The 276,746-nt window shown below is 62.9% G+C and overlaps 3 protein-coding genes across 6 annotated transcripts in view; 2 read left to right on the top strand and 1 right to left on the bottom strand.

The window, feature by feature from the left end:
- The window catches only part of PWWP2B (PWWP domain containing 2B), a gene marked incomplete at its 5' end in the record, with an annotated part of 25,711 nt that extends 1,663 nt beyond the window's left edge, over nucleotides 1-24,048 (top strand). The window contains 3 exons of one of the 4 annotated variants that reach the window (XR_013967901.1): nucleotides 9,254-10,866; nucleotides 14,245-14,359; nucleotides 23,381-23,979. Coding sequence is in view for 3 of the 4 variants with exons in the window: in XM_080822377.1 (XP_080678503.1) it covers nucleotides 865-989; nucleotides 9,254-10,853 (1,725 nt within the window). Of the gene's footprint in view, nucleotides 1-864; nucleotides 990-9,253; nucleotides 10,867-14,244; nucleotides 14,360-23,380 lie in introns of those variants that run through there. The other 3 variants (XM_080822377.1, XM_080822375.1, XM_080822376.1) reach the window with 3 other exon arrangements.
- A 73,726-nt stretch (nucleotides 24,049-97,774) lies between these two features.
- Nucleotides 97,775-264,977, top strand: INPP5A (inositol polyphosphate-5-phosphatase A). Its single transcript, XM_080823170.1, has 16 exons — nucleotides 97,775-97,876; nucleotides 145,735-145,776; nucleotides 163,737-163,837; nucleotides 167,621-167,708; nucleotides 200,768-200,831; nucleotides 211,095-211,198; nucleotides 217,038-217,090; nucleotides 218,565-218,684; nucleotides 229,147-229,231; nucleotides 244,119-244,214; nucleotides 244,345-244,419; nucleotides 251,509-251,582; nucleotides 260,037-260,148; nucleotides 262,589-262,657; nucleotides 263,374-263,460; nucleotides 263,549-264,977. Exons 1-15 carry the CDS (start codon nucleotides 97,802-97,804, stop codon nucleotides 263,452-263,454), a joined length of 1,239 nt encoding a protein of 412 aa, XP_080679296.1. The 5' UTR covers nucleotides 97,775-97,801; the 3' UTR covers nucleotides 263,455-263,460; nucleotides 263,549-264,977.
- Nucleotides 264,978-266,557: 1,580 nt separating this feature from the next.
- NKX6-2 (NK6 homeobox 2) lies at nucleotides 266,558-267,727 on the bottom strand (the record flags this gene model as incomplete). Its single annotated transcript, XM_080822394.1, has 3 exons — nucleotides 266,558-266,812; nucleotides 267,064-267,236; nucleotides 267,325-267,727. The coding sequence occupies 3 exons, from the start codon at nucleotides 267,725-267,727 to the stop codon at nucleotides 266,558-266,560; spliced, it is 831 nt and encodes a 276-aa protein (XP_080678520.1).
- Between the last annotated feature and the right edge of the window lie 9,019 nt (nucleotides 267,728-276,746).

The raw sequence follows: 276,746 nt of genomic DNA, 5'->3' as shown, positions 1-276,746 counted from the left end.
GCCGGGGAGGGGTCTCGGGTGGGGACCACGTCCGCTGGGCGCCTGCACCTCCCATTCCCCCAGCCGGCTAGCTGCGCGCTTGGGGAGCCGCGTTCTCGCCCGGGAAAGACGGTCCTTTCCGCTGGGAACGCCCCGTGGGGCCCCTGCCTCTCTGGGCGCGGCGGGGTCGCAGAGAACCGCTGTTTCCCCAGCGACCCGGGGGCGCGCGACGGAGACCTGCGGACGGATCCCCCTCCGCAACGCCGTCGCGGGTCGCCCTCAGGCGCACAGGCAGCCCCGAGCCAGGCACGCGCCCTCCGGGCACCAGGGGCGGCGCGGAGCACGCGAGGGTCGCCAGGTGCCCCCTCCGCAGGGCGCCCGCCCGTGTCCCCTCGGCGCCCGCGTCTCCTCGGCCCGGCCCGACCGGCTTCCTGCTGGCGTCGCCGGGACTTCCTCCCCGCCGTGCCGGGTGGCCACCCGGCGCCTGACCCGAGGCGGGGGGCGCGGGGCCGCGGGGGGCGGAGGGCCGGGCAGGGCCGGGAGTGGGGGGTGGGGGCTGGCCCCGAAGCGGGGTCCCGAGCTCCGGCCCGCACGTCCTCTGGGCGGGCGCTCGCGGCCGCGGGGCCCCGGGGAGGGCGCAGCCCAGCCCCGTCCCGGGGGTCCGCAGTGCGCTTCCGCGCCGCCTCCGAGGCGCCCGGCTGCGGCCCGCGTCCGCGGGCGGGGGTGCCCCGCGCGCCCCTCCCGCCGCCCCGGCCCGCTCGCGGTGGCCGCCCCGAGCGGAGCTTTGTGACGTCAGGCGGCCGGCGGGCGGCGTCACGCGCGGGCTGACCCGGCGGCGGCGGCGGGGCGGGGGCGGGGGCGCGCGGGCCGGGACGCGGCGGGAGCATGGAGCCGCGGGCCGGCTGCCGGCTGCCGGTACGGGTGGAGCAGGTCGTCAACGGCGCGCTGCTGGTCACCGTGAGCTGCGGCGGGCGCAGCTTCGCCGGGATCCTGCTGGACTGCACGAAAAAGTGAGCGGGGGCGGGGGCGCGGGCCCCGGGGCGCCCCGAGTCTCCCGGGACGCCGCCGCCCCCGCCCCGCCGGCGGGGCCCAGGGCCCGGACCGGCTCCAGGGCGGGGGCGGCGCGGCGCCGGCGCCCGCTTTCGGTTTCCCGAGCGCGGGGCCCCGGGGCGCGCGAGCGCGGCCGCCACTCGGGGGGCCAAAGTGGCTCTCAAAGTCGCCGCGACTCGCGGGCGGAAGCGGCGGTGGGCGCCGAGGGGGGCCCGGCGCGGGGCGCGCAGCCCGTGTCCCCGCGCCGCCGCCGCGTGCCGCCGGCCGCCGAACTCCGCACGTCTGCCATAATTAACGCACTTTTCTTTGTTCAGACGCACTGTTGAATCCGGCTGTTTTCAGAATTGTCATCGGCTGGGGGGCGGCGGGGGGGTGGGCGCAGATGCGCGCCGGACCTGCCCTGCCACCCCTCCCGAGCGGGGGTGCCCTGCCCAGTGCCCCGCCCCCGGCCCCGGGGCTCCTGGGAGGCACTCGGGGCTCTGGGTTGCGGCGAGCAGTTGTGTCCAGCGGTGCGATTAGAAAACAGTGTTGGGGGGAGCCCCTGGCCGTGGAGGAGTGAAAACACGCAGGCGGGGGTGCTGGGCAGGGGGCGGCGGCGGGAGCCCAGCTTCCTGGGGCCGAAGGGGGTCCCCCGCAGGCCTGGGGGCGCACCACCCGGTTCGCACCTGTGCGCCCGCCGCAGGGACTCAGCCGCAGGAAGAGTCTCCTGGATACAGTGTCACATGGTAGTGAGCTGTCGCACAGATAAATGATTAGGCATTAATCAGACACTAATGTCTTGGCGCTCCTGCTGGGCCCTATCTCCAGGCTGCGGAGAATAAATGGGTCCCCTTGCAGAGGCCCAACTTTTTCCCTCGGTCAGGCCCAGATTTTGTTGCAGTTGCGTGGCGGTGGCAGGAAGACCATCACTCTCCACCGGTTACCCTGCCGGCATGATCTCTTCGTTAGTTGTGCCAGAAGCCGTTTATGCCAAAGTCATGTGATTTAACATATGGCCTCCCTGGGTGACTGTGGCCCGCTCGACCCGGGCTGCTACCGAGAGTGCTTGAGGGCCCAAGGGGTGCGAGTGGGAGGCTGCAGCAGAGCCACCTGAAAGCTGCTCAGCCTGTGCCCTGTGGTGGCCAAGGTCTGCTGCCACTGACGGCCACCTCTCCCCTCCTCAGGCAGGACGGCCAGCCTGGGCCTGTTCCCACCACTGGGTCTGTGCGGGGCTGTGCCCGGCTGGGCCTTTCCTTCTCCTCGGAGAGGGGCAGCTGCACCAGAGGACCCACTCCGTTTTCTGGGCTCCCCAACTCAGGAAAGGAAGGCTGTGGGCCCCTCTGACTTGTGGGGGGGACTGTGTGTGGAGGAGGCAGGCTGGCCTCTCTTTCCATCTGCCTCCGGCTGCCACTCCCTGCCCAGGCTGGGGCCAACCGGGTTGGGAGACCAGCGCTCCCCTGGTGGAAGGAAGCCTACTAGGCTGGGATCCCCAGCATGGGAACAGGCAGCCGTAGACTCATGGGCGTCAGCCCTGCCATGGCCACGCTCAGCGGTACCAGGAGCCACCCACAGAACCCGGGCCTTGCCGGGTGCCATTCTGCTCCCTGCTGCCTCCCGCTGTGGCCCTGGCCCCCCCAGCCCACCACAGCTCGGTCCCCACACTGCCCCTGGCTGCCCTCGTCTCCCCCTTACTCAGCACCCTGGCTTCCCCCTGGCTTCTGTTCTCGGCCCACAGCGTTAGAGCTCGAGGCTTGTTTCCAGCGCGTTCATCCAGCAGGGTCCTTCGGCAGCTTGCGGCCTGGCCTGGCTGTGCTGGGAGGTGGGGGCCTCGAGCTGCAGGGTCCTCGCCCTCCCAAGGCCAGTTTCTCCTCAGTGCCTCCCCCCCATCTGTGACAGTGGCAGGCCAGTCCCTCGGTGGGGACCCCATCCCAGGTGTGGGTGCTGCGCAGCTGGGCCGGGCAGCTGGGGGCTGTGGCTGGGAGCCTGCGGGTCCCGATGCAGTGGGGTTGGGCCGAGTGTGTTCAGGGCGGCCCGGCCGCAGCTGTCGGTGTCCCCACGGTGCGCGGCCAGGCACGTGCCGGGAACTCGTTTATCAGCGGCCTCCAGAGCTGGTGTGCAGACCTGGGGAACGGGGAGCCCCGTAGGGCGGTAAATCATTGCCAGTGTCCCCGGCAGGGACAGAGCGGTCCCAAGGGAGGGGCCCTTCGTGCAGGTCCCGTTCTCTGTCCTGGAGCGGGGCCCAGCAAGCAGGGTGACTCATGGGCCTTCGGGACGTGGCTTCCCCTCCCTTGGCACCCTGGGAGGTGGGTTCTCCTCCCCAAGTGTTCACAGAGGAGAAGAGCTCCCGGAGGCCCCCGAGGTGTCGGCAAGTGTGTGGAGCTGCCGTGCCGGGGGCCGGTCTCCTCCCACCCGAGGCTCAATCCTGCGGCCGAGCTGCTTTGTGACCTGAAGGAAGACCCCCCATGGCTTGGTGCCCACCCTCGTGCATCCCCCCGCACTCGCCGACTCCCCACTGGGCACCCGGGCTGAGTGCCGGGCATCCCGCTCGGCACGGTCCCTCCAGGCTCCCCACAGGCCGTGATTCTGGGGCAGTAAGGGTACAGGTGACCCAGGCCTGCCTGGACCCCACAGGCTCCGACTTCCAGGCAAGGTGGGTGTAGGCATCATTTTGTGGGTGGTTTGGGGGAGCACCTCCGGTGGAGAACCCTCCCCAGGGGAGGTGGCCGTGGCCGAGGCAGAGGCCCAGAGTGGTGAGGGAAGGTTGCCTGGACAGCAGGAGTGAGGACGAGCCGCCCAGCAGGCCTGGCCAGCCCCGAGGCCCCAGCCTTCATGTGGGGGCTGGTGTTTGTCAGAAGTGCCTCGCTGTGAGTCACCTAAGGTGCTATTAGCGTGCGGGGCTCCTGGGCCTCTGTGACCCACACCCCACCCCGCGTGGCTGGGACTCCAGTGTCTGTGGGCAGCCAGTCAAGAGTCCCAGCAGCCCGGTCCCTGGGTAGCACAGCGCCCTCATTCCATCCTGGGCACACTCCCACCGGTGGCCGGTCCTGGGATGGGTCACTGGACAGATGTGGACGGACATTGCGCATAGCTTCCCTGTCCTCAGGGAGCCAGGGGCACGGAGAGCAAGGTGCCCGGGATGGCAGAGGGCGGCCCGATCTGCAGCAGGCAGGCAGCCGCCACACAGGGGACCTGGCCAGTAGGAAGGTGATGAGGGGCTGTGGACCGGGGGAGCCACCGGAGGGCAGAGAAGGGACGAAGGCAGCTGCTGCTGGGGGCGAACCTTTTGAGTCCAGGACGCAGGTCGGGGGGAGGGGGCAGATGTGCTAGCCTGGGCCCTAGCTTGCCCCAGAGATGCTGGCTCTACCTAGACGAGGGGCCGTGCTGGTGTCCAGGCCGTGACTTCCCCAGCTAACCCGTTTTCCCCAACTCCCTGAGCAGAGGGGGACCTGGAGGCCCTGCGAGGCTGCCCTTCCATTCCCCCCCGAGCCCGCTGCTGCCGTCCGTCGGGGCTGCACGGGGGAGAGAGACGGAGGTACATTTGCTAAACCGACATGGGGGACGCAGGGAGCCTGGCCGCAGGGTGGGTCTCGCCGTCCGGACTCAGGCCTGCCCGAGGCCGCAGGCTCCCGGCCCAGCTGCCCCTGCAGGCACCTGGGACGGCCCCCCGGGGTGTTTCTGGTGCGGAAGCCACGTTTCTTCACCTCGTCACTGGACACCAGGGTAGCCTCTCCCCACGGGAGGATGAGGAAGGGAAGTCCAGGGCAAACGTGGAGCCCGCCGGAGTCAGAGGCGGCTGTCGGGTTCCACAGCCACTTGGGTCCCGAGTCTGCAGAGCAGGGAGGCCGCAGGGGAGGCCGGGAGCTCTGGCGGGCGGCCGGGCCGGCTCCTCCTGGCCGCAGGCCAGCTCAGGCCTGGGCTGCTCTGGGGCTTTGCTGAGCTGGTTGCGTGGGTGAAACCTCGGCAGGGGGGCGGGTGAGCTGAGGCGGGCCTCGGGTCTCCTGCCAAGGACTGCGGGCCGGGCTGCTTCTCTGCCCTGTGTCCCTGCGAATGGCCATGCTTTAGTCTCAGCCAAGTGCCGGCCCTCCGGGGAAGAGCCACTCTGCTTTTGCATGGGACCCCTGTTCGCTAGCGTCTGCTGAGCTCTGGGTGTCCCCAGGCTTTCCTAGGAACTGAGGCTGTCTGCCCCTCCTCCAGCTCCCAAGGACGCGTGCTGAGCTTTGTTTCAGGGTCCCCCAGTTTCCTGCACAGAGACCTTGGCCAACCTGGCCCCCCGGCCCCTGGGGCCCCTCCCCCACACCTCTCTGTCCTTGGGCAGGGAGCCAGTGGGGGCTGGGGCGACCCTCAGCATGGTGGAGGACGGGACCGTGGGGGGCCTGGCAGGCTGTCTCTCTGGCCCGCTCCGGCCAAGGCCCTGCGGTGTCACCTGTGGGCCGCTGCCAGGCTGACTGGGCCTCTTTCCCCTGGCACCAGCCCATGTCCACACAGCCTGGCCTCACTGAGGGGTTTGGCCCTGCGGGCGAACCGCCGGGTGCTGCCACGCCTGGTGCTCCGGAATCCAGTGGAGGTCACCCCACGGGGCTGGGTGCTGAGATCCCCCCGCAGAAAGAGTGGCTTGTGCTGTCTGTGTGCCTGACGTGAGCTCAGATCCCGATGGTCTCGGGGCCCACGGGGTCCCCTGGCTTCCCTCTGCCCCCGTCTGTCCGTAAATAGGGAATGGCCATGCCATGTGTGCGTGTGTGCGTGTGTGTCTGTCTGTCTCCGGGCGCTGTGTAGGGTTCCACGGGCAGCGTGGGGAGGGAGCCCTTCCCGGGCTGCTGTTTACACACCGGCTCTGTGGGCGTGGCCTGGGCCAGGCTACTCTGGGAAGGAAGTGTGGCTTTGTGCAGTGCGGGAGTCACGGGGCCTGCCCCTCAGTCCTCGGCAGGGGTGCCGTCCCACAGCGCCCGTAGCTGACCTCCAGAAGCCCTCCCCCGCCTCCCGCACCCTAACCCAAGGCAGGAGCCCCCCACAGGCTGAGGGGCTCTGCATATAAGGGCAGGGACTCGCCTGCTCTCCAGTCCTCTGTGAAGCCAAACCTGGCACCCAGTTTGACCTGCTAGGGCAGGGAGGGGTCACTGCCTGACCTGGCCTGTGCCCAGGGGCCATGCCTTAGCGCTCTGGCTCAGGTCAGGGCCTGGATCTCTGTCCTAAACATTCAGGGACTCCCTGAGGTGTGTGTGTGTGCCATAAACGGGGGGCAAAAACCTCCCGGACCCCAGCTTTGGGGCCTTCAGGGATAAGGTGACTTTCCACACCCTGCCCCCCTGCCCCTACCACCTCCCTCCTGCCCCAGCCTACCTGTAGGGGGAGAGGACGGCAGAGCCCCCAGGGTGGGCTAGCTCCTACAGAGGAGGGTCCTGGGGGGACGATAAGTTGGTTTGGGTGGGGGGTGATGGGAAAGGGGCTGCCCAGGGGTTTTGCTCCTGGGCTGCCCTGGACCCCAGCCTGGCAGGAGGGGGTCTGCACCCGCACAGGCTTGGGCTGGGGGCAGGGGAGTCTCACGCGTGGTTATGGGCTGGTTCTGAGCAGGGTGACAGCAAAGAAGCCTGGGGGTCCGTGGGGACGCAGACGAAGGGACGGGTGTGAGTGGCAGGGCACCGCGGCCGCCCTCCCCTCTCCCCTTGGAAGCCCTTCCTAGGGGGCCGTGGGTTACGGGGAGGGGATCCTGACACCCTAACGGCAAGGGGTAGTGAGCCGCTGGCCCAGGAGCTCGGGGAGTGGACGTCTGCGTGTGTGTGTGTGTGTGCGCGCCTGTGCCTTGGTGTGAGCGCCGGAGTTTGGCGCTCAGAATTCTTAGCTGCTTTTGGGCACCCGGCGGAAGAGCCGCTGCTGTTTGGGTGCGGAGTCCAGCCACCGTTCTGGGGCCGGGGACTCGGGCTGAGGTTTGCGTACACACGTGCCTGTCACCTCCGCGGGTGGGGTGGGGGCAGCTTTGGGCGGGGGCTTAGCTCCCACAGCCGGACTCCGGCAGACTCTCCTTCGTGGGCCACACGGCAGCAGTTCCGGGCCTGGCGTCTGTGCGGCGTCTGTCCCAGCCGCCGGGGTGGGGTGGGACGGGGTGCAGTGGGGAGTTGGGGGGTGGCCGCCAGGGTGATCCGAACATGGCCAAGGGTAAATCCTGACTTAGGAAACCCGTGGTGGCGGCTGGGCCGTGGGGTCTGCGCACCCAGTGCCAGGTGAAGGCATGACCCTGGGGCCCCCTTTCCCACCCCTGGTCCCCAAGAGTCTGAGGCCAGCCCGGTGTGGAAACCCCACAGTGCTGGCTTCCCCGTGGCAGCTGAGGTGCGGGAAGCCGTGTGCACACGCGGCCGGCACACGCGGCCGGCACACGCGGAGGGAGAGGACCCTGCTGCTGCCGAGGTCACCTGGGACGCAGCATGGACACCAGGTCCCCGTGGGACCACCTGGTCGTCCCAGGCCACAGGGCAGGTGAAGAGCCATGTGCCCAGAGGAGGGTGGGGAGGGGACGGCGGGAGCTGGGGCGTCCCCCCCCCCATGGCCCTGCCGCTTCCCCGATTCTCCCTCCCTCGTGGCTACAGGTCACAGGGCACCTCTGGCCGCACGAAGGGCAGAAGTAGGCTGCCCGGGGCCAGGTGGCCATGGACCTGTGCTTGCCGGACTCTCTGGTCACGAAGAGAAGACGTGAACCCCTTGCCCCCCCCACGAAGAGTTTAGATTCGGGGTACGGTCACAAGTAAATGGGAACCTGATGGGAAAGAGGAAGGTGCGGCTCTGGGCTTTTGCTGTGAGCTTGAATTAAACAACAACGGGGCGGCATTCGCACGCCACATGCCCCCACATTTGTGAGTGCGCCGACCCCGTGGCTGTGAGGACCGTGAGGAGGCGGGGCCTCCGGGCTTCGAGCCCTGGCGCTTGGGGACCGTGCAGGGGCCGTGATGGCGTGGACGGTCGGCCCCTCCTGGCTTGTTCTCCTGGAGAGCAGCGGATGGGAAACCGTCTAGAGACGGAACCACGGCAGCGTCCCTCCGTCGTTCCCACCTGGTCAGATCCAGCGCCGAGTGAGGGCCCAAGCCGTGTTCTGAGCCTCGTTTCCCGCGGCCTGGCGGACGTCTGCTTTCGTGCTCCAAACATAACAGCTTTTGGCTGAAGCGATCTCACCGACGACATCACATTTGTGGGAAAGTCACGCGTGCTCACTCGCTGCCGTTTGGGCTGTTTTCTCACTATTTGGATGTTTTCCTGTGGCAGCATGGGTCGCTGGGGAATTAGATGCTGCGACACTCCCAGCGCAAGGCCTCCGGGCTGGCCCTCTGCTCTGGGAGGGGCTCTGCCCACGGACTTTCAACAACGACTCCGCCCCCCAGGTGCCCAGCGGTCTGCACGGGAGACACTGCGTGGTCCAGCACTTCCCGGGGGGCGAGAGCAGGCCTCTCGCCGGGCAGGTCCCGGCTGGGGAGCCCTGGGGCAGCTGCCCTGCCCTTGGCCTTGGCTGTGGGTCTTCATGGGAGGGACGCGGGTCTCCTGCCCTCTCTCTTCCCCTTCCCGTGGATCACGTGGTCTTGTCGGTGCTGCTTGGTCTACTCCCCTCCTGGAGCTGGAGGTCCTGAGGGAAGGGCCTGGGGGTGCCAGGCGGGAAGGGTGGTCCTCTGAGGTTGTGCTGGGCAGGGGTGGAGTGGGTGCCCCCGTCACCTGTGGGCAGTGGAGACTGCTGGGACCAACTCAGCATTTAGGAGGGAGCGAGCCCTCTCCAGCACCCGGGTCTCTGACTCCTGTCCTCTCTCCGTGGCCACCATTGCAGCCTCCAACCCCAGACACACACACACACACACACACACACACACACACACACACACACACACACCGCCCCATGGCAGCCACCTGGGCCCATAGGGAGCCTGCTTGGGGTCTTCTCTCAGGGAGGAAAGAAGTGTGTGCACAAGGCCCGGGCCCCGGGGTCCGGTCAGGCCATGTCAGCACCCCAGATTCCCCAGACCCTGTTCTCAGCCTTCCAGGACCCACGTGCCTACGCCGGGTCCTGGGAGGCCTCCAGCGGCAAGCCCGCAGGAGCCGAGGTGTGGATGTCAGTGCCCGATGAGCCCGAGAGGTGGCCTCCATGTTGGCCCCCCGACCTCTTAGAAGACGGGCCTTCTCCTAGGATGCCCCACACGGGGCCCGTGGGGCTGGGGCCTGGGTGCAGCGGTGTCCTCACGGTCCTGACTGTCCCCTTCTGTCTCCCCACTCCCAGGTCCGGCCTCTTTGGCCTGCCCCTGTCGGCTCCGCTGCCACAGCCCGAGGACCCCCCTGTCAACGGCTGCAACGGCCCAGCCCCCCCGGAGCAAGACGGAGAGGCGATGCAGCTGGGGACGGGCCCTCCGCCAGCGCCCTGCGGGGACCAAGCCCCCGAGACCACGGGCCCCAAGCCACCCCCGCCTTTCGTGCCACCGTTCCCGCCGTACTTTGAGGGCGCCCCCTTCCCTCCCCCACTCTGGCTGAGAAGCACCTACCGGCAGTGGGTACCGCAGCCGCCGCCCCGGGCCATCAAGAGGACCCGCCGGCGCCTGTCCCGGAACCGTGAGCCCGGCCGGCTGGCCCTGAGCCCCATTCGCCTGCGGCCGCGCCAAGTGCTCTGCGAGAAGTGCAAGAGCACCCTGAGCCCCCCCGAGGCCGGCCCCGGCCCTCCGGCCGCCCCGCAGCCGCGCCGCAGGGCGGGCAGCGGCCCCGGCCCAGGCCCCGACCCAGAGCCCCGCAAGCTCGCAGACCCTGATGGCGGAGGGGACAGCGCGGCCACCGCCACGAGGAGGAGCAAGAGAGGGAAGAGGGAAGGGGACGAGGCCCGTGTGCCCCGGAGCCCGGCCATCAAGATCTCCTACAGCACGCCGCAGGGCACGGGCGAGGTGGTGGAGATCCCCTCCCGCGTGCACGGGTCCCTGGAGCCCTTCTGCCCCTCCCAGGGCCCGCACGGGGGTGGCCAGGACCCTGCTGGGACCCCCGCCTCCGTCCCCAAGCTAAAGCTGACGCGTCCCGGGCCCCCTGGCACCGGCCTGCCACCCCCCAAGATCCGCTTGAAGCCCCGGCCCCGGGGGGCTGGGGAGCGGGAGCCCGTGTACAGGGCCGAGCTGGTGGAGGCGCTCAATGGCCACGGGCGAGGCCCCCGGGCCAGCTCCCCCGCTCTCCTCGGCCACGGCTCTGCCGGTCGTGGGCCCGTGGACTCTTCTTCCGGAAGCTCTGGCGAGGACGAGGACTTCAAGCCGTGCGCCCAGGCTCGGCGCGGGCGAGAGGGCCTGGCTCTCCTCGCCACCTGCCCCGGGAGGGGGCCAGGGTGCGCCGGCGAGTCAGTGTGGAGCAGCGACAGTCTGGACGAGTCCAAATCGTCCAGCTCGGAAGTCACGTTGCCAGACACGTGTGACCTCTTGTCGGGCGACGGCGCATCTGTGCGGTCCTCGTCCAAGGACGCGAGGCAGACGGTCCCTCCGCTCACGGTCAGGCTGCACACACAGAGCGTCTCCAAGTGCGTTACCGAGGACGGAAGGACGGTGGCCGTGGGGGACATCGTGTGGGGTAAGATTCACGGATTCCCCTGGTGGCCAGCGCGTGTGCTTGACCTCAGTCTTAGCCAGAAGGAGGACGGGGAGCCCTCCTGGCAAGAAGCCAAAGTCTCGTGGTTTGGTTCCCCAACGACATCGTTCTTGTCGACTTCGAAACTCTCCCCGTTCTCGGAGTTTTTCAAACTGCGATTTAACCGTAAGAAGAAGGGAATGTACCGGAAGGCCATCACGGAGGCCGCCAACGCCGCGCAGCACGTGGCCCCGGAAATAAGGGAGCTCTTGACCCAGTTTGAGACCTAGGTCAGGCGACCAGGTGAGTGTGCGCCGGGCTATGCCCTCTGGCGACAGAAGTCCTGCCAGAGGTCAGTGTCACTCAGACTCGCGGGGCACAGGAGGGAGGCTTCCGAAGCAGCAGGGTCCGAGCCTGGGCTCAGAACGGCCTGGTGTGTGCGGCCTCAAAGATCCGCTTGCCCTCGTGTCCGCCCCCGGAGAAAGGAGCGGGTTGTAGACGGCAGTCTAGACGGAGGGGTGCGGGGGGGTGGGGGGCTTCCTCGCCGGCCCTCGCTCCGAGAGGACACGCTGGAACCGTGGCCCCTCTCCCTCCTGGTCTCAGCTGGGTCCTGACTCAGGAGAAGGAAGGTCCTAGCCGCGGGCCCCAGGACGCCACTCCTGTGGGGGCCCCCGACCCCGCCGGCCCGTGTGGGCGCTGCTCCGTCGGCAGACACCTGGCCCCCGGGCTGGGGCGGCTGGGCGCTCTGGGCTCCCCAAGGAGGCTCTGGGCTCTGCTCCTGGGCCAGGGTCGTGCCCTCCGACCCCCTCCAGGAGGACTTTTGCAGGATCTTCGGCCACAGGCCTTAGGAGGGTCCTCCTTGGGGCCATCACCAGGCCAGGCAGCCTGTCTGTGGTCACCACGTGGGGGTGTCAGGAAGCGGCGGCGGGCAGGTGTGGCCTGCCGTGAGCGTCCCCTGGGCCCCGAGATGGGGAAGTGCCGTGCCACCCGCTCTGGGGCCTGTGCTGTGGGGGGTGTCCCGCAGGCCCCTGGCCTCGCCATGGCAGGAGGTAGGTGCTGTGTAGGTGGCCTGGGCTGGACCAGAGGGTGTGTGGTGGGGATCCCCCGTGGAGGTCAGGCCACTGCCATCTTGCTGACTCCGTGTCCTCTAACGCCCACGGAAACAGAGGCGGGGCAGAGGCCCAGAGCAGGGGTCGTCGTCCGCAGCGGGGCCTCTGCCTCGATTTCTGTGAGCTTCAGCTGACCTTGCCCCGTCTGGTCCCCCTGCCCCTCCCCCGTCTCGCTCTGCAGTCCCCAGCTCAAGCCCTCAGGCCTCAGCGGGACTGGCGGATGTGTGGCTGGGAGGCCTTTGTGGGGCACCTGGTGGGACCCCTCGCTGCTGTGTCACGCGGACGGGGGGCCCGGGATTGAGGAAGCAACGGCGATGAGGCAGGTGATCCTGCACCTCGGTGGGATCACGGCCGTGGCCGGGACTCTGAAAGCTCTGTTCCCGCCCCTCCCCCAGCCTGCTGCCTGGGTCCGGGGCGGTCACTGCCCCGAATGACTCTCCAGGGTCCAGACGCAAACCTGCCCTCTCCGGAACCAGGCACAGCCCCTGGGAGCTCTGGGTCCCCATGCTGGGACACGGGCATGGCAGCCACCTGTTTGCATCGTGCCAGCGAGGGTCTGAAGTCGGGCACACTGTGGGGTGGGCACCTCACATGGGGGGACGGGTCCAGAGAAAGGTCAGATGCGTCTTCCTTCTCCAGGCACGACCTGGGGGGCTGGGGACCCTCTGTGGAGTCCTGCCTCACCAGCCTCACTGCCCACCAGACCCGTCCTGCTTTTGCCTTGGTCTGGGGTCAGCGTGGAGCCTGGGCACCTCTCCCGCTTACCCCTTTCCTGGGAGCTGTGGGTCCCAGTCGGCGAGGTGAGCAGTCAGTCCCCAAGACTGACCTTCAGGTCCCTGGTCACAGTCGGCGCTTCCTAGGGACAGTGAGCCCCCCCCCCAGGGCCCCAGTGTGGCCTGGAGGGCAGGGAGCCCCCACCCACCCCTGGAGAATGTAGCCCAGTGTGTTCAGGGCTGGCTGTGTTTACTGGCAAGCGGAGGGAAGCATCTGGCCAGACAGGTTTCCCGGCTGCAGGGCTGTGCCCACAGACTGGCCTCTCCTCCACTGCCTCCTGGCTTGCCCCCTGCCTGCCTCCCTCCCTGCCGCCCTCCTCCTCTGGCTTTCTCTGTCTCCCTCTCCCTCTGTTTCTGTCTCTGTCCCTGCGCATCCGTCTCTTTCTCCAGCCACGTCGGCTGCTCCCAGGCGTCCCCAGCAGGGCATGGAGCTCAGAGAGCGTAGGAGGCTGAATCTGTTTAGCTCCAAAGCACAAAGTGGTTTTGCCTGATTGGCTTTTTACTTGCGTGTCTCGGGGGTGGGAGACTGTGCCGAGGGCCACGCCAGGGTGTTTAATCCGCGGGCATTGATGATTGGGGTCTCACCAAACCTGGTGACAGGTTTGCTTTCGAGGGTCCACGACACTGTCTGGGGCCAGGCCCTCCGGCCTGCTCCTTGAAAGGGAAGCTGGGACCTGCCTTCGGCGGGGACGGGGGGGTCCAGTGCGGGAGGCCGCCCCGCAGACCTTGTATGCGATGCTGAGGGGCGTTTCGTGGCCGCTGGCCCCTGGGCTCCCCCCCGGGAGGAGGGCTGCGTGGGCCTGGAGCTCGGGCAGGGAGGCCGGCTGGGGAGGCTTGGACTTGAGGCTGCGTCCAGCCCAACGGGCGTCGCAAGCAGCAGAGGACACGTGCCCGGAGCTCCTCGGCGAGGGGGTATCTGCAGCGTCCTCCGGTGTCCGTCGGGGGGATCCCAGCAGACCCCGTGGGCCTAGGGCCCTCCCAGGGACATCATGCCCGGCACCAGGTCCCGAGAGATTCCTCTGTCCCACCTTGCAGGGGGGCTGGAGGCTCAGCTGACCGGGGTGTCCACAAGGACTTTCTGGAGACGTGCCAAGCTGGCCCAGGACTTGGTGGCCAGGGCACTGGTGAGAGGCCGGCCGGGAGCCTGGCTGGGCTCTGGTGACAGGGCACAGTGGCTCTCAGCAGGGACTGCCCCCGAGCACCGGTCCACCCTGGGGGGACATAGACCTTCTCCTGAGGAAGGCCCTGACCTCTGGGGACAGACACAGGGCTGGCCTGGCCGGTCGCGGTCTGTTCTCGCTCCGGCAGCCCGGCGCCTCTGAGCCTCGTTTCCTTTGTCTGGGAAGGGACAGGTTGGGTGCTGAGTGAGGGGGACCTGGGGGCCTGGGAGTGACCTGTTGGTGGTGGCCAGACTCCTTTCTGGCTCAGTGGGGGTTGTTTTCACAGAGGCTCCTCCTGTGCCCCTCACAGGGAGGGAAGGTGGGAGGGTCCCAGGCTACATTTCTGGGGTGGGGACGGGCTCCTCCTCCGGGCTGGAGGGGGCGGGACCCCTCCCCCAACTTGAGGGGCTCGGCTGGTCAGAGGCCTGGTCTGAGGACCTCGTCCTATAGGCAGGGCAGAGACAGCCGAGACCGTGGGGCCAGCCCCCCAACCTGAAAGGTGATGGCGACTCCTGAGGCTGGCGGCCCGCCCCCTGTGGGCTGAGAGCTCCACTAGATGGGGGACGGAGGGGGCACAGCACCGCTGCGGGCCTCACCCTGTGAATCACAGCCCCCAAATTTGTGCATAATCACACACAGGAACGTGCTGAGAAGGGACGAGGGCCCCCCAGCGAGCATCTGGCGAGGAAGCTGACCTGGACTGGGGATCCGGGAAGGCTTCCTGGAAGAGGTGACATATGGCTGAGCGCGAACGGTGAGCTAATCATGAGCTAATAGGCTGCGGGTGAGTGTCTTAGACAGAAGGAGGGCCTGTGCCCAAGACCTGTGGCCGGAGGAAGCCTGCACGTTCCAGGGTGGGGATGGGGGAGGCAGCCGGGTGTGGAGATGCCGAGGCCCCAACGGCAGCCTTGTCCTAAAGCAAAGAGCACCATGGGGCAGGTTAGGCAGAGGGGTGAATGGCCTTATTCGGGCTGAGAAGACCCTAGGTGGAGTCAGGAGGTGAGGGACAGCCGGAGGACAGAAGCTGAGGCCGGGATGGGCACCCGATGGCCGGCAAGGGACCCGGTGAGGAGCCGGGGTCTGAGGCCCAGAACAGCTGAGCCGGCGGTGCTAGGTGTCAGCTCCCGGAACGGAGGGACCACTGCGGACCAGGGGGTCCCCGGTGGCTGGTGTCTGAGCACCTGAGTCCTGGCTGGGAGGAGACTCCAGGCCCAGGGCTCGGAGGAGGGCTGGGGTCAGGGATCCGAGGAAAGATCGAGGCCCCACAGAAGGGCCACTAGAACAAGGGAGGCTGTGGAGAGAGGCCGAGAGAGGTGGCCAAGACGTGAGTCCCAGGGGGGCCCAGAGATGGGGACCGGGCAGAAAGGCGTGTGGGCCAAGAACTCGAGGGGGCAGTGGGTGCACATGGCCAGGAGGGGGCCTTGTGCAGCAAAGGGTGGGCAGTGGCGGAGCCGTTCCTGTGGTCACCGGGGGTGCGCCCCAAGGGGCTCAGTGTCCTGGGAGCGCCAACGGCCCTGTCTGTGCGGCCCTTGGGGCCTGGGGCCCTTCCTGGGCAGAGCCTCGTGGCAGGCAGCTGTTGGCGGGGCTCTCCCGCGGCCTGGGACGGAGCTGTGGCACCTGCCCGGGGTGGGGTCAGGATGGCACCTTGGGCCCTCCCGGCCTCTTGGGCTAGGGTTTTGGGGGGCAGGTGCTTTTTGGGGTGACATGTCTGTCCCCTTCGTGGTGCCGGCGGGCCACTCCGGGACTAGACTTCGTGCCTCACTGAGCGTCACTGAGCGTCCTCGGGCTCAGCCTCACCCCTGTGTTAGCCTCCTGGGGCTGCTGTCCCAAATGGCCACACGGTAGCCGCTGGAGAGAACAGGAGTTTATCCTCACAGTTCTGGAGGCCCGACCCCAGACAAGGTGGTAGTGGGGCTGTGCTCCCTCCGGAGGCTCCAGGGGAGTCCCCGTCTAGCTCCCGGGGACTCCCAAGTCCCTGGGCTTGTGACAGCATCGCCCCAGCCTCTGCTTCTGTGGTCACACAGCATCTCCTCCTCCTCAATGTCCTGCAGGGACCCCAGGATGACCACGTGGGCGACCCAGCGTGGCCTCATCCCAGCGTCCCAGCACACTCACACCTGCAGCCCGTCTCTGGCAAAGGGATGGTCCCCCGGCCCCAGGGGTGGGGCGCCGCTCACCCTCTGTCTCCTCCCGTCTGGTCAGCAGACGGGTTGGGACCCGGGTGTCCACCCTGCACCGGCCCGCCTGCTGCTGCTTCGACGGGCCAGCCAGCCTCAGGGCGGGGTCCGCGGGCGGTGGGCTGGAGCCCGCTGGCTGTGTGCAGTGATGGAGGGACGTGCTGCAGAGGGATGTGCCGCCCTGCCGGGAGGCGGTGCCATGGGCAATAGGTCCTGGCAGCACCTTGGGCCGCTGTGCCCTTCCCGCTCCACGGAGCTCATTTCTCCCAGGACCCGGAGCCCCGGCCAGGAGAGCCAGCCTGAGCCCCGCTGGCGGAGCTGCCTGGCCTGCCGGGGCTGGGGCCGAGGTGTCCCGCGTTCCTTGTGGGTTCTCCCTTTTCTCCCTTTTGGCACGGGGTCCTCGAGCGGCACGCCCCAAACTGGCTTTTCCCTTTCCCAACCGTAAAGGGAAAGGTACTTTCGCTTCCAAAGCTGGTTGCTCTGCTGACCCCGGTCCGCTTTCAGGAAACCTCGGGGAAGCTTGTAATTATTTTGTTCCTGGAGGAAACAAAGGCCTGTAATCCCGAGACTGCTGTGGGAGCTCAGGCCCGGTCCCACCTCCCGGCCACCAGTGCCATCCCTGCCGTCTCCTCTGGGCAGGGCCCTGAGTGCCTGGGAGGGCTGGGAGGGCCGGGCGGCCCGGCGGGGGACAGGCTGGCGGGGCGGGAGCGATGGCAGCGCGGTGCCCGGAAACTCACGGGGCGCTTGGCAGCGGCTCCTCCAGGCGCCAGGGGTGGCCCGGGGTGGCCAGGGGTGGGGTGGGGCCGGGGGACTTCTCTGGGCATGGCGAAGGGGGGCAGGGGGTGCCCAGGCAGGTGCTGCCCCTCCCATGGTGAGGTGCCCAGTCTGGCAGAAGAGCCCGTTTTGCCCTGGTTTTCGTTGCTTCCGTGCCCCCACACCTCCATATACTTGCCCTGGCCCACCCCACTCTGCGGCACCCCCCAGCCCCGGGTCCAGATCTGAGCCCAGAGCCCCAGGGCACTCGGGGAAGGACCCACACTGCACCCCGCGGAGGGACCCTGCAGGTGGCCCCCTCCTTCCCGCCGCGGCCCTGTCCGTTCCTCAGCCAGCCTGTGGGGACACTCTGGCCGCCCGGTAACTTACGTGCCATCCTGCAGGACGGAGGCAGGACCCGTGTCCGAGCCGTGCCCAGCGCTCGCCAGAGGGACCCGTGAGCAAAGTCGTGGGCGTGGGCGTGTCCCGCAAGCGCGTGACTCCCTTCCATCCGCGCAGGCACCTCCGTGTCCCGTGCTGGCGTGGTCCCGTCCCTGGCAGGGAGCTCCGCGGCTCCCGTGCCGTCTCTGCAGGGGCCGTGCTCTGTGCCCGACGGGATTCCAGCTCGCGGTGGGCATTTCCCGCCTGGACCTGGGGTCGGGTCTCCCCTGCGGGGCCCAAGCCCCCCCGCTGTTTCCGGGCCACGTGTAGGCTTTGCTGGCAGCGGATCTGGGAATCTCTTGAGAACAGAGATCGTGACTGTGTGACTGATTCTTCTCATTCAGAATTTTTACTTCTGTAACTTTTACATTTGCGTTTCTTCCCTCTTGTGCTGGAAATCTTGGTTCTTCGTGAAACTCACGTAATCACAGTTGACCTCTGAACAACATGGGTTTGATCTGCGCGGGTCCACTTGCACACGGGTTTTTTCAAGAAATACACGCCAGTACCGTGAATGTGTATAAAAGTAAATTTTTCTCTCCCTTCTGGTTTTCTTAGTAACGTTTCCTTTCGTCTAGCTGACTTGTGAGGATACAGCGTGTCGCACGCACAACGCACAGCACACGTGCCCCGTGGCCGCAGCTGCTCTGGTCCACGGCGGGCTGTTGGTGGTTACGTTTGGGGGCCGTCAAAGTTATGCGTGGAATTTCGAGCGTGGGGAGGGTCACACCCTCATCCCCATTCGAGGGTCAACTGTGTGGACGTTACCGTGTGTGTCACATGTTGCACATTAGGTGAGCGTACGCTGTGTGTTTGACCCGTAGGATGTCAGCCACCTCCGTGCAACATGTCACACGTCATCATGTCAGAACAGCACTGCTGCTCGTGTCACCTGTGGGCGATTAGTGAGGACACGGCGGGCTTTCCTGTGGGTCTTCTTGTCTCTGGGGTCCGGCCCCTTGCGGGCTGAGGGCTCTGTCCGATGCCTCTTCCAAAGTCATTCAGACAGATCCTCTCTCTGCTTGTTGGGACCTCAAAACAGTCAGGGTCATTGATGTCAAGGTACTTTTCCCTTCTACATTCCAGTCTTCTTACATCTTGGTGTGTGTTCCGTAATTCCGTGCACATTTCTGAGGGTCCCACATCAAATCGATGTGACCAGGCCCATTTGGAGCACCCCACAGGGGCTGCGTGTCGGGTCAGGGCTGGCTGGTGCTCCCACATCTGCGACATAAGCAGACACTCAGGTGTGGCCCCTCTCCCCACTGAGGTGGGAACGGTATTCAAGGCCCCGCGCCTCAATTTCCCTCTGACCCGCACAGAGAAGGTGCTAGTGGCCACGTGCGGGGACCCCGTCCTTGTCCCGGCAGAGCCCCCCGGCACTCCGTAGCCTCCTATCAGCATCCTTCCGGACTCTGGGCTGTCCACGCTTTCCTGAGACAAGGCAGGCTGTGAGCTGGGGTGGGAGCAGGTCACCAGGCAGGAAGGTGCCTGCGTCCTGCAGGCTTCGGGGAACCTGAGACTCCGACCTGACCCAGTGTTGGGGCTGCAGGCTCCAGGGCAGGAAGGACCCTGAGAACCCCGTTTTTCCCTGGGTCCTGGCTCCTGGTCCCGGGTCGCAAAGCTGTAGTGCCCGCCTCACTCCACACTTGCTGGCCGTCGCCTGTCCCTCAAGGTCATGGCTGTGTGTCCCCTCCTTGGGAAGGCTCTCCCAGAACTCCCCATGCACAGCTGTGCCTGACAAGCCCCCTCGGCACGCTCACCCCACACCCTGTTCTGTGTGGGGCCTCACCATCAGGTAAGTCAATTCTTCTGAGTTCAGACCCTGGCAGCAGGGGTCCACGGCCCTGGGGGATGGGGCCATGGCACCACAGATGGGGGCACTGGTTCACTCCTGGGCCGCGCCCTGTACTGTGCACCCCACGTGTCAGGGCTGCTGGGTGGCCCCTCTGGGCCTTGGAGACGAGAGACAGTTGCCTGACGTGTCCACGCGCCCTCAGCACGGGGACCCAGGGAGATGTTCCGAGCTATGGCTGGAGGGGGGAGGCAGCCTGGGAAGAGGGTCCGGGGCAGGGAGGCAGGTCAGCCTCTCCCTACGGCATCTCTGGACTGAGAACCTTGAGCCGGAGGCTCCCGGGCACCTGGGCCTCTGCACGCAAACAAGGTTTGAGCTGCGTGTCAACCTTCTGGATGTCCTGGGGAAACTTGACCTTCAACAACAACCTTCCAACCCCCCATTCCAGAGCACCTGGCCCTTCCGAAGCAGGTACTCCCGCGAATCGTCCACTTCCGCCGGGCGTGACTGGCCCTGAGTCTGAAGGCCTCCTGTCGCGGTCTCCGAATCTCCGAGAGGAGACAGGGCTGCGCCTCACTTCCTGGCCTGGGGACCCCCCTGCCTGGGCCAGGGTCTGCGATACGGCATGGGTGTATGTGGCTACAAGAACCATGGGGACCCGGCAGGGGATGTAGGCCCTGGTCCTGTAGAGCGGGGTGCTCGGGCCATGGCCAAGGTCTCAGCAGAGTTGAGGGTGTGGCCATGCTCGGCCAAGAGCCACGCTGGAGGGCCAGGCCCAGTGGCAGAGCTCCTGTGTGTGGCTCGTGGAAGGCCACATGCTGGGAGCTCTTGGGGCTGGACATGCGGTCACAGGTCCAAGATGTATGGTAGACACTTACGAGAGACAGCGTCACATGTGCTGGGTGCCTCTCTGGCTCCTGGGGACTCTGCACACACGCCGTAAGGATGGCGGTCGTGGTCGATGCCCGGTCTTGCTCTGTCTGCGGTGCCTGGGGGTACACGCTTCTAGCGTGGCTGTGGCTCCCCCGCCGCTGGGGGCAGAAGGCTGTGGTCGGGGACGCAGGCCGCCTTCATTCTGGTCTTCAGCGTGGAGAGCAGCAGGTCTGGTCATTGTCCTGGGGCCTGGGCGCTGGCCGGCTGGCACCATGCTTCCTGCCCTGTGCCCCCATGGGAGAGCCCTCCCGGTTACTCCCGTCTTCTCCGCGAGCCCCACCTGAGGACCCAGCCCGGCGGGCAGAACGGCCCGAGCCGACCTTCACCGTGGGGCCCGTGGTGGTAGCCTCAGGGCCCTGTGGGGGACGCAGCTCCTGTGCGGTCCGCTGGGGCCATGAGGGGCAGACGGGGGGAGGGGGTCAGAGCACTTGCGTGGTGGATGCAGGAGCCAGAGCCCTGCCCAGAGACCCCAGGGCAGCCTGTCCTCCCCAGAGCAGGTGGGGCGGCCTGCCGGCCAATAGGGCGTCCCTGCCCAGGAAGAACCAGCTGCTCTGGTGCGGTCGCCCTGCCTGCCGGGGCCTGTGTAGTGACCTCACCTTTCCCGTTGTTTCCGAGTTGGGCGGGGTTGGAGGGACAGCGGGGGCTCGGGGGCTCTGGGGCAGGGGACAGGCTAGCGGGTGCGGGAGGAAAGAAGAGAGTTGGCCGAGGCCCTGCTTATGCTGGGGGCAGGGGTTGGGCTACTGGCTGGCCAGTGACAGCGGAGTGGGGGACCTGCCCGGCCGTCTCCAGATTTCCAGGAACACCTGCTCTTCTCCTGGAGGCCCCGCCAGGCGGGACGGCTTCCAGGAGCCGCTGGCCACCCCCGGCACACCCCCAGCGACAAGCAGCCTCCTTGGGTCACTCGAATCCCGTGTTTCTCTGGCTGGGAGACGGGGTGCCCTGGCTGCCTCCCCTCGGGTCGACTGTGCGTTTTTCTAGTGAGGACGGCGACTGATGGATGGGCCGGACATCTCCAGAGATCGGTCGTGGAAAGGGGCGTGGGCGGTTTTAATGGCCTCTGGGAGCTGAGTGGCACGATGCCTGCTTGCCTTTGGTGGGAGCCCCTGAAACACTCAGTGGAAAGGGGTGGCCGCGGCGTTCTGGAGGCGCTCGCCCCTCGACCCCCAGGAGCTCCCCCGGGACCGGCCGGGACCTCCCGACCCCGACGCCTCTCCTCATCCGTCCTCACCGCTTCTCCTCGGAGCTCCGCTCCCCGGGGTTGTGGATGGATCGCGGAGCTGGGGCTGCCCGACACCAGCTGGACCCCTCCTGGAGCGGGAACAGTCTGGGGGGGTCCCAGCTGCTCCCCTGCAGGGAGAGGTAACGTGCTGGTGGGAGCAGGAACGGCGCGATGCGGGGAGAGTTGCCAGGAAGGGACTGCTGCTCTGGTCGCCGGAGTCCGCCGTCCTCAGCGTCGGGCCAGAGTGGGGCGCGGCTCGGGGAGGTGGGGGAGGCCATCCAGCGCCCCCGTCCAGTCCATGCACAGTGACCGTCACTCTCACCCAGCTTCCCCGGGGCTGCCCCCAGTGGACCCTACCCGGTGACAGAGGGTCACATTCTTCTGGGGGTCACTTCCTCGGGGACCAGTCAGGGCCTCTGCCTGGCCAGGGAAGGGACTACAGGCCAGGGCAGGGCAGAAAGCTGCGCCCGCTGAGTGTGTGTTGCTCAGGCCTCGTCCCTCACAGGCCGGGGGACTGTAGAGCTAGTCTGGACGCAGGCAGCTTTCCCTGCAGGGCGTGTGGTCAGGCCTGGCCTTGGGGGGGGGCTGTTTCCAGCAGAGGCACCTGTCACGTGGGGGCCCCTCACTGCTTGTGCTCAGCCTGTGCTCCAGCGACGCTGGGGTGGGGCACGACGAGGGAGGCCTGGGCCTCATGGGGCCCCCTTCTCAGGTCTCCTAGAGACGGGGCTGCCTGCCTCAGGGACACCTCGGTGATCCCAGATGTCTGTCCTCAAGGGCAGTGGGAGGGACTCTGTTTGGAGCTGCCCAGTCTGTGGTGCTTTGTTCTGGCTGCCCTGGGGTGCTTGGGTTTGAGCCTGGCCGCGAAGCTAGCCCAGTGACCTTGGGCAGCTCTGGAGCCCCTCTGAGCCTCAGCCCCTTGTCTGTAAGGTGGGGGCTGGAGGTGACGGCTTCCTCTGGGGTTATTGTCAAAACGGTAATAACCTGGGGAAGCCGCCCCCTGCCCCCCCAGATGATGGGGGCCGTGGTCATCACTGTCCTCACGCCGCCTGTCTCCTCTCTCTGCCCACTGGCCCTCCTCCCGCCTGGGGCCTGCTGGTCCCACCCCCTGAAACCCTGGGGCTGGGAGCCTGGTTTGCTGCAGCCGAGGGGGCCTGGTTTGCTCCTTGGAATCCTGGCCATTGTGGATGGAGAAGGAGGAGGAGGAGGAGGACGAGGTCGGGCCGTCCCTCCTTCCCCCGCTCCCCGAGGCCGCTCACAGGTGGGGTGGTTGCTCCCCGCTCTCTGCCCCCTGGGTCTTTCCTGGGCCCCCAGGAACCTGAAGGTGGGCCCAGGCCAGGATGGGCAGTGCTCCCCTGCCTCGGTGACACTGCAGGGGGCACCGTCCACCGTGTCCACCCTGTCCCGCAGCCAGCGGCCTTGCGCGGGGACATCTGGGGAGGTCAGAGCCTTGTCCCCTCCACCCGGCCTCGTCCTTGGGGCTGCTTTGGGCTCCAGCTCCTCGCAGTCACCTCCTGGCTCCTACCCCCTGTCTCCCTCCAGGCAAGGCCCCCCGGGCAGATGCGGCGGGCACAGGGCTGGCCAGGGGACCTGACCCCTGCTGCCCTGGGCCAGCGTGGGGGAGCCCGGCGCCGCGGCAGAGCAGGGGAAGGCACGAGGGTTTCTCCGCGCAGCTCTGTCTCCGGGGTCTGTTCCGCGAAAACGGACGAGGGCTCTGGCTCTGCTTGCGCATGAGCAAGAGGCCCGCGCGGAAGCTCTTCTCATTGGAGTTTTGTTTGTGTCGGTGTTTCGTGCTTGCAGACCGGAAAGTCCCCTAGTGACAGACGGTGTGTGATGAGAGAATTCATCTCCGCGGTCCGAAATGATGCGCTTTCCTGCCGTTTCTTTTCCTGTGATGTTTCGATCGCGGCGCCGTCTGCCCCCAACCCTAGAGAGCTCCCCCAAACTGGGAGGGGCTGTCTCTCCGGCAACGTCAGTCGCATACCCTGATGGTAGCACGCTGGGGTCCTTCGAAGCTGTGAGCCCCAGGGCCGTGTGCACAGCCATTGGTTTCCCCAGCCTCCCAGGCCGCGAGCAGCAGGACGGAGCTGGAACAGGCCCCCCGGTACCCCTGTGTGCTGCACAGGGAGCCCCGCGGTCTGGACTTTCAATTAGTCAATGATCCTGCCCGTTTTTCTGGGAAATTCAGGGCCCCTGGGAGGGGAGATGGACTCAGATGGGGTGCAGGGCTGGGGGGCCCAGCCAGGAGGCACAGCGGGCACCAGGGAGGTGGGAATCCTGGGGTGGTGAGGGCCACTGGGAGCTGCGGGTACTTGGGGATCCCTGGCGAGGCACAGAGCCTGAGAAATACGGCTCACATGGCCCACGGTGGGTGCTGTGACCCGGTGCTGCGACCCTCGGGGGCCTGTCCCCTAGCACTTGACCCCGAGATGACCTTTCTCCTTTTCTGCTTCCCTCAAGGTCATGGACGATGAGAGCACAGCTGGGCTGTTCTGGAACTTCCGACTTTGGGGTGCCCTCCACGTCCCCCATTCCGTCTGAGGGACCCGCATGCCTTCCGGCCGGCTGCGTGCGGAAACATGCCTGGCCCAGGGGGTCCGCCTGCCTGCGGTTCCCCAGAGAGAAGCTGGCGTGTCCCGCGCGGAGGACGGCATCCCTGGGGCACAGGCTCCTCGGCCGGATGTATTTGTTCCCCTCGTCAGACTCCGGGTCTTCGGGGCTGTGAAGTCCGGGAGCCCAGCGACAGCCCCACTGCTGCCGCCTTGCCGGCAGAGTGGGGAGCGGCACCCCAGTGTCAGGCCTCGGGGCCAGGCCCAGCGCAGGGTCTCTCTGCCCTTGAGAACCGGGCAGCCTGCCTCCCCTACGTCCCTCCCAAAGCCGGGGTCCTGCCCGGCGCCCAGCACCTGCCCTCGGGGGCCGCCGTGCCTCCCCCACCCCTGCCGGCGCTGTGGGCCTGGGGCGGCTGCCGCTCGGGGACCGCTCAGACGCCCACAGGAAAGCAGCCTGGCCCCGCGTGTGTACGAACAGGCTCCTCTCTCCTTTCTGTCACTTTAAAGACCAAAAAGAGAAACAGAAAATGGCTTCTGCTCTTTGTTGAAACGTGAGCGAGAATAAAGGACGGTCTGCACAGAGGCTGCGCCGGGCCCTCCCGGGGGCGTCCCCGGGGTCGGGGAGGACGCCTGCGGAGGGACATGGCAGCTTTGAGGAGCAGGTGGCCCGGGGTGGGGGCTGGGGGTGCACCCCCTTCCCTGCCTGCTCCCTGCGGCTCCCCTGGGGGGGGGCAGCCTCGTTCTCCGTCCCTCCAGGGACGCCTGCCGTCTCCCGGCTTCCCGGCCGGCTTATTCCAGCCGAGGGGCACCCCAGGGAGGACTGTGACAGCCCGGCCTGTCCCTGGCTTTACCGGAGCGCACTGAGGGCCCCGCTGCGCGAGCAGCCCGGCTCGAGGCCAGGCTGGGAGCCTGTGCCGGCGGGGGGCACCTTTCCTCCTGGCTCCTGTGGTTCCGGCCTTGACTGTTCCAAGGTGGGGGGCGCAGAGCCGCAACCCCCCCGGAACGAGACCCTCGGAAGGAGCTGTTCTGTCCGGGCCTTCACCCCAGGGCCCCCCGCCGGGGGAAGCCCTCACGTGGGTCCCGCAGGCTGCGGCGGGGTGTGTGTGCCTCGGGGACGGAGAGTCGGTACCATCTTCCCCTTGCCCGCCCCTGCCAAGAAGCCCCCTCCCTGCCCTCGCTCCACGGGTCCAGCCGAACCCAGACCCTCTGTGCTCACAGCTGCCCAAAGGTCTTCCCCGCCGGCTGAGCCCCGACCTTGGGTGCCCAGGGCTGCGGTGCCCGTGGGAGGTGACGGCTGGGTTGGGGGCCAGGGGCACTGGCTTTTTTTTTTTTTTTTTTTCCTTGAAAAGCTCGGCACGGCTCCTTGGAGAAACACGTGTCTCAGGTGGCGTGCTGGGGACTCAGGGTCCCTGAGCTGGAGGCCCTCACGCAGCCAGGACTGGGCGTTTTCCACACCCCCGCCTGGCCCGGCTCCCGGCCCGGCTCCCGGCCTGGCGCCTGCAGGTCAGTGCGGCACAGCCAGCCCCCCGGGCCACCAGCATGTGGGGGTTTGCTCCCGGGCACCCTGGCCCGGAACCCCAGAGCCCTGCGAGGGCTCCTGTAGGACACAGGCCAGCGGTCCCAGGCCCCTGGCCCTGGCCCCTGGCCCCTGGCCCCTGGCCCCCTCCCGGCGGGGACCCTACAGGCTGCAGCCTGGCCCCAGACAGCCCTCAGGCCGGACTCCTGGTCCCTCAATCTGCCCTGTGCCCCACGGCCGACGTCACTCAGTCCGGCCCGTGGCCTGGGGTCTCCAGCGGCCTGCTGGCTCAATGCCGGCCCTGCGTGGCCCCCCAGGCGGCCCCGCCGAAGCAGTGGATGAGAGCCAGCCTCAGTCCCCCTCCCCAGCCCTCCCCAGCCAGGAGCGTTGTTGGCATGGGGGGGCACTGGCCACTGGGCGTGCAGGGGCCGACAGCGCTGCTCATTAAAAGCCTTTTCTTTCAGTCTTTGAGGCTGTTTCTCTAAGCAGCAAATTAATCACGGTCTCTTGTCCCTTCGATTTCACGGCAGCCCGCAGCGGGCCTGTCCGTATGATCGCTGTTCTTCCCGGGGACTGGGGTGCAAGGACCCACACCCGGCGCCGGCCCCCCGAGCTGGGGAGGGGGCTGGTCCCTGGCGACATCCAGGTGCCCTGCACCCCCCCCCGTCCCACACCTGGATGGGGCCCGGCACAAAGGCAGCAGGAAGCAGGTGGGCATCCCAGGGGTGGGGGAGCCGTCTGGGGACAGCCGCGGGGGGCTTTCTAGGAAAGGTTCAGGGGAGGAGGGAGGCTCCCGCCAGCCTGTAGGAGGGAGCTCGGGGGGGTCCTCTCCGCAGCGGGACCCCGCCCAGGAGCGTGCCTGGGCCAGAGGGGTGGCCGGTTCAGTGTGATGAGGTCCTGGGTATAGATGGGCTATGACGCTGGGGGTGTCAGGGAGGCCAGAGGGAGCCTTCCCAGGATCCTTCCACTCTGGGTCCTGGCTTCTCGTGCATCCCGCCTGTGGGAGCTGGTCTGCTCTGAGAACAGGGCCGGCTGGGCCCCCTACGGACGGAGTCTGTCCCTTTCGCCTTCGAGTGGACCGTTCGAGGGTACGGGGCGAGCGTGGTCCCGGGAGCAGCCGGACCCAGCCTTGCAGCCCCTGGGCCAGATGCCCAGGGCAGGGGGAAGCCTCCCCATAGCCCCTCAGCGCCCAGCCCCACAGGCCCCTTCAGATAGCGGGAGGAAGAGTGGCCAGCGCTGCCCCCGACGAGTCACCAGCACCCTCACTTCCCACAGGGCTGGTTGTCATCTCCGGCCCCTTGGCCAGCTGCCATTGCTTCTGGTAGGGACGGGCTGGCCTGGGGAGGGCAGGAGGGCAGCAGACGGGCATTCCGTCACGTGCCCCGTCCCAGCCTCAGTCCTGCTCCTCCACAGCAGGGGTCCCCGTGCCCCACTCTGGGCTGCGCGGAGGGTCAGGAACAGGGCCCACTCTGCTCTCCGGGGCCACCGTCTTGCCGCCTGTTTGAGGGCCTCCAGCCAGGGGACCGTTTCTGCCCATCCCCTGGCTGTCGGCGGCCTAGTCCCCAGTGCCCCCTCTGCCTGGATGTGTTGCAGGCACCAGCACCACCGCGCCCACGTGGGCTCTCGGGGCCCGGGCCTGGGGTCTCCATAGCACAGGCCCTTATGGGTTGAACCTGTGTTGAGGAGAAGGACGGTGGGGCCCTCAGCTCATAGCTCGTGGCTGCATGGCTCCCACCTGACACCGTGAGGGGACGGCTGGGCTTTCGGTGTCTCTCCAGACCAGCCCATCAGGGCAGAGGGACGCCGCTACCGGCTGCGGGGAGTCTGAGGAGGGGCTGGAGGCGGGTCTCGGGGCCACTTCTGTGACAGAAGGGGCCGTGGATGGAGGAGGGAGACCGGACTCGCTGAGCAGCCCCTGGAACCAGCCTCCTGTGCGGGTCCTCTGCGATGACGTCCCCTCTCTGGTCCCCATGGCAACCTGGGGTGCCGCCCGCCGTTCAGTTGGTGAACCAAGGCCTGGAGGGCAGGACTCGCTCAGGGCGCTGCCGATGGGACTCGGCACTGAGGCTAAGGCTCCTCCCGGAGGCCGACCCCTCCCCCCAGCCCTCGGACCCCACGGGCTCTGTGACCCGGCCACATGGGGCCGTGTGAGGCTGCACAGGGGTCGGGCCCTGGGGCAGCCCGTCTCCACGATGGGCACAGGGTGCTGTGCCACAGACGCGGTGGGAAGGTGGGGCCCCGGGCCCTGGGACAGCTGGCTTCTCCCCTGTAGATCGCAGGATCCATCCCACGTGTCCTGCTCGGATGCTCTTGGGGGCCGTGGGGCTGAGGGGGCAGAGCAAACACACATCACGTCCTCACCATGGCTGGGGGGCTTTGCCATGCAAGGGACCTGCCAGTGACCACAGTGCCCACATCTTCTAGCTGGAGAGGTGAAGGGCCCTGGGCCGTCTCGCTGGTTCTCATCCCCCGTCCGCTGACCGAAGGACCCCAAAACCCTGCACACTCGGGATCCCACAGACGTGCCCACCTCCCCCGCCGCCCCTCCCCTATCCTGCAGGACGCTCCTTCAGGCACCAGCTGGGTCCCCCCACAGGTGCCTCTTCCCCTGATGGGTCCTTCCTGTCGCCGGCCTCCCTGGTCGAGCCCGCTGTGTTTCCCGGCCCGTCCATATCCCCACCACCATCTCGCAGCGGACGTCAGACCCTCAGGGACCTGGCATGTGACGTTGGCGGGGACGTGGAGGGCGCGCCCAGCCGGACATGTGCTCCCCACAGACACTGTCACTCTGGGCTGAGTTCTAGAGGAATCCTTGCTTTCTGATTCACATATTGTGCCTCTTTTTCCTTAAAATATTTAATGTGTTACTTTCCAACTTTAAACACATCAGCTCCGAAGCAGGCTAATCATTTAGCTTGTTAAACTGAATTTGGCTCCAAGGTTTAAAATGGAAAAAGAAACCCTGCCAGAGCTATACAGCCGAACTGCGGGTGGTTTTTCCGCAAGAGGGTGAATCACGTTCCCCAGGGCTCCGTGCTGGGTCGGTGCTTGCCGGGAGTGGCGATGCTCACCCGCTAGCGCCGTGTCCAGACTATGCACCGATGGGAAACGGTGCTGCAGAAACGAGCTTTCTGGTTTAATTACTCTGAGTGCAACGCTGAGATGGAACCACGTGTGCATTCAAAACGGAAAGCATTACCCAAGAATTTCAGATCTGCAAAGCTGGGACTGGAAGGTTCTGGGCATGTCTTGGGGGGCTGTGGCCGGATGCGGGGGGCCCACATGCCCACGTCAACACAGACTGCGCCTTCTCCGCCATCGCTACTTCTGGGGTCTGCTGTCCCATGGCTGTCCTGTGGCTGTCCCGTGGCTGTCCTGTGGCTGTCCCGCCATGGGGCCCAGGCCTGCAGTGGTCCCGGAACGTTCCGCCCCACTCTCCAGCAAGGAGGCAAGGAGCCGGCGAGGGCTTGGCAGTCCCCAGGTCCTGCAGTGCCTGGGGCGGGGGGAGGCTTTGGCAGCCTGGGGACAATTGTTTTCATAATTAGTAAATTTTAAAAAAATTAATGAACCTTCTATTTGAGAGCAGTTTGGGCAAACAGTAGAGCTTCCCCCTCCCAGGACAGGGGCTTCCCTGTTTTTCACGCCTTCCATGAATGTGCTGCTTAGTTGTAGTTGACGACCCAGCGCTGAGACGTTATCGTGACGTTCACACTAGGCTCACTGCGCGAACCCATCCGATCCGTGGGTTTGGACAAATGCCTGTGACCTACGTGCACCATGACGGTGTCCCATGGAATCGTTTCACTGCCCTGCAAATCCCCTGCTCCTCCGTTCATTAATGTTTTCAACGAATAACCGAGAGCCGTTATTCGGAAACAATCATCCAAACGCTAGAAGCAGACTGCGCCGCGGTACCACGTGGGCTCCCGCATGCGAGAGGTGCCGCGGTTTGGAGCATGGACGTTCGAAGGGGACAGCGTGCACGGCCACGCAGATGCGTCTGCGCTTTTGGTGAGGGACAAAATCCCCTGGACGCGGACATTCCCAGTGGAAGGAAATGTTAAATTTCACTTGGAGGTTAGTGCAAATAAAGGTGTCATTTTCTTCGGTCCAAGTTCACGGACCCCCTGAATTAAGGACCCTTGATTTAGAAAAAGACACCGAACGCTTGTGAAGTCAGAAGAAAACATGCCAACAGGAAGAGAAAACAGGTTTTCGAAACTCTGCACCACCCCAAGCGGCCAAGTGGGCTCAGCCCCGTGGCTCCGAGCGGCCTCCAGACCTCACGTGGGTGAGACGGGCTCTCGGGGGAGCTGACCAGGCTTCGCAGGCGTGTGATGAATGTCCCTCCTCAGAACAGGCGTGGAGGCCGCACTTCAGCGATGTCTTCCCGGGGCTGCGGGAGCTCCCCGAGCCCCGGGGGAGCCGCACGCACGCCTACAGGGATTCCCGTGGGTGAGCCCGAGACCTTTGTGCACCTGCCCTGGGCCCATCCCCGGGTGACTCCTTCTGCGCCCGTGTGCTGAGACGCCCGGAGCAAACGATGCTGTGCAAACCGGAGTGCGGGGTCTGGGAGGAGCCCTGCTGAGCAGGTGGGGCCTGGCCCGGGCCTGGCTCCCATCACGCTTGCCCCAGGGCTTGGGACATGTGTGCTGCCCTGGGGGATGCTCAGTCCTGGAGGAGGGGAGCACCTCACTCTGGGGGCTGCAGGGAGAGTGGCCTTGAGTGTCCACTTATGCCCCAGGGGCTCAGCCTCTGGACATCCCTGTCCCTTCTGTGTTGCCTGCACCCCCGCATGGGGCCCGGTTCTGAGCCAAGGGGCAAGCCGGAGAGAGTGGAAAGGACGTTGGTCTGCTGAGCCTGGCCCAGCTCGCAGCCGAGCACGCACCTGCCCCTGTGTCCACGCCTGGGCCCCTGGGGCCCACAGAGAGCCCCAGAGGGAGGCCATGGCACACTCGGTCCTACCTGTGCACTGGCCTCTGGCAGAGGGGCCTGTCCATGTCGGGGCACTCCTGGGCCCGGGACTGGGCAGATCTTCACCGGCAGGCACGACAGCATGGGGCGGGCACCCGCCTCACCGGGCACCCACCCCTCCCTAGAGTCGAGCTCCAGAATGATTCGGCGAAGCTGCTTGAGCCAGGCAGCCTACTTCTGGCCTGCCGGGTGACTTCCCTGCCATGTCTGCCTCCTGGCCTGTGTTGAGCACGAGGACCACAGCAGAGCAGAGGCAGACCCATGGTCTGCTCCAGAAGCTGATTCCTGGGGGCATGAGAAGCTCTGGTTTACAGCATCTGCCCGGTTCCCTGGTGTAAACACTCCCAGCGCGGCTGGGTCCGAGTGGCCTGTCATCACTGGGCACTTGTGCATTCAGCTCTGCTCAGTGAGCCGCTGGGAACGGCACCCGCTCCCTGCGTGCAACCTCACGTGGTGACACACACCATCTCCAGTCCCCCAGGCTGGCCTGTCTCACAGGTGGGGAAGCAACGACTCAGAGCGGCCCCCAGCGACTCCATTACAGCCCCAGGATTTGAATTCAGGCCTCCCTGGCTCCGCAGCCTTGTCTCCCTGAGCCGGCGGCCTGGACGCCGTGGTCCACGGTGGTGCCTGCACAGGTGGGGAGGGGTGGGGAGTGGGAGGTGGGCGAGGGACAGTACCTCGGAAACACGAGCTGCAGACAGGCTCTGGGCTCTGTGCAGGTCTCTGCCGGGACGCGCTGGACGGCCATCTGGCACTGCCAGATCGGGGAGTGGTTACGGCTGCCCTGGAGTCCGGGTGCATTCTGGCTCCCGACCTTGGGGGGCAGCCGCTGTCCTCTGCTGCCCACAGCCCCCAGCCTCGGTGCCTGGAATGAGGCATGGGTCAGCCGAGCCCGGCTGCGTCTGCAGGGAACTTCAGCTGCGAGCCCACAAAGCCTCACCCCGAAAGCCCGGGGCCTGTGGGACAGCAGGACTGTCCCTCCTGCCCCGTCTGGCCTCCACGAGCATGTGGACACAGCCTCGGCAGCAGTGTTTCCTCTGGCCCCAGCAAAGGTGCAGGCCCACGGGATGTCTGGGTAATGAGGCTCCCGTCCAGACCCCCCTTTCCTGAGGTGTCCCCAACTGCAGCCCAGCTCGGCCGTCCTTGTCCCTTCTCCAGGGGGAGCAGGACTTCGTGGCCTGCTTTCTTCCTGCTCCTCTAGGAAATGGCTCTGTCTCCAGAAGAGCTGGCATCTGAGAACAGGGGTCCTGCCGGGGGCACTGCTGATGGGGGCTGCGGCCACGCGGCTGGGCAAGGGCAGGACCGGGCTCTGGGCCATCAGAGCCTGCAGTTCACGGGGACTCCGGGCAGTCTCTCGGGGCCTGGCCCCAGGCCACCGGGCTCCCTCTGCCCACGTGTCATCTCTTCTGCCTCCGGCCTGTGCCCACCTGCAGCCCGAGGCCCTGGCTGGCTTCAGGGGGGGTTATCTGGCTCACGCGGGGGGCGGGGGCTGAGACTCTGCGACCATCATGGGGACGTGGTTTCCTAGGGAACCAGAGCCGGCTGCCAGGCCTGCCTGCTGCTGGGGGTGGTGCAGCCGCAGATGCCACGAGGGTAGGTGTGCGTGTCCCTGTGTGAGCGAGAGAGTGGGGGTGTGGGTCGGTGAGGGCGTCTGCGTAGGGAGCGTCTGTGGCTGTGGCTCTTGGGTGGTGTGTCTGAGAGTCCTAGGTCTGTCTGGGGGTCATGGGGCTGTGTGACTGTGTCTCTTCACGCCTGGAGACCCAGGACGGGCCGCGGGGCCTACGGAGCACTAAGGTCGACCTGGGAAGGTTCTCGCAGCTCCCCGCCTGCCCTGGGCCTTCGGCCAGCTCCCACTGGCAAAGGACAGCAGCGTTAGCCTATGCGGTCGCTGGGGCTGAGCCCCGGCCTGGCCTGGTGGGCGGTGTGATCCCTGAGGGGCGGGGCAGGGGTCCTCTACTTCCTGGGTGGTCCTCAAAGCCCAGCAGCCCCAGCCTCCCCTCGGTTCCTCCCAGCCCCTGCTCAGCCTCTCCCTCCCCCACTCCCCTTCCCCAGGGAAGCCAGGAGGCCCCCACCAGTTCGAGTCCCTGTGGGGTACCACGCCCTGGCCCACGGGCTCTGAGGAGTGGCTTTGGGGCATGTGGGGGGGTCACAGGGGTAGGCGTGCCGGTCATAGGCCCCCCTTGGGACATACATGAGGCCACACCCCTCAGGCCCTCCTCTGCCCCCAGCACCCCCCCCCATCGGCATGTCAATGATGGAACCACACAAGGTAAACAGGTCGGCTCCTCCTGGTGCCAGAAGAGGACCATCCCCTGGAAGGAGCCTGTTCTGTGGTCTGTGGGTGTGTGCGCCCCACCCCCCCTGCGCGTCTGGGGGAGGTCCCAGCCCGTGCAGGATGGACTGTGGCAGACTGTCTGAGGCTCCGTGGTGACAGGCCTGGAGGTCCCTGGCAGGAAGCTCAGGTTCTAGCCTCACTAGGAACCCAGGGGAGTCCCTGCCCCATCCCGGGCCCTGCCTGTGGGCACCTTGTTAAGGAGTGGGCCAGAGACCAGACAGGAGCTGAGCGCTCGCTAAAGCAGCTTCAGCGTCTCGCTCTGTGGCTGGGGCCTCTGCTCCCGTCCACGCCCGGCACCAGGAGAAGCCACCCCATCCCGCAGGCCCGTGGCTGGGCGCAGAGCAGGGAGGCCTGGTCAGGAGGGAGCTCTGGCCAGCGGAGCCCCCCAGAGTGCCTGGACCCACCCAAGGGCTGGGTGGGAGCCACCTCCCGGGGCCCGGGCTGGGGTGCTCCAAACGGCCCACCGTGTTGCAAGCACAGAGACGGGGGCCCAGGGACCCTGTGATCGGCAGCAGATGTGGCCACAGCCTATGCCCTGGCCCCCAGGAAGAAGGGATCCGGGGACAGGGAAGGACAAGAGGGGAGGAGGCCTGGGTGGGAACCGATGCTTCTGTTCGGGGTGGGGGCCTCCCTGCGAGCTTGCCCACCACTACCCTGTTCCCCACGACCCTCGGGGGCCGGCCTCCCGCCGCGGACCCCGACCCGGAAGAGACGCCTGAGTCGATATACAGATTCTCCGCTGTGCTCAGCGGCGTGTGCGTGTGGGATAAACACGTGGGTCACGCGAACATTCCCAACAAACACGTTTGCTTCCCCTGTGAGGTCACACTGAATAAAGACAAGCAGGGTGTCAGCGACCCCTGCACGGGGCTGCCGCCCCCCACCCCCTCTCCCCTGCCTATGCCTAAGGCTGCCCCCCGGGAAATCCCTTTCTGCTGGAAACCTGTCTGCAGGCCTGGAGGCCCTCAGGCTCCGGTCATCAGTGGTCACGGCCACCGGGCCTGGGGGAGGAGACAGGGAGGCGCCCTTCTTCCGTCCCCCAGTGGAATTCCGCGTGGACTCTGCCAGTTTCAGAAGCAGCAGCAGAACCGTGGTCCTTGTTCAGATTAATTCAGATTAATTTAGGGACCTTGGGCAACAGGCTGGGCACAATGGAGCGACAGGCCAGGATGGCCCAGGGCTGGGTGCCTGCGGGTGCCTGGGGGCGAGGGTGGGGGCTCAGCCTGTGGCCTGTGTCTGGCTGGAGGGGGCAGGGCTGCCGCCAGAGACCAGGGGCCCCGGTCCTTCTCGGCTGGTACATGGAACCCCGTCACCTGTGGTCCAGGCGGGGCACCGTGGCCCTCTAGGCCCGCGGGAGCCTGAGCTGCTGCGATGGGGAGACTCATCCCTGGGCTCCACGGGCCCTCGGGGCCTGGCTCTTTGGTGAGCCCAGCTGTGACGTGAGGGGGCTTTAGGCAAGACTGAACGTGACCATCGGCAGCCTGAGTGAGGCAGAGCGCCCGGCCCAGGAGAAGCCGCCCCGACTCTGCTTCATGCACACACCTCACCCCTCCCCTCCGCCCCCTCCTGTCCACGCATCACCCCACCCCGCCCCTCCTTGGCACACACGCGTCACCCCTCCGACACCAGCTGCGTGAGCTTCTCCCTGACCAGAGCGGCTCTCTGCGCCACCAGCTGGTGTCCTAGATTCCGGCCGGCCCAACACTCCTCTGGAGCTGGGGCAGACCCCCAGGTTAGGGGCTCGGTCCCCGCGGTGGCCCCTGTCCGCATGCCAGCCGCTGGTGCCCCCAGTCCCCCACCGCTTCCGTCCTGCCCGTGGCGAATCGGAGGTTCCCTGGACCAGCCCCGGCCCCGGATTTACTCCTTTGCTCCAAGAGCTCAGAGAACAGAGGGAAGCTCCCATGTACGGGGATCTTTCTTTTACAAAAAAGGAGCTTATGTCCAGGTGGGGCCGGGCTGTGCTCCCCCGAGTGTACGGGTGTGCCCGCCTTCCCGGAAGCCCTCAGAGCCGCCTCCGTCGCAGAGTTCTACGGCGAGCACGACTGAGCATTCACTCGGTCTCCGGTCCTCTCTCCTCCCCAGACGATGGCCGGGCTGTAAGGATGAAGATTCCAAGCTTCTAACCACAACGTGGTCTTTCTGGTGACCGGCCCCCATCCGGGAACCCACCCAGAGTCACGTCATTAGAACAAAAGACACTCCTGTTAGCAGGAAATTCCGAGGGACTTAGGACCTCTGTGTCAGGAACGGGGACAGAGGCCAATCTGTAATTTTCCATTACGTGGTGGGCCTCATCCAATCAGTTGAAGACACCAAGTCAGGAAGACCAAAGTCCGTGAGGAGGAGGGGATCTGCCCCCCACCCCCAGGCCTCTGGGCTCAGCTCTTCCCCGGGTGCACAGCCTGCGGCCGGCCCCAGATTTAGGACTGTCCGGCCCCAAGAACCGCAGGAGCCCGTTCCTTACAGCATCTCTCCTCCCCTCCCTCCTTCCCTGCCTCTGCCTCTCTCTCTCCCTTCATCCTTGACATTGACGGGGAAATCAGGATGTGGGGAAAGCCCCTCGTTCACACGAGCCCCAGCTGAGTGCTGGGAAGCCAAAGCCGCTCCTGCCCTTTGAGGGGTCCCTGGGGTTTGGGCCCCATGGGGCCCCCCAGAGAAGGAGAGACTGCTGACGACTTCCCGTGCGTCCCACTCACCACGAATCCAGGACACGGGTCCGGGGCCCACCGAGCCCCGAGAAGAGCGGCAGGAACATGACCCCCGTCAGCCCCGCGTGGTCCCCTTTTGGACACTCACACTCGGGATAACGTGGGCTTTGGGGCTGGAAACTGTGGGCTTCTGGTTGCCCTGGGCTCAGTCTCAACCCCAGCCTCACTGCGGCAGGTCGGCACCTCGGCCATGCTGAGAACTCGCTCAGCAGCGGCCTCCTCCTCAAGCCGAGTGCAGCCCGTGTGCACGCGCCGACCAACCAGCCGTGGCTCCTCAAACACAGGCCCGGAGCGCGTCGGGACCACCTGCTCCTCCCGTCGTGCGTGTTCCCGTTTTGTCCTGCTCGGATTACAAACGTGATAGCTGTTTATCATACGTGATTAGGAAAATGGAGAAAAATACATAAAGAAGAAACTTAGAATTACCCATATTCACACCCAGGAGAGACAATCACGGTCAGGTCGGGTCCACCCCCCGGGAGGGCTGCGCACACACACAGACACAGAGAGCGCTGGTGCAATCGCTCTGTACACAAAACCGTTTCCGACACACTTTCTCATGCATCAAAATGTGTCCAAAACTGAAAGGATTCTGATGGCTGCCCAACGTCCCGGGGCAGGACTCAGAAGTAATTCGCTGTTCCTGACTTTGGGACACGCTATTGGTTGCCATGGTTTTGTGTTTATGAACAAGCTTTGATGAGCTTGTCTGTCCTTGTCGGAAGAGGTCAGGCTCCTGGGAGAGGATCCCAGGGGAGAGCTTCCTCGATCCAACTACCAGGACCCTTTCAAGGCTGTGGGTGCAAAGGGCCAAGGGCCTCGGGGCGACTCAGGGCCTGGCCCCGCTCACGCTCAACATCCAGTCTCCAGTCTCCTGAAATCGGCCATGCAGACCGTCTGCGCGGAGCTGTGGGACCCCAGCGAGCGGGACCGGACGGCACGCGGCAGGCCCGGCAGGATGTGGCCCGTCGTGGCCACGGCCGGCGGTCGCTAGAGGCACCTGACTGGAAGTGGAGACCCGCCTGCAGCCGGGCGCTCTGGAGGGCCGGGAATGACCTTCCATGCACCTTCCAGCACGTCTGTCCATTTTTTCACAGTTGTGGAGGGTGCCCTGTTTTTAACTCCCTTAAAAAAAAGAGCTTCATTGAGCTGTAAGTCACGTGCAGTACAGTGCCGCCATTTGAAGTGGGCGTCGCTCATCGGGGGTCGCTCATCGGGGGTCGCTCATGGGCCCGTGCAGCCGCCGGCACAGTCCGCTCGGAAAGAGGCTGTCACCTCCCCGCCAAGCACTTGCCCCAGGCCCCTTGCCCCTGCCTCACCCTCCCCCACCCACGCCTGGCCGCTGGCCTTGCTTTCCGTCACCCGCCATTCACCTGCTCTGGACTTGTCACGTGAGTGGGATCGACCACGCGTGGCTTCTGTCGTCACTCTCTCAAGGTCCCTCTGTGGCACGGCGTGGCGTATGTTCACCGCACGTTCCTCTCGGTGGCTGAGTGGTGTTCTGCCGTGGGGCTGAGCCCCGTTGCGTGGGTCTGCCCATCCCCCAGCACACGTGCAGCGTGCGCCCCCCTTCTGGCCGCTGTGACCACTGCTGCTGGGAACGTGCGTGCCCGCGTGCCCTCGTAGAAGCTTCTGTTTCTCTCGGGCTCATGTCTGGGAGCAGAGCGGCTGGGACACGGGGACTCTCACTGAACCTCGTGAGGCTGTGTGTCCCGGCCGCTGTCCCAGCCGCTCTCGGGCCGCGTCCCCACCCACCCAGAGCGAGGGTTCGCGTTCCCTGCCTCCTCCCGCGCTCACTGTGGCCCGTCTCTTCTGCCCCACGTCGCGGGTGGGTGTGAAGTGAGCCTGTGCTGCCGCAGAGCCTGTGGACCGTGGGTGCAGGTCACTGTCCGTGAGAGGACGCCCCATCGATAAATCAAGCTGGGCACAGGCGGCACGTGCCCAAGGAAGGCGCTCGAAAACGCGAGCTGCCATCGGAAACACTCGTGTGAGCGAAGTAAAACACTGCGGAGCTCAGGGCGCCCGGCGGCGCGGGCGGTGGAGCGTCTGACTCTTGGTTTCGGCTCAGGTCGTGATCTCAGGGTCCTGGGATCGAGCCCCGCGCCGGCTGGACGCTTCCTCTCCCTCTGCCCTTCCCTCTGCTCACGCGCACACGGCGCACGTGCTCACTCTCTCTCAAGTAAGTAAACAAGTCTTAAATAGAGTAAAAGATTGTGGATCCCCTAAAACTTGGGACAGAAACAGAATTTAAAATGAAGCTGGTGAAATCCCCCAACCTCCGATCCCCGTCCCGCTCTCCTCCCCGTGGCCTGTGGGCGCAGGTGTGTGTGCGCGAGCGTGCGGCAGGCGGGCGCAGGTGTGTGTGTGCGAGCGGGCGCAGGTGTGTGTGCGAGCGTGCGGCAGGCGTGCATTTTTAAGCAGAGCGTGTTCTCAGCAAACCACTGCATTGTAACCGGATACGTAACCGGCCCCCAAAGGCTGCCCGGCCAGGTACTTCCCAAGTGTCTCCCTTCCCCAAAGCAGGAGGCGGAGGAGGAGAGGGACGGAGGGAAAAGCCAGACACTGGGCATCTGACGGAGACAAAGGGAAACACCCGCAGGGCTGATGACGGGGCACCAGAGGAAGGGCGGTCACCGGGGGCCTCCTCTCCACTTTGTTCAGCTGGACACGCCCACAAGGCCGTGTTTACCAAGCAGGGTAGGGACCAGACAAGGGCTGAAAATCGGGAAGGGAATGCGCTCCCGTTGTGCAGGCCCGGCGGGCGGGGTGGGCTGTTCTGCTCAACCCCGGCTCCTCCCGGCCAGCCCGTGCCCCCAGGGCACCCCCATCTTCCCTGCCAACCCGTGCCCCGACGGCACCCCCCCCCCAAGGTCACCAGAGCTGGCTACAGGTCCGAGGGGCGGGGAGGAGAGGGGACCCAGATCCCATGGGAGACCCAGGCAGGGCGCGGCGCCGTCCCAGTCTCTGGTCCGCCCTGCCCTGTGTTCCCTCACAGCTAAACCTTTTTAACACCAAAATAATTTAAGTATCGGCAACCGATTAGCTCTCATTTCTAAATGAATATTTATGAGCTGTTGCTGAGCAAGTCTGGGACCCAGGGAACCTGGAAGTTCCTGAGCTGAACGATGACGGGCTGGGGACGCCTCTCAGGGCTCCGGAAGGGCCTGGCCCAGTCTGGGCTCCCAGCCCAGCCCCAACCCCCATGCCCTGGGAGAGTGAGCCGCTCTGCCTTGGGCTGCTCTGAGACCCAGGCTGGGCCAGGGTGTTTTCCCGCAGGGGCACAAAGCCCAGACCCCCTTCTCAGTGCTGTTGGGGACACACTGAAGACAGATCCTAATGTCAACGCTTCTGCCCGATGTTTGCAGGGAGGCCCATGGCAGGAGAAGGAGCCCTTTGGTTTGAAAGGGAAGGCGCAGAGTCAGCCCGTGGGCTGATGTGTCTGAGTAACAGAGACGCTGGAATTTGGGGTTTCTTTCCATGGAGATGTGCCCAAAGCCCCCCAGAGTCCTGGCCAACAGTGGACAGGCCGTGGGCCTCCAGCCTGTCTTAATGTTGGCGTTTAGGGAAAGGACGGTGCCTCCCGTGTCCCCGAGCACTGAAGGACACGCCACAGTCACAAGCCCCACCACCTCTCCAGACCACGCTGGGGTTTCTGTCTGCGTTTGACCTGAGACGATGTCGCCTCCGAGAGCAGGGGCATTGTCCGAGGGCCTGGCACACAGGCGCCCACCCTGGGAGCCTGTAGGATGTTTGACCTCCGTGGGCCACAGCCAGGCAGGAGGGGGACAGCCCTGCTGGCCACAGCGCTGGGTGCCTTGAGGACATCCGTCTTGCTGGTGCCACAAGGACCCTGTAGATATGCACCGTGGGAAGAAGCAGCCACAACCCACTCTCTCCCCACCCTGGGGTTCAGCCCAGGCTCAAAGAGGTCCCCCAGGGACTCGGCTACAGGTGGGTGGGGAGGAGGCCGCCCGCCCCCCCTGCAGGTCACTCTGGTCCTGCTCCCTTTGGCCCCTCGGTCTGCTCTGCCCTCTCCAAGCCGGGGAGCGTTTCTTTCCTGCGAGTGAGGAGGGGACAGCAGATGCGCCCCAGCTCTGTCTGCCCCCCCTGCCCCACAGCATTGGGGCGCTGGGACCCCCACGGCTGTGTCCACTGGCATGAAGTCCAGCCTGAGCCATAAGGCCCAGTGACTCCCAGTCCCTCCCACCTCACCCTCAGCAGCCCCCAATCCACCCCTCCCACCCCCACCGGGGAGCCACTTTCAGAGGGAGAGAAAGGCCTAGTCCCCATGGCCAGGGCACCGAGGAGTCAGGCCAGAGTGAGGAGGTGGGCCCCAGGCTCAACTCTCTGCCTTCTGGTCCTGCCTCCTCCCAGGCAGAGCCTGGCTGAGTCAGGGGTGGGGTGGGGAGAGCGGGGAGGGGTGGGGAGAGCGGGGAGGGGTGGGGGCAAATGCTGAGGGAGCCTCAGGTGCAGAGCATTCCAGAAGTGCGGAAGTCTGGGGAGGGCGTAGACAGACAGAGAAGGCCCCTGGGCTCTCTGCTGACTCACCCGCAGAGCAGAGGAAGTGCAGGGGAGCTGGGGGGAGGGGAGGAGGGGAGGGTGCCAAGGGCCTCCCTGCGCCTCCAGCAGGGCCCTCCCAGGCTGCGTCCCGGGGTCTGGGCTCCAGCTGCGGCGGCAGGGCCGGCCCTGGGCCAGGGGAGGGTCCCTCGGGTGGGGCGGGGCGCTGCGGAGTGTCCCGGGGGAGCCTCGGGGGGCCGCGGGGGCCCGTGAGGCGGGGACCTCCGAAGAGAACTTCCAGCCTCGGGAAGGGGCCTGCGGGTTTGCCAGCTGGGCCCCGGGGCCTGTCCCTCCTTGGCTGGGCTGAGGGGGCCTCAGGGCAGCCCAGGGGGTCCAGACGGGGGTCCAGGAGCAGCCGGTGGAGGGGGTGGTGCTGAGGGAGCCTAGCGGGGGGGCCCCCTCCCCGTGGTCCCAGGGAGGGGACTGGTCTGGTCCTGGGCTCTGGCGCCTTGGGCAGGGCCCGCGTGGGACTCCCGGAGCAGGCGAGGTGTGCTCAGGAGGCCGCGGGCGTGAGGGGAGGAGTGCAAGGAGTGAGTGTGAGCATGAGAAAGAGTGGGGGTCTCGCTGGTGCCCCCCTTCCTCCCTCTCTGCCTCAACCAACCTACCCGCCCCTCCCCCCGCCTTTCTGCCCTTGGTCGCCCGGGGCCCAACGCACACTGCTCACGTGGTCCTCAGACAAGAACTCAGTTCTCCCCTGGTTCTGGTCAAGGTCCGGACGACCAGGGGAAGGGCCTTCTCTTCTCCCTGGCAGCCCACCCCACCCCCAGCCCGAGGCGCTGCTCCCGCCGGGGGCCTGGGGCTGCCGGAAAAGCTAGTTCTGTGGGGCCGCCTGCCCCGAGCCGGCCTCTGCGGCCAGGTGGGTCACGGGCTCTCCAGGGCCCTCTGGGCGCAGCACAGGCCACCTTGAGCCTGGAGGAGGCCGGACTCACCTCAGGGAGGGAAAAGAGGCCCCCGCCCACCGCACCCTCACTGACTCCCAAGGGACCAAGGGCACTGGGCCCCACAGCCTTCCCGGCAGGACGGGCCTCCAAGGACTCCGCAGAACCTGGAGGAGGGAAGGGCAGGGGAGGGGAGGCCTGGGGTCCTGGGGGTCGTGGGGAGGCCGGAGCATCCCCTCATGTTTGGGAGAGAGCTCATGGCCCCAGCCCAGCAGAGACAGGAAATTCCTAATCGGGGGTCTTCGACCACAGGAGAGAGAGCCCCCGACCCTACAGAACCAGGTCTGCCCCCTCCCTCACCACATCACCCTCCTCCCCAGGGACCCGGCTGCTCCCTGCCCTGCCCCAGCACCCAAGCTCTTCCGGGAACTTAGGGTTTTGTCTTGCACTTTCTGTTTTTTCAATCATTTTAATGAAATAAGGTTTCAAAAACCTGCTCATTATAGAAGAGGTAAAAATACAAAAAAAAGTTTCCTTTCGGGGAAGAAATGGGTAAGAGATCACGGGGTGGACAGAAGGGGTAATGGCCATGGAGCTCACCTAGAGTGCGCTCTCGCAAGGCAGGGGTGTGGTCCAGGCCGGGGTTCTGTCCGGCTGCCCGGGAGGCCCCAGGACCGTCTCCCCAGGACCCCGTGGACTCACGGCGAGGACTGACGACGGGGGGGTCAGCCAGGCGCAGCTGGGGGGGCGCGGTGCCAGGAGGACGTGGCCTGTGCTGTGGGGGAGGGAGGGGGCCGGAGTGGGCGTCTCCTTCCCAGTGTGGACCCCCCCCAGACATGCAGCCGTGCTTCAGTGTAGGAAACACTCACACTGTCTTTCTGTGTCCGCGTGTGATTTCCAGTGCCTCCCAATGAGCCCTGGTGTTCTGAGGGGTCCTGACCAGCCAGCGGGCCAGATGCTCCTGAGGGCGGACGCGCTGGCCTTCCCAGGGGCCAGAAGGCACTGGGACAGGCGGTCAGGGAGGGAGGCGAGTCCTGTCCCCATGGACATCTACCTCGGGGCCTGGGAGGCTGACACCGTGGGCGGGAGACGCAACCCCCCCCAACCAGGGACCTGGCATGCCACACCCATTCTGGTGTCTACGGGCACAGAACAGACCCAGGCCCTCGGGGCCAGCCCCCGGCGGGGGGGTCCCTCTGACCCACAGCAGGCCAGGATAGCCACCCTTGCCGCCGTCAGCTGAGCGAGGCAGGAGAGGGCATGGTTCTGCAGGGAAGAAGGAGCACCTGCCGGAGGCCAGCCTGCTGCGGGCCGGCGTGCCAGCCCGGCTCCAGCCAGGCACGACTGTGGGCACAGGGCCGCCAGCGTGCCCACGGTGGAGGGCGCGGGCGGTTCCGGAGTCCCACGGAGCCAGCCCGAGTGCACGGGCCTCCACCCTGAGCCTGGCTCCTCAGCTCCCCCTGGGGCCACGATATCTCCTCGGGCGCAGCGAGGACGAAGAGAACGTACGTGCAGACCCCAGAAATGGTGTCCCCAAGTTTCCTGGGAATGCACCCGTCTCAGGGCCTGGAGGTGCCCCCGGTCCAGGAGGCTGACTCCCAGCAGATCCCCCTCTCAGGTGCCCTCTGCCGTCCCTCCCAGCAGAGCCGCTGGTGGGACCCCCTGGGGCTTCCCACCCACGTGTGCCCTCGCTGGGACACTGTAGGGGCTGTTCTTCGGTTTATGCCCTCCAGATCTGTGACTGGATTTCTCAGAGGCCGCTGCCCTGGAGGCCACTGGAACACACATCAGCCCACGACATGCAGCAAGTGTGCAAACAGACGTGTGTGCGTGTGAGCCCGTGCATGCGTGTGCATGTGCCCGCCGGAGAGCCAACACGCCTGTGTGTGCACGTGCGTGCCAGAGAGTATGCACGTGTGTGCATGCGTGTGCTGGAGAGGACTGTGCGTGTGTGCGTGCGTGTGCATGTCAGAGAAAGTGTGTGCGCGTGTGTGCTGGAGAGAGTGTGCATGTGTGTGCACACGCCTGTGTGTGTGTGAATGCCTGGAAAGTTCTCTTCACTCTCCTGCTAGAAGCTGTGAGAACGGCTGAGCCCCACCACCCAGCCCCACCGCCCGGCAGAGGCGGGACTGCGTGGGTCAGGGAGAACTTGTGCTTCGGAGGGAGAAGCGGGAGCTCCACGGACCTGCGCCTGGGCCGGGGGCTCTGTGAGGGTCACACAGGGCTCGTCCCGAAACAGCGCGGGCCCCCTTCACCAGACGAGGGAACCCTGGCCAAACGCCGACCCCTGGGACCGACCTGCAGACCTGGGTGACTGTCCCCGGCCTGCCTGTCCAGCAGCCCTGAAGGGTGGGGAGCTCACAGGCCTTCGAAAGGAGCCACCTCCGCGAGGCCATCAGGGAGGACAGCTGGGACCCGGCAGAGGGAGGGACGTGTCGCTCAGGGCACAGCGGAGCAGGCAGGCCCTGGCCTGGAGCTCACGGTGGGCGGGCACCACTGGCCGAGGAGGGGGTTTGGGGGGGTCCGCCTTGGTTGAGGAGGGGCCTGTGGTGTCGTCGTTGGTGGGGGGATGGAGAGCTGCAGCCATGGGCAGAAAACCGTGAGCCCGATGGGGCAGCCGTGGGGACGACGACCCTGAGGTCCCCTGTCCCTGGGGGACGCCCCAGAGTGGCCGCCTGGTCCCTGGAAGCAGGCGGAGCTGCTGTCCCGGCCGGCGGCCAGCAGGGCTCCAGCCCCTGGGGGAGGCCCCTGGGACGAGCCAGCCCAGCCCCGGGGCCCCCTGCTGCCCGCTGAGCGCCCCGCAACCTGGCCCCGAGGCCGGTGGGGGTCGAGGCTGGGGTGGGGGGCGGTTGGGCGGGCGCGGGTGGGGGGCAGAGCCTCGCGGGGCACGGGCGCCCTCTTCTGGCCACGTTGCCGAAGACACAGACCCCGCAAACACGCGGCGGCCGGCGCTCAGGTGTCCATGCTGCCCGGGCGTCCTGAGAGGAAGGCGCCGGCTGGAGTGCTGGGTTTCGAGCACTCCGTGCCTCGGTTTCCACTCCGGAACCCCAGGACCGTGCGACCCCCTCCTAGGGTGTGCGGGGGAGTCCGGATGCATGAAGCTCCCGCAAACAGCAGAGCCGGACACGGGTCCCCGGGCTGCCCCGGGACGGTCCAGCCCCCGCGGAGAGCCCCCGCCCAGGCCCACGGAGGGCAGAGCTCAGGCCGGCGGGGGTGGGGGGGTGGGGGGGGAGCGCCTTCACGGGGCCGCGGGGCCACCTGCTGACCCCTCCAGGCATTGCGCCCCGAGTGGCCACAGCACCCCGCCGGGTCCCAGGGGTGGTGCGACGACGCTCCCAGACACGGCTCACAACAGTCCAGAGGCTCCCCGAGACCAGACACAATCCCTTCTTCCCTAAGTGAGGGCTTTAAAAACACATTTACCTGCACGGACGTTTGCCGGGGCGGAAAGGAAGCACGTGGAAGGAGGCTGGCCTCTGGCTGGGCTTCTAGGAGCGCAGCCCGCTCGGGGGCCTGGGTGGTCCCAGGACGGTTGCCGGCCACTCTGTGCTGGGCGCCCTCACAGGAAGCCCCTGGAACAGGGCCCAAGGCCTCCGGCGACGGCTCACACAGGCAGTGACCCCCCCCTCCACCGCCCAGCAGGACACAGTCCGAGTCACCCGCTAGTCCTGGCCCTACCCGCAGTCACCACCCTTCCGGAAAGTGAGAACTGCGTCCGACCGTGCAGCTGCAGCCTCGGAACGAGCAAGGCCTGGGGCATCTTCCCTCGGAGCCGCTGTTTCCCGAGGCCGCAGACGGGAGACGGCCGCACCAGCGCAGCCCAGCACGGGGAGGGATGGGGCAGCGCGGAAGCCGGGATGGAGGGAGGACAGAGTCCTCCGTGCTCGGTCTCCCTGTGAGGGGACAGGTCATCTCCACAGCAACCACGAAGCTCGCGGCTGTGTTTTCCCAGCGCTGGTGGACGTGTGCACACACCCTGCCCGGACATCCACGTCTGCTCAGACATGAGCCTGCATCAGACCAGCGGCCTGGGGTCTGGAACCCTCCCGTGCAGCTCGGAGTCTGGTCCTGGGGCTTCCAGACCTGCTGTCCTGGGGTCTATAGATCGCAGAGCCTTTCCCTGAGCCCAGAGCCTTCTGCGAGAGTCCCCTCAGTGGGTCCGTGCCAGCCAGCACTCAGGGCCTTGTCCTCGGGAAAGCTGCCCTGGCCCGCTGGCTTTCCATGCCGGACAAAGCTCCAGCAGGGCGGCCGACCAGCCCCAGACGGCGAGGATGCCGGTGGGCTTCATGGCTCTGCCTTTGTGTTTTAGACAGACTCCCTGGGTGGCGCCCGCACACGGCCCGTGGAGCTGCCCCTTGCTGGGAAGGCCACCGCCTGCCTGCGCTCGGCTGACTGAGAGCAGGGGGCAGCAGGGAGGGGTGTCAGCCCCTTCAGCGTCCATCAGGAGGTCCTGCCACAGACCGAAGTGCCGTCTCATCAAATGGGGTCGTTCCCAGGCCTGGACTGGAGCCTGGAGAGCTGCGACGGCCAGGGTCCCAAAGCGAGGCGCACTCAGGCGTCCGGTGTGCGGTGGGACCCCGTGTCGGCAATTACAGCGCTATGGGGGTCTCAGAGACGCCCTGCGGGCCCCTATTTATTATTAAACATTCAACCCCACAAAGACTGGCTCCAACCACCCACGTTGGTTGGAGGGAGTCCAGGGGGCCCCACACCCATGCGGAGCCGTCAAGGTGGCCTCGTGCTGGGTGGACGGACAGGAACGTGGCTCCGATCCTGCCCTTTCCCGGGAACGGCGTGCCGATGCTGGCAGGTGCTGGTGCAGGGCTGCGGCTGGGGAAGAAGGAACGGCAAAAACATTCTCCCGAGAGACGCTGCCTCTGCCATCGCTGCCGAGACACTGTCCCTGGGGGAGGTCCTCCTGTGACACTCAGAACGACTTCCCAGGGGCCAGCTGGGTGAGGGGTGCCCTGGGGGCAGCGGGAGGTGAGCCCAAGCAGGTGTAGCCAGACCGTTGCCCGCCCCCACCTTCCTGGGGCTCTCCAGGGGGTCATCAAGCGCAGGCCGGGCCAGGAGGCAGCCCCAACCCCCGGACCCACAACAGTGCCCACCTCTGCCAGCAGAGGGCACCCTGCACACATGCGTTAGGGCTCTGCATGCCCAGGACCCACCCAGTACCCGTTCTACTGTGACCCCACCCGTTTCACTAAAGCCTAGAGACTGCCCCAGACGCCACAGCACGAACATTGCCCCAGAGACCCTCCAGCTACAAACCTGCAGAGCCACTGCAGAAGACTCGAAAGTTTAAAGAACAAAATGAGTGTCCCCCTCCACCCCCCAAATAGAGACACCAGACACCCCTCATCCTCCGGGGAGTTCCTCCCAGGTGGTCCCCCCAGAAGACAGCTGCTGTTTCTCCGCATCTCTCACCTTCCTTACCTGTACCCCGATTTTACTCGGGCCCTTGTGAGCACCCGAACACCGCCAAACTCTCCCCAAGAATCCTGCGGTGACACCTTGCTGGGCATGTGTGTGAGCTGCCATGTCCCCATCAGCAGAAGCAGCAGCATCTCCATCACCTTCATCATCACCATCATCTTCATCATCTCTGTCATCATCATTTCCAACACCATCATCTCTCCATCATCATCATCCCCATCATCATCATCTCTACCATCTCCATCATCATCTCCATCATCATCTCTCCATCATCATCTCTATCAACATCTCCATCATCATTATCATCTCCATCATCTCCATCATCATCTCTATCATCATCTCCATCATCATCTCCATCATCATCATCTCCATCATCATCTCCATCACCATCATCACCATCATCATCTCCATCATCATCATCTCCATAATCATCTCCATCATCATCTCCATCATCGTCATCTCCATCATCATCTCCATCATCATCTCCATCACCATCATCACCATCATCATCTCCATCATCATCTCCATCACCATCATCACCATCATCATCTCCATCATCATCTCCATCATCATCATCTCCATCTCCATCATCACCATCATCATCTCCATCATCATCTCTCCATCATCATCTCCATCATCATCATCTCCATCATCATCTCCATCATCATCATCTCCATCTCCATCATCATCTCCATCACCATCATCACCATCATCATCTCCATCATCATCTCTCCATCATCATCTCCATTTCCATCACTGTCTCCATCTTCACCATCTTCATCTCTGTCTTCGCCATTGTTGTCCCTCTTCATCGAGTCTGAAACCCAAGCTGTGCCTCAGTAGGCAGCAGGAGTTTTTAGGCAGCACAGGGGGCTTCTCCTCCCTGATTTGGAAATAACTGGGTTCCTAGCTCTGATCCCAGGAGGTTTTGACAGCCAGGAAGCGGTGCAATGACCTTTGACCCCAGCCAGGCTCCCCATGTGACTGTGGCCACAGACAGTCCCCTCCTGTAAGGCCATCGGTCCTCTGAGGGTCTCCCAGGCTGACCATCCATATCTCTGACCAGCATGAGGACAGGAAGTCCAGGAGCCATGGCTGGAGCTCCCAGGGTCAGGGCTGTTGGGGGCTGCACCATGGCTCCCGTGGGCATCTCACTTGTGGCTGGAATTAGAACCACAGAGGGACTTTCTGTCTGTACAAGCCCTGGGCTGAGTGTGGACATGCAGTGACCACAGGTACTTTTGTGTGTCATCTCGTGTGTGTACATGTGCATACAGGCTCGTCTCTCAAGCAGGACTCTGGCCTCCCAGAGAAAGGGTTTATGAATTTCTTGTGGCCACTGTACCAAATGACCACAGCTTCGTGGCTTAAAAACATATAAATTTACCATCTCACAGCTCTGAAGTTCAGAAGCCTGAAATGGGCCAAGTCCAGGTGTGGGCAGGGGGTTTCTCTGGGGAAGGACGGGTGCCCTTACCCCTTCCAGGTTCCCGAGGGGCCTGCGTTCCTTGGCTTGCGGCCCCTCCCTCCATCTTCAAGCCAGTAGGGGCTTCTCTCTGCCGTTGGGACTCTCCTGCCCCCCGCCTCCCTGCAAGGACCCTCGAGATTACACGGAGTCTGCTCACCGCAGACGCCTTCCCTGTCCAAACATGGGCCGTTTATCAGCCTTTATCCTACTGTAACCTGAATCCCCATGGCCCGGCAGGGCGACACACTCACAGATCCCGGGGGCAGGACATGGACATCTGGGGGCTTTTGTGTCCGCACTGTGCAGGGTCTCCTCCCGGGCAGCCGGGCCACGGGCCCTGAGTGGAGGCAGGCACCCCGTGCAGCCCTTGGAGCACTCACTCCCATCGGGGGCAGCTGGGCGGCCGGGAACAGGCTTGGGGCCAAACCTGCTTGTCGGGCGGGAAGAGCATTCTCCATGTGACGGCCTGACTTAGCCCCGCTCCTCTCTCATGGCCCGCGGCAGAGCTGGGTTCCTCTCCTGTAGGTCCCCCTCCTTGCCTGGCCCCCTCCCCCAGAGTGGAGGACTTCCTGGAGGAATGAGGGCTGCACAGAGTGGACAAGGGACAGGGCATCCCAGCACGAGAGGCCCGGCTCGGTGGTTTGGGCCCTGGTTCAAACTGTTCAGATGTCCCGTGAGGGACAGCGAGGAAGGGCACCTGTTGGCTTTGTGGTTCAGGAAAACCGTAACGATTAAGCTCAGCCCAACAATGGGTCGTCCACGATGCTGGCCGTGTCTGCCCGGCAGCCTCAGGGAGAATGGGATGCAGGGCGACAGCCATCTACGAGGGCCCGTCCTGGGCCTGACCCGGCCTTGCTGGGGAGGGGAGCAGGCACCGCCATTCCCCTCCCACCCCCCTGCCCCCCTTGAAGCTGGGGGGCAGCCGCAGGTCAGGTGGCCATCAATTGACTGTCACACTGTCTGGGCAGGCTCCCCTCTCCCCAAGGTCAGAGAAGGACCCTCCTGTCTTCCTCTTCAGCCTGAACCTGACCGGAGTTAGGCTTCGCGTTAGGGCTGGGCCCAGCTGGGGGGCAGGGGGTGGGGGGCACACCCAGGAATGGCCTCTGCCCTCTCCGGCCAGCCCTGCCTGTCCCTCTCCCGTTCTGAGACCCTGTGTGTCTCCTCCACCCACAGCCGTGCTCTCCAGCTCAGGCCTCACCTCCTCTCTGAAGCATCTCCCTGTCGCTCCCATCAGGCCCCCGGGCCTCTCTCCCCGCCTGCTCTGGGGTCCCTCTGCTCCCCAGCACCCCCTTTGCCACTCGCGTGGGGATGCATGGCTGAGGGAATGAATGAATGCATGAATGAACGAGTGAAGGAGTATCACGTGCGGGGGGGAGCCTCCCTGGCCTTGCCGATGCACACTCGGGGCCCAGAGGGGATGTCACGCTGGAGGGGACAGGCTTGGGGGAGGGCTGTCTGCACACAGGAGCATCTGCAGGCTGGTGGCTTTGGCTTGGAGCCTTCTTAGAAGGGTTGTCTCTTGCTGTTGAAGGGAGGCTGTATGTGTCCCGGCCTCCTGGGAGAGCCCCTGGTCTCTGCTGCCCCGACCCCCACCTGCCCGGACACATCACCTGGATGCATTGATCTGCACGGCCCTGAGCAGGGGCACCCGTGGGTTCCCTGGGACAGGGTGTGCCCCGGGAGGCCCGGCCTGCCTGCCCCATCACCAGGCCCCTGCTGCCATCTGCCGCCGGCCCTTGTGGGCTCCTCCTCCTCCGGCTGCGGGTAAATCAGGTTATGGGCTGTGTCTGCTCGAGGGAGGGGGAGCTCCTAAAACCAGGACAGACGGCAGGGCCTCCCCAAGGGGAGTGGACTCATTAGTCGTTTCTAAATTAGACCGAGGGATGGGGGGACTTGGCGGGGTCCTGGAAACCCAGGGAGTCCCACTCCAGCCCACACAGGGAGGCTGCTGCCACCTTGGAAATTGATGGTGGCCGCGTGGGGACAGAGCCGATGGCGGAGGGGGGAGGCCGAGGAAGACAGGGCTGCAGAGATGTGGGCCGGGCAGGAGAGGCTGCCCCTGGGCCCGGCTCCCCAGTGATACAGCCAAGTGCCCTGACAAGACCCTCCGGCCAGCGGCGAAGCCAAAGGGAGCCCACAGATCGGCCCCGCGCTCCTTCCAAGCACGGTGGCCATCGGGACCCACGGGCAGAGCCAGACCTTCATCTGGGAACTCGCTCACCGGAAGGAAGCCAGCAGGAAGCCGACGGTGTCTGCAGGCCTCTCCAGGCCCCTCTGGGAACTGTGGTTCAGGAAGCCACGGCTGATGGGCGGTCGCTGCTCACGTCGCAGAAACGGGGCAAGATGGCATCCCCGGCCTCCTCGCAGCCGGCCAGAGCAAGGACTCGCACTGCTGGGGACCCCGAGGCCCTTCAGCATCTCCTGCTCCCTCAGCAGAGCTTCTGGAAATGTCTGGGAGAGGAGAGCCTGCCTGGGCTCCTGGGCCTCAGGCTGAGCCTGGTGGACATGCCCTGGCGGGGACCAGGGGGGACAGCACCCCCAGTCTCCATTCCATGGCTCGGGGCTGTTCCAGGCCTCCTCTTGAAGAGTGAGAGGTGGGGGGCGGGCAGACAGAGCGGCAGCCAGACCGGTCCGGGGTGACTCGGAGGCAGGCAGGGCCAGAGCTCACGGGGACACTTAGACCTTGGGGGGCCCAGCCCCAGGCACCCAGCACGGGTGGGAGAGGCCTGAGTCTGGGGTCCAGGGCCGGGGACGAAGCCTGGGATGTGGAACAAGAGACAGGGTCGTGCGTTCCGGCTGCAGACGCCGAGCATTCAGGGCTGGGATGGGCTTTGGGACAGCGAGGTCTGATCACCAGGCGTCCGAATGAGCGTCCGGGGAGGGGATGGCCCCCTGAGAACCGCCTCCTGAGTCTGCTGGGGACGAAGCCTGGCGCCCAGGCCCAGCTCTCCATTCACAGACTCGGCAGAGGCCTTGCCCCTTGGGCCTTGGTGTCCTCGCTTATAAACAGGCCCCAAGAAGGACCCTTTCGGCCCCACACACCACGAGGTTGATGTGTCCTCCCACAATGCCCAGGGAGCAGCACGAAAGCACGGGCAGACATCCGTGCTCCGGCCACCTCCCCAACCCCCGCACCAGTCAGCTCCGGGCCTCTCCTCTGATGGACTCTGTGCTCCCTGAGGGGGGTGGTCCTCGGCCCCCAGCACAGCCCAGACAGGAGGCCAGTGGTCAGAGCGAAGCTGGGGAGAGGCCGGCGGTCGGGAAGCAGGCTGCGGGCCTGGCAGGAAGGGGGCTGTCTCCCCGAGAAGCAAGTGGGAGCGCGAGGCTGGGGCCGAGGAGAGGGGATGGGGTCCCAGCAGAGGGTCGCCAGCCCCCCCACTGCCGTCTCACACTGTCTCTCTGGCACGTGTAGGGTGTGCCGCAGATGGGGGACAGAGGCCAAGAGGGCCGGGTCCCGTGCCAAGGTCACCCTGCCTTCAACAGCAAGCTGGACTCTGAGGGCCCCCAGTCCCCTGTAGCCAGAGCACCCTGTCCCCGCCCCCCCGCTTCTCCCAGCAGGCTTTGCAACACTCGCCTGGTGGGCGGCCAGCACTCGGCCAGGCGCCTGTGCCCCCGGCAGGCTAAGCAGGAACCCTGCCCACTCGTCCTGGAAGGGCCGCGGGCTCTGCCTTCTGCCAGAGCCTCATGTTTTCTGGCTTGCTGTGTCCAAGCCTGGCCCTGGCCCCAGCCTCCCGAGGGGCCAAGCCCGAGGGGAGGCCTCCTTCTCCAGGAAGCCTCCGAGCGCTCTGCTGTGCGGTGGGTGTGAGGGCCCGGCCAGTCCAGCGCACCGGGCGGCACGCCGGGCTGGGCTGGGGTGAAGGGAAACGGGCCCCGAGGGGGGTTCCTGTCCTTCTGGTCCGGCTGGCTCCTGGGTGTCAGGCCTGTGGGCCTCGCTGCTGCAGACAAGCCCACTTCTGTTCTGGGGCCTGCAGTTATGGGGACGCCTCCCCGCGCCCCCCCCCCCCCCCCGAGCTGGAGGAACAGGTGGCCTGGCGGTGGCTGGTGGTGGGCGCGGGCTCTCCCGCTCCTTCCCGGGCCTCCCGGGGACAGGATGGCGGCTCCTCCTTCTCTGAGAGCAGTGCCCCGGCCCGAAGGTGGGAGGGGCAGGGCCGGCCCGGCTCCCAGCAAGCCCATCTGGTTTTCTTCTCTGGCTGGGCTCCAGGGAGCCAGGCCTGTCCCAACCCAACCCGGAAGCTTCCTTCCAGGACACCCCGGGGGCCAGGCCAGGCCCCACCCACCGGCCCCTGCGGGAGGAGGAGCTGCGCGGTGGTGGGGGGGGGGGCGGGGAGCCCTGGGCCTGCTCCGGACCCCCGACGCGGAGCCAGGCCGTTGCAGGAGCGGGGCCGGCTGTGGCCCCGGCAGACACGCCAACACGCGTCACCCACAGACGGGGCCAGGTCGGAGGTCACGGTCTGCGCTGGGTTCCTCCGCTACCAGGCTGTGCCCCGACGTGGAGCTACCCGCTCCTGCTCGTGGGCCTGCCGCGGACACTGGCTGGCTCCTGCCCGGGGCCCGGGTCTGGAGGTCCCCCCGAGCCCCGTGCCCCAGCGCCCAAGAATGAGGGCTCCCCCCACCCGCCAGCACGGCGTCATTCAGAATGAAAGTGGCGCTGAGCTGCAAAGTACGGGAAGGAGGTCAAGGTTCTGCTCTTTCCCATAGAGACTCCCTGGATGCCGGTTTGGAAATAACAAACACCAAATCCTTTCTAAATATGTCACTGGAGGCCTGGCCCAGCTATGGGCAACCCCCAGCGCCCGCCCTTCACCTACTCCTGGCCGTCCGCCGCCTTAATCCGCCCGGGAGAAAAGCTCGCTGCCGAGAGCACGGCCGCGTGTGCTTCTCTCCAGGAAGCCCGAGGCCGCTCCAGGCCCGGGGGCTCCAGGGCGCAGCGTCCTCCCGGACTGGAGAGGCAGCCCCGGAAGGTCCCGCCCTATCCTGGCTCCACACTGCGAGGAAGACGCTTTCCTTGAGTGTCCCGCTCGGGCTCAGCCCTCCCCAGACAGACCTGGGCCACCCACCCACCCACCCCGCCCCAGGAAGGCAAGGGCCGGGCCCACCCGGAGCGGGCCCCCCAGGAAAGGGGGCCACCCTCCCGGGCAAGCAGGAGCAGCCCTCGGTTGCCGTCAGCCTCAAGGCCGCCCGTCCCCCCAGCAGCCCGTCCTGGCGGTGGACGGCTGTCTGCGCTGGGCACTCCACGGGCGGGGCGGGGCCCTGGTCCTCCGAGGCGTGTGGAAGGGCCTGCAGGGGTGGGGGCAGGGCCCGGGGCCGCGCCAGGCCGCTTCTGACCAGCCCGTCCCGTTGCATCGGGCGCCCGGAGGCCCAGAGAGGTCAGCCCTGCCTGAGGACGCAGGGCCACGGGGGACACCGGCACAGGGAGGCAATGAAAGGCCCTCCCCACCCGGTCACCCCTGGCTGAGGTCCTGTGGTGTCTCCCGCTGAGCTGGGGGCCACCGACAGGCAGGGACAGGGCAGGGCACCCAGCAGGTGACGCCCTCAGTGACAATGGGAGAGGGAGGCCTGGAGATCCAGACCGTGGGCAGTCACCACAGTACCCAGCTCTGGCCGCTTGCTAACGAAGGAAACGTCTGGAAGAAGGAGGGCCGGCCCGGAGGGCAGGAGGGGCTTTGAACCAGACGGTGGTCCACAGGGGCTTCCCGTGAGGGGGCCCAGCCCGCCCCCTGACCCCCCAGCGCCCCGCCAGCCGGAGGTCGGAGGAGCGTGGTGGCGACTGTGAAGGGGGAGACCCCAGCCCCGGTCTCTCCCTCGGACCTGCTCCTATCACCGTGGCCCAGATTCTGCTTCTGGAAATACACTCCCAATTAAATCAGGAAGCCCGGAGAGAAAATGGGGGGTTACACAACACCTCGTTACCAGCGGCTCCCGGGGGCCCAGGGGCCGCGCCTGCCCCCGCCACCGCCCGCCGCACGCCTGGCCCTGGCTTCCCAGGTGAGGATGGCCTCCCTGCCGGCTGCAAGGCACAAGGCGGGGCAGGGAGGCCATGGGGCGCCCAGAGCCCAGCACGCTCTGTCCTGGGAGGGTGACCTGGGGTAGCCTGCGGGCCTCTTGTCTTCAGATGGGGGCATCGCCCCCTCCCCGGGCCGGTGAAGCAACGGCAGGCACCGGGGACTTGCCGGCAGCCCGCTCGGGTTCCAGGTGGCTCGTGCTGAGGGGGCGAGGAGCCAGAGGGGCGGCAGCCGCACCAGCTCCGTCCCGGCCCCGGGGGGAGGGCTCCCTGGGCCTGCTGACCCCCACGCTGCCCCGTGGCTCCCCCTGACGGCTGGGAAGGGCCGGGTGCACCTGGGGCGGGCAGCCCGGACACAGGCTGAGCCGAGCGCCGGCCGCAGGCTCTGGGCAACAGGACCCTGCTGGACCTGGAGGTGTTTATGGCCCCTTGGCTGGGAGGAGCCCCGCCAGGGCCAGCTCTGTGGCTTCAGCGCTGGGCACCGGCCGCCCGAACACGCCGTGGGCTCCCCTCGTTTTGTCTTCCCTCAACAGCGGGTGCGGCGAGTGTCGGGGCTGCAGAAGCCCGTCACGCTGCAAACAGCCAGGGCCCCCCTCCCATCTGGGACCAGAGGGGACCCTGGCGACCCTGTAGCTGCACCCACGGCCCTGGCACCCTGATGCTCACACCAGGCGGGGTCCCTGCAGCCCTAGATGCGGGTGGAGAGGGGGCAGGGGGCAGGCAGGGCCGCGGCGGAGAGGCACGCGCAGGGGCAAGCAGGTGTCTCCACGGCGAGGGCGGGGCACCTGCGGGTCTGGGGGTGGCGTGAGCCGTGCTTGCCTGGTTCTCTTCAGCCCTCCTTCCCGGGGGGAGGGGGCAGGGAGGTGGGGGGGAGCTGCGACACTTTGTCCCCTGGGGAAAACGGCCTATTTGTTTAGGAAAATATGTTAATGGCCCTTCAGGTCTGAAGGGAAAATCCCAGGGCAGAGGCTGAGCCCGAGTCTGAGCCAGTGGACGTGGGGGGTCCCTTGCAGGAACAGCTCGGCGCCCGCCCCGTGGGGCCTGTGGGGCAGGTGGGCCCGGAACCAGCACTGGGCGGTTTGGTGCGGGGTAAATCCTACCTGGTTGTCGTCTAATTTCTCTGGTGCCCGGAGGCTGTAGGCGTCTTCACGGTAGACTTTGGATTTATTCTACTGAAACCCTTGGGTCTTAATCTTTCCCATTTTCCGCTTTTTGTTAGTTCTGGAACTCTTCTTCTGTGGCCGATGTTTCCCCCGCGGGGCCCTCGGCTCGCTCCACGAAGACCGCCGCGCGTGGGCCGTGCGCACCCGAGTCAGCCGCATCGGCCTTCGATGCCTCTTCTTGGCGTTTATGCTTAGAAAGTGCTTCTCAAATTCAAAACTGGCGCAATACTTACATACCTTTTATTTACAGCATGATTTTCCCCCTTTTTTTCATACTTCTCTAATCCATCTGGAATTAATTTGTATGGATGCTTGGCCAGGGATAGAACTTGATTTTCTTCTCCAAATAATTGACCGACTTTCCCAGCTGTGCTGGCTGGATACTCGGGACACTTAACCGCCGCCGTGTTCCTGGTCTGGTCCTGGCGGGGTCAAGGCAAACCCGGGAGGCCTGCGGCTGTGGCCTGTGGCAGTCTGGGCCAAGGGACCCCACGGGGAACTGTCTGCAGGCTGCACCCCCAGTCAGAGACACAGCCTGCCCCCAGCAGCTGGCCGGAGAGGGCAGGAGAGAGCGCCCGGCCCCGCTCCGCCCCCACCTCTCTCACCTCCTGCCCCTCCTCCCTCTGCCAAACCTCACGCAGTGGTGGGGAGCTCAGGGCAGGCGGGTGACCAGAGGCTGTACCCAGTGGGACAAGAGGACGAGACGCTGTCAAACTCTAACAACTTAAAGCAACGGGACCCGTAGTTGGTAGAACCCCAGCCCTGACGTTCTGAGCCAGAGTTGATCACCGGTGCGATCCTGGGGGCGTGGGAGGGCTGTGCAGGTGAGCCTGCCTTTGTCTCCGAGCCCCTGAGGAGAGGACACCAGGACTGATCTGCTGCAGGGCCTCGGGGCATAACCACAGGCCAGGAAAGCCAGGCAAGTGCGCCCCCGTGTCCAGGCAGGAGGTCGCGGGTCACAGCGGGCCCACGCTTCTGCAACAAGCAGAAAAGGCCAGAGAAAGCACAAAACTCAAGGCACTGAGGGCAGGGGTGTGCCCCAGAGACATTTCCCCACCAGGGTTCTGGCCGAGCATGTTTGGGCCCAGAGGAGAGGCCACTGCTGAGAAGAGAGAAACCCGGGAAACACGCAGTCTTGCTTGGAGTAAAGGCCAGACTGGACCCTGGAGGGCCTCAGACACACCACAGGGGTTGCTGAGTTCGGTGGCCACAGGGGAGGCTGGGAGCCAGACTGAGCAGTTCTGAGAGACGCAGGGAAAGCCCTGGCCGCCCCTCCCTCAGGCAGGGAGCTCTGCAAGCTCGCCCCGGCCTCTCAAAGCGTTCTCTGGGTGGGAGCCAGGAATCAGGAGGCTGGGAAGTCGCCCGGGAAGGCAGTCAGGCCCCTCATGGCCTCAGACCAGAGGCACGCAGCCCTGCCTGGGACGGGGTCTCCCTCACGCTGCGAGACAGCCCAGCTAGCTTCAGCCCTGACCACCGAACACCTACAAGGTAGGACCAGCGGAAGATAGTCTTATCCGGACCTCATTGGTTTTTTTACCCACAACGTGAAGCCTATAGTGGACACTCACCAAACATGGAAGAGGCAAGAAAGTATGACCCGTAATTAAAGGGAGAACTAAGCAATGGAATTAGACCCAAAGACGATCTGGACATCAGAGTTAGCAGGCAAGGACTTTAAAATACGTTATAGAAAACTGAGGAAAAGGTGGAAAATTTTACCAGAGAACTGAAAACTTTTTTTTTTTCAAAACTATAATTTAAATTATAAGGGGCACGCGGGTGGCTCAGTCGGTTGAATGTCCCAACTCTTGATCTCAGCTCAGAGTCGTGAGTTCAAGCCCCACACTGGGCTCCATGTTGAGTGTGAAGTCTACTTCAAAAATTATAAAAAGATCACATGGATACTTTATAACCATATATTCAGTGTCTGAAATTAAAAACTCAATCAATGCCCTTAGCAGCAGAACACAGGACTGAGGAACCAGAGAACAGATTAATGGAAAATACCCACACTGAAGTGCCGAGAGTAAAGGCAGATAGGGAAAGAAAAAAAAAACATAGAGAAACATGTAAGACATATGGAGCTCAAACATTCTAATAGTTAGAGTTCCAGAGAGAGGAGAGACATGGGGCAGAAGCAGCGTGCAAAAAGAGAATGACTAGGATTTCCTAGAACCGAGGAAGACCACCAGCCCACGGATTCAAGAAACTCCGCAGACCTTAGGCAGAAAAATCGAGCTAATGAACAGTAATGCAAGTACTAACTCTAGGAAAATAGAAAGTTACATAACAAAGGAGATATAATCAAATTACAGTTCATGGCTCAGATCCAAATGACATTTACCTAATCTAATACCACATACACTAATTTTGATTTAATAAACATTGTGATATAGCCCATAAAAATGGAGGGGGGGAACCCATGGGTCTGTATGATGGTGGAGGCGATGCAAGAGAGTTCTAAAACTTCCAAACTAGGAAGCCAGTAGATAACATCTAAAATTGAAAAAAAAATCAAGCAATGATAGGAGAAATGTGTTATTTAGAATTTTATGAGATAGGAAGAAATTTTTTAAAAGAACTGAAAGTAGTGGCCTCTGGGGAGCCAAAAATTTCTAGAAGTAAGAGGAATGAAGGGACCAGATCATTATGTTATAAACCTTGACAAACAATTCTGACTTTTAAAACTAAGCATGTATTACTTGGATTAAAATTAAGGTGAATGGATATTAAGTATTATCAAATGCCTTTTGTGGTATTCATTAATAAATTATCATATTTTTCATTAACCTGTAAATACAAAAAAATTATTGATATAGGTTAGATTTTATAATTTTAACTGACCATTGTCTTCAAGAGATAAATCCCATGCACTCAATGTACTGTTCATTGAAGATAGTGACTGCATTCAACTTGATGTAAATGTTTTTGGAATTCTTAGCTCTGTGTTTGTAATTAAAACGGTACCATAATTTTTCTTTCCTTTTCCTTTTTTTTTTTTTTAAGAGAATGAGGTGAAGGGAAGGGGCAGAAAGAGAGGGAGAGAGAGAATCTTAAGCAGGAGCCCGATGTGGGGCTTGATCTCATGACCCTGAGATCATGATTTGAGATAAAATCAAGAGTCAGACACTTAACCAACTGAGGTACCCAGGCACTCTACCATCATTTTTCTTTTAATGTTGTCTTTGCCAAATTTCAGTGTCAGGGTTAAACTAGATTCATAAAATTAATTTGGAAGATTTTCTTTCTTTCTTTTTTTAAAGATTTTATTTATTTATTTGACAGACGGAGATCACAAGTAGGCAGAGAGGCAGGCAGAGAGAGAGGAGGAAGCAGGCTCCCTGCTGAGCAGAGAGCCCGATGCGGGGCTCGATCCCAGGACCCTGAGACCATGACCTGAGCTGAAGGCAGAGGCTTTAACCCACTGAGCCACCCAGGCGCCCCAAAACAACAAGCATGCTCCCTGTCAGGGAATCGAACCCCGGTTTCCCGCATGACGGGCAGGGATACTCACCACTATACTAACGAGGACCTTTTTTTTCTTAAGTTGGCTCCACACCCAACATGGGGCTTGAACGCATGATCCTGAGATCAAGAGTCACACACTCTGTCAACTGAGCCAGCCTGGCACCCCTGAGAAAATATTCATATACATATATATGGTTTTTTTCACATATATATTTTTTCATTTATATATATATATATATATTTATATCAATTTTCATCCGTTTTCATCTTGTATGGCATTGAGAGTATCTGTTGTTTAGGATTCTGAAACACCCACCTATAAGACTGTGTCGCTCTGCCGCCACCACTTATGGGAGAAATTCTCCTGCAAACTTTCACACTCATTCCATGGTTGTTCACCTATTAAACTTTTTCAAATTTCCTCTGAAGGCAATTTTGGAAAAGCCCATTTTTTTAGAAAATCAACCCTTTCTTTCAGAGGTCCAGATTTGTTTGAATGCTGTATATTTCTCACTTGTAATTTTTATGTGATGTGATTTTTTTTAAGACTTGTCTTTGTTACACGATTCTGCTTTATCACAAAACACAATTATCTGGACTCATTCAACACGTAATTGGTTTTAAAACTCACTACGATTTTTTTAAATTTAAATTTAAACCCATCATCACTGTGCCCTCGGTCGGGCGCCCTCTCGGGGGCCCGCACTGGGAAGCAGGGACGCACGTTCTCCGCCACCTCTAAAGCAGATTCCCTTCTCCAGTTTACTTCCAGTTCCTCCGGGATCTGTCCTTTGTTTTCTTTCTACCAGAATCTCCATTCCCAGCTGACAGTGAGGCGGCCGCTCGCCCTCGAAAGTCTGGTCTTGCCCTACTCAGACCTCTTAACTTTTCTCTTGCGTCTCCCGCATGTTGGTTGTCGATTTCGAACGAGAACTCAGAGCAGACACTTGACATACGCACTTCTCTGTTAGAAAATCTTTAGTAAAATATGTCTTCTATCTTCATCTTGATGGTTACAGTCTGTATTTTCATTAATTTTGTTAAATTTTTTTAGATTTTATTTATTTGTGTGAGAGAGAGATCGAGGGGCCATAAGCAGGGGGCGGGGAGGCGGAGAAGCCTGCTCCCTGCTCGGCGGGGCTCGATCCCAGGCCCCTGGGCCCCCACCTGCGCCGAAGGCGGGCGGTCAGCGGACTGGGCCGCCTGGAGCCCGTTCGCTCTTCTTCGGGGTGAAGGACTTTACAGGCCCGAGTGGGCTTTGTTCGGGGCGTGTGCGCGTTCGTGTGTGTTCACGTGCTCCCACGCAGAAGGGCCGTGTATGTACGTGGACACTTGTGTGTTTGTGGATGCGTGTGGACACGCACAGGTGTGTTTCCCGTGCATCGTCCTGGGCGGTCAGAGGCCTCGCAGACCTGGGGGGTGTGGACATCTGTGAGCGGAAGCTTCCCGCTTCCCTCATGCCCGTTTGCTTTCTGATGTGGCCAAAGGGGGTTGAGGCACCCAGTCCCCGGCCGCCCCTGATGTGTGCTGGCTCTCCTCCCCCTTGATGACCCAATACTGCTCTCCCCCTCCAGAGAGCCATTGCGAGCCACAGCTCTGGGACGACCCGGACCTCGCTGCTTCCGTTACAGCCCCAGGGTCACGTCTGTCTCCAGCGGGGCCGTGTCCTGGGAACCCAAGTCCCGAGGGGCCGCGTGGGGCTCCTCGGGGCTCCCCCTCGGGTCTCCTGGGCTGTCTGCAGGCCGAGGGTCTGCCCTTCCCGGGGGAGAGTGTGTCTGGCGTCTGCTCTGAGCTCTTTAGCTCCCGGGGTGCTCCCGCCAGCGATCGATGAGCCATTCGCCCTCAGGCGAGCTGAGCTCCTGTGTCTCGTGGCCCTGTGGCATTTTGGCAGCTCGGTATTCATCAGCAGCAACCTTTGCGTCTGTCAGCCACCTGCCTGCCTGTGCGTCCCAAATGCCAGGGCCCTGACACTCGTCAGAGCAGCCTATAGGCTCAGGGACAGCTGCCTGAGACTCCCATCCCCCAGGCAGGCCCCACTGCCCACTCCTGTCCAGCTCGGAGCACACGGTGGGCCCACTACCCACGAGGAGCCTGGGCACCCTCATGCAGGCAGCCGGGCCTCCCCAGAGCTTCTGTTCCTTGTCCTTCTGCCCGCCAGACCCCCCTTCCGAGGCCTGGGCCCTCCCCGTCCCGCCTGACTTCTGCCTGGAAGTCTGACCCCACCTCAGCCCTCCACCGGCCTCCTGATGATGCAGGCCCCGTGCCCCTTGCCCTAAGCTCCCTCCTCTGGGGTCATGGGCCTCAGGCCTCGCCTGCCCCAGAAAGCCTTCCCCAGGAAGGCCGGGGCCCCCACTGCTCACCCGCTCCCCAGCACGGGGCCGGTCAGTGGAGCTGCTGGGAGCTGCTGGACGCCAGCCTGGGCTCCTGTGCTCTGTGACCATCTGCTGCTGTGGACTGCTCCCTCAGAGGTGGTCTGGGACGCCCCTGCCCCTTCCAGGGCCCCGGTCCTCCGAGGGGGCGGGAGAAAGAGCACGAGCCCGGGAAGGAGTCAGAGAGGCTCCTCACCACAGCCGCAGGGTGTGTGGGGCCGTGTGCACGCCGGGTTGCTGAGCAGGGGAGGGAGGATGGCCGTGTGGCCCAAGACCACGTCCCGGGCAGGCTTGCTCACTAATGCCCTGGGCCCGGGGGCTGCGGCCCACAGGACTGTGGCTCAGAAGCGGCCTGGCCGGAAGGCACAGAAGGCTGGCCTGGTGACTCCAGGGGGCCCTGGCTGGGTTTAGGCCTGGGGGTGCCGGGGCGAGAAGACGCCTCTCCCGGTGCCGTCACCGGGGTCTGGGGGCACGTCTGCTTCGCGCTGCCTTAGCAAGTAGGTGCACCCACTCGGGGTTCTCCCAGCCCCCAGGTCTGTGAGTGGGGGACAAGGGGCTGTGGAACTATACTGCGGAGCGGGGGACAAGCAGAGGCCGAGCAGGGAGAGGTGAAGGAGCCTGGTCCTCCTCCCACGTCCCCACTTGGTCTCACGGGAGGCCAGGGAGGCGCTGCGAACAGGCTCCCGGATGGAGAAGGCTTCTGCAGGCCTCGCCGGGAGGGTCTGGAAGAGCTTCCAGGGAGCCCCCCGACTCTGATCCCTGACTTGGCCTCTGCGTCCTGAGCATCCCCTGGGGGGCTCAGAAGGGGTGGGGCGCTTTAGGCTGACCCCTGCGTGGTCCCAGAGGCCCCCAACCACCTCTGGCCTCCTGGGCCTTGTGGCCCTATCCCACGTGGCCGCTGAGGAGGCCCAGGGGAGGGGGAGAGCCCTGCGGGACGCTCCCATGACACCTTCCAGTCCCCGGGACCTGGGGCCCACAGGGGGACAGTCCCCTCCCAGCTGGACAGAGGGGTGTTGCTGAAGAGGCCAGGGCGCCATGAGGCAAACCTCAGGAAGGGGGCGTGGCCCTCCCGCCGCAGACCCCAGGCACCGGCTTCTTTGCTGAAACCCTGTAGACCCTCCTGGAACCGTGTGCCCAGGCTCAGACCCACAGGCCTATGCTGAGGGTACCCTGAGTCCAGAGGGGGTCTGCGGGGGCAGCGAAGCACCGTGAGGGCCCAGGGAGGTCCCACGGCTGGTGGGTCAGCACAAATCCAGGCCGTGTGGTCCAAAGCCCGCCTGCACCACCTCTGGGCCCGTTGCCACAAAGTGCCACAGGCTGGGGCCTTCTGCGCCAACCCAGCTGGCTCCCAGGCCCGGAGGCAGAGGCCTGAATCCGGGTGTGGCAGGGCCACGGGTCCTCCCAGGCTCCCACAGCTCCTGGGGCTCCCTCCTGTTCCAGGTCAGGTCACGCTCTGTGGTTCCAGGGGGAGGGGAATTTGGGCTGACGAGCCTGACCCGGGCATGGATCCCAGCGTATGGGAAGGAGGTCCGAGAGCCCTGCCATTTCCGGAGGGGCCTCCCGATCTGGGCCCTGATCGCCAACGAGCAGAGGGCACCTCCCCATGCCATCCCCATCCTGGGGAGAGGTCCCACCGGGATCCTGCTGCCCCCATCTTGCTGCCTGCCCAGTCCGAGTGTTTCTCATACTGCCTTGGGCCCCTCAGTCCACGGGCTTGTCATCAGGCCATGTCCACTCCTCACCACGTGCCAGCTCCTGGTCGCGGGCCCCCAGGACGGAGCTGCCACCCGTCGTGAGACACACGAGTTGGGGTCCACGTGGACGCGTAGAAGCCTCTGCTCGTACAGCTTTCCCAGCATGTGGGACACACTGACAGTGGCCCCTGGCCCATGGATGTTGGCCACCAACCGTGGGGACAGGGGAGGGCATCCTTGCCCTCCCTCATCCATCCCTCACTCACTCACTCATGAATGAATGAATGAACAAGGGCAGACAGCCTGTTTCCTGGACGTGCCCTCACAGAGCTGTGTTTCTTCCGTCTGCGACCCTGAGACAGAAGGCTCCACGCTCCGTCCCCCGCCATGGCTGACTTGCATTCTGAGTCCTCTGCCGGCCAGTGAGGAAGGCAGCCGCGACCCTGCCGGCTGTATCGGAGCCCACACGAGTCCTTTCCTGAGCCACATCGCGACCCCCTCTGGAGGCCCGCGTGTCCACCTGGGTCCCAAGACTGGGACGGGGCCTCGTGCTTCGGCGCTGCATCAAGGCCCATGGACAAAGAGGGGCTCTTCAGGGCAGATCCGATCCCAGGCCTCCTCCAACACACAGAACCTGGCAGAGCCACATGGTCCCTGGGGTCACAGAGTATCTTCTCCTGCTCCTCAGAGACACTGGAGAACCACAAGCTACAGCGTCACGTGTCCAAGAAAGTCCTCCTGGGAGCCCACCAGCCAGCCCAGAAGATTCTGGAAACCCCGTCTGGAGCACAGCAAGGAATTGTTCCAGATGCTTCCTTCGGGAAACTGCTTTCTCTACAAGGTAGGGGTGTGGGGCCAGAGACAGGCCCAGCCTCGGCGGTGGGTGGCCAGGAACCCGGACACGGCAGGCAGACACGGGCGCATCCGACCTGCGCCCTATGGGACTACGCCTGAGAGTCCCACCCACCTGACTCCAGCAGCGGCCATGAGCGGCAGCCTGGCCCCCACACGCCTGCACGGGCCTCCCCAAGGCCCCCGAGGGCAAGGACTGCGGCTTGTGGGGCACGGAGTCCCAGGGCCTGGCCGGGGTCAGGAGGGCAGCAAGCGGCCTTAACAGAAGAAAAGAAGGAAAGTTAAGGAGGCAAAAGCGAGAGCCCGAAACCAATGGAAATAAGAGAAGACGCAGATTTGAGCAGAAATATAAGCTGTGGAATTTCTGGATGAAAATATCTGATACTTATTTTTGTGATCTTGTCATAAGAGAGGATTTAAGCACTGCAGAAAAAGATTGACTAAAAAAGAAAACTTACGTTCATTAAAACCACCGTGTGGAAATGCATGCCGCTCCCTGGGGACACGTTTTCTTGTGATCGAATCGACAGGACACCGTTGACGGCGGGCAGCTCGACGGGTCGGTTAGGGCTTTTATACACAAATACCGCCACAACGAGTTTAATCCGTGTCCTCACCGCACAGAGTCACAAACCTTTCTCCTCGTCAAACACACAGGATGGAATCCTTAGCGATAAGGATGTTTGTAACGTACGCGCATTCCGAAGGACCACCCCCCGGCGTTTTTGAGCATGTGACCTCCGGAAGTGTAAGAAAACCCAAACAGCCCACGAGAAAGGGAGCAAAGGGGGTCGCGGTGAGCGGGGGCCGCAGGGGACGCCCTCTTCACCTTGCGGGACACGCGCATTGGAGACCCGATCGGCTGGGCAGAATGCGCGAGTCTGACAGGAACCCGTGGGGCGCCGTGTTCCGCGAAGACGTCTTCGGTGCCTCGGCTGCGCGAGGACGCGGTCGCGGCCTGTCTGGGAAGCCACCTGGGCTTTCTGACAAAGCGGAAATTCCCAGAGCGCGGCAAGCCGAGCCCGAGAGCACACGGCGCTCTCCCCGGACCAGGCCCCGCCACCCTGGCCTACGACATCCCGCGAGAGTGTCAGGCAGAGCGCCCTGAGCACCCCCGGCCCGTGCAGGTGCGCGAGTGACGTGGGGCTCCCCGTGTAAACAGGCTTCTTCCTGAAGGAAAGACACAAAGCTCGTGGTGACACCCGGTCCGGCCTCACAGGGCCCCTCCAGGCTCCGGATGTGGGGTGCACACCCCATCGTGGACTCCTGCTGTCCTCATGTGAGGGTCCCGGGCGAAGGCCTCCCTGGAGGGTGGGGGTGGAAAACCAGGAGCCGCGGGACCCCCATGTGTCCCCTGGGGGAGGGACGGGCCTCCCTGCACCCAGATCACCTGTGTCAGCCTAGCTGAGCGGGAGGCCTTGGGGTCTCTCCGGGCCCTCGCCTCCACCCTCGGCCTCCCGGGCCTCACACATCGACCTCCAAGGATGGGCAGAAGCCACAGCCCTGGATGTCCCCCCAAGAGCTGGGCCACACCCTAATCTACCCACCCCACGCCCCTCCTGGCTCCACGCCCCTCTCCCCCACCCCTGTCTGTCTGCCTGTTTGCAGAGCCCTTGTCAGTGGGGAGCAGGGGAGCAGGGTCCAGACTGTCCGAGGGGCCCCTGTCAGCGCCTGTGGACGCTCTTCTCTGCCTGCCCTCGGCTCGCCAGGCCCCTGCAGCCCTCGGGATCCTCGGAGGCCCACCCCACCCAGCTCCAGGCTGGCTTGAGCCTGTCGGGTCCACTCCCCAGGCTCTACCCTTCAGATGCGGGCCTGTGACCCGCTGGGCCGTTCCGGGACCCTCGCTGGGAGGGCAGAAGGCCCCTGGCAGAGCAACCATCCTCTGGCCGAGGGAGAAGCCCGCGCTGCAGCCTTCTGGGAGAGGCAGAGGGGAAGGGGTTGAGCCAGTCCTCCCAGCTGGCTTCCAGGCCCTGGGGGAGGGGCCGGAGGGCAGGAACTCGGCAGGGCAGGGTGAACCGCTCGCCCACTCGGTCTCCCTTGGCAGGCAGGCACGAGCCATCCCAGAAGGGTGCAGTTAGGACCTGACTGGGTGCGGGGGGAGCCCCAGGACAGGACCCTGGAGGGACCCGGGGGGCCTCTTTCCCCAGGGATGCACGATTTCCATCCGGAAGTGCTGGCCTGGCCTCAGGCCTGCCGAGTGATGTCCAACATCCTACGTCCCTCCCCAGGGCTCTTTTCTGCTGGTCCTGGCTGGGGGGACGCTGGACCCCGCACTTCCTTCCGGGGAAAGTCATTACGGCCTTTTCTAACCTCACCGGGCGGCACGTCCTGCCTCATCTTTCCCTTGGCCCTTGGCTTCTCCAACCCCAGCCCCACGGCCCCCCACCGACGTGCCGCCCGGGGGAGCCTTGGTTCCCGGGTGCTGTGCGGAGTCCCGGATGAGGGTGAGAGGGCAGGCCGCGGGTCCGCTAGGTCCTCGCCCTCAGCTTAGAAGTCCACCCCAGGTCCACCACGAGGCCCCCAGACCTCAAGTCTTTCCCGGAAGCAGACAGATATCCGTCCTGAAGCAGTCAGGCCGCCCCCACGGTTCACCCCTTTGAAGGTGGGTCAGCTTGGCTGCAGCTCCCGGCTGCCACACTCACCCGCTGGGGGGCCCAGGCTCTTATGCTGACGAGACGAGACGCAGGGCTCAGACCCTCCCACTGATTGGAGACCTCCCCTCCGCATTCCTGCACACTCCTGGGGCCCCTGGGTCCGGAGCTGCGGGACGCTGCTGGCCACGGACCCCTCTGCCCAGGTAGGACCTCCCCAAGGGCCTCGCGTTCACCCCGTGCCCCCTGCCTTCTCCCTGTGGGGAGCCTCGTAAAAATCACAGCCTCCTCCCCAGGACAGAGCTATGGGGGGCTGCCCACTCCCGGACGTGTCCCAGCAAGCAGTGGCTAGGAAACCCCCGCTGCTGTTTGGGGTCCCTCTTGGGAAGCGCCACAGGCTGGAACTGTTCAGGGCCACCTGGAGATTAGCCCACCAGAAAGTTCTACGAGCCTGGTCACTGCGTGCACACGTACACGTCCTGCCCGGTCGCACAGACACACACACGCACACACACACACACACACACACACACAGTTGCACATGGATATGCAAATTCACCCTCCCCTGGGGCCCGAGTCTGTGTTTCATGCAGGTGACGTGTTTCACTCAGGGCACAGACACAGCCACGGGGACACACACGGCCACAGGGACACACAGTCATACACACATGGCCACGGGGACACACACGGCCACGGGGACACACAGTCATCCACACACGGCCACGGGGACACACAGTCATACACACACGGCCACGGGGACACACACGGCCATGGGGACACACATGGCCACGGGGACACATAGTCATACACACACGGCCACGGGGACACACACGGCCACGGGGACACACACGGCCACGGGGACACACAGTCATCCACACACGGCCACGGGGACACACAGTCATCCACACACGGCCACGGGGACACACAGTCATACACACACGGCCACGGGGACACACATGGCCATGGGGACACACATGGCCACGGGGACACATAGTCATACACACACGGCCACGGGGACACACACGGCCACGGGGACACACACGGCCACGGGGACACACAGTCATACACACACGGCCACGGGGACACACAGTCATCCACACGCGGCCACGGGGACACACATGGCCACGGGGACACACACGGCCACAGGAACACACAGTCATCCACACATGGCCATGGGGACACACACGGCCACGGGGACACACACGGCCACAGGAACACACAGTCATCCACACACGGCCACGAGGACACACAGTCATACACACACGGCCACGGGGACACACACGGCCACGGGGACACACACGGCCACGGGGACACACAGTCTCTTCCAGAAATTCTGGTTTCACAGATGGAACCGGGACCCGAGATGGGCTTTAGAGGTGGAGTAAACAGCCCCTGCGGAGCCGAAGTGACAGCCTCTGCTGAGACCAGATGAGAAGGCAGGGCTCGGGCGGGCAAGGCCTGGACGGAGCCCCCGCCGCCCGAGAGCACCGCGGAGCAGAGCGCCACACACGGGGACCCGACCGCCCCCCAACCCCGTGCTCTCTGCCCCGCTCAGACCCTCCACCCGAGTCTGGGGGTCGTGCCGGCAGGAAGCCGGTGCCCCCCCCACCCCACACGGGGGATGTGGGCGGGCACGTCACGGCTAGGGCGGGGCTCAGCGGGCCACAGGGGCCACGCCACAGGGAGTGGCCTGGCGGTGGACAGTGTCCAGCCCGGCGCTGACCGAAGGGAAGTTAATCTAACTTCCTCCCGTGGCTTGCGTGCTCTCTGAGGACTCTGGCTATGCGTGGGGGCCTGTGGCCGGGGCGAGTCCACCCGTCGCTCTGCCTGCTGACCCCCGCGTGGGTTTGGGACATTTCCAGTGGTCTCAGGAAGGGCAGCACATACCTCTCTCAACAGTGTCAAGACAAGTCAGAGGGCTACGAGTTTAGGGAAAGTGTGGGCCGGCAAGCGCCTCTCCGATGTCCCAAGTCCAAAATGGGGTGCGTCTCCTATGACCCAGTTTCCTCTTCCAGAAACTGCTGGGTGGATCCCGGGTCCAGCCTGGGCTGAGTTTTGTTCATCGTGTGCTGGGCCTGGGTCCAGCCTGGGCTGAGCCTCGGTCCTCTTAGGCCGGTCCTGGATCTGCCACGGGCTCAGTCTGGGTCTACCCTGGGAGACGGGGTCCCTTCAGGTCTCTGCTTGAAGCCACGGCCACGTGTGGAGCCTGCTCGGTTCCTCCCTCCGCGGCCGGCTGTGCCGCTGCACCGCCCAGGCCCCGTCCCCGCAGACCCACGGCCTACTCCCTCGCTCGTTCTCGTCTTTCAGTCTGAGTCACTGTAGAGGGATCACGTTTAAGTCAAAGTCCCCAGGAACTAGCTTCGGGACGTTTCTTTTGTCCCAGGACCGGTCTTTCTATCCTTGGCCAGACCACATCCATTTTGGTAGTGAAAGTCCTGAGTGGCCCTGTCCCCTGCTCAGAGCACATCTCCCCCTTGGGAGTGACCCACTCCTTTGGGCCATGATTTCCTCAAAACTGGGAGCTGGTGACAGTGGGGGACCAGAGCATCTTTCCACCTGTTCTCTGAAGGTTTTTAACTGAAACCGGCAAATCATGGACAAGAAAGAAGAACAGATTTAATGAACACTGGGTTTGATTCTCTGAGAACCTTCTTACACGTAGCCGTGCCTCTCCCGCCACTAAGGAGGCCGAGCCCGTCCGCTGGGAGGCAGCGGGGCCTGTCTGCGAGGCCTGATGTGGGGGCGCCTGTCCTGGGCGGCCCCTTCCGGCTTTTCCTCTGGGGGAGCAGAGCTGAGTGTGGGAGGCCGGTGGGAAGGACGGCGGAGTGTGGGCTGGGGCGGGGGCTGCTGGGCGTGGGCTTCAGAGCTTGGGAGAGCCACCAACAGTGGGGACTGTTTGCTAAGAGAACCCTGCTGCCCCCTCCCCAAGGGGGACGGGGACGCAGTGCTGCCCACTCTGGGAACGGGGTCACAGGTGCGACTGGGCAGCCAGCGTGTCCCCGTGAAGGCGAGGTCCTACAGAGTCAAGGCTCTGCAGGGCCTGGACACCCGTGACCCATGGTCCCTGCTGCCCTGGTGTCTGAACTTGAACAGGGAAGCAGTTCTTTGCTCACATCCTTAAGGTGAACTTATTCTTGGAACTCAAAGGAAGACTCACTGAGCGAGAGTCGCCCAGACGTAGGGGCCGCCCACGCTCGGGGGGGACGTGGAACTGCACGCCGAGAGCTCCAGTCCTGCGAAACGCCCTGCACGGGGTGCGCGGACACGGAAGGTGGCCGCGGGGCCGCTCAGGCAGGGCAGCGGGGATGCGGGGTGAGGGTCTGGGGAGCGGGCTTCTCCTGCAGGCAACGGAAACGCTCCGGAGTTGGCTGTGCCCACGGCCGCACGTCTCCGCGGGCACCCCCGGGCCGCTGCACGGTCCCTCCGTGCGTGACGTGTTTGCGCGTGAACGCTGTCCCGGGAAAGCTGGGGAAAAACGAGAACACCCCCGCGAAGGGAGCACGTTCCCCGAAGACGGCTCCGCGGGCAGGTGTGCGCGAGAGCCGGGCCCCACATGGGACCCGTCTTCCGCCCGCCCCCTGCACCCCTGCCGCCCAGGGTCCCCGCGGCCGCCTGCCCGTGCCCTGGGAGACGGGTCCAAACGCGGGGCGCGCCCCCACCCAGCACGGGCCTCCAGGGGCGTGCCTGTGTCAGACGTGAGCGGCCGTGGAAATTTCCCCCGGTATGTAGGCCAAGATGAGTCAGTGACAAAAGAAATCTCTTTTTAGATTTGTCTCTGGTGATGGTGACTTGTAAGGTCGGTTATTAAGGATCTGAGCAGATCACGTTTTCATGAGTCTCTCCTCCAGAGGAGACCGGTTCCCAGTGTCCGCACGCGGCCGGCAGCAGAGTCGGTGGCCTGGCCTTCATCCCTGCTCCATCTAAAGAAGAGAAGACGCGTCACTAACCACTCTGAGGCCTCGGCGTCTCCTGCCAGGAAAGCGTCGCGCCCCTCACCCCCAGCCACAGGGGAGCGTCCAGAAGGTAGCGTCTCTGACACGGGGCTGCTGGACAGTCAGCGGCCTCACTGAGAGGCACAGGACCGACACCCGGAGCGGAGGGCGCAGGGGTTCCAAGACCCCAGGACCCACAGCAGGGGCTCCCACTGCGCTCCTCTCCAGTCCCCGGAGCGCCCTTGCCATGACCTTTGAGGTGGCCTGCCATTCCCCCACCTCTGATCCCTGGCCGAGGCAAACCCCGAGGTCCTGGGGGCTCTGGCTGGCCCCACATAACTTCCCCTGGGGAAGGCCCAGTCGAGGCCCAGTTGGGGTGACAGAAGACACGTTGCACATGTCGGCCGGCCGGGCACCAGGAGCGGCTCGAGCCAAAGGTGTCTGCGGGTGCAGGGAGGGAGCGCCCCAGCCTTGTGCCCGGGTGAGCGGGAACCACGGCACAAGGTTCAAAGGCAGCCCCTTCCAACCAGCAGATGTTTCGGGAGAGAGGTGCCGCCCAGTGTCCCTGGCGGGCCCCCTCCTCAGCAACAGGTCAGTGCAGGCTACAGGCCCAGGCCTGGCTGAGACCCTGGCAGTCCGGAGCTCGCCACGGGCCCACGGAGGCCCTGAGGACCCCCGTGGTACGTCAGTGCTCCTCTGCCTGGAGCTGTCCCCTCCCTCAGAGCAGGAGGCCCCAGAAGCCGTCCTGCAGACCCCACTTCTGCCTCCCGGGGGGCTTCTGGGGCAGGGCTCTTCCCCTCCCTGCTGGCAGGTGGCCGAGGGAGCATAGGTCCGTGCTCCTTCTGGGAGCACTCCCAGCCTTCAGAGGCAGCGGGAACTTGTTCCCTGAATCTCTGATAAAAGTAACGAGTGGTCCGATTTGCCCGGGGCTTGGCCCCCCAAAGCCTAAAGGTAGCCATTGTGTTCAGGGTGGTTAGTGTAGGAGATGGAACACAGGGTCCTATAGGGCAGCTCACGCACCTCGAGAGAATCCCACAGAGGCCCCAGGTCCAGTCTCTGCCACTCACCTGACACACCACCTTGTTTCCTCCCCAAATCCTGGTGGCCTATGAGGTCCCATGGGGGCCTTGAGAAGGATGCGTGAGCCGAGAGGGCCCAGGCTGGACGAGAACAGCGGCCACGGAGAAGTGCGGGCAGTGGTGACATGTGCCCCCGGAGATGACCGTGGCTGCCCTCCCAACGTGAGCTTGGCCCCTGCGAAACTCGTGCCCTGCATGGATGCGGGGAGTCATCCCCGGCCTTGAGCTCATACCTGGAGGGAGTGGCCCAGAGAAAACCCCCAGACCCGGTGCCCCCACCAGACCGAGGAGGGGCCAGCGTCTGTGAACAGGGGCTGGGGAGAGATGGGGGCACTTGGTGCTTTGACAGAGCTGAGTCCTGGGTTCTGTCCAGGTGCTTTCTGGAGGGAGCCTGGCTTATGGCTTCCCCCTGCCCCCAGGGCCTGGGAAGGACAGCGGTCCTGGAGGACACGAGAGACAGAGCCTCTGCGTGAGCCTCCGCCTGGCCTCAGGCGGGACCCGGGGCCTCAGCACTTAACATCCCGCTCACCAGAGCTGCGGCCCCTTCCCAGCACAGACACAGACGTGGTTGCAAGTGAGTGACAGGGACCCGTCCTTCCCAAGATTGAGGGAGCTCGTCTCCGGGCTGAGTGTCCCGACTGTAAGTAGGTAGCTCACATTTCAATTTGGCGAGAAGATTAAAACCCGTCCCGGAGGGGCCGTCAGACGCTGGACAGAGGAACACGGGCTCCCGCACAAACGCTCAGAAAGAGGCCACGGAGCGCGTCACGCTGGCTTAGCACCGTGGCGCCCTGAGGCTGGGCTGACTCGGGTTTCAGGTTCCTGTCTTCAGGGCAAGGGCTCAGGGAGACTCCCAGGGAGGCCGGTGGAGGCCAGATGGGCTGTCGCAGGCCATGACAGGGCCATGTGAGTGGCCTGAGCCCGTGCCCCGCCGAGAGTGGGGCAAGGCTTGCGTGTCTGCCCGCCAGACAGCCTGCCCCAGGCACCTGCCTGGGGGATGCCCCCCAGAACCCCAGGGACCACGCACAGCGACAGCAGCAGCCTGCCCTTCCTGGAGACATGGCGGGGCCCCGGGACTGTTCGGGCCCAGACACACTCCCCGCGCAGCACCCCCAGGACGGCCGGGCACAGAGGCTGCTGGGCCTACCCCCGCGCAGCACCCCGTGGAGTTTCGGTCCCAGGGGATTTCAGTGTGCGCGCCATTCCCTGAGGACCCTCGGGGAGCGGAGGGGTCCGAACTGGGATCTGAAGTGACATAAGAGAGGTGGGGGTCCCTCAGCTTCTCCCGTCCTGACGTCCACCAGCTGCTGCCTCCGGAGCCCTGGGTTCCTTGACTGTAGAAGGGGAGAGCGCGAGGCTCCCGGAGCAGGCCCGTGTGAAAGCAGTTCGTAGGAAGACGCACAAGAGCCGGTCGGCACGCGTGCAAAACAAGGCCGCGGCTGCACTGTGGACGGAGGACCTCCGGAAGATGGGGCCCTTCCAGGGGACAGGAAATGGCCATGTTCTGGACGGAGCAATGGAAAAAAGTCATTTTTCACCGAAGTGTCATGTGTGCAACAAAACCCTCTTGAAAGCACTTCTCGTGTTTCTCCTCCAAGGCTGCAGAAGCGAGATGAGCCGCGCTGGGTCGTGGGGGCGTCCCCAGGGGCGCTGAGCGCATTTCCCAGAAAGAAGGAAAGCTGCTGTTTCTCGCAGGGACATCTGGCTCAGCCCCGAGCTGCTCCACGGCCGAGACCACCCCGGGCCAGCTGTCTTGCCTGCTGGGGCTGGTGCACGTCTCGGGGGCCCCGAGCCCATAGAACGATCGGGCCACACCCGGAGCCCTGCTTAGGACACACGGGGAGCGCTCATGGGACTCCAGCCAGGGTTTGCCACGGTCCGGGATCTGGGGAGTCCGGTACTTCCACCTGGGGACGGGGCCATCTCGTAGGATTCGGATGGCTGGATTTTCAGAACATCAGGATAGGGCTGAGTGTGCGTGGATCCTGCTGTGACGGAAGCCTGTGTCCGTCTAGACTCTTAATTATACAAGACAGAAAACAACCAAATGAACTTCAAGGGCATTTATTCATTCACATGGCTTAAGATTCAGGTATGGCTTGATCAAGCATCCCAGGCTGGTTTCTAAGTGTGTATGCCTGTCCTGGCACCGCTCTCTTCTTTGTCGCAGGACGGCTGCACAGCTCCAGACCACTCCCACAGGGACAAACCTGAGGGAGGAATGACCACGGTTGTTCGGAATTCCCAGCAGAATTCAGATCATTCTTCGTTGGCTGTCATGGGGGCACTTGCCCACCTCCGACCAGGAAGAGATGATACTCTGACGATTGCCGTACCTGGATCACGCGCCCAGCTCAGTGTGGGTGGGGAAGGGGAGAGCAGCAGAATACCGGGCTGGCTGAGCCCAAACAACCAAGGTCCACACAGACCCCCACCCCCACCCCGTCTCTCCCAGGACGGCCCCTCACAGCAGCACTTTGACTGCCCTGCCCTGCTTTCAGGGCACAGCCGGCAGACCAGAATCTGGGCTTTGAGACATAGACGGGGACTAGGGTTTGTTAGGAGCAGAGCTCCACGGGAACAGCCGTGACCCCCGCAGCCAGACGACCCCGTGCTCCTCCCCTGAGTGTGAGATGCCTGGAGCCGCCTGGTAAGTCCCTGCTCCGGCCCAAGCCACGCACACCACCTGACGGCCAGCACGCGGACCTCAGCCTGGGTTCCAGCATTTCCCGGGGTAACTTCCGTGCCATTCAGTAATATTCTCGTCAGTTTCTTGAGGCTGTTGGGGTGGATTTGGGAGTTGATCGAACGCCCTGTGGCTTTTGTGGAGAGGATGAGATTTCTCTTCGATGACCTTTGTCCCGGACCGAGCTTACCCGTTACTTGCTCTTGGGTTCCTGGAGCAAACCGTACCTGCACACGGAGGGAACGCCTTCCTCGTCGCTGTGATTCTGATGTGCTAGTGTTCCAGCTTTGGCTCTGCATCTAGGTGGCTGATACGTGTTTTGGAATCAGTTTCAATTTCTTGATCAAAGTTATGCTGGTCTCATAAATTGAGCTAGGAAGCATCTAGTCTTTACCGGAAAGGTCTGTCGCTTGGGAATTGCTTGCTCTTTAGATGTTGGAAGGGATTCCCCAGGCAACCTTTGTTTACAGGTGATTGTTAGATAACAATTTTCAAAAATCTTCTATAGTTATTTAAAAAAACTGCCTGTGCAGTTTTTCTCAAGTTTGTTTTAAAATTTTTTAAATTTAAATTCAATTAATTAACATACCGTGCGCTATTGGCTTCCGAGGTAGTTTTCATTCACCGGCCTTCTATCACACCCCGTGCTCGTCACATCACGTGCCCTCCTTGTTGCCCGTCCCCCTGCCACCCTCCCCCCGCCCTCCTTGGTGCCCATCCCCCAGCCACCCCTCCCCCCACCCTTCCCCTCCAGCCGCTCAGTTTGTTTCCTAGAGTTAAGAGTCTGTTATGGTTTGTCTCCCTCTTTGATTTCCTTTTATTTTATTTTTCCCTCCCTTCCCCTGTGATCCTCTGTCTTGTTTCTTAAATTCCACATATGAGTGAGGTCATATAATTGTCTTTTTCTGATTGACTTCTCTCAGCATAACACCCTCTAGTTCCATCCACGTCGTTGCAAATGGCAAGATTTCATTTCTTTTGATGGCTGCATAGTATTCCATTGTGTATATATACCACATCTTCTCTATCCATTCATCTGTTGATGGACATCTGGGTTCTTTCCATAGTTTGGCTATTGTGGACATTGCTGCTATAAACATTTGGGTGCACGTGCCCCTTTGGATCACTATTTTGGAACTTTAGGGTAAATACCCAGTAGTGCAATCGCTGGGTCGTAGGGTAGCTCTATTTTCAACTTTTTGAGGAACCTCCATGCTGTATTCCAGAGTGGCTGCACCAGCTTGCATTCCCACCAGCAGTGTAGGAGGGTTCCCCTTTCTCCACATCCTCGCCAACATCTGTCGTTTCTTGACTTGTTAATTTTAGCCATTCTGACTGGTGTGAGGTGGTATCTCATTGTGGTTTTGATTTGTATTTCCCTGGTGCCAAGTGATGTTGAGCACTTTTTCATGTGTCTGTTGGCCATCTGGATGTCTTCTTTGCAGAAATGTCTGTTCATGTCCTCTGCCCATTTCTTGATTGGATTATTTGTTCTTTGGGTGTTGAGTTTGCTAAGCTCTTTATAGATTTTGGATACTAGCCCTTTATCTGATATGTCGTTTGCAAATACCTTCTCCCATTCTGTCCGTTGTCTTTTGGTTTCATTGACTGTTTCCTTAGCTGTGCAGAAGCTTTTGATCTTGATGAAGTCCCAATAGTTCATTTTTGCCCTTGCTTCTGTTGCCTGTGGCGATGTTCCTAGGAAGAAGTTGCTGCAGGTGAGGTCGAAGAGGTTGCTGCCTGCGTTCTCCTGAAGGATTTTGATGGATTCCTTTCTCACATTGAGGTCCTTCATCCATTTTGAGTCTATTTTCATGTGTGGTGTAAGGAAATGGTCCAGTTCCATTCTTCTGCATGTGGCCGTCCAATGTTCCCAACACCATTTGTTGAAGAGGCTGTCTTTTTTCCACTGGACATTCTTTCCTGCTTTGTCGAAGATTAGTTAACCATAGAGTTGAGGGTCTATTTCTGGGCTCTCTATCCTGTTCCATTGGTCTATGTGTCTGTTTTTGTGCCAGTACCATACTGTCTTGATGATGACAGCTTTGTAATAGAGCTTGAAGTCTGGAATTATGATGCCTCCAGCTTTGGTTTTCTTTTTCAACATTCCTCTGGCAATTTGAGGTCTTTTCCATATAAATGTTAGGATTATTTGTTCCAGCTCTGTGAAAAAAGTTGGTGGTATTTTGATAGGGCTTGCCTCGAATATGTAGATTACTCTGGGCAGCAAAGATGTTTTAACAATATTTGTTCTTCCAATCCATGAGCATGGAATGTTTTTCCATTTCCTTGAGTCTTCCTCAATTTCTTTCATGAGTGTGCTATTTTCTCAAGTTTCTTGAGGCTATTTTGTTAAAATTGGCCATTTTGTTAAAATAATTTTTATAAAATTATTTTATTGGGATATTCATATTTTAACTGCATGTCTTATTATATGAGTTGCTTATTTGTATTTTTGTTCTGTTTCTGGATTCCATTTGTCGTGGATCTCTTTTTTTAAAAATTTTTTTATCTTAATAAACATATAATGTATTTTTATCCCCAGGGGTACAGGTCTGTGAATCGTCAGGTTTACACATTTCACAGCACTCACCATAGCCCATACCCTCCCCAATGTCCATTTCCCCACCACCCTCTCCCGTCCCCCCTCCCCCCCGCAACCCTCAGTCTGTTTTTTGAGATTGAGTCTTTTATGGTTTGTCTCCCTCCCAATCCCATCTTTTCATTTTTTCTTTTCCTAGCTCCCCCCAACCCCCCCCACCTTGCATCTCCACTTCCTCATATCAAAGAGATCATAGGATAGTTGTCTTTCTCCAATTGACTTATTTCGCTAAGCATGATACCCTCTAGTTCCATCGTGGATCTCTTTTTGTTGCCATGTTGTCCGTGGACCAGGAATTGGGTATATTGATCAGTTCCAATTGTTTTTCTAAATTTTTGGGTTTTGCTTACAAGATACTCAGTTCCTCCCCCCAGTTTGTTCTTCGATTAATGTAGTTGGACCCCCCCAGAGCTTCATTCTTACTCCCAAGGACATCGAAGACCCTTGGCTTACCTCTGAGTAGAGCAGTTGACCTGTCCCAGAAGTGTAATAGGTAGTGTTTGCAATTCCATGAGGTCCCAAACACTCGGTGAGTGGGGCTCTGCTCTTTGAGGGGTTTGCTTTCATTCCTAGTGGCCGGGGGTCTCCGTGCAAACCAGGAAGGCTGGCCCAGCCCAGCATGAGGGGGGGCTGTCCCGTGTCCCACCTGCGAGCTCTGCCGCCAGCCCCTGTCGAGGAAGCGAGGGGCTGGTGCGGGTGCCCCGCGCAGCCTGACCTGCGTAGGGTCCTTCTCGGTCTGTCCCAGTGTCCTCATCGAGGTTAGCCAGTGTGGTCTCCACAGAAGCACTTTCTTGGGGTCCTGAGGTCTCGTGAGTTCTCGTATATGAACACACATAGGAAGATCTAACGCACACCTGCCGACAGGTGCGTTCTTTCCGTGACACACGGCATTTTGCAAAACGATTATTTCAGCCGTTCCCTGAAGCTCTGAATTCCCTTCCTGTGTCGAAAGCAGGCAGAAGTACGTGGTGTCCCTCAGCAGACACCCACCCTTCTGCAGACGTGGCTAGGGGATCCCGAGTGCCCGCGCACAGACTCCCGCAGCTGGTCCCGCGGGGTCCGGGGCGCGGAGCCGGGGGGGGGGGTGCCTGGGGCCGCTGCTCACTTCCTGTGCCCTCCGCCCCGTGCGCGCCCCTCGGCAGCTCCCCGCTTGCGTCTCGTGGAAGTCCCGCTCCTCCTCCAGCTCCGACTCCCACGCTGCCTCAGTTTCCTTCCTGCCCAAAGATTTGTTCTTCCCGATGTTATCGGAAGGGACCCCATTTCACTTCCTTTCTGCAGGACTAGCTTACGGGCTCCGTGATGTGTGCTCTGTGTGTGTGTGTGTGTGTGTGTGTGATGTGCAGTGTGTGCGGTGTACGTTGCGGTGTGTGTGCAGGTACACGTGTGCACACAGGGTTCCATTCCATGTTACCAGTGGCAGGACGGGGACTGGTTTTCCTCCTTCCCTGGGGGGAGCTGTACCCCCGCCCGCAAGGGCTGCTGCACGGAGCCCCCCGGGGGGCCCATTCCTAGGGTTCCTCTGCCCTCCAGCCACCTTTGTCCCGGGCCCTGGGTCCACGGCTCCCACTGTCCTGGCCCTCAGTCCCCATGGGGAGCCCTCCAGGCAGGCTCCCACTCACCGAGGGGAGGTCCGCTGCCCTCCGCCAGCCCGCGGGGGTTCAGAAGGGCCGGGGCCTCGAGGGGCTCTTGGGAAACAGCACAGCTGCCTCAGAGAGCGGCCCGCACGGCCAAGAGGGCCCCTCAGGTTTCTGGTGGGCATAGGCTGGGGTTTCTGAAAGGGAGGTTGAAGGGTCTGGCTTGTGGGCAGCAGAGGACAGGGGACATCTGTCGATGTCCACCAGCCAGCAGAAATCCCTGCCCAGGCTCCCCAGGTGTGGGGGGTGTCCGTGTTTCTGTCTCAGGGGTGTCTTAGTGGGAAGTTTAAGAAGCAGTTCTTGACAAGGGCCGGCAGCCAGACATTTTAAATGAAAACCTTTTTCTAAGGGATTTTGAAGTTAATGAAAAAACAGCATAATACTTTCATTCCAGAAAGTGGCTTTTTTTTCCCTTACTTCCCTGGACGACAAACCTAGGAATAGGAAGAAGAGGCAGGACTGGTCGGGCATAATTACTGCCATCACCCACCTTGGGGAAGCAATGTTCTCCCTAAATAGAGCAGCGTCCTGACGCTCGAAGTAGAGAACACAAACGAGAGCCGGTCCGAAGGCTGCGAGCCCGGGTGACCCGGGCAGAGCCGCTCCTCTGAATCACCGCCTTCTGGGGAACGGATGACGACGGGCAGCCCGCAGCCGGACGGCACCGGGACGACGGGCAGCCCGCAGCCGGACGGCACCGGGACACCTGGTGGTGCTTGGAAGGCCAGGCAGAAGGGACCGGGGCACGAGCCAGTCCCCCAGGGCGTGGGAAGCCGGGCGCTCCCGGCTGCCGCCCTTCCGGGCTGTCTGCACCTACGTTCGCCCCTGTGAGGGCCAGCCCGAAGCCACGGGACCTGCGAGGAAAGGGGGGCAGGGCTCGAAGACCCGCCCTTTCCAGCTGGGATCCCCATCAAGTCCGTGCACAGCCCCAGCTCCAGGTGCCGGCACCGCTGCTGCTGGGGGGTCAGGGGCCGGGCAGCCAGCGGGGACATCTGTCAGGGTGCCTCCGTGAGACCCGAGGCGCTGCAGAATCCCGCGTGCTTCTAAGGGAGAAAAGCTGCCACACACACATGTTTACATGCATGTGAACACACGTGCCATACACACAAGCACGCACCTGTGTACACATGTGCACATGTGGGCTGTGCTCATACACACAGCAACACCTGAGCACGTGTGTACGTATGTGTACACACATGAATGTGCACTCACAGCAACACACGAGCAACACGTGTGTCGTGGACCTGCACTCACACATACACCACAACACACGGACACACTGTACATACGTGTGCACGCATGGGTGCCACAGAGTGTGACACGTGAACACCCACATACACACATGTACAACCTGGCAGGCACACGCAGCGGCACATGGGCACACACATACACACACGCACACATGTAGGCGAGCACGCACAGTGACGCGGGAACACGTGTGTGCATGTGTACGTGTGTGGGCGGGCACTCCCCCGCGCGCACAGTGACACACGAGCGTGCTCACGTGCATGTGCGTGGCTCTCTTGCTGATCCCACTGCCCCCCCCCCCCCATCCTGCAGACACTTCCTCAGGGAGTGGACAGGATCAGGGGCTTCGGCCCTACCAGGCAGGGCTGTGCTCGGAGCTAGGCAAGGGATTCGCCATCCCAGCTCCACTCAGCCTGACTGACCTGCTCCAGAAACCCTTGTAGTAACGAATGGCCCAGCTGGCCACCAGATGAACCCGGGCTACTGGGGGCAGCACCGGCCTGGGACACACCCGGTGGTGCCATCGGGTGCTCAGCGCCTGGGCGAGACCCCCAGAGCTGGGCACCACGGCCACACGGGGGCAGGGGGTGTCAGAGAGGGGAAGGGGGCCGTGGTCCCAGGGCGCTTAGGGACACCAAGAGCGGGGAGGGATCCAGGCCCAGCCCCTTGGGCCTCATGCCTGCCTGGAGGTGAAGGTCAGTCGCATTCTTTGCCAACACTGGAATTCTGACATCAGATTTTCCATGCTCGGCTTGTGGGGAGGAGCCGGCAGGCGGGAGGGAGCAGCGGGCCTGCGGGGTGGGGGTGGGGCGCAGAGGGCCTGAGGCTCCCAGGAGGCCAGAGGCGGGAGGGCTCCTGGGCCGGCCCGGCCTGCTTCTTGGCCCCTGCTGCCCACGCCCGCCTGCCGGCCTGCCTGGAGCATCCTGGCCGCGGGCCGCCCAGCGACTTTCTCATCCCGGCTTGAGGCCTTGCTGAGTCACATGGGGGCTGGGTTAGGGACTCTAAAAATAGCTGGCCGCCGGGGCCAGGCTGGGAGTTATTATTAGGCTGGGACAGAGCCCCTCCCGGGGGGAGCTCAGAGCCCCTGGAAAAGCAAGGGACATAGCCGGGATGGCAGGGCTGCCTGACCCCCCAGCCCTGGACCCTCAAGCCCTTCCTGGGCCCGGGGCTTGGACCCCCTCCTGCCTTCCTCCCACCTGATACCCTCTCCTGGGCACCCCACGGACGCCCCAAGGCAGCTCAGGGCCCTCCACAGAGGCCGGAGGGCCCCTGAAGAAACCGTGGACGTGGGGTTCGAGTGAAAACGTGCTCCCTGGTTGGGAACGGATCCGGGATTTCCGGACGAGTGGGGGCCTCCGAAGCCCGGGGTCCTGTGGGATGTCTAGCCCGCACCTGGGGGGAGCCGGTTCGCAAAGTGCCCAGAGGTCGTCCTGGTTTCCCGAGGGAAGAAGTCATAGCCCCAGAGCCTGCGGGACCTTGGGCCACCTTGGGGTCCAGGGGTCCCTGAATGCCCAGCCTGTCATCTGTGTCCACGGGAAAAGCCACTGTCAGGCCTGCACCTCTCCGGGTTACCCTGAGCCGTTCACGTAATGTCATGGCCCTCGGGACGGCCGCTCCGCTGATGAAGACGCAGGCGGCCGCAGATGCTGCTCCGCGGGAGCCGGACCCCAGCAAAGGAGCCAAGCCTCCCGTTAACCCCTGTGCCCCTGCACAGGACACTGACCCCAGGGCGTGCACAGAGGCTCCTCCGCCCACTCCCATCCCTGCTCCCCCCGGCCCAGGGCTTCTGGCTCAGCCAACACGGTCTCCAGCCTCGGCCTCAGAACCCAGAGTCCTCCAAGGCCAGAGAGCACTTGGAGGAGAGCCTGCCCCCAGTGCTGGACGCCAGCCTCACCGCAGAGCCCCGGTGCCCTTCTCACTTCCGTGGGGTCGTGTCCAGTGTTAAAGCTGCACCCACGCAGCATCGGGGAGAGAAAGCCCTGGGACCCCGGAACGAGCTGACTCAGGACTCAGAGAAAGTGAGCCGGACGTCCCAGGGCACCCGGGGCAGAGCCACCCATGCCCTCCCTGCACAGAAACAGAGTGCAACGTGGGAGGCGGGGGGCCCGGCCCATGCTCCACAGGAAACCCCTAGGGAAACAGGAACTTGCCCACGGCGTCCTGTGCCGGAGTGACCCTGGGCTGGCGGCGGGGGGGCAGTGACCCACCAAACACTAAAGAGGACGGCGCCCAAGCCAGGGAGCCAACGTGGCCCTCAGGCGATGAATGTTCCGTGAGACCCAGAGAGGCGCAGGTTCCGGGGCGCACGGACCGTGTCGTCGGATGCTCCCCACCCCAGGACTGTGATCGCCTGATAACTGCACAGTTAAGGCTGGGGCCTGGCCTCTCAGGGTTTCCAGAGGCGAGAACGAGGCCAGCCAGGCCCGGGGGTTCACGTGCTGGCCCCTGACCCCACCTCTCCAGATGACACTCCCGGGCCAGAAGTAACCATTTCCATGCTTGCCTCCCAGACCTCTTGGCAAAGATGAGCCTTTTCCTCCTGAAAAGTAATTCGTGGGCTGAAAGGCCGCTAGCCAGGCTCAACCTGTCTGCCTCGGGGGACGCGGAACCCTCACGAGGCCTCCACGGCCACTATCCTGCGCCCCTGCTTCCTGGGGCTGGGCGCGTGGGGGAGAACGTGGCGCCATGTGGTCAACAGTGACGGCTGTCCAGGGGCCCCACAGCATGGAGGGAAGGGTGCTGCAGGGAGAAGGTGCCTGGCTCCCACGGGCGCCGTGCTGCGGACCTGAGCCGCCAGGACACCCGTCGCTCCCCGGTGACCACAGGCCCACCTGAAGCATCCCACGCACAGGTGCCTCGTGCCCCCGCAGCCCCGTGCAGTGTCTCCTCCACCTGCCCTCGACGTATGTCACTAAGAGGGCTGACTTTCCCAAGAAGCCAAGGAAAAGGCAGGAATTCTGGACCACCCTCCCGGGGTCCGGCTCCACGCCCAGAGTCTGGGGTCCCTCACCGCCCTGGCCGGAACCTGGCCCGCAGCTGAGGCCCGGGGAATGGACACGGGCCCTTCACTGGGCCCCGTGGACTTGGTCCGTGGGGAAGGTGACCCCGAAAGAGAGGCCACCCCACGTGAGTGGCCCGGCACAGGATCGAGTGAAGCCAGCCTCCCAGGCTGACGGACAGCCTCTTCGTGCCAGAGCCCAGGTCGGGACATTGCCTGCCTAGGCCCACGCTGCAGGGGACCCAGGGGTTCGCCGGTGAGCTGGCCAAGCCCCTGGCCCAGAGGGAGTGTGGGTGGGAGTCAGGAGCAAGGAGGGCTGGGCAGGTAAGTGGGGCAGGGGGTGTCAGACCTCCTTGCCTACACTGTCCTACTGAGAAAATAAAACTCCATATTTATCTTTTTGCTCAAAGTAAAAGCCGACCTTTAAGAGGCGACATCTGATTTGAGGTAATGAGAGACAAAGGGGCATTGACGCAGCCCAGGCCGGGTCTCACCTCCACATGTCCCAGGCCGGTGACAGGCTTAGAGGGAAGGTGGTGGGGCTAGCGCCCGGGGTCGTCCACATGCCCTCTGCACCGTGGCACGATCAGCAACACCCACCCACCGGCCAGCCCCTGCCCTGTGCTGGTTGGGGGTACGGGCCTCTCTCCCCTGCTGGCCAGACCTGGGCCAGGTGAGCACGGGTGCCGTGGGCCTCCAGGGAAGACAGAGAGTGGGTGGCTGGGCTGCCCTGGCATCGGGCTTCCCCCAGAACTGTGGGGAGGGGGGCTTTGCCCAGCGGCCTGGGGAGAAGGAAGGACACAGACAAGATAACGCCATTCACTGGGGGTCGCAGGCTGAGCTTCCTGCCGGTGCTTGAATATCTCTAGAAACCCCACTTTTGGAGCAGAGCCCGTGCTCCTCTCCCGCTTCTCCCTCATCCCTCTCCCTCCTCCTCCCCCATCCTCCCCCCTCCCAAGCCTGGGAACCTCCCTTCCCTCCTATCCGTAGAGGGAACCAGCCGTCCGCTGGTGGTAGGTGCTGGGACTCCCCAGAGACGGACCCGCGGGCTGCCCACCGACCAGTGAGTGCCGTGTGTGTCTCCCCAGCTTAGGGCCCAAGTCCAGGAGCAGACGGCGTCCAGGCCCCTGTGGGCACTCTGGGTCGGGGTGGGACAAAGGGCTGCTTGGGCAAAGAGCCTGCTCCCCGGGAACGTCGAAGAGTCAACGTGCGGGTGACCCGCCTTCAGGGCCTGGACGCGCTCTGCGCCGGCCCCGGGGACGGGCAGGCGAGGCAGCAGCGGGTGGGCCCTCCAGAGCGGCCCAGGCTCCTCGTTACTGGAACTGGAAGGAACCTCCGTCATTACTGCGGCCCTGTTGTCAGGGGGGTGTTTCGGGGGTCCCGGCTCAGTGTCTGGGCAGAGCCCCCAGCCCAGGGCTGCTGGCTGGCTTGGCCTTTCGGGCAGGGGCTGCTGAGAGCGGGGGTGTGCTCAGCCCCGGGGCGTCAGCTCCCCGTCTGCTCCTGAATCTGGTCGGAGGCGTCTGGGTGCCTTGGGCAACAGAGGAGTGCGGGAGGGTCTCCCGGACCGAGGAGACCTGTGGCCTGGGCCCTGGAGGCAGTCGTGGGGGAAGCTGGGGGCCCACTGCAGGGCTGACTGGGGGCTGGCTGTGGGAGGGGCGGGGCGGGGCGGGGCGGGGCGTCCTCTGCTCCTCGACCGTGGGGCCCTGCTCGCCAAGCCCGCCTCGGCCTTTGCCCAGCACCCCCGCCCCGATGAATCACCGAAACTCGGCATTCACACGGCCTGCCAGACCGCCAGACCGGGCCGCCTGCCCAAGGCCAGGACGTGCCGTGCCCAGAGCTGGGGTCTGGCCGGCGGAGGATCCTGCGGCTGGGCCCGGGCTCTCCGTTCCATCACTCCAGGAAATGGAAATGTTCCTAAAATTTTCACTTTACAGCTGCTTTTACTTTTTAAGTCCGTGCTTAAAATAGCCTGGAGCGCGGCCTCTCTGGTTTGCCTTTGCCGAGGTTGGAGACGCTTGGCTGGGGCACCGGAGGCCGGCGGGAGGCCGGCAGGAGGACACACTCAGCCGGAAAGCGCTTCTCCTCTTTCTGTAACTTCGGGTTGCGATGCTCATGTTCTGAAAGTCAGGTGACTAACAGGTTCGATCATGAAGTTGCGCTGCTGTCCACAGTCTGGAGGGCTGTGTGTGAGCCAGGCCCATGGCCCTCACGACCCGCACACCAGTTAACCCAGACTGGGAGCTGAACCCACAAACCCCGGGGTCCCGGGCCAGGAACTGGCTGTGGGCCTTCCCGGCTTGCTGCTGTCCCCACACAGCCCCCGGGGCCCACCCTCCCACTGTGCTTCTCTCCACCGATGGGGAGACTGAGGCTGCGAAGTACGGTGGTTTGCCCAAGGTCACTCCGGAGCTGAGGGGGATGTCAGGAGCCCCGTGCCCCCCCCATCAGGCCCGGACTGCCACGCTTGTGAACCGCCTCTCCGACGGGCTGCCACGTCTCCAAGTCACACCCAAAAGGGGAGAGCCAGGCTGCCCCCAGGGTCCTCTCTGTCCCCTGCCGCCCCCAGGGCCCACTTTTCCTGAGGGCGGTATCCAGGGCCAGCGCAGCCTTTCTGTCCGCCGGAACGTGGACAAGACCGAGTCTGGGCCTCGGGGTGGTGCCCCTCAGGCTGCCTGAGTCTGGCCAGTATGGGAAGGTGCAGGCAACAGGGGGGCTGCCTCCCCGGGCCTGCAATGAGCACGAGCCCCTGACCATGCTGGCCACCGCAGTGCCTGGATGGCACCAGGAAGGCCCCCGGGCTGTGGGGAAGGAGTGACACCCAGAGCCAGTTTAGAGCGGGTGGGCTCAGTCTGAGCGCACTCTAGCCGTCTAAGGGCAGGGGTGGGGCGGGGGGCACCCACGAGGGTCTGTGCACACCTGCCCAGCGGCTCTCATGACACCAACCACACGTGGCTGAGAGTCTCACCGGGGGGGCCGGTGTCTGCAGGCCGGTGACTCACAAGGCCCCGGGGTCCCGGCCCGACCTCCCTCCCTCCTTGTCCTCCTCCTGCCCTGGGGCCCACCCCCCGAGGATGAGGGCTGGATGCAAGAGTCCGTGGCCTGTGCCAGAACACGCCTCAGCCCCTCCCCCAGTCCACTTCCTCTTCCTCCCCCCCCCCCCCCCCCCCACTCTGCGGCTCTGGAGCTGACCGCAGCCAGGCCCGTACCAGCTCATCTGCGGAGCCTGGTCTCCCTGAGCCCCAGGCACAGCCAGAGGCCGGCCCCTAGAGCCCATCCCGCACTGTCTGCTCTGGCCCAGGCCACCCTCCCTGGCTCTTGCGAACACAGGTGGCTGCGGGACCCTGCAGCCCTGGGACCCCCACGGGGGCTGAGCCTGGGCCGGCCAGGAAGGAGAGAGAGGTCATAGCAGCAGCTCGGGGCAGCCCCTCCTGTGACTCAGTGGAGCACAGGCTGTAGGGCCTGGGGCTGCCGGGGGGGACTCCAAGGACCAGGACTTCAGAGCAACCTCAGGGAGCCCCATGGAGAGGGCAGTGCCAGGCAAACCCGGATCACGGCAGGAGGGGGTGGCCCCGGTTAGGAGGAGCGGGATCCCGGCAGAAGCAGCCTGGCCTGGGAGCGGGTTTCCGCCAGGAGCGTGGAAAGTGGAGGAAAGTTTCCGTGCTCCTGCTGGGGGGCTTCTGCCAGGAGCCGAGCGAGGCTCGGCCATGCCAGGCCATCCCATACCCCGCGTCCTGAGCACTCGCCTGGGTCAATGCTAGGGCAATGTCCCAACTCTCTTGGGTCTGCAGGGAATGAGCACTGAAATTGGTTTAGAGGAAGTTCGTCATTGTTGTGGGCCGAGAGTAGGAGCCTCTCCGCTGATTCTACAAGAAAAGCCACCACGTGGGGGCTGCTGACCCCAGTGACCCCTGGGGGGAAGGGAGGGCCTCCCTGGCAAGGGTGCAGCCTGGCCACCTGCCCACCCCCCGAAGAGCCAGATGAGCCCAGGGCCCACCTCACCCTGTACAGGTGTGCAGTGAGCCTGGGGAAGGTGAGCGGGAGTCCCTGCCCTGCCCGGTCTTAGGAAAACAACTCGAGGCTCTCTGGGGTGGGAATGCCGCTGGTTCTTCACCTGTCCCACCCCGGTCCCCGCTTTCCCCTCTGCTCTGGCCCAGAGGCTGAGCCCAGGCTTGCCTACGGACGTCGGTTTGGGTCCAGGCAGGGAGGTCCCAGGAGAGGACGGCTGGGGCGCGTCTTCCCATCCTTCCTCCCTGGGCTGGGTGACCACGGCCCACACAGCCATCCCCGTGCTCTGGCCACGCTGCATGTCCAGGAGGAGCCCAGGGGACTCTGGAGGACGGAGCACAGATGGGCGAGCACCCAGGTCCTTGTTCCCCCGGCTCCGCAGGTGGGCAGGAGAGTAGAGCCCCATGTGTCTGTGGTCCTGCGATGCCCCCTTCCCCGGAAGCCCCCGGGCGGGACGTGCCCTCTCCGAGAAAACAGGGAACTGTCGTGGGACACGCTGTGTGCGCTTGGCGACTTGGGGAAGAACGTGGGGAAGAGGGTCTCGCTGTGGCCGGCCGCGCTCCTCACTGAGCTGTGTGAGCCTCTGCAGGGTCCGCCTCTGTGCGCCGCGGAGACCCCACATCGGCCCGACCCAGCCCTGCCATTGGCTTCCCCAGTCGGCCCCGGGCCGTGTCTGTCGTCTGCCATCTGGGGTGGCCCCCCTCCCGCGTCCTCGCCGAGGCCCTGCTGGAGTGTCCAGGTGGAGGAAGAGGGGGTACAGGGAGCCCAGGATGGGGGCAGGGGCAGCGCACCCTCTCTGGGGTGGGTCTGGTATCGCAGCGCCGAGAGGGACTGCAGAGAGAGGTCAGTCCGTGCCGGGGGCCAGGCTGCAGGGGTTACCGTGCTTCTAACTTTCTGAAATTCCAGGCACGCCCGTCTGATTCGTTTCTTGGGCTTTGGCTGGAAGAGGGGAAATCTGCAGTTTCTAAGCTCTGAGTTCCGACTGAACCTGTTGATTAAGGCAACCGTTGCACTAATTGGTCCAGAGTCACTTCAAGGTCGAAGGGTCAGGTGCCGGCGGCTGAACGGGCAGGGGAACCACTGGCCGTTCCGCAGCTGGATTTCAGGTCAGTGCCGCCGTCGGCCCCCGACAGCACAGGCACAAGGAACCCTCGACTGCGACCGTGAGCAGCAAACGCAGAGGACACCACGTGGGGCGTCGGCTCCACGGGCAGAGTCTCTGTCCTTGGGGCCCCACTCGGCCGGGTGGCCCTTCCTCTCACCGGTGCTAGAAATGGTTCATCCTTCAACACACTTCATCAAGGGGCGCCTGGCTGGCTCAGTCAGTCAAGCGTCTGCCCTCAGCTCAGGTCATGATCTCAGGGTCCTGGGGTCAAGCCTCGCATCGGGCTCCCTACGCGGCGGCAAATCTGCTTCCCTCTCTCCCTCTGCTGCTCCCTGCTTGTGCTCACTCGCTCTCTCTCTCTCAACTAAATAAATAAAATCTTTTTAAAAAGGTACATCATTTTAAAAATCATGATAGGATACATCTTAAAGTAAATATTTTATTTGACTCATATTTCAAAAGACAAATAGTTTAATTAAATCTATTTGCGGTTTGAAAAAAATCTGTCCTATATTTTTGATTTTCGGGTGCATCTTAACTTAGCTTTAAATAGCATTCAAATCTTAACATCGCCTGTTATGTGACTGCCTGCTTGAAAAACGGAGAGCGTGTCTAGGGCATTATTATAGAGGGAAAACCAGAAGGGATCGTTTTTAAGTGTTTAATGCAATTCAGATTAAGTTGCGTTTCTGCGTACAAAGTGCTGGTTTGAAATGTGTGGAAGGAGACAGTCATCGGTCCTAATGATAGGACAAGAGACTAAAATACCCAGAAATACACTGGAGAGATATGTATGACATTTTTTGAGAAAAAGAAATTGCACTGAAGGGCACATAAGAATCTTTGCACTCGTAGAAAGGCCTGTTTTGAGGCGGATGTATTTCATCGTTGAGAGAGTAATCAGTGATTCCTCCCGGACGAGGGGAGGTGTGTCCGGATCAGAGTTCTCTCAGCGAGACTCCCGATAGAGTTCTGCCTGATCGAGGAGGCGAGAGAGACATGAGTAGATACAACTGGAAAGTGACACACTGCGCTGTTCCCAGTTGTTCTCATCAGACTCGAGTCACCCTCGGTCACCCTCGGTGGGTCGCGGCGGCTCGTGGAAGCCCGTGAGGAGGCATTTCCGGCTGCGGTGACGGTGATTACGCGGAGTCGTTACTGTTTTCATGTGCGAACCTGTTTCATAAGGTATTCCTGGCTAGAAATAAGTAAACATTTTAAAGAAAGAGATTTGAAAACACCGTGTGTGTGTAATAAGGGTGAGGCCTGGCGTCCCGGATCACCCCGAAGGGCGACCCGGACCCGGACACAGTCAGGCCGGCCTCCAGCCGCCCGCAGACGGGGTTGAGGAGCAAACCGCTCGTCCCCGCGCGTGAGAACCGACTTCAGAGGCTTTTCCCTTCTCTCTTTTTTAAACTCAGAAAATATGGTCAGAGGGACTTTAGCCTGAACACGGGGCGCCCCCCTTGTTCAGCAAGACGGGATGCGCTCCATTCGCGGACGGGCTGTTTCAAGCCGACAGCATTCCCCTCTTTGACGTGACCTTCGGGGGCTCTGCCCGCACGTTGCCGGCAACGGCTGCCGGTGTCAAGTCACATCGGCTCCCCGAGTCGGCGCAGGACTCCTGCCTCCCCTCACGGGCGGACCCTGTCGCCGTGCCGCCCCAAGGATCCTGCGGCCTCCGTGTGGCCCTGAACCCCTCCGGGCTCCGATATCCAACCCTGCAGGGAGGAAGGCCCGCCAAGCCTCCTGCTGCCCCTGCGTCCCCATGCCCTCCCGGCCAGCTGGCCAGCCCAGCCTTGCCTCTCTCCGCTCCCCTCCCCAGCGGCCTCCCGCCACCCTCACTCCCCAAGTCCAGGCCTGCGAGGGATGGGTCCAGGAGGCGTCCTAACCTCGGGGCCCGCGTCCCGCTCGCCCCAAGCTGTTGCAGGAGCTGCTCTCGCCGCGAAGAGAACCCGCGTCAGAGCCGGTGCCAGACACTCTCGTCCTGTGCTCTAGGACCGCGCGTGGCCCCTGGAGCCCTCAGCCGTCGGAAGCCACGGAGCACCACACACGGCAGCTTCTGCCACTTTCCTGCAAGGCGGAGGAACGATACTGCTGACGGGACGTGGTCGACGAGGGGCCACCAAGGCAAACGTGGTTGTCGGCAAGCACCCGTCCCTGGAAAACCAGCTTTAGCAGAAATGTGCCGTGTGCGTCTTCACGGGGCTTGACTGAGGCCACTGCTCTCAAGGACATAAACGTCATCTCGACTTAGTGAGACTGTTCCTTCCTGCGCGCGCTCGCCTGTCTGGCCGTGTGCGCCCGGCTGCTCACGTCCGGAGGGCGCCGGCGCACGGGCCGCGGGGACCGGCTCTGCGCGCGGCTCCGAGCGAAGGGAAGAGACACACGCACAAAACGCCGCGATCCAGGGCTTCGGCGCGCGGGGACGGTTCTGTAGAATACCGTTGGGACGCGTTTGGTCTTCTGAAGATTCAGACAACGGACGATAGACGCGAATCTTTACAAAGCTGATTTCATAAATACAAAACGACGAAGTAGAGCTTACGGCCCAGCTGCGAGCCGCTGCCAACACCCGTGACGCTGATGACCGGAACGTGAGTCCGCAGGAGGAACCCGAGGGCCTCCGGCTTTACCCTCAGGGCGAACAGACACCATGTCAGAAGCCCTGACTGCTTCAAAACTCAGAGACAGACTCTGTATACTTTCCCTGACTTTGTTTTAGTTACCGCTGGGGGTTCTTGGTGATTCTGGAAACTATTTGTCCTTTCTGCACAAAGGGCGAGCTCCTGGCTGGGGACGTGTCCCTCAGCGGGTCTACCGCAGGCAGCCCCCAGACCATCTGGTGGGCATTTGCTTGTCTGAATCCCAGGACATGGCAGCATTTCCTGCCTGTGTAATTCTATGAAGATAACTTGGCCTTGTCAACGCCGTGTTTCCGCCGATGGAGAGGAGCTAAGAGCCCTCCCAGAGGGGCAGGCCTTGCGCACTCGCACATGCATCTCCCTGCAGGCCCAACGGAGACCAGCAACCACTCTTTAATTTCCTCCGGAGTGCGGTGGCTCGCTCCCAGGCAGGGCCATAAGGAAAGGTGAGGATTGGCCAGCGCTCCCGGAGACAGTGATCATGGGGTCCAGACTGCAAGGCCCAGCCTGGACGGCTCGACAGTCGGGAACAGCGACGGAGCCGTTCATCTCATGGAGCCCATGGACGGACGGAACAGGAGACATTGAAGGTCTGTGGAGCAGAACGGGAGTCCCGCCGCATTCTGGCCGCGGATCTGGGCTTTCTCTCCCAGAGCTGGGCATCCTCGCGCTCAAGGACAGGGGATGGTGCCGTGGCCGTGTGCCCAGTCCTCCCGACCAGGGACCCACCTCCGTGGAGGGTTATACCTCATCTGGTGGAGCAGGGGGCCGGGACGTGAGCCACACGCAGCCAGTGCCCCACTCCGTGCCTGGGAGACGACGCCTGATGCTCTCTGGAGCAGGGGTTCTGCTCCTGGGGCCCAGGCCTCTTCCCAGCAGGCGCCCTCCAAGCCCCTCCCCAGCTCCTCCCCTGGGTGGGTTAGGACGGAGAGCCTGTGGCAGGCCACGCATGGCCCCAGGACCTGGGTGCAGCCAGCCCTGCAGGTCCTGAGGAAGAGGAAGGGCGTCCTGCGTCGCTGTTCGGTTCTGAGATGCGTGAGGCTCACAGCGCCTCTTCTAAGGGATAAAACGTGCGGACCTGAATGCGGTCTGTTTTATCATGTGCGGTTCCAATTAAAGCTCCACCACCTCTCACCGGGAACCCTCGGGATCAGATATAATTTAGAATTCAGAAGTCCCCCCTGGATTTGTAGGACGATGATAGGCTGCCCGTGTAGGATGGGCCACAGACGGTAGGTCCTGGGAGAGGATCCTGCATCCACACGTTTCCACGTTTCAGGAACAACACGCAAGGATTTTCACGATAAGTTGGCTCCCAAGGCCCCTAATTTGTCTTATGTTAGTTCAGGGTATGCCGACAAACGAGTTTAAAACCCACTCTCTGATTTTAGAGGATTTGGGTTTATGTCATCACACACGAGAAACAGATGTCCGTAAACATAACCACTCATTCGTTTCCTTTTCCAGGCACGGATGGCCTCGAGATGCCACGTTCGTCCAGTGAAATCCATCTGTGTTGAACGGGCCGCTCCATGGGTTTTGACGACCGTAGGCGCCATGGAACCCGCCTTCCCCCGAGCACGTGGTCCTCCCCTGCCGGCGGGGGGGCGGCCACCGACCTGCCCCTGTCCCCGTGGGGCACTGTTGCCGTGCCTCGCACGTGAAAGGCTTGGAATCCGGTGGTACCTGCTCTTTGCATCTGGCTTTCGTTCCCCGTGGAGTTTCTGAGACTGGGCCCGGCTGTTTGTCCTGCCGTGTGGTACCCTCGCAGGCTCTCCGTCCTCATGACGGACTTTGGCGCCAGGAGAGCGTGGCTTTAAAATTTTGATAAACTGCGACTTAATCTCCCCCCCTTTTTTCATCGCAGGTAGTGGTTTTGGGGTCCTCCTCTCTGAGAAATCTGTTCCTGCTCCAAGGTCTCAAAAATATTCTCCCGTGTTTCTGCAAGTATTATAGCTTTTGCTTTTGGCTGTGGGTTTGTGAGCCATTTTTAGTTAACTTAGGTGCCGTGTGTGTGTGTGTGTGTGTGTGTGTGTATGTGTGTGTTAGGTGTTAGGTCAGCCAGGGTTTCCTTAGGTGTCGTGTGTGTGTGTGTGTGTGTGTGTGTGTGTGTGTGCTTACGTGTTAGGGTCAGCCAGGGTTTGCTCTGCTGCGTGGGAATCTGGTTGCTCCCAGCACGGCTCATTGAAAAGACAATTCTCTCCCCCGAATTACCATCTTTGTCTAAACCACTGGGCCGCACCAGTGTGGGTCTGCTTTTGGGTTCTCCCTTCTCTTCCCCTGATCAGCCCACCCTGATGCCAACAAAGCACCATCTCGATTACGACGGCTTTCTGAGTCTGGAAATCAGGCAGTGTGAGGACCCCAGCTTTGTTCTTCTTTTTCGAAACTCTTTTGGTGGTTCTAGGTACTTTGCATTTCCATCCATATTTCAGAATGAACCTGTGGCTTCTAAAACAAAAAAGCCAAAGCCAGCTGAGACTAGAGTGGGATTGCATTAAAGCTCCATGGAGGAGAAGACATCGTAACATCACTGAACCTCTCAACCCACCAAGGCGGCGGGGCGCCCCGTTTCCGCCACCCCCTCTAGCTTCAGGCCCCCGCGTTCTATGGTTTCTCACAAAGGACTTCTCGTGCTGTGTTACATTTACGCATAAACACTTAAACTTCCAAGCTGTTTAAGAGGAAATGATCTAAAGTTTTGTTTCCCAGTGCTCGTTTCTAATATCCAGCAACGCAACTGATTTCTGAATATTGACCCGTGTGCCATGACCTTGGTCAATTCTTTTATCTGGAAGTATTTTTTGTGAATTCATTAGGATTTTCCATGTCAATGATCATGTTGCCCGAAACCAACGGGAGTCTCACATCATGCTTTTCAATCTGTGTGCATTTTCTTTCTTTTTCTTATTTTCTTGCGCAGACCGATCTTTAGTTTAATGTTGAGCAGCAGGCGTGCGGGAGGACAGCCCTGCCTCGTCCCACAGCTCCGGCGGCAAAAGCGGCGTCTGTCTGCGCCCCGTGGTGCTCACGCACATTTCTCACAGCTGCGTTTTAGGAGGTTCCGGAGGTCCTCCTGATCTTCCGTTTGTCAAGAGGTTTTAATGACACATAGATGCTAGACTTCTGTCGAGGGCTTTTTCTGAGCGCACTGACCCGATGGGAGGAAGGGAAACAACCCAGCCTCGCGGTGCGATGTGTCCGTCCGGCATCGGACGCTCCCGGACGGATAGCCTCCAGGGAGAGCCCTCCGTTGCACCCCAAAGCACCGACGTTACAGAGCTGGGCTCGAACCAGAGGAGCCGGGACCGCATGTATGGCCCGAGCTGGGCGAGGAGCGAAGCGAGTGCGGTACTCACCAGAGGTCCCGTCGCAAGAGCCACAGTGCTGGGCACGTTCGCATGAGCTGAGGAGCCGCTGCTCCTCCTGGGCGGACGGAGCTGGTGGACAGACCCTGGTTATCGGGGATGAGCGCGTGCCTGTTGTAAGGGCACTGTCAGCGGGCACCGTGCCGCCTCGACGCAGGGCCTGCGTGCGTTTCCCGCCGGCGCTCCCGCAGGATCTCAGCTCCCCGGGCAGTTACCAGTCTTCGAGGGCGTCTGGGGTGAGGCGCCGCACGGGGAAGGCACCGACAAAGACTCACCGAACGGGTACGTGAAGGAGCAAAGGGATGAGGGAAAGGCCGGACACTGGGTAAGGCCGCACCTGCTGTCGAGGACCGGCCACTGCTCGGCATCCTGGCTCGGCCCTGCTGCCTGTGGGGAGTTGGCCCACTTTCTACTCCCGAAGCTTGGTTTTCTTACCTCCCAAACGCAGATACAAACCTTATATGGCTGCTTCGGAGGACTAGGAGTAAGAATTGTGAAGCACCCCACAGCCGGGGTGCCTGCAAAGTGCTGGCTGCTCCGGGAGAGAGCTGGTGAATGACGGAGGAATCCAAGTGACTCAGAAGCACAGAAACCTCCCTTTCCCAGGTGCCTGTGAGGTCACAAGTTGCCCGTGAGCTCACTAGCGGCAAACATGCTCTGGCTAAAGCAACCCAGTCTGGCCCCTCAACGAGGACAGAGCCCTGGATTCCTCCACAGGGGGTCTGGCCGGGCTCTATGCAGAAAAGCACCTAGCGTGGGACCTTGGACACGGTGTGCTGTAACAACGGACCAAGGGTGACCCCCCAGCAGGGGTGTTGGAAGTAGATGACCACATGACTGAAACACACTTTGCAACCACGGAGTGCCGTCCGTCTCTCCACCTGTGGGTGGAAGAGGACTTTTAAGCTTGTGCGTCAGGAAACCCAGCCATGAACCTCTCAAGCATCGGATGAGACGAATCCATGAATAAATTGGTCACTATCTTAAACTAAGTCACGATATGAGATTAGTGACTACTGTGCTGTCCTTTCCAGGACAGCTGACAGCATATTATTGTTTAACGAGAGTCTTGGCCAAACCGTGTCTTGGAGCCCCGCGAGCACCTGGCCAAGCAGCCTGGGTTGGAGCACGCGGGCTTCTGCGTAAGAACCGACGTCGCGCTCTGGCGGCCTCCACCTCCCCTCTCTGCCCTGCTCACTGGGGGACAGATCCAGACCCCGATGCTGGGGGGGCCAGGTCTCTCGTGAGGCTGGATAAGTGGGCTTTGCAAAACTTATAATAAGTTGCAAAACTTAAAAAATGGTATTACTCTCTCAGCAAAGGAAACATCCAGAGAGGGGACAGTGTTCCAAAGGCAAAAAAGGACATGCTAGAAAAAGTAAGCCTCCCCTTTACCCACGATTTTATGAATGTAGCTTTTAACTTAAGTGAGATTAGGGTTCAATCTCTCTCTGAAAGTCGGGTAGCGCTGGATCCAGGCATGGGCATGGCTCCAACACAGCGCTGATTCACACGGTGCACATTTGATATTTCTCTGTGGCTGGCTGCACCTGTGTGGCAGGGAGGCAGGGTCCATAGGCAAAGGGGAAAGCTGGTGTGATGGCATGCACGGCGTTGGGTGGGTGGGTCGGGGTGGAGGGGGCGGTCTGAAGGAGGAAGGAGCATCTGAGAGGTTGGCAGGGCCAGAAGAAGCCAATGGAGTCGCCTCTGGGGCACAGAGTCAAACAAGGCTGCCAAGGGCCGCACGCAGAGTGACTGGACACTTTGGAGTGTGAGCCTCCGAAGGAAGGAGTGATTCTGGAATCTGTTGCTGTCTGCTGGCCTCGAGATAGCCCTTCCCAGCGCAGCAGCAGGCACCTGGAGAAAGTCTGAGGAGACTGGCACACCGTGTGCACGAAAGAAGGAATAGCCAGGACCACAGCCGTGAAGGCCAGGACTCCAGGCGGAGCGTCGGGAAGAGCGAGCAGAAGAGGCTGGGGGGCAGGCAGCCAGGGGGGACCAAGATGGCAAATGTCACGGTCTCCAGGGCAGAACCCGTTTCTAGGGGGTAAGTCAGGTGGGTGGAAGCCAGAGGTGGGGACTGGCTGCTGAATTAGGAAGCCAGTGCTAACCGTGCGGATGGCCCCGTTGGGGTGTGGGCACAAGCAGCAGTCGAGAGCCTGGAAGGGTGGTCCATTGGCGCTTGGGGGAGGCTGGTCACTTGTAGAAGGTTTGCAGTAAATGGAGCAGAGATGGGAGGGCGAGGAGGGGCCTAGGACAAAGGGGGACTTCATAGGGTCTGAGACGCAGCAGTGTGATTGTGAGGGAGGGCGTGACGGAGCAGGGGCTGGGCGGAGGAGGGGCGGAGGCGGGTGGGCCGCAAACGCTTCTTCGTGAAGGTGAAGCGCAAGCATGTCCGCCGATGCGAAGGGCTGTTGGTGGCCTAGAGATGGCGGGAGGGGTCCAACAGGGCAGCCAGGAGGGTGGGTGCTGGGCGAGGGTGGGGCACGGGGCTGGGTGCTCTCTAATTCAGGCACCGTCGCCGGGGAAGCAAGCTCATGTGCCTGCGGGTCAGCCCCCTCGGCCAGGCAGTGCAGAGGTGTGAGACGAGACACAGCCTGGGGACAGGGCAGGAGGCGACGCTGCTTCTTAGGAAGCGGGCCCCGGACGTCGGGGACGCGTCTCCATTTGCTCTCTATGACCGGTGTCCTTAGCAGCGGCTGGTTTCGCAGGAAGGTGAGCAGGAGATGCCGTACTGGTCGGGTCGGGCTGTGACCACCGATGACACACACTAGATGCCTTTAATCAGCGGAAATTTATTTCTCGCCGTCTGGATGCCCCACGTCTGAGATCGCGTTCCCACAGGGTCTGGTTTCTGGTGAAAGTTCTCTCTTCCTGGCTTGTCCAGGGCCCCCTTCTGTCCGCTCACGTGGCCTCTTCTTTGATTTCTGTTGGGATTGGGAGGGTGTGGGTGGCAGCATGTGCTCCGGGGCTCTTCTTGCAAGGACACTGAGTCTTGGGAAAGAGACACCGTTATGGCCTCCGTCAACCTGAACTACCGTGTAGACGCCATCCCCACCTTGGAGGCTGGGGCTTCACCTCAGCGTCCGGCCCGGGCACGAACCCACCGGCCGGCCACCCCGTGGAGCGAACGTGGGTTTCTAAGTCGGATGCGTTTGCTGCAGGCCCTGGGTGGTCGCAGCAGCAGAATCCCGCAGCTAACTACAGACCGGAGGCCTTCCAGGAGCGCCCAGCTGCCGGCCGCCCCCACCGACCCGCAGGGTCAGGGGCGCGCAGGCGGTCTGGGCAGGGTCAGGGGCGCGCAGGCGGTCTGGGCAGGGTCAGGGGCGCGCAGGCGGTCTGGGCAGGGTCAGGGGCGCGCAGGCGGACTGGTCAGGGTCAGGGGCGCGCAGGCGGTCTGGGCAGGGTCAGGGGCGCGCAGGCGGACTGGGCAGGGTCAGGGGCGCGCAGGCGGTCTGGGTAGGGTCAGTCAGGGGCGCGCAGGCGGACTGGGCAGGGTCAGGGGCGCGCAGGCGGTCTGGGCAGGGTCAGGGGCGCGCAGGCGGACTGGGCAGGGTCAGGGGCGCGCAGGCGGTCTGGGCAGGGTCAGGGGCGCGCAGGCGGACTGGGCAGGGTCAGGGGCGCGCAGGAGGTCTGGGCAGGGTCAGGGGCGCGCAGGCGGTCTGGGCAGGGTCAGTCAGGGGCGCGCAGGCGGACTGGGCAGGGTCAGGGGCGCGCAGGCGGTCTGGGCAGGGTCAGGGGCGCGCAGGCGGTCTGGGCAGGGTCAGGGGCGCGCAGGCCAGCCGGGCGGCCACCCCGTCCCAGCCAGCGCCACCCGCTCCCCGGGGGCCGGTCTGGGCAGGGCCCGGGCGCAGAGGCCTGCTGCGCGCCCAGGCGCCTGTGGACAGCCTCTGCCCGAAACGCCTCCCTGGTGACACTTAGGAGACCCGCCCGGAACCCCCCGGGGACCCCGAGCCCCGAACCCCGCGACCCCGCCTTGGGACCCCGGCTCCCGCGGCCCCCGTCCCGACCACGCCCCCCTCCCCGAGAGCCCCGTCTCCAGCCCGCGCCCCCGCCCCGAGGACCCCCCTCAAGGCCCCGTGCCCGAGACCCCCGCCCGCCTCCCTCCCGCGCCGCTCGCTGTCCCGCTCCGCGCCCCTCCGAAGCCCACCTCGGGCGGGGGCCCACGCGGCCTGTGAGGTAATACAGAGTCCCGGGCCTCCGCCTTCCACGTCCGTGGCTCAGGCGCGGGCCACACGACCGACCCCCCCAACCCCGCCCGCGCCCCTCTGCCCCCGCATCGCGGACTGCGGGTCCGCGCGCGGCCCCTTTAAGAGGCACGGCGGCTGCCGGGCCGTGACGTCACAGGAGTGCGGGGGCGGAGAGGGTGCGCGGCCTCCGCGCGGGGGGGCGGGGCGGCCGCTGACTGACGGGAGGGCGGCCGAGGAGAAGCCCGGGCCGACGCCGGAGAGTCCCGCGCAGGTCCCGCCCCCGCCCTCGGCCTCTCCGCGCTCGCGGACCCGCTCCCAGTGGCCCCGCCCCTTCCGCCCCGCCCCAGGCCCCGCCTTCTCCAGCCGCCCCGCCCCTCCCGGGCCCTCCCGGGCAGCCCGCCCGAGGTCCCGCCCCTCCCGCGCACGCCCCGCCCCGCGCACGCCCCGCCCCGCGCACGCCCCGCCCCGCGCACGCCCCGCCCCGCGCACGCCCCGCCCCGCGCACGCCCCGCCCCCCGGCTCCGGGCGGGACTGGCCTCGGCGGCGGCGGCGGCGCGGCAGCGGCTGCGGGAACTTCGGCGGCGGCGATCCTAATGGCTGCGCGCGGGCCGCGGTGAGGCGCGGGCGGAGAGCGACGGGCGCGGGGCCGCGGAGCAGCGAGGGCGAGCGAGCGAGCGCGCGCGCGGCCGGACCCCGGCCAGGCCCGGCCCGACCCGCCGAGCCCGCGATGCGCCCCGGGGCCGCCCCCCGGCGCAGCTGACGCCGCGGCCCGCGGAGACCCCAACCGGCCGGCCCCGCGCGAGCGGCCGCCGCCGGCCCAGGCCACGATGGCGGGGAAGGCGGCCGCCCCGGGCACCGCGGTGCTGCTGGTCACGGCCAACGTGGGCTCCCTCTTCGACGACGTAAGTGCCCGGCGGCCGGACCCCGACCCCGCGCCGACCGCGAGCCCTGGGGCCTCCGGGCCCCCGCGATCCGGACCTGGGCCGCAGCTCTGATCCGCGAGCCCCCGGAACCTGGCCCCCAGGTCCCGGGCCCCATCCCGGAGCCCCCGAGCCCCAGGTTCTCGACTGAAACCCTGAGTCTCAGACCCCAGGACCTGGACGCTGAATCTGGGCCCTTCAGATCCTGGTACCCCCAGATCCTGAGACCCTGAGACCCTGAGCCCCCAGCCGAGCCCCGAGCCCTGCCCCGAACCTTGGAATCCAGGTCCCCCATCCCTGGCCTCCAGATCGCATAGGCTGAACCCTGACCTCAGAGCCTCGCCGGAACCCAGGGCCCAAAACTTGGGTTCTAATCCCTGTCCAAGGTCCCCAAATCCTGATCTGAGGACCCTTGTGCACTGGCCGCAACTCTTGTCCCGGACTGTGGAGCCCAGAACCCTGACCCCTGAGTTCTGGCTTCCTGACCCCGCCCCTGGCCGGTGGGCTAGTCCCCTGCGCTGGGCTGCGTTGGCCGGCTGTGTGTGGCTCACCCAGGCTGGCTCCGGGCTCGGCGCCCCGGTTTTACCTCGTAACTTAGTATCTGTCTAGTTCTCCAACCAGGGCGGCTGTGGCAAGCCCTGGAGAACGCTCTGTGTCTTGTTTATGGAAGAGAAAGATGCCGGCGAGCTTTTCAAGGCCAAAGAAGGGATGTGACTGTCCAGGGCCTTTACCTCTGGGGGCCTCCCGCCCAGGCTCCCAGGGCAGCCGCTGGTGGGCCTCGGGGAGCCGCGGGAGCCGGGGACTGGGGCTTCTGCAGCTCTCGAGGCAGGCCCAGGCTGACCTAGTTCGCTGCCGGAGCCGCGGTGCCACCCGCTGTTGGTGCTCGCGCTGCCAACCCAAATACAGCAGGCTGCGGCTCCAAGTGGCGTGCTCGTTTCGGAAGAAAGGGCGATGGCACAGATGGAGCCTGTGGCGGCCGCGCTAGGTGAGCAGTGGGCGTGGGCCGGTCCAGTGATACAGGCATGACTTGGATTCCGGGAGAAGGTCTGGCGTCCTGCCGAGCCTTCCTTTGCCGGCAGCAGGCACGGGCGAAGTGTTTCAGTAAGCTCTAAGGTCATGGGCGGGCTCGGCTTGCTTTCCTTGACACGGAGTCGGTGCTGTTTTTGTGTTTTTCTTATTTTAACTTCCAGGCGTCCCTGTATCTGCTTCCCCGCTGGAGGTGAACTGTTTTCCTGTTTCCCTTGGACAGCTTCACGCGGTTCCTCGTTTGATCGTCTTCTGCAGAAGGGTCCCGTCCGGGCGCGTGTCTGTATATTTAGCCGTCTATTCTCGGCTTTCCAGTAACACGCCGCTGTGACATGGTTTTGCTCAGATGATTCAGATCCGTTAGCTGAGGCTTCAAAGCCTCAGAAATGTCAGGAAAATTAAGCATGGTGGGGCACTGGAGTCTCAAAGCGAGAAGCATTTTGCTGTGCAAACGTTCTTTCCAGTAATCTTTGATTCCGAGTTCTAGCGCGTTTGTTGCGTTTCAGCTGCACACGCACACTTTTCTCTGCGGGCGTTAACATGGATCGCTTGATTTACTTTTGTTTGTCAACACGTTCTCTCTGAATTTTCATTTTTCTTGAAGGCTGTATGGAGTTTCGCATCACGTTTGTTCCTGGGAGGGGCATTCGTTTTGGTAAACAGCACACAGGGTGATTCTGCAGGGTGCCGTTCGATGTGCAGGCCCGTGGCCGAGGACCTGCCTGGAACCCGTGGCTTTCTCGCCTGCGGAGCTCAGCCTTGGGGGTGGCAGGCGTCCTCCCTCCGTGGCACGGGGAGCGGCAGGTGGGCGCTAGCCAGGCTCCCCCACGCTCTGGGGCGCCCGCTGTGGCTGGGAGCGGCGCGCTGCTGCGTTTGGCAGGGGGCCTGGCTGGGGAGAGCAGTCTTGAGTGCAGGGGTGTTGACTCCTTGGTGTAGAGCAGGTTTCAGAAGATCTGCCTAGTGACTGTGCGCATGACACGCCTCCAGCAGAAGGTGGCTGGGCCCGGGAAGGAATGCTTTCTTGCCCGGCTTCGTCGTCGTGGGGAGGGACATCTGAGGGAGACGCAGGCACGGTGCGCTGCGAAGGCCACGCGCGTCTGTGCTCCTGGACTCGGGCGGCCTTGCCCTGTCAGCAGGTGACGCTCCGGAGGCTCTTTTGTCATCATTGCCCCTGGCTCACGTCCCCCCGTGCGTGGCTGCCGTGTGGTCCTTCCCGAGGACTCTCCAGTTGCCCCGCCCTTGCAGTGTTACCCGGGAGGAGCTGAGAACAGCCGCCCCACAGTGGTTCTCACAGTGGTTCTCATAGTGGTTCTCACCCGTGGAGGATGGACAGTGGTGGGGAACCCCCGAGGAGCTCCAGGTGACGGGGTTATGACCGCCAGCGTTTCCACCACGTCGTTAGGTAGATCCCGGGAGAAGCAGAGACCGAGCTTATCACTTTAGTGGTCAGAACGGTGATGTCATCACACGTCGTCCACGCTCTGGAAAGTTCTGCCGGGCGCTCAGGACACTGAGGCTGGGAAGAGGAGACTGTTGCGTTGTGTTACTGTGAGCATGGTTGGGACCTGGTGGACTCCAGGTCCTCTCAGGTGGCCCTTCCTGAATGTACACGAGCATCTCCCTGGTGGGGGGGCCGAGGGGCGGTTTCTCCAGGTTTGCAGCAACTGCCAGGTCGCGTCTCGAGAGCCCCGTGGCTCTTCTGCAACCCCGGGTTAGACCCCTGTTGTCACTACCCCTTCTCCTGGAAAGGGGCGGCCAGGGCTGCCTACCTCATTGTTTGGCTTGAGATGGTTGGATTTTTGACGAGGGAGATTTCTGGCTCTTTGTTCTTAATGTTATTGCTGAGGTTTGAGAGCTGGGTCACCCCCCCGCCCCCCGTCCCCGCCCCGGCCTGAGGTGGCAAAGCTGTTTCCTGGGAAAGGCACTTAGTGGAGTGGCAGGGTTCCGAGCGCACGGCTTGCCCTTGGGGGTCTGCCTGCGGGGCCTTTGTCCGTGCATAGTCGGAGCTGTGTCAGTTCTGAGCTGGTTTCCCCTTTCCGCTGGTCTCCCCAGGACCTACTGAACAGTTGTGCCATGAGTCCTGGGGAGCCGGTGAGCTGGCCGCACCCTCCGGGGCCTTTCCCACGGGAGGTGTCCGGGGGACACTCTCCTGGGCCCCGTGGTGCCCCCCTCCGTCCTGTGCCATCGGTTTGGCTCTCTTTGCTCTTGCTCCCATCCCACCCTGAAAGCTCCCCTAACTCCACGTCCCCCCAGCTTGTGCCGCGTGTGGGGCCGTCGCTACTGCCTGCCTTTCGCCGTCTCCTCCCCGCTCCTGGCCCAGCACGTGGTCACGCGAGCTGGTGGAGTCCACGGGGGCCTTGAGCTGGGGGGCTGCTGTCTGTTCCCGGCCGTCTCCCTGGCTCTGGGTGGCCTCTGACAGCACAGTCTCTGCTTGTGCACGCCCTTCGGCGACGGCTTCACCGAGACACCATTCCGGGGTCCTACACGTCACCCCGCGAAGCGGTGGCTCCGAATTAGTGGTTTTCAGCATGTCTGCACGCCATGCCGCTGTCACTGGTCCATTCTAGAGCCTGTTTTGTGCTTGAACCAAAAAGATGCCTCGGCAGCCCCCCTGCCTTGAAGTCAGCAGGCTCCTCTGGCCTCGGGGGATTTCCTTATTCGGGGCGTCTCACGTCACTGTCCCGTGTGTGGCCCTTTGTGTCTGGCTCCCCTTGCTGGGCATGAAGTTTTCAGAGTGTACGACGGAGCGGGTGTCGGCGCTGCTTTCCGTCGTCAGCCTGAGCACTGCCCCCCCCCCCCCCCAGGACTCACCGCCGTTGGCTGACCCGCCGTCTGCTGCCGGACATGGGGCCGTTCCCACGTCCTGCCCGTCGCGGAGAGCGCTGCCCTGAGCTTGGTGCGCACGTTTTCGTTTCTCCCGGGCGCGTGCCCTGGAGGGGAGCTGCTCGGTTTTTGGTGACCCCGTGTTTAACCTTTGGAGGGACTGCCCGTCGCGGCCCAGCATCCGTACCGTTTCACCTTCCCTCAGCCGTGTCCCGAGGTTCTCGTTGCTTCCTCCTGGTCTTGACATCCGTCTTCAGAGGCTTTTTCTGGGCTGCGTGGGCGCCCCTGCTTTGGGCTGTCCCCCTCACCCCCACCTCCCGGCCCCGGCTGCCTTTCTGCGGCCACGCTCACTTCCGTGGCGCTTGTCTGGACTCAGGCCTTGAAGGACCGTGTCCATGCGGGTCGCAGGAGGCAGGAGGGAGACCCAGGCCCGGGGCTCAGCCTGTAGCGTGGTGAGATCAGCTCCTAGGAAAGTCCAGTGCTCGCCGCCGGCGCAGGGACGCGGTGAGCTCTCATCAATGAGCTTGCGGCTGTCGGGTTTCCGAAGTCGTGGTGTTGGCGCGGTCTCACAGCCCCGAAGCAGGCTCTGGTGTGTGAGGCGCAGGGGTGGGGGCCGGGCCGGGCCGGGCCTCCCACCGGCCTCCTTGGGCTCCCCCAGCCCCCATGTCCCACAGGGACAACCCAAGAAGGCAGGAGCTCAGCATTTTTTTTCTTTTTGCATTGTTGCCTGCGACCTGAGATGTCAGTATACTTTCCCTGTAGGAGTTTGGTCTGTTTGCCAGAGCGTGGGCCTCTTTGTAGTTACGGATGCACCCGTTCCCACAAATGGGGTGGGGGTCCAGAGCCCAGCGTGGCTATGGTGCTGCTGCTGCCTGCTCAGGAAATGGCGTCGGCACCCGGACACCTCCGCTCACCCTGGACAAACAGCATGTCGTGCCGGCCTTGGACGGTCTTGGACATGCCGACGACCTGTGTGCAGGCTACACCTGCGTCCCGTCCCTCTTGCCAACATGGGGTCCCCGGCTGGGTCCAGCAGCCTCTGAGCTCGTGGTGACGCAGTGTCCTCTGCACTCACCGGCGTCCTCAGCGTTTCCGTTGTCTGTCAGGCTGCTGAGGGCTGCCGTCCACCGCACGGGGTGGCACATCTTCCAGTTAGTGTCCAGTGTTCTGCGTGCTTCGAGTCCAGCGCAGGGAGCGCGGCCGGAAGGCTCACTGGTGTTTACACTGACAGACACCTGTGTGCACTGCCTCCCGGCCTGGATGGCCCTGAGAAGTTGCCCTCTGGTGGGACGTCCCTGGGAGAGGCCCTGCGCTTGAGTCCAAAGCCCGCATCGCACACAGTGTCCCCAGCGAGCCCTTCTGGGAGCGAGAGAGCAGGAGAGGGGGTCCAGCGCTGCCCCGGGTCCGTCACTGGTGGTATACGGGTTTTAGGGAGAGACCTGTGTGGAGGTGTGATCCCGTGAGGCGCTGGGTCCAGTTTGGAAGTTACAGAAATTGGACCCAGGCCTGCCCCCCCGTGGATTGTCCCCCCGCGGACTGCCCCCCCGCGGACTGCCCCTCCGCGGACTGCCCCCCCCGCGGATTGCCCTCCTGGAGCCTCCTGTTTGACCTGGAAAGGAGGTGAGTGGGTGGAGTGCGGGCATCTCGCTAAGGGATGGCGGACGTGTGCGTCTGCTCCTGTGGGCAGTGGAGTGGGGAGTGGGCAGGAGGGTCCCTTGTCGGGAGGAGGGCTGTGTCTAGAATGCGGTCCAGTCGGTGGGGTGGGCACGGGGCCAGGCGGCTGGTCAGAAGGGCATTGGAGGGTCTGGGTGGTGACTCGGTCACTCGTCTGTCGTCACTTCTGGGGACGCAGCCCCGCTTTCCCCATGTTTCCCCAGGCCCTCCCAACGTGAGTGAGCTTACGGAGAGCTTACGGAGCGGGGTCGTGGGGGCTCGGGGAGAGAGGCGGCAGAGAGACCGTTCCCACGGCGGGTGCAGACTGACCGTGACTTGTGCCTTCTGTTGCCGCTTCGTTAATTAGGGCATCGGAGACCGTCCCGCCTCGACGCTGGGGGAAGTAGCTGGCCTGTAGGCTTGAGCCCAGTTTCTGCCTGGCCGGGCCCGGGAGGGCTGCCCCGTGGCACGCTTCCTTCTCGGGGCGGTCTCTGCTCTGCAGCCCCGCATCCTCCCTGTGGAGCCGCGGCCCCCTCCCCGGAGCCTCCCTTTCAGGGGAGCAGATGGTGTTTCTGGGTGTCAGAGCCTGGGAAGTGTCCAGGTGCTGGACTCTTCGGAAGCAGGGGCAGGTGCTGAGCCGGTACTCCAGCGTGAGCTCAGGCACGTGGGAGAGCTCAGACGGCCGTGCGCGCACTGACGGAGACGCCGATGAGGAAGCCGCCGGGGCTTCTGACCGTTGACGAGGAGACGGTAAAGCAGCGGCTTGTCCGGTTACACTGAGAGTGGACCAGGGCGACAGCCGTTGGCTTTTTCGGGGGATGAAAATGTTAGTCCAGAGATGTGGCCATATGATGACTCCCATAAACCCAGGGCGGGAGGGTTTGGGGTAGCCTGCGTGTGGGCCCAGGAAGGCCGGGCTACGTGCGCAGGCCTGTGTTCGGGGAGAGCACCTTGGGACTCTGCCCTGTTGGCACGCTGTCCTCCCTGTCCCTGCCTCTGCGTGGCCTCTGACGACGGGACTGGAGAGGGTGCCTGCGCTGTTGTCCACAACATGCACTTTGAGTTTCCCAGGTCTGTTTTGGGACGTAGAAAAGGCACTCGGGCAGGATGTCCACTGGGACCGGCTGCGTGCAGGAGGGCTGACACCTCTGTCACAGGACAGGCAGGGCTAGGGCAGCCCTGTCTGGGGAGGCGTGCTGTCCATGTGCTGGAACAGCACGTGTGAGCGACCTGGGGCCCTGTGGGAGCTGGCCCGGGCCCTGGACGGCGGCTCGGGGTGGGGACGATCGAAGCGGGTCAGGGATGACGGGGGCTCTGCCTGGTGGCTGGTCTCGGTGCCCGCACACAGAAGGGGCTTTTCTGGGCTCACAGGTAAGGACGCCACTGACATGCAGGCTCGAGAAGGATGCTGGCCCGAGTTCGGGTTTTCCCTTTGGTGACTAATTCAAGCTCATCCCCAGCTGTCACTGGAATCCGGACCTGCGGGTGGGTTGTTGTGAGCTCAGGGCCCTTGTCTTCTCCCCCCTTCACTCTGACGGGGGCCGAGGCCCTTCTTTGGGGTTGGGGGCTGGTGGGGACGGGGAGGCTGGGGCTGCGCTCCCTCCTCTGAGCAGAACGTGGTGGTGTTGGGGACTTTCTCAGAGTCGCCTCCCTGAGTGAGCTGCCCCGGAGCCTTGGAGCCCGTGAGGAGTCTGTGTCCTCTGCACCCCGAGCGCGGCGCCGGGTCTTCCGTCCTGCCCCGCCCTTGCTCTGGGCCGCAAGCATGGGAGCTGGTCTGGGACTGCATCCTGGAGGCCACGGCCTCTCTTCCCCAGGGCGGAGTCCAGCCCTGGCTCTGGTCCAGGGCTCAGGCCTTTTCTGCCCAGGGCTCAGGGTTCCTGAGCGACTTGCTGTCACTCTAGGAACTGGACGTTCACAACGGAAGGCATGGCCAGGCCTGGGGCTCGGTGGCAGGTATCCCACCCTCAGTGCTGTCGCGAGGCCGTGTGTTGGGGTCCGCAGGGGCATGTGGTGACAGGGAGGTGTGGGGCTGGAGTGTGCCGTGCGTCACGTGTGACTGAGGGCGTGTCGGCTCCCTCCACCCCTGGCGCATCAGGACGGCAGGAATACCACCTGGACATTCCACCTGGACGGGGGCTGTGGCGCAGGGGAGGGAGCCCGGCAGGGTGAGGTGTGGGTGCTGTCGGCTGGGTCCAGGCCCCTTCCTTCGAGGTCTCTGTCCCCTCCTGCCCACCGCAGGCTTCCTTACTTGTGCCGGCGCTGCCGGGTTGGTCCGTCCGCTGTCCCCTGAGCGTGGGCTCCTGTGTCTGGCTGGCGGGATGGCTGGGTTGTGCTGCCCAGTGTCATCCCAGAGGAGCCTCCTGCTCTCGCCTGTGGCGTGCCCGCTGTCTCTGCTCCTCTGGGGGTCCAGCCCACGTGCTGGCTGCCCCTTCAGCATCCCTACCGGCCTTCCTGAGCCCCCTTTCCCCACCAAGCCCCTGCGGCAGCTTGGTGCTCCGATGCCCCGACAGGACGCGCTTTCCCGGTTGTGGTTCTGCGGAGGCTGCTGCTCTGAGCAGGTCCTTTGGGCTCCCAGTGCAGGCCCACAGGACTTTACTGGCCCTGCTGGGGCCAGCGCACTGTGACCCGCTCTGTGCCGCACTGTCCCTCCTTCTCCTTCTGTCGCGCGGTGTTTTCACGCTCACGTGGCTGTCATCCCATCCCGTCGTGTCGCAGTGGGCCGGCCTCCCGGGCCGCAGCCGCTGCGGGGTGGGCTGTGGCGTTCTGCCGGGTGGCTGGAGGGATCGCAAGGGCTGCGGGCCTGCCGGCTCCCCGGCCGCGTCAGAGCGTTCCGCCGGCTCGGGAGGGGGGTCCTGGCCCGGGCGGGGGCGCAGGCGTGCTCTTCTCCCTGCCGTTGTGCTGAGGGACCGTCTGCATGTCAGACAGTTGGCGCCGCACGTGTGTGTGGCTCTGTGACTTTGGGAGGCATCGGCGGTGGCTCGGCTCACCCCACGCTCCTCTCTGGGCACGTCCCTCGTGGCCCTCGGTGCCACGGCTCTGCCTCCCGTCTCCGGAATTTTCCCTCCAGCGGGTCTCGTCTGGCGGGATCTCGCGGCGGTCCTTGTGCCTGGTCTCGGCTTTCCGCCCGCGCCGCTGTTCGTGTCGGCACTTCTGTCCCCTCTCAGGGCTGAGCGCGGTGCCGTGAGGCGCGTGCCCCACGGCTGTCCCCCCACCGGTGGATGGATGCGGCGTCGTTTCCGGTTTGAGCCGCTGTGAACCCTCGTCCGCACCGCTGGTCGCGTGGCCAGGGAGCATTTAGTCTCCGCGGGCCCTGCCTCCCCGCTCTGAAGCCGTGGCCCCATGCACGTCCCGGGGCCACGTGGGGCCACGGTGGCTGGGGGACACGGGGCGGGACGCCCTCTGCTGCGGGGGTGTGGTGGAGTCTTCTGTGCTCGCCATGTGCATTTTCTGGCCTCTGCCTTTGAAGAACAGGTGGCCGCGGTGGACCGTGGCTGCGGCACTGCGACCGTGGCCCCGCAGCTGGTGTCCGCCGGTGAGGGTATCCAGGCGGCCGTGGGCTGCCGGCGGACGGGGTCCCCCGGGGCTGTGGCTGCACTTTGCCCTCCCTGGGTCAGGTGCACGGGATGCCGGGACCTCCCAAGAGGGCGGACGGTCCGTGGGCTGGTGTCATGCCCTCGAGTGTGGTCGGTGGGCGGGAGCGTGGACAGCTGCGCTGGGGCCTCGCAGGCCGCCCTCGGCTCCCGGGACTCAGCCTCTCTGCCCACAGCCCGGTGTGGGTGGCGGGCAGAGCGTTCGTGTGGGGCCGGTGCTGAGTCCCGGGGTCAAGGGTCAGTCTGGCAGAGGTAGGCGGTGGTGGCCTCCGCGGCCTCCCCTCCCGCTGCCCTGGCTGCGGAGGACGCCGGCCCCCGTGGGGGACCGACGGCGCTTCTGGCAGGCGAACTCCCTTCTCCCAGCCTCGGGGCGCGACGGCCCCTCAGACGCAGTCCCTGCCCTTTCCTTTCTCTCCGAGGTGTCGGTGTGTCAGGGTGTTCTGCAGCTCGGAGGCGGGAAGTCATTTGCCCCACGGTGCCCCCAGCTGCTCCGTCGGGACGCTCCCCTGTGGACCGCTTCGCGGATGGGGGCGGCTGTGTTCCTGAAGTTGCCCCGGAACGCTTGCCCGGGGCGGGGCCTGGCCGGCTTCCCGTGAGGCCCGTCCTGTGCTCAGGGCCTGCTGCCTGCCCGGGACGGGGCTACACTGGGTCCGTCCAGATGAGGGGCTTTCTTTAGCCACATTCCTTCTCAGTCCGGGGGTCCTGCTAGGGGTCCATGGAGCAGAGGGGGACAGGAAGCAGTGGCCTGAGCCCAGCTCTGAGCACGTGGGCTCTTGTGCCCGTCGGTGGGCTCTTGTGCCCGTCGGTGGGCTCCTGCCGGCTCCAGAAGAGGAGAGTGCAGCGGGGCTGGGGACAGCTCTGACGCGCTGGGCGAGCCTGCTGGGACGGGGCTGAGGTCTGGGTCGCGGGTCAGTGCTTTTGAAACCCTGGCGAGACATGTTTGTGCAGAGCCTGCGGGAGCCGTGGCACCGAGAGGCGGCCACCAGGGGCTGAACGGACAGAGCCACCTGTCCCAGTTAGCCTTTGGGTGCTCTCCACGCGCTCTCAGGGCCCCGTACCAGTTCTGGTCCCCGGGCTTAATTGGGGTGCGTCGGCGAGCACGTCCTCTGTCCAGCTCAGCCAGCGGTCGCCCGGCGCCTGCGTGCAGACCGTGCCCCCCGCTGAACTGTAATTCGGGGTGATGGGGGACTTACGTTCCGCTGGAGTCATTGTGTTAGGAAAGACAGACAAACTTGTGGGGATGTGCGTTTTGCTTTTCTCTCCTTCATCACTTACGGTTTTTCAGATCTTTTGCAACTTCCTGTTTTTGCTGTAACGCCGTCGCCTCCCTCCGCGCTGTCTCGGGCAGCTTGCGCTGCACACACCGGGCAGGTGGGAGGCAGGCGGCTGGGCTGCTTTTGGGGGGGGTGTTCATCGGTGCCGCCCGCTGGGTGTGGGTGAGCGGCAGGGGCTGACTGGCCACGGAGACCAGAGCAGCGCCCTAGTGGCCGATTCAGGGACTGTCCAAGACGGCCACCGGGGCCAGGTGGTGTCTCACCTACATTTTTGAAGGCCTGGGGCTGTGTCCTCCCTGCCGCAGCCCAGGCACACTTGGTGCTGCCAGCAAATAGGTTTTGGGCAGGAGGTCTGGGCTCCTGGGTTCTGGGTGGTTCTGCTCTGATGTCCGGGTTCAGCCTTGGCCGTGCTCGCAGGTGTGTGGCTGTGAGGGCCTGGAGCTCATTGTTAGAGGCTGTTTATAGCATGGTTCCGGCAGCCCCAGGCTTAGTGAGGGCGTCCTCAGGGCTGGGCCCTTGTCCAGGGGCTGGAGCCTTGGCAGGCAGCACCCGGGGCGCCCCAGCTCTGCCCGCACCAGTGCTCCCAGCAGCACTCTCCCCCTGCCTTCCTCTGGGGGCAGCTGTCGCATTGGCGGGGCACAGTGGCTGCAGGTCGGGCGCCTCGAGGGCACCTGGGGGCCGTCCCTCAGCCCCTCCTGTGCCGCCTTCCCTGCCCCTGTCTCCCACGCTCGTCTTACCCGCTCGCATCCGAGACACAGGGGACTGGAGGATAAAGCCCGGGAGGTGTGGGTTGCGGGTGAGCACGGACAGAGAAGCCAGGGTCCTCGGGCTGAGGAGGCTAGAGGGGGCCTGGGAGGGGGCCTGTGGGGGGGAGGAGCATTTTAGGACAGGTGTGCTGGGATGTGGGGAGCCAGTAGGCAGGAGCTGGGGTCCGTTGTCCGAGGCCCCCTTTGCACTTGGTCAGGGCCTCCCCCGCCCCGAGGCAGGGCTTCCCGCTCACGTCTTACCGCGATGACGCACAGCCCACCTTTGGGGCGGCCTGGCTCACAGCTCACCCTCGGGGCCCCCAGCTGCCCCGGCCACCTTTTGTGGAAGGACATGGACTCGAGGGTGGCTGAGGAGGCCCAGAGAGGCCCAGAGACCACAGACCTCCTCCTGGGCAGGCGGCCAGGGCCCGGACCTGAGCTCTCTGGGCATGGGAGCCAGTTGGAGAAGTAATGGAGGAGCCCGTTGGAGAAGGAAGGGAGAGGTGGCCTCTGGGGCCTTTGCAGGGCGGGAGCGGAGGCAGGAAATGGGGAGCCAGGCCTGTTGGGGAAGCCGTGGGGCTGGCGTGGGCGGTGTGGTCAGCATGGTCTGGTGTAGCCAGTGAGTAGCAGAAACCAGGCACCGAGGGCCAAGAGGTGGCTGGGTCTGAATGTGCTTGAGCCCCGCTCCTTCAGCGCAGGGGGGACTGTGGCTGATGACCCTCCCTCCGCGGCCCGGTGGGAAGACCCAGAGGGCAGGTGCCTTGGCCCCACGGTCATCCCCCAGGGTCCGGCCTTGAAGAGGTATGGTCGCCGGGCCCACTGGAGCTGCCTGTGCTCAGCCCGCGTTTGTGCTACTGATAAGTGAGTCAGTCCGGAAGGGGAGGAACGGGGTGTGCAGGGCGGGCTGGAAGGGCCAGGAGCCCTGGATGGCCCGGGGAAGGGCAGTGGGGGCAGTCTGAGCCCTCGGAGGCGAGCCCCTCAAGGACGGGGGCTGTGGCCAGCGCCTCCCGAGGAGCCGGGGAGGGCAGGCGGAGAGGCACTGACGAGGGAGCTTCCCACATGTTTTCAGGGTCAGAAAATTCTGCCAGGGACTCGGGGATGTAGCCTAGATTCTGGGAGAAAATGGATGTCTGTGAGCCTCGATAACCTGGGTAGCTTTAGTTTTCTGTAAGGAAAAGTCACATGGCGTGACCCAAAAAGCTTCCTGCCACGCGTGGTCCGTATCGTGCGTGCCATTTGGAATGGCCGTTCATGCCGGCAGCACGGACAGACGGGGGCTGGTTTCAGTGCTCTGTGGTGACGGCTGCGTTAGGAATCGCCACTATGCACGGGGACAGAGTTTTACCGTTTTGCAAGAGGGGACGCGCCCTTTCCTGCTGGGCGTACGTGGGGCTCCAGCACTGTGCTGCCTTCCGTGGAGAAAGTCCAGTTCCCAGGTTGGGGGGGAGCCGACTGGGGGTCTGTGTTGCCAGTGCCCGTGGGGCTGTCAGGCCTGGGTGCGTGTGGGGGGGGGCAGGGCCGAGGGGAGACGGAGCCCGGGCTGGCCCCACCTTGTCACACATAGGCCGACCTTCTCCACTGTGCTGACGTTATAAGACCCGTCGGTGCTCCCCGCAGCACGCTCGTGGTCGGCACCCCACTGCTCCCCAGATGGGCCAGAGCCAGGCCTGGGCAGCCTTGGACAAGGCGTGGGCACTCAGTGATGGAAGGGGTCTCTGCCTCCGGTTGGGTGGCACACGAGTGTGCATGGAGCCACGTGGGCGTGGGGCCGCGGGTCACTCCTGGCAGCATATCGCTCTCCAGCGAAGCGCTGGCAGCCGGTGGCCCTGGGGTCACGGAATCCCTGTAAGCAACGTGGTTGGAACGAGGGACCCTGTGTGCAGGCATCTGAGGAGAGTCATCAGTACTTTTTGTGGAGGGTCACGTAGGTTTTTCTCATCTCTTGTCTGAGTTGGTGTGACCGTGAATAGAGAGGGTCACTGGGACACAAGTCCCCTTGCTTCTGCCTGAGCTCCCTGAGTGGGGACCTGCCATCTTGTGGATTCCTGGTGACCAGTGGACAAGGTGCTGCCAAGTGTCGGGAGAAAGGAAGAGGAAGGGTCGCTTGGCCACGTGCACAGTGTGTCCCGGCCTTCGTACCCAGGGGGCGGGTGGTGGGCAGGTGGCTCCCCCTGCGTCTTCCCTCAGGGCCGGACTTCCAGCGGCCTGGGCACCGCTGACCGCAGCCGTGCATTGCCGGAGCGCCCGCGGCGGAGAGTTACTCGCGTCTGGAGGTGTGCGCTGGCTGCATCGGTCGTGGCGCCGGTTACTGGACGAGGGAGACAGAAGTCACGTACTCTGAGACTCGCTCTTTGTCTGTATCGCTCAGTGTGTACAGGTGTGTGCAAGGGCGGCGCAGTCCTAGGACATGTTCATCCCCTGCAGGAGACCAGGCACCCAGCCGCATCACCCCAGATCCTGGCAGCCGCTTATCTTCTGTGTCTGTGAATTTGCCTGTTCTGGGGGTTTTCTAGAAATGGAATCAGACCATATGTGTTGTTTTTGGTCCGGCTTCAAGGCTCATCTGCATGGCGGCGCGTGTCAAAGCTCCGTCCCTTCTGAGGACTGGATGCTGTCCCGTTGTGGGCCCGGCCTGTGCTTTGTCCCCTTGTCCGTTGATGGACACTTGGCCATTGTTGGTGGTGCCACTGGAACATTTGTGTGTGAGTTGTGTGAACGTTTGCTTTTAATTCCCCCGGGCGTCCACCTGGGAGTAATTGCTGGGTTGTACGGTGACTGTGAGTTTAACTTTCTCAGGAGCTGCCACACCGTCTCCGGGGTGGCTGCACCATTTTGTGTCCCCACCGGCCACGCACGAGGGCCCCACCTTCTCCACGTCTAAAAATGCGTGTGGTCCATCTTCTTGATTCTGACTTTCCGGTGGGCAGCAAGTGGTTTCCATTTGCGTGGCCTGACGGCCGACATCGCGTGTCTGTCCTTGCTTGCTGGGCCGCTGTAGGTCTGCTTTGCAGAAACTTCATTCACATCCTTCACCCACTAAAAAAAATTTTTTTTTAATTGTTGAGTTTTTTTGTTCTGGGTCCTAGGTTCTTACCGGAGCTGTGGTCTGCAGATATTTTCTCCTGTTGCGTGTGTTGCATTCTCGCGTGCTTGCCAGCGTGCTTTGCAGCACAGACGTCTCCGGCTGCGATGGAGTCCGTGTGTCGTCAGGTCTCTCGTGCTCCGGGCGCTGTACTTTCGCGAGTGCGGGCCGACGCGGTCACGGACTCGCGCCCTCTTCTCCCAGGCTTGTCGCTTCCACTCTCGCGTTTGGGTCTTTGTCTGCTTCGACTTCCTTGTGACGTGCAGCGTGAGTTTGGGGTTCTCCCCTGCTCTTTGGCCTGTGGACACTTACTTTTCCCAGCACCGTTTGCTGGAAAGACTTTTCTGCCCCTGAGTCGTCTCGCAGCCTTGTTGAAAAGCCCCTGACCGTCAGGTAGAGGTTCTGCTCGGTTCTGTTCCCTTGCCCCGTTCGCGCGCCTCGGGCCGGGACCACACCGGGTCGACGCCGAGAGCTTCGCCGCGGCTCGGAGATCAGGAAGCGGCGTCCTCGCCGTTGGCTCTCGGGGTGTCTCCCACGGCCTCGCGGGTGCTGGGGTGAGCGTGTCCTCCTCCGCGATGGCACCAGCCACCGTTTGGGTGGGGACGGCTCCACGCGTCTCCGTGCCGCCCGATGCTGCACCCAGGTCCGGCCGACGGGCGCCCTCTGTTCGCTCGGGGCCGCTGCGGTTTCTCCCGGCGACGATCCGCAGGCTTCTGGACCAGTCTGGCGCTCGTTCCGTTTAGCTCGTCCCCGGTGGCTCCGCTGGGGCTTTCTCTCCCTTGGGCGCGAGTCTTTCGGGAACGTCTTCTGCGCTGGTTACCCTCCGCCGCTTGCCCTCTGCCTTTGGGTCTTTCTGTGTCCGTCACGGTGGCAGGAGTGGTCGCTTCGAGTCTTCTGTGTCTGTCGGTCTAGCTAGAGCTTTGTCAGTTCTGTTGACTTTTTGCAAAGGACCAACTTTTTGGTTCATTGATTTTTCTGTTTCCTGTTTTCAGTGTTGGCTGCGTTTAGCACTAAATCCCACAGGAACATTTCCTGAGGATCACTTTGCTGGTGGTGGAATCTGGTTCTCCGCCTTCTGCCGGGTCTGTTTCTGGCTGACGCCGCGCCATCCTCCTGCTGTCTCCGGAGCAGAGACAGCGTTTCTGAGGCCTCCACGGTCTTCTGAGTCACCTGTGCTGGGGCCCAGGTGCTGGCCCTGATTTAGGGTCCTGTCTCCAGACGACCAAGCTTTGGGACCACCTTCCTCCACAGGCCACACACAGGTCCCAGGAGAGGGGGTCCCTGCAGCAGATCAGCTGACTCTCTTGCTTGAGTAAACGCAGAGCAGGCACGAACGAGCCTCCGGCCAGACGCCCCAGGGAGCACTCCGACATCTCTTGGCACTGCCCGAAGCTCTGAGAGCCAGAGGGACGTGCTCACCGGCCCCGGTGCGCTCCCTTCTCTCCGACCACTTGTGGCTGACAGGAAGGAGCGGCAAGTACTTAGAATGTCTTCAGAAGTGGGGTTGGGAAGAAATGTTCTCCAGACCTGCCAGTTTGAGCTCAGGGGTGAAGGGTCATTCTAGGGGGTGACAGGGTCCTTACCGAACCAGGTCCTGGGTGAGCCCCGCCCTCGGGGATGTTACCGTTTGGTGTGGAAGGTGACGGCGAGATTACAGCCGTATCTTACTTGTCAGCCTCGGCACTCCAGGTAGACAGAGCATCCCTTGCGGGTTGAGGCAGAAAACAAGGTTTTTAAAAAGAGGTGCTCCCGGGCGTCTGGGTGGCACAGTCAATTAAGCGTCTGACTCTTGATTTCGGCTCGGGTCATGAGCTCAGGGTGATGAGATCGAGCCCCACGTTGGGCTCTGGGCTCAGCCAGGAGACTGCTTGAGATCCTCTCCCTCTGCCCTCCCCTGGCTCTTGTGTATTGTCTCCCCCCGTCCCCCCTTAAATAAGTAAATCTTAAAAAAAAAACACAAACCCCAGGTGGCCCCTGGGAAGAGCTGGAACTCAGGCTCGGTGGACCCAGGGATGGGGCGGCTGCACGCATCCACGCCTCAGGGGCCCTCGCGGCTGTTGCTGGGCCAAGGACCTGTCCGGCGGCTTCTGACAGCATCTCTCCACCTCCCCTGCCCCTGCCAGGAAGGGTGCCCGGACAGCCCCCTGCTGCCCTGGTGTCCAGGGCTCCAACATGCACGTGGATTGGAATTGGAGCCCGGGGAACTTGCAGCAGCAGGAAAAGGGGGACACGGGTCCTGCTGCCGGGACGCAGCACTTGGAGGGGCCGAGAGGCGCCACGCCATCCTCACCCAGTCCTCGTCACCGGGCGTGAGACTGCGTCCTCCCCCCAGCCGAGCATTTGCAGTTGGAGGTTTTCGTTTTGTTTTGTTTTAAAGATTTTATTTATTTATTTGAGAGACAGAGACAGAGAGGGAGGGAGGGAGGGAGGGGGGAGGGGGAGGGCAGGCCCCCGGGGAGAAGCAGGGTGGCGCCAGAGAGAAGCAGGCCCCCCGCTGAGCAGGGGGCCCGACGCAGGGCTCGATCCCAGGACTGTGGGACCACGACCTGAGCCGGAGGCAGACGCTTCCCCCACGGAGCCCCCCAGGCGCCCCCAGGTTTTGAAGTGCCCCCATTTTAAGTCTGACAACTGTACAAGACGATCTTAGCTCTGTGTATAGTCTTCCAGCAGCTGCCACCGGCAGCCTGAAAACAGACATTTTGACCTGAAATGTAAGAAAAAGAACGAGCGTGTGCAGACTGATTTCCGTGACTTGGGTGAGACGCCCCGTGTGGGGCCGGAGTGGCGCCCTGGGCTGGGCCGGTGGGTCACGAGCGCATCCCCTGCCCCGGCCTCGCTCGCCGTGGGTTTGCGATTCAACGCAGCGTATTTGTATGTGCCTTGAGATTTTTAAAAATGCATTTGCTAGAATTTTTGTAGCGCTAGGATGAACACCCAGTGAGTGTGTGCGTGTCTGGGTGTGCTGGTGTGTAAATCTCACACGTCCCTGTGTAAATCTGTGTTTTAACATACACCGCTTTCCAGTCGTCACTCTTTAGGACATAGTTAGCCTTGGAGCAGCCCTGGGGCGAGGGCCGTGACCCCCACGCGGTCAGAAGGCCCCTGGTGACTTCGGACTCCCCCAGACTTGCCGCTCACAGCGCGCCGTTGGTCGGAAGCCTCAGCAGAGACGACGTCAGCGTGCGCGTGTTATGTGCTGTGCTCTGACGGGTCCCGGTGAGGGGAGGCAGGGTCATCGGGCCCGTGGTAAGAAAGAGAAAACGCGTGTGCGGTGCTGCACTGCACTTGCCGGAGGAAACCGCGTGTTCGAAGCCGTGTCGCCCGCGGTTCGGCCGTGCACGCTGCGGACGCTCCAGACGGGCAGACCCTGTGAGGTTCTCTTTAGCGTAAGAAAGGACATAGAGCGTCGTGCTGACGGTCAGGGGTGCGTGCAGCTTCCGGGGGCCCAGACGGTGGGAAGCGTTCGCCTTTCACCTTGCATCCCCCACTTTGCGTCTGCGCCCCAGGAGGGAGCCACGTTGCAGGCCTCACGGGGCCGTCGTTTCTGGCTTCTGGCTTGTCCAGGGGACAGGGCCTGGGCCTTGTTCCCAGAGGCAGTGGCCCAGAAGAGGGATGAAGGGTGGCCCCCTGCTCCCAGGCTGCAGGTGCAGAGCCCCCGCCACGTCGGCTGTCTGTGTCTCGAGGAGCGCGCCGTCTTCCGGCAAGACTGGTGGCTGCTCCCCGCTTTTTCCGTTCCGGGCTCGTCCCAGAGGCTGCCCCGGATCGGCTCCCGCGCTTGTCTTCCCGCTCCTCCGCACCACACCTGTGCCCTCCTGCTCGCACGCCGGGAGACCTTGCCCACGTGGCCCCCCTCCTCCCCCGCCTGACGCATCCTGGCCTGTCCCCTCCAAGGGCACCAGGACGCCCATCAGTGCTTGCCCTTTGGGGATCCTGTGCTCATCGGGGGGCTGTGGAAAAGGGCGCATGTGCTGGCTGGCCTGGCTCGTCCACTCCCCACCTCCAGGTAAAGGGTGTTGATACCCGAGGACATGGGAGGGGTCGAGGAGTGGTGTCCCCAGGGAGGGAGGGCACTCCCAGCAGCCCTCACGGCAGCCGTACCACTGTGGGGTGGCTTTAGGCCTTTCTTCCCACATATCACTCAGCTGTGAGAGCTCGGGCCTGTGGGCTGGGTCCGGTGGGACCAGTGCCCCAGTTTCTGGGGGTGGCTGGCTGGCGGGCTCAAGCGCCAGTTGGGGAGCCCTCAGGGGTTTTCCCAGAGACGCTGTCGGGTGACCTCCAAGTAGAGGCCAAGGGGTAGTTTTGCCCAGTATTGTGAGGGTGGGAGCTTTGACTTTTGAGGTGGATGTGAATTGTGGTAGCGGCAGGAGATGAACTTGCACTCGTGGATGTGACCAGCTCTCACACCCGTGGACATCCGTGGTCTTAACTCCTACATCTGGGGACCAGCTGTCCAGGCCGGGAAGGATGGTTGGGCAAGTCTGGGGGCTTCGGCTGCCGTCCTTCCCGTCAGGTTGCTGATGCTGTAGGTCAGCTGGCTGCTTTGGGGGCCGTGGGAGCTTGAGCGGGACTCCCGCCTCTGTTTGCTGGTCACAGCTGTTTTCTTTAGAGAACAACTTGCAGATTTGAGCGCTCTGCGTCTCCATTTCTCAGTGCGGCCCGCAGAGCTTGCCGTCCCCCAGGGGAGTCCCGCTGACCTGGGGCTGGGAGACTCTCCCTTGCGCACTGGTCTCCCTGCCCCTTGCCTCCTGCCCAGTGGTCGGTCTGCCTCTCCCCACCCCGGCCCCACGTCTTCTTCCTCATCCCCTTCTCCTGAAGGCAGGTTCCTGGGGAGGTGGGAGGGCAGGCACGGGGAGCGGTACCTGGGGCGGCTCCCCGGCCACCTGACCCCGTCCTGACCTCCTCACAGGCTTCGGCTGCACGGTCCCCCGCCTCTGGGGGCACCTCTGCCAGCCCACACTGGAGGTCTTGGTCCAGCAGCACGTAGCCTGTGCTGCACCCGCGACTCCTGCGCAGAGGAGTGGAAGGCACGTGGTCCGCGGCTGTCACCCCGGAACCCGCTTCTTATTGGAGTGCCTCAGAGCTGTCCTGTGCCTGGGACCCTTGGCCACCGGGGCCACTGTCTGAGGTAGTCAGGTGGGCCCTCTTCTCCCTGGGCCTACCGAGACGCGGGGTCCGTGAGCCTCTTCTGCTGTGACTGCGGTTTCCCTCCCAGGACAGCGTGGGACCTGGTGTCAGTGCCTCGGCTGGTCCGGTGTGTCCCTTGCAGAGGGAACCCCGGTGAAGTCAGGGCTGGCCATGCACCGCCTGCCTCCTGTGTCACTGTCCCCAGGAGCTCACGGGCAAACCTGGGACCAGGGGCCTGGGGACCCGTCTTAGAGTTCACCTTACAAGAGGGAAGGCCTTAGAGGTTGGCCGTATTGTCCCTGTGTCTTGTCTCTGTCCGCGAGAGGAGAAATCCGAGTCAGAGACGGCAGATGGCGGATCAGCGACCGCTGGCTCGTGGCTGACTTCTCACCGCTGTGCGGGGAGGGGTTGAGGCCCAACGCTGGAAAGCGTGAGGGCCATGCTCTGAGGAGCCAGGATGGAGGGAGGTCCTGGCAGAGAGCCGTTGGTCGTGCCTGCTCTCCTCCACTCTGTCCTTCACTGCGCGCTCCTTGGCCTGCGGGCCCCGAGGGCCTGCTTCGTAGCCTGTCTCAGGGTACTGGCCTTCGCATGGTTCCCACCTGATCGCCTCAGGTAGGGTACTGCAGGGCTTCTTAATTCCGTGTGGGACGGGCCCCAGCTCAGCCGGGACCACCTCGTCCTCTGTCTCACGCTGCCCTCTGCCCAGACCCACTGACATGAAGCAGAACCTTGTGGAATGTTTTCGAAGGAGCAGTTGTCAGACTTGAACACTGTGTAGTTCTTGAAGCTGTCTGTATGTTTTAAATATGTGGTGCTGGCCACACTGGACTGGGACCCCTTCTGAGCGGGGATCACGACAAGTCCGCTGGACTCGATCCCGAGTCAGGAAGGTGGTGGGACCTGCCACACGGCTGGGGTCTGCTGGGGCCGGAGGAGCCGAGTGAGGGCCTGGCGGGAGTCCCCCTGCCGGAGGCGGGAGAGCCACAAGAATGGAAGACAGGAGGGGACAGCAGGGCACCAGAGGGCACGCAGGTCAGGACCGACTGTGTTGGGGGCAGGCCTGCAGGGCGCGCGATGCTGGAGTGTGAGGGAGGCCGTGCTGACCCCAGGGAGGGGTGACTGGGCCGCGAGCATGCCAGGGCTGATGGCTTCTTTGCGTCCTGGGTGTGGGGAGGGGGCTTTGGAAGGCGGCCCGGGGCTCCAGGTGGATTTGGGCGACCCGCTGATTCCAGGGCCCCATGCCGTTGTGGGGGAGCTGGTATTTGGTTCGGAGTCTAGGCTGTGAAGGCGGAGGGTACTGGGAGCGGCCTCCCCAGCTCACGCGAGGGTCACACCCGGCACAGAGCGCGTGTCACCCACCGGTCTGGCTCTGGCCTTTCTCGGGGGCTTAGGTGGCCCCTGGAGGGCGGTCCGGCCCGGAGCCTGCGTGGCTGTGAGTGAGCCTGCATCGGCTGGCGCTGTCCCAGCCCTTTCCGGATGACCGTGTGGCTCCGAGTGAGGACGGGGCTCTGCGTTCGCCGCGCCATGTCCGCGGGTTTCTCAGACGTGGCCGTGGTCTGTGCTGTCGTGAGCTCGGAGCGCGCGCAGGCCCGGGCGGAGCAGGAGGACGTATCTGTGTGTTTGTTTGCGGAGATCGCAATTACGGGTTGCCGTTCCGAGTAACTTCCAGATGAAGGCGGTTCTTTTGTCAGGACTGCTGTTGAAAGTGGGGTGTTGAGTGGGTGTCCCACGGGAACCACGGACAGAAAAATGAGGGGAAAGCAGGGAGACCGTATCTGCGTCCCCTGACACGCGGGCGGCTTTGCCCGTTCTCCCGAGCTTGCAGCCGGCACAGAGCTAGTCGGGAGTTAGTAACTGGCCTTGAATGCTCTGTGTTGGGGGCCAGGCGTCAGGGTGATGCACGCGTGGGGAGGTAGGCGCCATCCCCACCACCGGCCGATGTCCCGAGGCCAGCAAACAGGAGGAAGGAAGGTTCCCGGGACCCATCACTGGGCCGGCAGGCCCCTCTTTCGCCGTCTGGCCATCCGCCACCACCGACCTTCGTGCCCTGACCTCCCGGCTTGGGTCTGGAGTTCCCGCTCGTGTCTCCTTGCTTCTGACTTCTTCCCACCGGTTGCTGTCCTCTTGGCGTGGCTGGAAGGTGGGGAGGCTCCTGGGACTGCGGCTGCCATCCTTCTCGGTGAGACCGCGGTGGGCCCTTGAAGTGCCAGGCCACCGGGGAACGTGGTTTGTCCCGAAAGCCCCAGGGCTTCCTCCTGGGTCCAGTTCTGCCACTGCGTGTTGTTAAGTGTTGGACGGGTCCAAGGCTTTGACCCCGTCTCCGTGGGTTGCGACCCAGGGTTTCCCTGATGGCCGCGGCCACGCCCAGTGTCTGACTGTGCTCCCTCTGAGCCAGTGGGTGTGGAAGTAGTCCTGGTAACGCAGAGCCGGATCCAAATGCTCTAGTCTTACTTGGAGGAGAATGTGTATCTCAGGAGTGTTTTTTAAGTGGCCAAGAACTTCAGATTAAAAATTAGTGGGATGCAGGCAATGGGGAAATGACTGTGTGATTCTGGGTACATTCAGAGTTCCTGGCAGTGCTGGGACTTTCCATGTGGTCTGAGAGTTCTAGTCTTTACGGTGGCTACATTGGGGTTTTCTTGTTCATGCAGCAAGTGTTTATTGAGTGCTTGCTGTACGCCTGGCCCCATGCTGGATGTGGGAATATACCTCTGGGCTCTGAGCTGTGGTGGGAGAAGCCATCTGGTTAAGCCTGGTGTGAGCCTCGTGGGGACAGGAACTGGCCGCCGCTGACCCAGCGACGGGGGCCCCTTCAGCACCCACGCTGGAGCCCCGTCCCTGTGGGCGCCCCCCTTGCCAGGAGCCCTCTGGCCGGCGCAGTAGAGACAGCAGCGAGCCGTTTCCACGGTGCCGCTTTACAGCTCGTGTGCTGAGCAGAACTGTCGCTGCTTGTCTTAGAGTGTATTTGAAGGGGCGCACATCTGAAAATTTAATTCCAAACCTAAACCACTTAAGAAATAAGCCAAAAAGAAAAAAGAAAAAAAGAAAAGAAAGAAAGAAGCCAAAAACTGTCTAAAGCCCCCTCCATTCCTCACCTTGAACCTAGCACAGTGGGAGTGCACCTGTGGTGTGGACGACACGTCAGAGCCCTGGGGGTAGGAGCCTTCCCGGCGGCCTGGATCAGGAGTCAGAGCAGGAGGCTGGGGCCGGAGCAGCCCTCCGCAGCCTCGCCCTCGGCCAGTGCAGCCCCCTCTCCCATGCGGGCGTGTGTGTGGCCGTCCCCTCCTGCTTCAGCCTCTGAATTGGGACCTCCGTGCTGTAGAAGAGCCTAGTGTGGACTTTCCTCCACATCGTTGCCTGATGTATTGACGGACCAGGGGCCGCAGCACGCGGGCAGGGGGCAGTGAGGCCTCGGGCTCGGGCCGCAGGAGTGACCTCAGGGTGCGACTGTCAGCTGGCCATCGGTGCTGCGCTCCCTGGTTCTCCAGGGGAACCTACCAAAGTTAGATCAGCTTTCAGACAGTATTATATTAGGTGTGTAAGCGTAGGTTTGCATTTGGAAAAATTGGTTAACATAATTCAGCGTGTTAATAAGTGAATAATTTATCAATAGGAAACTATCCCTTTTTGGTCATTATAGATCTTAAATATATATTTGATAAAATCAAACACCTTTTGATTAAGCAATGGTTACTCTTAATAAAATTCAAATAGGTAAGTATTTCCTTAATGTTGTTTTAAAACATGGAAATAAAACATTTCTGTTAAAGTCAGGGACAAGACAAAAATACTTGACATAAAGATGATTACTTAAATAGTTTTAGAAGCTTTAGTTAGTGTAATCAGTAATTAAATAAGAAAAGACTATAAATACTGAACTGTTAGAATGGAGAGAGAATTATTTATAAATGTGGTTATGCACTTGGGAAAACGTGAGTTTACTGAAAACCTGTGATATGGAATAAAAGCATTTAGTAATGAAATTAGTACATAAAGGTCAATAACATTCTTACTTATCCAGACAGTAAACAGAAGACATCCCGCTGGTGATAATGAAACACAGGGGCATGAACTTAGGAGCCGGGATCTCTGTGTGAGGACGGTGCTGGCGGGTCTCCAGGGAGTCGCTGGAAACAGTGTTACCTGTTACAACTGCGAAGATTTGGGAAGATTTAACTTACGCAGAACTAGTAACTTCTGCTAATCTTTCAAGCTCGCTCATCTCCTGGGAAGCACACTGTGCAGCTGGGATGCTGAGGGTGGCAGGGAACAGAATCCCTTACTGACAGGCTGCGGTGGGATCGCACATGGAGCAGGAGGCCAGCTGGGCCAGGCTGGGCAGGGCCGGGCATCTTGTGCGCCATCTGGGGACCAGCTCCCCCGTCTCCGTTCTGCCGCCTCCCTGTACCTCCAGTAAGGACTGGATGCCACCATCAGATGCTCATGGCACGTTCTGCAAAAGCAGGAAGGAGAGACACTGGGTGGGGTGGGAGCGTATCCCCTCCAAAAACCCAAACAGAACCCCATTTTTTTCCCAAAGAAAATGAACTGCAACCCCATGTTCCCTGCAGCACCGTTCACAGCAGCCAAGACACGGAAGCAAACCCAGCATTGCCCGTGGATAGATGAGTGCATGAAGAATGTGTCTGTCTGTGTGCAATGGAATCTTACTCGGCCACGAACAAGGAGGAGATCTTGCCTTCTGCGATGCGGATAGGGCTAGGGAGCATTATGCTAAGTGAGATAAGTCAAGAGACAGATGCCGTATGATCTCATCTACACGTGGAATCTAAAATCAAAACAGACGGACACAACAGAAGCAGACTCGGGCACAGAGACCAGACGGTGGTCGCTGGGGGGGAGGGACTTCGGGCACAGAGACCAGACGGTGGTCGCTGGGGGGGAGGGACTTCGGGCACAGAGACCAGACGGTGGTCGCTGGGGGGGAGGGACTTCGGGCACAGAGACCAGACGGTGGTCGCTGGGGGGGAGGGACTTCGGGCACAGAGACCAGACGGTGGTCGCTGGGGGGGAGGGACTTCGGGCACAGAGACCAGACGGTGGTCGCTGGGGGGGAGGGACTTCGGGCACAGAGACCAGACGGTGGTCGCTGGGGGGGAGGGACTTCGGGCACAGAGACCAGACGGTGGTCGCTGGGGGGGAGGGACTTCGGGCACAGAGACCAGACGGTGGTCGCTGGGGGGGAGGGACTTCGGGCACAGAGACCAGACGGTGGTCGCTGGGGGGGAGGGACTTCGGGCACAGAGACCAGACGGTGGTCGCTGGGGGGGAGGGACTTCGGGCACAGAGACCAGACGGTGGTCGCTGGGGGGGAGGGACTTCGGGCACAGAGACCAGACGGTGGTCGCTGGGGGGGAGGGACTTCGGGCACAGAGACCAGACGGTGGTCGCTGGGGGGAAGGGACTTGAGGGGATGGTGTGAACCAGGAAGGACCCCCACCCCAACGTTTCCTGGGGCAACTTTAAAAAAATTTTTTTAAAGATTTTTATTTATTTATTTTTTTGAGAGACAACACGGGAGGGGGGAGGGTCAGATGGAGTAGCAGACGCCCACTGAGCAGGACTGTGGGACTCCAGCCCGGGACTCGGGGTCATGACCTGAACTGAAGGCAGTCGCTTAACTGACTGAGCTGCCAGGCGGCCCCCTGGGGCAGCTTTACCACTTTGTATAATTGGGGATATTTAAAAATTTGGGACAACTTTAGATTTACAGGTGGCAGAGGAGACGCTGGCGACCCTGTGCGTCCCTTCCCATGAGCGTCCCCTGGGACCATGGCACCTTTGTCAAGCTGAGAAGCTTGTGGGCACGGCACCATCGGCTGAGCCGCGGACTGCATTTGGGTTTTTCCAGGGTTCCCCAGGTTTTGCACAGACATGTCTTTCCTGCCCCGGACCCCGTCTTGGGTACTGCTCTGCGTTTGGTCGTCCTGCCTCCTTTGTTCCCTCCGGACCCTGGCAGCAGCTCACGCTTCTTCCGCGTTCTTGGCACTTCCAGGACACTGTTAGGTGCTTTGCGGGTGTCCCTCTGGTTGGGCTTGTCCGGTGCCCTCTCATGGTTAGCCTGCGGTCATGGGCTTTCGGGAAGAAGACCTACGAGTCCAAGCAGTGCCCGTCTCTCCACGTCCCCCTCCTGCCCTGCGGCTGGGGCCAGTCACCAGGGGTGCCCCCCCCCAGGGTCACCAGGCCGCACTTCGGGGGGTCACGTACATGGGTTGTTCGGGAATCTCCGTAATTCTTCCTCTTCAGGGGACTCGTGGGTATTGCGTTCCCGGGGGGCGGTCCCGTGCTGTCGCGTGTGCGGCTCCAGTGGCCGCGTGCTCGGCGCCCGGCACACACGTGTCCGGCCGGCTTGAGCACCTCCTGACTCCTGTTGTTTTCCCCGCCCCCGCCCTAGGTCCGCAGGTTCTCACAGAGTCTGGTTCTTTGACTGGACGATGGTATTTAGACAGGATCACCCCTTGGGGGGCTCCCACACAGCTTTCCTGTCACGGACGGCATCATCCCGGGAGGCTCGGCAGGGCCCCCCGGGTGTGTCTGGGCTGAGCCTTCTGCCTGCCCTGGCCCGACGCGGAGGAAGGCAGGACAGCTGTGCGGCTCCCACAAGGCCTCCGTCACTCTGGGGGGAGGGGGACGTTCACAGCCACAGATACCTGCGCCTCTGCCCCAGACCATTTGCGCTGCTTTGGAGTTTGACAGGCGAGGGAACACGTGAGTGGCAGCCCAGGAAAATTCTGAGAACGAAGAGTGACATGGGGGGCTGCTTGCCAAGGGACTCTGGACGGATCATGAGGCAGGGTAGGCAGAGCAGTTTGGTGGTGACACATGGAGAGGTCGGGCATGGGGCACCAGCGCTCTGTGGTGCCCTTGAAGGTCGCCGAGAGAGGGGGTCTTGAAAGTTCTTACCACGAGGGAATGTGTGTGCACCTGGGAGGTGCCGGGTGTCCGCTAGCGGCATTTCAGGCCACGCCGCACTCCGCCTTCCGCAGTGGTCGGTGGCGGCTCCGTCTCAGGCCAGGGAAGAGCAGAGCTCGGCGGGACACGGGAGGAGCACGAGCCGGGCCTGGAAGCCTCCGACCGCGTGGCCTGGGATGAGGGTGGCGTCCCGTCAGGGGAGCCCGGCAGCTCGGCATTGGTGGAGCGGCGTGGACGGCCCGACAGCCCGCCGAGAAGCGTGGCCGGATCCCCGCCCTCCCCGGCCCCCTCCGGCCCCACAGCAGGTGGGCTCGCGACGGATCAGCGCGTCGCCACGTCTCATCAGGTCCGGGCGCATCTCTGTAGGACACGCCATTGTCTGTCCGCGCAGAAAAGACAGAGAAGCCACCCCACCCCGGTACAGAAGCAGGAAGCCTGTGGTGAGGCGGGTCCTGGTTCCAGAAATGCGGAAGGTTTCCACGTGAAAATAGAAAAGAATCAGACACGGTGCCACGGGCATTAAAGGAAGAGTCCGTCTCCTCACGCGCACGTGCGCACGGCCACGCACCCACGGAATCCAGAGTACGATCCCGCGGTCAGTCCGTGCTATGGATGTCGGCGCGTCTGTCAGACTCGGGGCGCCGGGCGGGGCTCTGCGGCAGCGCTGCCGATGGAGCAGGACGCGGTGGCTTCCCTTCCGCCTGGCCTCCTGGGACGCGCCGTTCCTCTCTGAAGCGCGTGTTTGCGTGTGGCCGTGGCCGTGGCCGTCGGGGGAGTGGCGCGGGGTGTGGTGTGTCCCTCCCGCCGCTCATGTGCCCGGGACCCCACTGACCTCCCAGCTTCGTTCCTAACGTCCTTGGGCATCTAAATAACGTAACTAACTGTCAATACGAAGTTTATCGAGAAGCGTTCTGTAGCACGAATAGTTCTAACACTTTTTAAAACATCACGCGGGAACCTGGCGCTGTCAACTCGTCTGTCAGCACATCTGTCAGCACGTCTGGAAAACGGCGGAGGTTCGGGCTGAACGGCGGCCGCTCCTCCCAGTGTCCGTCCGGGACCGTCCGTGCAGGGACCGGCTAGGAGCTCGCGCACCGACTTCTCGCCGAACCGGTCCTCACGGGTTCTGACGGCAGCGTCTGTTCTGATACTTCAGCCCTGGCTTCCGGCTGGTCCTGAGAGCAACAAAGTTACTGACTTGTGTTTCATGAAGTTCTTCCGTTTCCGTTCCGGGCGCGTCGTGCGTTGTTAAGAGTCTTCGAGCCGCGGTTGAAACTTAGTCTTCATACAGATTGAAATTTTGTTGCGGGAACCATGTAACTTCTTTACATGTGTTTGGAAGGAGTGAGGCAGTAAATATAGATTGCAATAATTATATTTGTATTTTTTTGAAATTCTCTTAAATTTGGGACATCAAGCCTGTGCCCGGATCTGATCTCACAGAAGACAGCCTCAGACTCCGGCCCCGGCCCCTCTCACTCTCTAGGACTGTCATCACTTCTCCCCGGGTAACAATTTAAGTTTCACGTAAAATGTCTTATTCCGTGGCTGACCTGGGGGATTCACTAAGCATCGCCTCCATGGCAAGGACACGATGGTGCCACGGCGTCCCTTGGGGTGGACGGAGGGTTTTCTGTCCCGTTAGCCTGCAGCGCCTGGGGCCACGGGCACGGGACAGAAGCTCTGGTTTTCTCTCGGGCCCTGACGCCCCCCGCCTCGCTCTGTAGGGGAGGACTCACCTTTGTCCTCACACGGACAGCCTTCGGTCTCTGTTCATCTGACGTGTTTGTTTTCAACACTCCCTTACACATTCCTGCGTTTCCGAGTACCAGCTCTCTCGCGTGCATTTCTCCACGGACTCTAGTGCGCCAACGATGGACCAAGGAACGAGCTAAACTGATGGGGAGGGTCCGTCACTGTAGCCTGAGGACACGGGCAGTGGTGATTCTGGAAGGGCAGGGCGGCTGACCGACCCTGGGTGTTTGTCAGCCTTCAGGACAACGGGAAGCCGACAGCCACCAGCGCTGTGCCTGATGGCAGGGGCGTCCATTGGCCTCACATCCTCACGTGCAGGTGGGAGGCCCTCCTTGATGCTGGTGCGCCGGGCCGTCTCCCACTGCAGAGGGAGCACTTCAGCATTCCAGCCGCTGTCCTGGCCAGGCTGGCCGAGGAGCGGAGACCAGATACCACCACGTGGAGGACACGGGCCTGTCCAGGTCTGGCCACGCATCTGCTCAGCCCGCCTGCCGTAGGCTCAGCCCCGGGAGTGCAGGGAGGCAGGTGGGATGGGGTGAGGGAGAGCGCGGAGGGTGGACAGCGGAGGCTGGACCGGGCTCCTGCCCGGTGGGTCTGAAGGTGTGTGTGGAGGGGAAGTGAGGGGAGGCCTGCCTGGCCAGCCCCCCATCACTGGCTTCCTGGGTGCTGCCCCCTGACTGCTTGCTGGTGGCCTGTTCCCCACCCGCTGCCACATTGTGTGGTTGTGGGGGGCAGAACTGGCGGTCCTGAGACCGTCACCCACGTGGACCTGAGCGGAGCTGTCAGGGAGCGCAGCTGGCGCCTCGGAAGCAGCCGAGGTTCTGCGTGCCCTTGGAGAACTTGGAGTGTGTTGAGCATCCCTCTCCCAGCAGCCCTGGGGAGCGCGTGCTGTGTCGATCCCGCTCCCACAGGACAGCGGACAGTGAGGGAGGCAGACGTTCGAGCCCAGCTCTGGGCATTGGGCTCCTTCCTTACTGCTGTGTGTGGGGTTCCCATGGGGCTGGAGCAGCACGTGGTACAGCCCTCCCCTCCTTGCTGCTGGGGCTCCCAGAGGCTGTCCTTCCTCCGTTTCCGGCTATGTCGCCCTGGGGAGCTGGGGTGGCCTGGGCCGACGGATTCATGGGGCCCTGATGCCCTTTTCTAGGCTTCCAGGTCCTGCCCTACCGTATGGCCTTCGGGGGCCTCCGAGACGGGGAGGCCTCGTTCAGTCCGCACTGTGACAGCAAAGCTCCCGGGGACACGTGTGTGGGAGTGGTTCTGTGCCCTGGAATTTTAAAAGCACGTTAGGCACGTTTAACGCTGACTTTAGGAGCACGAAGTAGAGGCATAAGGTCCTGGCCGGGTTAGGGTTCCAGGCTCACGCTGGCTGCTCGGACTCGTCTGCGCCGTATAAACACACGCTCTCCACTGGCGGTCTGCTGCTCACGCCTCTCTGAAGGTGCCCGGACCCCCGCCTGCCTGTGGTGTTAGGACAGCGCCTGCTTTCCACCCGAACATTGGTACTTTCTACCCAACACGTGCGTGGCCCAGGAGCTGACGGTGGGTGGCCCTGTCCCGGGTCCGGTTCTCACCCCCAGGAGCTCACTCTGCTCGGAGCGGGTGGGGGAGGGGCCGCACAGACTGGACGGCGGGGAGCCCACAGGAAGGAGGTGCCCGGCGGCTGTTGCCCGCAGGAGAGTGTCCCTCGGGCTAGAAATTGTAAAATTAGTAAGCAGCCACCTAACCACACCCACAGTCACTTGGAAACCGGTGAGGGGGCAGGCAGCGCCTGCACTCCCCTAACCAGACCACAAGCACTTGAACGCGTCTACTTCTCGGCTCTTTCCTGGGTAGAAATCCGTTTATTTGAAATTCTGTAAGCCATGTTTACACTGGCGAGGAGGAATCAAGTATGAACTTAAACAGTCGGCCGCTGGGCGCCTCGGCCGTCGGCTCCTGGAGCAGCCCTTCCGGCTGGCCTTGCGCGTGTCCAGTGGCCTGAAGCCTCTGTGGTTGCGCGGCAGTGGCCCCGGGTGGTCGGGGTTCAGAGGACCCCACAGTGTTGGCTCTTTCTGGCTTTTCTTGTGCGACCGCTTGCTTCTCGTACTTGCTGCAGAAGAGCCTCCGACGTGACTACCGTGGTGGCCCTCGTGTCTTTGAGAGCCCGTGCTCCTTTCTGTCCCCGTGCCACGGTGCTTCCTAGGGAAACGCTTTCTCTCAGCCACCCAGGCCCAGGCCCCCCTGTGCCGCAGACCCACGGTGCTCCCCAGCTGCCACCCTCACCCCACGGCACTCCGGTGTCTGTCCTCCGCACGCCCTCGGCCATGACCGTGGAGGCTGTGTGCACAGCTGAGGACAGCGTCAGGCTGCAGGGCCGAGGTGGGGTGCCCAGGGTCCTGTCCCTTCCCGGTGAGGACCAGCATGTGTCCTGTGCTGTCCAGTGATGGGGCCCCAGGTGTGTAGGCTTGGCTGTATTTGCAGGGCGAAGGGTCGGTTCAGAATGAAAAGAGGGAGAGAGCTCTTGCTTCAGTCGCCCGGCCGTGGGTGGCTCCCCAGGGCCTTGTCGGCCGGGGAGGGCCCAGGCTGGGGCCTCATCTTCCTGCCCCTCTGTCGCTCTCCCACCCCACACCCTCCCCGCTGTAGGGGCCTAAAGTGCACACGGTGCGGCTGTGTACCTCTCTCCTCGACTGGCGGTGTGTATGTCAGCGTGTTCTGGATTCTTCTGGAACACAAACTCGTATAGGCTATTTTTCAGCATTAAGCATTTACCTTCCAAACTGAGCCGATCTCTCGATGACACATCTCGCCAGCGCCAGTGGGACACACACTCCAAGTGTGGGTTCTGTCTTGAGGCCTGAGGTGGGCCCGGCCTGCCACCTGTGGCCAGCACCCGAGTCTCCCCATGCTGTCGGGACGGGCTCTCCCGTGGGGCTGTCTTCTGCCTGCTGCCCACACCCCGCCAAAGGGACGTGACCTCACCAGCGGACCCGGATGTGCAGTCGGGGTAGACTCCGTCATGCAAACCGCAGGCCCTGTGGGGCTCTGGGACCCGGGGGGTGGTCCTCAAGGTTTGGAAGGGCGTTGAAGTGTGTGTGTAGGGTGCTGGCCGAGGCGGGAGCACAGCGGCACGGTGGAAGGTGCGAGGGCGAAAAGCTGGGGGGAGCAGCTCTGTGGGCCCCTTGCCCGCGGTGGCCCCGGAGCCGCTGCTGGAGCTGGGCCTTGTGAGCTTCCAGCCCTCGGGCCGTCCTGCGAGCTCACTCGCCTCGCCTGACTCATATTTGCACCGAAGCTGAAACGTATGAGGGACCTGGGGTCCCGGAGGCGCCGGGAGCCTGACTTCCGGCCAGTGTTTTCTCTGGGTCTGCGGCTTTGCCCATCACGTGTTTATCTGGGGCCTGAGCCCCCGGGTGCCTGTGACCATGAGAAGCCTGTGCTTCTGTGGGAAGAGTGCATCTGACCTGGGGGCTGGCCTCAGGGCCGCAGCTGGAGGGTAGTGACCTCTCCGGGGCAGGGACCCAAAGGAGGGACCGCAGGACTGTGGTGGTGTGGCTGGTGGGCAGGAACGGACACACCGAGGGCCCGCGATGGCCCAGTGCAGCCGTTTCTGTCTTGAAGACAGTCCGGCGCCTGCGGGAAGGGGCGGTGGCAGTTTCCTGAGCGCGTCTGGACACTGGGCAGCACTCTGTGTCCTCCTGTGTCGCCTCTGTGTCTCAGGCCGGCCACGTTTGCTCCCTGTCCTTGAGGGGGCTCAGTGGCTGCACTCAGGCCGAGTTTCGAGGAGCCGTGACCGTGAGTGTTCTGGGTTCGTTGGCCAGATGTCCGCAGTTTGGCAGACATCGCTCAGAATGTCCTGAGATTGGCTCAGTGTTGAACTTAAATGTAAAGAAGAAAACTAGGGTTCTGACCCTGACATAGGAAGACAAGGGTTGTCCCCCATACCTGTCTCCCGACAGTGACTCCACGTCAGTGAAGACGGACAAGACCCTCACGCTGTGTCTGTTTCTGACGCTATGACACGTGGCCCTGTATAGGACCCAAATCGGGCAGCTTCACCCCCCTCTGGCGCGGGCGTGGCTGTGAGAGGGGTCCATAGTGAGAACAAAAGCTGCACGCGCCTTCTGGCTGCTTGTCCACGCGCATGACCGCCGTCCCCCTCCTGGTCTTGGGAGCTGGAGGAGGAGAGAGCCCTGGCCGGAGGCAGGGGTGGGTGTGACTGACACCTGGGAGAACGAACGGGGGGTGAGGCCTGGTGCAGGACGGCCTGCGTGTGGGGCCAGTGGTCGTGGGAAGGGTCTCACGAGGCCTGCCGAGGAGCTGGGGCCCCCGCCTCTGGCCGCAGTGTGTCGCAGACATGTCTTACTGGCTCTGTGACCTGGGGCAAGCTACTTGTCCCCATGCCTGTTCCCTCCTGGGGATTGGGAGCTGGCCCCAGGGCCTGCCCCCTCAGGCAGCTGTGAGCCACTGCTTGGGGCTCCCTGGTGGTCCGCCCTGCAGGAGGACGTGCTGTAGATGTGGCTCATGATGGAGGGGTGGTGGGACAGTCCTCGGGGTGTGAGGGGGCAGCTGGGGCTGTCAGTGCCCCTGACGGGGGAGTGCCTGCTGGGAAGTAAGGTGCTCGTGCACGTTCCCCTGTGTGAAAGTGGCTCCAGTGGTGTGAGTCCCGTGGAAGCCGTGGGGATGCTGGGACAGAGTGGGAGGAGGGTCTGGACTTGAGGACTGGCTAGAAGAAGGAGCAGAAGCAGGTGCCCTGACCCCGGGTCCAGTGACCTGAGCCTGTGCTCTCTGGCAAGAGTGGCTCCCGTGGACCGTCAGGACCTGCCCAGGTGACCTCTCGTGGCCCTGTGCTTTCCGGGCTGTGGGTTCCCCAGGCTCCGGGTTGCCCTGGCTTGGCTTCCAGAATCCTCTGTGTACGGGGGGCGGCGAGGAGGCAGAATTCACAGTCCGCGTGACTGTCTTCCTAACCTCCCCGTCCCGAGAGGTTTTCCGATGCCGCCGTGGTGAAGGGCGCCGGGGGCCGCTCTGCACTCGCTGTTCTGAGCAGGGACGCGCAGCCACGTTCAGTGGATTTGCTTCCGTGGCAGGGTCGTCAGAAGTGTCCTTCGTTTCCTGGGTCCCGGGGCCCCTGGGAGAGCTGGGTGCCCGTGGGGCCTGCATATCTTGATGGACACCAGAGAAGCCACCGCCTCACGGGGACACGGCGGCCGGACTCGTGACAGAAGCGGGGGTGGGAACGGGTTTCCTGGTCTTGGGTGACAGCTTCATTTCAGGAAGCGGCTCGGGGCTTCTCTCCGGCCGCCCGGGGCCGCGTTCCACGGCTTCAGTCTTCCTCTGTCTGGGAAGCTTCTGCCTCCAGGCATCGCTCAGCATGGGGCCCGCCCTGCGTGACCCATGTCGCTGCGCTCCACGCAAGGTCCCCGGCCCCTGTCCGCGCTCACGCGTGCTTTACTGCCGTTCCCTCTTTTTCCTTAATAGTCATTTTGGAAAAGGGCATGTTTTACGAGTTCACGTGTAAGTTCTTCCCAGGAAAACATTTTTTAGTTTTTGCTTTGGGTATCTCATTGGCACAAAGTGTGTGTTACAGGTTTTTGGAGAATATCAACCCCTTCAGCCCTCCTCTGGCCCCCTCGTCTCTGTCCCCACTGTCCCCGTGCTGCCTTGTCCCTGCCCAGGCCCTGTCCTGCTTCCTCTAGCCCCATCGGAGCAGGTGTCCCCTGCAGGGCTCCCTGGAGAGTCGGGGGAGTGCTGTCATTGTGCCTCTGACCTCCGGCCTCGAGCTCATGCCTGCCGGACCAGTGCCAGTGACCCCGTGCTCTGCAGCCCAGGCGTAGTGGCCCCATGACCCCGTGACTTACAGGTCCAGTGTCTATGACCCTGTGCCTTACAGGTGGCTGCCAGCGACCCTGTACTCCACGGGCTGGGTGTGGTGACCCCATGTGCTGGGAACCCTGTGTTCATACCTGCAACTCCCAGCCCGGGCTCAAGGTATCCGAGGCCCCCAGCTGGTCTAGAGCAGCCCCAGGACCCGGGGTGGGCTCAGCCCAGCGGGACCCTATGTGCAGTCTGCCTGCCTCCCACCGCACAGCAGCCGCCCCTCCCTCCCTCAGGGCCACCGCTGCAACTCGGTGGTGACCTGTTTCCTGTGCCCATGAGTGTGGCTGAAGGCCAGCGGGATGTTCCCCACCACACGGTGTGAGGCACTTGGGCCCCTGACTTAGTGAGGTGAGGGCCGGGGTGATGGCCAGGGGTGCATGGGGAGGGAGAGTTTGTGCCCCGGGAAATGCTATCTCTGCACTGCCCAGTGCTCGCCGGCCTGGGTGTTTGCAGCATGTGATCCCCCGGCTCTGCCTCCAGAGTCCAGCCTGTCGTGCCCTGCTGGGAAGCATGGGGCTTCGGGGCTGGTTCTGGGTGTGAGTCAGGCTTGCCCGCAGCTGGGGGGCTGAGCACACATCCCCAGTGCCCAGCGCTGCCCCCTCCTCCAGCGCCGGGATCCTGCGAGGCTGGGTGGGGAGGTGACACTCGGCCCGGCTCAGGGTGTGGCCCCGTTGTGCTTGCGGGTGGAAAGGGAAGGAGCTGGAAGCATTTTGTATGTGTTTATTTTCTGGAGGCCCTATTTTTAGACTTACGTTATTTTGGACTTGAATTTTAAGATTTTAAAAAAATCCGAGAGTCAGAATTAGCGTGTCTGATTGTTGGAGAAAGGATCTTTGGGGCTTTACTGCTTCATGACCCTGACTCTCTGTGCTTCCTGACTCTTGGTCTCCCTTGTTGGCCCTACAGCCATCCCAGGTGACGGGGAGCAGCTCCCTCCGTCCCCAGCACAGGCGGCGGGGGAGGGTCCCCTGCCAGCAGAGACCAGGCCCCCTGGCCACAGTCTCCGGCTGGTGGGGCTCGCTGGCGGCTGCGAGTTGGGTCGGGTCAGCTCTTCCTGGGGTTGGTGGGCTGCGTCCGGTGGCTCTGAGAGCCGGGTCCGTGGCCGCCTGCCCGGATTCTGGCTGAAGAAGAGAAACGCAACACCTGTTGCCTCCTAGAGCCGGCGGTGCTCGGCGGAGAGAGTCACTGGGAGGGCCTCCCAGACCGTCGGCTTCAGCCCTTGTTTATTTTTAGTCTTTCCCAACATTTATTACAAAGTTTCCAGCATACAGTGAAGTTGAAAGAATTTTTCCACTAATACTGTGTATCGGGCACCTGGGTTCTGTCGCTACTGCTCTCCCGCATTCGTTCTGCGTCGCTGATCTGTCTTTCCGGCCATCGCGCACCCTTGTCTTCCGGGCTCTCCGAGTAGACCGCGGACGCCCGCACCCTCCCCCAAACTACGCAGAGTCAGTCTTGGTTTAGATTTTTCCTTCGATAGAACATCTACAGGTTTAAATGTACGTTTGCTGAGTTTGGACAAGTGCTTTTGTTTGACCCAAACCTTGATCGGAGGGCAGAGGGCGACTGTTGTCCCGGAAGGGTCCCCGCACACGTCCCCGCTAGGGGAGTCAGGGCCCCGTTTCCCTCCAGCCCAGGTTAGGCCTCTGGGGGCGTCCCGCCCGTGGGTCGCGTGTGGGCTCTGCTCTGTCCTGTCCGTCTGTCCCGTGGGTTTGGAGGTGGGTCCTGCCGCCATTGCCAGCGTTTGTTCCTTCTTCACGCTGGGGACCGGTGCTCGTCCGCGTGTCGCACGGCACCGCGGGTCATCTAGCTTTTCTCCCGCGGACGCACACGCACTGGGTCTTTCCACGTTTTGGTGGTTGTGAGTAAAGGCTCGTGAACGTTCCCGTGCACATCTGTGCCGACCGGTTTCCGTTTCTCTTGTTAATTCCACCGGGGGTGGGATTGGCGCGTCAGGGGTGGAAAGTTTTCCGAAGCGACTGACGCTGCCTTGGGAGCCGCCACCGGTGTCCGGAGCCCTGGCAGCCCCTCGCTGCTGGCGGGGATTTTAGCCGCGCTGGTGGGCGCGCCAGGGCGTCTCAGGGCGGTTTTGACGAGCGTCTGCTTGACGACTGGGGATATGGAGCTGCTTTCAAGCGCTTGTTGGCCATTTGCATATCTTCTTCTTCTTCCTTTTTTTTTTTTCCTGTGAACTTGTCTGTTCCTGCCTCCTGCCCACTTTGTATAGAACTGTTTGAGTTAGCAGAGCTGTCTGTGTGTCCTGGGCAGTCCTTGGACAGCCGTCTGTTTTACAGATGCTTTCTCCCAGACCGTGGCCTCCCTGCGCATTTTCTTAGTGCTGGTTTCCCTGACCAGCAGTCTTTAACTGTCATTTTTTTTATGATTGTTGTTTTCCGTGCCCAGAACACGTCTGCTGCCGAGCTGTGACAACATTCTCCCCTTTGCTTCCTTTAGCTCTGTGGTTCCCTTATCGTTAGGCTTTTCGTTCATCTCAGGTTCAGTTTTGTGTATGACGCAAGGTAGCGGTGGGCGTGTTTTCCCCGTGGGCACCTGCCAGCCCACCACCCGCGGGCCGCGGTGGCACCGCTGCTGAAGTCAGTCCTTGTGTGGGCGGCGTCTCTTTCCAGACTTGGTTCCGTTGCACGGATCTGTTCATCGACTGTAACTCCAGGACCACCTCCCTGACCGTGATGGCTTTTAGGGAGGCCTGCCTCTGCCTCAGTCTTCACCCTGCCTTGTATCCTCGGCCGGCTATGGGTCCGCACAGGCTTCCACGTCCGTTGGTCCCGCGGAAACCCTGCTGCGCTTGGGGCCGGGGCTGCACGGGATCCACGCGTGAGTGCGGGGAGCGGACGTCGTGGCGGTGCTGGTCTCCCACTTACGATGGCCACGGGTCCCCGTGTTTACCTGGCCTTCACCTCTCGGAGCTGTTTTGTGGGGTCAGCCTGGAGGTCTGTGTGTCTTCTGTTAAGGACAGTCCTATGTACTTTGTGTTCTTTGTGCCGTCGTAAATACTGTTTGTACTTTCTACGTGTCTGCTGTTGTACAGATGTGCAAGTGAGATTCCTGTATTGATCTTGTAGCCTGTGACACAGCCGGCGAGGTCCCCAGGGCCCACGTGTCCTCAGTCGGGCGGCAGACACCGCCAGCCACGCGGTGTCGCCTGTGCTCTGGGGTCTCGGCCCTCTGCCTGCGTGTCCTGGCCAGGGCCTCGGATGCCGCACGGCCTGGTGGGCAGTGTGTGCTCCCCTCGCAGGGACGCAGCAGGGCCAGAGCCACTGGCTAGAGTCTGTCTGCTTTGTGTATACAGATCTTTTCTATCTGGCGGAGGATATTTCCTTCTCTTTCTTACTTTGCCACAGATTTGGTTGTTTGTCTTCACGTGTCCGGGGAGGTTGATCGCTGTCAAATGCATGTTCTGCGTCTGTGGAAATAACCACATCGCCCTCTCACTCGTCTGCAGATTTGGGAATACGTTGATTTCTCCAGCGTCAGACGGAACCAGGACTCTCTTGGTCCCGCACGGCTGTTTCTTGTTCGTGCTTCCGCGCGTGGTTTGCACACAGACGTGGGTCTGGAATGTTCCGTCTTGGCTGGGGTTTGGTGTTCGCACGGAGCCGGCTTCGTGCAGCACGCCCGAATGAGCCGTGTCGGGTTGGTGGCATTTCTGAAGTGGCCGATGTTCACCAGGGAGCCCGTCAGCATCCAGTAGGAAGGTTTGGGTACTAAGCCACCTTCTCTAAGGGGGACGTTTCTGTTTGAGCGTGTGTCCTTCGACCTTTTCAGGATTTGTGCGTCCTGCCGTCGTCAGGTCTGTGGGTGCGAGTTCGTCTGCGCTCGCTGTTCTTTGAACGTCTGTATTGATAACCTTCCTCGGTTCCTGATAATGGTCACTTGTGTCCTTTTTTCTCTGGATCATTCTGCCTGGGGCTTCTTAGTTACATCCGTCTGTCAAAGAGCTTTTACTTCTGTGGATTTTCTTCAGCTCGTGCTGCTTGTGCTTCTGCTCAAGGCTCAGCCCATGACCCTCCGTGAGGTCGGCGGGGGCACTGACGTGGCACCCGGCCCTGACCTATGTTGGGACACGTCTCTGTCACTTTTTCGTGGACGTCGGGCTGTGTTTGTGTTCTCCAGACACCACACTGCTTTTCTCCCCCAAACTCCGCATTTATGTCATTTTTTGCCTCCTGGGAATTCTCGTCCCCCGCACAGCTGATGTTGACCCATCAGGACCTGCCTAGAGCGTGGCTCTGTCTCGGAGGACGCCTCTCCCGGCTGCGTCAGCAGAGGCCCCACACTGCGGCGGGGGAGGCAGCACTGTGGTCACCTCTTCTCAACCTCGAGTCCTTCCGTGGGGATCACAGCAGGGGACAAGCCCCATGTCCTTGAAACCCAAGCTTCTGTGTGGGACGAGTGATGGCACGTGGGAGTGTGGAAAACCCATCACACAGCACGTTGGAGTTACTGTGGTGTTTGGGATCCGGGCAAAGGAAAGTGAGCTCGGTGGACGGGCCTGTGTTCCCAGCTCTGGACCTTCGGGGGTGACCCACCTGGGACGAAGCAGCATTTCCGACTCCTAGTCCCTGCCCTTGGGTTTGTCCTGCAGCAGAAGTTAGTGCCGCCGTGGAGGGAGGTGGGGGCACGCGTCTGCTCCGTTGCAAGGTGGTGCCCGGGGCTCTGGGTCCCCTGCCAGGCCGTGGGGCTCACCTGCTCGCGGGGGACACGGGGCTGTGGCGCCCCTGACCCTGTAGTGTGTCACGGGCGCTCTGCAGACTGCCTGGCCGACCTGGTGCAGGGGCAGGTGACGGTGACGGCACAGCCGTCAGGGGGTTGGCCCCGGGGCGCGGGGACCCTGCTGGCGGCGTCGGAGGCCATCACGGTCTGCTTCAGGTGCCAGCTTCCCACAGAGTCTGCGGTGAACCTGGTTCACGGCTGGAAAGCAGCGTCCTTGTGGACGGGCCGAGGCCGCTGGGCCCTCCCCAGCGGTGCTCTCCCCGCCCCCGCCCCCGCCCCGGGCAGCCCACTGGCTTCAGTCTGCCTTTGTGTGTTCTTCGTGTTTCCAGACACAGGCGCACAGTTTGGAGTTGGAGGCTCAGGTCTCACTGTCTGCGAACATGGGGTGCGCCTGCATCACGCCCTCTCCCCTCTCCAGCCCTGCCTGCGCTGTGGTCGCACGCAGGTCTGGCTTCGGCCTCGAGGTGTGGCATCATGGGGCCGTGGGCACCTTAACCATCTTTACTTCTCGGTCTTTGTTAACCAGCTGGAAAAGAACACAGGAGGCCGCGTGAACGCAGCGGCACTTGGGCTGCTGGCGGCTGTGGAAGAGGGGACAGGAGAGGGTGGCAGGACGTCGGTGTCCGAGTCCTCTGCCCGCCGAGGTCCCGGTCGGCATGGGGGCGCCAGGGCCGGGGTCTGGGGAGGGATGCGGACTGTGGGGCGAGGGCCCCAGGCCTCCTCGGCGCCCACCTGCCTGCACGTGGGGCGTCCCGACCAGCGTCCCGACGGAGGCATGTGCGGCGGGTGAGGGGAGCCGTTGTCCGCGGGCGGGCGTGCTGGGCCAGGACCAGGCACATCCCTGTGCTGACGTGCGGCGGTGCCCCGCGGTCTCCCACTGACCCTCTCGTTCTGCCTCCGGCGGGCAGGCCTAGCTGGGCAGGTCTCTGCTGAGACATGGCCCCGATGTGGCCGGTGTGGCCGGCGCCCACAAGGTGGGCCTTTCGGTTTGTGCAGACCATCATTCCGGATTAAACCTGCTTTATTCCTTAGACGCTGACCCTGAGTGAACGTAAGTTGTCGTTTTGAATACGTTATGTTCCAGGCCACCCTTGAGGGGAAACGCTTGTTTTGTGGTCAGATTAATGGACCTCTTGCTCCCAGTGAGTAAGTTCAAGGGCACACGTGTGTGTGAGAAGCTCAGCGCGACTCGTGGAGACCCGAGCTGGCTGTCGTCTAACTGGAAAGGGAGCGTCTTCGGGTTGTGCTCCGCGGGGGGACCTCTTGCTGTCTTCATCCCGTCCCGTGGACGGTCCCGCTCCATCGGCCTCAGTGGAAGGAGCGGCCCGCGGAGGAGGCACGGGCCACGCGTCCTGGCCGCAGGCGGCCCTCCTTCTTGCTGCCCTCCCGGGCGACCCGAGCGCCCCGCCCCACGCCCTGTGTGCTCCTCACGCCGGGGAAGGCCCACCGTTGCTTCCTTTTACCAAACTATTTTTAGCCTCGGAGTGTTTGTGAACGCACAGACAAGATTTCCTTTCTTGTGAAAGGAAACGGTTTTCTGCAGGGATAAGCGTGTGGCGTGAGGCAGGATTTCCCGGGGAATCGGGCGGCATAGACCAGAGCCCACCCCAAGGGTGCGTCCCCAGGAGGGCTTGGCCCGCTGTGTGTACAGGGTTAGGGAGCCCCTGGCACTCGTTTATTTTAAATGACTCGTATTTGAAAGTTTTAAGGCAGTATTTGAGAAAAATGAGTTTCTGGGCTGGCAGACCTGGTCTGGGAACATGGGAGCCGCCGCCGCCATCGGCCAGGGTCGCACTAGCTGGTCGGGGAGGCCGCCTGCAGGGCCAGTATGGGTCACACCTGCCCTGAGCCCAGTCCTTTTAGAGCCAAGCAGCCCTCTTGCCCGAGCCACACGAGCCAGCCGGCAGCGTGGACACCAGCCCCTGGACGGGGCTCAGGGTGGGGCGGGCTTCCCAGTGTCCTGCTGTCCCGCCGCCCCTTCCGCTGAAAGGTCTGGCCCGATGGCCCTGCCTCCCCCCGAGGTGAGCCCTGCAAGGGGCTGCTCCCCACCCTCTGGCCTCGCAGTGGGCGGGGGTCTCCCTCCTGTGACGGCTGCTGCCTCACAGCCCAGGCCTTGGCTTCCTTCCTAAGGGCGTCCTCCCTCCAGACGTCTCCGCAGGTTCTGACTCTGCACCTGTGGTGTCGGGGTGATCGTGAGCACCCGCGGCGTTTGCTGCCTGCAAGGGTCAGGCGGGGAAGACGTGAGCGAGACAGAGACAGAGACAGAGACGGTGAGAGACAGAGGTAGCGAGAGAGATGGGGGAGGGGTCCCCGTGACCTTTCTTCACAAGCTGGTCTCTGCCGTGAGAGCACGGCCAGGACGGGGGGGGGGGGGCGGCACTCCCGGGCCAGGCAGGTGTACCTGTGGTGTGGTGGGCGGCGGGGGTCGGGGTGCAGAGTGACTGTCGCGCAGCCGGCCACGTCGTGGCGCCTGCAGCCTCCCCCGAGGGCTGAGACTGACATCACGCGCCACCACAGCGTTCTCCCGGTGCCCGCGGGTCACACACTCAGCAGTCAGGTGCGCGTTTGCCGTATTTCGTGGATCTGAACACACACATTTTTGCCTTGTTTCGTGGCTTCTGGGAAGCGCAGTGTTCACTTCGCAGGATCTCTGAAGTGAGAAAGGCGTTTGAAGTTCGGAAAATCGCAGCGTGGCCGGCAGGCGTCCGTGTGGGTTCGTGACCCGGTGGTTGTCCCGGCAAGGTGTGCTGTGGGGAGGGGACTCCCAGAGCTGGTTCCGTCTCTGTCGTGTCGGGAGAGGGTGCTGTCACCTCTGCCACTGCCGGCACCTGGGCTGTTAGAGCCGGGCCTTCCCCGCCCTGCGGGGGGCTGCGGTTTGGATTCCGGGCCTCCCTGCGGCACAGCGAGCTGAGCTCTTCTCTGTAGCCCATCGGAGGATGACTGGGGGGCCGGGGGCGGCAGCGGGTGCCCTCGGCCAGGGTGCAGCTGGGGCTGGCGGTGGAGAGCCTGGGTGCGCGGGCGGCCGGGGCCTGATTTCAGCCAGAGCAGAGGCCCTGCTCCGAGGGACGCCAGGACGGGCGGCGGCTGGGACTGTTGGCCAGGGTGGGCGGGATGCGCCCCCAGACCCGGTACTGTGGGGCCTGTGACGCTGACACCCTTGGGGAGCCCCCACAGGGTCTGTGGGGATGGCCCTCGCCGGGTGCGGAAAGAGGTATGCAGCGGCATGTTCGCCAAGAGGCCCGGCGGCTGCTGGGGGTCCGGGGCCGCACCCCGAGGCTGTACTGTGGCCCCTGCTCGCGTCCTGCCGGGGCCCCGCACCACCCCGTCCCTCCACCGGGCAGGGTCAGCGGCAGGGGAGGGGTCCTTAGCAGGTCATTGGAGCATCCTGACAGCCGTAAAGGTGTCACAAAGCAGGTCGATTTCCCACCCAAGGGCTTGCCGCTGTCACCGGAGCGGTGTCTCCCTGGGAACGAAGGCGCCTGCGCGCCATCTGCAGTCACGGCGCCCAGTTGCCTCCACGGGCACCGGCGGCGTGCCAAGACCTCCTGCCTGTAGGGTGCCGGGAGCTCTGCCTGCCTGTCTTGTTGGGTGCGGCCAGCTGTGCCCAGCGAAGACGCCGGGCGCTCCCTGCCCCACCCAGGACACCCGGCTGCCCGGCTCCGGTCTGGAAAGAAGGTGAACATCTTCTCACACATGTCAGTGAACTTGGAGATCTTTTCTCCTGCTGTTTTCTGTTAGATCTTTTAGGACTTGTCTGGTGTTAGGAAGATCAGTTCTTCGTGGGGCTGACCGCACACGTGTTCTCGCTCGGTGTGACGTCTGTCCTTCCATTCTGCGCGGGGTCCCCACTGTGGCTGAGTGTGTTGTCCTCCTTAGTCATGCCGTGTGGACTCGGAGTCCTGGTTTGCCCGTGTGAACTTTGGAGGGGCTGTGCCGAGCTTGGGGGACCCACCAGCAGGTGTGCCATGCGGGGCCATTGTCCCAGACCTTCCACAACCTGTCAGACGGCGCGTTCACTACGAGAGCAGTTTTGAACTGGACCTCCCCGTAGACCTTATGCTACGGGGAAATCCGAGGGGCGAAACGTTTCACTGTGATAGTTTCTTTCGTGACATTTTCTTCCGTTGCGCCCGTCCTGCACCTGCATACAAGGCCAAGGACATGTGCTCGTTTTCTGCGCGTGTGACCGAGTCCCGCAAGCTGTGGTTCGGCACAAGCACTGTGTCTCTCTCATCTCTGTGGGGGGATGTCCGGGCCCTCCCGCTGCGATCTCAGGAGGGCCATGAGCCCCTGAGCGCCCCTGGGTTTGGCACACGTCATTTCCTTGCTGAGGTGGGACTGAGGGCGGGCCATCTGCGACCTTTAGAGTCTCCTGTAAGGTGCCCGCTCATGTCCGATAAGGTCAGACCAACCCAGGACAACACCCCGTTTGATTAACTTAAGATCAGCTCTTCTCGGAGTTTAATTACGCCTGCAGAATCCTTCTACCTTTGCCACAGACGTGACCTGATCAAGGGAGTGACATCTTATCACTGTCACGGGCGCCCGCACCCCAGGGGAGGGGTTCTCTGTGCACACGGGGTGGGGCGTGTGCGGGCGCCGCAGGACCTGACAGCCACTTCCCGGTTCGTTGAAACTTGGTCGTTCACGGTTGCAGACTTTGATTGGAGAACTTTCATTTATTTCTTCTCCATTTTTCTTCATGCACATCTACAGTTTTGACCCGTATAATTTTCCTTCTCTCCGAAGAACTTTTTAAAACGTTACTTTCAGGCCAGGTCTACCGGTGACGGGTTTCCTCCGTTTTGTTAATCTGAGAACGTCTTTGGGGAGGTCGATCTGCTGGATGCAGGACCCTGGGTTGCTGGGCTTCCTCCTATCCCCGTGACTCTCTCTGTCCTTGCGTGGCTTGCGGAAGGTGCTGGAACACCTGTCCCTGCTCCTGGCGGACTCGGTGCGCCTCTATTTCTTCCGTCTTCCCAGATGCGCCTTGTCGGCGTTCCTCGGGTTGAATGCTGTGCGCCTGCAAGGGGCTCTGCTGGAGTTTATGCCCCTGAGCGTTTTCCCAGCTTTCCTGTATCCGTGGTCTGTGTTTGTCTGTGTTTAACCCTAACTTTGAAAAATCCTCAGCCTTTAGTACCTCAGCAGTGTTTCCAGCCTTTTCTGTCTTCCTCTGAAGCCTGCGTTACGTGAGGTGGCCTCTAGGTTCTTGGATGTTCTGTAGCTTCTTCAGTGTTTTTGTCTTGGAAGTTTCAAGCTCGCTGGTTGTTCCCCGGGCCTTGTCCAGGCTGCTCATGAGCCCGTCAGCGGCATTCCTGCTACGGTGGTTTTGATGTTGGTAGTTGCTTTGGACTCTGCCGTAGAGATTCCGTCGCACCGCTTGTGTGACTCACCTGTCCTTTTGTGCTCTCCACAGTTTCCATCGGAGCCTGTAGTCTGCTCTAAATCCCCCTTCTGACGGTCCCAAATCTGGATCATAACCGATGCATTTTGTCTTTACACTGTTACTTGCCTTTTAGTCTGCCTTGTAGTTTCTTGCCGAAAGCCGGACCCGAAGAGCCGGGTCAGAGTTGCTGAGGCTGCGGGAGGCCTTCTGTTAATGTGGCGCGGCCCTGGGCCGTGTTCGGTGTGTGCTACAGCTGCAGTGTTGGGGTCCTCATGTCTGTCTTTGGGCACGTTCCCTAAGACTTCTTGGGGGTGGTCTGTGTCATGCCCTCACTGCGCCAGTGCCCTGTTGGTGTGGGGGTACGGTACGGGGGAAGGGCGTGCTCTACAGTCTGTAACTAAGTCTTGGACGGTTGGTGCACCTGTGTCCCTGTTCTGTGCCCCCCCCGCGTGGCTCCCCCACCTGTGGCTCCTCCTCGTCCGTCCCTTCCTTGTGCCAGGCAGGCAGCTTGGGAGGAAGCCCCTTTCCAGGGCGGGCTGAGGTGCCGGTGAAGCCTCTTCCCCCATAAGGCAGGCTTCTGGTGTGCACAGCTCCCGGGGTGTGTTTCCCCATGGCTCCTCCGCCCGTCCCCCTGCCGGAGCCAAGAGAGGGTCTTTTTCCAGGGATCCTTGTCTGAGCTAGACAGTGAGTACCTGCTAAGATGCCTGGAGGTAAGACCTACCAACACGTGGGGCCGTCCTGGAAACTGTGGTCCCAGGGAGCCTCTCACCCCCTTGTCCGCACTCAGCTCCCGGCAGTTCATCACGTGACCGGTGGTGTCTTCCCGCCGGGTGTTGGCTCAGCGTCTTCTCCAGGACAGTGGGTCTGGGCTGCCAGTCTCGTGTTCTGTGTCTCTGGACTTCGGGGTGGTGGTTTGCCAGCCCCTCCCGCTCCCTGGCGGATCGGAGAGAAGTCCATGTGAGGGCGGGAGCGCGACACGCATGCCGTCGCCGTTCGAGCTGTACCCAGAGTCCTGACCTTCTCGGTGACCTGTGGCCGTAACCAGGACGGCCACCTGCATCAGCGGCGTCGAACATCCGTGCATCGTGGAACAGCTCGCCCGGCCGTGGCATGTCGGTCTTTCACGGGCCGTGTTCGTACTGACGCCCATACGTGGCATAGGTGTGACGTGTCTCCCCTTCTGTGGGTGCCGTCTTCGCCGTGTTTATGACCAGCGTCACGTTTACTTCATGATAGGGACCTCGAAGCTTCCCTTCTTCTTCCCCAGAGCTGCTGCCAGGAATGTCCCCGACTGTACGTCACGGCTTAAAATCAAGTCGCTTTGGAAACTCAGCTCTTGAGACACGCTGGCCGCTCTGCAAGTACAGACTTGACCGCAGCAAATCTAGCCCGTTTCTGTCCTCACAGAGGGGCGTGTTCGGCAGTGCTGATCCTTGTGCCGGTGGAAACGTTCTGAAATCTGCACTGTCCAGCCCTGGGGCCTCGGGGCTTCCGAACAGGTGTGTGTGCCTGTGTGTGTGTGTGTGCGCGTGCGTGCCTGTGTGCGTGTGTATGCACATGAGTGCGTGTGCATATATGAGCATGTGCATATGTGTGCGTGCGTGCGTGCGTGCAGTGGGGCACGGTGAACTGTGGCTCTCTTCCTGGCTTCTCTGCAGCTGTCGTACAGCCCACAGGTAGTTTTCCGTGTCCGTCATCCTCTCTCCAGTGCACATTGTGACCAGTGGTTAGAGGGTTGTCACGGTGTACGGAGCGCTTTCATTGTTGATTTCTGGCGTGAGCTTTTAAAACCAAGTTTAAAAAAAAAAAAACCAAGTTCAAAAATATGGACGTGCGGTGCGGTGACTCTAAGCGCATGAGAAGGGGGGAAGAGAAAAGACGCGTTGTCGGTTGTCCTCAGTCCCAGGTGCGTGGTCAGGAGCCGCGGCGGGCTCTTCTGTGGGAGCCGGGTCCTGGTCCGCGAGTCACGCAGCTGGGTCTTCTCCTTCGTCTCAAGGCCGTGAAAGGTGGCTGTCACCCTGGCGTGTCCTCACCAGGACTGGGCTGGGCTTGGGCAGGGGCTGCTGGCTCCTGGGTGCGTGTCCCGGGCCCTGGGCCTGGGTGTCCTCTTCCTCTGGTGGCCGTGGGCCAGCGCTGCTCCTCTCCAGGCTGTGGCCCGGTGCTGCCCGTGGGGGAGCTGTGCGGCCACCACCGTGGACCTTCTTAGAGCATTTCCACCACTCCCAAGGAATGCCGGTGGCCTACAGCGGTCTGCTTTCTGTCTGCGTGGACTGTCCATCGTGTGGACCCGTGGTCATTTCTGTGTCTGACTGCTTTCACGGAGCTCTCACCCATGTTGTAGCTGGAGTCAGGGCTTTGTTCCTTTTTAGGGTCCCGTCATCGTCCTTTGTGTGGATGGACGACGCTCGCTTCATCCGTTCGTCCATGGGTGGGTATCCAGGCCATTCCCACCTTTTGGCGACCACGGCCTGTGCCTGCGAGTGTGCTGGTGCCTGTGTCTGCGTGACTCTGTTCTGCACTTAAGGGACCGCTGGACCCCGCCACGTCTGTGGACTCCCGTTCCTCCACGTCCGCCCCACACCACCCCGTCCCTCTTGATTTCAACAGCCCCGGGGGGGTGTGTGCCGTGGCCTCCGTGGGTGCATCTGTGCGACCCTGACGGCGGGCGATGTAAAACCCCTTTCCATGTGCTCGTTGCTCATTCTGCCTGAACCTGCCCAGTTTTTGTCTTTTGGGGGCAGCTTCCTCCTTGCCCCTCTGCAGGGAAGGCGGCGGAGTCTGGGGGGCTTGCCGGGCCAGCTGGCCCCACGCCTGCCTGGACCCCGGGCCCGCCTCTAGCGGGTGAGCCTCCGCAGTCCCCTCCTGTGGCCCACAGGCTCTCGTTCCCCGGCTGGGCTCCTTCCCCTTGTGACTTGGTCCGCGGTTCCGTCTTCCTGCGCTTCCGTCTTCCTGCGCTTCCGGCCGCGGGAGCCGCGCTCTGGGTTGTGGGAGCATCTGGACTCCGGGCAGAGACCTCTGGGCTGGGGCTGGCTCTGTGTTTTGAACTGTGGTGCGAGCACGTGGTATGAGAGTGTCACAGTCGTGATCCGGGGGCGTGGGGTTCTGTGGCGTCGGCGAACCTGCATCGTGTGCGCCGGGTCTCAGAGAGCAGTCGTCCTGCGGACCGTCGGACGCCCTCCTGCCCGGTCTCGCCCCACGCTTCGTCTCAGTGCCTTGTCTGCGGTTGGGGTGGGGTGGGCACGTGCCCTCTCGGCTGGTGGGCTCTTGTCCGCGACCCACAGCAGGGATGCCCGCCAGAAAAGACTGGGTCTTCTGGGCAGCTCTTTCCCCAGAGCACCCGGGGCTTGGAGCCCACCCCCCGGGGCCCTGCTGCTGTCTGCCTCGTCCTGGAAGCCGGCCCAAGGGTTGTGGCTGGAACCCTGCCCCTTAAGGACAGAGGCACCCCTTGGGCCAGTACCTGCTGTGCCGTCCCGTGGCAGACCCCGGCCTGGTGGTGGGGTGTCCCTCCTGTGACCCCCGTGGGGATAGAGCCGGGTCAAGGAGTGGGTGCTGCGGGGCCTGCCTGTTGCTTGGACAGCTTTGTGCCTGGGAGCACCTGCCCTGTTGAGCTGGGTTCCCTCCTGGGGGTGGGAGGTCCCCCCGTGGGGCGTGCCGCACCGTGAGGCCTGCGGCAGGTCTCGGTGGGGACCGTTGGCTTCTGCTCGCGGCTCCTCGGGGCCTGCGGCAGGTCTCGGTGGGGACCGTTGGCTGCTGCTCGCGGCTCCTTGGGGCCTGCGGCAGGTCTCGGTGGGGACCGTTGGCTTCTGCTCGCGGCTCCTTGGGGCTCCGGTGGTCTGACTGTTTCTTTTCCTTCTTGATTTACAGCCCGAAACCCTACAGAAGAACTGGCTTCGGGAGTTTTATCAGGTAAGAAGGACTCGTGACCGCTCTCTCAGACCAAGCGTTTCTGCCGTGAGTACTCTGTTTCTGTGGGAGCCGTGTTTTGTCCGAATCGTGTGGACTTGCGCTGTCCCGGGCTGACGGTGATGGGCGTCCCGTTCCTCCTCCGAGGCTCCCGCCGGATCCCCCTCCTCCGGCCAGGATTCCGAGGCCCTGGGCAGGGGTCTCTGCATTGTTGGAGTGGGGAGGCCACTGAAAGTTCCGGAGACCCGAGGATGCCTTTCTGGACGGTCCTGTGGATGCATATTAAAGGTGGCAAAGCCACACGGAGGGCCATGGTCAGACGACTGTGCTCCAGAGCGTGGACCCAGCCGAGGGCAGTCATGTGTTTGTGGGACAGGCACGGTGACTGGTGGGTAGAGTTGGGCACGTGACGTGTGTGTGTTTGGGACCCTCGGTGGGGCATTGGCAGGGCCGCTGTGAGGTGGGGGTGGGGTGCGTGGGCAGACCTGTGGGTGAGAGGAGCCCAGTGGCCTGGCATCCAGTGTGGCTGGGACAGGGGGTGCCTGGATCTGCTGGGAGCTGAGGGCCCTGCAGCCGGGAGGACAGCCGGGAGGACAGCCGGGAGGACAGCCGGGAGGAGGACGGCACAGGCGGGGCGGTGGGGGAGGAGCGGCAGGGGGGCCATCCTCTGCCCTCTGGCAGCTCTGCTGAGCCCGTGGGTATGTTTTGGCAGCAGGACAGAACAGGAGATATTAGGGAAGGCCTGGGCCTCCCTTCCCCCTGGCCTTGGGGTCCAGCCAGCTGAGGTCTGAGGGGCAGAGGGGCCGGCATAGCAGCGGATCCACGGGGGCCCGGGCTGTGTCCTGCCTGCTCCTGGCAACGTCCAGGCTCGGGGCCTGTGAAAGCAGGCCAGTGGGTGGCTCCAGGGCCTGCCGTCCCTGCGCGGGGTCCAGGGCAGCCGTGGGACCCACCTGCTAGAGGCTCAGAGTACAGGGCGGGTGGGGGCAGATGCTGGTCCCACTCTGCGGGGCACAGCAGGCACCCAGAGGGCAGAGCCTCGGGCAGACGTTTCCATCCCTTGATCCCTTGTGCCCAGCGAGGTGTGTCCTCCGGGGTGTCTGGAGGTGGGGCCTCTCCCTCCCCCACCCCACACATATTGTCTGCCAAGTGTGGTGCTTGGTTCTTGGCGGGGACGGAAGGCAGATCCTCAGCACATGAGGGAAGCTCTGGGAGGGACGTCTTCTGGGACGGGCATGTGCAAGGCTGTTGGGAGGCTCACGGCAGAGGCCGGTGGGCTCTCAGCCCGTCCTCCGCCAGCCTTCTGCCCTGCCCAGGGCTCCCCGGCCCAGGCGGCTCAGCTCCAGGCAGGAAGCCGGCTCAGTGGGTGAAGGCAAGGGCCCTTCCCGGCCGAGCACTAGCCTCGGGCTCTGGATGGGCTCAGGGCCCCTCTGCCTGTGGCGCCCCCCGTCCTGCTCTCCGGGCTCCCTGGGCCTGTGTCGGTTTGGGCCGGAGCAGCTGCCCGTGAAGTCGAGCCCCCATTGGTCTCTCGAAGGCGGGGGCGGAGTTCGAGATCTCTGTTCGGTGCGTGTCTTGGAGGGGCAAGTGAGTGGCCCTGCGCTGGGAGGGCTGCAGAGGGCCTGACAGCCCCAAGCTGAAGGTCCGCGCACGTTTGCAAGTTTTTTGCTGCTTCTGCGGACGTCGTGGTCCCTGGGGCGTGCTGAGGCAGCCAGGCCACCCGTGGTCTGCAAGTGAGTCCTGGTTGGGCAGCTGGACTGTGACTCTGACCCCTGGAAAACTGCAGGCCACAGGTGTTCCCCCCTTCCTGAGCCTTCTCGCTGCGCACGAGCCCCATCAGGCTGTTTCCGGAACCTGGAACTCAGAGGGCCACACGGCCTGCTGTTGCCCTCAGGCTCTGTTCCCAGAGCCCCGGGCATCCTTCCCGGAGGCCTTCCTGGAGTGCGGAGCCTTTGCAGAGAGAAAGGACTGTGCGTGGCGGTGCCGGTTGGAGGGGCAGCTTGTCCTGGTTTATAAGCAGAAGTCTCTTCAGAAGGGAGACCCCTCAGTGGCAGAGAATTTTCAGGGATGATTCCTGTAAGTAAGAATTTACCGCAAGTCCCCTGACCCGTTTGGGGCTGACCGGGCCCCTGGGGTGATCAGCCAGCTGATCCCAGCTGTTGGGCCCGAGCAGAGAGGGAGCGGGTCTGCCTGGGGCCAAGGCCAGTCCCTGCCTTCTTAAAGAGAATGGTTAACCCTACAGTTCCCGTTACGCAGTTATGTTGTTTTCAACACGGCGTCTGATACGCTGCTTTTATAGACGCAAGAACTGAACCCAGCATTCGTGCCTGTAGAATCCATGGATTAATTTTTGCTTTTTCTGTAACCCCTGGTCACCGTAAAAGCGCAGGGACCAGGAGAAAATATTGCTGGGGTTTGCACCCTTAGTTCTGATGAGCCTCGGATGCTGCTGACGACCAGACCTCTCACAGACTCGGTCCTGAGTGCGGCTGTGGCATAGAGAGGGTCGCAGCCTGGTGCCACCCAGCTGACCTCCCCCGCCCCTCCCTGTCCAGTCTCCCCGAGGGACCCCTGGGCCTGTGACCGGTGACACGACTCTCCCCCTTGCTGGGGAGCACAGGAGCCAGTCCCTGTGCTCGCCCACCTCCATGCCAGCTGGCCCTTCTGTGCCCCCTTCTTGGTCCACCCAGAACCTCCCCCAGGGCCCGGCCACATCCCCATTCTGTGCTCTGTGAGCGGCAGAGTGCTCCCCGAGACCGCAGCTCAGGTCGGATGGCTCTCCTGCCCCTGTCCCCTGGGTGAGAGCCCAGGGTCCGTATGTGGCCTTCTCTGCTCTGTCTCCGACGCGCTCTGTCCCCAGACATGCCAGGTGTTCCGGTCCTCTGTGCTTGCTCGAACCTGGACGTCCCCGCCCCCCACTCCCGGCCCCCCGCCCCCCACTCCCTGGCCCCCGCCCCCCACTCCCGGCCCCCGCGTCCCCACTCTCCCGATCTTTGTCCTTGCCACCCTCCCCAAGAGAGGCCCCTCCTGGTCCCTCTCTTGGCCTCCCCTGCACTGTCACTGTGCTCCGTGGACTCGTCCTCACTGTCCGGACTCGTAGTCTGTGTCTGTCGGGTACTGAGTTGTTTGTCTCCCCCTAGAAACACGGGCTCCACATCTGCCCGGGCCTCAAGCTTTTTGTCCCCGCCACGTTCCTGCGCTGAAGGGTGTGAGGCGGAGCCTTTCGGGGGTGAATAGGGTTGGACGAGGTCGTGAGGCACCAGCCCTGCAAGGAGCAGGAGAGGCCACCGTGCAGGAGAGCCAGACTCCCTGTCCTGGGAGTGTCCATCACACGGGAGAGATAGCCGGAGGCCCCACGGGCGGCCCAGGGGCGGTGCTGGGAAGGAGGAGGCCTCCTGGGGCTGGGGTTCTCAGGAAGGCTCTTGACGGAGCGGCCGTCCTGCGGGCCGGCTCTGCCCTGAACTCTCGGAACTGCAGGTGAGCCTTCCGGGCCGCCAGTGGGACCTCCTCTCCCTCTGTGGCGGTGGCTGGCTCGCAGGTGCGCTCCTGGACGCAGGCCGTCCTGCTCGCTCTTCCCCTGAGACCCACGAGTGCGTGTGGCGCGTGGTGTGTGGTCAGCGCTTCTTTCTCGGTTGCACAAGGCAAAGAGCACAGCTCAGTACCCTGCTCCCTGTCCGGCCCCTGGCTGGATGCCCCTTCCCCTGGGTACATCTCACTGGCATGTGCCCGGGGAAGGGGGACAGCCCCTAGCAGGTCACAGATACGGGGATGTTTATAGCTTACTCTTTTCTTGGCAAGCTGGGATGTCTGTGCAAATGAGTGCACACGACCTGTTTCATTGGCTTCAGAGCGCGTCGTTAGCTGGACAGGCCGTCATTTTAAGTCGTTATTCTGTTGACGGGCTCCTGGGCTGCTTCGAGTCTGCTTTGATGCCGTGGATAAATTGTACGGCGGTTACACGTCTCTCCTACAAACATAAATCAAGCAAGTGTTGGAATCATGTGGGAAGTATTTATTAGTGAGAGAAGTAGGGAAAGTCAGACCTTAGACCTGCTTCACACACGACCCCACAGGGCAGAGCCAGGCTCTGCATGCGCCCAGGGACTTGGCCTAAGAAAGGAACACCGGGCGGCAGGAATCCATTCTTCCCACCAGACACGGGGTTCTCGCGGCGGGAGTATTTGCGTTGTTATCAGCCTTTAGGATTCACTGAGTTGTAGAACAGCCCAGTGATAAGAAAGGTCTGGGATCTCAACGAGACGTGTTGTCTGTTTGCGTTCGAGTCTTCCTGACAATAGCGGTCAAAGTGATGTGATGAACACTGCCTTCTCCCAGGCAACGTGAAGGAACGGGCACCAGACCTGCACCTTAAACAAATTAAAACTGGGAAAGACCTGTGAGATGGTGGTCTTCAAACATCAGGCCCCAGGCTGGGCTGTGTGGTGAGCCTGGAGAGGGTCAGAGCTGCCCTGCGGCCACCCCACCTGCTCCGAGGGGGTGTTCGGGCGGGGGTGCCTAGCAAGGTGGCCGCAGGGTCACTGTTAGACCGATCAGAGACCACCAGGCGGGCAAGGACACAGGAAAATAGGACCCTGCGGAGGAGAAAACCAGACAGGAGTGTGGCTACAGGATTATCAGTTTTATGGACCTCGGAGAACCTGCTCTGGGTTTTAGGATGTCTGTTGTGTTTCTGTTTTCTCACTCACTGACTTCTGCTCTTTAAGTTTTCCCTTTCTTTTGGTTATTCTGGTTTAACTTGCTTTTCTACATCTAATTTCTGAAGGTAGAAGACAAAAGCACCCATTTCGGAAGCCTGTTGGGGGGGGGGGCGTCATCCCTGAAAATCTGGCAGGTGTTAAAGAGATGGGAAGGGACTGTGGTGGGCAGCTGTATGCTGATACGTTTGAAAACTCACATGAAAGGAACATATTTTTGGAAAAACGAAGCATCAGAGCTTACAGTCGAGAAGAGGTAAGTGAACTCTCTGCTCCGCTAACATTTGCCAGCCCTTTCCGACAAAACCTCCAGGACCCTGTGGCTTCCCTGGCAAGTTGTGTCCAACATTTAAGCAAGACACAGTCACGGTTGTGCAGGAACTTGCAGGAAGCCCAGGTGACGCTCCCTCACCCGAGACCACGGCGGGCGGAGGCGCTAGTACCTGCCCGTGTCTCCCGTGGGACAGCTACAGAAGAGAGAGCTCTGACACCGCCGTGTCGAGCAGTGCACACACGCACACACACGTCACAGCGTTAGTGCATCGTCACCCGCGGAAGATGTCAGAATCGGTCAGTAAAATCCGTGTGTGAACAGACTAATGGGGAAGAGCCGTCCGGTCATCTCCACACGCGCCGACCAAGCATCAGGCCCGATCCTGGCACTGTTTCTGATGGAGACCGTCAGCGAACCGAGGACCGACGGGCCCTCCCCCAGCCCGTGAAGAGCGTCTTCGGAGCCCGCAGCTGACCGCAGACCCACCGGGGTGGGAGGGGCGCCTGGCGTCCCCTCTCCCGCCCAGTGTGGTCCCGAGGGTCCTGGCAGGGGCAGGAGGGCGAGGTGAGGCCGCGGAAGCCGTGAAGACGGGAAGGAAGGGGTGAGACTCCGCGTGCGGGTGATGCACCCCTGGCCACCAGGGCCGTGAGGAAACCACAGAGACTTGGCCAACGTGGACAACGGCGTCCGAGGCGTGTCACATGGGACGTGTGACATGGGACGTGTCACATGGGACATGCTGGTCACTCTGGAGTGGGGTGTGGCGCAGATGCCGTGTGTGTGAGCAGCCGAGCGCCGAGCCCCGTGACCTGTGGACACGACAGGAAGAGACAGAGAGGCGCGCCCTGCTCATGGCACGGAGACTCCCTGACACGGGCGCACTGGCTCCCCACCTACGGAGACCCCGTTCACCGACGTTCCCCTCGAAATCTCTGCGTGGCGTTTTGGTAGAAGTCTGCGAAATACGTCTAAAATTTTATATGGGGAAACGAAGGAACTATGATAGTCAGACGTTTGGGGCTCTACTTTCTCATTCTAAGGTGTATTGTAAAGTTGCAGCAGGAAAGCAGGACAGAAGGACAGCGACAGGTCAGTGGAACGGAAGACAGATGCAGAAATAAACCAGGAGTACGGCCAAGCGACGGACACGGGCTGGAGCGGACGGAGCCGGGAGAGCGGCCATGTCGTTCCCCGTGCGGACGCACGCTGTCCATACTCTGTCCCTTTCACGAAGATTAAGGTAAGCTGTGGACCTAAACATAAAACTTAAAACTATAAAAGTCCTAGAAGAAGTCTTAGGAGAAAGTCTCTGTGACCTCGAATCAGGCAGATTTCTTAGGTGGACTTAAAGCCCAGTTCACAAGAGAAGGAAAGGACTGGCCTGCAGCCGCCGGTCTGGAGGAGGGACTGTCCGCTGTCCTCCGTGTGACCCGGGGGCTTTGTGGCTGGTGCTGATTGACACTCCTGCGGGTCACTGCGCCTCCCAGTGCACTCTCCGGGAGCAAGGACTGTGCTTTTCTAGAAGTTACTCTCAAATGGAAGCTCGGAAACAGGGCTGATGACGGTGCCTCGTCTGTGGACACAGCCTGGAGCTGCGAGCCCTCCTTACCTCCCCAGGACGAGGCGGCAGGGACTGACAGGCAGGCCCCCTCCTCGGGCCGCCCCCGTCCTGGCCGTGTGGCTCCGGGCAGGCGGTGGTCGTGGCCGAGCCAGCTGTGCCCCGAGATCTTGGGAGGGACGACGGAGTTACTGCCGGGGGCGTGCGGTGCATGCTGCCTGGCCCATGGCTCGGGACGGCCGGCCGCCATGAACCATGGACTGACGTGTGGCCTGGACCCCCGTGCCCTGAGCAGTGGCCCTGCCCACCCCCCAGGCCGGTCCTGCCTGGGCTGGGGACTGGGGGACAGAGCGCCACACGGGATGGCTCCTCAGAGTTCCAAGTCGTTGAAGGACTCGCTGCGGAAAGGACTCTGCAAAGCTGCGGGTTTTGCAGATTTTAGGGTTTCTTACAAATGAGGAAGAGTTTGTAGGACGCCATCAGGAGGCCAGCCAGAGTCCATCTCGTGGAATCGAGCCTGCGCTGCCCGGAAGTGCCCTGAGAGCACATGGTCCCAGTTTTCTGGGAGCCACGTTGAAACAGGAGGAAGGTTCAGTAACACGTCCGGGAACCCGCGGGTCGCCCCATTCAGGTCTGGCCCGCGGCCCGGGCAGTCAGCGGACTCTTCCCACCCATCCCCGCGTGCCGCCCTGACCGGTTGGACCCCCTCGGCCCGTTGCAGTTTGCCCTGGTGCGTTTTGGCAACACCGTGGCAGACGAGAGGGGAGAGATGCGGTGAGCTGCCCCTTGTCACTCTCCGGCAGAGCCGTGCTTCTGCGTCCTGTCTGCTGCTGTGGCGACAGAGGACCCGTCTGGCTGCTGCCGCCATGGACGCAGCTGCAGGTTGGCCCCGGATGCTGGGATCTCAGAGCTGCTCTGGCCCCCGACCCTGGTGCCCTCTCCCTGCCTGGGGGCCCAGGGCGTGCAGACCCTCACTTACAGCCTTGGGGGCCCATTCGGCACTGCCAGACCCCACCTCTCGGCCTCAGGCCCACAGAGCGTGGTCTGGCGCCCACCGCAACTTGTGGGGGCCTGGGAAGGAGCTCGTGATGTCACGCCCTTGCCGGCCTCTGCAGCAGTGTTCAGTGCCCACGTGTGGATGACAGTCGGCTGCGGGATCCCGGGTGATCCGTAAGTTTGTGTTCCTCACACACCTCCGTTTTCTTCCGTCTCAGAGGCTGGCCCAGAGTTGGGTCTTATCTCCTGATCGGGAGGTTGCCAGCTGGGCTGGGCCCTTATTCCCCTGAGGCCCACTCTGCAGATGGGAAAACTGAGGTGTGCAGGGTCCGGAGCTGTGCCCAAGGCTACGCAGCGGCAGGACAGAAGCCCCAGCCCTTTGGTGCTGAAGGCCAAGCTGGCCGCTGAGTCGGGAGGCCTGGGGTGAGGGGCAGGGCAGCCCACAGGGGCAGGAAGCAGGGTGCCAGGGCGGATGGGCAGGGGTCCATGACACAGGGCAGCCATTGGAAGGGGCTGGGGTGTGGCTTCCGGGCAGTAGGCAGGGGAAGGAGGAGGCAGCAGGCAGGGAGGCTGAGGAGGGGACGGGGCCGTGCGGGTCGAGGGCCAGCCGCCTGCCACTGGGACGGGGGCACATTAGGGCAGAGGAGGAAGGTGGAAGCTGGTTGGACCAGTGGGCAGGGGTGGGGCCTGCGAGCCATCAGGAGAGGGGAGTCCTCGGTTGCCAGGATCTGGGATCCAGGGTTCCTAGCTGCGTTAGTGCCAACACCCATGGGAGCTTTGGGTGGGAAGTGAGTCCTTAGGGCCCAGGCAGGAAAGGAGGCACAGAGTCTGCTGGGGCCTGGGTGGGCTCTGGAGGGTACGGACTTGTGTTCTGGGCATACCATTTGCTTGGGGGGCACTGGGGAGAGTGAGAGGGGGAGGGGAGATGATCATTAGGGGGCCGGGCGGGGTAGGAGGGCAGCTCACCGGGAGGGCCAGAGCGAGGTGTGGGCCCCGGGGGTCTTTTAGGTCCCGGGAGCACAGTCTCCTGCGAGCAGAAATGGCTCAAAGAAGGGGCCTTGTGGGAGCGGTGGGTGGGTGTTGGGAAGGGGGTTTCCAGGAGGGGTACCGAGGTGTCTCGAGAGGTGACCACGGGGCTGTGTCCACTGCTGGCCAGTGTGAAGCCAAGTGAGTGCGTGTGAAGCGGGAGTCCGCACCGTGTCTGCCGAGGACCCGGTTTGGTACTGCTCCCGCCTCGGGTGGGTGGAAGCGCTTTCTAGGTTAAAATTGACCACTAGAGCTTCGATGTCCTAAAGCAACAAGTTTTGTTAAAATTGAAGCACGGTCCCCGTGCTGGGTCCGTAGCAGGAGCGGTCTCCCGCCCAGCTGCGCAGACCCAGGCGCACACGCGTGCGGCACGGCGGCCGGTCCAGCCTCCCGGAGCCGCAGCTCGGCGCTGTGGTCCGCTGTGCGTGCGGCCCGGCCGGCGCCAGGCACGGAGGGACCTCCAGCCCCGAGCTCTGGGTCGGCCGCCGGGTGCACCCATCGCGGGCGCGGAGCCCGGGTCCGGCCCCACGCAGGCTCCGGGAGACCCCTCGCCGGTCGGCTGGTGGGGCCACGGAGCGTGGCCGTCTGTGTGCAGCCCAAGGGGAGAAGAGCCCGCCGTCCGCACAGCTGGCTGCCGGCAGTCTGGCCGGTGGCCGTGTGCGGGGTGTGGACCGCGGGAAGGCAGCCCGTGAGGGCGCGGGCGGCTGAGTCTGGGCTTCCTCCTGGGAGCCGGCCCCTGGCCTCCCCCTGCGCCCGCCCAGCGCAGCCCCCGGGCCCGGGGCGAGGCCGAGCCCCTGCTGCCCCGGCCAGGGTGGGCAGCCGGTCTTCAGGAGGAGCGTGTCGTGCAAGTAGACTTGGGGAATGGCAGTAACTTTTCTCTCAAGACGGTCTTTCGTCCCCTTGCTCTTCTCTCGGCCCGCGTGCGGGATGTGATTCCTTTTTAGGTCACTCAGACGCTCTCTCCACAGAGAGCCTGACGCCGCGGCTGCTGCTATTTCTGGCGCTGACTCCTGGCCCACGAGGGGCTGGTGGGCTGGGCGCGGCCGCCTCGCGGCTTCCCTGGGCCCGAGGCCGCCTTCCTGCCGGGCCACCTGCGCGGCGTCAGGAGGGCCGGAAGGGGCTGCGTGTGCGTGTGCACGTGACGATGCCTTAGGTGCTTTCTTGTTCACATTTCTAATTCACTCTTTTCCAAAATATTTTTCTTGATCCTTCCGATGGAAGAATGCGTGTATCTTTATCAGAAGCTATTTTTTTTTTTTTTTGGTACAATTTTGGCAAAGCAAGTATGCGCTTGAGGCAGTGACTTGCTTGCTGTCCCAGGTGAGGACACGCCTGTGTCACCATCAGGCGGGACAGACCCAGCTGAGTGGAGGCCCTGGGGGCAGAGGCACGTGTCTGCTCACACAGACCTGCCCGGGGCCTGGAGACCACCTGCCCCCAGGTCGTTTATCGAGACGTGTTTCCACCCAGAAGTAACACAGCTCTCTGTCCCACCCCGTGGGGGGGCTCTTCCTGTCCGTCCTCAAGGTGCCCGCGTCGTCGGCCCTGAAGGGATCCCTGCCCGGGATCACCAGGGCCCCGAGCTCCTTGCCAAGGGGGTGGGGAAGGGCCAGAGCTCTGCGCCCACAGCCCACGTGGTGGTGTCGAACCCACGCCACCCATCACCTCTGTCTGGCTTGTGCTTGGTGCCCACTCCCGGGGCCCTCACTGACTGCGCGAGCGACTGTCCAAGGCAGGCCATCCAGGAAGTGAACGCTCAGCAGCCCAGGGCACCAGGCCCGGGGTCTGCGCCGGGAGGGACGGAGCAGGACTCCTCGAGAGCAGGCGGGCGTCCTGGAGAGCCCACGCCGCCTCCGCACCCTGCGCCTCGCACGCCGCGGTGAACCCGCCGCTGCTTTTGGGCTCCCGCTGCTCCGTGCAGCACGACCAGAAACCCCGTGACCAAGTCAGTGACTCACAACCGCAGATAGCAGCCGCCCCCCACTCATCACATCCTGGTAATTGTACTACACGTGCTGCCGTCTAGGAGAGGAGGGGACGTAACCCTGTCACCAAGCATCCCACCTTCAGTGCCGTCACATCAGGAGCTCAGCTCAGGCCATGGGGGGCCTTTATGCCGTGGAAACGGGTCCATTCAACCAGTCGGGGCTTTGCCCCCAGAGAGCCAGCTGTCAGGCACCAGGCAGCTGCTGGCCCGACCCCGAGCCCGAGGACACACGTGTCCCCCAGGGCACCAGCTCCTGGGGTATGTTTTGTCCCATGAGGACATGGCGGCAGAAGTGGCCGTGGCCCTGGGATATGGTTTGGTAAGAGCGCACGATGGAGGACGTGTTCCGGCATCGTACCCTGGGGGTGAGCAGAGACTGTCTCCTGGCTTCCGCCTGCCCCCCGGCCACGGCCACTCCCAGCTCTCTGGAACCCTTACGTTTGCCTCCTGAAGTACCCACAGCTTCACTCACTCGCAAAGGAAATATTGTTTTTCTGTTGGTGAAATTTTCCACAGCGTGTCACTAAAATTAGGATTCCTAACGAGCTATTTTGAGTTTCTCACCATGTGCCGTAATTACATCTGTTTTAAAATGAAGTTCTTGGGTGTTTGAGTGATGGGTTGACGGATGCCCAGGCAGAGAGCACAGGCACCTGCCCTCCCCCAGAGCTGGCAAGCAAGAGGCCTGGGGCCTGTTTCCCCCTTGCCCTGCCGTTAAGGAACAGGGAAGACCCAGGACGGAGGGACGCATTTCCCGCCATCCCGACGGGCTCCCCGTCCAGCTCCGGGGCCCTGGGCGGTGGGTGGTTTCTGGCCTGGCCCCCAACGAGTCGAACAGCGAGCACGGTGCACGAAGTATCACGTGAATTTAAAGTGTGCATGAAGCGGGAGCGACGGAACGCTGTCCCTCGGTGCCCGCTGCCCTCGCTCAGTTTCCAGCTCAAAGCCAGGCCCGTCACGTGCCCCGCGTCCGCCCCCAGTCACTGACGCGAAATCCAGGCAGCGTGACGTCACGCGTCAGCATGTCAGCCTGAGTCTCTGGAAGAATTGAAAGTGTCGCCCGTGTCACTGTGACACCTACGAAGATGGTCAGGAACTCCGGCACGTCCCTGAATATCGGGTCTGCGTTCCAGTGTTCCCGCCGTCTCCTGATACAGTTGGTGGACCGCGGTGGGTCAGTATCTTGGTGGAAATTAAGATGTTTTCATAACTCTGCGGGGCTGTAGTTGGCATACAGTGGACTTGGCACGCTCGAGGTGGGCAGTGTGGTGGGTTCTGACCACCCAGGGAGGCTCGTGTGTCCACACGACTGCGCTGCGGCCCCTGTGCTGGGCACCCACTGGTTGGCTCTCTGCCCCTCACGGTCCGTCGGTCGGCGTTTTCTAGGTTTCCTTCACTCAGCTCTGTGGGTTTCTGTCTGGGGGGCCGCGGGGGCCCAGCACTGGCCGCTCTCGGACCGTGCACAGGGCCGTGTGTGCTCTGCAGCCTGCCCGGACTCTGGTGTCACGCGGTTCCGTCAGGGCGCTTGGCGGTGTCACGCTGTGTCTCTGTGCAAGTGCGTGTGTGTGCCCGTGTGGGAGTGCACACGCGTGTGCCCGTCTCTGGGGGGACCTGTGTACGCGTGCACACGCACATGTGTGTACGTGCGTGTGCTCTTCTCCACACTGGCATGCTGGAGCCATTGCTGTGTAGACGGTGTGGCCTGCAGAGCCGAAAGCAGTGACGCGGCTTTTCACGGAAGACGTTGGCACACGCGCTCCGGTCGAACGCCCTCGATTCCTGTCCGTTGAAACCTGTTTTTCTGTGCCTCCGACGTGTGAAGGACACTCACCGGGTGTGTAAGTGCTTGGCTCACGCCTGATCTCGCCGACGTGTTCAGAGAGGTTGTGCCCGTGCTGCCTGGTTCGCGTGTTGGTTGTGACCAGTGCACCGTGACCTCTTGGTTTTCCTCGTGGATCTTTGTCCCTGGAGACTTGGGTCTGCACCTGTGGGGTCTCCTGGACCCGCCGGCCTGTGTCGCGGCCGGGCCGTGTGGGTGAGCTTTCTCGGGCTCAGGACGCCCTCCCAGGCACACGTTCAGCTCTTTCTACTCTGGGGACGTTTCCCGGAGGACGACTTTAAACATTAGTCCTGACCTGATGGTTCGTCCCGCGGGGGCTGGTGGCTGTCCTGCCCGGCAGCCCTCCCCTCCCCCCTCCCCCCTCCCCCGGCCAGGCCCCCCTCCCCCCTCCCCTGCTCACCATCCCCCCTCCCCCGCCCAGCCTCTCTCCTCCCCCCTGCCCATTCCCCCTGTCAGTACCCTGCCCGTCTCCTCTCCCCTCTCCCCTGCCCGTCTGCTCTCCCTGCTCCCCTGCCCCTCTCCCCTCTCCCCTGCCCACATCCTCTCCCCGCTCCCCTGCCCAGCCCCGCCCTCCTCTCCCCTTCATTGCAGCTTCTCCTGTCACTCAACCCTTCCTGGGGTGCTTTGTCGTGGAGTCTCTTTCCAAGGAGGATTTTGTCTTCTTCCATTTCTTCCTTGAGGTTAATGTCATTTCTTTCTATTTTTGTTTTTGGCCCATTTCCGGTGGAGTTTTGTGCTCTGACTCCTGCTCTCGATGGTGGTTTGAGTACACTTAAGTCTGCTGCAGCGTGGGCCGGCCCGCTGTGCCCGGTGGTCCTGTGCCGGGCCTGGGCTGGACCTTGTGCTGTTGTGCAGCGTCCGCTCCTGGGAGCCCGTGGGAGGAGGCTTGTGCAGAATCCCAGCCCGACAGCACCCCCTTCTGTCCTCCCGGCAAAGTGCGGCGCGGGCTGCCCCCGTCTTTCCCCGGTGATCTCTGCCCCCGGTGATCTGGAGATCTGGTCCCCGGTGATCTCTGCCCCCGGTGATCCGCGATGGTGGCCCTCCCGGCTCTCCCGGCCCTCCTGGCTCTGCCTGTTTCCCTTCCCTTCCCTTTCTCCTTCGTCAGCGGCTCCCCAAGGCCGCCTCCTGTCCTTTCTGTCCCCTTTCTTCTCCACAAGCCCTGTCCCTTCCTGGCTGTGGGCTCTGACCGGCCGCTGCTTTTCCAGTACTTGCAGACCTGGGGCTCCCCGGCCACATCTCAGGCCTGCCTCGGCCCAGCCCCAGGCTCCACGGGCATGCGGCACGCTGCGGGCTGCCGGCTGCTGGGTCCCAGGACCGTGTGTCCCTTGCCCCTGAGGTGTCCCCGCCCCAGCCCCTGGCAGCCTCCTTCCGCTCCGTGTTTCAGGAGTTCGGTGATCGCAGGCGGCACACACGGCTGAGACCACACGGTGCTCGTCTCTGGCATCCCACTCGGCGGGACGCCCTCGTGGTGCAGCCTCTGTCCTGGTCCCATTGTGTCTCCCTCATCTGTCCTCAGAGACGTTCCCGGGAGGACAGAGTTGTCCTCCTCTGTCTCTCTGGAGACCCTCCCACCCCGAGAAAGCCGTGTGGGTTCTCGCGCCCGTGTCTTCATGCACCGAGGACTGAAGGAAGCTTCTGGCTGTCCTTGAGTCAGAGCCGGCTCTGGCGGCGAGAAGGGGGCCGCGTGGCCTCTGGAAAGTACCTGGGGGTCTGCACACTCTGCACACCTCCCTGCTTTGGAAGCAGCCCCCTCCGACGGGGTGCGCCCTCCACCCCGAGTGGCCTCCTTCAGGGTCCCGCGGGAGCCCGTCTGCGGGAAGAACAGGGATGTTTTCCCTCCGGACAGCCGCTGGTCACTCCCAGCGGAGGACAGACTGCCCACACCTGCAGCGCACAATTGGATGCTTTTTTTGCTGAGTTTGAATGAAAAAAAAAATCTCCCTTTTGGAGGAGTATCCCGAGCCCGGGATGGCCACCACGCAGATGTTTTCGTGTCATCGCGAGCCACAGGCACGGACTCGCGTCATTGTGAGCCACAGGCATGGAAGTGCTCATCTGAGTCCCTGTCAGGTGCCAATCGCCTCTCCTGGCGCCAATCGCCTCTCCTGGCCGGGGTCTGCTGTTGGCTGAGGCCGCAGCTGCTCACGGCAGGGAGGGGACCCACACACGGCCCAGGTGACCAGTCAGGCTCCTCACGGCCACCACGCCTGCGGCACCCGGAAGGCAGGGCGCCGTGTCTCGTGGCGAGCTCCCTGCGCCTGACGACACGTCTCTTTTGGGACTCTGTGCAGAGAGCCGGCCTGCTGGGGCCCGGGGCGTGACTGCTGGTGACAAGAGACGCCACTCACAGCCAACCTCTTTGCAAGGTCGTTCGTTACTTCTCTTCTAGAGCTTTTCATGGTCTCATCATTTTAATAACTGCTTTCAAATGACACACGACCCTTTGTCTGGGTACGTCCTGTTTCCACGTAACTTTTTCGGACTGTAGGGGCCACTGTGTACCCTCGGGCATCGCCGGCGCTGGAGGCAGCCCCCAGGGGCCTGGTCCGTCTCAACATGCGGCCAGGTATGTCCAGGGCTTGGTGAGCGACGCGGGGCTCCTCCAGCATGGGGGGCGTGGGATGTGGGGTGCGAGCCTTATAGTACGGGAGACGTGGGCGTGGAGGGCGGCCAGTGAGCCCAGAGGGGCAGGAGGTAGGAGAGGCGTCCTGGGAGTCCAGCAGGGGATTGGTGTCCTCCTGGGGGCATCGCAGGGCACATGTGCAGGAGGGGCTGCCCCTGGAGGCCTGGGGGAGCAGGTCGGGGTGCATGGTACAGAGCCGTCTGGGAACACAGGGCGGAGGCTGTGGGGCCACGTCCGGAAGCCCTGGAACCGGAGCTGAGCCGGGCCTCTGGGGCTGCTCCCTGGGGTGCCCGGTTCGTGCGGGGCCCTCACGCCCCCGTGAGCGTGCTCCCCGCGCTCCCCGCGGCCCCGCTCCACCCTGCCTCGCCGCCCCGCCCTCTGTCTGGGCCTCCCTGCCTGCCCCACACCTGCCGCCTGCCGGCCCAGCGCCTCCCGCGGGCGTCCTCTCAGGGTGCGTGTCTGGAGCACGGGGCGGCTCCGAGGGAGTCCAGGCCCAGGTTTAAATGGGCGGGACCTCGTGTTGGTGGCTGAACAGAGTGAGTTTACGGCTCGGACATGCGTCTCTGCACGCGCAGGGGCCGATCACGCCCAGCGACGAAGCCCAGAGGGGATCGGTTCGTGGTCGGTGCCTGGGGCAGGGCCCACTGTGGAGACACGGGGCAGGGCCCACTGTGGAGACACGGTGCAGGGGTGCGTTGTCAGAGCCGATTCGAGCTCATCGTCCGAAGTGTCGTTGGGTCGCTGCTCAGAGCTGTCACAGTCAACTAAGGTCCCCGAGATAAAGTCACGGGAGTCACTTTTTTGGCTGTGTGATCAGTTAAAATTTAGATTCAAATATGATAAATTTAATTTGGAAAATCATTGTGTTTTCCACCTAAAACATATTGAACGTAGGTCTTTCCTGCCCTAAAGTCCAGCTCGGGGTGCAATGTTGTGTGTGGGGCTGGTTCAGCGACTGGAGGCCCGGTGGACGGAGCACAGCGGACCGCAGCGTGGCCTGTCCAAGTGGCGCTGTGGGACGGCGTGGGCCAGGTGAGCCGTCCCAGGGCAGGTCACCCAGCGTCTGGGTCGGGGTTTAAGATCTGGAATGAAGCGGAGAGGTAGGAGACAGAAACGGAGGGTGCGGTGGTCCACGTGGCTGCAGGCTGAGGCGCGTGGGGACCAGCTGGGAGGTGCTGTGACAAGCCTGGAAGGCCTGCGTCCCCAACCCCACAGCGCTGGTTCCCCGAGTGCCCTGCACCCCCGTGAGTTCGGGGCGGCTGCCACTGCTGCCTCCGGGCTGCGCCGCGGGCCATTCACCCCTGATGCACGGCCTGCGGGCCTGGCTTCTGCGTCCCCGGCCCCTGTGGTCAGCCGTCCAGCTGCTCCATGGGCTCCACCTGGCTGGGTCCTAGAAGCAGCTGCTTTCCATCAGGGCTGCGGAGAGCAGCCCGCGTCCCTGAGGCTGTGGATGGCTCACCGGCTGCTGGGTCCCGGCAAGAAGCGGTGTCCGAGGCTGAGTTGCCGGTGACATCAGAGCGCTTGTGCAGGAAACCTCCCTCTGAGATGGTGCATTTGGGGAAGGGGGAAGGTCATTTTGCAGGTTTCTGGCAAACCCTTCTCTGAGTCAAGAGGTGCTTGGGAGAGGCTGTGTGGTGGCCACTGGTGGGTGCAGTTTGTGTGATGGGCAGCTGGGAACGTGGGGACAGGCCCCTGCGTGTCTGCTCCCCGCCCTTGGCCCTCTGGTCCCCAGGCAGCCCCTGTCCTTGCCTCAACCCCGGGCTGTAGTGGCCGGGCTGCCTCATCGGCCCAGAGGTGACGTGCTGTCCCCTATGCCCGTGGGGTGGGACCAGCAAGGGCCTTGTCCCTTCTGTGAGCAGGTGCCGGTCAACATAGGTTCAGTGACCTCTGGGTCACCCCGGGACGCCCAGCGTGGTTTGCTGCTGGGGAGCGAAGACACAGGTGGTTGTGAGGACTGTGGTGCTGGGCCGTGGGGCGTGGGGCGACTGGAGGGCTCCCGGACGGGACCTCGCTGCCCAGCGGCGTCGCCGGGAGCTTCACTCGCGTCTTCCGGAACAAGAGTGTAGGGAGGCCCTGCGGCTCACAGCGGCCCTAGGGACGGAGCATGCCTTGCCCGCGAAAGAGCCGCCACTGGGGCCCGGATCCTCTGGCTGTAGCGGGGGCCACTCGGCCTGCGGGGCCTGTGGGGACACGGGTGCCGGGCGTGGCATTGGGCGGTCCTGAGCGGGTTGTGGGCCGGGCAGTGGCAGTGCCTGCTGAGTGCGCCGTGGGCTCTGCTGACTCCCGGGCCAGTGAGAAGTGTGCGCGTGCCCACACACTGGCTTACACGTACTCACACACGTGTGCACATACCCTCACATGTGGGTGCCCACCGGGCTCACGGCCTTCGTGGAGGACGTTCCTGGGTGTCGGCGGTGAGATGACGCCGGGCTGCTTATTCCTTGGGGTCGAAACACGTGCTCCATACTGAGACACAGGAGTTTTCTTTTTTCTTTCTTTTTTTTTTTAAGATTTTATTTATTTATTTGACAGACAGAGATCACAAGCAGGCAGAGAGGCAGGCAGAGAGAAAGAGAGAGGGAAGCAGGCTCCTTGCCGAGCAGAGAGCCCGATGCGGGGCTCGATCCCAGGACGCTGGGACCATGACCTGAGCCGAAGGCAGCGGCTTTAACCCACTGAGCCACCCAGGCGCCCCGACACAGGAGTTTTCTTAACTGGGGGAAGACACCTCTGAATTATTGAAGATGTTTCGGAGAAATTCTGAGTCCTGGGGATTGGGAGAGCAGAGGATGCTGGAAACCAAACGGTCGGACGCATGGATGTGGTTTGATTCCTCCAAATGGTTCCCGTTCCTCACCGGGCGTGTGGGGCGTTTTGTCCTCGCAGCCGCCTCCCACACGGGGTGTCCGTGTGGCCCGCCTCTGACGGCCTGTCCTGCTTCCCTCCCCAGGTCGTGCACACGCACAAGCCGCACTTCATGGCGCTGCACTGCCAGGAGTTTGGAGGGAAGAACTACGAGGCCTCCATGTCCCATGTGGACAAGTTCGTCAAGTAAGTCCCTGCGGTGTGTGCCATGCCTTTCCCGGAACACGGTGCCCCTGGGGGGTAATGTGTGCCCCCGGGGGAGCAGAAGGTAACAGTGTGCCTTGCTGGGGGGTGGGGACAGGAGGTCACAGCGGACCTCCGGCGGGGGTGTGGCACAGAGGGTGACAGCGCGCCCCTGGGGGTGTGTACCTGTGAGGTGACAGCGATCCCCTGGGCCTCGAGGCTTCAGCCCCAGGCTCCAGGTGGAGTGTCCCTCCCATCTCTGTGGTCTGGTGGCTGCCGGCCTGCCCTTGGTGGGTGGACACATGGACGCTCTGCAGCTCTCAGCTGTGTTTGTCACAGTGGGAAGGGGATGGACATCTGTGGGGAGTGAAATCTTTGTCACTGGGAATAAGTAGCCACAGGCACGTGCTGACCACCACACGCATGCCCTGCAGCCCCGTGGAGGACAGGCCTTCCCGGTGCTGCTGGGAGTGGCACCAAGATGTCTGCACGGGCCTGGGAGGTGGACCCACGGCGGGTAGAAGCAAGCCTGTGAGGCCCCACGCTGAGAAGGGAGGTCCCTGTTTGGCTGTGGGTAGCAGGAGCGGCTGCGGCACCTGCCTGCCTCCTGCTCTGCCGCGGCCCGAGTGCCCAGGACGCCCTCTCTGCCCTTGGGCAGCACCGCGCCTGCCCTCCGTGTGTCCTAGATGTGGCCTTGTCCACGCCGCAGCCGTGGACTCTGGGCACTGAGGCCGCTCCTGCCAGCAGTGTGAGGTGATGCTTCCTGACCTCCGAGGCTGGTCCCCGAAGGCCACCGTGCCCGCAGAGGCCTCTGGGTCCGTGCTCAGAGCCCTGGCACCTGCCGCGTGGCCCGAGGGGTGTTTCAGCGGCCGTCACCCCACTCAGCCCTGCTCGGATCCCTGACATCGTGGACGGACACAAGCCGTCCGTGTTTTCAGTTGTTAAGCTGGGGGGTAGTTGCTAAAGACCACGTCTTTTTAAAAGAATGGCCAAAATTTCCCCAAATAATGTAATTTTAAGGCAATTAAAAAAAAAATTTTATTTAACTTTAATACTAAGATTACCGTGGGAGAGCAGGGGAGTGTAGCTCAACACCGAGAGTCACCCTGACGAAGCACGAGATGGCGTCCCCCAACTTGGGCTGCAGGACCTTGGGGCACAGTGAGGTCACGGAGGGGGGTGCAGGGTGGGGACGGGCTACAGGAGGACCCCCACCCCGTGTCACCGGGCCGTGTGCGGGCGGCCGTGAGCCACTTCGCTGGTGTCGCTGCGTGAGAAGGTGACACCGAACCCCCCGCCCTGCACACGAGGACGAGTCTCAGTCGTGTCACTGAGTAGGTGTCAAACACGGGTCACTCGGCACTGAGACTAAAGGAAGCACCACGTGTCGTGACTCTGGGGCAGGGGAGGGTTCTCAAGGAGGTGCAAAAGCGTCACCTACAAAAGAAGATTGAGAAATTCGAATGTTAAACGATGAACGATGATGTGACAATTACCAGAAGACACAAAGTGGGAGGGACACCTGCCGCGTGACGAAATCCAGCGCTTGAGAGCACAGAGGGCCCCGGGGAGCCGTGAGAGGGACCGCGGGGGAAGAGCCAGGCTTGTCCCGGAGGGGCCCTGCAGGCTTGTGGAGGGAGGCTGCCCTGCGTGCGTCCCCGTCCCTCCCCACGCCCCTCGTTTCCGTCCCACGTCCTCACCGTGCATCCCCGTCCCCACGTCCAGGTCCCCGCGTCCCCTCCCTGCATCCCCACCCTGCGTCCATGTCCCTGTCCTGTGTCACATGTCCCCTCCTCAAGTCCTGGTTCCAGCGTCCCCACCCAGCATCCCTTTGTCTCGGCCCCCGTCTCTGTCCCGAGCCCTGTCCCTTTGTCCCCACCCCTTGTCCTCACCCCACGTGCGAGTCCCAGCCCCGCAGGTGCCGGTGTGCGGTCTCTGCCGTCCTGCTGCCGCCGCCCGTGCTTTCCGCTCCTGCCTGCGCCGTGCGGGACGCGCTTGTAAGTGTTCCTTGTAGAAAGACGACCACGGGAGCGGAGACGCCATTGACCGTGAGCTTTCCCGGCCGCTGCCAGTGCTCGCGGTTCCCTCGCAGACTCCGTTTCTGTCCGGGACCGCGTTCCTTCAGCCTGGGCTTTCCGTGACGCTCACGTCCACACGAGTCACTGGTGACGAGTTCTCTCAGCGTTTGTCTGTCTGAGGAGCGTCTTTGTCCTCAGGTTTGAAAGATGTTTTTGTTGCGAATAGAGCCCTGGCCTGCCGGCGTCTGTGCCAGTCCTTAGAGGACATCATCGTGCTGTCCCGTCATGTGGTTTCTGATGGGGACTTGGCCGGGGCCTCGTCCTCATTTCTTGGTCTGACGCGCCTCTTCCCCGCCCGCGGGACGCCGTCTTCCTAGCTGGTTTGCGGCGACTTGATTATTCCGTTTCAGTTTGGTGTCCCTTGTGTCTGTCTTGCGTGGGGTCCTGGTTCTAATCAAGTTTGTCCACCATTTCGGTAACCCTTTTCCTCCCTACCTTCTCTTGTGCCCCGACCCCGGCCTCCAGGGCGTCCCACATGGCGCCCGCCATGTCCCCTCGGCTCTTACGGCTCGTTTTCCTCCATTCGGGTCATCGCTGTCGCTGCGGCCTGTCGCCACCGATCTCGTTTGTTTCCTTAGGTTTTCAGCCGTGTTTACGCCCTCCCAGCCGGCGACATCTAACGTGTGGCTTTAGTTCTGCCGTCCCTCCCGTTCCCGCGTTTCTTGACGTCTTTGACCATATTTACGACGCCGGCTTCCGGGCACTTTTCACTAATCTTTGCCCTTCTCCGCCCGTCCCCGTTGACCACTCTTTCATAGATTGTGGGTCCTATTTTGCCACCTTGCGGGCTGAGTCCGTTTTTGACGCGGCGCCCGACATAACAACCGTCGTCTGAACCTGGCATCCAGCTGCGGCCGCGGCCGAGGTGGTTTCCCGCGGGCGGTGAGGGTCGCTTGAACCCTCTTCCTTTCTTTCCCGCGTGCGTTCCGGTTTACGTCCCAGAGCCGGAGCCTCGCTTCCGTGGGCCCCACGTGCTGGCGGCTCCGGGTGCCGCGCCCCCTCCCCCGCTGCTGCAGAACCGGCGGGAGGGGTGCGGGGCCCCTCAGCGGCAGGGGAGCAGGGAGTCCCCTCCCTGTCGCGGCGCTGGTGCGCTCCCGGGGCTCCGGGCACAGTGGCTCCCCTCCCAGCCGTGTTTGCCGATGGACGGGCGCCCACGCAAGCCCGTTCTGGTCGTGGAAGGAGACAGTGAGAGGAGCGGGTGTTCTTCTGTGGAGCCCCTGTCCCCGGTGTTCAGAGACACTCCCTCGTCGGTGTCGTGGAGCACCAGGAGTCTGTCTGTGATGCGCAGCCCCTCCCCGGAGAGGGGCGGGTCCACTGCAGTTGCCTGGGCCCAGGGGCATTTGGGAGTGTGGGTTCCTGCCCGTGCCGGCCGGGCACAAACAGCCGGGAGGCCCCACAGACCTGGGGTCGTGCTATGGCGGTGTGTGGCCCAGGCCGAGCCCCCAGGGTCCCCGCACCTCTGCGTCCCCATCCCTGAGACACTGCTGGGTCCCACGCATCCCCCGGGCATCGTGGGATCCCGGCCGATGACGGGCAGCCCTCACCTGCCCAGGGCACGTGGTGGGCCTCAGTCTCTGCGCCCCTCCCCACTGCTGGTCGGGGGCCTTGACGGGGTGACGTGCGACATGGCATCCCAGCCAGCAGCCTGGGTCTCGGAAGCCGCGTCCCGTGTGGCTTGTGCACTAAAGAACTTCCTCTTCCCTCCCAGAGAGCTGCTGTCCAGTGACGCCATGAAGGAGTACAGCCGTGCCCGTGTCTACCTGGACGAGAACTTCAGGTCCCAGGAGCACTTCACGGTGAGTGCGCGTCCGTGTCCCGGGGTCGGGGTCTGCGCCGGGCTGACGTGTGCCCGCGGGGCTGCCGCCCTGCCAGTGTGGCCGCACAGGCAGCCGTGCCCGAGTTGGTATGTCAGCGGCTTGGATGGGATCCACGGGCGGGGGCCACCAACAGGGGGACCAGGGCGCAGCCTGTGGGCTGAGGAGGGCGGGTCGGGGCTCTTCACAGGGACAAGGGTCTCTCCCGTTCCCGGGTCTGCTCTGAACAGTTGCTCACAGGGCGCAGGCCAGTCCCTTTGCCCAAGCCGCCCTCCCCGGCAGGGGAGCGGGACAGAGACCTGCCCCTTCTCTGCACGAGTCCTTGGTCCGGGACACAGTGGACACCTGGAAAGGGTGCCCCGCTGGGGTGCAGCGGCTGCAGGAGGAACCCGGTGATGGGGAGGGCTGAGGGTTCTGGGAGGAGCAGCTGTCAGGAGGGTTGGAGTAGCCGGCTGCTGGTTCAGAGGACTGTGGCCTCACGGTCCCCATCTTTAGGGGAGCGTCAGGGCTGCTCGGTTAGCTCGGTTTCCTCTGCGTTCTGTTCCCGGAGTCCGTCGCCTCACGTCTGTCCGGTTGCCAGGAGCCTGGTCCAGAGCACACGCTCAGCCCTTGTGTGCAGCAGCGGGTGCCTGTGCCGGGGGTGGGGGGAAGGCTGGGAGCCACGTCCCGAGCAGGGAGCAGCACGGGCAGATCGCCCTTCGGTCAGAAAGGCGTCGGTCAGTTCTCAGCCTTTAAATCTGGGGCATCCGTGCCAGTCCGGCGGTGTGTCCTGTGGCTGACGTGGTTGTCGTCGCACGGCTGCCCCACGCCTCTGCCGCTGTCCTCGCGCACAGCCACCCTCCACCACGCTCAGCGCGGCCTTCCCGCCCGCTGTGTCAGCCACGCCCACGTGGGCCCCGCGCTGCCCGCATACCCCCCGCCTTCCTGCCTCTGCCCGCTGGCCGCTGGCCCTCAGCCGGTCCTTGACACAGAGACACTCTCCACCCTCACGCTCCCCGGTGGCGGGACCGAGTTCCGCGTCCCGTCGGGATGTGTTCCAGCGAAAAGCACCGCAGCCGGGAGGCAAATGGCATCGGTCGGGTGAACGGCGGGGCCGGTGCGGCAGAGCGGGAGCAAGGGCAGGTGCCCGTGGGGCCCCGGCGGGGGGCGCCCTTCAGAACAGAGTGTGGAAGGACGTCCAGGACGGCACGTCCGGGCTGCTGGCGCGCGCGTCACGGGGAGCCCAGGAGGTGCGGAAACAGGACGTGAGCAGACGCCGCAGAGGAGGGGCCGAGGCGCTGAAGAGACCGGACGAGCCGCGTAGGTGGCGCGGGTCCATTCCCGCCACAGGTCTGCGTTGGCGGCGGCTCAGACGTCACTGCGAACAAGCCGCGTGTGCCGTGTCCCCGTCCCCCTCAGGCGCTGGCCTCTGCGGGCGCGCTCTGCCGTGCCGCGAAGCCGCCACGTCGCGCGGCGGTCCCTGCTCCCCTGCTCCCTGCGGGACGTGTCCTCGCGTCTGCACCGCCTCCTTTCGGCGGGAGACTCGGTGTTTAAAAGTGAGATGTGCAGGAGGGCGCGCCCCGCAAATGCACGCGAGGAGGCGAGAGTGTGTCAGAGCCGCCGTCGGCCTTAGCCCGAGCAGTGCCGCGGGCAGCGGCACCCGTCGTAGGGACGCAGGGGTCCGTCCTCAAGAGGACGCCGTGGGCGGGTGCGCGTGTCCCGTGTCAGACTCGCGGATGCGGACGAGACCGCCGACGGCCCCGAGACCAGCTGGGCGGCGGCACAGGCTCCGACGCCTCCACTCACAGACCGGTGGGCCGAGGCCCGCTGCCCGCCTGTGTGACCCCGCCGCCGTGGCGGGACGCCGACTAGAGCAGCGGCCGCAGAAATGGTTGTCGCAGACCGTGGCCTGGTCAGCTGCTGCGGGACGGGGCAGGGCGGGGCGTGGTCCGCTTCCCTTATGTTTCCTCAGAAACGTCTTTAAAGCGAGGGTCAAGGAGACTTGGAAGGAGACCCCCGGGCGGGCTCGCCGGGAGCTTCTCCGGACGGGTGCAGAGCAGCACCACGGGGGTTCGGGCGCCCTGAGGACCACCGCTCCCAGGACTCTGCCGTGCGCGCTCCAGCCACTCCCGTCCTGGCCTCCGACTGCGTCCACGTGAGCTGCTCACATGCGTGTGGGAATCTGGCGTGAGGCCAAGATCACACACCTGGCGTCTAAGCACGGAGTAGATAGACGAGAAGGAAACAGAAACGGTGTCTGGAAGATTCCCAAGTATTTGGACATAAACCGCACGCGGGTCCAGAGACTGTCACGGAGCAGTTTGAACCGTGGGTCCTGGAAGACAAACGGAAGGTGTCAGGATTTGCGAGATGCGCCTAAAGGGGTCCAGAGAGGGAAGTTTGTAGCATTAAACGCTTAGCTTGGACAGTTTTGAAAGAAAGAGCAGGGGTGCCTGGGTGGTTCCGTGGGTTAAAGCCTCTGCCTTCGGCTCAGGTCATGGTCCCAGGGTCCTGGGATGGAGCCCCGCATCGGGCTCTCTGCTCAGTGGGGAGCCTGCTTCCCTCTCTCTCTCTGCCTGCTTGTGATCTCTGTCAAATAAATAAATAAAATATTAAAAAAAAGAAAAGAAAAGAAAGTAAGAGCCAATTAACCCAAGGCAAGCAGAAGGAAGGAAATAATAAAATAAGAGCAGAAACGTGTTACAAAATAGGGTAGAGAAAACCAGCAAAATCAGACGGTACCGTAGCAGGACAGTGCATCCAGTGAGCCTCACCCCGCAGGTCAGAGCCACGGTGTTTGGGGAACGAGGCTGGGGCCATCGGGGTCAGGAGGCTCCCCTGGGCCAAGCCGGGACCCGCCAGAGGCCAGGCTGGGGCCACTTGGGGCCGAGGGGGTTTGCGAATGCTCGGGAGACGGGCCGGCGTACTTGTGAGAAGAAGCGGGGTCCTCCCGGAAAGGCCTGGCGCCTGCTGCCATCCGTCTGTCTCACTCACGCTTGCCCCTGGAAGTTTCCTGAGTTTCGTTGAACTGCTCGCTGTGGCGCTCTCCAGCGTCGGCCCCGCGTCACCGTCGTGCTCACACAGCTGCCTGTCTCTTCCGCACAAGTGCTCGCGTGCTGAGACGGGAAGGGCAGAGGCCGGCGGCTGCCAGCCCGGAAGCCGCTGTTCTGGTTTCCCAGCAACCCAAGATTTATCGCAAAACGTCATCCTGCAGTTTGCGGTGGAAAACAAACACCTGGGAAGAGGCCGTCCCATAACTCAGCAGTTTCCTTGAAAAGATAACCTTTGTCGCAGAAAGGGGTATCTGAATCCTCGAAGATTACGTGATGACAAAAATTGGAAATAATCTTAAATACCTGAGCGTTTCCCACTGCGGGACAGCCGTGTGGCGGATGGCCTGGCAGACCGTGTCTGGGGGGACCCGCCTGCAGCCGCAGGAGGGGGCGCAGAGCCCGCGGCCGATGCGCTCACCCCGATGGCGTCTTGCCGTCCAGTTGGCGCGTGGAAATATTTCACGGTAAGGCTGCATCTGGTCTCTTCTTCAGCCCACACGTTTCCGAATTTAAAGCATCTGAGACCAGGTGTATCCAAGATCCATGGCATTTCTGTTAAAATTGGCAGCACTTTCCTCTTTTGGTCGTAAGTACAGAGATGACGCATTAGCAAGAATCACGGCCGTGGTGCTGGGTTCGAGCCTGAGACCGTGCTTGGGGGCGGCCCCTTGCTGTGCTGGACTGACCTGGCACGGGGACATGGGGACCTCAGGTCTGAGCCCCTGTGGCTGTGGCTGCAGGTCGGCGCGGGTGCTGTACGGTGTCGGGGGACAGGCTGCCGGGCTTGGCCTGCCGGCAGCGGGGGTGGGCGCTCCCCGGCCCTGCAGTGCTGTGGCTTGGCTTTCCTTCCAGGGTCCCCACCCTCCAGCGGGGGTGGGGGGGTCCTCTCCTGCAGCCGCAGTCCCGTGTGAGGCATATTAATGGCCACTAGGTAACTGGACAGCCGTGTTGGGCGGGTGGGAAAGGGTCGCCTGTGCTCCAGACGCCAGCCAGAGCTCCTCCTGGAGTTGGCACAGAGGTCCGTGCACGTGTGCTGTCCCAGCTTGTGACCGGGATGCCAGTGCTTCACCATGAGATCCCGCCTGACCCAGGGCCCGTGGCGCACCATCCCTCAGCGTGCCGCGTGCTGGGGTTCTCTGCACGGCCTGGTACGGGGGACTGCCTCCCCGGAGTCCCGGGCAGGGCTGGGCTGCACTGGCTGTGGCCACCCGCCCACCTCCACCTGCTGGCCTCTGGCTGTCAGAGGGAGGAAAATTTAATTTTTACAAGATTAATAGTATCGGAGCAATATTTTTAGCTGAGTGTGGTTCAAATAATAGGCCATTAATTGAAAAAGGAAATTGAAATGAATTTATCTTGTACATAAATGCTGTCACAGGTATTAATAGGGATCAGAAAATAGTGGTCTGTTCCCAGAAAGAGGGCGACCCCGAAGCACCTGGTCTGTGAGCGTGACCCCACGTGGGGGTCTGCCGTGCCGCAGAAGCCTGGGGGGCCGGGCCGCGCGGGTCTGCCTGGGGGGGCTCTGGGCCTTGGGGGGGCTGTGGGCTGGAGGAAGTCTGAGCTGGGGGGACTCGACCTGGGGGGCTGGGTGGGGCGTCCGGGGGGCCGAGGCAGGAGCCCGCCGATGCTTCCCGTCACCAGGAGGTGGCGCCAGAGCCGCACTTGGTCCAGGAGACGCTCCCGAGGCTTTTCCGACTCAAGACGGGGATGAGGATCGTGTTCGGTTTCGTTTGCTCCGAAGAGTCACGCGGGTTCGTTCCCTGAGACCGGCTGTCCCCGTGCGGAGACCTGGCCGCCGCCCCGGTCAGTGCCTGCTCCCGCTTCTCCCGGGACGTCGACTCCGGAGGTCGGCCTCCTCGGGGCGCGGCCGGGCTCTGGAGGGCGGGGCCCTGTCCTGTCCACGGGACCGCGGGGGCGTCCCTCGGGGCAGACTGACGGCCCTGGCCCCGGGCGTCCTCATAGCCACGTGTGAGCTGGACGGGTGGGCCGGGACTCGCGTTCTGCGTCCGGGGTGGGGGCCCCTGGGTGCTCCCAGGCCCTCGCCTCCTGCGGCCCCTGCCCTGGAGGCCCCCTGCTGGCCCCTCACTTCTGGCACTCCACTGCCCTGCACCCCTGAGCCCCGGTTGTCGCCCTCCTGCTCCGGTCCAGGGCCTGGGGTCCGGTCACCATCCTGGGTGCCCAGCAGGCGTGCTCGGAGTCCGAGAGAGCGACGGGAGAGCCGAGGCTCCGTTGTGCATGCCGTGGGTGCCCTTCGTCCCTCCCCGTCGGGTGCAGGGCTGTGGCTGTGCCGGCGTGAGCTCAGGATGGGGGCCTGACGGGGCTTAGATTTGTTTAAGACCACGGGTCGGGCCTGGGGCCCCCACATTTGGAGATGGACTCCTCCAAGGCAAGGCAGGGGACGAGGTGGGGGGAGGGCAGGGGCAGGGCGTGCTGGAAGCCACACGGCAGGCAGCAAAGACCCCATGAGGAAGGGGCTTTCCCCCAAGGTGCCCGAGCCTGGACGCCTGCCTGGACTGGCCGAGAGGACCGGACCTTGCCAGCCGCTGCTTGACTGTGCGGGAAGCAGGTGGACAGCCCGGCTGCCCTCTCCACGAGGGGGGTGTTCTCCGCGACTCAGTGCTGAGTCTTTCTGCATCCCGTTAGGCTCTGAGCTCATAACCTCCTGTTAAGGCTTTTGGATCTGCCCACAAAGAACGCAGACGTTGCAGAGTTAACCCGTGGCAGGTCTGAAGGCACTCTTGTCCTGTTCTTGCCACGTGGACAAAGAACGCCAGGCAGTGGGACAGGAAGTTAGTGTTGCCGGTGTTGCACCAGGACCGGCCGAAGAGGAGAGCAGGAGACATCCCTCCAAGTGGGACTGGACCCCTGGGCACCCCCTCCCCGTCCCCCGGCCCTTCACCTACTGCCTGCTCCCGGGTCCGTCCCATGCACTGTGTGGTGTGACGCCACGTGAACTGCAGTTCACGCTGGGGACAGCCCGGAGGTCGCTGGGGACACTGCAGCGTCCAGTGGAGAAGCCAGCGGCCACCACTCGGCACCCTGGGCTGATCCCCTGCATCCCCGGGACCCATGGGACGCCCCCGTCTCCTAGAACGTGCATAAACCGGGGGCAGGCAGGTGGAGGCAGGCATCGCGGTCATCGGGTGGTCGCTCCCCGTGGACGGAGGCCCAGCGGTGCCCGTCTTCTGGGAGGAGGTGGCAGCCACCTTGCCGCACGTCCTGCCTGTCCCCTCCTCGCTCACTGGCACCCCCCAGCCCTGCCCTTCAAGTGCACCCCCGTCCCCCGCTACACACGGCCTCCGCCTCTCCCGTGGGGCCCTCCTTCCCCCGCTCACGAGCACACCTGCTCTTTGCCCGTGCCCCCGCCCCTGCTGTCCTGTTCGCCCCCTGAGGACACTGCCCCGCCCGCACATCACCGGGTCAGTGACTGGGTCCGTGTGGAGGAGCAGCTAGAGTCAGGCACGTGACACGTGACGGTGATTCATACCCCTGCTCGGGTACAGGGATGGGCTCCAAGGCGGGCGGGACTCTCCAGGCCATGCCGGCTTCCTGGACCTGGCGCTTGGGTTCCCCGGCCCGCCATGTGTGCTGGGCCCGGCAGCACGTGAGGCATGCGGGGCTGTCCAGGCCTCTGGGCTCACGAGGTCCCCAGAGGACACATGGAGCTCTGTGCCTGCTTGGAGGGAGCTGCTCCCGTCTGGACTGCGGCGAGCTCCCGCCGCTGCAGGGGGTGCTTGGATTCCTGAAAGGCTCTGAAGTGCTTCCCCCAGGAAGCCTTCCAGGATTGGCCTACCAGGAATCTCCGTCCGCGTTCTCAGGCGTCCTGCATCGGTCGCTGTTGACTTTGCAGCAGGGCACGGCCACGCAGGCCTTGACACTGAGGAAGTGGCCCGGGACGTTTTCCAGGCCTTCCGTGTGTCTATCGATCGGAGACCTGAGAGCACAGGGCTTGTGTCTCCCATCACGGGAGGGATGTAGAAAACACATCACTTACCACACGAAAAGCCTGAACGTCGATAGGGCGTGTGAAGGTAACGGTTTTCCTATACTCTGGCTTCAGAAGTGGCTAAACGAGGAAGAAATTGCAAATTTATTTTGGTGTAATTTCCTCGTCTTGCTTCAGCGCAGGAGTGAGTGTCTCTGTCCTGCTGCTCGTTTGCGTGACGGACAGGCCCGGGGGGGTGGGCAGGCTCATTTATCCGGGTGAATTCCAGGCTCCTCGGGCCAGAGGCCACCCCCACAGTCCCTCCCCTGCCCCGGCGACCCCGTCCTGCCCCCACTGGGTGACCTACGAGGAGGAGGAGGATGGGGGCACCCGGCTCCCGAAGCAGGACATGCTGGCCGGCCTGGGCACCCCACTCGCCGTGGCGAGGCCTCTCCGATACGCTGCAGGCCGGTGCCAGGTCCCCGGGGAGCCCTCGGGGTTCTGCGACAGCGGTGCTCTGGAGCGGAAGGCTGTGGGACATACGGGCTCACCCGGTGGCCTCCTCTCTGCGGTTCCCGCTCAGTGGCGACTCCGGCTGGGCCGTGTGCGTGGTAGGGAAGCTGGAGGACTGGGTGCCCCTGTCGCAGCCCGCACACCACAAGGCAGGACGCCGCGGGGCCTCTGAGAGGATGTGGATGGCCAGGCAGGGAAGAGGGAGCGGGGCCGGCCCTTGACTCAGAGTGTGGATGGCGTGGCCATGGCTGCTGTGGCCCTGTCCCCACAGGCGGGCCTGGCCACGTCCACCACATGAAGGCAGCCCACAATGGCGCCTTAGCCAGTCCCTGACGTGTGGCCAGCGACCTCAGATGTGTGCACAGCGGCCGGACCTAGCCCAGGTCTTGTGTCTGCCGAGCAGACCCGACGTGTCCTGTGGGACGGGCAGAGGCCGGTGGGACTGGCGCAGGCCATCCTCGTCGGTGCTGGGCTGGTGTTTGCACTGCTGGTGGCCCAGAAGGGAGGCCGTGTTGTTAGGGCCCTCGCTGTGGACCCCTAGAGGGTCTGAAAGACGGTGAGCACTCCCGGGCAGTGGCAGGCCAGAGCCAGACACTCGTCCTTGGGGCCTCACCACACCGAGAGCACGTGGGGTCAGTGGAGCACTTTTGTGACCACAGGCCTGCCTTCACGCATGCGAGCTGACTTCTCGAAGCTCTCAGAGCAGGGCTCCGTCTGGGCAGAGGGGTCTGAAGCCAGAGCCGTGTCGGCGTCCTTGAGCACCGGGAACTTGGCGTCACCTAGAGGCCCCAGGGAAAGCGTGTGGGCTCTTGCCTGCAGCGGGGAGACCAGACGCCTCCAGTGCCCGCGGCGTCCCACCGGCGCCTTCAGCCCTTGGCTGATCTGGTTTTTGGAAAGAGGTGACCGGGTGAGCTGCTTTTCTATGAGGACGCCATGGCATCTGGGGAGCCTGGCTTCGTTCGTGTGCAGGGGAGGCTGGGAGGACACCGGAGACCGTCAGGTGCCCCCGAAGGCTCCCCTCCAGGGGATCCCTCCCCCACCCCTGGCCTAAAAGCTTTGCTTTGCAAACCCACCCTGTCCGAGGACTGTGCGGAGGCTGCTCTCTCCGTCCCCCTGTCCTCAGACCGTGTATCCTGGTGGCAGGCCCTGGGGCCTGGAGGGCTCCGTGCACCCCGGGAGGGCCCCACCTACCCTGGGGGCACTGGCCTCACCCCAGGAGGGCTCTCTCTGCACCTAGGAGGGGCCGGCCCCTGACCTCGTGGTACATTCCCCCACTCCCACTCCGGTGCCCATGCTTAGGGCTCCTGGTCCCGGGACACCTGGATTGCTGGTCCCCCCCAGACTGTGCTCCTCCCTCTGTCTGCCGCTCCCCGATCTGGGGCACCCGTGCTCACGTCCAGTCCTGTGCTATGTTAGCACCACCGAGAGGAGGGTGTTCTCGTGGGAGCACAGGCCCCAGGGGCCCTGTGCTGACCTTGGACTCGCTTTTCTGAGAGGGTCTGGGTCTCCCTCGTGGGGCTGCCTCCCACCTGACCCGGAGCTGCTGGAGGGCTGGGCGGGGGCGTGCTGCTGTCTTCCTTCCCTCCAGTTCGGGCCCTTCTCTGCCCCCCCCAGTGGCCCTAGTGCCTGCCAGAGAGGAGAGGCCGGAAGGTGTGCTCCTGGAGGAGGTGTCCCCCCACGATCAGCCCCTCACCTCATCTCTGCTCTCCTGAGTAAGATTTTAGGGGAAATTTATGGAAAATTAATGGAGTTTACTGATGTTCTTTGATCCGAGGAAGGGGAAGGAAGGAAACGCGTTTCTGATGAGGGAGCCGCTCTGTCCTGGGGGAGGCCCCCTCCCGCGGCTGCGCCCGGCCTCCGCGCCCTGCCGGTGGGGCCAGACAGACCTGATGGAGTGCGAGAAGCAAGATTGGTTTTCCGAGGGCACCGGGCCCTCCGCGCTCAGCTAAATCACACTGTCTGCTCTGCCGGTGGTAACGACCGACTCCCCTCGGCGGCACCTGCAGCCCCGCGGGACGCGGTGATGGGCGGCCGGCCGGCGGCGGGGCCCACGGTGAAGGTGAAGCTGTCATATCGATCTTTTTAGCACTAAAATATGAGCCACTTTACTCCGCTCCCCGCTGCTGTGATGTGAAAAATAATAACTCGGATCCAAATTAAAAATATTGATCTCTGGAAGGTGCTGGAAGTAAATACGCGCCTCCCGAAGTTTTCGGGTCAGCCAAGGAGCCGTCTCGGCAATAAATGTGTCGGCACGTCAGGTCCAGGGTTCTTGATCTGTTTTTCCTCTGAATTGATTTTTCATTATTTACTTCCTAAAAGTGTTGAAATTTGGTCTTCCGCTGTTAAATCCCAGTGTTTGGGCAAATTATTTCTTTGGGGCTTATGAGCTGTTCCTGACCCACTCGCTCATTGATTGATTGATTTTTGACTCAATAAGCTTGCAGTCCCTGCCTTATTTAGGGCTTCTATCATAATTTTTTATACATTTAGGCTTGACTTTTTTATTTGCCTCTAACAGATGAGGCGACGCAGGGTATTGAGCGGGGGTGGGCGGCTGCCACGAGGTTAATTTTATCGGGCTCCGTGCCTTCCGAGGAGCCGCTGGGTGTGTCCGCGCCGCGGGTGTGTCGGGGCACAGCAGACCCCCCCGGCCCCCGTAAGCCCCAGACCCGCAGGGCCATGACCCGGGCTGCACCGGTGCCCTGCGGCCGAGTCAGGCGTGGCGGGCAGCCTGGAGTCGCAGACGCCGTGGCTCTTGGTGGGCGTGGGGGAGATCCCAGAGCTCTGGGCTGGTCCCCGTGGCCACACCGGAGAATGGGAGGAGTGGGTGCCTGGGGCAGCTTGGCAGGGATGCAGGAAATGGGGGGAGGGCCATGTCTGTTTGTGGGAAGACTTAGGACTTAAAACGGGGCTCACGGCCGATAGCACATCTTGCTGCCCTGGGAGTCAGGGCTCCCCATGACCATTTCCCACTCACTGGTGTCCGGAGTGAGAGGCGGCCAAGCCCAGAGGCCCCCGGGCTAGACCCCGGAGGCGGCAGGAAGAGGGGATTCTGTTCCTGGGCCTCTCGGGGGATGCCAGCCCTCCCTGCCCGGGTCTGCACCCTGCGTGCCCCACGTCCTCCTCTGGGGGTGGGGGGGCCCGGCCTGCACCTGCTTGGTGCCCTGCTCCTAAACTGCGAGAAGCAGCGGCCCAGCATGTTCCACGCACGCCATGTCTGTCATTAACGCTGCGAGGTCATAGTGAGAGGCTCGCAGGGCCTGGCCGGCTCTGGTCAGCGCTCGGCAGGAGGCACCCCTCGGGACCTGCGGGTGACCCGTGCTCCCCAGCGGCTGGAGGGTGCAGAGGCACGCAGAGGCAGAGAGAACCCAGGGCAAGGGAGACTGCTGTGCCTCACACGAGGGCCTGGGGTTCTGACCAACTAAAGTCCAAACAGGTCCGGAGGCTAACGGACATTTCTGAGGGTGGCTGGTATGTGACAGCAAAGAAGGAGGGCCACCAGCTGGGGTCCAGATGGGCCTGTCTGGGAGGGATGGGGGTTGTGGAGGAAGGGACTGCTCTTCTCCAGCCTGATTCGGGAGCAGGGGCGGAGGGGGCTGAATGTGGTGAGGGCTGACCATGCTGGTGGGATGCTCGTGGGGGGGGGACCCCCTGTGTGGCGTGCTGGCCCCGCTGGGACGGTCACCTGCTCTAGGGTCTGGGGCAGGAGGCGGGAGGAGCCCCATGCTCATGGCCAGCTCCCCCAGGCGGAGGTGACCGCTCCCCAGCAGAGAGCTCGACTCTGTCAGATATCCACAAGTGTCCAGTCGCAGAGTCCTGTTTTCTGACTGTAATGCCATTTCCTGGCATTTCTTTCTGCTCTGGGCACCGCATCTGCCTCTAGAAATGACGTTTCAGACAAGGACACGGATTTTAGAAGGATGATGCGTCCCCCTAAACATCCACGGGGGGTTTGCTGCCGGCGGGAAGTGGTCTGAGGGTGGTGCCACCCCGTCTCCTCCCCAGGGACCCAGAGCAGGCCGCTGGGGGGATGCCAGGCCAGGGTCCTCCTCGTGCCTCGGCTGATACGGGAAGTTAAGGCCACGAGTTGGCCTCCTACTTACGAACCAGGGTCTGCTCTTCTCTGCCGAGGCTTGGTCTGGCTTCCCCGGCGTGCAGGTGACTCACAGCCTTTCCGTTTGCCTGCAGGAACGTGGGCTCTATGCTCTCTGTGCAGGGCTGACACCCGTGGGTGCTCACACGACCTCTGCCCTGGGAGCCCATGCTCTAGGCTGATGGGCACAGAGAGGGTCTCCATTAAGGCCTGGGCCCTTGAGCAGGATAGGGAGGTGCTGAGAAGGGCACCCCAGATCCTCCCGCCTTACACATTAGGTACACACAATTCTAAAAAAGAGGGTTCCCTTAGGGGCACGTGGGTGGCTCATTCGGTTAAGCATCTGGTTCTTGGTTTTCAGCTCAGGTCATTGTCTCAGGGGCATGAGATCAAGCCCCGCGTTGGCATCTGTGCTCGGCGGGGAGGCTGCTGCACTCCGTCTTCCTCTGCCCCCCCAACTCCAGTGTGTGCACATGTGCACTCTCAAATAAATAAATAAATGAATAAATAAAAAGCGTTCCCTTAGAAGAATCCAGAACTGGAGAGGCAGAGAGCCGCCGTGGTCTCAGCTGTGGACTGTGCGCCGAGGTCCCCTTCCCCCGGGGGAAGGCGGGGCGCTGGGCAGCAGCAAGCCGACCCGTCCGGATGCAGCGTGTCCCCAGTGCCGATGCAGAGTTGAGTTTTGAAGGACAACCGTGCTCAGATTTGGCCAAACTCTGGAACTGCAGCCCCACGGCAGCAGTGAGCTGAGGCACAGGTTCGCTCCGTCCGCAGGCCCTGGTCAGGCCCTGCCGTGGGCACACGTGTTCTGCGCTGCAGCGAGACGTTGCAGCAACGGGACAGGACTCGTTTTGTCCTGAGAGAGGACGCCTACGGGCAGGTAGGTAGGTAGCAGGTGCAGCAGCGACTGCAGGAAAGACGGAAGCCGCCGCCGAAGGAGACGTCAGGGACGTCGCGGTGCCGTGCGGGTTCCCCACTCGGGTACAAGCGGGTCTCCGGCTCGAGGATGGGCTCAGGGCTGCGTGAGTGCGACGTGTGCGTGAAGAGGAGAGCCAGGCTGAGGGAACTGAATCTTTATCTTCCCGCAGGAAAGTCAGTCGTTAATGTTGAAAACTAGAAAAGCAGGAAGTGACATGATGAGTTCAGTGATACGGGCGTGAACACCGAAAGAAAATGGGTGAAAGAAAGTGATTTTCTCTGGGTAGGAGAGGGGGGAAGTGACCAGGGAATTGCTGGTTTTCACAGACGACTTGCAGAACCGTGATTTTTTTTTCTTTTTACCAACTTAAAAAGAAAAACCCCAGAAGTCGGAAATTCCTTGTCTTCGTGGTACCTCAAAGGAGACTTCTGGGGAGAGGAGGCGGTGGCGAGAGCACGGTGGCGTGTGGCTCTGTGCCCCAGCGCGCTGACACAGCCGCGAGCCGCGGCAGGGCTCGTTCAGCCATCGGGGCCCGGGCCGTCGGAGAGATGCAGCGGCGGAGGCTGGAACCTGATGAAATTCGAGCACCAGGCAAAGGACTTACAGAGGGTTCGGTGGTCCTTGGGGATCCACTCTGGTTTGGGGAAAAGAGGTGAGTTTATCACAGCCCTGGAAAGACGGAGAAGGGGAGGTGGTTGTTCCGGATTCAGAAGCCCTGTCAGATCCGGCTCTGACGCGCCTGTTGCGGTGCCGACCGCACTCTGCCTCCTCCTGCCCGTAAGCTCGCGCCGCCTGGCGGTGTAGCCCGTGACCGCTAGAGAGAAGTGGGTCCAAACCCAGATGCCGGAAGACAGTGGGGATTTCTGTATCTCAGCAGGACGGACCGTCCACGCTGTGCCCCCAAGTGCGCGTTGGTGCCCCTCTGTGCTGTCCCTTTTAAAAACACAGCCCAGAGCCTAGTACAAATTCTTGAAAGCTTCGGGTCAGCTTTACGGACTGGACTACATTGAAAGTAATGAAGACGGAGTCGTCTTGGGGAGAGAAGAGCGCGAGTGAGGTGCTTCCGCGACGTCAGAAGGAAGTGGCTCGTTTCCGCCGGGGCGGTCTGGTCCTGTAGTGAGGGCTTAATGCTGTCCGCTTGGGAAGGGTTCCGTTGGGATTTGAGCAACTACCACTTATAGTAGCTTCAAAATGGGAAGTATTTAGGAATAAATTAGGCCAAAGATAGGCAAGACCTGTGTCGTGAGCGCTACGACCCATCACTGAGAGGGACCAAAGGAAACCTGAGTACACGGAGAGCTTTCCCGCATTCAAGGGTCGGGGACTCGGTACCATTCAGATGTCGTCTTTTCCCACATTGATGTGAAGATACCAGGGGAAATCTGAGAATTTCTTGATGGACGTTGACACACCAGTTCTAAACTCAGGTGGACATAGAAAGGCCTTTGATTAGCGCACATGAGGGCTTACGCTGTCCGATGGAGACTTGTGGTAAGCCTGTAGTTGTCAGGACAGAGGAGCCCTGATGTAAAGCCACGTAACCAGACCGTGGGCCAGAGTGGGAGCCGGGAGCAGGCCCAGGACTGGATCTGACGAGGTGTCAGGCAGCCCGGGGTATCGGGGGGGAGGGCGCAACCCTTTCGCAAGGGGAACTATGACGATTAGATGACCGCATGTAGAAAGTCAGCCCTATTTCACAGGTTATGAACACCCAGTTCTAAACAGATGATAGACCCAGCATAAGAGCTAAAACCATAAACTCCAACAAGAACGCGTAGGTGAGAACCCTCCGTGACCTCAGCTTTGCTGTGGATACGACACAGAACATGCAACTGTTATGCAAGACGGTTAATCTGTTGCAATTCAGCAAAATGAAAAAAACGTGTTCTTCAAAAGACACAAAACCAGGCAGTTCACAGCCCGAGAGAACGTTTGCAAATTATATCTGACAAAGGGGTTTTGCATACGAGAACTCTTACAGCCTAGCGCTAACCAGACGGACAGCTGAGTTTTTGAAAGATTGGAACAGATACTCGACCACGTAAGACACAGAAGCTGCAAACAGGCACATGAAAAGGTCGGCAACACTACTGGCTGTCAGCAAGACGGCGGGAGGCCGTGGCGGAGCACACGGACCGCATGCCGTGCTGGGGAGGGCGAGGAGGAGCCGGGCCTTGCGTGGGGCTGCGGGGGGAGTGCGGGTCCCAGCCACGTGGGGAGACACTGCGGTGCTTCCTTAGAAAGTTAAGAGACACCGACCTCATGAGCCTGCCCGTCCGCTCCCAGGAGCCTGCCCGAGAGGAGTGAGGAAACCTGTCCTGCAAAGACGAGTCCTCACGTGCAGAGGGCGTCTCGGCGAGAACACGCACCCACGGGCCGGTGGCACGTTGCCGTCCTGCTCAGCTGTCGGGGGGACGGGCTGAAGAGCACAGTAGTCGCTCTGCAGGAAGCCATCGACGTGATGGTCTTGAAAATGCAAACTAACCTGGGCTGGCCGAAAGCAGACCAGTGCTTTCCCGGACGGGGACTCCAGGAGCCGTGGACGTGCGGGCACCCCTGACCGGTGACGCCCCTCAGGCGTGCACACGCGGCAGCCCTCACCTGCGAGCACACGCACAACCTGCGCGGTTCGGGGAACGCCAGCCGCGCCCCAGGAACACTGCCACAAACTGGGCGCGTGGGGCGCGGCTGGGTGGCCGGACTCCGGAGGCTTTGACTGGAAAGGGAAGTGTCTGCATCACGGGCTGACTTCACCTGGAACCCGTGAGCAGACGCTCTGCGCATCTTACGCTTAAGGAAACAGGTGGTTCCAGGAGAAGCAGCCACAGGCTCCGGGTCTTACACGTGCCGTGCAGGTAGCACCCGTGTGAAGTCCGAAAGGCCGCCTTGCGCTGAAATGAGGCCCTGTTGACTGTGGATGGGAGGGTGACATCGGTGCCCTTCTCCTGTGTGCTGGGGGCAGGCATATGGGGCGGAGTGGTCTTCCAGCTCACGGCTGGCCAGTCAGCTCACAGATGTGCCGTGTGCCTGCACGGGGGCCGGTTACACCCCTCGCTTCCCATTCTGAGTGAACTAGCGCCTGGCTTTCTGTGGGCACCGTCCCGCATCCCACCCACACCTCCTGCGTTGCCGCCGTCTTGTGCTGTGTCTGTCTGCCCCTCCAGACCGTGAATTTGGGGCCTGGGGGGTGCACTGTGTGCAGCAGGTGTCCCTCGGGGCCCAGCTGGGCACACAGTGTGCATGTCTCTGGCCAGATTCCTGCCTCCGTGCGTCCCGCTCTGCGTGCGGTCCCCGTGGTGGCCTTGGCCTTGTACGTGCGTCTGGGAGCCCCGCCTCCCGGCCAGCAGCCCACCAGTACCGAGAGCAGTTCTCTGGGGAGCCTGAAGCAGGGGGTACTGGCAGGTGGATCCAGCATCCTGTGGGGCAGGTGCCGAAAGAGCACCCCCCACATCTGGGATTGGGACGCGTGGCTGGGCTGGGTGCTCAGGGGTACGGGCACCCACTCTGTTCCACGGGCAGTCCCATGGGACCTTGTGTGAGCGTCCCGACCTGCTCCTCTGCCTGTCTGTGCACAGGACCGGGTGCCGTGGCTCCTCTCTGTGAGCAGCGGGCACGGGGTCTGCTTGGGGGCAGGGTGTGGGAAGGGACAGGGAAGGGGCAGGGACACCACAGGCTCCCTCTCCCCCATAGGCAGGTCGTAAAAGCTGCCTGTGGCCTTGTCCATCCTCGCCATCCCAGGCTGCCCCCTCGTCCGAGACGCCTGCACGTGCCGGTGTCACGGCGGACTGCCGGTGACCCCTGGCGAAGGGCCTCCGAGCAGTGGGGCGGTCCCTTATCCTTTTCCCAGAGCCCGGCCAGGGTCATTCCGAGCGTGGTGGCCAGGGCATCTGGCTCCCCTCCCTCTCGCCAGTGCGGCTCCCGTGGGGCCCAGGCAGCACGAGCCTGGGGGTCCCCTGCCCGTCCAAGCGGCCCCTTCCTCCGAGCGTGTCTGGCCTTCCCCGGTGGGAATCCGGCACAGGCGCCTCGTGGCCGGCCGATCCATCAGGCCCCGACAGGCGTGATGGAGGGCCGTGTCACGCGCAGCCCAAGAAACAAATACGAAATGTGCCGCTGGACAAACTGAAAAATTGTGAAGCTCTTAAGAACTTTCCTGCTCGTTAGCATTTTTTGACAGAAAATCAGTGGAGCAGCGAACATAACAAAATAGTCGCGGTGATTCACAGTCTGGCATGTCCCGCTCGCGTGGCCTCACGCAGCGTTTCCCTCCCGACGCCCGTGAGCGGCTTCGTCTCCTGCACGTCCATGGGCTCCTTGGTGCCCTGGCCTCTGCTCGCGCCAGCCCAGGGCCTCCCCGCAGGTGTGTGTTCACTGCCCAGCGGGGACGAGAGGGGCATCCTGCACGCGGGTTTTCCCAGAAGCCCAGGCTGCCCAGTGCTCGGACGGACCTGGCGGCCAGGAGGCAGGTCCCGAGGGTCGCACCCCGGGGGAGTCCCAGGGCTCAGGGAGGAGAAAGGGGCTTGACTTCCTGCGCCCGGAGGCCGGCAGCAACGCCTGGCGAGGCCTTCCCCAGGGACGGCGCTGACCAGTTACGCTCAGGCCGATGGATGCCCCGGCCAGCCTTCGGGTGGACAGTCGAGGGCAGGGTCGGCGGGGCGCTGGGCCCTATAGGATGGCTCGGCTTCACCCACGGCCCCTCTCTCCTGGCCGCTCGCACACAGGTGCATTTGGCCCCTGGCGGCGGGTGTCACTGGCACTCGGTCCTGGGGGCTGGTGGCCTGTGCAGGGCCTCTTGCTGAATCCAGTGCCCACACGTGCAGACACTTAGTGGCTGCGGGATTTCCATCTGCAGGGGACGAGCCCGACAGGTGATCTGTTGGACCACATCCCTTTTGGATTTGTTACGTGAGCTCCCGTCCGGGCTGCACTGCTTCCTGTCTGCCGCGTGAAGCACTCGTGTCGCTGTGAAAGGGGGGACGCGCCGACTCACGGGGACAGTGCTGGTGCCCGCGCGGGTCCGTGTCCCTCTCCCTGGGGCGGGGGCCGTCGCTCTCAGGCTGGTGCGGGTCAAGGGCCCCACAGCCCCAGTGCCCAGTCTCTGCCTGCAGCTCCCCCAGGTGGCGGCGGCCAGTGCCTCGGGGCCACGTGGCCTCCTGCGAGTCCCCACGATGGCCCCATGAGCACCAGGCCCCTCAGACAGGAGGAAACGAGAAGCCGGGTGTAGACACTGCAGTGTTCCTTGTGCATTTCCCAGTGTTTTCCCAGAAGGGCTGACAAAGCAGAGCTGGTTCCCTGTCACCTGGGACACATCCTCCCAGAGAGCTCACGTCTTGAGGGGACCTGCGTCTCCAGAACACGGGAAAACCGCCTCGGCCGAGTCGGCTCAGTCCGCATTTCCCCGTTTCGTGTCTGTCACCTTTTAGGAGAAGATGTGATTTTTAATTATTACCAAGAAAACTATTGGGATTTGGGATTTCTTGCCTCGTGTGTGATTATTTTCCTGGTTGGGAGAGCAGAATGTCACAACCGGGTCCTTCCCTAACCACGTGTACCTGGTTTTGTTCCCTGTTCTCTGCCGAGTTGTGATGAGCCGTTAACACAGTGTTTGTCCTCGTCTAGTAGCTCGTCTGTGAGCGTGGGACGTGGCTTATGCTCACGCGTGTGTTGTCTCCAGTGCCCAGAGGTGCCGTCCCGTCAGCCCCCCGGCCTGCAGTCTGGACGCGCCGCTGCTGGTGCTGTCTCCGGTACGTGGACACGGCTACACTGGGGAAGGGCCAGCGGGTACGGCCTGCTCGTGCGCACGTGATGCGGGCAGCCCTGCCAGCCCCCAGCCTCCCTCCTCTGCGAGAGACATGAAGTGTGTACCACAGAAGCAGACCGAAAACCGCTCGGGTCCCCCAGAGCGAGTCAGTAGGAGGCTGTTGGGCCCCGGCCCTCGGGGCGGCTGTCCTGCTCCCTCTGGCCTTCTGCAGGGGGACGGGGTCTCCAATGGTCCAGAAAACCCCGAAGGATTGGCCACACAGCCTGAAACATCTTTCAAACGGAAATTGTTACACTTTGCTCTTCGTCTTGAAATTAATGTTGGGTTGTCAATTTTTATTGCGCCTCTAATGGACGAGGTCCTGCTGCCGCCGCCGCCGCCCCTCGGTCCCACGCGTGCCGTGGTGCAGACCGTCTGCAGAGCGTGCCCCGTGCAAGGGGCTCAGGTGATGGGCCCCTGGGCAGGAGTGCCGCTCCCACGGCCTGACAGCCCCGTGTCCGGCGGCGGCGCCTGGGGCGCAGGAGGGTCCGGCCCTCCATGGGTGCTTCCTTGTTTCTCTCTTCACCCCCACCCAGCCCCACGGCTGGGAGCACAACTGCTGACGCCGCTTTCGCAGCTGGGGCCAGACCCACCGGGGCTGCCAAGGCTGAGGTCGTGCTGGGTTAGGGTCTGCTTGTGAGACCCGGGGATGCAGTGGCGTGACGGTGCGCGTCTCTGGCTCCGCACGGCAGGCGTTGCCACGGCGAGCCGTGGTGGCCGAGCCACAGCCCCTCTCGGGTTAGCGCGGGTCTGTTTAATGAATATTGGCTGTTCTTCCAGCCACCGTAATTATTTAAAGGGTTTTCGAAAGAGAGAGAGCAAATCGAATCAGACTGTAACAGTCGTACGTCCTTCCGGAGCTGAGTGTATTTTTAGAAATGTGGGCCTCTTTCCGAGTCTCCCCGTTTTCATGTGTTATCCCGGTAACCGAGTTTGTAGCTGGAATTAAATTTATCAAATTGCGTTATCCTCTTTAGAAATTGGATAGGTGCCCTGGCGGGGCGAGGCAGAAGCTAATCCGCTTTGCTAAAGCCTCCGGTGGCCCCGCGTGGCCCCGCGCAACAGCAGCACGGAGGCACTGAGCTCTTCCTCTCACCTCGGACGCCGTGTAATTTCTCCTCAATCCCTTGTGCAAATAATGACATTTGAATCGAGCATTAACAGGCTTAATTACTTTAAAATTGTCATTTTAATTTACACTGATATAGTATTGATCACACAAGCGGAGATTAAGCTGTTCAACGGAGCGGATGATGGGGAATTAAACATTAAGGGTCCTCGAGGGGCCGCGCGCCGCCCAGCGAGAGCCGGAAGAGGGATGGCATTTCTCGGTAATGAACTGGCGGCATGCGGGGACATGAATCTCGGGCTCTTGGAAAAGGGGAAATAATGGGGTTTGGGAAGCGCCCGCGGCTCATTCATTCGCTGCCATGCGCCGGCTCTCCGGCGACTCGTCTGCCGAACCAACGTTTATTTATCCAGCAAATTCCGAGCGTTGACCTTTCTGCTAAGTACACTGAGCAGAAGTTTGAGTGCACATTTTTCAGGTGTAACTTCTGTAAGTGTTTGTTATTTTTCCTTATTTCTAGGTATCATCAAACAAAAATTTTCAGTTTTCCTAACGCACTGGCGTCGGTGGGCCCTTCGGGGCGGCCGCGCACCGGGAGCTGGAGGCGGGGGCCCGGCCACGCCTCACTTCACTCCTGAAAAATTCCAGAGGCACATCCCGGGCTTACGCGTGGCCGGGCCCTTCCTTAGACGGAGGGACACGGAGCTCGCCTTTCCGCCTCTCCGGGGCTCCCCTTCAGCCCCCCAGCCGGCCGCGGGCGGAGCGTGCCCGTGAGCTGCCGGACTGTGGGCGGCGCGTGGCCGGCAGCGCTCCTGGCTCCTGCCGCAGCGCGTTCGGTCTCTTCCCCTCAGACCGTTGGGTCCGTGGAGCTGACAGGATAAAAGCTGAGGTGATTGATTTTATCGCTCAGTGGGGAATGATGAAATTCCTGATCACCGTCCACAATGGCTTCATTGTGCGCGGCGGCTGGAGATTCAATTAAGACACGATTGGGAGAATGGAAACACGCCGGGTTGCTCCTCGCCTGGAACGCGGGTCTGCGCCGGTCCCGCCGTCCTCTTCCCCGACTTCGAAGCGTGGCGTCCCTCTCCTTCTTCCAGCGGCTCCGCGCTCTCCGGGCCTTGGCGATGTCCGTTTCTCCTCTCAGAGCAGCTGGGCTCCGATGCGTGCCCGGCACGACCCCCTTTTCCAGGGCACCTGGATTGTTCTGCACACCTGACGGCGATCGCCCGGGTGGCGGCCGGGGAGCCTGAGATGCGCGGTCCTGGGCGGCGGCATCCGGCGGGCGGAGGAGCGGGCGCCGTGCTCCCCGGGCTGGCTCTCTGCCGCCCTCGCAGGAGGACAAGGGGGGAGATGGACTTGAATATTTTCTTGACCTCGTACTTCTCGACGTGCCAGCACATCTTCACAGAGAACGGGAGGGAGCCTTAGTGACCCCTGTTCTATGACGTAGAAAGGAGGACACTCCTGGGGACAGGTGGCCGTGCCGGTCTGGCTTGGTCTTTTCCTTGGAAGCTGGGGGACAGTGAGCGGCCTCTGCTCTCAGATGCTGGTGGGCTGCGGGGAGAGCGATGTTGCCGCGCCGGGACTCAAGCAGCGTGAGGCGCGCAGCCTGGCCCTCGTGGCCGGCGTCTGGAGTGGCCAGCGTGCGACTGTGGGCCTCCGGCACTTGGGAGAGTCGGGACAGAGAGGTCAGGGTCTGGGGTCTTTGGCCTGGCGCTGTCTCCTCCCTGTGCTCTCAGCGGGCGGGCTGCGCACAGCAGCGTTTCCTCTTTCACTGGCTCCAAGCCCTGCCCTACTCCTTGTCAGGTATGCTTCCCGACGTGGCCCCCTGCGTGGGGTGAGCCACATGTGGCTCCTTCCTGCACCGGCAGTTCCGCCCTCCGTGTCCCTGAGTGCCGTGCCCCCCTTCCCGTCCGCACAGCCCAGCACTCGTGCCAGGCCCCCGTTTCTGTCCCACGGTGCCTGCCGCCTCTGCAGCCTCTCCGGCCTTGACCCCTGACCCCTGCTGGGTCTCTGGACCTCCGTCGGCTAATCCCCTGGCTCACGAATCCTTCCTGGAAAACCCCGCTCCTCTCTAATCTGTCTTCTGCTGGCCCTGGGCCGCGGAGCCTCTGTGTCCCCTGCCGGCCCACCCTGTGGGGTTGTATCAGGCCCACCTGGCCGGCCGTCGTTCCCCCCAGCACAGCTCAGTGCTGTGGGTCTGTGGTCGGTGAAGACGGCCGTGCGGGGAGGGACCTCACACTGGCAGCTGTGTCTGACTCACGCCCTTCCTAGACTCCCTGGCCTTCTAGAAGGTTCCATCAGGTGTGTCCCCGGCGGTGGGTGGTTCTCGGTGCAGATTCTCCCTACAGCAGACACACGTGCCAGCGTGCCCCTCTTTTTACAGAGGAGACTCTGGACACCACGCCTGCCATTGGACTCACTGTCCCGAGGAGACCCTCGTTTCTCCTTTCCTGTTTTAAGGAAAGTAATGGCTCTTTCCCGTGGCCAGGCAGCAGCACCGGCGGGGAGGACGTGCACACAGGCTGGGGTGGGCGTCACGGCTCCACGGGCTTTGTCCGCAGGCCTAATTTATATCAAGGCCATTAGTGGGGGATGGCTTTTCCCGTAAGGGCCTCCGTGATTTGGCCTCAGAAGAGAGGGAGGGTGAGAAAGTCTGTCTTTCAGACTGTGGGACCTGTGAGTGGCCAGCTGGCCGCCCCCGATGTGAAGTGTGGGGAGCGCTCCGTCCGGCCCCTTCACCCGCCTCTTCTGGTGGGGCCGCAGGGGCGCACGGTGGCTGGGGCTCAGTTAGGGCTCTTGGCGTGTCGTGGCCTCTGCCTGGCCAAGGGAGGGGCATCAGACTCACCCAGGGAGGGCACTGAACGGTGTTTGAACACTGAGGCTTCGGCCTCCCTTCCGTGGAAGCAGAAAGCCTCTGGTGGCTGGCAGGCCCCTCCCGACTGGGCCTTTCCGTCTAGCGTCCGCCTGGGCCCCTTGGAAGCCGTCCTCTCCTCCTGCAGTGCGCTAAGGGCATTGGGGGCAAGAGGAAACAGTCGAGGCATCCCCTGTTAGGAATGATCATTACCATGGAACTGTTACCTCATCCTGGGTGCTCTGAGTGACCCTGGGAACCACGATTGTCTTCCCGTGTCACGTGTGCAGCAGTCCCGGGACTGACAGAGGCCCCCAGCCCAGGAAGAGGCCATCACCGGGGTGGGGAGCCCCACGCCGCGGCCCCAGGACCTGCCAGCCAGGAGAGGACCCAGTGTCGGAAGACGGAGTGACCATCAGGGCCGCGTATGTCGATCCAGAGGGAGATTGAGTGAACACGGGGTTCTCACTGAGAGCCGATCCTAACCCGGGGAGGGACATAGGACGGCCACGTGTGCCAGCGGCTTCTCCGACGGACGCTGGTACTCGTCCCTCGTGACCTCCGTGTGCAGAGAACCGGACACTTAGCCCCACGGTGCAGAAGGGCGAGCTGAGATGCTAACCTGTGAACCACACGTGGGCCAGAAAGAAACACGAAAACGAGCGGAGACAGAAGGAGGCGTGCGGTGTGGTTGGACGTGGAGGGCAAGGCCTGGCGCACGGGAGGTCGGACCTGAGAGGTGAACCACAAGTCTGGTTTGTTTCAAGTGTCATTTCTGAAGAGATAATAAATGACAGTTTTCCAGGGTGTGAAAGATCTCAACACACAGATTCAAGAGCCCTGATGGCCCAGAAAGACGAGAGAACCCTGAGCACGACCAGAGACGCACAGGACTTTTACAGGCTGTGACGGGGGAGGGGGGAAGCAAGAGAGATGGCAGTTAGACGGCGGACGCGGCGGCCCCGGAGGCCATGGAGGGCGACCGCCACCCTGAGTTCTGCGTCCCGCCCACATGCCTGCTGGGAACGCGTCCGTGCGCGTGTGGGTTCGGACAGAGCCGTGAGACCCGCACAGAAGGCAGCAGGCCTGCAGGAGGGAGCCCAGGGCAGCCGGCGAGACGGAGACCCACGCGGGCACGGAGCGCAGGGAAGGGAGGGGTCGACACTCGGCCAGTGGGGCACGACTCCGCGGGATCCCGTGCTCCCAGGGCTCTGTGACGTGGGGGACAGGAAAGGTGATGAGGCCTGCGAGGCTCAAAGCCTCGGCCCGGTGGGAAGGCGCTTTCTTCGGGAACACAACTGTTCAGCCTACCTGTGCCACTGGGACTGAGTTAAATCATTTGAAGCAGAAGTAGATGGCATTTGCAATATAATTGAAATTTAAAAATCAATTAAGTCTTTTTAGTAGCATTTTATATGCCCAAGCTTCCCTAATGGCAGAAGATATTTTGTAAACAGCTTGTGTTTGAGTCTTAAAGTGCATCTGACTGTAATTACCCTCGTCCGTAATGCACATAACCGATTTCTCCAGAATGCTTGTAAGGGTGGAATTATAATTGCAAAGCTAATGATTTTTGGAAGACAAAAGATAAGTCAGAGCTGGTTTGATTATGACGCAGATGCTCCCCATAACTTAATTGGCATAAAAGTTTATTGATTATATTTCTAATCACTTAGACATGAAAAAATGACTTAATAAATTTTGTAATTAAAGGTGGTTCTTTGAACACTGGTGTTTTTCTTTGCTCGTTATTGGAACTTTCAGTTTGCAAACTACGTATTATCGAGAAGTGTATCCATATTGCAAACAAATCTCATTTTGAGAGAGAAAGGCGGAAGTGAGGTGAATCGGGAGTGCACCGGAGTGCTCACGGCCGTCGCGGGGGCTCGCGGTGGCGGCTCCGTCGCCGCGCCTCTGCTGTCCTTCCAGAAGAGACCGCGGGAGGACCTGGCTGGCTTTTCCCGCGTGGCGCGGGGCAGGAGCTTGTGAGAGCTGTTCCGTCGGGAGGGGCAGCAGGATTAGCCAGTGAAGGAAGGTCTGCCTGTGCCCTCGGAGCGCCCTTGCCGTGTCCGGAGTGGGTGACGTCCCCATCAGCACGGCCCGCCAGGTGCGGGCAACAGGGAGGACGGGCAGGACGTGGCGGCCCCCCGTCTCCCGCCTGTGAGAAGAGGAACCTCGAGGGCCAGAACTCCTTCCGTGTCACCCGTCCAGACGTGGCCGCGCACATCACCTCTGACCTCCGACCTCTGAGTGCGGAGGTTGGGGGTCAGTCCCCGTGCGCTCCGTGCGCCGGCAGACCTGGCCCCGTGGCTGCTGCCTCCTCCCCCCGTCCCTCTGAGATGGCACCTGCCGCTGGTGCCAACACTGACCGCTCTCTCCACACCCTGTCCCCACGGGCCTCTCCCTGTCCCCACGACTGCCCCTTGTCCTCTCTGACCCTGACTTCTGGCCGTCTCTGTGTTGGCTCTTTGATCTGTTCCCAGCCCCTCCTTGATAGTGGTCCTGGGTCCAGCCGCCATCCCTGTCCTCTGCTCTGGCTCTCGTCCCTCCTCGGCAAGCTCAGCGTCTGTGGCATCGACCACCCTGTGTCACACGCCCCCCCTTCCATCTGCCCCCAGACCTCTGTCCCGGACTCCAGACCTGAGCGTCCAGCCGTCTGCTGGTGTCTGCTGGGGGGTCTTACAGCCATTTCGAGCTGGACCCCTTCTCTCCAGAGACCCCATGTCAGGCGCGTGCCCCGCCTCCCCGGCCTTGTCCTGGGGCAGCCCCCACGCTCACGCTGCTGTGTGAGGACTTCTCGTGGACGGAGCCCCTGTGGTCAGGAGCTGGCCTTTGTGTGAAGCACCTGTCACCGCCCCCGCACTTCAGGCCGTTTGCTTCTCGGGACCTTTCGGGTGCCCAAGACCGCGGAGAAGGTGCCGGAGACTATCTGCTCAGGGACTGGGTGCCCGAGTGGGTGCGGGAGTCCTTGCGGCAGCTGCTCCCTGTGCCAGCTGGTGACCTTTCCTCCCAGGTCAGCTGTGCTGCCAAGGGTCCCTTGCCCGCAGGGGTCTGGCATGACCCCCGCCCTGCCTTCTGTGCCCTCACGCTGCGCCCTCGCCGGGCAGCCCGTGCACCGGGCTGTTGCTGAAGGCCGTCTCGTTACGTGGGAGTCGCTCCTCGCTGCGCTGATGGGAGACGTTAACAGGCACTTTAATCTGGGGGTGTGTCGTAGCTGCACGGGAGATCGCATGGAGCGCTTGCCCGCCCCATCAGGACGACTTGTGCTTCGCCTGGCCCCTCACGAGATGGCCTAATTGGGGACACTACAAGCAGGGACCGTGACAGGGCTCAGCACCCCGGTCCCTGGTGCACACACAGCACGCCGGCCCCCACCGCGCAGGCTTTATAAAATGCTCTTTAATTCAGGAGCAGAATAGCATTAACTTTGTAAGGAGATGAACACAATGGACAACCAATTTAATTAACTTCTGCTGCTGGCTGTGGGACGGCAGACAAAATGGAATTACCCGTGCGTCTCTCAAGCCGGCGGCCGCGTGGGGAGGGCGGCCATGGGGAGGGTCAGACGGGGGGACCTTGTGCCGTCAGTTCGCGGTTTGCCCCCGGAGCTGAAATGGGAAAGTCGGGACTTTGTACCTACCTTGGCTCTCATCTTAGCGGGTTACAGAGCCGCCTTGAGAGTGTGCCGTGCTGGTGACCGTGATGTGACGGCCTTTCCCACGGACTGCCTGCCGGGTGAGGCTGCCTCGTCCAACTTGATGGGCTGCCCGCGAGTTCGTTACACGGAGATGGATCAATGAGGCTCTGCGCTGATTTAAACGAAAGCTTCGTTTCATTTATTATTGTTTCTAATCTAATGAACGTTACGGTATTTTTACCCTGATTTATTACTGCATCTACTAAATTGTTTTAAAGCCAGGAGCGTCAGCTTGCTCGTGAGAGGCCAGTGCCCCTTGTTGGTAGAAAGTGTGATTTTCGCGGCCATGCGGTGGAAGTGATGTGTCGGCTCGTCCCCTGGAACCCGAGCCAGCGGTCCCGTGTGCTGGGTCTTGAACTGCCGACCAGTCTGTCCTCAGGCACGTCACTGCGTCCCTCTCCTTGACCAGGCGTTGTTGGGTGCCTAGTGTGTGCCGGGTGCTGAGCTGGGGACTCAGAGGTGACGAGAACACCAGCCAGGAGCTTCCCACCCTTCTGGTAGAGAAGGCAGGTGTGCGAAGGAAACAAGCCCGCGGCCAGAGTGAGCAGCCCTACGACGGGGTGAGGCTGTGCTGGGGCCGCCAGGGCTTTGCATGAGCAGTCTGGGAGGGCAGCTCAGAGGAGGCAGCCTTGCTGTGGAGACCTGCAGTGGTAGGGAGTCGTGTGAGCAGAATCCCAAACGGGGAAGGCAAAGCAGCTAAAGGCCCTGATGGTGGCAGGCCCCGGGCGCCCTTGTGGCCGGAGCTGCGTGAGCGGGGGTGGGGCCCGGGAACACGCAGGAGCCGGGCGGCCCCGTGTGCCGGCGGTCCCTGAGGAGCGGAGCAGTGACGGGGTCACGTCCTCTTCTCCAGAGGTCACCCGCCGTCGGGTGAAGAGGCTGAGGGGACAGTAGCCGTGGGGGGCGCAGGGGTCACGGCCCCGCTCGGGGCTGCGAGAGCAGAAGGAGGGCGAGGGTTAGAGGCCGCGTGTGGATTTCGCAGAAAGGGTGTGTGCGGGAGAGGTGGGGCGGCAGGGAAGCTGCCGGAGGGTGCAGAGAGACCCCCAGTTTCCGGGGGGCAGGCCAGCGAAGGCTACGGTACTGTCCTGAGTCGGGAGAGATCGGGCTCTGTGTGAGACGCCCACGGGGGAGCCGCCTACCCCTGACCCCGAGGCTGGCTGTCGAGGGGAGGCCCGGGGCTGTGCGCGTGGGAGCTGCCGGCTGGAAATGGGAGGGGAAAGAGGCTTCTTGGGGGGTCCCAAGCAGACACCGTGTGTCGTCCCCTGGGGGAGGAGGAGTGCCCAGAGACGCAGACACGAGTCCTGAACCTGGAACTAGAGGGGGACGGAAGGGCAGGTGAGCCCTGCTGCTGAGAACGCGAGCGTCGTGGAAAGTATCGTTTGAACTTGTGCCTGGGACGTTCCTGAAGACATGGCGGAGACTCCTTTGCCTGGGGTGCCGAGCAGAGAGACCAGGTTGGAAGCCAGAACAGACCAGAGCTGGGAGCAGAGACCAGCGATGGTGGACGCCCGCGTCGGGGCCGCCGCTGGGAAGGCAGGGCTTCACGTCAGGTCTCGTACAGCGGTTCACTGCGTCCGTCAGTCACATGCCAGAAGCACCCCGTGGCCGCCGCTCCCTCCGGCCCGGCCTGCGCTTCTGTCTCGGCCAGCGCGCCTTGCTGGCTCGGCCCTTGGAGGAGGCGTCTCTCCCTCGGCGCTCCTCAGTCGACTAAAATGTCGCTTGTTGCCCAGACGTTGACCCTGAGCTCCAGACCCACGAGCCATGTGCCTGCGGGGCGTCCACGTGGCACTTTCATCCCTGTTTCTTGTTCCCGCCAGATTCCACTCCTCTCCAGTCTCCTCCACCAGAAAACTGCCCACTCCGGTGCCTTTCACCAAGCCTTGGGGCATCTTCGACCTCCCTGCTTTGACACACCCTCCTTCACGTTTCTCAGAAGATCGCGATTTGGGCACATCTGCTGCTGCCCTCCGCACACGCGCCGAGTTCCTAGACAGAGCCGGGCTCCTGTGTTCCACACGGGCCCAGAACCCCCGAAGCTGCAACAAGACAGAGCAAACACAAAGGGAAGAAAAGGTGGAAATATTGTGAAGACGAAACAAACCCAAGCCAGTGGTCCTTACCAGTTACCAGGGGGGAATCCGTAATTGTTGGAACGGAAAGGAGACCGAGTGAAGTTGCTGAACAAAAGATTAATGGACAAAAGCTAGTAGTGCTCCCGTTCACCAGCAGCAAATGGTTCTAAACCGAGAGTGGTTTTAAAAATTACACTTTCTGGAGCGCCTGGGTGGCTCAGTGGGTTAAAGCCTCTGCCTTCGGCTCAGGTCCTGATCTCAGGGTCCTGGGATCGAGCCCCGCGTCGGGCTCTCTGCTCCGTGGGAAGCCTGCTTCCCCCCCTCTCTCTGCCTCTCTGCCTACTTGTGATCTGTCTGTCCAATAAATAAATAAAATCTTAAAAAAATTACACTTCCTAATGGTAACAGACACTAAAAGATAACGAAGAATCAATCTAACAAAAGATCTTCAAGACTTTTATGGAGAAAATTATGAAACTTTGTTAGAAGACATTTTAAAAGACCTCGAATGTATGGTTAAGGATGTATCACATTCATGGGAAGGAAACGGAGTACCCCAAAATGTCGCTGTTGCCTGCAGACTCCCTGTCGGTCATCCGAGCCCAGCAGGGTGTCGAGGGCGTAGACCAGCAGCGGTTCTGAAGTTTCGGTGGAAATACAAAGAGCCCCAAGTATCTGAAGTCCGTGGGAGGAAAAATAAATGAGGCGTTTCATTAGTAAATATCAGGACGTGTCATAAGCCAAAATAGGAAACATTGTTGCTAGAAATAGATCAAGAACGCTGGAGCAGATCCCCACACTGGTGGACGGACAGGTGGAACATGAGAGTGACAGTGTCAGTCATGGGAGGACCCGACGGGGGGTTTCCGCAGACAGTGAGATGACCCTGGAATTCCCGTTGTGCCACACCCACTAGCAAGCCTCTGGTCCCTAAAATCTTAAATGGGTGGATCACACTCTTACTGATCGCCCGTGAGAACGGGATACCACCGTGGAGTCAAGTTAGGGAACTATTTCCAAATAAGACATAAAGGCATAAACCATAAAGGAATATATTGATTAATGATTAATTGGACTATTTTGGTGGGGAGAGAGTGTATGGGGGGGAGGGGCACAGCGAGAGGGAGAGAGAACCTCGAGCAGGCCCCACGCTCAGCACAGGGCCCAGGGTAGGGCTTGATCTCCGGACCCTGAGCTCATGACACGAGCCGAAATTAGGAGTCAGACGCTGAACTGACGGAGACACCCAGGGGCCGTGACTAATTTGACTACTTTAAAAGTAAAAATTTTTCATTTAACGAAAGGTGCCCTAAGAAGACAAGCTCGAGAGGGAGACAGTCTTTGTAATGCAAGTAATGGATGAAGAAATAATGTCAAATCATATTTAAAAATTTAAGATCTTATAAAATGAGAAAAAGGCACATAGAAAACGGACTCGAGTGAGGAGTTCACAGGCGAAAACTAAGTTGCCAGCAGCCTTCGGCCCAGACGCTCAGCGGGGGTGCGATGGAGACGAGACGAGAGCACCGGGGACGTGCCATGTGCTCATTTCCGCCCCCCTGGGCGGCCAGACCGCGGTCACCTGAGCCCGGGCGTGGTGCGGGGTGGGGGTGCGGCCCCAGGCGTGCGCCAAGTGCCAGGGACAGGAGGGTCGTGGGGCGGGCTGATGGCACCTGCGCCGACACCGGGACGCAGAGGACAGACCTGCAGGGAGAGACCCGTGGGGAGGGGCCGGTTGGCGTCAGCCCTGCAGGGCACAGCAGACCCCTCTGGAGTCCCCGTGTCACCGCAGCGCCTGCGTGCCCCTGCCCCACCCCACCCCCCAGGTGATCCCTGCTCTGAATTTTGTATTTATGGTTTTATTCCTGTTTTGGTATAATCTTAATAAGTCACCTTTTTTTGTTTTCAGCTGCTTTGGTTAGCTTTTTGTGAAGTTTTAGGAACCTCCTTTCTCAGCCTTGCGAGGCCCGCCTGGTGTGCGTGTGACGTGTTTCCCTGGTGCACAGGGCGCCGTCCGGGAGTACTTCAGGTGTCGCCGACCCGCCTCCGTGTAGTGAAGCGTCCGGTTGTCAGGGTCTGGAAGGGCCGCCGCACACAAGTGTCACCTCCTGAGGGCTCCAGCGCCCCCGAGTGAGCGCCGCGTGTCCCGTGTGTGTGAGCTGTGGGGAGTTGTAGCACACGCCCGTCTCGTCGTGCGTGTCCCCGTGCACAGGGGTCGCTGCGGATCTGGACAAGGTGTCGGCGTCCCGAGCGGCACTCGGAGCCGCCTGCCTGTCCCAGTGCGTGTCTTGGGCTGTGCATGCAAAGCCGCTCTCTGGTCTCAGCCGGGAGCTCAGACGGCGTGTGTGCAGCCACCGTCCTCCAGGAGCTTCTCCTGCTCAGTGCGTGCCCCACCGCGTGGGGGAGGCCCCGGCGTCCCATGGCGTCCTCCACGCTGCCCGCCCGCGCCGGGACAGAGTGGGCCAAGGTCCAGGGGCTTCATCACACTCTCCAGCCATCATTCATTCAAGTCTGATGGTTCTAACTTAGAACAACTAAGTTTCTCTGATTTGTTATAAACTCATCGACAATATCTCATGAAATTCTTTCTCCTGTTCTTAGATCTATTTATTTTTTTTGCTTTTTAAAAAATATTTTATTGATTGATTGGCTGATTTGAGAGAAAGTGAGCACACAAGTGGGGGAGGGGCAGAGGGAGAAGCAGGGAGCCCGATGCGGGACTCGATCCCAGGACCCCGGGATCATGACCTGAGCTGAAGGCAGAGGCTTTAACCCACTGAGCCCCCCAGGTGCCCACTTTTTTTTTAATTTTTAAAAACGAATGAGTTGAAGATACGTTATCTGTAGAGACAGCACAGTGTGCCATCCTAGAGGAGCAGAGACTCCGGAGGCCCACGTGGCACCTGTGTAGTCGGGTCCGGCTTCCCAAGCTGCGCTGGGCTGGGACCCCGCCCCCCCCAGACCCCGCAGCTGGCTTCCCGGGCCCTCCCCACCCCCACAGCCGGCCCCCGTCCCTTGGAAGAGGCAGGACCCCCCAGGAGAGGCGGGCGTGAGTCTGGCCCTGGGGCTTTCCAGAGGCTGTTGGGAGGTGGCCGCCGACACGGATGAGGACGCGGGGCACTCTTACCCTCGGCGTCACGCTCAGGCGCTGTTCTGTGGTGTCTGCGGAAAAAGAACGTGTCCCCAAGAGCCCCTCGCTGCCGCTGCTCGGGCTTGAGCGTTAGCTTTGTGGAAGGGCAGGCCGGATGCAGGCCCAGGTTGACGATATGTACTTTGGCTGCTGACCTAATTGCGGGGATGATGAGTTCCTGGCCCTCTGATTTGTTTGCAAATGAAAAGTGATGGGAGCCTTTCTAACGAGCTGCCTCGTGTTCTTTCCTGGTTGGCTCCTGCCCCGGCCCCGGTCACCCCAGCCCTGCGCAGGCCGCTCCGCGGAGTGTATTTGTCAAGAGCTCCCCCTTCTCCGCCCAGGTGGATGGCGGTGGCGAGCGTCAGGCCATAGCCAGTCTCAGAGACACGTCGTCTGCCACGTTCCACGGAGCACAGGAGCTGGGGTGTCCGTTCCTGGTCTGCCCCGACCCGTGCTGCAGAGCCCGTGCGGGGAAGCGCCGGCTCCCCACCGCGCATGCCATTCGGCAGGCCGCGCCTCGAGGCCGGCCCCACGCGGGCAGGGCCAGGCCCCCACCCTGCATTTGCTCTTCTGGCAAAAGTACGGCATCGACCGGGTTGCCTGTCACTAATGGAGAATTAATTGCCGCCTTTGACAGTCAGGTTTATAAATATGTAGAAAGTATTTTAATTGTTTTTAGTGAAACAGGCAAGCAGTCAGTATTCTCAGATGAGACGAGCACAGAGCGGACCGGCGAGCGCCAGGCTCCCGTCCGCGGGCCTGGGCGCTTCTGTGCAGACATTGCCGTGTCCTGTGACCGAAGTGTGGCCCGAGTGTACTGACCGAGCAGGTTAAACAGGGGGAAAGTTAGCTTCACCTTTGACTTAAGTATCCATTAGAGCCGATTATGGATCTTCTCTGTGAATTACAGTCTCTTTTCCACGTCCTTTTGTAAACTTCATGATGTTGTGTCAGCGCGATCACGCCCGGCGAGGCGGACTTGAAGGTTTGCCACGTTCACCTCCTGGCGCTTTCTCGGGGCCACACAGCCTGTCGGGAGCTCAAGTCTGCAGAGTGGCCCCCCCGCCGCGGCCCCTCTCCCCAGGCACCTTGTTGGGTGGCCAGGTTCAGCGGAGGAGTAAAACGTAGGTACAGGGACACGGATGTGCCTGTGCACGTGTACAGGGTTACACACTCCATGTGTGTGTGCACGTGTGTGCATGTAAACGTACGTGCACACACGTGAAACATGGACATTCATGTGTACATCTACATGGGTATGAGCAGCCACATGCATACACAGATATACACACACGGACACACATGTGTGTTACATGCACATGGGTTCGTAGGCATAGGCCTGACTCTGTACACACATATGCTCGCGCACACACGTTACACGGCCTCACAGAGGAATACACGTATCCATATTTGCGTGCACAGGCACATACAAGACACCAAGTTTGAATTTCAGGTAAACTGGTCGCTTTAGGGTGAGGTGTCCCATGCAGCCCTCCTTTGGTGGTTCCCCCACCCCAGCCTGGCCTCTGCAGTTTGGGGTCCAGAGCAGGACTGGACCGCGGGGCCGGTGGCACTGCGGGGAGCGGGTGGCCGTCCCATGTGCGGAAGGAGGACGAGGGGGCAGAGAAGGCCGGTGCGGGTGTGGCTGCCACGAGCCCCGGGCAGGTGCAGCGCACAGTGAGGACAGCGCTGGGGTCGGAGCCCTTCCCGTGGGCCCCGGGCGCCTCCAGCCGAGGGGAGACCACGCTAGAGTGGGCGCCAGTGTCAGGGGAGGGGCCTTGTGTGTGCCGCTGAGTGTGACTGACGTCTCATCCCAGCAGCCGGGGTCAGGCCCTGAGGAGGCGGCTCTGTCCTGGTTCGCGAGGGCTTGAGTCCGTGCTCCGGCCTGCTTCACGCTGTTCCGCTCTCACCCAGTCTCTCTGTTTGCTCCGCAGGCATTAGGAAGCTTTTATTTCCTTCATGAATCCCTAAAGAACATCTACCAGTTTGACTTTAAAGGTAAGACTCTTCCGGGATTCCCTGGCTGGGCTCCCCCGTCCCACCCAGCGCCCCCGTGGGGGGTCGCAGCCGCTGACCAGGGCCTCCTGTGCAAACCTGGCTCTCTGGTCCCCTGGAATCCACGTGGCATTCCTGCCCCAGTCCCCCGCCCTGGACCCCTGCCCCCGACTTCTGCCCCAGACCCCCTACCCTAACCCAGATCACACCCTAGACCCCGCCCTGGACCCTCTCGCCCTAACCCCATATCCGGACCCCCAGCCCCCGGCCCGCGCCCCTCCTGCTCCCAGGGCAAGGCCGGCCAGTGACGCCGGATCTCCTGCAGAGCCGTGTAGGGGAGGAGGGAATGGCCTTGTGTCCGAATCAAATGGGAGAAAACGAAGGCTTTCTTGGGTGGTGCCTCTTACACGAGCCGGCGGCAGTGGTGGAGAGAGGACCACCTCGCGCTCCTGGGCTGGCGCGCGGGCTGCGCGGGGCTCCTGGGCTCCTGAAGCCGGCCTTGGTCCCCGTGTCCCCGCACACGGGAGCCTCACAGCCCGGAGCCCAGCAGCCCCCGTGTCCTGCTGCTCGGCTGGGGCGTTTGGGCGACACCCTCTCTTCATGCCACACGCGAGTCCTCAGCCTCCAGCTCGGCCCTGAGGCAGATCCCATTAGTCCGAGGTGTCACTGAAGTTGTAATAACCGTGGAGAGCGACTAATTATGTCAGTCCGCTCAGATTCATTATCTCCGCTCACTTAGGAGACCGATCGCCTCTTCTGAAAGGGAGACGCAGAGTCGTCCCTAAATTGCTTGGGCAGTGATTTCATCGATGTTAGGAACAGGATCCCAGCCAGCAGAATGATTTTTCATTGGCCCTATCGCCTGAGGGTTCTTTGCGCAGTTTGGAACCAAGCACGTGGCTTTCCCACCGAGGAGCTTGCTGGGGTAGCCTTGCAAACCTGGCGGGAGACGGGCCAGAGGCCATTGTCCCCGCGATATTACTAGACACTGGGCGCCCGGGCTGTGTTCTCCAGCAGCGGGGCTGTGGGCGAGAGTGGGCAGAGGGGGGGTCTCCAGACGCCGCGTGCCCCCGGCGGAGCTGGAAGCAGAACGGGGTTCCGCTACTCTGAGCTCGGGCATGTAGCTGGGCCCCTGAACTTCCCCCTCCTGGGAGTCACCATCCCCCTGCACGTTGTGTCACTAGATCAGATCAGTCGTGACCTACCCGGCTGGCCCGGGGTTTCTCGGAAACTGTGAGGAGATGTACGTTTGACTCCCCAAGCCTCCCGAGCGGCCCCCACGATGACGAGGCTGATGTCGCTGATGTCGGTGTTGAGGGCGGACGGTGGTGGTGACTGTGCCCCGAGCACGTCTGTGGCCGGCGTATGTGTTGCTTCCGCGGCGCTCCGATGGCCAGACGTGGCGTCGCCGCCCACAGCGCAGGTGCGGGGCCCAGGGACACCGGGTCTCAGGAGCGGGAACGCCCGCCCCTTGCACTGTGGCCCCGGTTCGCCAAGACTCACTCTTGTGCTTTGACTTAAGTTACAGCAGAAACAGTCTTACATCTGTGAAAAGCTTGAATAAACCTCTTAAGAAGAAATAGCTTGAATTTAGTATTTAGTTAGAAAGTTGAAGACTCCCCAAAGGTGTCGATGAAAGGGACGTGCGTTTCTGGTCTGACGCCTGGAGAGCGTGGACGGTGCTACGGGAGTGGAGGGGCCGATCTCTCCGATCCCTTAGAGAAGCGAGCCCCCAGGGCTCGTGCTGTCCCCACACTGGAGAGACAGGCGGGTGGACCCTGAGAGCCCCCGGGAGCTGGCACTGGTGGGAGCTGCTGGGGGACGGCATAGAGGGACGGAGGCTGGAGAGAGAAACGTCCCCCCCAGGCCGCTCCCCTACTTTGGTGAGCATCGGCTGCAGGAGCCCCACCGTGCCATCTTGGGGAAGATCAGAGAAAAACCCCCTCGTGCTCCTGGCGGGGAAGAGGGAAGGAGCCGTTTGGAAGTGTGCCCAGGGTCCTCCGTTCTTCCCGAAAGGCCTGCCCTTGAGGACAGCCATGTCACCAGAGCCCCCCAGCAGGCCTGGGGGAGGCAGGGGGTGACTTCAGCCTTCTGTGCGCCTCGAGGGGCTGTGGGGCTGCGAGCGCCAGAAGGCTGCAGGCTGGGCTCCTGCTGGCGGAAGGGCCACGGCAGGGCCACCGGACGATCGAACAGTGTCCTGCCCTGGCCACAGCGCCTGTCACCACACCAGGCGTCACGGCAGAGCCTGCCAAGCTCACCGTTTCCGAAGGAGTCTCGTGGGAGCGCCAAGACAGCAGAGGAGACAAGAGCAGAACGCGGGGGGAGACGTCAGCCCCCGAGTCCCTCCCGGAAATACAGCGCAGCTCCGCACCAGATAAGCACAGGGCCCGGTAGGAAAGTCCCATCGACCTCCATTCTTTTTTCCAATTACTCGTGTTTTGCTTTCAACCAAAAGTTATAAGCCAAGTTGAAGAGGAGAAGATACAGTGTGAAGAGAGCAGGTGCATGTTGGAGCCCGAGTGGGATGTGGCCTCAATTTGGAGCTGCCACCTGGGGCATTTCAGAGAACCGTGGCTCATGTGACGAGGGTGTTGATGGGGAGGTGGAAGCTCGCGAGACCGGGTGCGTCACCAGAGTCAGGACAGACAGACGCTCGGGAGTCGAAAGGAAGAGCTCGAAACACAGAAATGTACCGACCTCGCCGCGCTCACCAGCCTGGACGCGGCTGAGGACAGAGCCGGCGGGCCGAAGGGCGTCCTTGAAAGCTTTCCAAACTGAAAAGTAAAGAGAAAAAAACGACGCAAAAGCAGAACAAGATTCCCAGCCCCACGGGACACACACAGAAGGCGAGGCGCGTGCACGAAGGGACGGCCGCCGGGAAACCGAGAGCGAGAGGAACAAGACGTACCTGAAGTCGTGGCCCGGAATTTTGCAGACTTAATCGTGGACACCAAGCCATAGACCCAGAAAGCTCATCGGTGACTGAGCAGACAGATGCCCACAACTTGCACCTAAGAGTGTCTACACGAGCTGCGGGAGGTCCCAGACGGTTAGGGTTAGGGTGAGACCTTGAGAGAACGGGGCTGGGGGTGGGGAGGTGACCTAGGAAGGAACAAGGGTAAGGAAACATGGAAGTTTTCTTCAGAGACCACAGAGGTGAAGGGAGCGGCGCGAAGTCTCTCTGCTGGTGGGAGAAAACACCTACAGTCCTGTGCGCAGCAGAGTTACCCTTCAGACGTGAACAAGGAAAGAACACTTGCTCAAACAAAAGCTGCAGGAACTTGTTTCCGGCAGACCCGTCAAGCAGAAAAGGTTGAAAGGTCTTTGACAAAAGGAAAACGATCAGGTCAGATGCGTACATCTACATTAAGAAAGAAAGAGCGTGGGCGCCTGGGGGGTCCGTGGGTGAAGCCTCTCTGCCTTCGGCTCGGGTCATGATCCCAGGGTCCTGGGATCAAGCCCCGCGTCAGGCTCCCTGTTCGGCGGGGAGCCTGCTTCCCCCTCTCTCTCTGCCTGCCTCTCTGCCTACTTGTGATCTCTGTCTGTCCAATAAGTAAATAAAATCTTAAAAAAAGAAAGAAAGAAAGAGAGTGTAAAGGAAGGAATGAACGAAGGTAGAGCATTTCGTTTCTTATTCTTCATCTGACGTCACTTCTGTTCGGAGTGTCACTAGCAACACCATGGGGGTGACTGTAGCTTGTGGGTCAGTGAGACGAGTAACCATGATGTTGGGCAGGCGGAGAGGGGAGCCAGGGACCCGCAGTCCGTGCAGGGGTGCGGAGCGGCGTGAGCGTGGACCCGGACGGGTGGTAAGCGTATATCGCACACTCCGGCAACAACTAAAAATCGTTAAAACGGAATACAGCTGGCATGTTAGTAATAGAGGAGAGAGAATGGAATCCCGTGAAATGCTCCATTAGACCAGGGCAGTCTGCGGAGAAAGGGGGGTGACGACGGCAGCCGGTGGAGACGGTGCCGACGAGGAGCTTCTCAGTCTAGCCCCCACGGGGGTCCCTGCAGGCGCCAGCGCGGCGAGTACATCAGCTACGAGACGGAAACGGTCCGAGCGGTTAAAACGGTAAGACCCCGCTACATGTCGTCTGCCGACAGCCCGCGTAAGATCCACAGACCCGTGAAGACGGAAGGTCAAGGGATGGAGGGAGACGGACTGCACGGACGCGGATCGGAGCCAGAGGCGCGGCGGCCCTTTCGGGCACAGCAGACTCCAGCGCGAGGACCGACCGGGGACGGAGAAGGCTGTTTATTACACTACCATAAAGGGGTCGGTTCTCTAAGAAGACAGAACAGGTCTTACCGTGTACTCACCTGACAGCAGAGCATCACAACACACGGGGGAAGACTGACTGCTTCCGGGAGAAACCGATGAATCCAGTGTCGCAGGTGGAGACCTCAGGGCCCCTCTGCCAAAGACGGGCAGATCCAGCAGGCGGGACGACTGAGGGCGTAGTTCGGCTCAACAGCACCATCGGTCGGCGGGGTCCGGCCGACGTTTGTAGAATATTCTCCCCAGCGAGAGCAGCACACATTCTCCTCAAGTTCACCGGAACGGCTACCGCGGTAGACCACATTCTGGGCCACTAGATACTCCTCAACAAATTTAGAAGAACCGACATCATGCAAAGGACACTCCCGGACCCCTTGGACTTTCACACGAAATCAGCAACAGAGAGACGGTGAGAAAACCCCAAAATACTTGTGTCCGAAGTTCAGAAATAACAGAAGTAAAACCAGTGAATCATTGAAGTAATAATTAGTAAAAGTGTGTTGTGCACACATCAACAAGACAGTTTGCACACTCAAGCCTTCAAACCAGAACACAGAGTGGGGCTCTGGGGTGTATTGTCGTGTAAGACAGCTCGTGCCGCGTGGAAGCAGTGACTTTATTCATAGCAGTGATTGGTTATGGTATTAGAATGCTCTTAAATGATGGGAATAGGTTCGCGGTTACCTCGTATCAACACTGGGAAACAGTGTAAGTGTTCATCATGATTTTTAGATAAGGAATGACCCACTTTAAGTTAGTGTTGCAAAATAAGCTAATTTGAGCTTTGTCTCTATGACCCAACTGGCTTCGTTCAGGGAACTTTAAAGGCTGGTCTCTCTTTGTTTTTTACTTTAACACTTGGATGGGAAACAACACACTTCCAGAATACACGTGAGTCAGAATACGTCTCAAGAGATTTTGAAAATATTTTGAACTTGGGGCACTTGGGTGGCTCGGTGGGTTGAGCCTCTGCCTTCGGCCCAGGTCATGATCTCAGGGTCCTGGGATCGAGCCCCGCATCGGGCTCTCTGCTCGGCGGGGAGCCTGCTTCCCCCTCTCTCTCTGCCTGCCTCTCTGCCTACTTGTCATCTCTCTCTCTCAAATAAATAAATAAATAAAAATTTAAAAAAAAAAGAATATATTTTGAACTAAATGAAAATCAGCGTTTGTGGGATGTAGTGAAAGTGCGTTCATGGCATCAAGTGTATGTGTTAGAAAAGAGGTAAGATTTAAAAATCGCTAACCTAAGCTTCTGCCTTAGGGAGCCAGAAGAAGAACAAAGTAAACCCAAACCATAAGAAAAGAAATAATAAAAATTAGAGCATAAATCAATGAAATTGAAAACAGAAACTCAGTAGAGAAAATCAGCAAAACCCAAAGCTGATTCTTTGAAAAGATCAATAAAACTGATATTCTTCTAGTCAGGCTAACCAAGAAAAGAAAGAAAACACAAATTACTGGTAGTAGAGATGACAGAGGAGCCATCACTCCCGGCTGTGGACGTTGAAGGGTGATGAAGGTATGTGGGGAACGGGTCTGTGCCTGTAGCTTGATGATGTGGATGAGGCGGTTCCTTGGAAAGTGCGGTCGGCCGGATTCACACCTGCAGGACTCGGTGATCTGAATAGTCCTTTATCTGTTAAGGAGATTGAATCAAGAATTAACAAACTCCTAAAAAAGAAAGCATCAGGTCTGATGGGTTCACTGTGAATTCTACCAAACACTGAAGGAATAAATTATACCAGTTCTCTGTAACGTCGTCCAGAAAACAGAAGCAGAGAGAACATTCCGACTCACCCTGTGAGCCCACATTCCCTCATACCAAAACCGAACAGAGACTCCAGAGAAACAGAACCATAGGCCAGTATCTCTCCTGAACGTGAAGCGTAGAAACCCTCAACGTGGCGTCAGCAGCTTGAGTTCAGCAGCGCGTCAGGAGAATCGCGCACCGTGACAACCGCGTTCACGCAGGTCTGCGAGTGCAGCTCCGCGTCCGAAAGTCGGTTAACGGAACACGTCACGTCAACAAGCCGAGGAAGGAAGCCGCGCGGCCACGTCAGCGGACGCGGAACAGTGCTCGGCTGCGTGAGTCTGCCGCCCGCCCGCAACGGTCTCCGCGCCCCGGGGGGAGACCTTGGTAAGGAGCGGCTGGGGAAACCCGCGTCTCGCGTCACACGTCACGGGGAGAGCCTGGACGCTTCCGGTCCGCGGCACGGGCGCGCACCCTCCCCGTCTCCCTCCCGTATTGCAGCCGAGATCTTGGCCGTGCAGGAAGACGAGAGGAGGACGTAGAGGGTGTGTTGGTGGGGCCGGCAAGGAATAAAACGGTCTTCGTCCTCAATGACATGGTTATGTCGGACGCTTGAAAGACGCATCCACGACAAAAACCGGACAAACAAGCACGGTTGCGGGATACAAGGTTAATGTACGAGAGCCAGTGGCTCTTCTATGCCAGCAACAAAGACGTGCAATTTGAAATTAAAAACAAAACCATTCACATTAGCACACGCACAAAAGACAGACTTAGAAATAAACCTAGCAAAATATGGTCAAGATTAATATGAGGAAAACTGCAGAACTCTGCCGAAATCAAAGACGATCGGAGTCAGCCGAGCGCCGTCCCGTGTTCGTGCGCGGGAGGACGCAACCTTGTCGGCGTGTGGTTCTTCCCTGCCGGGCCCACTGAGACGCTGCCGTCGCCATCGAATTCCGGCAGGTTGCGTTGTCGACGTCAACAGATCGATTCCGAAGTTGACACGGAGAGAGAAGACCCAGAGCAGTCAACCCAGTGTCGAAAGGGAAGAACAACGTTGTAGGGCTGACGCCACCCGACTTCGAGACTCCCTATACACGCCACGGTAATGAAGACAGTATTGCGTTGTCGAAAAGACAAAAAGGTCAACGGCGCAAAGCAGAGCCCAGAAACAGGCCCCTGTGAGTGCGGGCGGCTGCCGTCGACGAAGGAGCGAAGGCAACGCAGTGCCGCAAAGACGGTCTTTTGCCGATGGGGCCGGAACGACCGGACGTCCGCTGCGGAGCAGTGAGTCCGGAGCCAGACCTCACGCCGCACAAAAGTTAACTGAAAGTGGACAGAGACTGATATGTAAAGTGTGAAAGTGTAAAATGCCAGAAGGTGGTACAGAAACGGTACGTGACTTGGGGTTTGGTGACGACTTTTTCAATGCAGCACTGGGGTCCGCGGGGACACTGGATGAGCCGGGCTTCCTCAGAGGTCCTGCTCAAGACGCTGCTAAGGGGGTGGAGAGAGAGGCCACGGACTGGGAGAAGATATTTGCGAGAGACGCGTCTGTTAACCAAAAATTTGCAAAGGATTCTTAAAACTCAACAATAAGAAAACAACCCAATTAAAAGATGAGCCAAAAATGTCAACAGACATCTGACTCGAGAAGACGTACGGATGGCAGAGAAAGCTGCGAAAATGGGCTCCGTGTCGCGCATAAGGAGACACCACCAGGCACCCGCTGGAGCGGCCGACGGCCAGAGCACAGCCGGTGCAGACGCGGAGGCCGTGCAGCCGGGACCCCCGCCCGTAGCCGCTCCGGACGGCGCGGCTGTCTCCTGCAGGTGACACGCGTGCTGCACGGCCCATCACCCGCAGCAGCGGACGACTTTGCTCCACACAGAAACCTGCAGCAGTAGCTACGGTACCTTTATTCATAATTACCGAGCACTGGAAGGAGCCAGAATATGTCCTTCCTAGGCAGACGGATAAGCGAGCCGGGGTCCGTCCACACGGTGCAGCGTTGCAGAGCAGTGAACCGAAACCAGCCGACAAGCCCCCGAGAGACACGAAAGAACCTCAGATGAGTATTTCTGAGTGAAAGGGGCCGGTGGGAAAAGGCTCCCGACAGCGTGTTGGCGACAAGAGGACGTTTAAGGGAAGGCGGGAGACAGGGTGTAAAGAGTCCCTGTTGCAGGGATGGGGAGGGCAGGGTGAGTGGGCGCAGCCCTGGGGAACCCCGGGGGCACACAGTACACGCCGGGAGCACTGAGCGCCCGTTGGACTGCAGCGAGCGGCCGCGCCGCGGGGCAGACTTGGGGGCGGTGTGCTTCCCGTTCAGGTGTTCTTGGTTCCGAAACTGCTCTAAAAATACAGTCTGTTCTTTAACAAAGCACGGTGGTCTCCTTCCACTCCCACTCCCCCAGTCTCGTCCTCTTTAAGGCAATGAGGGGTTTTGTCCGGAGCAGAATTGCCTCCCCGCGACAGTCTCCTCTCCCCGTCTCGGTTGACACGGAACGCTGTGGACTGCGTGCCTCGCCGAGGACTGTGGGCGCCGGTCCTGGGGGCGTCCACCGCCTGCAGCCTGGTGTCATGACTCGGGTGTGGCTACAGGAGCCGACCGCTGGAGGAAGAGCCCAGGAGACACCAGGCTGAGCTGGGTCTTTGCTGGGGGCTCGGTGCCAGGAGGGAGCGAGAGAGGGCCCCGGTGGGAAGGGAGGAGGGTGAGGCGGGTCAGGAGCCCACACGGGAGGCTGAGGCCACGGGAGAACCATCACACCGTGGGCGGGGCGCACGGCCCGCACTCCCCAGGCGTGGTTCACGCCCCCGCGGAGCTCCCCTGTGCCGGGCCATGTGGCTCCGGCCTCCTCACGTGGACACTTACGCTGCCAGCTCCCAGGGTGCGGACGGCGGTCACTGCTGTCCACCCACCATGCACGGACATGGATGGGCGGCTCCAAGAAGGGCCTCCCGCGTTGGACGTGCTTCTGCGGCGTTTCCGGTGGCCGTGGGTGTCGGGAACGGGCGCACGGCCACGTGCTGGTCACTTGATTATTGACACAAGCTGTACCCACCTGCCCCCTGGCCCCAGCCTCCCGGCTGATGGGGTTTGTCCTGTGTCCCCCCACGGGCCTCCAGAGGCCATGGCGATTGGTGAGGTGACAGAACCACATGCAGCAGTCACCTCGGTGATCGTCCCGTGTTGGGAGCAAGACCAGTGAGTGTGCGGCTCTGCGTTTGGGGAACAAGACCAGTGAGTGTGCGGCTCTGCGTTTGGGGAACAAGACCAGTGAGTGTGCGGCTCTGCGTTTGGGGACGGCTCAATGTCAACTACTCTGTCCTGAGTTCCCTCCTTCACCAAACGTCTGTCTCATCCCATCCCGCGCCGGTGGGGCTGACCGTCGGAGTCCTTACCTGCCAGTGTTTTGCTTTGACCTGGGGTTCACTCTCCCCGCAAACAGGCAGTGGCCAGAGCTTTGTCCCCAGATGCTGCACATGGATGTCATTCCCGCTCTCCACCCCCACGAGTGGATCTGTGGGGCCCGTGTGCTCCGAGAGCTGCGGGTGTGGGCTGCCAGGGGACAGGGAGCGTGACCCCACAGATCCCTTGTCCCCCAGCAGCTCCTTTACGTCCGGGAGCGTCACCTGGTCCCAGATACTCCCGGCGCAGGGGCAGCCATCTGGGCCCGCCGCTGCTGTGCTCCCGGCATGGCATCTTGTGGGGGCCCCTTGTGAGACCCCACTGTGGGCGTGGGGTGACCCGTCGGTGGAAAGATGGGGCCTGGCCTGGGTATGAGAGGACCAGACCATGCCCTGCCCACGGGGGTGTCGGCCCGGGCACGCAGTCCGGGGAGCCCCCCACGCCGTCTCCGCCTCAAGAAAAACCGCTCTTCCCGGACGTGAGTGATGTCGGCTGCTTGTGAGGAGGAAATCGATGTCACTGAGTAAATTTGTATGAAGGTGTGAGCGAAGGGTTATTCTGCAGCTGTCCTAAATACAGCCACAGTTTTAACAGAGGAAGCCAATGAGCCCTTGTAAATCTGCGGCTGGACGGTCTGAGAGGATAATGAAGTGGCGTGTCGGGCTCCGGGTCGTGGAGTGGGGATTTACGAGCCACCGGCGTCCGCGGGGCAGCGGACCCCCCCGTCCCCGGGTGCCCCCTGCGCTCCCTGTGGGGCTGCACGGGTTGGATGGGATGCGGCCGTGAGGTCATTCATGTCACCCCTTTGCTCTTTTCCAGCCAAGAAGTATAAAAAAGTCACGGGCAAGGAGATCTACTCGGACACGCTGGAGAGCACGCCCATGCTGGAGAAGGAGAAGTTTCCGCAGGACTACTTTCCCGAGGTGCGTCCCGGCCGCCGGCCCCCGGCCCGCGCGCCCTCCCGGCGCGCGCCTCAGTGAGGAAGCGTGGGCGCCGAAGGCCTCGTGGGTCCGGGGAGGGCGTCCCATCCCCGGCTGGCGACGCGCTCCAGCAGGCCGTCTTCCCGGGGCGTGGGTCGATGTGGCGGTCTTCCCGAGGGGCGAACCACCACGTTTACACGAATCACCACGTTCTGTGACCATCATTTCCAGGCAAAGGAGCCCTCCCCGTGCGAGGTGGGACCATCAGCATCCGCTGGTTGTGGGGTCTGGAGAGGGAGCAGGTGTAGCCGGCCAGTGACGCTGCCACGTGCGGGCCGCTGGGGCGCAGGGGTGTCCCCCCCGGGAAGGCCGGGTGGGGCCTCAGACACAGTTCCCCGCTGTGCTCATCTGTTTCCATCGGGTTTGGGTGCGTTTTTGTGGGGGTCGTTACTTGTACACAGTCATCACGCGGCACGGGTCATCTCAGACTCAGGTGTTCTCCGTCTGGGGTCTGCTAAGCCCGTGTGATTCACGCGCTGACCCGGAGCTGCCCCCCGTCCTTCCATCATCTGAAATCACAGGGGCGCGTGCGTCTGTGATTGAAGCATCAGGACGGTGGGCCCCCCGGCACAGCAGAGGTCGGCTCAGCACAAGAAGGATTGCCCCACCGGGTCCGTCCTGCGCAAGGCCTGCCCACCGTCCGCGGAGACACCCACCCACACTTGGAGCTGATTTCCAGCAAGGCCACGGCTGTATTAACGTGTTTATGGTCCGGGGTGAAGGAGTTGCGGCCGCTGCCATGAAGGATGGACGCGGCTCCCTCGTCGCTCGTCCCTGAGCCAAGGACGCAGTGTCGGGGGCTGGCCTCTGTCCTGGCCGTCCCAGCCCCCGCGGTCCCCTCTTCTCTTGACATTGCGATGTGGCTGGAAAGCTCTGGTCGCCGTGGGGTGAACCTGGCGGTCTTCCTTGCCCATCTGTCCGGGGCTGCTGTCCCCTTGCAGACGCCGAGGGTCACAGAGTCGGCTTCAGAGCTGAGCGGGGCCACTGAGAGTGACCACGGGCCCTAGCGGAGACGGCGGCTGGAGAGAGCCAGGGCCTCTGCAGCAGGGAGAGCGGCTCTGACGGGCTCCGGGCGGTTTGGGAGCAGGTATCCCTGCGTCTTTGCCACAGGGGTGTTGGACGGCGCACAGTGGCTGAGAAGCGCCCAGGCTCCTCTCAGCTGCCTCGTCCGCTCTGTTCCGGCAGCCCGAGTCACTGCACCGAGACTCGGGGTCACCTGGCACCTCCTTCCTCAGCCCAGAGCCCGACCAGCACAGGACAGCACTCGCTTGTGCCTGGCGGCTGGCTGGGGTGTACCCCCAAAGGGTAAGACACAAGGGGCTGTGCACCTGGGAGAGGCAGGACTTGGGGGGGGACTCACGGGTGTGATGACCCGGGGACAGGTGGGGGTGCGTCTGAGGCCACTCCCAGCAGTGCCGTCTGTCGGTGGCGTCCGGCCGCCTGAGGCTGTGGACCGGCGCTTGCCGGGGTGTGAGCGGCCCTCGGTCCCCAGCCTCTGCGCGGAAGAGCGGAGCGGTGCCTCTGCGAGCGCAGGGGGCTCACAGGCCCCCGGACGCGGCTTCTCCAGGCTGAGCTCCGTGCAGCGGGGGACGTGGCGTCTGCCGCAGGGCTCACACTCACTCCCTGAGGGCAGGGCACGCGCCGATCCCTCCATGTGTGACTCCTTGTATGCGGGGCTCACTTCCCAGGTCCCTCTTCTCCCAGCACTGGGCCCCCTCGTGCTCAGAGCCCAGGTCCCTAGAGGCCCCCGAGGTCAGCTGTGAGCTGTGATGCCACCAGAGAAGAGGACTGCATGGCCGGTGCCACGTCCCTCTGGGCGCCAGAGGAAGGAGCGAGCCAGGTGGTGCCCCCCACACAGGACGGCCCACAGCGGGGTCAGATGCCTGCGGGGCCCCCGGCCCCCGAGGTTCTGTCTGTCCCTACAGGACAGCAGGCCGCCTCCCGAGGGGCTCCCTGCTCCCTGGCTCTCAGGCTGTTTTCTGGGCTGAGCGTCTGCAAACACGGGCTTCCTAGACTGTGGCACACGGGGGACCCTGTGGCCTGGCCCCGGTCTCGACTCTCCTCTGCTGGCCCGGGCCCTGTTGGGGAGGAGGCTCGGGCTGGCGTGCGGGTGGGTCAGGCGTCGTCTCAGGCTTCAGGTGCGGTGTCCCACGTCCCGCACACCTTCCAGAGGGCAGACGCCCCCAGGGACATCTGTGTCCGTGAGGTGCTGGTGGCTCCATGGGGGGCGCTGACAGCCAGCGGCCACCTCTCTCCCATGAGAGAAGTGGGGGGGTCCCGGGTGACCATGGCCACAGGCAAGAGAACATTTTCTGGAAGGAAAGGTGGGGTGTTACTGGGCAGACCCCAGTCTCTCGACTGGAGAGCAGCGTGTTGCTGAGACTCCGGTGAGCCCCAGAGCAGCGGCCCCGGCCTCCTGGGGTCGCCGTCCGTCCTTGGTTTGATGGGATATCGCCGCGCGAGAAGTTGCGTCTGGTGTGTGCGGTCTGCCGGCACGGATGAGGCAGAAGCGTGGCTCAGGGCACAGGAGGAGAAACTTCTTTCACAGAAATACTGAGGCTTCGCGCGTCACGTCAGTACCGTGCTTCTCCGGCGTGCAGCGGTCCGTGTGTTCCCCGAGGCCGCGGCGGGGGGTGCCACGGGGGTGCCACGCGGGCGGGGCTGGAGGGCGTGTGCCTGCCCGGCGCCGGCCCTGCTCTCCGGCCTCTGAGCCAATCCTTTAGCTTTATTGGAGCACATTTCGGGGGAGAGAATTAGTCTGAGCCTGATTGCTCTTCTTTTATTACCCTCACGTAAGGATAATCTAAGTGTAATTACCATGATGGAGGCAAACGCGATTCCAAATAATCACAGCCCGCTGCGTGCAAAACTAACAAAACTTTCTGTGCTGATTTATGGGTGCGTTGGGCTCGGCATGAATTTCAGATGCTGCCTCTGGGAGCAGCACTCCAGATAATGTGAGACCATTTTTAAAAAGCAGATTTGTGTAGTCGATCAGGGCCGCGGCATTTTTTCCCTCTCGCCCGTAGTGAGAAATTGGTTGTTGCCATAGATCACAGGGTCCACTCCGAGCGCTTATGAAAGATGGATTAATCCACTAATGCTCCAAAGCGGGGCTTTCACCGGCAAGGCTGCGTGCTGATAACCTCCCCACAGCCTCCCTTTTCTCCACGCTGATTTATGCCGTCCTTTAGTGGATGAACCGTCCTGCACTCACCATCCATCTGCCGGCTAAAGGAATCCTATTAACAGGGGTCTGAGCGGGGACTTCATACTGCAAGGTGAGCGATGTGGCACAGCCTCCCCCCCGCCCGGCGTGACGTGGTTTCATTCCGTGGCGACAGCCTCTCTGCAAGCGGGGTAGGCACCCGGCCCCTGCTGCCCGTGCGTGGTCGCCCGCCGGGAGGTTTTGGAAGGTGCCTGGTGACCGGAAAGCTTCTGCACGTGGATGGAATGAAACAGATCAGTCGACATTTGAGGGAACCCCCAGCCTGTGACGGAGGCACCCGTTTCCCTGGTGTAGGTCCTCGCGGGTGCAGGACAGCCGTGTGCGTGCGCGTGTGCGTGCGTGCGTGTGCGTTTCCGTAGGACGTTGTGCAGGGAAGCCTCACTCGGCAGGCACTTGTACCCTCTGATGAAGGGGTGTGTTCCGGCCCCGCCCTGCCCCTGCATGGCCCAGGCGAGCGTCCCTGGTTCAGGGCTCAGTCACAGTAGGGAAGGGATGGTCCTGGCAGGGGGCTGAGGGGAACCCCAGTTCTGGTTCTCCCTGCAAGGAGCCGGCAGCGTCGGGCGGGTGGCCGTGTTCAGCTCTGGCTCTGCCCCGTCGGTCAGCAGTGATCGTCATAGTGACCGTCCTGGTGCTTGTCGTGACCACCTGCGGCCCTCAGGAGGAGGGGTGGGGGGCACACCAGGGGTGAGGAAGGTGGTTTCTGGAAGGGCCCCCAGTGCAGCCCAGCGACGCCCAAGGACATGCGATTGCCCGTGGAGCCCCACGTTTTCATCCTGGGAAATCACTCAGAAATGCAGCCTGAACACATTTGTGATTGCGATGATGAACTTACCTCAAAGTGAAGTATTTTCTATAAACTCTTAGTTAAAATATTTGGATGTATTATTGTTATACTGTCAAACTCTTTTGAGATTTATTTGCAATGTAATTAAAAACCTTAAATCTAGTTAGAATTCTAAACTTACAGCTTTCACAAATCTTTATTATATTAAAAAAAGCAACACATCCTGTGTTTTATGTGCGTATTCTAATAATGTTAAACGATGTTCCCTTATTGTGGACAATTTAAACGTCTAGAAAAGATACACACGTGGAGTCTATTGAAGGTACGCACGTGGGGTACGCGTACGGAGACCTTAGTTAACACAGAATTGGCAATTGAGAATCATGAATTTTGGGTTCATTACATTAAACTCACAAATGCCTTCCAGTTTTAATGGGCAAGACCCGTGGTGGTCGGGTCAGGTCCCTCTTGGGGGCTCAGCGGCACAGCTCGGCACCGGGCTGGGGCGTGGGGTCTCACGTGTCCTGGCCACGGCCACGCTGCTCGTGCGGCAGCGGGGTGAGGCACCCTGTCTTCTCCTCCTACACCCACACCGGGTCCTGTGGGTGCCTTGGGAGAGCAAGGACCGAAGCCTCACGGAGTGTGTGTGCCGGCAGAGCGTCCGTGATTGTGCGAGGGGGGGAGAGCCCAGGCCAGAGCCAGGAAGGGCTGTTGGGCTCGGCCTGGTGAGCTTGGCGGGGGCCGGGGTGGGTGCATAGGACGCTTGGCCATGGGAGACTCCAGAGCTTCGGGATTTGCACCTGGAGGTCATGGTGACCTTGAAGGCAGCACCCCCCCAAGCGAGGCATCACCATAGGAACCAAGCTGGGCACCTTGTGAAGCAGGTCCCAAGGGAGGGAGCAGGACAGTGGCTGAGGGGAGTGTGGGGTCAAGCCGGGGGGGTTTCAGCTGCCGAATTATTCAATTAAATAAAGAATCGTCACTGAGGTGTCTCGAGCCTCTGATTCTGGACTCACACGGGGAGCGCTTTCCGCCAGCGTACCGCGGCCATCCTCCCGTCTTCCCCCTCCCCCTCCCATCCTCCTCCTCCCCCCCCTTTCTCCGCCCCCCCCCCCCCCCCCCGCTGCTCCTGGCCACACAGCAGAGGGACGTGCCCCTGGGGCTCGGGGGGACTCGGCACATTTCCATCCAGCTTTCCAAAGTGTTGGCAAACTGGGGGTCCAGGGGGGTCTCCTCAGTGCCTCCTGGGGCTCACAGGGCATGGGGGCTGGAGCCCCACTCTCACGGCCTGGGCCGCGAGCTGCCCCGTCCGGCGTGGCTGTTGAAATGGAATGAATCCAGACAGCACGGACCGTGTGCCGCGCTCCCCTGTGGGGCAGCAGGTCACTTCCCTGCCGGCGTGAGCCCAGTGCACGAGACGGTCACCCGCGCCGGACGAGGGCAACGTCAGCACAGGCACTGGGCACGTGCAGGCCATCCTCTGCTCAGCCGGGCCGTCCTCACCGGGAAGATCGCGCTGGCCGGTGGTCCCGAACCTGCCCTCCCGGGTGTGGAGCGTGAGGCGCTGTGGCGAGCCTCGTGCGGGACGCTTGCCCTTACGACGCTTGCCCTCCGGTGCCAAGCAGAAGCCTTCAGTGGAAGGATCGACATTGCTTTTCCTGACCGAGAAGCATCTTGGGTGCCCCCCCCCCCCCCCCGCCACTTGTGAGTTGTGTCCGTCCCCTTCCTCTTTTCAGCTGGCTTATTTGTGCAACCTGTTTGTTTTTCAGTGCAAGTGGTCGAGAAAAGGCTTCATTCGGACACGGTGGTGTGTTGCAGACTGGTACGTTTGTCGTGGCGACCGTTGTCTCCTTTAGAAACTTTGGGATGCTTTCCCCGGCTTTGTGTGTTGCACCCGTGGTGTGGCTGCACGTCCCGTCACAGACTGCCCGCCACTCTCCTGCCCACTTTGTTCCCGGAGACTCGGTGTGACACAGTGCCATTGCCTGGTCCCCGAGTCTGGGGTCCCGGTGCAGGCCCCACGCAGGCCCCAGAGCTTCCTCCCGTGGGCACCAGTGTCCAAGTGCCGCCCAGGCAGCCCTCCGCAGGCCACGGTCAGCTGCCATGGGTACAGAGCACAGGGCAGGCAGACCTCCCAAGCCGACCTTCGGGCCTGGCCTGCCCGCGGCTGCCCTCCGTCTGCAGCGGCCGCATGCCTGCCGCCCCAGTAGAATCTTCGGAAACCCCACACCTGGTCTCCTCATGTGAGCCCCCCGGGCTTGGGTCTTAAGGTCCTAGAGCCGCGTGTGTCCCATAAGCAGCTATCAGCTGAGGACACGTCCAGACGGGTGGGGGCTCTGAGTGCCTGCCAGGTGTCCCGTCCCAGGGAGGCCCTCAGCCACCCCTGTGGTTGGCACAGTGCCCTCCCTGGGGCCCTCGGGCGGCTCTCCCTGGGGCAGGGGCCAGGGAGGGGGGACGAGGAGCCGCAGACTCTGACGGTCCAGCAAGTGCCCTGTGCCCTCGCTCCCGCCCCACTGGCCGCCGCGGCACAGTGTGGGCATCGGCAGGGTACCTTGGAGTCCCCGTGCGAGTGAGAGGATTTGCCTCCCCCGGCCACCGCCGCCCCGGGAAATGGCTGTGAACTTGGCACATGCGTCTCACGGGGTCCTCGGCCTTGCCGTCCGGGCACCGTGACAGCCGTGGCGTACGTGTGTGGGCACGCTGACCTCCTTGTGAGACCACACGTCTCCCGTGATGCCCGGGGGTCTCCGTGCACTGGGAGGGCTGACGGCCGGCATCTGGCCTCACCACGCGTGTCCCTGTCTTGGGGACCGCCTGCCGCGGGGTCTCCCTGGGGCCTTGCAGCTGGGGGCCTGGGGGCTTCTCACCTAGAAGGAACCGCGTCGTGTCCCTCCTCCGGGGTCACAGCCTCACGGGGAGTGGCCTACAGCTCCGTGAGGCGCTGGCCACACCGCCCGCTGCCTGTGCCTGGAGTCTGAGCCTCTGCTGCCGTCTCCTTGTCCCTCCTCCCTCCTGCTCTCATCCGTCCTGCTCCCTCCTGGTGGAGGAGAGTTGAAACGGCCCCTTCCCTGTTGGCCGCGTGTACTTAGACCGTGAGGGCGCGTGTCCTGCTCTGACGAGGCAGGGGATGTGCTCTGGGGGGACGTGAAGCGGCCGAGGAGGACAGGGCTGGGTGCAGGGAGTGCTGCCCGCTGTGACCCTCGGGCCCGGGCCCAACGACGCCCTGGGGAGCTGGGCCACATCGGGTGCCCTGTGGCACCAGCCCTCTGTCACCATGTGTCCTTCTGTCCCCACAGTGCCTTTGACTTGGTCAACATTCATCTTTTTCACGACGCTTCCAATCTGGTCGCCTGGGAGACGAGCCCCTCGGTGTACTCGGGGATCCGGCACAAGGCCCTGGGCTACGTGCTCGACAGGTAGGTGCCGCGCAGCCCCTCCCGCCCCACCTCCGAGGACGGCGGCTCGCACCCCCTCAAGGCCCGTGCCGCCCACGTTGGTCATTTCCCGTTTGCCAAAATACGAAACCTGCAAACGTTGCCTCAGATCCCAGCCCCAGTCCCCAGGCTTGTGCAGGCTCAGCCGGACAGACCCGAAGGCGGGGGCCGCCTCCCTCCGTGCTAGGAGAGCGAGGCAAGCGTACGGAGATGTCCACTGGAGCGCCCACGCTTTGGCTGAGGGCACGGGGACGCTGCCGCACGTCCTGCCGACCGCGGGCGGGCCTTCCCATGGTGCCGCTGGGCTCGGGGTCCTGGGTTTGTGGGCCTGGAGGCCTTGGAGCCCACCTGCCCAGGCTCCTACGGGCCTGTCTTCGTTCCGTCCGCTCCTCGCGCTCCCGCTGGGCTGGACTCCACCTGGCCGGCCGGCCGCCCGCACGTGCCCACGCTGTGTGTCTGTGGTCTCGTTGCGACCGTGCTGGTGGTCAGGACTGGTGAGCACCTGGGAAGGGAAGGCAGCCCCTTGGTCGTTTGGTCCTGGACCAGCGTCCCTCTTGGCTTGCTGAGGCTCAGCCTCGCAGCCCAGGTCCTTGGGGCCCAGGTCTGTGGGGCCTGAGTCCGTGGGGCTGTCCGGTTCTGCCTAGTCCTCAGGTCAGCCCTTCCCCTGAGAGCTTCCCTGGCCCAAGGGATGTCAGCGACCCACTTGGCCTTGGGAGGGCTCTCCCCATTTCTGCTCAGGCCATCTCAGATTTCCCTGGGGGCCCTGCCCCACCCCACCTCTGCTCCATCCAGGGCACGGAGCTGGGCGTCCGCGGACATGTGCCGAGAACTTAGACTCGGACCACTGACCCCTCCCCCTGCACCCAGCACCGCCCTGCCCCGGCCTGCGTGGATCCTCGCCCGCCCACCCCCCACACACGCACGGCCCTCCTGGGTTCCTCGCGGGACTCAGCAGGAGCGTTCTGGACAGGGAGCTGGCTCGCAGCCTCGTGCCATCCGGTGTGGGACGGTGGCCATCGGGTCACGTCCGGGGACCCTGGCTCCTGCTGCCCCTGCCAGGTCCACACGGAGGAACCACGCATGAGACACGGGTCTCTTTGCTTCTGCTGCTGCTCCCGCGTGGAGGGCCTTGGCCGTCAGCCCAGAACAGGCTGTGTGTTGACCCCCCCGGGCCCTGGCTGAGCTGGGCTCAGAGGTGGGTTGGACGCCTAGGATACTGCAGGAGCCGGGCGGCCTGAGCCAGCCTGCAGCCTGGGCATGGGCAGCTGAGTCCTGGCGCTACATCACAGCAGGCCGGCCCGTGGCCACCCACGCGGGGCTCCCCCCGTCCTGTTCTCACCCACGCCCGCCCTGGGGGGCCCCCAACGTGCAGGGCTCCGCAGCCCCACATCTGTGCTGGGGGAATGCCGGCACTGCCCGGGCCGGTCGGGACACCCGGGTGGGCCCTGGCCAGCCACCTCCTGGAGGGGCCGGGACGGCAGGGGTGTGCGAGGGAGCGGCCCTCCGGGGAGGGCGCACCTCGGGAGAACCGTGGGCCGGCTCCCCAGCCTGAGCTGCTCTGATGGGCGCTGTGGGTGGGAGCCGGGACCCTGTGTGGGCCTTCCGGCCGGCCAGACTCTGTGCACCCACCCGCCGGCACCTCCCGCAGAGTCTGGGGGTCAGGACAGAGCCCCGAACGGTCTGGGTGACTGCAGCCAAGCTGTCAGTGGGGTCGGCCGCTACAACGTGTCGTCGCCCCGCACTGCTGCTCCTCGTGGCCTCCGGGAAAGCAGCCGTTGGGTTTCGGGGCACTTTTTTGCGACTGTGCGTTCCCATGAATTGCTTCTGTGCGGAGCTCAGCCCGCCGCAGATCCGGACCTCCACGGAGCAGGGCCGGGCTGCCCCGCACAAAGGGCAGCTCTGTACGGGCGCTGAGTGACGGGCCATCCTTTCATCGGGGCGCCTAACCTTTTGGCAGCCACCAGCAGACTGCATTCTGCTTCGCCGATCGGGAGGACAATGCCACGCTGGCCCTTTGAATGGACGCTGCCACCAACAGTGCCCCATTCACGGCGTTGGGAACCTAAGGGAGCATTGTCCGCCGTGCTCTGTGGGGACGCGGGGAGACAGCAAGGAGGCTCCTGCGAGGGGAGCCTGCCTGGTCCCGGCTTCATCTCCCCATGGCGTCAGACCCGGCCAGAGGTGGCGCAGCGGCCCGGCTTACCCGTCCCCCCGTGCCGCTGGATGGAGGGTGAAAACCCGGAGGCACGGAGCGCTATGGGGGCAACTTTTCTATAAATCTAAGATTGTTCCAAAATGAAAATGTCGTGTATGGAAACCCAAGAGGCAAACCGTTTCTCTGCAGCATGCAGACTCCGGGGAAGCGTTTGCCCCCCTGGCAGTGCCAACTGTGAGTGCCACGGGGCACCTTGCGGAGGACGTGGCCGCTTTGCTGACGCCGACCCCCGCCGGGCTCACCTGGACAGGACTCCTGGCTGAGACGTCAGCCTTAAGAAAGCACAGGCCGCGAGCCCTCTGGGTTTTATACAAATAATAATCTTAATGTTTCTTGTGCAGTTCATGAATATTTTGCTTTTCGTGCGTGATTAACGACGAGCGTCAGCCTGGGAGGCGGGTCGCACCAGAGCCCTGGGCGCACCTGGGGAGCCGTCCTCCCGCGGGAGCGCCTGCCCCCGGTGCTGACGGCTGCGCGCGGGGGGGCACTCAGGGCGCGCTCTGTGGCTGAGACGGGGCGGGGGCTCGGAGCACTGTCGCTCCTGAGCCGCCAGCGCCACAGCTTCCTGACGGCTCCCCAAGCTTCTGGCCGTGAAATGAGATTTTTCTGCACAAGTGACAGGGCTCTTCTGTGCCCCCCTTTGAAACGTGGCCTGGCTTAGTCCAACAAAACATTCTACGTTACAACTGTGAAATCTTGGCATGAAGCGCCCCGTTGTCCCCCATTATTTTCTCAGAAATACAGTCCATTGTCCTGGGGCTCAAGTTAATTTGATCAACATTGGGACATTTAACTTTTATGTCCAGGCAAAAGAGCTGTTTCATGCTCATTTTGGGCATTCAAAGGAAATGATTGCCAGAAAAATAATGTTGCTCGGAACAATTGGGAGCAATTAGTTTCCCAGGGAGAGGCGATGTGATGCGGCCGCCGCACCGCTCCCCTTTGTGGCCTCCCGGGCGGCCATCAGTCAGCTGTCAGCTGCTCAAAGACGCCTCCAACCTAAACGTTTCTCTTCAGGCAGTTCCCAGAACTCGCCGGGCTGTTCAGTGGGCAGAAGAAAAGCCGCTGCGTCTCTAGGCGGAGGCGAGCACAGCGCTAAAGACTTGGGTCATTCGGGACACTCCCTCCGCGTGGCCAGCCGCAGAGCTCCTGCTCCGAGTGCCCGTGGGCTGCCGGACGTGCACGTCCTCTGGGGTGTCCGCCAGCCCGGAGGCCGAGGGCACCACTGTCGTGTGCGTCTTGTGTGGCGTGGACTCGGGGGCCACACAGGCCCGTGTCCTCGCCCCCGCTCAGCCTGCGGGCTCTGGGCCGCCAGCGTGTTCCCGGCACCAGGTGGGAGCGCGCTGTGAGGACGTGTGAAGTCCAGTTGCCGTCCGACAACATGAGCTCATTATTCCTTATGTCTCACAATGGACAGTGTCTGTGAAACAGCCTTTATTTCACTGAAAACAAGTTCAAGCGTCCAGAAAGCGTCCAGACTGTGTGCCCTGCGGTCTGCTGGTCCCGGCCGTGTGTCCATGTTTATCTCGTGTGTCCTTCTGTTAGGACATAAAATGGCGTCCTCGAGGCCGCCCTCCTTTCCTGACTCTCTTGTGTCTGCCGCCACCCCTGTCCAAGTGGCCTCGTGGGCGGGCCTTTGTCTGCAGCGCTCATGCTCGCAGGGTCGCGCCGTCACTCGTGGGAGCACGTCGCTGCGCGTTCCTGAGCGTCTCTGCTGAGCGCCTCCGTCCACGGCGTCGGCGTCTGGCCCGTCCCATCGCGTCTTGACCACCGACTGCTACTTTGTTGGCGTCTGGCTGTTTTGTTTTGCTGACGGGACGATGTGGCGAGCTGTGGTCTGGCCACTCTGCACTCTGGACGGGCAGCCCGCCAGCGTCCTCAGCCTGGCCAGCGTCCGTGCTCACGCTGGTCCAGGGACCGTGGGTGGCGTGCGTCCCACATGTTTCCTGTGCTCGCTGGTAGCGGAGGTTTTAAAGGTGCCCTCAGCTTTCCAGGACACTAGCTCTCGTGTCTTCTGCCTGACACTCGAGAAGCTTCTGTGACCGCGCAGCTCGTGGTGGCGTCCGAGCCGTCTGAGAGCGGCTCTCAGTGCAGAAAACACGTGTTCACTCACCTCCTGCTGTTTGCAGGCTGAGGCCGGGCCTGGTGCCGGGAGCCCGCTGCCCTGGGCTCCCGGGAGCCGCCATCCTGGGCCTGCCCCCCGCATGCTTCTGCTGGAGGACAGTGGGTGGCAGGAGCAGGGCCTTGGTCACTGGGAAATCCCGGCGTGAGCAGCCCCGTCACAGCGCACGACAAGGACACCGAGGCCCAGGCGGGGACTGCGCCCACTGGCTCGAGTTGTCTCTGTCCTCACAGTGCAAAGTGCCGCAGACCCGTGGCTCAGACGACACACGCTCGCTCCTTGCAGCGCAAGACCCCGTGCCAGCTCACCGGGTCCAAGAAGCCACAGCCTGGCCGCTGTGTCCGCGCGCAGCCGAGAGCGTGCGGGGGTGTCTGCTCCTGAGCACGGCCCACCCTTCGGACCCAACTCGCCTTCATCACTCCCAGGGGTGTGCCGGGCCCGTGGCCAGCCACGCGGGGCTTGGGGCCTTGACCTGAGAATCTGGGGACAGGGACACACTCGGGGCTCAGCAGGGCCTCACGGCCTCCGGCTGCGAAGACAAGACACAGGTGTTGGAAACGTGGCAGTGGTCTGCAGCGGAGGCCGGGCAGGCGATGGACTTTGTGACTCCTGCGCAGTGACTAGAGTTCTGCCCGGCCCGGTACTGCCGGGTTGTGCCGTGGCCCCTCCGGCTGACCCCGTGCGTGTGGCTGACGGTTTGTGCGCCCCCCCCGCCCCCAGCACCAACGGCGAGGCGCCCTTGAGCGAGGGACGCGCCAAGGTCCCAGCACACACTTCCCACCGCCCAAGGGGTGCCTGCCAGGCCTGACACGGCGCCCCACTGCCGAGCCACACCGCTCCCCACCTCCGGCGCCTCAGGAGTCACACCTTCTGTCACTAGGCCCGCGAGATGCCTGGCCCTGGGGAGTGCGTTGTGCACTGAGCGACCACAGCTGGCCCGTCAGTGGGCCATCACTCAGGGCCCTTAGGCCACTGGTGGGGACGTTGCCTGACACCAGAGGGACAGTCAGGTATCTGTGCCGGCCCGACGCTGGCCCGGGCCCTGCGAACAGATTGTTCCCTTCATGCTTTCCTGAGATCCCTTTCCCTGTCCCTGCCTCAGACGCATCACACATGAACAGTCCTCCCCCGGCTCCCTGGTGTGGCAGCTGTCCCACCCGGTGACCGTCCTGCCCGTGCCCCGCTTGCTTTCCGAGCCACACCAGGTTCTCGGGGGCGACAAGCAGCCTGTGCGCTCCTGGTGCTGTCCGTGCTGCGGTGGCCAAGGCCAGGGCCACCAGCTGGGAACGCCAGAGTGTCCAACTCCACTCAGGGAACAACTCGTCTTCGAGACACGAGTGCACGGCCCCTTCCCGACGCGCGTCAGCGTGCCTTGTCCCATGATGAAATCGCCTGTCAAAACGGAACGGGACTCTGTTTTCAAGGCCTAAAAAATGGATTTTTATGGCTTTTCTTGTAATTCTCTTTTTGAATTAGGCACAGGATATTGATGTGGGCCTACTTTTTCATCATAATAGCATCTGACAAGGTAATTAATTTTAAAACAACTTTTTTCTCTTGGTCCCAACGGCGCTATATTGAGATGAGCCGTGAGTGCCGTGAGGGCCGCGGGCCGGCACTCAGGTGATTGCCTCAGCCGCGACAGCCCGTCTGTCTCGCCAACTCTGCGCACGGCGCTCGTTATTAACGAGCACAGGCCATTACATCAAGAGGAGCAGGGCATGGAAATGTGATAAAATTGAGGTGTTTAATGATAGTATTACAAGAATCCGGCCCTGCTGACCGATTCCCTGTAGTCAACGTGGCTCCCTCGGGGGCAGGGCAGGCGCGGCCGTGGGCATCCCAAGCGCCGTGCGGGCTGTCCGGGAGAGCCTGCGGCAGCGAGCGTTTCTCTCGCTGGACGCCCTGGAGCTTTGCGGAGTCTGTTCAGCCCAATACCGTCTGATGAGCCAATAGTTGTTTCTTCCGTGGTCTGTTCCCACAGCGCCACTGCCCGTGTCCCTCTGCTGCCGTCCGACCCGTCAGGCCGGGACCCGTGAGGACATGCGCGGCCCATGGCCAGTATGCGCAGGAGCCCGGGCTCTCTGCGGTCCCGCGAACACGCTCTCGCTGGTGCTGTCTCCTGCTCGCTGGAACCCCGGGCTCGGACCTGACCTCTGCGGTTCCTGTCATCCCTCTGTCTGTGGGCAGTTGCAGCTCCCAGCACAGCCTCCACGTGTCCCGGAGACCCGGAACGGCCCGGTGGCTTCACACACCTTCTGAATATTCATTGATCCCAGAAAATGTGAGGTGCTTGCCTTGTTCCAGCCCAGGGCTTGACGGGGACGTCCCGCAAATCGCACAGGACAGATGGCATTTCTTAAGGCAGAGATTTTATGAGACAGTGTGGGCTCAGCACACGGGAGTTGATGGGCGCATGTTCACTCTCTTTCCCGCTGTGATTCGTCTCTGAGAGCTGTGGGGACACAGGAAGAATCCTTGGTAAGAAACAGATACTGCACATACGTGACGTGTGTACACGCGCCACACATGTGCAACACTTGCACAGCAGGACATGCACATACACCACGTACGCAGCACCCCCGCGTCTCCCGCGCCACGTTTCTGCGGTCACACGTCGTCTCAAGCTCCGTGCTCCCGTCCCAGGAGGAGCACGTGTGCAGAGAGCAGGGTCAGGAGTCTGACCCGTGAGCCGTCCCCAGGAGCGCCACTGCTCGGTGCTTCTTGGCGGACAGAAGCTGACGGACCGTCAGAAACGTAGATTCTCCGACATGCAGAGGGAGCAGGAGCGAGCCGGAAGGTGCTTTGGCTTAGTTTTTCTCAAAAAAATAAAAATCAAAAAAAGAAAGAAAAGAGAAATGTGTCTGCGAGACACAAGGCTGTGGAGGCTGGTGGGGAGGCTGGGGTGCGCGGCCCCCGGGGGTCCAGGCGCCGTGCGGACGTTCTGCTCACCATGTCCTCGCCCGCTCCCACCGACCGGCCGGCGCCGGGGGTCAGCAGCGGATGAGCATTAGGAAACCGTCTCCCGCACAGCAGTCCCGACCTCAGAGACCCCTCGGCCCGGACGGCACCCACCCGGCCTTTGTGCGTCCAGGCCTTGGTGGAATGATGTGCAAGGAGCCTCCCTGGCCAGGTCAGGAAGCCTGGCCGGGCGTGGGCTATGGGGGAGGGGAGCAGTGGAGGGAGCAGCCGGGTCCTGAGACAGGGCAGGGCAGGCCGGATCGCGGGAGCATCTGTTTGCTGAGGCGACCCTGTGCCTCCTCTGGGACCCCCTGGGGACAGGTGCCCTGGGGGGCAACAGGTGTGACCTTAGAAAACAGAAATCAGTCCCCGTGAAAAGCTGTGAATGATGCTGGTTTGGGTTCTTAAAAGCATGTGATTAAACCCCAACGGTTGTATTCTGTCCCTGTGACCCGGCCCCGGAGGCCTGCTCGTGGCAGCACCAGGACCGTGTGAAGGGCCCGAGTTCTCAGGGCTGAGGCCGCCTCCCATGCTGCTGGGGCGTCTGTGCACCCGACCTGCGCCCTGTGCCCGTGAGGCCGGGGACCGGGATGCCCGTGCTCAGGTGTCCTGACAGGATGCTCAGAGACCTCTCCAGGTGCCCTACACTCATTCTCTAAAGAGTTTTTTCGTCGGAAGCTGTTTAATGGCAGGAGCAGCTTCTGTCCCTTCAGGACGGGGGAGGGGCGGAGTCCACGCGGGACCGGGGAGGGGCGGACCCTGGGCTGGGCAGCAGGCGCCCCACCAGCACCCCTGACACTTGTATTTCTTTCTTTCTTTTTTTTTTTTTTTAAGATTTTATTTATTTGACAGAGATCACAAGTAGGCAGAGAGGCAGGAAGAGAGAGAGAAGGGGAAGCAGGCTCCCCGCTGAGCAGAGAGCCCGATGTGGGGCTCGATCCCAGGACGCTGGGATCATGACCTGAGCCGAAGACAGAGGCTCACCCCACGGATCCCCCCAGGCGCCCCTATATTTCTGAACAGTGTTTCCTCGGTAGCAAAGTTTATAACGAGTAAAGGACACTGCTGTTTGCACTCACCAGTGATCTGTTAAACACGCCTTTCCTCTTCAAATGCACGTATGAGTTGAAAGTTTTTCCAATTAAAAAGAAAAACAGGTTATTTGTGGACATAACTAGATGATACGGTGATTAACGCAGGAGAGAAATGTGAGAACAGCCGAGATGTCCTTGAAGGACCCGTCCTCAGGAAGGGCGTCCCTGTGGAAAGTCAGGCCGCCTGCCAGCCTGCGGGGTCGGTGGCGGTCTTCGGGGGAGGAGCGCAGGGCCTCAAAAGGCCCTGTGATTTGGGGGATTTTGTGCTCTGTGAACCGACTGGGAAGAGGATGGCGCACACGGAGCGCTCAGCCGGCCGCCAGGAAAATCGATACCTGGAGATTCCCAGCGTCGCACCGCGATTCCGCACGGGTGGGAGGCTGACGGGGGCCCTGCCGTGAAGGTGGGAGGGGGGAGCCGTCCGCGCCCGGAGCTCGGTGGACTTTTCGGGGAGGATGCCCGGCCAGGGGCCCCGCTCGCGCGAGGCGGGGGTCAGTCACGCGGGAGGCCCACCAACGGCCCAGACGCCAGCCGCGGACCCCAAGGGTGGTTTCTCGCCGCCTCCGAGGGATGCTCCTGGAGCTCATCAGGAACGCGGCGAGAAACGGAAAAGAACAGGATGGAAACGAGTCAGGGCAGAAGATGCGGATTCAACACGTTCCGAGCAGGCGGGCGGCCTCGTGTGGGGAGTGCTCGGGGGTTGGGGGTGGAAGTGCATCTTGTTTCCCCGGACGGGACGGGTGGGCAGAGTGTTGACAAGTGCCATGAGGCACTGGCGAGCTTCCTGACACCAGGACCCCACGTGCCCCCTCTGCCCCCCATGCCCCCCACCGCTCACGGCCAGGAACGAGCAGTCATGGCCTACGGAGACCTTTCTTGTGACCCAGGAGAGCATCATGGAGCCGGGCAGGGTGTCATGTGCTCCTGTGCTCTGTCCGTCCTTCTGTCTCTCAAGCTAATGAATCGAGGAGGCCAGAGCAGTGGCAAGCAGTGCCGGCGTCCAGGGGTTGAGGCAGGGGACACAGCACCCACGTCCAGGGGGGCGAGGCAGGGGACACGGCGCCCAAGCATCATGCTAGGCCCCGCCGGTGCACAGAGGCATTACCAGGGGGACTGGAGATGCACCAGGTTTCTTGGTAACCAGTGAAGGTTTCCAAGTTAATCTGGTTAAGACATTGTCCCTGGCCTTTGCCGGCCCGACGACATTGGGTTTTAGTCCATCTGGGGATGTGCCCTCCGCCCTGTGCCCCTGCAGCCCCACAGCTCTGTCCCAGCAGGTGCGAGAGTGGAGCCGTGCTCCCTGACCGTCCCCCTGCACCGAGCTCGCGCTCTGCTCCGCGGCCGTCTCTCGCGTTCTGCCGTCCGGTGGAAGAAAGCGGCGCTCGGCTTTGCCGCCAGAAGCGAACGGTGGTCATTAATCGCGCTGGGTAGCGCTGGCGCGGGTGGAGGGAGCCGTCGTCGTGCCTCGCTGTGAGCGGAGAGGAGACTGGGAGGAGGCTGCTGGCTGGCGCAGAGGCTGTCGCACTTCGTGTGTGCGAGTGTCAGTGTAAGAGTAGGGAAGGGACCGGGGTCGCTTGAAAAAAGGTGGAAAAGATGTTTCCACGCAGCCGGCGCCTCCCTTACCTCGCACCTCACGGTGCTTTTGTGCCTCGGAAGTGTGGAAACGGGCCGATACCTGAACGCGTCAGAGCCAGCACAGGCGTCTGTCCTGCTGGGAGGGGTCTGGAAGCGCCAGGCCAAGGCCCCGGCCAGCAGTCCTGCCCTGCGTCCCCACCCGGCGCGCCCGCAAGAGCCCCCCGCCCGGCCCTCGTTCTTCCAGCGCGCAGGCTACACGTCCCACCAGATGCGGTTTCCACGCTGCGCAGGCCCATTGGGCAGGACACGTTGGTGGCTCGCGCGTGTCCGCGTGGAGAGGGCCGCGTGTGTCTGGTGGGCGTGCGTCGTGGTCACTGCTGCTCGGGAGCACGAGGAAGGCGTGTGCGTGGGGCGTGTGGCGGAAGGGAGGCCGATTGCTTGGTGTGATGGTAACGGTGTCTCCTTCTCTCCTCCCAGAATCGTCGACCAGCGATTCGAGAAAGTGTCGTACTTTGTGTTCGGTGATTTCAACTTCCGGCTGGACTCGAAGTCCGTGGTGGAGGTAGGCACCTGCCCCGGCCTCGTCGGGAGCCCGCAGTCAGGGCCCTCACAGGAAGGCTCAGCCCTGCCGTTCTCGCTGCTGGGATTTAAGGCAAATATTCCTCATAAGGAGGTTTTAGAGTTGAAAGGGGCCGTTACTGGAACTAGAAAGGGACAGAGTCCCGCCGACCTCTGCAGTGCTCAGGTGGTCATTGCCAACGACATGCCGTCATGTCCCGCTGTGACGGTTCTGTTGTCCGCTGTTGAAGAGCGGGCAGGCCCGTGGGGAGATGTGGCCGGAGGGGCTGCTCCCTCGGCTTCCTCGCTGCGCGTGCGGGAAATCAGTTTTTCACCGAAAGATTCGTGGATGTCAGTCAGTTCCTGGGGCTCGGAGGCCGTGTGTCTCCTGGGTGCACCCACGGGCCCCTGGCGGGTGCTCCACTAAGAACAGGTGCAGACAGAGGCCTCGGCCCTGCACTGTCCCAGCCGTGGGACCTCGGAGCATCACCTCTGCAGCCAGGGAGGGGGGCCTGGGGCTCTGGCTCAGGGCTGAGGGTCCACCGCGTACCCGTGCAGCAGGGACCACGGCCCCAGCGGCAGCGGCAGTCAAGGGGAGTCTGCCCGGACCCCGCCAGCAGGCCTGCACGGGGAGGCTGGCAGCCCACAGCAGGTGCACAGCGCACCCCCGGTGGAGACACGGGGGCTGTTCAAGCGATCGCCTTCCGGTCGGGATCCCGGGGCACAGACCCCACCGCGCATCCGTCGTCCGTCTCTGCAGAAGTTGTTCCTGGAAGTCAGGGGTCGGGCTGTCCACCTTACAGCTCCCTGTGGGCGCCAGAATGAGGGGCGCGTGGGAATTCTCTCATGATGCAACTAATCCGATGGCGCCCCACTGGGCGGGCTCACAGGCCGTAGGCGGGTGCGCCTGGGCGCACTGCCGGTGCTGGCAGACCGGGGGGCCGGGGGACCGGTGCTGTGGTGCGGGGCTGTCCGCCAGGACGGGCCAGTGAGTCCCGCTGGGACTCTGAAGTCCTGCGCTCGCCGCTGCCCGCTTTCCCTTCCCCACGAGGAGGGTGGAGAGCGAGTCCGTCGCCCTCCAGCGAGCCCGGGAGCTCGTCTGTCTTGTGGAAACGTGGCCCCGTGTCTGACGCTGTTGGGGCCCCGGGGTCTTTCCCCACGAGCCACCACCTGCATTCATTTCAGGCCACTGGGGGTTGAAAAGCCACACTCTTGTGAGATCCTGACCCTCCACGCAGGGGTCCTTCCTGATGGGCGCTCAGGACAGTGACCCCGCTGGGCAGACAGCCCCTCCTCGCCCCTCCGGCCTAACCCAGCAGGCCGTGCGCTCGGGGAGGTCCGAGGACAGTCGAACGTGGCCTTTTCTCCCCCGTGAGACAGAGACCCAGCGGGGGGCTTCGGCTCCACGCGCGGCCAGGGCTGCCCCCGGGGGTGCGTGGCGCACGGCGCGGCTGCTCCCCGCAGGGGCTGAGCCGGGGGGCTGGCCCGCAGAGGGCGGGAGGCGCAGGGCGGCGGGGGCCGGTCACACGGGTGCGGATGCCGTCAGAGCCTCCTGCCTGAGAACCACACTTGCCCGCCCCCGGGCTGGGAAGGCCGACCTGTGGGGCTGGGCTCCTGCGCCACACGCCCTTCGGGAAGACACCTGAGGGCCGGCAGCACTCAAAGGGTTAACAAAGGACGCTGCGCTGCTTGTCCCGGGACGTGGCCCTCGCGCTCAAGGTGCCTCTCCCCTGCTCCGTGGCCTTCAGCAGCTCGGCGCGTGTCCTACAACAAGGGGCTCCTGCGCACGGTGGTCCCAGCGGGTGGGAGGGACCCTTGTGAACCGGGGTAGGTTCTCCTCACGGCTGACGTGTTTCCCGAGATCACTGAGGAGCTTCAAGAGTCTTCGAGCTGCCGCAGCCTGGACGGTCCCGGGATCCACAAGTGTCCGTCTCTGAAGGGCTGCCAAGTCGGAAAGTCTGTCCCGCGTTCTCCTCCCTTTCCTGCAGGAAGGCGAAGGAAGATCTTGGTTCTGATGATTTTCCCGTCAGAATTTACCGATCTAGAGAAGGAATGACCTAAAATGCTCTTCTCGGGAGAGGATTCAGATTTTCAGAAGTGGGACAGCACACGCGCCTGCCCCTCCTCGAGCCCACAGGGCCCTGTGCTGGGCCCCCATCTCCCGTCAGCCCGACGGGCCCTGGCCCAGCAGCTTGGGGTCCCGGCCCCACCCCCCACCCCAGGGCCGTCGGCCGCACCCCACCGCCAGCCGGGGGGGCGAGGGGACGCGGGGAGGTCAGGCTGCCTGCGTCTCCGGAGCTCAGATGGTGAGAAGCTACGTTCCCAGGGCGTCTGCCCCCTCCCACCCCTGCACGTCTGTGTGACGTCAGGCACCACGTCTGGTTTTGAGTACCTGGAGAGATGGTAACTGTCTTCTGTTCGTGTGGTCCCTCCTTAGAGGAGGTCACGTAATAAATACAGTCCCGGTGGCCTCTCTTAAACTCCCACGTGCCCCTCCAGGTCCCTTTTGACTGCCCTGCTGGGAGGCCCCACTGTGGTGGTGCTGGGGAGGCACGGGACCGTCGGTGGCTGGAGGTCCCAGGGACTCGAGGCCCGAGCCACAGCAGGCCGAGGGCGGGGACACCCAGGGCGCGTTGTGGGGAGGCTCAGGGCTCCTGGCGTGGACAGGGAGGGTGCAGGGAGGCCTCGAAAGGTCACAGAAGGCGCCCCTGCTGGTAGCGTGGGACTAGCGCCACACTGTCTCTGAGCTCATGTCGTGACGCGGCCTCTCCCAGCCCCCATCTTCACGGTCCCTTCGTCCTTGTCCCCTCGCCTCGGGGCCCATCCGAAGGCCAGCCTGGTTTCATCTCAAGATCCTTCACTAATCACGTCTACAAAGACCTTCCTTCAAAATAAGGTCCTGTTCTGAGGTCTGGGTGGACACGGATTTGGGGGGTTGCTTCAACCCGTGACAGCCCCTAATGCCGGGACAACGCTTGAAAGGCCAAATGCTGAACAGTACACGCGCTCGTTGGCAGAGGTTCATCTGAACCTAAGTTAACCTGGAAAAGAACGAGTTTCTTGCGCTGGTGATTGACTTCAGTGGCACTAGGTAAGGCGTCTTTAGTTACCAAATTTTAAAATACCACGTGAGCATCTCTAAGAAAATCAGAATCTACTATTAGCATGGTTGGGCTTCCTTTTTTTTTTAAAGATTTTATTTACTTATGTGACAGAGATCACAAGTAGGCAGAGAGGCAGGCAGAGAGAGAGAGAGGGGGAAGCAGGCTCCCCACTGAGCAGAGAGCCTGATGCGGGGCTCGATCCCAGGACCCTGGGATCATGACCTGAGCCGAAGGCAGAGGCTTAACCCTCTGAGCCACCCAGGCGCCCTTTAAAGAGGCTTTAACTATAAAAACAACTGATAGAGATTTTGTGGGAACCCTGACCGTCTGAGTCAGCCTGAGGTACCCACGGGCGGGCCCGCGAGCAGATGGTTGAGGAGCAGCGTTCCGGAAACCTGGGCACCCCGAGTCCGGCCCTGGTGAATGCGGGTTCAGGGCCCAGCGCGCGGAGGGGCAGGCTCTCCGTCGGGCCTCTGACCCACTTCACTTTGCTTTTGCTTGTCTTCCGAATTAACTGCCCAGTGAGGACGTGCGGGGACCGTCAGTCACCACCTCCTGCAGGGCAGCGTCCCCGGGAGCGTGTTAGAAGCGTGCGTCCGCGGGGCCCCAGACCCGCAGGCCCCTGTGCTGAGAAGCATTAGGTTGAGCCTCGTGAATCTCAGTGTCCCCTGGGCGTCACAGCCCGCGCGGGGTCGGGGGGACGGGCTCCCGTAGGTGCGCGACCAGGATGCCCGCTGAGCGGGCACTGCTGAGCCACAGCTCCCCACGGGACGCAGACGTGGTGGCTGGTGTGAGCTCTGGACTGGGCGGTGCCGCGGCGGCCCCGTTCCTGCCGCCGTGTTTCCAGAACCCTCGTGGGAGGCCGTCCTGGAGGCCATCAGGCTGCACCACGCAGCAGCCGGCTGGTTGGCTTTCTCCGGCCTGCGTGGGCCACAGACGCCCGTGGCGGGTCGGAGCCTCCGATTCTGGTCACCACTTCCCAGCAGGCTGCTCCCAGCCGGCGTCCCCTCCTCGTTTGCTCCGCGAGACTTTCCCGTGTGCCCGCTGCTGTCTGGGCTGAACGCAGGGCCTGGCCCCGTGGTGACGGCCTGGTGCCAGCAGGGCCGTGGGGGTGCGTCTGCCTCATGGTGGGACGTCCCCAAGACCTGGCCGGCCGGGGGACACCGGAGTCAAAGCAGCGACCCGAGAGCGGCGTCCTCCCGAGCGCCCATGCTCACTGGGACCGCGTGCTCTTTGCAGGAGAGCCCTGACTCAGATGCCGCCGGGTCTGCGGGCCAGAGGCCAGCAGAGCCTGTTTTGGGGTGGGGTCTCCTGTGGGAAGGCACAGCTGGGAGCTGTGGGGTCCTGTCGGGTTCTCAGGTGTAGTCTGGGGGCATCAGTGAGGTTGGCATGCGGACAGTGTAGGAGGTGCAGCTCTGGACAGGCACTGGGGTGTGGGCAGCCAGGAGGAGGGGGCCGCTATCCATCCTCCACGGGGCCTGGGGTGCTCTCTGTCCCTCCGCAGTGAGGAGGTGAGTGGGGCTCCCGACCTCTCCTCCTGAACCACAGCACGGCCCAGGAGAGACAAGGGCCGGAAGAAGGCGGCGGGGCTGGACCCACATTGCCCACCACGGGCCTGGGCCTGGGCCTCCACCTCTCCACCTGAGTGGACAGGCAGACCGCCCTGAGCCGTGACTCCTCTTGGAAAAGCCCCTTGTGGACGCCCGCATTCAGTGCTTGCAGACTGGGTCCTGGGGACGGAAGCAGAAGGACGTGCTACCCTCTACCCTTGGTTCCGGGGAAGGGGCTGCACGTGGTTTTCAGACCACCCGAGGGCAGCGTGGCTGGTGACCAGGAGTGCCCTGGACAGCGTGCGTGTGGGAAGACGGCCGAAGTGGGCATCGGGGTGGGCACGTGCCTCTTGCCTGACGGCGGCTTGGGTCTCTTCCATGGAGCGCTGCCCTGAGAAGCCGCCGTCTGACTTGGTCTGGTTGCGCTTCCCCCAGCTAGAGCGGCCGGGTCAGCCCGCCCGGACCTGGGGCCTCGTCCCGGCAGGAGTCATCAGAGGTTAATTCCATCCGCCTCCAGAACAATGAGGGGCCAGTGAGCGCCTCGCGGCCGCGGCCGCTGCGGAGGACAGGCAGCGATTGTCCCTCCGGCGACCGGAGTGGGGTGGGGCGGGGCGTCTCCCGGCGTGGGGGTCCGCCAGGCCCGCGTGGGACCGGGAGACCGTGTCACGGCAGAGGGGCCGGGAGCAGGGCCTGCTGCGTGTGGAGAGACGACCCCGTCCCGGTGAGCCGGCAGCGTCCTGTTTCGGGGGCGTGGACGCCCGCGTGCCCGCAGAGCAGAACCGGGGAGACGGCCCGGGAGCAAACTTGGCCGCGCCAGAGCCGTAATTAAAACACACACTGACACGACCGTCACGTGCCGGCCGACGGGCCGTGTGTCACGAAGCTGATCACGGACGCGGCCTCCGGCTCAGCCCTGCGGGCGGCACCGCTCCGAGGGTATGTTTCCTGCCTTGCGCGGTGGCAGTTGGCAGCTGGGGCGCTCAGCTGGCCGCAGGGACAAAGAGTGACGGCCGTGCCAGGCCCTCCCGTCTCCGCGAGGCCCGGCCGCGCCCACCTGCCGTCCTTCATCCCTGACAGCGATGGGGAAGAATGTGGTTTTGGAGGCTGGTGGCCGTTTTGAAAACCAGTTACCAGGGACGGAACCCTGCCTGCGCTCAGGTGCCGGGTGGGCCCGTGGGGACCTGTCTGGGAGGGGCACCCCCCCCACTGACAGCGCCAGCCTTGGAGCGGACCGGAAGACCCTCGGCAGAGCACGCCCCCTGCGCCACGAAACCACCGAAGACCCCAGCCAAGAGGAGGGGTGCGGCCAGCTCCCCGGTGGCCAGAGCTCCGTGCCCAGATGCCAGACTTCGCTGCGGCCAGCCTCCTTCCTTCAGGGTGCCCCTGTGTCCTGGGGAAGGTGCTCCCACTTGGCCTGGAAGGGGGGTCGCCCCATCACGGCCTGGCCCAGCCTCTCCGGGTGCCCCCCAGGACCCAGCCGGCCAGAAAGGTCACTGTGCCGCCACTAAGTGCAGGAGGAAACACTGGTGGCCTCTGGTCTCCACGTAGCCTGTTGTACCAGCCATACCCCAGACACTCCGCCACCGACACGGTGCCCGCAACCCCCTGGCCGCCCCCCGACAGCCCCCGACAGCCCCCCGACAGCCCGTGACAGCCCCCGGCAGTGAGGCGGTGTTTCTGATGTGCTGTGGTGGGAGTGGCGGGTGGGAGTGGCCCAGGAGCTCTGGGCAGCCCGGTGTTCGTGAGACAGGTGGACGGGTCATGCCAGCCCACGTCCCGAGAGGCACCCGGAGAAAGCCTCGTTGCGCGTGGAGCGGTCACAGACCCGAGCCCCAACCTCTCTGTCGACTCTGCTGGTCGTGAGGGTGTCTCTTCTGAACTGGGAGCCGTGTGCACGGGCCGCGTGTCCGGGAGGCCTCCTTGCTCCGGGCGCCGCTTGTGTCTGTGGCGGCCCAGGCGGGGCTCGTGCGCGGCATGAGCTTCTCTGTGGGGCTCTTCGAGAGTCTGGTTTGAAAACAACTGATTTTCTCATTCAAATCATTACATTGATTTCATTATCGTTTCAGAAGGAAAGAGACCTCTCTCTGGTCTGCTTTGTTATAGGGCCTGTGGCATCAAGCGGAAGCAAACTGTTGTTGTTTTGGTTTTTTTTAAGATTTTATTTATTTATTTGACAGAGATCACAAGTAGGCAGAGAGGCAGGCAGAGAGAGAGGGAAGCAGGCTCCCCGCTGAGCAGAGAGCCCGATGCGGGGCTCGATCCCGGGACCCTGGGATCATGACCTGAGCCGAAGGCAGAGGCTTAACCCACTGAGCCCCCCCAGGCGCCCACAAACTATTATTCTTAATTGTTATTTTTCACTAAGAATTTAAGATGTTATTCTTAATTATGACAATTCCGGATTTCACGTGTAGGGTATTTTCTCCCAGAAAGTTTGTCTTGCAAATGTTAGCTCGTATTTCCGATTGGCAGATTGGCGTCAAAATGGTTATTCCCACAATTACAGCAAAAAGACGAGAAGAGACATTCCCCTCACCTGTGTCCTGCTGTGGGAGCTTGACTGGCTGATTCACGGTCAGGTCCGTGTTCACGAACCTGTACTGCCGTTTTCTGTGTCCCTCTCGCTTGTGCTTCCTCTGTCCCGCTCTCAGCGTCAGCGCCGCGCGTGGGGATTTTAGGACCGCGGGCTGGTGCCGAAGCTCGGTGGGGAGGCTCTCTGTCAGTCTGGGCCTGTGCTGCTGCTGGGAGGACGTGCCCCCTGCCCCCCACTTCTCCCAGGTCGGAGACCCGGTGTGTCCGTGGAAGCCCGGGGTGTTCTCAGGAGACTAAACCAAGAGCACGTGCGGTCTCCCCGGGCAGGGCCTCGTCCTGGCCCGAGCTGTGGGCGTGCACACGTCTGCTGGACGCCGGTCTGAGAGGAGCCCACGCGGCTTCCTTCCGGAACACCAGCTGCGTGGTCCCACGTGGGCTCACCACCACGGCCGGGCTTTGCCCCGTGTGCCCCGAGTGCCTGCCCTCGTGGCCCGGCTGGAGCCATCCTGGGTCTTTACGGCGTGTTGTTGTTGTGGACGAACAGTGCACGGTTGGAGACGGGGATGCTGCCCCGGCAACGGACCTGGCCGTCTTCACGGTGCCTCCTCATGACCCGCCAGCGGCCCCCCACAGGCCCCCGGGGCGCCGGCGCGCTGGGGTCCTCAGTGGCGGTGTCTCCCCAACGCTGATTAATAGGTCTCTCTCCCTTGAGAGGGCAGGGGCTTGGGGAAAACTTTGAAAGAGCGAGAGCTTGTGGGAAGGGTCTTTGAGGAGTCAGCGTCAACGGGCCAGGGGACCCCTGGGGGCGGTTGGGGGCAGGGCCTGCTGGGGCAGTGGGCACCTTTCCAGAGGGAGGACAAGACCCCGGTTGGAAGCTGCCCCCCTCGGCCTTCAGGCCCCGGCGCCGTTCAGGACCGTTCTGTGTATGAGCACAGACCAGCCTGATCCCCCAGACCAAGGGGGTCCCTACCAGGACACTCCCGTCTGTGACCCCCAGGCCCGCACCCTTTCACACGTCTCAGGAGCTGTGTGTGCCCCAGGGGATGCGTGTGCACGTCTGTGTGCACTGGGCATGCGCCCAGGTGTGGGTCAGACGTGTGTATACGTACACGGGCTGCCTATGTGTGCACACGTGTGTCCCGCATGCCCACCTGTGTGCACGCGTATGCATATGCTGCCTGCGTCCACGTGCGCACGTGCGTGCGTGCAGGACAGGGAAGGGGGCTTCTGTCACAGGCTGGGTGGGCATGTCTGTGCCTGTCCCATCTTGGGTGCCAGGATCCCAGGCGCGCTCGGCAGCCACGTCCACAGGGCCATGGCCACACCGGCTAGGGGGCAGCTGTCTGAGTGCAGTGTGAGCCGACCCCCAGCAGGGACAGGCAGAGAAGTGATGGTCGGTGGCTGAGACGCTCTTCTCCCAGCACTCTCCCTCGGACACACAGGTTAGGGGACCAAGGAGAGCTTTAAAGCCAATAGTGTCCCCTCCAGAGGCTTCTGTGGAGCGGTGGCTCCCTGTTATGACCTTCGCATGTGGTCAGGATTGGAATGGTGCCTGCGGATGCCGGTCACCAGGGAGTGTTAATCACGTGGGACCGACAGTGCTTAGCTTGTGTCCCTGGCGCGCCAGTGCGTGACCAGGGTGCTGGGGCGTCGGCTGCTCAAAACCTGGCACTTAATCCCCAGCGCCCAGCTCACAGGGAACCACCCGTGGGCCCCACTGTGGGCTCCGAAGTGCTCGCTACCCCCGGACTCTGGGCAGCGTGGGGCGCGTGCGCGGTGCTCCCCCAGGTGCGGCGAGGGCCCTTCCGGCCGGCGTCTCTAGAGGCTTGTTTGAGGCTAGCAGGTGCCGATCCACTCTGGAGCCGGCTGTGCCTTCTAGAGTCTTTCAAAAACTTTAATTTTAAAAGGTAATGATTTTCCACTAACTCGCGTGAAGGAGAACCTGTTAGAAATGCTTCCTCTTCTTTGGTCACTGCTGCGTAAAGGCGTCTGCGGGGACTGGTACATGTAGGAGTTGGCCGGAGTCACGGAACAGCACGAACAGTGGGACGGGGAGCTTCTGCCCCGCCCGTGGTCGGCCGATGGTTCTCAGGTAAGGGCTCTTGGTGCAGTTTGCAGGGTCCTCACGGCACTCACAGCTGAGAGACGGGATGCGTGTGGCACCCCAAGGATGCCCTTGTGGGGATGGGCAGCAGAGTGCCCCAGGGCTGGGGACAGCTCATGGCTGCGACCCGAGGGCCAGCCGTCGGCCTCGGTCTGGCTCCTGCTGGACGCGCGGCACGGAACCGGCGACCACACTCTCCTTAGGAGCTGCGCGCTCGTCTCACCCAGACGGGAAGGAGAGGCTGGTCCGAAGGGGGCTCGAACCCATCGCTGATCGGTGCCCGCACCTCAGCTGCTCCGTCCTGAGTGTCCTCGGTCCCGTGGAGAGGCCTGGGTGAAGCCGGCAGGCGGAGCTGCGCAGGCCGCTCGGGGCCAGGGTCTCTTATCCGTCAAGAAGCAGCCGCTCCTAGCAGATGGGTGGCGCCCGGGCTCGCGCCTGGGACCTGCTCTCAGACGGGGCAGAGACAGCTGCGCTGTTTCCTGGGCGGGAAGTCCGCAGGAGCACAGAGTTCGGGGCCACCTGAGAAGGCCGCACGGGGCACCTGCCTGTCTCCCGGCGCATGGCTCTGCCCGCCTCTTGGACGGCAGAGGCCGGCTTATCACTGCGGCCCCAGCTCCCCACTCTGTGCTGTGGCCAGACCTGCTTCCGGCGGCGTCTGCAGCCCTTTCCCGGACGCCGGTCATGGGCTGGCTGCGTCCCTTTATTCCGGAGTCCCCCCCAAGAGTACGGCATCGCTCCCACTTTGTTGTGGTGTTTCGTCAGGAGGGTCCCGGGAGGGTGGCACAGGGTCCCACGGCTGGTCCTGGGCAGCACTGGGGCCGCACCCCCGGTCCTCGTGGTCAGATGGCTCTGGTCCTCCTCCCAAGTCTGGGATCAAGGAGGCCCGTCCCTCAGCCTCCCCATGCCCTCGGGCCATCTGCTGGGCTCCCTGCTTCCTTGGCTCCTCTGTTTAAGCCTGGAGATGTCGTTTTCAGGGCCATTTCTCCTGCAGGCTTTTCTGTCGGCCTTTCCGGAGTCGGCCCCGCAAGCATCTGTGGCTGAAATTAGGCTGGAGCCTTTGTTTGCAATCTCACGCTCTCGGAGGGCCTGCGTGTCGTTCTGCGGAGCCGTCGGGATGAAAGCCCACAGCAGGGTCCCGCCTCCCGGGAAGGGCATGAACGATGGGGAAATGTGTCCTCAAGCCCACCCACCCGTTGGCGGAGGCCGGACCACGAGTCAGTAGGGACCCTTCCTCTGTCCTCCCTGGGCACGCGGCGAGGGGCAGGGCTCAGGGATTCTCCCTCCTGCGTCCTCCTTTCTCCTCTGTCCTCCCTGGGCCGCCTTCACTAGTCCGCCTGAAACCCTTGTAGCCCAGGGAGTGTTTCAGGTGGACGAGTGAAGAGAATCTTCCTCCTCCCTCTTCCTCCTTCCCTCTCTGGGTCGATGTCTGGGACACGAAGACACACTGCTCAGCAATCACACATCTCCTCCAGAGGGGTTCTTCCTCTCTGGGAGCGGGAGGCACGTGAACAGCTAAAGCCCAGGGTTAGCTCGGACATCCGGAGCGTGCCCACGGGCGGCCTGGCAGGAGAGGTCAGATGAGGGTGTCCCGTGTCCACGTGTCCACGCCATGGGGACTGTGAGGCTCTCACGGGCCCCAGTGCCTCCTCCAGGGGTCCTGGTTTGAAAACAGAGGAAAGCCTACTTCCTGTGGCTGTAGCCCTAATTCCTTAAGAATTCGTTCCAGTGTTTTACTTGAAGCTGCCTCTGCTGTGTCTGGACGTGGGGCCCAGGCTGGCTTGGGGGCTCACTTCCGATCTGTTGAATGTGGCCCTGCGTGGAGGGAAGGAAACCAGAGCCCATCCCGAGGACGATCCGGCCCAGGCTTCCTGGTCTGTGCCCTGCACGTCAGACAGGCTGCGGACGTCTGGCCGGCTGGTTTTCGTGGCTGACCGAAGCCGGGATTCGACCTTTCCCCACCTCTTTGTGCGGCCCTGGGGGAGGGACAGCGACCCTGAGACAATGGCCCCGCTCACCCCTCCGGAAAGCTCTGCTCCGGGCCAGACAGGGAGCGTCTGGTGTCCTCGAGGCGCCGGCCATGCGTCGGGAGCCCCTTCCCCAGGTACGGATTTGGGACGGCTTTGCTGGAGCCAGTGGCCAGGTCCGGAAGGCGCAGGGATGAATTTGCTTGTGCGTCCCTGGGTGCTCCTTGTGCTCTGGGCAGGAGGCACCGTCTTCCAGCCTTCTGACCGTTTCCAGAGGAGCTGGACCTCAGAATGCTTCTGGAAGGTCAAGCCGTGTAGACCGTCTGCTAAGACCCTTCTGGGTGCCCGTGGCCCTCAGTGGGGACCTGGCCGTCACTGACAGGTGGGCTCAGTTGCAGGAAGGGGGTTCACGCTCCACAAACAGGTGACTCTGCATCAAAACTTAGAGATAGGATGTACGGACTGCCAGGACCTGGGACGTGGGCAGTGAAAGGGTGTCCCAGGAGCAGGGGCGCATTCCCGGCATGAGGACCCACGTTCCCGGGAGCTTAGTTCTGCTTCTGCGGCCACAGTGGCCGCCATGGCTCTGGCCCAGGCTCTGGGGAGGGGGTGTCACGGGCCCCAGTGAAGAGCCTGCTGACCCCAGGCTCGCCCCGACCCAGCCCTTACTGCATCCGGAACGGTCCTTCCCCGTGCCGTGACCCCGAGTGCATCCGAACTTGCAGAGCATGTGTGGGCCTGGGGGGTGAGCCTGGGGGGTGGGCTTCTTCCAAGCCTGAGGGAGACCAGACCCCTACCTGCTCCGGTGGGGACGTCTCCTGACTGGCAGGAGAGCGCAGCCAAACTCGGGTTCCCAGCCCACACGGGCCTCGTGGACGGAGGCGGGACTCCCCATTCCTGGGGCACCGTTCGAACAAGGAGACTTTCAAACTCTGGTTAAAGCTGCCTTTCCTGGACCTGTCCCTGGTGGGGTCTTTCACATGGACGTTCACGTGTGTTTGATCTCTGTGCCTGTCACCAGCACAGCCTGGAGCGCACCCTGGGAAACTCCGGGACGTGCTTCCTGACAGGCACATCTCCCCCAGCTGCCCCCAAGTCAGGCTTTGTCCAATAAGACCTAGAAGGAAACTCGAACCCAGGACGCTCCGGACCCACCCGGCCCAGCACCAGCGTCCCTGGGAGGCCAGGCGCTCCTTGACCCCTGCAGCTCTGTCACCTACGTGGTAGGTGTCGGTCAAGCCCGTGCGTGCCCTGCAGTGGGGACGGAGCCCCGCCGGCTCACCATCCACGCTGCTGGGGACCACGGTCCCTTCTCTGTGCCGCGGAGGGTACACGGTGGGGTCTGCGAGACCGCACCTTGAAGAGCCGGCCGCTAGGGTCCGGAGGTGCTCATGCCTTCGGTCAAGATTTGCACCGTGGGGGGGCAGCGGTGGCCGTTCAGTGGGGGCACTGGGACAGACTTCGCTGCTGGACAGGCAGGGCCCGCGGTGGCTTTGTGTCCATCACGCTGTGGCTGTCAACCTCAGGGTCTGCAGAAAACCCCGGAAGTAGCCCTCTGGGCCGACAGTGGGGCCCTGGTCCTGGGGCACCCCGTCCAGCAGCCTGCCTCAGAACCGACCCGGACTGAGAAGAAACCCAGGAATTTCACTGTCCACACAACAGGTGGACAGCCTCGGGGACAGCGGTCCTGTGAAATTCCAGGACAAAAACCTGGCGCTCCAAGTGCCAAGAAGATGAGGTGGGGGCTGTCTATCTGCTGCCCTCCGTGCGGTGCTGGTAACGAAATACATCTCAGATGGCTCTTAAAAAATAGCATTTGGGGTATTTTTTTCTCCTTTCAAAAGAAAAATCCCTTCCGTAAGTAGGCGAGCGGAGAGGCCCGGCCTGCGAGTTTCTGCATGACTGGGCATGACTGGGTTGAAAGCAGAGACGGGCGGAGGCCGGGCCGCTGGGGCCTGATCTCTTCTTTCCCGCTGGGAACTGGGTGGCTGGGGGGGGGGGGGGGGGGTGCGGACACCGAGCTGCAGCGCGGGCGCCTCTCCCAGCCCCCAGGCTGATCGCATGTTTATCCTTTGGGAGCCTGCCTGAAATGGCTAAATAAAGCAATTTTTTAAAAAGTTTCTAGCGGACGCCTTTGGGAGAGGCAGCAAGGGTCCGCGCAGCGCGTCCCGGAGCGGCCACAATGGCCGTCTGCCGCCCAGCCCTCCCCCATCCACGGAAGCGCTTAAGCCACTTAGCGCATTAGCATCTGGATGGCGCAGGCCCTCCGCGGGCGCAGGGGTGGGCAGGGCGGGCGCCTCTGCCCCGGATTGTCCCTGTGCTTGTTCTAATCCGCGCTGCTTGAAGGCGGCCAGACTGATTTGTGACACATGAGTCCAAAAGCCACGTCGGGCCTTGACCCGCTTAGCTCCTCTGTGCTCTGAATGTCAATGGCCTGTCGTGGAGGACGCGTCGGGGACTGTGGCCGCTGCCTCCCCTGTCCCACACCGGGCGGGGCCGACCCCGGGGAACCCGGCCTGTGGCCCCGCAGGTCCTTGTGCAGGGGGGGTCTCCGCTGCACCCGGGCCCGCCCGCCCGCCCTCCCCGGGGTCAGGGGCTCCTGACAACTTCACAAGGGCCCTGAGAGGAGGTTTTTGAAAAGTCAGAATTCGTTTTCTAAACTCAGGCCGTCATCCTTACAGAAGAGCTCTGTCGAGGTGTGGTTCACACCAGCCTCGGTCCCCGGCGGCCTCTGCCTGCTCTTTCTCGACGTTTCGTGTGCATCGACCCTGGTCCCCTGTGGCCTTTCCTTAAGGAAAGAGTTTTGTCATCAGCAGGGGTGGGGGCCCCCTTCCCGCGTCCGTCCTCGCCGGTCCGGCCGCCGATCTGCCTTCTCCCGGCTCTGCTGTTGTCCGGGGGCCTCTTTGTGTTTCCTTCCCAGAGTCGGAGCCGGCTTGCTGCCCGGGGCCCCTGCTCGCCCCGCCTGTTGGCTCCCGCCCCAGCCTTTCCCGCCTCACTCCCAGTTCCGACTGGAGGAATTTTCTCAACAAACCTGGACCGAATTTAGTTTGTAGTCCTGCTCGCCGTGAACTGGGCCGTGTGGACCACCCCAGCTGTGTGGCTCTGGGACTGTCCGGCTGTCCCTGCTCCCGCGTCCCTCTCCTTGCCTGTCCAGCTGTTACCTCCCTCGGCTGGTTGGGGTCTCTACTCCTGGAACCCAGTGTGACCTCTGTTCTCCCTGGTGTGGCCTTTCCGGTCCTGCCCCACTACCCACCTGGGGCAGATCTCATGGCAGTGTGTCTCCAGCCTGCCCCGGGGACAGCATGAGGCGGCTCTGACTTCCCCGCCCCTCCCCTGCACGGGCCTGTCCTCAGGGCCGCCCCAGCAGGCCGTCCCGGGTGGGAGCTGAGCCAGCTGCCGGGCTGCTCGGGAAGCAGAGGTGGGCGCGGAGGCCGGGGCCCGCTCGGTTGTGCAGCCCTTGCTCACGTCCTGCCCTGGCCAGTGTGCCCGTCACGCTCCTGCTGCCGTGCGGGCCGGTCCGCGGTCCCTTTATGTGGCGGCATCAGGGAGGGAGACCGGGAAGAGTGCGGGTCGCATGCAGGAGACACAGGCTGTGGGCGCCTCTCCCGGGACTGAGGCTTGTCTGTGTCACCCGCAGACTCTCTGCACAAAGGCCACGATGCAGACGGTGCGGGCCGCTGACACCAACGAGGTCGTGAAGCTGATATTCCGTGAGTCGGACAACGACCGGAAGGTAAGCGAACCGGGAGCTGTGGGCTGTGACCGCAGCAGGCCCCTGTGGCCATCCGGCGTCGGGGAGGGAAGGGACACCGCTTGAGGAGTGGCCCGTTCCGCCCACGCTGACGGCCACGTTCATTTCACAGGTGATGCTTCAGCTGGAAAAGAAACTCTTCGACTACTTCAACCAGGAGGTTTTCCACGACAACAACGGCACCGCGGTGAGCTCTGCCACCAGATGCCCGCAGGCGCCTGGGCCCCCCGGGCCACGCACCTGCAGCTGGGACAGCCGCCCCCCCAGCCCTGTGTCTGGTCGGTGGGCAGCATGGGGGACCCTCCGTGTGGGAGGTGGGACGCTCAGGACCCAGGCACTTGGGGCGGCTGACAGAGGCCTGGGCTCCGTGTGCACGTCTGACATGTGTGCACATGTGTGTGTGCTTGTATACACGTGTGTGTGTGTTACTGTGTGCATGCGTGTGCACATGTGAGTGTGCATGTGTGCCAAGGGAACTGTGTGCTGGTTGTGACCTGGTCCTGTGGAAGCCGCTTCTCCGGAGCCACTGCCGGGCTGGCCGTCGAGAATCTGGAGATGCAGCGTGGGGCCGCCACGTTCACCGTAGATTTGGGCCTGTTTGAGTGTGTTTCTGGGGTGTCTAGTCATGCGGTAGCAGCGTACCGGTGGATGAACAGTTCACGTGTGATGTCCCTGCTGTGGCCAGTCCCAGGCTACGAGGGGACGCCTCCTGACCCTAGGGCCCCGGACCGCAGGGTACAGAGGCGGGTCCTAGGTGGCACCTGCCGAAAAGGGGAGGCTTCCCTGAGGGCGGGCGCCCCAGCGGGGGGGGGGACAGCTGAGCGTGCCTGCTGCCCAGCCCCGCCGTGCGGAGGCTCTGTGCACAGCTGTGTCCCCTTTCCATCTTCCAGTCACCTCACGCCCTACAGCTGGCCTCCGCGTCCCCAACACTCCTGTCACCCACCTCGAGAACACTTTTTTCCACAGCCTGGACTTCATGCCCCGCCCCTGCCATCCCTATGCTCACCTCTTTGCCTCTGGGAGCCCCAGCTTGGTCTTGTTACCCCTGCCCTGAGGCCCCGGCCGTGCTGAGTGCTCTGCAGCTGTGCCTCAGTTTCCAGTCCGTGTGTGGGAGGATCCCTCTGGTCCGAGGGCAGGGGGGCACTGGCAGGTGTCCCACCGGGCAGCGGACTCTGTCAGTCCTGTGTCCCTCCTTCAAACCAATGGCCAGGAACTGCATTCCCGCCTCCATGCGCCTGTCCACTCCTTCCTCCACGGCCCTGTGTCCTCACCGAGTCGGTGTCGGCTACCCCGGGGCCACTGCATCTCCCTCGCTGCACGCGCCCCATCAGTGTACCCCGAGCCTGGGGCCCAGCCTGGGGCTTGTCATGTGCACAGAGGGTCAGGCCTCCGCCCCGAGCCCTTAGCCACTTCCCATGGACCTCAGGTGGGCCCGGAGCCTGCTCCGGGCTCCTAGGCCTCGCTCACTGCTCGGCTCTCCCTGTCCACCCCTCAACCCTGGTCAGGGCACTGGGCTGACTCTGCCCCGGCAGATGCTCTGACCTGCCTTACCTGCCCATCCCACCATCCCGTCCCGGTGGGCACTGCCCTTTGGCCCTGGCCAGTTCACATCTCACGTCCTCGGGGCCTCAGACCCTGGCAGGGCTGACTCTCGGCCTGTGTCCCCAGCAGCGCCTGGCTCAGCACGCGGGTGCTTACAGCCCTGCCCACTTCCCTCACGGGAGGCGCTAGCACAAGGACTTGTCCTACCTGCTGTCCACGCCAAGGAGCGCAGCGGCCTGGTGATTTCAGGGCCTGAGCACTCGGGGTCCAGGCGAGCCCAAGGGGCAGGTTTGGGGACAGGACTGTTCAGGGGGCACTGGCTGCAGGCAAAGTGCCCGGGAGACTGTCTCTGGGCAGCCGTGTGACTTTCTGAACTGGGAGGAAGAGTGGGTGTTCTGGGCCACTAGTGCAGAGGCGGCTCCCTGACGTGGGGGTGCAGTGAGGCCACCAGGACTACAACAGAGGGGAGAGCAGTGCTCACGGGAGTGACACTGGGCAGCCAGGGCCTGGAATGTTCCAGAAGGAGCAGAGCGTGGGGGAGCCGGGCATGCTGTGGGGTCTGAGCCAGGGAGGTGCAGGGCGGCCAGGGAGAAGTTGTACTACGTTCTGGAAACGGGGAGCCAGGGCACACGGACCCGCAGTCACAGTCTTCGTCTGTCAGCGTCCGGGCAAAGCGTGTGCTACCACCATCAGAAATAACAAAGCCGTCGCCGCTGGACATGGCGGTTCGTATTTCTGTGTTGAATTTTTTTAAGATGGAGGGAAATTAGTTTGAATGCTCGGGAGACCGCGGGAGCTTCGTTCAGAGGCGGAGAAACTCGGTACAGAGTTACAGAGTAGATTTCCACGTGGCTGTTTGGGAAGGACCCATGTGCCCCTTTGTTGTGTGTCCAGAACCTCACTCGGCGGAATTGTGCCCGGCCTGGCGCCTTCCCAGGGGGTCTGTCGCGGCTTCTCAGCTCCTGCTGCTGCCGCTGCCGCTGCGGTCCCGGGCGCTCAGTGCGTTCAGGGACGCCTCGCAGGGTCACGCTGGCGCGCGCTCCGCACCCCTGGCCGCGACCTCACACGTTGAAAAGCGGCCTCCACGTCCGTCACGCACAGGAAGCAGGGTCGTCCGCGGCGGCCACGGGGACAAGATAAATGGTGTGACGAGCCGTGTCACCTCGGTGGTGAGACACGCAGCCCCACGGCCACCGGAACAAAGTGCCCATCCGCAGGATGGATGTGTCCGCGCCAGACGCAGCCCCAAAATCCATCGCGCCCTTCATCAAGCCCCGGTCTTGTACCCGTCTGACAGAAATTTAATTCAAGCTGGCTTCTGGAAATAATTATTGTATTTTAAGAGTAGTAATCATTGGCCGGGACATGATTGAATGTGTCCATGCCTATTGACTTTTTCTATGATTTATAGCTTTGTTTAGTCGATATTCCCATCGAAATTGTATAATTAATTATAAGTGTGGCTGTCAGGGCGGCAGGATGGAGTGCCCTGGTGAGGATTTGGAGAGATTAAATTTTCCTTGGCTGTCCCAGGGCAGGGCTCGGGGATCTTCACAGCACTTGGCCTGTTGGATAGAGATGTTTTCTGTGTGTTTAGCAACTGCTCTAGCTCAAGGAACATTGATTTTCTGGGCTGCTTTTTCTTTATCAGCGTGGTGTCTCTGCGGTAGCAGTGGAATTTGTGCAGCTGGGACAGCTCCTGACAGATACACATGATCAGCCGCCGCTTTGTCATTGTCTACACACGCCCGGTGCCACCGTTTTTCACTTTGTAATCAAGAAGAATGTTTAAGATACATGGGAAATTGGTTATCACGTTTCTGAAAAATCTCAAAGAGAAACAAATTATCGTTTCAAGAGAAATGCAACATAATTTCTAATCAGGAACCTCTCTCACAGCTGGAGTTGGCCCCAGGGGTCGCACCCCCTCCCCCTACCCCCACAGTTCTCACGGAGCTCGGGGTGCCGTCCCCCCGCACCCTGGCCGCCGGGCCTGGCACCCGATGGGCCGGCTCGGGGGGGCGGGGTGTGCGCACGTGTTTCCAGGCCGTGCCACCTGAGGAGTGTCTCTCTGTTTCCGGGCAGGGGCTTGGAGCCGTGGGAATGCGGGCTGGGGTGTGGGTGTGATGCCGGACAAGCCCGGGAGGAGGGCCCTTACTGACAGGGACCTACCCCAGACGCCTGGGTCCTCACCAAAGTGGCTCTGTTACTGTTTTAGCAGCTGGAACATTCACACCCAAGCCAGATATTTACCGGCTTTAATGTTCCTCTACACCCTTTGCCAGTAGGAGCGTGGTGGGGTCCAGATGGCCCCCTCCCCAGGTGCTGCTGCTGCCCGGGGCCAGGCTGGCTGGTCAGACGCGCTGTCCTTGTCTCACTGGCAGAGCAGTCCCTCCCGCTCTCAGCCACACCGATGGCTCCCGCCAGAGTCTCCAGATTCTCTCGTGGCTGCGAGGTCGCGCTCGCTGGAGCGTGTGCGGGCACGGTAGTGCAGGTTCCTCATGACCCCAGCCAGCGGCTTCTGTGATGAGCAGCTCCGGACCGCACCAAGCCTCACCTGTATTCCAAAACCACGTCACGCGGATGCCACCCATGTGGACGCCCTGTGGCAGGATCTGGCCGCGAGGTGGCACAGGGCCCAGGGAGGCTAACGGGGTCCCTTTCTGAGGCTGCACAGGACACAGGAATGGTCAGTAGGTGAGCAGTGAAAGCCTCGTGCTCACACGGTGTGCTCACGAGCACCCAGGCACACACACACAGAGCCAATGTCCGTGTGCAGTCACGTCCCCCTCCAGCCCCTCTCAGTGTCCCCAGGACTGATTGTGGGGACCCGGGAACCCTCCACGGTTGCCCCTTGGGTCAGATACATAGTGGAGTGTAGGTGGACAGCATCCTCGTGGTCAGAAATGTATCAACACAAGAGAACACACGTGTGCATGTGGGTGAATGACGCCCGTGGCAGTGAGGACGGTGGGCCCCTGTCCTCGTGCAGAGCGTGCAGAGCAGCGGAGGGCTTGGCCCGCAGCTGGGAGGCAGTGGTGTCTCCTTTAGGGACAGTGGTGTTGTGGGTGGCAGCAGGTGACATCTCGCCATGAGGGTAGAAGAGCCCCTTTCCGAGGAGGATCCGGGCACAGTGGTGTCTCGTTTCCCGAGGGGAATTTATAAACCATGTTTGGATTTCTGTCAGAGTTCTGGGCTGCTAACTGGGTGCTGCTCGGAGCCAGGCCCCTTCTGGGTGCTGGATGGACACAGATGCCCAATGGGGCTCGCAGGCTGTTGGGGACAGGAGAGGGTCCAACGCAAGTGAGTCTAGAGGCCGAGCCCCACAGGAGGGGCGCCCAAGGTGCAGGGACCGTCCCCTCCAGCCCAGGCTCCGGGAGGCACGCTGCAGCCGCCGTGGAGTTGGGGCCTCAGAGACACCTCGGGTTATCCCCGGGTTCCTTCCAGGTGCAAGGAAGAGAGCATAGGGGTTACGTTCTGAGGATTTGTACTTGAGTGCCTGGCCCCTCGCCTGCGTTTCTCGTACCCAGAGGCCGTCAGATGGAGGGCACGCAGCACGTTCCCTGTCTCCCAAGGGGAGGTCCCGGGAGGCAGGCCTGCGGTCCAGAGCCAACAGAGAGGGTACGCCCTTGAGAGCGCTGAGCAAGGGCCGGAATAATTGGTAGGAAACGTAAACCAAGTATGTTTCCAAGGGTTGGGAACACGGAAGAATCAGAAGCCAAACACACGCCCGGAAAGAAACAAGCAGGTCGGAGGCGCGCGGAACCTCCGGAAATGCTGCCGCGCAGGTGAAGTCCCGGTGGGTGAATTAGTGGCGGGCCCACGGCGGGCGCCCAGTGTGTTGGGGGCGGCACCCGGAGCAGGAGGCAGGGATGGGGTGGCGCGTAGCGCCTCGCTGGGAGAGGCCACATGTGGCAAGCTAATGTTGGAACCACAGGAGACAAGTCCTCAGGACCAGGACGTGTCCACGCGGGACAGCAGGACACCAGATGGAAAGAGAGGATGTGACCTAGAGCAGCGGAGGCCTGTGACAGGTCACCGTGCCAGTGGGACACTGGCGCCAGGCAGCAACACAGTGACCCAAGGGAAAAGCCATGAGGATGGGTGGCCACAGTGGTGTGTGGAAGAGGCAGGCACGTGCACAAGCAGGCCCCTGGGACGCCACCGGTCCACGATGTGACCGCCATGGGACAGCAGGGGCCTTGCGGCATCTTGGTCTCTGCAATGCTGCATTTGTTTGAGCGTCCAAGCTGGATTTGGGAGAGACGGGAGGTGCGCTGACTGCTGCGAGTGAAGCCCGATTTGTGATCCTGCCGGAGGAAGCCGCCCTCAATGTTTCCGCTAAGCCTCTGGTCACCATGGCCACACTTTTCCTCCCGATGCTCGCAGGGCTCCTTCCCGGAAGCCCTGGAGCCTGACCTCGGGCAGGTGGGTTCCTCTTCTCAGCCCTTGTTGGTCACAGCCACACAGTACAGCAGCCCCCCATGTCCACAATGCCCGATCGGAGCACGTCTCCCTTCTGGGAAGGCTGAGAATTCGAGCCCCAGGGTGATCTAGGTAAGAAACACGTTATCGGCATGTGTGTGCACGTCAGTGCAAGTACACACATACGTGTAAATGTACACGTAGCTGCGGGACCTGCTCAGGTCCCCACACACACTCGGGTGCATCTCTCCTCCTAGAGATTTCCTCTCCATCCCCAGCCCCAGCCGAAGACCTGACTCAGGAACTTGCCCGAAGCAGTTTGGCCTGGAGCCCTCCCTGGAGCTAGAGGCTCCCCTGGGGGCAACAAGGCCATTTGGTGCCATGAAAGCCAAGACCCTGTGCACCCCCCTGTGCCTCCCCTCCCCCTGCAGGCCCTCCACCCCATGTGGCCCCTACCCGCCCTGCACCCCCTGGGGTCCCCCAGTCCTGTGCTCATCGGGGCAGCGCTGAGCAGCTCCACACCAGCGGATGTGAGCTCACGAGTGCCGCGGTGGGGTCCAGGCTCCCAGCCCCTGGCACCCGAGCTTCACCAGGCAGGTCTAAGGCTCTTTGTAATTTGTGTCTGTGAGTGTCCGGGATTGTGCAGGAACGTGTGTGAGGTCCCATCTGGTGTGTACGCAAGAGAATTCATTTACCCTCCCAACGCACAGACCCGTTCTTCTGTTGCACACTCGCACTGTTTCTCCTCTGAGCCACGCCAGGGGAGCACCGGGGTTCCGGGGTGGAGTGTGCTGTGTGTGGGTGGTTTGCATGGCAGCCGGCCACACAGGTCACTCCCATGTGCACTGAGCTGCTGAGCTTCACACCGGGCTTACTGCTGGAGTCCTGGAGGCCGTTTTTAGTCCTACCGCCCTGCGAGGTTGACCTTGCACACTTTCTTAGCGTGGGCAGGAGTGAGAGCCATGTCCGTTCTGGAGGTCAGTGCCTTGGTGGGAGGGTGCTGCTGTGTCTGCTGCCCCTTGTGGTTTTGGCAGAGGACGGTGGCCCTGTGTGGGCCGTCAGCCATGGGCAGTGGGGCTGGAGTCCCCATGTGGTCTCCCAGGCAGAAGGGCGTACCAGGTGCCCACGGATCTCCCCAGGGACACGAATGGGCAGCTGTTGGCAGGGCTGCCCACAGATGGCCCAGTCGGTGTGCCGGGCGTTTTGCTGGAAGTTCTGGGGGTCTCTGCTGCACATAGACCCCCAGAGACTCTCCGTGTCCCCAGTGAGCGGACCCAGGTGACCTCGTTTTTTCTCTTTCTTTCTTCAGCTCTTGGAGTTTGACAAAGAGCTGTCCGTCTTTAAGGACAGACTGTATGAACTGGACATCTCGTTCCCTCCCAGGTAAGGAGCGCCCACTTGCTAGATGAGCAGGTAACTTTTCTCCTTTCGGGGGACCTGTGTGCACCTGTGCAAACCACACCTACTCCCACCCTTTCCACGACCCAAAGACCACCACCCAAGAGCAATAAGCGATTCTCTTAAAAAAAATTTTTTTTTAAATATGCAAAGTACGCCTTCTCAGTTTAGCACTGGGGCCCCGAGAGCTCTGGGCCCTGGGTCTCTCGGGGAACGTCAGGATCTGGGCAGTCTCTGAGTCGGCGGTGGGATCTGGGTGGCTTTTCTCAGGTGTGGAAGCTTTTCTGGGCTTTCCTCTGGTGTTTACAGAATCTTGCGATCTGCAGCAATGACAGCCCGTTCCCTCAGAGCAGCCTGGCGGACGCGGCCCCGCCGGCGCCCAGGGTCTTAGAGGGCCTGGGGCAGAGAGGAGCCGGCAGAGGGGACCTGGGGAGCTGCGGCTGGACCGGGGGCTCAGCCAGCCTCTGTCACTGGGGCGGCCGTGCCAGGCATTCTGAGGAGGGCACTCAAGGACACGGAGGCCCTATCACGGGACTCCTCCCCGCTCCTCCCCGCTCCTCCCCGCTCCTCTCTCCTTTTTTAGATCCTGGGTGGAAATTCTCATCACTCCGGCATGTTCCGGGAAACTGTAACACAGGCACGGGAGTGTCTTAGGGGACACGGGGCACCCTGTCATCAGACAGAACAGCTCTGCTCCTAGAACAAGCTCAAAACCAGACGGTCTTTCATGCTCCGTGAGGGGCCCCCATCCCTGGGCCACATTCAGCAGTCACATGTGTGAAGGCTGGCAGAGGACCCCCCAGTCCAGCTGCTCGTGGGCATGGGCTGGTGCCCCTCTGACCTCAGGGTCCAGGCTCTGGCCAAGGGGGCTGCAGTGTGAGTTGTAGGGGGGAGAACTGGTAGGGACTGTGAGTCTGGGACAGCCGGGAACACAGCAGGACCAGAGGCGCATCCCCAGTGGTTCCCATCCACGGACTGACCAAGAGTGTCCCCCTCGGAGCCCCAACCGTGCTTCACAGGTCATCACCTGCAGTCAGACGCACGTCAGGTCTGCCTGAGGTCCAAAGAGGTTCTGAGGGTTTGTGAGACCGCCCCTCCCTGGGTGTGGTAGGCCGGATGCCCTGAATGGCAGCCCCTGTTGGAAAAACTTGAGGATCTCCTTTTCGGGCTTTGCTGAGCTGGAGAGGACGGAGGCCTGGGGAACCCCCTCGGGCAGAGGCTATGACCCTATGGACACTTGGACCCTGCGGTAGCATCTGCTTCTCGAGTTTCTCTTAAACCCGCCACCTTGCGTGTCACTTGGGCACAGACCACGGAAGATGCCAGCAGGACGTGGTCAAGGCCGGAGCCTGCGGGGCCTGGTGGCCAGTGCCCCAGGGGGTGCGAGCAGCAGGCCCGCCGCCGACACGGGCAGCAGAGAGACCCACCTACCTACACCCGAACCCGTCAAGAGTCTGGAAGGGCAAGTTAGCCCTCACCCACGTCGGGTAATGGGGTCCTGGCTCGGGGGTCCCTGGACTGATGTTGTCTGGTGAAGAAAGCCCAGGCCTCCCTGGGGTGGTGGCGCTGACTTAGCCACGGCCGTGAGACTCTGCCTACTTGTCAGGTCCTTTGCGCCCCCGGACAAGAGAAGCGCTGACCTGGCGCCATGGGGGAGGCGCTCGAGAGAGCTGCCTGTGTGTGCTGGGCGTCAGGGTACCTCCGACCGCCGCCGGGTGGGCTGTACGCCCTCCTCGAGGTCCGTGAGGTGCCGGACGCAGCTGCTGCGCGCAGATCTCCGCGGGGATCGCTTGGCTCGGGCGGTGGGAGAATGGCCCAGACCCGTGCCTGTCCCATCCTGTGTGCCGTGGCCTCGGGGACCCGCGGCAGGGTGCTGTCCTGGGCCGTGCAGGTCACCCTGGCGAGACCCAGGAGTCCTGGGAGCCTGTAGGAGCAGAGCACTCACCCTGGCTGGGACAGGAGCGGGGACAGGAGGGGACGCCGCGGTCTTACAAGTCCTGGCTTCACGGCTACAAGCGCTACTGGATGGTTGGGTCATCCAATACCTTCCCTTTGATGAAGAAATAAGACTGTAATTCCTCAGAGGAGAGCTGGAAACTTTCTAACCAAACCAGCACCGCTCAACCGCCAGAGCCCAACTTCCGGAGGCCGTGGTGAGCTGCCGGGCCACCCACCCTCCCCCGCCGCCCAGGCCACCAACCCTCCCCCTCCGAGCCCGCCATCCCAGTCGCCCACCCCTCCCCTGCTGTTCGGGTCACCCCTCCCCCAACTGCCTGGGTCACACCAGGCCCCCTCCTTTGACTCTCTTGTCTTTGGAGACCATGCCTGTGACCAGAGCCCCAGGGGTGGTCATGTGGGGTTTGGAGAGCCGCCCCAGGCTGTGGGAGGAATTTACACAGCAGCAGGTCCAGGAAAAGGACAAGGGACGAGTGATGACCAGGGGCTTGGTACCTGCCAGATATTTGCTGATGCTACCGTAAAATAAGTGGTCAGGCATGCTGTGTGTGCACATGTGGGTGTGTACTCGTGTGTGCATAGTGGTGTGTGAGCTCACGTGCAGATGTGTATGCATGTGTGGGCATATATGCATGTACACGGGGATGTGTACAGAGGATTGTGTACATGGGTAGATTCACCCCTGTGCACTGTATAGCCCCATGTGCTGGTGAGCATATAGGTGTGAGTCACATGCATGTGAGTACATGTGTGTGCAGAGCGTATGTGCGTGGGGTTGCACGTGTGTACAGAGTCTGTGCATGCCTGGCTGTCTGCATGGGTTTGGGTGTGTGTACACGGGGCGTATAGACGTGTTCATATAGACTCGGTGCACGCGTGGCTGTGTGTGCTCACATCTGGGTATAGGGTGTGTGCGTGCATCCTAAGAGTGTGGGTATGGGTTGTGTGTGCATGGATGCATGGATGTGGGTGAGGTACACATGTGAGCATGGCCATGGTGTGTGTGTGCATGTGCACAAGTGTGCGCACGGGAGTGTGTTCATGCGGAGTTTGTGCATCTGGCGTGCGTGCATGTGGGTAGGGAGTGTGTACATCCATGCACGCATGTGCAGGCGTGTACTTGGATATATGTTGCCTGGGTGTGTGCACGGGGGTGTGTGTGTTGCTGGGGTGTGTGAACAGCCCAGAAGATCTCACCCCACGCATTTCCATTTTGAGAGAACAGCTTTTCGCTTCGGGGGCTGCTCTGCATCGGCCATGAGGCCCGACAAGGCACCCGTGTGTTCTCCGTGGCCCCGGCAGCACTTGGGTGTGTGTTGGGACAGACTTCTGCTCCCTTCTTGCTGCCAGGCTCCCAGGACTTTCTGGAAGGGGGCTGAGCCCGCGGGGCCGTGGCTGCCCCAGGCTGTCCTGCGTCTGGTCTCGGTGAGGCCTCAGAAACCGGGACCGTGGGGCTCGTCGTCCGAGGGCATCCGCCTGGTCCAGGGGGCGTGGTGGGACCACGGGCCCAGGGCGGCCGCTCCTGGTTTTCAGAACCTTTCTGCCCCCGTCCCTGTGGTGAGGGCCTCGCACACAGATGGCGCGGGCCGGCCTCCCTGAAGGCCCCTCCCACAGCACCTCGCAGAGCGAGACGGTCCCCTGGGGCGGCACGCCATGGCCAGAGCCGGCCCGGGCACTGGGTTTCGGTGTGTGTCAGCACAGCGCACCTGTGAGCCCGCAGACATTTCGTCAGTGGATGGGCCTTGTCGGGAGAGAGCGACTCTTCACAGAGACATCTGTCACCGTTCCCCACCAGCTAACAGAACCTCACTCCCAACGGACTAGAACTTAACGCCGTAATTTCCTAGAAAAGGTGCTAACGCGTCTGATGTTTATGGAGCCCTCGGCTCTGTTCTTCCCCACTGAGGGCTCAGCGTGATGGCACCTTCATGAGAGTGACCGCCCAGGGGTGGCGGTCAGGAAGCAGAGTGCCGCCGGCCTGGCTGGAATGGGCCCAACCCTGCGCCCCATGGTGGCACCGTCCCCACTAGCAGGCCAGGGACAGCACCCCCCCCCCCAGATGCTGGTCTGTGATGCCAGATGGTGTGTCCCTCGGCCCCCAGCGGCTCACCATGAGCAAGAACTGCTGCGTGTCTGTGACCCGCTAGTTCCTGGCTGCCGGAAGGGGTCTTTCGCCCACATGCACAACTGGCCACGTCACCAGCCGGGCCTCAGAACACCAGATGGTACGCATGTCCCAGACGCTGGCAGGTGCCGGATGGCGCATCCCTCGGGACCACCGAGCAGAGCACCGTTGACCGCGGCACCCGGGCCCCCGGGGCCCAGGCACGTCCTCCAAAGCTCTGGGTTTCCCTTGAAACCTTGAATTTTGTCATTGACAACAAATACACTTGGATATCTACCTGGAGAGGGAAAACGACTCATTTCATCATTTCTTGAGAAAACTCCCCTCTGATGCTCATGTCTGAGTGACAACAGTCTTTGCTTTTCTAGCAAAACAAAGATACTCCAAGGAAATGAGCTGGAAGGGCCACCCGGCAGAGCGCGGTGTGTGTCCGTCTCATCCCGCCGCGCCTCGCGATGGCGCGCCTCGCAGGCTGGACAGTCTGTGCAGTGGCCGTGGGTTTCTTAGTGTGATGCCCGCCACGGTCCCCCTGCCGCAGGCCACTGCTTCCGTCCGCCCCCGCGACTGCAGCGCCGGGAGGGCGGCCCACGGCGTGTCAGGGGGATTGTACCTTCCAGCCCCGCCCGGAAGGGAGCCCGGGACCCCGGGGCTCCGCACGGCGCACTCCAAAACCAGCCAGAACCTGGAAGGAGCCAGACGTGCACGACGGCAGGATGGGTTCTCGCTGCTGAAGGAGAGTGTCACCCAACAGCGGGCGCCACAGACTGCGTCCTGCGAGCAGATCTGAAGTCACGCCGTGCCCGAGGGGAGCCACACGCGGGTGCCGCCCGTGCCCCCGCATTCGTGGGACCCGTTGGCGGCTCCGGGGTCACGACCCTTGACTTTCCAGGCAGTGGCAGGAGGGTTGGCAGCGTTCATAGGGGTCATGCGGGGGGGTACGTGGGCCCTGCCCCGTGTGCGCGACACTGTGTGGCGTCGATTGCGAGCAGAGGAGAATGGGAAAGGCCTGGACCTACTCCTCAAACCTCTCACGGGAATGTGCTTATTTAGGGAAAGTCGGATGCGAACAGGCACAGTCACATGTTCCCAAAGGCAGACGCGACCCGTAGCCGGAGGACGTTTTTACCGAGCAAACTGATTACAGAATAAGACGAATCAGAGCTTTCGAAAAGGATGAAAGTGAAACGTGCCGCGGGGCCTATGGCGGGGGCGGGGGTGCGGGCGGCTATCCCCATGGGGGCATTCAGTTTTCCGTTAAGGGTTAAGAGGCTCTTTTCAACTTCGTTCTGGGCCGTTACCTCAGCTCCAGCCGCCCGTGGTTCCTGTCTGCCGTGATGTGTTGGGTTGTGACGTTAGGACGAGAAGGGGCACGGTCTGCCATCTGCCAGGCGTGGTGGTTGGGAAAGAGCCAGGACGTCTGTCTGTCCCACTGGCCGCGGGGTCCTGGTTGGACGTGGCCCACACAGGGGCGCGGGTGGGCATCAGAGGGTGGGCATGGCCAGAGGTGAGCCACTCGGGAAAGCCCACCGCGGGGCGAAGGGCCGTGCCCAGGGGCCGGGGCGGTCCTTGCCGCCAACCCCTCCCCCGGACAGCTCAGTGCTGCGTGGTGCCGCTCATTTGGCCCAACCATCCTTCGGTCTCCTCCCCTCTCTTTTCCAGGAATGTCCGTAACGGGCAGCATCTGGGGACGCCAGGGTCCCGAGCTGCTCCTGCTCTGACAGGCCCCGTCTACACCGCCGCACCCTGTCTACACCGCCACGCCCTATGTCTGCGGCCGCTCACGCAGGCGCTGTCCTCCGGCTCCAGGGAGGGGCTTCCGTCCCTGGGGCAGCACCCCTGCCACGCCACCCGCACTGGGGAGAGCAGGTGCACAGTGCGCCGGTCTGGCTGGTGGTTCCCCTTCCGTGTCCTCCTGTGCCCGGCGGCCCCACCGCGGCTGGCCTGCGGACACAGGCTGGCACATACGGCCGGGCTTTGTGCCTTCCAGGCTGTGGTGTCTGGCTCTGGGCCTTGGACACTCAACCCGCCTGGCCCACCGGCTCGTATGGAGGCCTGAGCCTGCTCCTCAGGGCTGGTCGCCCGGCCACGGCCAAGGGGCCAGCGCCCACATCCTGAGGGAAGGAGCTTGAGGGGTGGGGAGGAAGGGAGGGCCGCGTGCTTGAGGACGGGTGGGCCATCGTTACTTTATCACCGGCGGTTACGGCGGCTCTCCCCCACCGTGGGAGCGCGGGCTGGGTGCTTGTCCCGGGTCCCCAGCCCGCTGGGGTTTGCTTTCAGGTAACGTGCGTGCACGGCGGGCGTCCATCACTGTCCGATCTGGAGGTGTAGGGGCTGCAGACCCGCAGCGTTGGGCCCGGTGCTCTGTGCTTGCCGATGGGGCCCACGCGTGTGCTGTGGGAGGAAGGACAGGGTGCCGCCCGGCCCTCTCCTCCGGCCCTGGGGCTATGGGGGAGGGCAGTGCCCCCACCAGCAGGACTTCTCTGGGGACCGGCCGCTTTCTCCTTCTGAGTCAGCTGTGTTCACACTGGACTGTGGCAGCGGGTCCTGCCAGCACGATGGGCTGGGGCCCGCCGGGGGTCTCCCGTCATCCCTGCAGCGTCGGGGGCATAGCTGAGCGTTGCAGGTGGTGTCTGAGCACGTGGCATCTGTCCCGTTTCCGGGCTGCACCTGAGCCTGGACGACTGGCTGTCTCCTGGCAGAGGGCCCCCACCCAGCAGCTGCCCGCCCATGGCCGCCCTCACCCCTGACCTCTGCCCCCAGCCAGGGCTCTCGTCCCATGACTCAGCCTGTTGTCTGGAAACTGGGGTTGATCCGTGTGGACCCCCGGCTCACGGGCAGCCCGTTCCGGAGAGAGCCTGCCGCCGGCCTGGGCGCGTTTCCCAGGCAAGGTTGTGCGTGCGAGGTGAGCAGTCCCGGCGGGCCGGTGTCGCTCCCTCACAGTCACAGCCGAGCCGGGCAGCCCCGCGTTCCCTGCAGAGGACTCCTCTGTCCACGTAGGATGCCGTTCGCCGGGGGCCTGGGTTGGTTTTGTTTTTAAGCATATTTGCTGCTTTGAGTCTTTAATCAAGTGAAGCGGTGACTCCCTAAGAGGCGGGGCCCTTGGCCCGTTTCTGGTGAATGTTGTGGGGGACTCCCAGTAGGACGGGGCGAGGCCGGGAGCCGTTCGCTCCGGGCAGCGTCGTGTTCTACGGAGCCTGACAGTTGCGGCAGGATGTGGGTCTTGAGGCCACAGAGCAGTGGGACGGACCAGGGTCCCCCACAGACCAGGTGCCACCATGGCCCCTCTCTCCCCAGCAGCGAGCGACCAGGAAGCGAAGCGGAGAACAAGCTTATTATAATAATATAATTATAATTATATTGTATAATCCGGAACGGACCTAGAAGCAGATTTTTACAAGGAGCAGTTTAGACCCTAGGACGGCTGTGCGAGACGCAGCCCGGACACGCAGACGCGTCACGCTGGCGTGGACGCAGCCGCCGCCGAGACGCGCCTCCCCCGCCGGCTCCCTCTGAGCTCCTCGGCCACCACGTCGGTCAGTGCCAGCGCGCACGTGCACTTGGGGCGAGGCCGGCGGTTCTCAGTGACCGAGGAGGTCCGCCGGCCCACAGGGTGGCCCAGGGCGTTCTGGAAACAGGAGGAAGCCGCCCGGAGGGGGTCCGCTGGCGGCACCCCACACGCTTCTCACCCACGCTTGTGTCCCTTGCCCGTTGGGGGGTTAGCTGTGGTGACTCTGTCCCCAAGGGACTGTCAGGGCCTCTCCCGGGGGCTAAGCCGGGTTGGGGGTGGGAAGGGGCACCTGTGTGGCCAGAGCAGCGAGTCCAGGACAGTCCCAGGCCACACCACAGCGATGACCCGTGGCCCGGGCACCAGGCACTTGCCAAGACCAGATGCTGTGGTGGGGGGGGCCGCAGGGAGAAGGCGTGCACCCGCGTCAGACCCCCACCTCCAGAGGCTCCCCCAGAGCCACGAGGGGACATCTGGGGAGAGTCCCACAGCGGCGCCCCTGCATTCTCAGGCCACGCGCTCGGCCACCCCCGGGACACAGGTGGGGACGGAGGCCGTCTTCCCCACGCAGGTTTCCACTGTCTGCTGACCACGTCCAGAACTAAAACCACAGTGTCCTAGATGATGCCGCTGGCGTGTCCAAAGATCCATTGTAGCTAAAATGCAAGGGAGAACTGGGATCGTGGGATTGACTTGGTGTTCTGGAAACTCATCTGTGTGGTTTCTTTGCCTGCATGGTGCTGGCCACTCCACGTGCACGGGAAGAGCCCCACGGCCCTCCCTGGGGCCTCAGGGGACAGTGGGAGGTGGGGCCGCCGCCGGCCGCTGACCAGGTGCCCTTGTGTCCCCCCAGCTACCCGTACAGCGAGGACTCCGGCCAGGGCCAGCGGTACATGAACACCCGATGCCCCGCGTGGTGCGACCGCGTCCTCATGTCCCCGTCTGCCAGGGAGCTGATTCTGAAGGTAAGGGCCACAGTCGCCCCAGAACCAGCCACCCACGAGGGGCCCCGGGACGGGCCCAAACGTCGTCCTGCGGTGGGTCCTCGGCCACTTGAGACCCAGCGCCCAGGCCTGAGGGGCCCCAGGACACCCGCTGCCTTTCTGAACCCACAACATGCATTCGCAGTCACCAGCTAGTGCTTCCAGAATTGTTATGGTGTATTATAGTCCTCGGGAATTAAATGTGCTCTTGTCCACGAACGCACTGACGTAAAGCGCGTGAACACACGGGTCCTTATTTCCTCAAGAGCCTGATTCACATCTGGGCTCAACATGGTAAAAACGAACAGGGATGTTCACCCTGCATTGGGGCTTGGGACGCTCAGGTCTCCTGTGGCCTGCTCATTTTCCAGAATTTCAGTGCCCACATTTTAATACAAAAGGGGTGTGTTAAGAAGAATCAGTATCTGAATTGGTTTGGCCAATGAGAAACCATGTTCAAGTGCATCGATCCGGAGGGCAGGGTCACAGGCTGGTGCTCAGTGTTCAGAGAAGACGTGGGCCTTCGGGGGACCGTAACTGACTGGGTTCCAGTCCCCACCCCCCACCAGAACCCCTCGGCTGGCCTCGGGCCACACCCTGAGTCTTCAGCCAGGGACTTGGAGCACAGTGGGCAGGAGGGGTCACAGCCAGGAGGGCAGAGCCCCGACATGCCACCCCAGCTCCTAGCCCTGCTGTGCGTACACCCTTTGCCCTGTCCTCAGTGGCACCTGCCGGCCTCTTCAGCGAGGGCCCGGCCACCCCTGTTCTTTCCTGAGCCCAGAGCACTGTGGGCACGTGGGGAGGAGCCAGTGGGGGGCCTGGGCTGGAGACGGAGCCTTCGCTGGGTCTGCACAAGCTCACCCGTCAGCACTCCTGCCCCGCACTGTGTGTGGGGCCTGCCCCGCCTGGGACACCCTCGCAGCCAGGGCCCACTGCTGGGACAGCCCCCGGGGCCGCTTTCCCATGGGTCCCCCTGGCTGACGCTACACTGGGCCACGAGCGCGCGGACCCTGGGAGCCTGCCTGGCGCCCGGCCTTGGACATAGCCCTGCCCTCTCTGCTGGGCCCGCTCGCTGGCGCTCTGGAGATGGCCGTGTGGGGTCCCAGTGGCTCGGCCTCGCACGCCTGCTGGCCTGAGCACATGCTGTGTGCCGGGTGCACAGCCATAGCCAGAACGGGGTCCCCAGGGGCAGAGAAGAGACAAGTATCATGTGCAGGGGAAGCACCCGCACCCAAGGAAACGGCGTTTTGCAGGGAAGTCTTGAGTGCAGGTGGCCGAGTTGAACACGTGCAGTGTCCGCGGCGCAGCCCAGGGGCGGGGGTGGTTCCCCGGGGCCCGTCTCATGCTCATTCACATCTTGGAGCTTGGAGCTTCAGACGCGGTGGGGCCGAGCTGGAGGTGAGGGCCTCCCCCCCACCCTGCCCCCGCCGAGGTCCCCCAGGCCCTCCCCGGGGGCAGCGGGCGGAGCCGATGCCTCGCGAGCGGCCGCCTGGCCTCATCCATCATGGCACGCTCCGCTACCTCGTCATCATGTTCCGTTCTGCTTCCCCGGCCCTAAAACACCAGCGGTGGCGGGCGGCTGTCGTTTGTTTATGTCTCAAGATTATGCAGCTGGAAATCCACAATTTTATGCTGCCTTTGTAAATTACCGTGCTGCGTTTGATGAATGTCCCCCACTTCCGCGAGGCAGCCCCGTGATGGTGAGGGATGGGAAGTGCTCACGCAGGCGGTGCCGAAGGTGGTGTTTTCATACTTTCTGGCAGGCGACCGTGCTGGGAAGTAAATCTGACCTTAAGCTTCTGACTGCATTAAAGATGATTCAGTTTTAACTTTATAGTCTCGAGCTCCAGCTGCGGATGGAACCATCCGGCCCAGTCGGAGCTGACTGACGGCCGGGAACGAACCCTTCACAGTCGCACCCAAAAAGCCGGGGTCTGCGCGGAGCCGGGGACAGAGCCGCCGGGAGGGAGGGGCCGGTGCGCGCAGCCGTTAATTAACGGGCACAGTGCTGGGCGCAGAGGCGTCTGCTCTCGAGGGAACAGAGTTCGGGGCTGATGGAAGCGACTGTCGAAACAAGCAGGAACAGGGCAAACGGGCACCGTGCGCCGCTCGGCTGTGCGGGGCGCGCCCGGGAAGAAGGCTCGCGGCCGCTCTCGTCACCCGAGGGCAGGCCCTCTGCCAGGGGCACGTGCCAGAGGAGAGCTTGGGGGGCCCCCGCCCGACTCCTGTCTGGAAGCACGAAGAGCCAGGGGCTCCCAGGACTTCCAGAACTTTGTGCCTGCTGGCTGGGGGCTCCCTCTGCGGGGCCGGCCGGAGACCTGCTGGCTGGCAGGTGGCGGGGGTGGCTGGCGGGTCGCTCCGGCTCCGAGGAAGCCCCGCCGTTCCCACCTTCCCACGCGGGTCTCTCTGTTTGCTTTTCCAGTCGGAGAGCGAGGAGAAGGTTGTCACCTATGACCACATCGGGCCCAACATCTGCATGGGAGACCACAAGGTGACGTGTCCCTGTCACGTATGGCTGGAAGGTGGGGGGCGCGGGCCAGGCTGGGGCTCCTCCTAAGGCCACACAGCACTTGCCGAGCTGGTCTGTGTTTACTTAATTGCCAGAAAATACCACAAGGCAGGTAGGTAAAGAAAGCAGAAAAGACTAGTCACAGTAGAATAAAATACAGAATTTTAGTGTTTGTGACAAAATACTGTCTACAGCCGGCAATTTCCAAAGGTCATTTTTCCAGTGCGCACGTGGGACCCCGTGACGACCTTCTCACGGCAGCGAGCGCAGGTGCCGCCCTTTAGGGACGGACACCGAGTGTGTGGACGCGCTTTGTCCGCAGGGGCGCCCCGCAGCCTCACGGAGGCCAGTGCCTGCCCACCTACCTCCAGGCAAATGGGAGATGTCCGCGCTGTCCCGTGTGCAGGGCCTCCGGGCATGACGCCTGGGCGCCTCGTCCTGACGCGGGGTCCCCCCGCATGGGCGCCCAGTGGGAGCGCACCGGGCCGGCACTCTGTCCTTCCACGGGTGGGGGGTTTGCGCAGTCGTCCGCGTGAGCGTCCGCCCGGAAGTCCTGCCCTTCGCAGAAGCCCAGCCACAGCTCCAGTCGGAGGGTCCGGAGTCCCGCACACAAGGCGGGGGGAGGGCGGGACCTGGAGTCGGGGGGTCGGGGCCGGCGCGTGGCCGTGGGGTCTGACTCCTCTCTTCTCCCGCCGCAGCCCGTGTTCCTGGCCTTCCGCATTGCGTCCGGGGCAGGTAAACCTCACGCCCATGTGCACAAGTGTTGTGTCGTGCAGTGACGTGTGGTAAATATGACTCCTTCCCTTGGCTTCACCTTTTCTCAGCTTTTCCTGGTGTGTTTGTTCCTTTAACGAGTGACCAATTCCACGGCAGGGAAGCGAGGCCGGCGACACCCGAGGGCCCTCCGCGAGACCTCCCTGTAGCGCAAGGAGCCGGCGGAAGCCCCGTCCGCTGAAACCCGTCCTCCCGACAGCTGCGTCGGCAAACCCGCCCGAGCGCCACCCGCTAGACGGCCGGCCCCACACTTCGCTTCAGCCTCCGGCCCGTTCCGGAACAGCCTCACATACCTCACTGTCTTGTCTGTTCATGTGACATTAAGTAGAAACATTGGGTTTTTGTAACAAGTCACCGTCCTGTTGCCAAACTCCATAGACCGGAGAGGGAGTCCGAGAGTTCAGAGTTTCCATTTCTAATCACTGTCAGCGTGGGAAGAGCTTCTCTGGCGTGGAAACCCCACAGGTGTCCCACGTCCCCCTCTGCCAGCTGGAGGAGTGCCCGGGGGTGAGGCGACAGGCCGGGGCTCTTTGCGACTCAGGCAGTGTGGCCACTGTGAGGAGAGCAAGGGGCCCTGGGCTGCGCCTCCGGTGGCCCCCTTCCGTGTTATTTACTGCCGTGTTACATGGTTTTAGAATCACACTGCAGCTGCTTTCCATTTTTATATATATAAATATATATAAATATATACTTTTTAAAAATAATTTATAAATCTTACCAAAACTTATGCTAAATATACTTTCCAGGATGAATGCTCGCGAGGGTCCTGTCGGCAGGTGGAGTGGAGGCTAGGAGTTCAGGGACGCGCACGTGCGCACAGACCCATCGGGCCAGGTGGCCGCGCGGTGCCGTCCTGGGGGCCGTGGACCACAGCGCGTCTACACTTGCAGATCTTTACTCCTACGCCTTTTCTTCTGTGTACTATTAAGAACCGAATGTGAAGTTCATAGCTAGCTCGGGTGTACCTTTGAAGAATTTTGTAAACTGTTTCGTCTTTTGTTACTGTTCTATGGTGCCAAGTGTTCTACATAAAACAATAATATCATGGGAGAAACAAAATAGGCTAGTCTGCTTCCGATAGAAACCGCTTTTAACACAGGCTGTCTGTAGATCTCTTAAGAGAAGCAAAACCGTGAGTTTCCGTGGCCGCCGCCGCGGCCAGCCTCCGGGACACCCTGCTGCGACCTTGTCCCCCAGCACGAAGCATTACTAGCTCATGTGGAGCCTGTGGGTGGGACACAGCGTGTGTTTTATTGATCTGCTTTAGAACACTACACAACTCCTGGACTGGGGGGAGGCCTTAGATGCTCGTTTTCGGGTGGATCACTACCGTCGCAAGCGATCGGGCGTCCGCTTGCTGAATCCGTTCTGGCCGGTGCGGCCGGCTGGGGTCCGTGGCGGCTCTGCTCCGTCCACACACCCCACGGCAGGCCCGCCCCACGGCTTCTGCGTAACGGGGTGTCAGCTGTTGGTCACTGTGGAGGCCTGTAGAAATGACCGCTCCGGTTCCTAAGCAATAAAATTGATCATGGTGAAAACAGTTCTGTGTCCGCTTTGTTTCTCTGCCTTCCCGGTCCCATCTCCTTTGAAATGCTAAGTAACGGGAGGGCCCTCCTTTGTGGGCTGCGACTTCAGATCAGGCTCACCAGAAATCCCGGAATGTCATTCTATCAGATGTGGCTACACAAAACCAAGCCAGTACTTAAGTGCCGAAAAATAATCTTTGGGGTTTTTCACTGTAGCAGTAACTAATGGGAATTACCCCTCAGCGTTTAAAGATGAGGTTATAAAAAGGCACTGTCTTCCTCAAAACTCTGAAACTGGAAATTCCTTTGCTCTTAAGTTGAGCTGAGAGAATGGTTCACTGACAGAAATAAAATACATTTCAATATTGCGCCATTAAAAAGACCAGCCGGTGGCTCAAAAGGAATGTCTTTTTTAAAACTGATGGTGCGGCCACGTGGCGTAGAACAGAAAACGTCAGGCTTTTCCGTGTCTCTGAAACATTTTCGAAACTGCCTTCAAGGAGAAACCTTATAGTAATGTAATCACTTCTTTCTAATGTTTAAAATTAAAGCCCAAGAGTCGGGCACAGGCGGTGCGACCGCGCGGAGCCCCAGAGTGTGGGGAGAGCTGCCGGCCCGTCCCTGCCCCGGTGCGGGCTGCCGGCCTCCGGGTGGGAGGGAGTGCGCGCCGTCTCTCCGAGGGCGGCCGGATGACTGGGGATTTCTCTCTGGTGTCCCAGTCTGAGTCCAACAGCAATTTCCGCAGATCAAAGACTATGGAACCTGGCTGCGGAGGAGCTTAAAATGTGCGGGCTAAGCGCGAAGCCCGCACTTGGGAACCTTTAGCTGCCAAGGCGGTTTAAGGTCTGCGTAATCAAATCCAACACCTCGGCGCGAGTCGCGGCGCCCGGCGGCGCAGCCTAGGACCCGCCCCTCGCCCGCCCCGGGATTTCCGAAAAGAGACACGCGCGGGGCGGGTGCTCACCTGCTGCGGACCCCGCCGCTGAGCCGGTCCCGCAGCCCCGGGGAGGGCGCAGGTAGGGGCGCGGGTGGGAGACGGCGCGCACCTGCCGCCGCCGCGCCCCTGGCCCGCTGCGTTTCCGTCCGCGGCCACGGGCTCCGCTGGGCGCTCGCTGGCCTCACGGCTCCTCCGGCGCTCCGGGGGCGGCCGAGGGGGTCTCGGGGCCGGGGTCGTCCTTCCCCGCGCTGGGCCCTCGCTGTCCCCTCGCTCCCGCGAGCGGCCGTCGCCCATGCCTGCAGACCCGCGGGCCGGGGTCGCACCGCGCGCCTCGCCGCCAGCCCGGCTCCGCGGGGACTTAGGCTGGTGCAGGGGTGGGCAGGGACCCGCGGGGGAGGTGGGAACGGGGTTTCGAGAAGGAAGACACACGCGGTGCAGCCTCCGGAGCCGCGGCTCCGCCAGGGACGTGTTAAATAATTTATTGATTATACAAAGTGATTCCGCCCGGGACGCGCGGCCCCGCGCCCTCCCGAGTCCGCGCCGGCCGCTTTATAACTTATTCTGTAAAAATATATATACACACGGGCAGGCGGCGGCGAGGGGCGCCGCCCGCCCCGACCCTGGTTGCTCCGGCCGCGCCCAAGCTCACAAGGCGTCCCCCGCGCCGCCGCCGCACGGGCTGACCAGCGCCAAGTTCGCGGGTTTGTGCTTCTTGAGCAGCCGCGTGATCTTCTCGTCGTCCGAGTTGGGGTCCAGGGGCCGGTTGTACTCGTCGTCGTCCTCCGCGTCCGAGCCGCCCACCTTCAGCTTCTCGGCGTCCGAGTCCTGCTTCTTCTTGGCCGACGCCATCTCGGCCGCGTGCCGCTTGCGCCACTTGGTCCGGCGGTTCTGGAACCACACCTGCGGCGGAGGGGGAGCGTCAGACGGCGCCTCGGCCGCCCCCGGCCCGTGCAACGCGAGACCCCGCCGCCCGCGCGCGCCGGCCGGGGCCGCGGAGGCCAGCACCCCGGCCCGGCCGCAGAGCAGCAGCGCCCCCGGGGCTGGGCCCGGGGCGGGCCGGCGGCCGAGCGCACACCGTTCGCTGGACGCGGGCGCCGAGGCGACTTGGGGCAGCGGGGCCCGCGGGAGGCCGCCCCGCACCAGCCGCTCACCTTGACCTGGCTCTCGGTCATGCCCAGGGAGTAGGCGAGGCGCGCGCGCTCCGGGCCCGCCAGGTACTTGGTCTGCTCGAAGGTCTTCTCCAGCGCGAAGATCTGCTGGCCCGAGAAGGTCGGCCGCGAGTGCTTCTTCTTGCCGTCCTTGTCCAGGACCCCGCCGGCCTGGGCTGCAGAGGAGGGCGGGTGAGCTCGGCCGGCCGCCCTGCGCCCCGCGCCCCAGGCCCCGAGCAGCCGCTCCCCGCGCGCGCCACCTACCCGGGCCGGCCAGGCGCGGGTCCCTCCAGGGCGAGCCCTGCACCACGCCGGGCCAGAAGATGGGCGGGCGCCCGGGCAGCTCTGCCAGCGGCTTGGGATAGCCGCGCGCCACGGCCGCGGGCCCGAAGTAGACGCCGGCCGACGAGGCGAGCCCGTTGAGACGGGGCAGGCCGCCCAGGAGGCCGCCGCCCGCCGCGCCCACCGGCCGCCCCAGGATGTCGCTGATGCCGTGAGGGGTGCCGAGCGGCAGCTGCGCGCCCAGGCCGCCCAGCGCGGGCGCCTTGAAGCCGGCCGGGCCCTGCAGCGCGTACGGGAACAGCGACGTCTTCATCTCGGCCATGTTGTGCAGCGCGGCCAGCGGCGCGCTGCTCAGCACGAACGCGCCCGGGCGGTTAGCGTCCATGGGCGCCGCCGCCTCCGGCCCGGGCGCCCATCCGGGCCCCGCCGCCGCCGCCGCCGCCCGCGCCCGCCGGCCCAGGAAGTTTGCGCGCGGCCCGGGGCGCCGGCTGCAGCGGGGCGCTCGGGGCGCGGGCGCCGACGGCCCGGGGAGGCGCGAGGGCGGCGGCTCCGGCGCGGGCTGGGCGGCGGCCGCGGGGTCAGCGGGGCAGCGGCGGCGGCGGCGGCGGCTCCGGGGCCGATCGGAGCGGCGCCGCGCGGGCCGGACGCGCTGATAACCGCGGGGGCCCCCCGCGCGGCGCGCGCGCTGATTGGCTGCGGGCGCCCGCGGCCCGGCCATTGGCCAGCGCCCCGCCCGTCTGCGCGCCCCCGCCGGCCGCGCACTCCATGAAGGGCCCATTAGCGAGGCAGGTGCCTCCCCGGCTGTAAATTTGCCCCCTGATTTATCTCCCCCGGGACGAAATAAATCCCGTTGGATGGGAGTTTAGTTAGGCAAAGGTTTTAATGGGAAATCAGGAAAAAATACGAGAACATATTTTATCGCCCGAAAGAATGCAGATTTGAGGATCCGCTCAGCACTCCCTGTGCGCCCCATTCGGTGAAGAGCCCCAGGTGCGCGGGCGCGGGGAGCCAGCCGGCGCCGTCGTGGGGGCGGCCGGAGCCTCCAAACCCGCCCCCCGGCTCCCCGGCCGCCCGGGCTCGGGCGTCTCGGAGTGCCGCGAACATTTGGGGGTGACTTTCTGTGGGACGCAGACGCGCGGGGGACGCTGGGCCGCGTAGGCCACGGTAGTCCCCGTGCCGAAGGGCCAGCGCGAACCGGCCCGGCTCTCACCAGCACTCTGGCGGCGCGCCGCTGGGACCCGTCCCGGGGCCACGCGCGAGGCCGGCGACTCGCGGGCGCTGCCAGGCGGACAGTTCCCGGCCCCCTCCCAGCCCGCGGCACTGCCCTCTGCCGGGTCGGGGCGCGGGGACAGCGCGGGCCTCCGGGCGCAGCCTTTCCCAATCGCGAATTCGCAGCGTGGCTCCCGGGAGGCGGCCTGAGCCTCAAGCTTCGACCCGGACCCCCCGACCGAGCCCACAGGCCGCGGAAGCGCCGCGGGGGCCCGCAGAGCGAGGACCAACCGGGCTCAGAGCCCAGGACGCAGGGCGGGCAGCGGCCAAGTGCAGGGCCTGGACGGATGCGGTCTCCAAGAGCACTGGGCAGAGCCGGGCCTTCACAGGGGCGGGCGAGGGGCGCAGGTGTCCCCTTCCGGTAGGAAAAGTCCCCCAGCCCGTCGCTTGGCTGTGGGATTCAAATTAGATCGCAGTGGACCCTGGGCGCCGGCAGAGAGCAGGTGCGGAGTAAAATGCTGGGCGTTGTGCCTTCATCCTTTCTCGGGGGGTGTCACGTTAAACCCTGTCGGCTCTTACTGTTACTGCCTGCTTTGAGACATGACCCGAAGGCCAGGGAACAGACGGCATTGCTTGGCCAGGGGTGGGCAGAGTGCGCCGGGCCGCCTCTCTGGGGCCTCCTGCGGTTTGTCAGCAACGACTTTCCGGTCTCACCGAGGGCACGGGGGTGTGGATGGTGTGAATGAAGGCGAGCCTCCCGGCTCCGCGCAGGGACCCCGCGGCCGTTCCCACGGTGTCCTTTGGGGCTCTGCTTTCGTTTTGGGCAGTTAGTGGTGGGGTCTTGGCTCTGAGGGTCCCTGCGCCAGATCCAGTCGGACAGCCACTGGCCTGTGGGGCTGGGCGGGACTTCGGTGCGCACCCCTGGATCGGGGCCCAGCGTGCTGCGGGGTGAGGCTGCGGGCGCGTGGGGGTCCTCAGCCTTGTGTGCGGTGCGGTTCCTCTCCCCACGTCCTCCCCCAGCCGCACCTGCCCAATCCCGGTGTGGCCGCCCCGCAGGCGCTCTGTCCCAGTGGAGGCCGACCCCCAGGACACTGACAGCGCCCCTCTGGGATTCCCGGGACTCCCGCGCAGCTCTGGCGGCAGGTCCCCCCGCCGGAGACCCGCCCCGTCTCGCTTAGAACGCGCGCCACTTCCTCGGAGGAAGCAACAGCCTGCTTGCGCCCTGACGGCCTGGGCTCGGGGACACTCTCCCCACAGGACTGGGGCCGCTCTGGGCTCCCCAAACACCCTACTCCCGGCAGAGGCTTGGTGGCCCAGGCTGGGGCTTCAGTGGGGGCAGAACCGAGCGGGCGGAGCCGAGTGGGGGCGGGGTCGCGTCCCTCCTCAGGTCCCCCTCTTTGCTCTACTAACCCCTGGATGGGCGGGGGCGACCAGAGGGTGCAGCGGGGCGGAGCAGGAGGGGCGCGCCAGGGCGGGACGACAGGGGCGCACTCTCCTTCCAAAGGGTGCTGGCGGCTCTGGCTCGGAGCGCGGATCCCGGCGCTGCGCTCTAGGCGGGAGCCTCCCCGCTGTGGTGTTGTTCTTGTTTTTACCGCGGAGGGAAAAGAGCCCCGGAGTCGCTGTCCTGCTCCTCAACGACCCTCGGTCCGTCCACGTCGCTGCGCCCTCCCTGGGCTCCGGCGGGAACGCTTGGGGTCGCGAGTGCCTCCGCGTCTCCTCTGGCCTCAGCGAGCGCAGCCCCGGGGGGAGCCACTGGCCATGGCCATAGGACAGGGGCCGGAGAGCGTGCGCGCGCTGGGGGAGTGAGGTACGCGGTGCGGGTCTCCGTGCACTCTCCAGCCGTCCAGCCTTGCCAGGCGCTCCGGGGTTCGCAAGCTGGCGACCGGGACGGTTTCCACTCTCCTGGACCCTCGCCTCGGGTCCCACTCCCTGCAGTGCCCCGTCCCGGGTGTGAGGGCTCCCTGCCGCCGCCTCTGACCTGCGCCCCTTCCACCCGCTAGCTGGGGCTCCTACCCGCACCCCCTTCAGTTCCTCCTTCCCTCCGGGGAAGGTCTGGAGGCGGCCTGCGGGGAAGAAACACCCCTGAGCTCCCAGCGCCGATCCGCCCCAGAGCGAGAGGTTGGAGAATGCCCCCTCCTGGTCTGGAAAACGTCCTACAAAGGAAGACGGGGCTTTCCCTGCAAACTTACACGTGGTTGGAAGGCGGAGAGGGGGCTGTTTGGTACAGAGCTTTATGCACTCCGCACGTATTTTTTCGGCACCTACTGTGTGCCAGGCGCGCCCTGGGAGGGCCCCGGTCGGCAGTGCAGGCAGTGCGGGCAGTGCACGCGGGGGTGGAGGGGTGGGCAGCAAACCTTAGAGGAGAAGCCTCAGCAAGAGCCCGCAGGAGGGGCCGCTGTTCGGGAGGTGGGGTCAGCACAGGTGGTCCCAGGTGTCCTCACAGCACGGCTCCTTGGGGGAAGGTGGGAGGGCACAGGTGGGACACCAGACGGGAGCTTGGATTCCGGCTCCACCGGCAAAGAAGCAGTGAGTCCTCTAAAACACTGTCAGTGAAGGGGACATCACAGGTCCCTGATCTACCACCTGCCCCGACCATGACCGCTCTGGGCCGGGCTCTCTGGGGGCCGCCACCCCCACCCCACACGCCCCCCATCCGGCAGAGGGCCCTTGCTTTGTTCCCACAGCTCTCAACCACCTGTGTGATGAGGCCCCGCAGTGGGGTCTGATTCAGGGACTGCTAACCCAGGGGTCCGTGAGCCAAAAGAAGGAAAGGGACCACTGAGGTGACCCAGATGTAACCTTGCAGCTGCGGGGCTCACAGGGTAAGGGAAGACGTGGGGTCCCCAGGACCCCGGAGCCCAGGCCCAGGAGGCCACAGTGTTGTGGCTGCTCAAGAAGGAGGAGCTAGAGCAAATCCCACCCCTCCCCCCACAAACCGCCCCCACTCCCCGCCCCCCAGCGCCACATGCAAAGAGCCTCTGCAGGCAGACCGCGCCTACCCTGCCCCAGCCCTCCATGGAGGAGTGACCAGGCCCTGAGTTGGGCGGGGCAGGCACGAGGAGGAGGGAGCTGCTCCCCCCCCACCCCGCCTACCCCTCCCCCCACCCCCCCACACCACCCATCCTGCCGAGCAGGGTCCCCTGGGTCCAGTCCCAGGAACACCCAAGGCCCCTCTGCCCAGCAGCGTCTGCTGAGTGACCGGCTCCGGGCGCGGCGGCGGCCTGTCCGCGTCCAGGTCAGCAAGGACTCTACGTGCTCAGGTGTTTTGAGGGTTGAAGAAATACTCCGGATGAAGGGGCGGACTTACATCTGGGTCCCAGGCTTCAGAGCTCTGTGTCGGGGTCCTGGGGGAGTCTGTGCTTCCCCAGGGAGAGACACCAGCGAAGGTCCTCTGGGTACCCTGAACCGCAGGGCATCTTGGGCACGGAGAGGTGGGCAGGAAGAGGCTGGCAAGGCCCGGGAAGGCTGGGACCCTCGGCAGCTGGGAGCGGCCCTTGGAAGGGGGTCCCAAACATGTGCTAAGGAAGGGGCGAGGGGCTGGGAGCAGGCTTGGGGTGCCGGGGAGCCCCAGCTACCCTCTCCTTGGCCAGGAGTCTGGGCAGCAGTAAGGGCGGATGGGACCTAGATGGCCAGGGGACACCTCCCCCGGGGCTCCCATGGACCCTGCCCGCCCACCCTCTGCAGACACCCAACGCTCCCCTGCCTCACCCCTCCCTGCACCCCCAGCTCCTCCCCCTCACTCCAGGGCCTTTCTTTGTTTAAAAGCTACATTCCAGAAAAACGTCACATCCACAGAATTACCTGCCTGTTCCTGGTCGTGAGGCCTGAGTTCCTCGTGTCGTCTTGCCCCCTCCTCTGCAAGTGTGTGCAGCCCCACACACAAGGGCTCGACGGGAGGGGTCTTCACGTCTGCATACCTGCTCCCCACGTGGTGGGGGTACGGGCTGCGTGCAGGCTGTGACCTGTGACTGGCCACACAACACAGGGTCACCCTCTGCTTTGGGGACATGAGTCCACAGACATCTCGCAGCTGTAGGTGCCCACACACAGGTGTGTCCTTCCTCCGCCGACACGCAGCCAGTTATGGCCACTGTCACGAGCCTCTCGTGAGAGCATCTTACAAGGGGGGCACCTCCACCCTCCTCGGGCAGAGCGTCGTGGCTCACTCTTGGCTTCCTGACCTCTGCAGTCACGATGGCACCTCCAAGTGGTCTGTCTTCTTCCTCCACTTCCAGGGTCCCTCCCTTGGGACCCACACACTCCACAGAGACCCCCACAGGCTCCAGCCCAGCGGACACCTGCAGCCAACAGCTGGAGGGAGCTCCCCTGCAGAGGGAGTTTGGAGCCAAAGACCGGGGATTCCGGGTGGGCTGGTCCACGCCAAAGTGGTAGCAAACCTGAGTCCTCAGCCCCGCCCTGCCGCTTTGTTTGGCGGTCGTGCTCCTGAGAGGCGCCCGACTCTCCAGACTCTCCCGGCCCCCCGTGGCCCCCGCCCCCACACCCGTGCGCCACATTCCAGAATGGGTCAGGCTGCAGCCCCCTCTCCACGCCCAGCACCCAGTGAGAGGGACCTGCCCCTCCCCGGGACCTGGGCCCTGCTGGAAACCACCCCTCCCCTGTGCCGTGAGGACACGGGGTCCAGGCCAGGGGAGCTCTGTAAAGCTGCCCAGGTCCCAGTCACAGGAGGGCCCCCCCAGGAGGGGCCGCCCCACATCAGGACTGCAGAGGCCAGTCCTCAGGGCAGCCGTCACACCGTGTCTCAGAAGCCCTCTTCTGGGGTCCCAAGCATCTTGTCTCCTTGAGGAAAGGACAAAGGGAAGTGGCCGTAAATCACAGCTCAGAGCTCATTCCCCAGGGCCGCGCGGGCCCCAGATGTGCAATCGTGGGTAATGAGCTCTCTCCCGGGGGCTGCTCTCCCGGGGGTGGGGGGGGGTTCTGACTGTGAGCCAAATGTGCTAATGAGCACCGAGTAAAAGATTTGTGTTAGGGCCTCCGCTCCGCGGCCGTCGCTGTGCTCCCCGGACGGGACGGGACTGGCCAGGTGGAGGCTTCCGGAAGGGCTCTTGGCTACCGTCCAGGCCTGGTCCCAGCCCCCACTCCGTGGGGGCATCATGGCGGGGGAGGGCCCGGCTGTGTCATGGCAGCACCTCCCCAGGGGACGGGTGGCGTCCACCCCTCAGGTGCCCCTTCCTCACCCTGTGTGTCCAGCAGGCCTTGGCCACGTGGAAGGGGCTGCCCTCATCGTGGGGCTGTCTCTGCCCCTCCCTGCGTGCAGGGCCCATGCTCCCTGACTTGAAGCACCTTGTCTGCTCCGTCGTAGGCCCTTAGGACCTGCCTGTCGCTTGAGTGGACACAGCCGCTGGTTGCCTGTAATGGGAACCCCCGAGGCCCCTGGTGGGTCACGGAGTGACTGAGGCACCCGGCTGGGGGAGGGGCCTGCTTCCCAGGAGACAGGACGGTTTGGAGGAAGCTGGAGGCCCCCAGGGTTCCGGAGGGGGGAGTCAGGGTTCTGCCTCGGGGAAGGAACGTCTCTGATGAGCCGATTTGCTTTCTAGGGGTTACTGAGCACCGAGGGTGGGGAGGGCTGGAGCCCAGCCAGGAGAGGGTCTCAGGCAAGAGCGCTGGGGCCTGTCCCATTCCCCCAGCGATGGGGCGTGCAGGGGCCTTGGTCTGGGAGACCCTAGTGTTTGCCCGAGCCTGGTGAGTGTGCTGTCCCGTAAGGTCCAATAAGTGGGGAACATCCAGGCTGCGGAGAACAGCTCCTCTGACTCCGGGGGACGCACCTGCCGTGGGAGGCCCTATGCACCCCCTCCCCCAGGCTCCTTGTAATGTGTGGGGGTCTTTGGACCCCTGGCCAGTGCTGCCTGCTGCCTGGTCATTCACCTGCCTGGGCGATGGGCTCAGCATGGCTAGGGAGGGGAGTGAGCCAGGTCCAGTGCTCTGGTTTGGCCACGGGAGGCCCAGGGGCTCAGAGGCTGTGTGCAGTGCCCAGGCCCACCGGCCCCTCCCTGCCATGGGGTCAGGGATGCGGGCACTCCCCCAGGTGCTGGTGGCCTGTGGCATCAGTATGCGGCTTGGTCTGCAGAGGCCCAGTGAGCTCCCTCCACTTGATGACGGAGGGCCCAGAACGGTCGTATCTGATGAAATTTTTCTAGGGAACCTGACCCACCACACCAGCCAGAGTTCTCCTGCTGCCGAGCTGGGTGACTTGCTTTGCTTCTCCTGGGACGACTGTACTCGTCTTCCTGATAATGCAGCCACGGGATTGCTGTGGCCAAGGAGAGGTGAGCAGAAGGGATGATTGTCGACCCCAGCAGAATGTTTCAGAGACCCTGGGTGTCCACCGGTTTTCTGGCTCTTTCCCTCTGGAGGAAAACGGCGCGGCTCAGACCCAGCCCTACAGGGCAAGAAGACCCAAGGAGCGGGGCAGGTGGCCCCCGGGAAACCAGCCACAGGGCTTTGGCGCTGGGGATGCTTCTTACGCAGCGTTACTGAGCAGGGGCTGGCTGGTGCGTGACGAGAGCGTCCCAGAGCCCAAAGGAACAGGATGATCTTTGTTTTGAAATCTCTAATTGTGACCAACATTTGGGTAACCTTGAAGGGTTCCTCACGACTTCCTCCCTGTTGCTCTCCCTGGACACTGGAGACATCTGACGGCGGTCCCTGCCCCCCCCCGGGGGTGGTACAACGGGAAGGGACATGTGGGCAGCTGACTCAGGAGCCGTGGACAGGTAGGGCCAGGGGATCCTGGAGGCTCTGTGAGGAGGTGACCTAGAGCTGAGCCTACAGGAAGGTTGGGGTTCTGGGAGGTCTCTCCTGCTCCCAAGCAAAGTTTTCTCAAACCCAGGGATTCCAAGGGCAGGCACCCCCGACCCAGGCCTCCAGGGTCCCTGGGAGCCCACCCCGCAGCCAGCACCTGGTACCCTGGTGTATCCATCCCCAAAGAGGACTCCAGGAACTCCCGGACAGAGCAGCAGGTACAGGTCTAGAAACATAGCCAGCTGCCCAGGGATCAGAGGCCAGGGCGGGGGGCGTGTCCTGGAAGATGTCACCGGAGGTTCGGACCCAGTGCAGAGGCCGACTGCGTCAGTTTGCCCAAAGGCAGGCCCCGACTCACTCCGTGTGTGGCACACCTGAGGCTGCCCATGACCGCTGGGCCTGGCACACCCAGGAGCACAACCAGGACAGTCCTTGAGAATGCCCAAGGCCCCAAAGTGAGACATGCAGAACCCAGATGGAGAGGCCACACCGCGTGGGGTTGGGCAGCGGCTTCTGCCTCCGGGCAGGCGTGGTGGAGGCCGGGCAGGGTGGCCAGATCCCATCCCGCAGGGGGGCCTGTGGACAGCAGCATCTGGAGGACACGGGCGGCCTGGGGGTGTCCATGTGAAGAGGCGTGGGGTGCTCAGGGGCCCCCGCTCCTAGAGGCTGTGCGGGGGGGCCTCTGGGATTCTCCTCTGCAGCCTGCCCCTTCCCCGGCCAGAAGGGAGCCCACAGCCGGCCTGGGGCTGGGCGTGCAGGGGCGCAGGCGGGGGGCTCACGGCTCCGGCGGTGGCCGAGGCGGGCTGATCGCAGGGGCTGGGTGAGGATCCTGCCCATCAGGGGTGTCCTCGCCGGCCCTGCGTCCACACAGCATTCTTGACGTCTTTGGCGAAATGATTGCTGTTCCCAGAAGCTGGGCCCCGCTCGCACGGGAAGTCCCTGAGGACCTGAAGCAAGTTCGGACGGGCCCGGCGCGAGGGGCTTCCTGACGGCGTCACCCCTGCGGGCGCCGTGGCCGCAGCCGCACCCAGGACCCGCCGCCCTCTCCTTGGTGCTTCGCTTCCTTTCTCTGCTCCGGTTCCGTGGCTCTTACCGTTTGTCAGCATTTCCACTCTGCCCCCTTCCCTTGGGTGCACCGGGGACGGGGCCAGAGCTGTCTCCCCGGAAACTCCCGGGACGAGCGAGAGAAGGGGCAGGCGTGTCCCTGACAAACATGATTCGCTGCCAGAGGTTTGAAGACGCACCTGGTGCCAAAACCCTTGGAGCTGGAAATGACAGAAATGCACGAGGCCACGGAAGGAAACCCACGTGTGGCCACGCACTTCCGGTCACGCTCCCCTTGCAGGCAGGGAGGGAGGAACATGCGACCTGGCAAACACGCGGGGTTCTCCGTCCTGAAAACAGGGCCCTGCTGTGGTCACGGGAGGGGAGCGCTG

This window comes from Martes martes (assembly GCF_963455335.1).
Source record: "Martes martes genome assembly, chromosome: 14".
Lineage (NCBI taxonomy): Eukaryota > Metazoa > Chordata > Mammalia > Carnivora > Mustelidae > Martes > Martes martes.
This window is presented reverse-complemented; position numbering and strand designations above follow the sequence as displayed.

Excerpts from the sequence above, each read along its gene's own strand:
- INPP5A (XM_080823170.1), top strand. The coding sequence starts at position 97,802 with ATGGCGGGGAAGGCGGCCGCCCCGGGCACCGCGGTGCTGCTGGTCACG. Across the intron at positions 163,838-167,620 it reads CATGTGGACAAGTTCGTCAA|AGAGCTGCTGTCCAGTGACG; the intron begins GTAAGTCCCTGC and ends CTTCCCTCCCAG. Across the intron at positions 244,215-244,344 it reads AGTCGGACAACGACCGGAAG|GTGATGCTTCAGCTGGAAAA; the intron begins GTAAGCGAACCG and ends TTCATTTCACAG.